Below are 233,053 nucleotides of genomic sequence, written 5' to 3' on the forward strand. Positions count from 1 at the left end.
TTTTTTACGTTTACATGCAGCGGTGCATACTGAAATTACTGTCACATGTTTAGTTTAGTAGTGCAACCTTTTATTTGGGTCAAAACCTAAATGATTTTCAAATTTTTCCACCAGTGGAAGACTTCTTTGACTGTGCCTTCCTCTTTCATTCTTTAAACAACTGTTTTGAAATGGTTGGCATTGAGAGATTTGCACATGTTCAAAAATCTGTTCATACACAAGTCAGGGTTGGTACGGGTGCTTGAAATCCCTGAAAATGCTTGAATTTAAAAGTTGTATTTTCAAGGTTTAAAAAGTGCTTGGATTTTGGATAAAGTGCTTGTAAATGCTTGAAATTCTTACTGTATTTCTCTTGCAATCTGACTATATCCATCTATAGACTATAGATAATCACATGTTCAATGTAAAAAACAATGAGTAGCCTATCTGAAAAGACTGTTTGAAGACTGGTATGGTACAGTGAAATCTCCCCCTTTTAGTATGTAAGTACTCATCTAAAATGTGCAACTTACAACAGGTGTAAGTCAAAAGTCCTTGAAAAATGCTTGAATTTGACCACTGCTAAAGTATACGAACCCTGACAAATCTTTCATAATGTTAAAAGTGGGTGTGTTATTCTTTCTGACCAAAAGAGAGGGCTTTTCTACTGGGCATGTACAGTATCTCTGCTCCAGCCTTGCAAACTATTGGCTAGTTGGTTTGTGTGCAACAACTATAGCAGTGTGCAGAGCTGACTGTAAACAAGTTGTGTGTCACAAACTGCAAGAAAAACCCAAATTGAGACACGTATTCCAAAATGCACTGTCTATAAGCCCCAATATAGTGAATTCTGGTAATGTGGGACACTTTTTGCAATTTTGACTTTGTTATATTTTTCTAAATTTAAAAATATTTTATGTAATTTCAGTCACGTGACACCCATGGTAGACCAATAGTAAAAGGTTTTGATGACTTTATTTACTTTAAGCAGGAAATAAACCAGTCAAACCTTAAATGTCCCACATTACCCGAATCCACCCTAACCCAAATTATATGGAGCTATCCTACACGTTTTAATGGTAAACTGCTACATTTAGAACAAAATATGCTGTTTACAAGACCAAATTAAATTGAATTAAGAACATTAATAGTTGAATATCAGTGTGCATGTAAACGTAGTCACTGTAGACTGTTCTGACTCAGTTTCCTTGCGTGCTTCTGAGGTGCATTGCTTTAGGAAACTAAACTGTGGTGCCATAGCTGCTCGTCTCCTTAATTTGCAAGCTCCAGGCTGCCACCATCAACTACTGTAGGTGTAGAGGAAGGAGTGCAGGCAGGGGGTGAAGTGGTTGTCAACAGAAAGTCAAAGCCTCCATACATAAGAGCTGAATTGGGATCCAGGCTGCTAGTGGGTATAGCAAGGAATGATAGATATGAAATCATATAAGCAAATCATATATTCAGAGCAGGTAGCTCAGTCAAAGAGAGCCGTGAAAGAGTTTATTTTAAGAGTTTATTTTATAACTTGAGCAAAGGAGATGCAGGAATACAGCAAAACTGTACCTGTTCTGCACTGTAAGTAGGTTGACTTTAAACAGTCGTCATGACGATGACTTTTATAGCTCTCATTAACGGCTAAACCGGATGATCCACGTGAATTGACGTATAGTATTCCTGTGTGTGCCATTTGAAAGAATAGGCTGCATTTAAAAACACAATAAAAAAAAGAAGGCATTCAGAGAGCGCCTGTGCCTGGGAGAAGTGGTGGAAATTACATTTCTCCTTGCAAATGCGTGAAGCTGCACAGTTTCAAGGACAGGCCAGCAGCACAGTCTGTCTTTGTTCTTTTTCTGCCAAGAAACTTGAGTCTTTTTGTCCGTCTGTAAATGTCTATTCAAATTAGCCCCATCTGTCCTTACACCAGTCAAACCGCCAGCTTGTACATGGGCATTTTGTAAAGGTATACCATTCGCTCTTTCCATGAGACACCGACTTACTGTAGCTGCTTTTTTATTTTTTGTCCCTTATGTTTTTTTCAGCAACAATACTGTTACATAAAGTGTGCCTGAAAACCAACACAGAGGACTATGCGGAATACGAAGAGAGAAACACTGTTATTATACAATCAATTGTATTAGTTTTTGGGGCACCAAGGGTCTGTTCATAATGGACTCAAATGTGGGATAGTATCATTTCTATAACAGATTTGAAATTTATGTTTAGAATTAAGAGCATCTTTGATTGTATATGACCACATGCTCGCACAGAATCACCCTCCGCTGTACAAGAAATAAAAAGGTCCAAATTTTTAACAGTCAAACAACCCTTGGTGTTCCCCATGTTGTTCATATGTAAATATCTTCAAATGTATAATGTGTATTCTGAAATCTGAGGTGGAGTAAAAAAACGACAACAAAAAAGACATAAGATGTGAGAAAATGTGTATTATTCATTGAGACAAAAACTATTTTGTTAAATAGACTTGAAAAGAAGTGTTATTCGGCAAAAGTGAGTGTGGATTTCTTTTTCTATGTTCTTCCTTTGATCACTCTGATTCATGCTGATGCTGAGACACAAGTTCACTTAAAGTGGTTTGAAAAAACAACATTAACAACCAGTGAAAAGGATGAAATGCATTATTGCATAAACCCCAGTTTTCCCCAGCTCCTGGATGTACTGTATGGTGGTGGATGCTTTTTTCTATGTTCTAAAACCATGCAAGAAACCACAAAAAATAAGTGCTATAAGACTTTTCAGCTGACCCAGGACACAGGGAACCTCCAGGTAATCTTCCTATAAGTGCAACATTTCAAAACAAATAAAAGTACAGTATTTTCCTAGCCTTAGTACACCCATGCTGCCTTGCACGCTCGATTTTGTTTCGAACTGCAAGGCAATTCTTAACTCGACGGAACAGACAGACGGAAGCTTGTAGTTTTATAGTTTTCTTACGGATCCAACATGGCTGCAGCAGACGTGTTTAGAGTCAAAGTTATTTTAAAAGAAGAACAACGTTTGGCTTTACACTCCTTTATCACCACCAAAAAGGATGTTTTAGCCTTGCTGAGAAACAGGATTTGGCAAAAGCCTAATCTACCAACTAGCTGTTAGCGGCTAAGCTAATGGGGTTTAGCGAGACCCGGTCGTTGTCGTCTCTACATATGTTAGGGTGGCCATTTCCTTCACATCAAAAAGGAGGACATTTTTTCCATCCACGGGGACACGCAAGCAGCCCGAGTAGGTCGTAAATACGTGAAAAAACGTCAAAGCAAAATGACGCCACATACCGTGAGAGGTAAACAGTCACTTTATCTTCAACATTTAGTCTGTTATGTGTCGTTTAATTTAGCATTTGTGTTACTAAAAGTGTAGGATTACTTTGTAGTGGTATTTGCACTCCCACTCTGTTAATTAAAGAGTTTGTGTGAGCGTAGCAGGGACGAAAAAGCTCAGTAAAAGTGTAAAAAATATTATAGTTTTACCCATATTTAAACTACATTAGTCTATAAGATGTAATAATGCACTTCTTTTTTATTATATCCAGGAAATTGATAAGATTTAATTACATCTTTGTCTCTTAAGTATTTGCAGACCACCTTATATTTGGAACCAGAGAGGACTCAACCATTTAACTGTATGTTGTACCAGGTAGCTGATTTACTTCCCCAGAATAATTTTTCAATGCTTGAAAGACATCCAAACAAACATTAGTTTGCTGTGGCCGGCCATTTTTTCCGAGGTTGAGCAATGAAACGCATTTACCTCGGAAGTCAGAATTTCCAACTCGGATCTTTCCGAGTTCTGAGTGCAATCGGACACAACATAAAGCCGGACGAATGGCCACCCTAACATACGTCATTTGGTATAACTGATACGATTGGCTAAACGCTTATGATAGACATTTGTAGCGCCCAATAAACGGCTCTGGAGGATCGTAAACCACGCCTCCTCTACGGAACAATGAATAGGTGACCCTCAGACTATATCTCATTTGTGATAGTCTGGTGTTAGCCAGACTCGTAGCTTCCTGGGCTGTGTGAGAGATAAAATAAGAAGTTACCAGTGCTTAACCATTTTGAAATGCTCAGTGGGTTCAAGGGCATTACTCTCAGGTTCATTCCTCCATTCTGTTTCATTACAAGTCAGTCTGGGCTTCTATCTCGTCCACACTACTAATTGCCTTCTCCCACCTCCCGCCGTGGACAAGAAAAGGGAAGCAATTTTATGCAGCACATAGCAATCAATAGCAATTAGGTGCATCCCTGACTAATCCCATTGAAAATGGCATCTTGGGAGATGGCCAGTGGAAGACCTCTTAAAGCACACATACCTTCAGCCCAGTGTTGATGGTGGGGAACACACACACAAAAGGTGGATACACAAGTGCCAGCGCTGTGACAGAACAATTAATTGCTTTGTTTTTCTCTGTTCTACACTTTATAATGCATCTCAATCGATCTTTTGCAGGGACCCGCTCTCCATTTGAAACGAGGCATTCTCAATTAGATAATTAGATAATTAGCTCTTCCTGGTAAACCCGTGCAGATTAGGGAACGCAATTCCACTCTAAAACCACACGTTAGATAGTTTAGCGGACATCAAATTGATCTGAGTGTGACACACGTGACACAAACAAAACCTCAAGTGATCTAGAGATTTGTGTGACACATTCAATTTAATAAATGAGTCATTGGAGAGTCGGCTTGGTGAAGGGCTGGCAGTGATGCAGGCTTTGTACTGGAGAGTCGTGATAAAGAGGAAGAATACACCACTAGATCTACCTTCCACCCTTTACCTATGACCAACATCTGGGTAATGACCGAAGGAATCAGATCAAGGATACAAGAGGCTGAAATGAGTTTCCTTTACAGTTTGGCTGGACTCACCTTTAGAAATGGAGCGATGAGCCTGGAAACAGTGTTCAAAAGGAGTCAGTGAAGGTGGTTCAGGGTAGCTGATAAGAATTTCTCCTTTATGTTTCCCTGTAGAGGTTTTCCAGGCATGTCCAGAACCACAAGACTCTGTGAAAGAAGTGGCTGTAGGTTCTGAGTCTGAAAAGTGAAGCCAGTGCCTTAAACATGCATTCTTCCTAATGACCAGTAGGGGGTGATATCACTGGTTGCAAAAAGAAGTCAGTGTATAGTTTATGAAAAAATTACCTTACTTATCGCTTGATTTATGAGTCACTCAATCGCTAGTTTCAAGTCTTCAATACAGCATAATGTTCATTTGTAAATTATGGTTGCATTTAGTTTGTTTTAGCCTGTTTATTAGCCAAAATTAGCATCTTAATTGCAACCCCAATTCCAAAAAGTTAGGATTTATTTAAACAGTCAAATAGAATGTGATAATTTGCTACTACAGTGTGACATATTTTCAATTAAAAACTGTGCAAAGACCATCTTTAATATTCAACGGACACAATTTTTTTGGTAATAAACACTCTGAAATCAATGCATCTTTAGATATTTAACAGTGTACCAGGTTGTTTTTTGGAATATGTGCTGTAACATCAGATTTGACAAAATTACAGATTACAGATGCACCTTGCTGACCAAGCTAGCTAGCTATTGCAAGTATTAGACAACTTATTGTTCGCTATACAGTACCTGATCCAGCTGGGCTAGAAACCACCGTCTTGTCCAAATATGGTCACTTCTGGCTTCAAAAAAACCAGGATGGCAACGGCCAAAATCTTAGACTTGAGGCTTCAAAAACAGTAGTCCAGAAACCAACAGGAGACGTCAGAAGTAGAGTGTTTTATATTTATTTATCTTTTATAGTCCAAACCAGGAACACCAAGTATAAACACAGATTTTTGCTGAGCAGCATATCAGGGAGACATTATCACACTCTCAACTCCAAAAGAAGAGAAACAGCAAACTGCAGATTAGCATTTTACATTTTAAGAACCACATTATTGTTTTATAATTGTTTGTGATTTATATCAACTTAATCAGGACATATTTAAAAAAACAAAAAGGAAACACATGATGACCACGACAAGGACAATTAACATCTCAGTACAAGATTATTATTGAACGTAAAAAAACAACATGTTCTCACAGGAATCCGTGAAATATCCACGGATTTGCTTAACTCAAAATCCATGGAATAGCCACGGAATCACTCAAATTTCCGTGAAACTGACACGGATTTCGCTACAATGCAAGTTAATGACAGTCATATCCCGTGACTATTCCAACATACAAAGTGATTATGTACATTCACTGAGTGGAAATTTAAAAAATAAAACATATATTTCTCGCTAGAAATGTGATCAAAATCCATTTTTATGCAGAAACTAAGTCAAAATATTGATTTTTTTCACTAAAAATGAGAGAACTGTCCGCCATGTTTTTTTTCTGACCGCCGGGACCTTGAAAGTCACGTGACTTGGAACAAACCAATAGGAAAAAATATCCATGGAATAGCCACGGGATATGACTGTCATTAACTTGCATTGTAGCGAAATCCATGTCAGTTTCACGGAAATTTGAGTGATTCCGTGGCTATTCCACGGATTTTGAGTTAAGCGAATCCGTGGCTATTTCACGGATTCCTGTGAGACCATGTTCGTAAAAAAAGAAGTTATTCAGACAGATGTTTGAGGGTCTTCCACTGGGAGTAGCTGGAAGGCTGTGATGCAGTCAATGATCCAGGTGGAGGGGGCCGACCACACCTTCCCCCGCCTCACTACTGCCGGCCTGTGGGGCCCCTGGGGGTCGTAGAGGATGTACTGGGTGCAGAGCGCCTGGTCGGAGCCTGGCAGGGCGTGGTAGGCGGCGGCGCTCAGGGTTTGAGTCACGTCGCTGTCTGGTTTGGGCTGGCGGCTCAGGAGCTGACCGCCTCCTTCACGCAGCAGCTTGGTGAGCTCGTCTTTGGAAGGAGCCTTAAAGGAGCCGAGCAGGAAGAAGAAACAGCCATCGAAGAGAGGCGGGAGCTACGGAGACGAACAGATAAGATAAGATAAGATATACTTTATTCATCCCAGCAGAGAAATGTAGGTGTTCAAGCAGCCAACACAACACAACACAACACAACACAACACAACACAACACAACACATGTAAACATACATATTCCACCTATACAAAACATGAGCCCACCATACATAGCCTAGGATAGAAAAAGTGGAATGGATGGTCCATGTGCATTAGTAGCTGTTACTCATAGATAACAGTTACAGCAAGTGTGCAAATATACAGGTGTATACCTATAAATGGACCTGCACTTATATAGCGCATTTCTAGTCGCTTTGCGACCACTCAAAGAGCTTTACACTCTACTACAGACTGCGCTCATTCACCCTTTCACACACACATTCATACTGGTGGCAGAGGAGACCCTAAACGGTGCCACCTGCCACCATTGGGAGCAAGTTGGGGTTCTGTATCTTGCTCAAGGATACTTCGAAATGTAGGCTGCGACGGTCAGGGATCGAACCACCAACCTTTCGGTTGGGGGGCAACCACTCTACCAACTGAGCCACAGCCACATGTGCAAAAATACAGTTTGATGTACACATACAGTATATTAGGGATGACACAGATGGATTGGCAACTGATTGGATCGGCCCGATATGATAAAAAAAACGGTTGATCGAAAAATCTGATCAAAGGTTAAAATCACTGATCTGATCACATTATACCTACATGTGCTTTACAAGTGTTTGTTATGGTTTGATATACATTCAGGATACAAAGGTGGCGGTAGTGCGCCGAAACTCTGCTGCTTTAAAACAAAGTAAAAAATAAATATTAATATCGTCCCACGTGATCGATCGGTTCTGATTGGTAATCGGATGGTTGAGGATATAGGTGATCGGTATCGGTCCTAAAAAACCTGATCGGACCATCTCTACAGTATAAGCAGCTTAAGCTAAAGTTTAAATAAATACTCTTCTGTCCTTACTAAAAGGGGAGTCATTATAAAGTGTAAATGCAGTAGGTAAAAACGTATTCTTAAATCTGTCCTTTTTGCAGCTTAACTGCCGTAGCCTCCAACTAAAAACTCTCTTTTGTTTACACACTAGATTGTGCAGGGGATGCGTGTTATTAATTAAATTAAGCATAAGTGAAAACATCAAATAAAATCAAAAGATCTCTTCCATTAGAACACAAACTTCAGTCATTGTGAGAACAGAGGCAGAAGGATTAAAGTTTCTCTTTTTGTTGGTGATGAAGTTAAACGCTGAATCATTTCTTTGCCAATAAATCTAGGCTCTCATATTACCAAGTGTCTGTCTGGATGCTTTGTATTTACTTTTTTGCAGCAGAGCCAGGAGACATTTTTATCAGCAGCGTTCTCTCCAGGCAAACTCTGAACCACTTAGCATTGCTGTTTAAAGCAGCAGTGAATTAGGCCGCTGGAGACTTTTCTATTCACAGCATCAATGAACTCCACTGTTTTGGGGCGTAAACTGGCTCCCTCAAGACTTTCTAATACGAACGTTCTTTGAGTACACTATGGTTGGATTTCACTTTTGCTCGGGGATGTGTGGGTGTAGTTAGTTTATGATTATGATTGATGATGGTTTGTTTTTGTTAGAATGGACATTTTTTTCCTTCACGAGAGGAAAGCAAACAGAGAAACCTACAATTAAGACTCTGACTTTTTCTAGACTTCACTATCCTTACTTAGATAACTAGATATTCTAAAATATTCCACCCTACAAAGCCTAACTGCAGTAACTACATTTTTGGTTGAAATTGAGATATAACTAAAAAAATTTACTCCATATTGTCTGTTTTGTCTTGTGACAAAGTTTAAGATTTCAATTTTCCTTTTTTTTTGTCTGTACCGTTTGTGTTGTTTATTATTACTGTCATTGTTGTTTTTATTATTGTTCTTATTTGTAATTGTTTTATTGTTGTTTAGAAAGGCGCCTATAAATAAAATGCATTATTATTATAATTTTTATTATTATGTAGAAATATGCGTCATATCACATCCTGTCCTTTTTTAAAGCAATTTTGTGTCTTTGTTTTTTGTCGATGTCATATCACTTAACCTACCTATAACCCATTTGGCTTGCCAGTTAAAAAAACGTTAAAAAACAACAACTTTAAAGCAGTTTTTCTCAGTTTTACCCTTTGTAGGGCAGAATACTGACAGTGTCAGTATTGACCACCTCTAACAGAAGGACCTTTCACTGCAAGTCGAGCCTCCAGTGTGTGTAAAAGGTCTGTATCAGCGTTCCCATCTAGACAATGCAGTGAGTCCCCATTCTTCTTCGTACAAAGGCAAAAGCTCTGTCAAGTTTCATGGGGAGCTGTTGAGGGACCTGCAATGTTCAAGTCCTGCCACAAATTCTTGTTGGGATTGAGGTCGTGACTCCGACTTGGCATCTCCAGGACATTAATGTTGTTGACGTTTTGAAGCTTTGTGTGGTGTTGTTGTCTTTCTGGAGAATAAATCCTCTGTCAAATCACACTTCTCTTACAGACTGTGGAAAGTTTTCCTCCAGGATTCTGCTACATTCATTTTAGTCTCCACCCTAACAAAAGCATCCCTGAAACATAAGCCTTATAACCCCAGGTTATAACTGTGCACTGCCTTAGATCAGCTGATTTTACAGGGCATCAGACCCAGTGATAGGCATTAAGAACAGCTGCACAGAAATAGACAATTTTCTTTCTGATGGTCCGATTTGCTTCTGTAGGTCATACACATGCATCAGTATGAGTTTGACTGTTTTACCATGTAAAAATGTAGATTCTTTAAGCATTTTGTTTATCCCAATTAGCACCAGAACAGCCATATTACACAGTTTCCAAACATAGTCTAGACCAGGGGTCTCAAACACGCCCTTGTGATGATATTTTGTGGCCCCCACCTTGATGTGAAAGTTTAATGTGAGTTTTATATGAATGACACTTTACCGTGTTGTGTGTGGAAGGTCCCTTTAATTGCTTTTTTTGGTAAGTTTGTGTCTTTTTTTAATAATAATGTGTATTTTTTTTAATAAGTTTGTGTCTTTTTTTGGAAATGTTGTGTCTTTTATAGTAATTTCGTGTATTTTTTGGTCATTTTGTGTCTATTTAAAATAATTTTGTGTCTTTTTTTTGGTAATTCTGTGTCTATTTGTTTGGTCTTTTTGTGTCTTTTTGTCATTTTGTGTTTTTTAAGTAATTTAGATTTTTTCTGTAATTTTGTGTCTTTTATTCTGTCATTTTTTTTGTCTTTTTGGGGTCAATTTGTGTCTTTTTTTGGGTCATTTTGTGTCTTTTTTAAAATAACTGAGTGTCTTTATGGTAATTCTGTGTATTCTTTTGGTAATTTTGTGACTTTTTTGTCATTTTGTGTGTTTTTTAAGTAATTTGGTGTTTTTTCACTCATTTTGTGTCTTTTTCTGTAATTTTGTGTCTTTTTTCTGTAATTTTGTGTCTTTTTTTGGTCATTTTGTGTCTTTTTTTTTAGTAATTTTCTGTCTTCTTTTGGTCATTTTGCTACTCCCTCCGGCGCCCCCCAGGTAATTTGAGTTTGAGACCCTTGAGTGTTTGTTTGTTTGTTTGTATGCTTCTCATTTACCAAACTGCATCTGTTGATGCGGCTGCGCTGGGGCCCTTCTCCCGCTTCATGCTCAGTTTCGGGCATCCACTTGGCTGCCTGCAGACAAGCCTCCACCCCTGGCATCAAACAGAGAGAGAGAGAGGAAAAAAAATTAAGCTAGAGCTAATTATGTTGACTTGAAAGAGTGTGACAAGGCAGTTGCAGAAGGGAGGATGACAAAGCTCATGTCTGTTTTATCACAAGTTGGAAGATTTCAAGTATTGGCAAAGCGGGAGTTGTTGACAGAGAAAGATGCCCACAGCGTGATGGAGTTAATGATGCAACCCTCGTTTTAAGAATCTCCAGCTTAAGCAGAATTCAAGTGTTCTCTCTTTCGCTGCATCTCTTGAGGTTTTACAGAGTCAAATTACAACTGTGTGACAGCAAGGCTTCACAGCGTTTTCTTTTTTGCAGTTAGAAAAGAATCTTTTGTACTAAGTCTTTACAAAAAGCATCTTGAAAGAAAGAAAAGTTTTATAAAAAAGTATAGGCAGATACGGAGGGGAAAAAGTGGCACATTTTAATGACCCCTCACTGTCACAGATAAAACAAGCTCTTGTGAACAAGACACAGATCACAGTGCTGCTGTTCCCGTCCCTGTGAGCGCTCCATTACTGAATATCATGTTAGGGGTACATTAAAAAACAAAAAAACTATTTTAAAAAGTAGCATATCTAAACACATTGTAACTAGATTTGGTTGAAAATGCTGCAGTTTGCTGTGAAAGAAATGTAAAGGATGTGGAATAGATCTGAGGGTAAGGCTTGGCCTGGATAACGTGTTTGACGTGCAGCGTCTTCTGTTAACACATCCAGCTGTGCAGATGTGTGGGATGTTTGCATCGACACACACACACAGACACACACACAGACACACACACACACACACACAGACACACACCACTTTGTGATTCATTTCACCTTCAGAGGCTGTTTCACACTGTCGCTTCCAGCTGCAAGACAGGGTGGCAAGAACACACGAGGGGGAATGTGTGTGTGTATTTACATCTTGGCACAACACAGCAGCCTATCATGAAACAGCAGATTACACACATACAGAACATACACTCACACACACACAACACATACATACAGGAACACACACACACATACATACAGGAACACACACACACACACACACACACACACACAAATATACAGAAACACACACACACACACACACACACACACACACACACACACACACACACACACACACACACACACACACACACACACACACACACACACACACACACACACACACACACACACACACACAGACAGACATACAGGAACACACACAAACATACAGAAACACACACACACACACACACACACACACACAGACACACACACACACACACACACACACATACAGGACACATACAGAAACACACACACACACACACACACACACACACACACACACACACACACGAACATACAGGAACACACACACGAACATACAGAAACACACACGAACATACAGAAACACACACACACACACACACACACACACACAAACATACAGGAACACACACACTAACGCACACACACAAACATACAGGAACACACACACACACACACAAACATACAGGAACACACACACGCACACACACAAACATACAGGAACACACACACACACGAACATACAGGAACACACACACACAAACATACATACAGGAACACGCACATATGTTTACACAAACACGTACACAAACACGTACACAAACACGTACGTACACACACACACACACACACACACACACACACACACAGTCTCAGAACATGGGGTGGAGTGTAATTACAATTCTTCATCCCCCTTTAATTACAGCTTTCATTCACGGGGACTGAGCCAGAGACTTGGGCAGAGAAGAGGAGAGAAGAGGAGAGGAGAGGAGAGAAGAGGAGAGGAGATACTGGGGTTAATCGCTCCGGACGACGCTGCTTAGTGCCCGAGAGCCATTAGCATACATTTGCTAATTATGTTCACAAAGACTGAATGTAGAAAACTTCTCAAACTCCTTCCTTCCTGAGTCGGTGAATGAGTGTACAGCCAGATGAAACCACTTCCTCCACTAACCATGTGACCAACTGGAGCAATATAGCTGTCTTCTCATATGAAGAAACCACTGGAGACAGACTGGATCGAAATAATCAACATAGTTACTGTGACGTCACCCAATACTTTCTGGACTCCAGTTTTGAAGCCACAAGTTCTGCATTTTTGTTGCTATCACTGTTTTTTTGCAACCAGCGTACGGTCAAAACAGATTTGGAGCCAGAAGAATGTTACGTTATCAGGTAATTGTAGCAATAGCTAGTTAACTGAATTAGCACGGGGTAGCCATTATTCAAAAGCCAATTTATAGAGTGTGTTTAAATCCAACCGAACGCTGAACAAGACAGTTTTAAGCGACCAAAATTGTACAGTTAACTCTGATGTAGGGCTGGGCGATATGGACCAAAAGTCATATCCCGATATATATTTAGGCTGAATATTGATATCTGATATATATCCTGATATTTTTAGCGCAAAGTAGAGCAAATGTTCAGTAAAAGTCAAATATGTCATGTCATAGTTTTATTGAAAGTTTTAGTGAACATAAAAACTGTAAAACAACAGGAGTACCTTTTTTTACTTGAACTCTAAGCTCCATAAAGTGCACATTCAAATAAGAAAATATATTCAATAAAAAATAGCCTTTGAAATACAATAGGCCAATCTGTTTCTGAAATAAATATATTTATTTGAGAAAAGAATAAAGAACATTAAAAAATAACTAAATATAATAAAGCCCTAGTAAGGGCAGCATTTATATATTGAGAAAGAAACATTTTTTTAACTATATTGATATGGTCTATTTTCATATCACATCAAAAAAAAAAGATTTATTTCTTATTTTTTGTAATTTTGTGTATTTTTTTAGTCATTGTGTGTCTTTTTGGGTAATTTTGTGTCTTTTTGGTAATTTTGTGTCTTTTTTTGGTAATTTTGTGTCTTTTTCTAATAATGTGCCTTTTTTAGTAATTGTGTGTATTTTTTGGGTAATTTTGCATCTTTTTTAGTAATTTTGTGTATTTTTGGGTCTTTTTGTGTCTTTTTTTGGTAATTGTGTGTCTTTTTTAAAGTAATTGAGTGTTTTCTCAGTCATTGTGTGTCTTTTTTTTATATATATCGCCCAGCCCTACTCTGATGAACTGAAAACAGAGTAGGAAAGGATAAAAGTTATGAGAAAATCACTACTTTGGTAGAGACCTATCAATCAAAAGGTAGCCCCGCCCTAAAGCATACCCTGCTTTATTGCCTATTTTGCTCTAAATAGGACCATCATTTACAAGATCAACGTGACGCTGTATTGCAGTAGACTTAAAAAAGGTGACTGAGACCATAATGTCATTAGGGGAAATGTTTGCACGGCTACAATGTCTCATCTTTTATCAGTCGTCAGTATTCTAAAAATCAACCTCTCTATTCAGGTGGCAGAGCAGCCAAACAGCTGCCCACAGCTGCGTCTCCTGTTGGACCCTGGTAGCGATGCCTGTGGCGGCTGTGTGTCTAACGGGGCAGGTGGCTGAGCGAAGCCGCTCGCTGGGAGCCAAAAGAAAGCAGCTGAAACTTTCTGTGTTTCGGGAGGAAGCACATGGATGCACACCTCCTCCCTCGGCCATCAATGGGAGTAGAAGTGACGGACACCACAGTGAAAGGGAAATTAGCCATCACGAATTGGGAAATAAATGGACGAGAGGAAAGAAAAGAAAACATTAAAGGAACAGTTAAACATTTTGGTATATTATACGCTTTTTTGCTTTCCTTTCCAACAGTGACATGGGAAGATCAGTCTAGCACTGTGTGTGTTTTAAGTGTGGAGCAGCAGTCAGGACTAGATTAAACTGTTTGACCAGCTCTGTCCAAAGTCAACAAAATATGACTTCCAACACCTCTAAAGCCTTTTTACACAATGTTGTGGTTTCTAGTTTAACCCGTAAATGAACAAAAATATAAAAGCTGTCAATCTGTGCAGCACTTCTTTGCAGCATCTTCAACAAAAGCACAGATACAGAGGGTAAGCACAAGATTTGGTTTGGATATAGAACAAAAAAATAACATAGTATAGTTCAGTATAATAAGTATTTAACTCCCACTGATGCTACAAATTGTCCTTTTTACATTTTTGCTTATAACAGGGTTCGTACACTTTTTCAGTGGTCAAATTCAAGCACTTTCCAAGAACTTTCAAGGTCCATTCTCAAGCTTTTCCAGCACCTTTCATCGGTTGTAAATGACATGTTTTAGATGAGTACTTCCATACTAAAAGGGGTAATTTCACTTAACCATACCACCAGCAATGGTATTGCACTTTTAACAACTAAAAGTAGTTTGCTAATCTCATAAAACATACTGGTATAGGAATCTAGGAGCTAGGAGCAAAAGGAAGCTCACAAAAATCATCAAGCGGCAGCTGGTGGAACTAAACACGACCCAAACTAGGAGGAAAGACCACAAATACTTCAGGAGCCCTCACATCCACTAGGAATTAGAAAAACTCCCTTCAGTGAGAAGATACAGGGTAGAGCAACAAGAAACATCTCAGAAACAAGAAGACGCAGGCGGAGGGGTCTTCACTTCAGATTATAGGATATAGGATATTCACTTTATATAGTTTTTTCCATTGAAAATGCGGTTATCTTTAGCCAGATTGCAAGAGAAATACAGTAAGAATTACAAGCATTTACAAGCACTTAATCCAAAATCCAAGCACTTTCAAACCTTGAAACTTAACATTAAAATTCAAGCATTTTCAAGGATTTCAAGCACCCGTACCAACCCTGTTATAGGTTACACAGATATGTGTTCATCAGTAAGCTTTAGATGTGTTGGCTTGGTCTTCAGTCTTCATGCTAAGCTAGGCTAAACATCAGGATTAATATCCATCTTCTAATCACATATAAAACTATATTCTTAACTATTAACTTTTCCCTAAAGTGGTATGGGCATAATGAAAAAAATAAATTAAACCAATGTTTGATCCTCAGTTAAGCATGAAGATTAAAGGGATAATTCTACCCGTAATCAAAAATACTACTATCACTATAACCTTGATGCTATTTATCAATCTAGATAGTTTTGATGCTATTTTCCAAATGTTAGTGATATCACATAAAAATACATTTGAAAACAGACCTTGTTGTGAGCTGTTTCATGTGGGAACTAAAAAGAAAATAGCTCCTACATGAAACTGCTCAGAACAAGGTCTGTGGATTATCTTGAGTATCTAGGTCAGGATTTCTTTAAAAGAGAAATTGACTACAAGCAAAGTGTCGTATAGTTTGATTATATTCAAGAGAAGGCAGACAGCTCACGGCCTTTATCTCCAACACTCACAACAAAACAATCTAGACTGATAAAAACCACTACAGGTATTCTGATTTTGTGGTGAACTGTCCCTTTAAGATCTTCTATTAGGCAGGATTATTCCTGTCATTACTATTATTATTACTATATATTATTCCTGTTATTCCTAATTACTATATGGACTTATCATTCAAGATATAAAAATGGACACAATAGTTTTTTTCTGGGCTTGATATTTTGTCGTTTCCGTGCGTGACTTTTTGTGTTTTTTGTGTTTAAAGTAAATGTTTGACAGGCAGTACGAATTGCCAAAAAAACGATATTTCCCAAGCAGCCTTTCCAGCTGTTTATTTCTTATTATAATAATAAAATAATATAATACTCTATAATGTTTATCTCAGTGCATTTTTTTGTTAACAGAGCTTGAAAGTCTGTTTTATTTGTTTTGGTTGTAGTTAATTTACTAATGTTTTATTTATCTCAGATATCTTGATATTTTTTTTCCCATATTTAAATTCCAGAGTTTAATATTCTGGAAATTTAAAAATCCATTGCTGTGGAAAAGGACGTACTTATTATGCTCTAATATCGTTATAAAACTAAAACTTCAATACAACAATACTATCGTTTATCGTGACAGTTTCTGGGAAAATATATCATCCTAAAAAATGTTACTGTGACAGGCCTGGGCAGGATGAAGTTGATTTTCATGATGCTAATCAAATATAAACAGTGAAACTGCCCTTTGAAGGAAAATGCAATGAAAGATAAAAGCAATAAAGAGGTAAACTGGAGTTTGGCCCGGCTGACAGAGATGGCGCGCACACACACACACACACACACACACACAAACAGAAACAAGGAGAGAGGCAGATAAGATGCCACAGTGAGTGTCATGAGGGAGACGAGCTGTGTCAAGTGTTCAGCCTGCGAGGAGAAACGAGAGAGGGAGGGGCTGAATATGACAAACACACAAGATCTTATACAGTGAATGGCACACCTGAACACGAGGGCATGTAGAACCTGATAATGTAATAAATTCCTGATAATGTAATAAAAATCTGCACTTGAGTCCATTGAAAATGTAATAAAACCTGATAATGTAATAACATCCCGATAATGTAAAAGTGCATTTCCCAATAATGTAATACACTTTTTTACCAATAATGTAATAAAGTATAACATTAATGGGAGGTTATTACAATATCAGGTTTTATTACATTTTCAATGGACTCAAGTGCAGATTTTTATTACATTATCTGGAATTTATTACATTACCAGTTTCTACAACAGTCCTGTAAAACCTGATAATGTAATAAATCCCTGATAATGTAATAAAAATCTGCACTTGAGTCCATTGAAAATGTAATAAAATCTGATAATGTAATAACTTTCTGATAATCTGATAAAGTGCATTTCCCAATAACGTAATACACTTTTTTTTTTTTTACCAATAATGTAATAAAGTATAACATTAATGGGAGGTTATTACATTATCAGGTTAGCCTTCATTTCGCAAGTCCTGATAATGTAATAATTCCCCAATATTGTAATAATTTAACAGCAGACCACCCATTACTTGGGTTCAAGTGGTGATACTGTGTATCAACTCTAGCTCAAGAGCTCTAGCGCCACCAACAGGTCAAAGTTGCTAACGTCACTAACGAGGTATCCATGACGACACACGAATGCATTCAACAGCTTCTTGACATCTAAAGGTGCTTGGTGTTATACTTTATTACATTATTGGTAAAAAGTGTATTACATTATTGGGAAATGCACTTTATTACATTATCGGGAAGTTATTACATTATCAGGTTTTATTACATTTTCAATGGACTCAAGTGCAGATTTTTATTACAACATCGGGTTTATTACATTATCAGGAATTTATTACATTATCAGGTTCTACAGGGCTGAACAATTAATCAAATCAGAGAAGCTAAGAAAAAAAGAAGAAGAGAAAAACAACCTGAGGGAGGGAAAAAAAACCTGCCCTTGTGAGCTTTACACGCACACATGCTGCCCTACGCTCCATGTAACATAATGTTAATTAGAGCAAATGAAGGAAACACCTTGTGAAACAGCAGGCAACACACAAGTACTGATGATTTCAGTACTACTGAATGAAAATGACCAATGTAAGTTTTATCCCTTTATAAATCACTCCTTGAAATTGAAAACATCAACCCTGAAGTGTTATTGGAGGATATTACAAGACTTTTTACAAAATGTTTCATTTTTATATTGCAAATTGAGGTCAATTGAGTCATTATTATTATTATTATTATATTTATTATAGGGCCGGGACTCGATTAAAAAAATTAATCTAATTAATTTGAGGCTCTGTAATTAATTAATCGAAATTAATCACATTTTAATCGCATATAAATATTTGACCTGAGAACAGTGAGAAGTAATTTTTGTCACATGGATTTTTAGTATACCATTGAATAATGACTGAATATCCAGTGAGAAACGTTCCGCGGTGCAAAAATAAGTGCGATTAAAATAAATATTAAAAATAATTTTTGTGTAATTAATTAATCTTAATTAACGAGTTAATGTCCTGGCCCTAATTTATTATAGTCTCTTTCCCACAGCAACCCTAAATAGACAATAACACGTCATTTGCATCCATCACCACTTTATCTTTTACCTTTAAACTATTTATTATCTTTTTTAGACTACTTATTACATATGCGTAAGGTCTGAATGTCTTTTTTAAAGAACCTTATATATGAGAAGCACACGTAAATTTTAGTTGTATACTTTTTTTAATACAATGACAATAAAGGAAAGCTTGAATCTTGTGTGATTTACTGATTGGTCAGATGCCACAGTGTCACTATCTGTGATGTAGAAATCCACGTGGTCCTATGAGGAGACCTGTTATAGATGTCTAAAGGCTCAAGTTACCAAATATGGTTCTTTGCCTGATAAAGGGTTATGTGCAGTCTAGATGTTTAAATAAAACATTATTGTAAAAGTAGTGTAGCTAGTGTGAGGCAGACTGAGTGACAGTGGATGAGAAATTAGCATTAAAGTTGTCAAGTGGTAGTAAACACACAGTTTAGGTCTCAGTGTGTCTGATTAACTGCAGCAGCTCCGACCACAGTCTAGACCAGCGCTGGGCTATTCATTTTCCCAAGGGGACGCATGAGATACTGTAAAGGTTGCGGAGGGCCGGAGCAATTTCATTGCTTTATAAAATGCAGTAAATAATGTGGTTTTAGAGCTGTTAGTGGTAAGAATATATGTTATGAAAAGACTATGTTAATGTGGAGCTAGTCAAATATAGCAGTAAAAAAACATTCAAACCACACAAACAATATTCAGGGTTGGTACACTTTAGCAGTGGTCAAATTCAAGCATTTTTCAAGGACTTTCCAGGTCCATTTTCAAGCTTTTCCAGTATCTTACACCTGTTGTAAGTTGCATGTTTTAGATGAGTATTTACATACTAAAAGGGGGAGATTTCACTGAACCATACCAACAGAGATGGTATTACACTTTTAGGAGGAATGCTTGAATACTTTTTTCCATTTTGTGTCTTTTTTGGTCATTTTTACATCTATTTTTGGTCAGTTTGTTTCTATTTCGACATTTTTGTGTCATTTTTACATCTATTTTTGTAATTGTGTGTCTTTTTTAGTAAGTTTTAACTTTTAGGAGGAACGGTCTTCATTTCAGATAGGCTACTCATTATTTTTTACATTGAACATGTGATTATCTATAGTCTATAGATGGATATAGTCAGATTGCAAGAGAAATACAGTAAGAATTTCTTTTTAAACCTGGAAAATACATTTAAATTAAAGCATTTTCAAGGATTTCAAGCACCCATACCAACCCCGAATATACAGCATGTATGTTATGCAGTAAACAAACAATTTATTTACCCTGTGCAAAAAGCAAAGTGTTGTTTTTTTTACAAGATAAATGTGTGCAGGTGCTTATGCATGCATGCACATATGTGCAAATCGGCTTCAATCTGCAGTGCTTTGTTGTTCTTTTTCAGTTTTGATTAACCCTTTGATGCACAACATGGGTCAAAAATTAATTTCCCATGTTATTTCATGCTGGCTGTGTGTTTGAATATCTTTTTTTTATAACAACAGATCATTATATCCATTTTTCCTTTCATACTTTATGAAGAAAAATAGTTTTTGTATTATTACATCAAGTTAACACACATGGGTCAAAAATGACCTTGTGCATTAGAAGCGTAGTGATACAAAAAGTGTTTTTATTCAAAAAGTAAGACATGAAAAGAAAAAACTGGGACGTATGATGATCAAAAACAAGTTAATGGAGGAAAACCTGCAATACTGAATGATGAAATTATTAATGCAAATGATTGCAAAGATATAGAAAATAAAATGTTGTGCATCAAAGGGTTAAAAAGTTAGGTCATGATGATAATATTACATGTTTACAAGGCTTGGAGTTACATCTTACAATATTCTGCTGTGAAGGAAGGATTTTATATATTTTTTTATAGTTTAATATCTAAATAATTATGTTATTCAGATTAACCCTCTTGGCCCTCTGTGGACATTTTCAGCCCGAAAGGTCTGAAAGGGCAGTAAATTAGAGTGGGCCCAGAGTAACCCTCTGGGCCCACTCTAATTCTAATTCATGCATCATTTCAACTATTTTCATCATAACACTCAGGCCTCGCCTCCATAAAAAAGCTGTTTACATGTTGACTGTATCCAATGATGTGTTGCTCATAATACAGAATGATTTATTGCTTGTTTGAAGTGAATCATGTAGAAGATCTCTTCAAGAAATGCAGGATCACAATTTTGTTTTTTTTTAAAAAAAGAGGAAATCCCAATTAGATTATTTTGCCGTGTCGTTTATCCGTACTGAAAGCACACATTCAAACTTTAAACGGCTTACTGGCAGAGACAGAGACAAGCTTGCATGCTGTTTCACACACATACACACACGCACACACACACAGTGAAGAGATGCTGCTGACGGATACACCAGTCAAGGGCACACCAAGGTGCCAGAAGCTCTTTGACAGCGAGTCTCTTTTTACTCCCCCTAAAGCCGACTTCCTCTGCTTGTTGACTTGGTTCGTGGATGCCGGGGAGACCGGCTGAGAATAGCGAAATTCCTGCTAAGTATTCACCTTGGTATAAATCAAAACGAGGAGTTAGCCATCTTTTCATCGCTGGTGATATTGAAGCCTTGAGGTGCTTTGATTCCGGAGATCCCCTCCCCCCGTCGCCCAGCCGTTTGATTTGGCTGTCAGACATGTAAGCAGGTGTGTGCACAGGTGTGCAAACAGCAGAAGGCACAAACAATTTACCTGGAAATTGCAGAATGCAAAATGTTCTTTTAGCTTTCCCAGGACATTCTACGTGTTGCAGGGAAAAAAAACAAAGTATTGCATTTGCTTCTTATTCCAGACACAGAGCCTGATTTCACCTGAAAGGCTACAGAGGAGAGGAAGAGCAAGATTGGATGAACATTGAAACTGAAAGTGCTTGGATTTTGAATAAAGTGCATGAATCCGCTTGATATATTGGCTGTATGGGATGCTGAGTCTATTTGCAAACAGGTGACACATTTTGATACATGAAACTTTGTGTTTTTATTAGGGCCGGGACTTTAACGCGTTAATTAAGATTAATTAATTACACAAAGATTAACGCATTAAAGACATTGACGCATTTTAATCGCACTTATTTTTGCACCGCGGAACGTTTGTCACTGGATGAGTTTCAGGCGGACCGATTTTACTGGAGCACCAAATGATGGGACATTTTGTTATATATATTTGTTATAATATGCTATTGCGACACTTAATGGCAAAAATTGCACTAGTCTGTTGGGCTTGAACAAAAATAAACAAGATTTTTGTTGCTTAAGCTTATGAATTCAGTCATTATTCAGTGGTATACTAAAAATCCATGTGAAAAAAACTACTTCTCACTGTTCTCAGGTCAAATATTTATATGCGATTAAAATGCGATTAATTTAAATTAATTCATTACAAAGCCTCTAATTAATTAGATTAATTTTTTTAATCGAGTCCCGGCCCTAGTTTTTATTTGTCACCCTTGTGTAGAATACTGTCACAAGAAATAATTTGTTCGTTTATGGCCAAATAACATCTAATTTAATGTGATGAAGACGTGAATGTCAGTATACTGGATTTATTCTATAAATATATGTAGTTTACCACAGCTGTAAGATGCTGAAAAAGCCTGGAAATTCAACTAAAAAATGCTTGAAAAGTGATTAAATTTGAATTTGGAACAGGTACATGAGCCCTGCAAATAATAAAATGCCCTCATGTTTCCGGTAAATTTTGCATGCCAAAGTCACAAACTGCATATAATCTGACAAATCTACATCATAGTCTTTTCTGAGACGGAGATGGCAGATAAAATGTTTGTTGGGATTCAGAGAAGAACACATTTAAATTACTCCAAAGTGCTTGTGTGGCAAAATGCATTTGTTCTGCACTCTGGTTTCAGGATCCCAATGTTTATCTTGCAGGTATTTCACTGGTGCAACTGTATACTATGCCAAGAGTCACCTTACTGCAGCATGCACAACCTCAAATGCAGATGGAAATACTGTTTTAATGGTCAGGGCCTCCTGAATGTGCACATACACATCATTTTTACAATAAAAGCAGATAAGATTTGTAAAGCTGTACGCTGGTTATCAATCTGCTCAGCTAGCTGGGTTTTACAGTCTAATTGAGTGTGCTTGAAAGAGCCTATTTATTCTTCCGTTTCTTCCTTGTTTTTTTTTTTGACTCCTCCCCGAATTTTGGTTGCACATGCACTAAAAAGGTATCAAATCGACTGGCTCAGCCATGACAAGTGTGCTGTCACTTTTCGAAAGGTTTCGGCAAACGGTTTTCAAATTATTCGGCAAAAACACGCCAAAAAAATCCCCCCAATGTAACCCTATGGAGAGGCTAGAGTGGATGACATCATAGCTAGAGTGAAGAGGGAGAGAAAAGTAGATGTTGCCACGGTAAAAAGGCGGGAACATTTCTGGAGGAAAGCAGAGGTACCAGTTTCTTCTGATTGCTCTAAAAAAAAAAAAAAAAGACACTCAAAATTTCTTTAGAAGTTTTCTAGTTAGAAACATGTTCTGACATAGGAGTTGACATTCTGATAACTAACCAATCATTGATAGCATCAGCAATCTCAATCATAGGTAGTGTGCCAGACTATTTCTTACCTGGGTCCAGTTGCCAGGCAACCAACTGTGACTGTGCTCCCAGGAAAGAAATAGTCCCCCACATAAAACAATGAATAGTCATTTTTACACTAAACAAGCGAGTTGTTGTTATAATGTTAAGTAGTAGTATCTAGTCTTTTATTATCTTCAGACAGAGACAGGCTAATTGTGTCCCTGTTTACAGTATTTATGTTCAGCTTTGCTAACCAGTTGCTGCTGGCAGTAGTTTTATATTCAGCAGGCAAACATGAAAGTGGCATTCGTCTTATAATCTAACTCTCAACAAGAAGGCCAATAAGCGTATTTATTGAAATATTAAATATAAATAAATGGCTTGCTTAGTAGCCTTGAGTGAGCATGTTAAAAAATGTTTTACAACTGACATCTGTGCTATTATAAAGTACCAAAAACACTCCAAACTGCTTCTGATTGTGTGACAAATGCTTGAAGAAAAAAGGTGAAAGTGGAAAAGTTGTTTTTTTTCCATCTTCGCTGAATTAATGACTCCAAGAAATAAAAGGAGCTGAGCTCAACACACATTCAAACATGATTGTTATTCATTGTCATGGTGAACTCTAATCTCTCTGTTTGAAGCCATAAAGTCTAGAAGATAATGAGGTAAATATTTGAGGTTTGGATCTATGCTAAAATGATTTGTCTGAACAATATTTGGATTTACGCTATAATGTGTATAGATTTTCTTTACTTTTGAGAAAACACAAGAGCATGTTTGCAGCCACAGCTGTTGCTTTAATGAAAGCTGTCAGCGGTTATTGTTACTTGCTGTGACTGTGTGTTCATTCACACTTCACTTGTGTTTTGAATGATATGAAGGTCAGCACAGTATGTATTAACAGAACCCACAATTTTAGAGCGAACACTTCCAGTGAAGTTTAGAAGTTTAGTTTTTTGGATTAAATCTGCTTCAGTGTCATTGCAGAGGGATGTTGTCCAGGTTCCAACAGCAACATGGTTAAACCTTTATCCGGCCAAGAACCGTATTTGGTAACTTCAGCAGATATCCAAAATAAAAATATTTCGAGAAAAAAGTTGCAAATTTACTTGATTAAAGTGGCAAATCTACAAGAAAAAAAGTTGCAGATTTAAGAGATTTAAAGTGGCAAATCTGTGTGGAAAAAAGTCACAGATTTACGAGAAATCAGTGGGGGAAAAGCATTTTTTTCTCCCAGATTCACCACTTAAATCTCATAAATCTGTGCATTTTTTCTCGTAGATTTGCCACTTAAATCTCGTAAATTTATTTCTCAAAATATGACCCCCCTCCCCCGGGTCCGTATGTTTTTTTTTTACACATTCTGGCTGTATGTAATATCCTCCAATATTCTCTAGGGTTGAAAATTTGGAATTTGCAAGTATTTCAATGAGTGCCCTATTAAGGGTTAAAGTGGTGAATCTGCAAGAAAAAAAGCTTTTTTTCCCCCACTCTTTTCTCGTAAATCTGTGACATTTTTCCACACAGATTTGCAACTTTAAATCTCTTAAATCTGCAACTTTTTTTCTTGTAGATTTGCCACTTTGATCCAGTAAATTTTAAACTTTTTTCTTGAAATGTTTTTATTTTTTATTTTGGATATCTACTGAAGTTACCAAATACGGTTCTTGGCCCGATAAAGGGTTAAAGTGGCAAATCTACAAGAAAAAAAGTTGCAGATTTAAGAGATTTAAGTGGCAAATCTGAGCGAAAAAGTCACAGATTTACGAGAAAAAAGTGGGGAAAAAAAACGTTTTTCTCGCAGATTCACCACTTTAAATCTCATAAATCTGCACATTTTCTCTCGTAGATTTGCCACTTTAATCTCGTAAACTTTTTTCTCAAAATATTATTTTTGTATGTTTTTTACACATTCTGGCAGTATGTAATAATATAATAAAAACTTTTTTTCTTGTAGATTTGCCACTTTAATCTAGTAAATTTTCAACATTTTTCTCGAAATATTTTTATTTTGGATTTCTGCTGAAGTTACCAAATACGGTTCTTCACCCGATAAAGGGTTAAAGTGGCAAATCTGTGCAAAAAAGTTGCAGATTTACAAGAAAAAAGTGGGAAAAAAGCAACTTTTTCCTCCCAGATTCACCACTTTGAATCTCATAAATCTGCGTTTATTTTTCTCGTAGATTTGCCACTTTAATCTCGTAAACTTTTTTCTCAAAATATTATTTTTGTATGTTTTTTACACATTCTGGCAGTATGTAATATCCTCCAATATTCTCTAGGGTTGAAATTTGGACTTTGCAAGTATTTCAACAGAGTGTCCTATTAAGGGTTAAACATGACATCCAAAAATAGCCTCCACAGAGAACTATTTCAGCTGACGGCTCACTTCATACTCACAGCTGAATTTGACAACCCAGCAGCCAGCGAGCAGACCCAGGAGGGCAGAGCTGGTGGTGGGCATGTGTCCTCCTGGCACCACGACATGGCTCACTTGATGGAGACACAAACACACAACAGACAAATTGAAAAAGGTACAAATGTGCTGCGCAACACATACACAAACAGATGCTGCCTGCTGCTGTCCTACTAGTGCAGGGAAACAGGAGGCCCGGGGGCCTCATACGGCCCGCACCCTCACTTGAAGTGGCCCTCAGTTCAACTACATGCATTTGAGCATGAAATCTTAAAAGTGCAGTGTAAAAATGCACAAAATTACTTCTTCTAATTAATGTTGGTCTGCTGTTCTTGCACTGAAAAAAAAGAAATCACAGTAAGTGGTTATTTTTTATTTGCTTTAACCCTTTTGTATTCCTCTTTATACTGCAACAAACTTAGATTAAGAAGTGTTAGATAATTTATCTTGTTTTAAGAGTTAATTTCTTATTTTAAGTGTTCAACATGCTTATTTCGAGATTTAACAATCTTAATTTAAGAAATCTTGTCAAGTGAAATTACCTGTCCATGCAGCAAGATCATTTCCCTCAGATTTAGTGATTTTAGACACCCCTTTTTTGCAGTATACATTTTTTTGGGGGTAATTTTGTGTCTTTTTTAAAATAATTTTGTGTCTTTTTAAATTAAGTTTGTCTTTTTTTGTAATTGTGTGTCTTTTTTTAATAATGTGTCTTTTTTTTGGTAATTCTGTCTTTTTTTGGTAATTTTGTGTCTTTTTTAAAATAATTTTGTGTCTTTTTTAAATAAGTTTGTGTCTTTTTTTGTAATTGTGTGTGTTTTTTTTAATAATGTGTCTTTTTTTGGTAATTCTGTCTTTTTTTGGTAATTTTGTGGGGGTTTTTTTTAGAAGTTTGGGTCTTTTTCGGTAATCCTGTGAATTTTTTCAGTCATTTTGTGTCTTTTTTTGTAATTTTGTGTCTTCATTTCTCTCAGATTTAGTGTTTTTTGTTTTGTTTTTAGACACCCCTTTTTTGCAGTGTACATGCATTTGAGCATGAAATATGTTAAGATGCTGCACTGTAAACATATTTAAAATTGCAGTTTCATCATATCTGGTTAAGTGCACGCTCCTATATGTGGCCCTGTGGTAGTGAACATGAAAAATTGTGGCCCCCTGCAGCATTTAAGTTGCCCATCCCTGTACTAGTGTGTCTGAGTGACTCATTCACTTTGCTGTGTCATTGGTGCAAATCAGACAGCTGCTGTGCTACAAGACAATACAGTTATAACAGTGTTTTACGCCTTGATTCTACTGTATTTTAGACATTGACTTGATTCTTTCTGCCAGCCCAGGTTAGATGAGCCATGAACATGACTTCTGTATCCTGAGAGGAAAACACTGGAGCACATCCTAACTAGTTTCCTGACATGTCTGGAGCTAGAAGACGTCCCAGGCGCTGCTAGCAGGAGCTCTGGGCTGTGGAGGACACCGTCTGGAGAGACGGCGCTAAAAGCAAAAGGGATTATGGCCAGACACACACACAGACCGCTGGTTTTACTGGAGTGTAAAAGATCCCCAACTGGCTGGAGACACAGTAGGAAAGGCAGGCGGGTTAATGTAACATGTGGCATAAATGTGATATCTTTAATCCAGGGTTGGGACTTTAGCAGTGGTCAAATTCAAGCGTTTTTCAAGGACTTTCTAGGTAAATTTTCAAGCTTTTCCAGTATCTTACACCTGTTGTAAGTTGCATGTTTTAGATGAGTACTTACATACTAAAAGGAAGAGATTTCACTGGACCATACCAACAGAGATGGTGTTACACTTTTAGGAGGAATGGTCTAATACTTTTTTTCCATTTTGTGTCTTTTTTGGTCATTTTTACATCTATTTCTGGTCATTTTGTGTCCTTTTTGGTCCTTTTTACATCTATTTTTGGTCAGTTTGTTTCTATTTCGACATTTTTGTGTAATTTTTTGGTCATTTTTGTATCTATTTTTGTAATTCTGTGTCTTTTTTGGTCATTTTTACATCTATTTTTGGTCAGTTTGTGTCTTTTTTAGTAATTTTTACATCTATTTTTGGTCAGTTTGTGTCTTTTTTGGTCATTTTTACATCTATTTTTTGTCAGTTTGTTTCTATTTCGACATTTAATTGTCATTTTTGTATCTATTTTTGTAATTTTGTGTCATTTTTAGTAATTTTTACATCTATTTTGGGTCAGTTTGTGTCTCTTTTGGTCATTTTTACATCTATTTTTGGTCAGGAGGTCTTCGGTCTTCATATCAGATAGGCTACTCATTATTTTTTACATTGAACATGTGATTATCTTTCGTCTATAGATGGATATAGTCAGATTGCAAGAGAAATACAGTAAGAATTTCAAGCATTTACAAGCACTTTATCCAAAATCAAAGCACTTTTCAAACCTTGAAAGTACAACATTTAAATTCAAGCATTTTCAAGGATTTCAAGCACCTGTATGAACCCTGTTAATCAAATATATCTTCTGAAGGTACAAGAGAAAGCCCTGCTGAGGTCCATCTCATGTGCAGAAACAGAGTTCTTGCAGTATATAAGTGTCACTATCTCAGTTAGGTGTGTTAGCCAGCTGGCATTTGTCCAGCTGAGGCTAAAAATGTACTATAACAATCAGTATTTGTCTAAATAATTCACTATCAGTCTGGCTCTTCTTCTTTAGTAGCATGTTTTGTAACAGGATAACTCTGACCCTCCTTTTTATAGTTATTTAACTACTAAAACTCACTGAATGCAACATTTCCACAACACCTGTGTAATGTATGATGTAGTTTTAGACTCAATAATAGACTGTCATCTCATCCTAATTTCTTTACCCACTCACGAATACAACACGAGAGGAAAACAACTTATAAAGGGAAAGAAACTGAAATGTACAAGTCTTAGTGTGACCATTAAAGGCCCACAGACTTGGAATGAGCTTGAGAGGACGATAAAAGAGTCTCTGAGCATCTCTATCTTTAAAAAGAGATTAAAACAAAAACTACTGTCAAAATATGTAATATATAATATAATAGCTCAGGCCTGGGTCGCTGTGTTTTGTTCTGCTGTACCAGTGTCTGATGAGTTTTTGTCATTGTGTTTAAACTTTATACTCTTTTTACCTGTGTAATTACATTTGGGGTTAGATCAGGTAGAATCAGGTAGAAATAGGAATTATTATTTTTGTTTTTTTCATAGTATATTGCATGTTATTTTGATGTTCTGGGCCCCCGTTTATAAGCTGCTGGTAGTTTTTGGGGTTACCCTTTTTACAAGATCATGTTTTGCTGTATTTTATGATTTGAAATTTTCATTTGGATTTTAAAATGATTTGTAAAATAAATAAATAAAAACACTTTTCTACTTGAGCCAGCCCACCTGCTTAAGAGGATTCATATTTAAGGGTTTTTTCTCTTGCTTAATCTCCCAAATACGATCCATTTTTCACCAGTTTGCTTACTTTAACCTGTGTGAACAGGTACTTACTGCATATCTGTCAAACTGTTCATGGCAACACAAAAACACACCATGAAACAGCTTATTTCATAAAAATGCTTTAGATGATAATTATAGTTTAATCAAAATTTAAATAGGAGCTTTATTGCCTCTTCATTCAACAAATAAGCGGGGTTGACAAGTACAAAATGAGCATAATTATATCTCCGGGGCACAACCTTCTTACATTGCTCATTGACCATGGAGTTGTGTTGCTTTGTAGCCTCCAGTTGAAAATGTAAAAAACATCCAGCAACTTTCACCCCTCCGGTCAGAGGCGGGAGAGTGGTGAGGAACGCTTCTGTTTTTCATTAGTGCTTATTCATCACCCTGACAGCACCTCCAAACATTTTATGAGGAATTATTTCAATTACTTTTGCTCTCTGGTGTTCCCCCGGCCATTACTATGCAACAGTGAAGGAGCTGCTGTATCACAGTGATGTATACAGCTCTAAAAACACTTGTTAGTTACTGCTGAACCTTCATGAGTGATAACGCTCAACAACAAACTGGTGGCTTTTACAATACAAAGGGGTCTGTGTGAGGTAGTAAAGCCTGTAAGGCTGTGCAGGAAAAAGGATCATTGTGATAAAAATCCCATCTCAGGCTGCTGAAAGTAAAGGAGTATTTATTCATTTATTGGTTTATTTAACAGGGACAGTGCATGGCTCTCAGCCGTACCAGAATTAGCTGCTAGCTAAATTTCATCTGTAGCCCCGGGGCAGGAACAAATAACATAAATCTAACACAAACAAACAAGCCTTTCAGACAGCAACAACAAAGTTTCACACTACTTAAAACACAATACAACAGCAAGAGGAAAGTCACAGTATTTAACCCTTTGATGAACAGCATGGGTCTAAAGTGACCCGACAGAGTTTTAATGTTGAATATCTTTGCAATCAATTATTTTCATCATTCAGTATTCCAGGTTTTCCTCAATTAGTTTGTTTTTGATCATCATACATCCTAATTTTATGTTTTCCTTTATTCAGTTTTTAAATAAAATCCCTTTTTGTGTCACTACTCTTCTAGTGCACAACATGGGTCAAAAATGACCCATATCCATTTTTTAGCTAAGTAGCTTCCTAAGCTAACTACTTAGCTAACTTCTTGGCTAAGTAGTTAGCTTTGCAATAATACGAAACTTGTTTTTCTTCATAAAGTATGACATCTTGTGTCATTTTGTGTCTTTTTTGTTCGTTTTGTGTCTGTTGTTAGTCATTTTGTGTCTTTTTTTGGTCATTTTGTGTCTTTTTCTGGTCATTTTGTGTCTTTTTTTGGTCATTTTGTGTCTTTTTTTTAGGTCATTTTATATAATTTTGTGTCTTTTTTGGTCATTTTGTGTCTTTTTTGTTCATTTTATGTCTTTTGTTAGTCATTTTGAGTCTTTTTTCGGCCATTTTGTGTCTTTTTTTGGTCATTTTGTGTCTTTTTTGGTCATTTTGTGTCTTTTTTTAGTCATTTTTTTGTCATTTAAGGTTAGGCCTTGTAGAGAGAACTGTTTGGGGTTCAGGTAAACTTGGGCTCATGTTAACAACTTAAAGGAGGACTGGTTGGGGTCAGGGGTCAGGGTGGTGCAGGTTAAAGTAAGGGGGACACATATCTTTGCCATAACACCGGTAAGACACCCGGCTTATAAAAGAGGCGGGCTTTTATTTAATAAAAATTGTTTTTACACCCGGTTACTAAATGAGGCCGGTCATTAATAGGGGCCGGCTTTAAACTGAGGAAATACTTTAATCTTCATAACAAACAACAACTACAACAAGACACCCCATCATGAGCTGAGACCCTTTGGGTGCTTGAGCCTGCAATTTACCCATCTAATAGATCTGCCAGTGTAGCAGGGTATCCAAATGATAGTTGATTACCTATCAGAGTGTTTGGCAGTGAACAAACCTAGCAGCCTTGGTCCCAGTGTAGCAGCAGTTGGCCGGTGGCTGCTGTTAATTTGCAGTGTTGCTAAGAGCCCGTGTGTCTCAAACAACAACATTAAAAAGCAATCATATGCGACCAGTATTCTAAGAGGCTTCGCCTGGAACATTGAGGAAGTTTAAACCCCCCGAAGCGATTTTTCAGCGCCACAAAAACACTACCTGAGCCAGAGAAGGTGTCAGCCATCCTCCCTCCCAGTAGCTCTCCCAGTCTGGCCACGAGAAGCTGCTCTGGCTGGGACAGCTTACTGGCCAGTAGCACCAACATTTCATCCTTCCTCCCACAGTCGCTCGCCTAAGAGAGGACACAGGGACACGGTTTGTCTCAGAGAAAAATGCAAGAATATTCAGGCTGATTCTCATCAACATGGTGCAGCTCATAGCAAAAATCCAGAGCATTGAATACATATTTTCTTTCACCCTCTATGACATATACAATCTAAAGTCACTGTTTAATATGATTTTATAATATATTTAAAAATGTAAGGTATTTTCTGACATTTTTAGACACACTGTGAGCAAAATTCATTACCTTAACACATTTCTAAATAGAAAAAAACAACAAAAGTTTTTTTTTTGGCAAGCACTTAAATATGCTCAAGGGTAGCTGGTAGCACCAACATGTATTTTATTAAAATATACACATATTTAATGCAAACAATTATATCATTACCGTAACATTTAACCATTTTTTCTCATCAATTTTCATTCAGATTTTGTTCTTTATACATTATTAAAAACAATTATGTTTGATTATATTCTGTTAAATTATACATTTTAAACAACATTTTTTTTATTTTAATAAAGTTTATTAAATATTTATTGTATATAAATATGGGGAAACCATGACTTTTTATCTGGACGCATTACAGTAATGAATTTGTGAATCAAAAATATGTTTAAAAATATTATTTTAACACAAAACAATGAATTGTGCCTCATTATGGCTATATTGTTCACTCATATAAAAGTGAAAAATATTTAGTTTCATAAAGTATGTCCTTAAATATGCTCAAGGGTAGCAGGTATCACCAACATGTATTTTTTTTAAATATACACATATTTTAATGCAAACAATTCTATCATTACCCTAACATTGAACCATTTTTTCGCATCAATTTTCATTCCGGTTTTTGTTCTTTATACATCATTAGAAACAATTCTGTTTGCTTATATTCTGTTAAATTATATTACATAAGTGTGGGGAAACCATGGCATTTTTATCTGGACGCATTACGGTAATGAATTTGTGAATCAAAAATATGTTTAAAAATATTATTTTAACACAAAACAATGAATTGTGCCTCATTATGGCTACATTGTTCACTCACATAAAAGTGAAAAATATTTAGTTTCATAAAGTATGTCCTTATAATCTTCACAGACATAGTTTAGACTGGCTTCATGACAATCACCCATTAGTACTCTCGGGTAAACAGTGTCAAGGGATACAAGAAAAAAACTATCCCATCTTCATGAAGACATACCATGGTGAGACTGGCTGAGGGGCTCAGAGATGATTTAGCATGTTTGATTCCATCTGAGGCTTCCTGGAAAATCTCCAGCATCTCCGGACTCACTGCGTAATCTGCAGGCCTCTTCCCATACTGATTTCTGTAGAAAAGGAAAGTCAAAAGATAGTGTGTCAGCGTCTCACGGGATGCAGACACTCGTGTATGGATGCTCTGCGGCGCTGCAGACCATCTGGTGACCGAAGGGACACTCAGACATATCTGAACTCATCAGCAATACATGACAGCATTCTGCCAAAAAAGAAGAGACATAACTTACTAAATATGTCTACATAGATTTGTTCAACAAAACCTACATCATCCTGAAGTAACAGAAATGTGTCAAAATGTGCAGCAATGCATCTTCCTGCAGTGGCACATATCTCCTTTAGTAATTATTCATAGCAGATCTCTATAAGTGGCCAGTGGGTTTTCAAATGTATGGGTACTTCATATCTATTGAAACACATTATGTAAAGTAGGGTTTACATAATGATGACTGTGGTCGTTATTGACTCATTGGACTTTTTTTTTTCATCATTTTGTCTAAGACATTAGAAAAAAAGTATTAAAAAAACGTTTATCCCAGTTTCCTAAAGTCCAAGATGATTGACTTTAAAAGTCTTGTTTTGTCGTCCCACAAACATGAAGATATTGTGTTTAATATAATATCAAACAGGGAAAAGCAGGAATCTCTACATCTGAGAGGCTGAAAATAACATTTTCTAAACAATAAATTGATTACCAGAATAGGTGGTGATCACTAATCTTTACAGCTCCAGATTATAAAGGTACACACATAATATATATATATATATATATATATATATACATATACATATATATATACATATACATATATATACATATACATATATATACATATACATATACATACATATACATACATACATATACATACTTATACATATATACATACATATATACATATATATATACATACATATACATATATATACATGCATATACATATATATACATATATATATACATACATATACATACATATACATACATATATATATATGTGTGTGTGTGTGTGTATATATATATATATACACACACACAAATATATACATATATATACACACATATATAGACATATATACATACATATATCCACATATATACATGCATATATATATATACACACACATATATATACACACATAAATATATATATGCACATAAATACACACACATACATATATAGATATATATATATATATACACACATACAATATGTGTGTGTGTGTGTGTGTATATATATTACTTCCATTTTCCTGAAAGACCCAAAAGATTTAGAAGATTTGTAAAAATATTTAATTAAAAAGACATTAATTTTTTTTCAATTTTTAAAATTAAATTGAAAGTGGTTAAATGTTAGGCAAAATACTTTATACTAGACCATATTAGAATCATAAAAAAATAAAATAATATTTTTAGAAGAGATCTGAAAGAGACTGAGTCATTCCAGACTCTTGGGTCCTTGACAGCAAATGCTCCATCTGCGTATTCAAGAGTACTAGAAGAAAGGTCTCTCTCTGCTCAAGGACCTCAAACATTGCTCCTTTTTATTCTTTACTTTTACAGAAAATAATGAAGAATCATCATGCTTTTAACCACATTATGAGCTGCCAGAGTACAGTGATCTGGCCAGTGAGTGAGCACTTGAGCATTCCCTTATTAAATTGTATCTTCTTGTTCTGGTCTCTTAGCAACTAGCAAGAGACTTTTAAACTATTTATCCTTAATCAAACTGATTAACGATACTAATTTTTGGAACCAAACTGTTGTTGGCCTGACTGACTGCCAATGCGACGAAGCTTTCACAGACGCTACGACGGGATAAGCCCAAAGCAAAGTCGTCTCCCAGCGAGATAATCACGCCGTCACATCGTTTCATCACTTCCAACAATTGGTGCAAATCTGACTTGCTTTTCCATCACTGGCCAAGCAGGACAATAAAAAAAAAATCCATATTTGCCAGTCCAGAGCTCTGAGAAAAACAATTTGGCGATGTCACACCCTGCTTGTTCTGTGAAACTGTGCAATCATGTGTGTCATTTACTTGTTGGAGCATAATTGTTTGATATGAGAGAGAGCAAAAAATCTGTGTTCTACTTCCTTCCTAGGGTCATGACCATATTTTATACACTAGACTAGAAGAGAAAACCTCAAGACTGCATGACATTAATGAAACGCTTTCTCAATGACATGCATTTATCTGGTGAGAAGTCCATGATACAAGGTTCATACGCTTTTTCAGTGGTCAAATTCAAGCACTTTTCGAGTACTTTCAAGGTTCGTTTTCAAGCTTTTCCAGGAACGTACAAAGGTTGTAAGTTGCAGTTGTGTTCAAAACTCATTATTGTTTTTTTCAATACTCTCGTTATTGTTTTTTTGCTGGAGGCAGTATCAGAATGACCAAAAAAAGACACAAAATTACTAAAAAAAAAAATGAAAAAAAGACAGAAAAAAAACTAAATTACAAAAAAGACACAAAATGACCAAAAAAATACACATTATTACAAAAAAAAAGACAAAATGACTGAAAAAAGCACTAAATTACTGTAAAAAGACACAAAATGACCAAAAAATACACAGAATTACCAAAAAAGACACAAAATTACTTAAAAAAAGACACAAAATTATTTAAAAAAAGACACAAAATTACCAAAAAAGACGCAGACTTACCAAAAAAGACACAATCTTATTTAAAAAAAAGACACAAAATGACCAAAAAAAAGACAAAATTACAAAAAAAAGACACAAAATTACAAAAAATAGACATTTTTTCAAAAAAAGACACAATATTATTTTAAAAAAGACACAAAATTAACAAAAAAAAGTAATTAAAAAGGGACCTTCCACACACAACCCAGTAAAGTGCCATTCATATAAAACTCACATTAAACTTTCATATCAAGGTGAAGGCCACAAAATATCATCAAGAGGGCCACAATTGGCCCGCGGGCCGCGAGTTTGAGACCCATGATCTATAGTCAGATTGCACGAGAAATACAGTAAGAATTTCAAGCTTTTTCAAGCACTTTATCCAAAAATCAAAGCACTTTTCAAACCTTGAAAATACAACATTAAAATTGAAGCATTTTGAAGGATTTCAAGCACAAAATCGTACCAACCCTGATAATACCTCATAGATTTAGTTCACCTATTTAACTGTGAAGCACAATAACCCCTCAGAGTAACGGAGGCTTCACATCATGATAAAAGCAGCAGCATTGTGCACAGAGACTCAAAGAAACCAAAGTGTGGCAATCCTCTGCTTACAATAGGTGGAAGAAACACATTTAGAGTGAGTATATCTTTAAGTGTGAGAGAGTTGAAACAAGGCCCAGGTCACCTTGAGGGAAGAGGAAGAGGAGAAACAGATGAAGAAAAGCGAACAGAGGAGGAGAGGAGAGGAGACGGAGAGGAGAACCAAGCCCAGCAGGTCGTCTCTAAAAGATTAGGCGTCAGCAAAGATAACACCTGGGGGACAATTAATAGGTCCACTGGGCCATAAAATATTTCATTTGGATTCATACCCCCCATACACACACACACACACACATACACACACACACACACACACACACACATATACACACACACACACAAATACAAACAAACATGACATGTCCCTGAAACTTATACATATGCACACATACACACACACACACACAAGCTGGTTTATGCAGGTGCACGTGAGAAGAATATCTGTCGAGAAATAATAAAGCGTGAAAAATTGTGCTGGAGGTAAAGTGACAAACACTCTCCCACAAGCCTCGGCTTTAAGTACACAAGTGGGAGGAAGGCGCTGGTGGTTCTAGAGGGAACCCACTGGAACCGTGACTCGTTCTCTCACCGGGAGGTGGAGATTCTAATATTTACAGCTGAATACAGAGTTTTGTTCAACATTAACTGATAATTTTAACCCTCTGGAGTGTCCAAAAGCTCCAAATAATCCAGACTTCTTCATGACATCCAGACTAGAAAACAAAGCAGCGTGGAGCCCTACTGTAAATTTACCTCTAAAGTTCTGGCTGTAAACTCCATGAGGCCAGTTTCAGTTTGATGATGATATACCAAGTAAAACTGGAGACAAGCTCAAATAGATTTAGTATCAAATGATAGAACTGGATGGAACCCTCTTATATGTTAGATTTGACACCTTTGTTCACATTTGCAACATTTCAAATTCTTTATTGAGCATGATAGTGTTTTTAAAGTAATAAAGATTCAAAATCACATTTTATGTTGGACTAAAGGACTAACACAAAATGACTAAAAAAAGACACAAAATGACCAAAAAACCCACAAAAAAACACAAAATGACTAAAAAAAAGACACAAAATGACTTAAAAAAGACACAAAATGACCAAAAAAAGCACACAAAATGACTAAAAAAAGACACAAAATGACCAAAAAAAAGACACAAAAATACACATAATGACTAAAAAAAAGACACAAAATGACCAAAAAAAGACACAAAATGACCAAAAAAAGACACAAAATGACTTACAAAGACATGAAAAGGATTTAAAAATGGACAAAATAGCCCTATAAGACTCCATTGAGTTAACAACCTTTACTGCCCTACAAAGTCTAACTGCAGTAACTACATAAGAGGCACCTCCCCAAGAAATATATAACAATTCAAAAATAAATACATTATTATAACCTTTTACAGTAATGCAGTAACTATGTTTTCAAAGTCAAAGGTCAAATAAATCATCATGATTTTTGAGTGAAAAATTACATACAAAATTCAATAAAGGTTGAAATAAGTGTCATATCAGTTATCTACATATAACCCATTTGGCTGGGTAGTTAAAAAACGTAAAAAAACAACAACAACAAAGCAGTTTTTCCTCAATTTTTACCTTTTGAATAGTTTCTGCAGTTAGACTTTGTAGGGCAGAATAATTCTGCTGGCATTAAATGCGTTTCTTAAACTTAATCTACATGGATTTAATAATACATCTACCTTTCTGTCTCAAATTGACTCGTCTTCAAACACTACCATATGCTTTTAAGATTTTATGAGGTCAGTTCAAAATTCAAGCCAAGACGTGCACCAACAGCTGACGGAGCTTTTCGACTCTGTCAGCTCAGCAGTCTGTCTTGAAAGGAGCCATAAGTCTAACTGATGAGGCAGAGGGCGAGGCCTGACTGCATTTTTAATCAAAAGCTTCATTAGTTACATTTTCTTATTAAACAATTCACTCTCAATTTGTTCTGACGGTGGGATCAGCTGGGTGTTACGGTTTAGAGGTGATGATGCAGCACATGACTCACCCAACGCCTCCATTTAACCCGAGAAAAGTACTGTGGTTGTTATGCAGATGCACTTCTTTGATGACGAGCTGCATAAAATCACAAATAATCGTGAGAACAGCTTGCAACACTTTGATTAATGCTTCTGAAAGCAGCTTTATTCAAATCAATAGGAACGGTCTGTTCATTCTGCAAAGAGGAGTAATGTGCAAGTATTATCTTGTCTTATTATTATTATTATTATTATTATTATTATTATTAGGGATGCACAATATTATCGGCCGATATTGGTTTGAAAATGAACTATCGGACATCGGCCAACACGCCGATATCCGCTGATATAATAAAGTGATTAACCGATTAAAGCCGGGAAATCAGATACGTCGTTTTGTAGTATTTGTAGTTTTTTTCACCTATTTTCGGTCTCTTGGCCAATGAAATGCATCAGAATACATGTGGGAGTGTCGCAATGCAACATGGGACTTTTCCAGAACTTTGAAATCATCACCAAAATGACTAAAAAATGACACAAAAGGACACAACATGTCTAAAAAAAGACACAAAATGAACAAAAACAGACAAAAAATGACCAAAAACAGACACAAAAAGACACAAAATGACTAAAAACAGATACAAAATGACCAAGAAAAGACACTAAATGACAAAAAAAAACACAAAAAGACACGTCTAAAAAAAAAGACAAAATGACTAAAAAAAGACACAAAATGACCAAAAACAGACACAAAAAGACACAACATGACTAAAAAAAGACACAAAATGACAAAAAAGACACAAAATGACTAAATAAAGACACAAAATGAGAATACATGTGGGAGTGTCGCAATGCAAAATGGGACTTTTTCAGGACTAATAATTCAGGAGGAAAGCCCCACAAATAGGCTACTTCAGGAGCCCTCACATCCACTAGGAATTAGAAAAACTCCCTTCAGTCAGAAGATACAGGGTAGAGCAACAAGAAACATCTCAGAAACAAGAAGACCCAGGCGGAGCGCTCTTCATTTCAGATTATAGGCTATAGGCTGTTCAGTTTGTATAGTTTTTACATTGAACATGCGGTTATCTATAGTCAGATTGCAAGAGAAATACAATAAGAATTACAAGCATTTACAAGCACTTAATCCAAAATCCAAGCACTTTTCAAAGCTTAAAATTCAAGCATTTTCAAGGATTTCAAGCACATGTACCAACCCTGCTCTTTATTAAGTCAACTTATGTGAAGTTAATTCAGAAAGTTAATCTATTTGAGTCTTCTTGATTTAATAAAACCCAAAACTCTCCCCCGTTTCTTATTCAACCACCACCAAAAAAAAAAAAAACAGCATACATTAAACTGAACCGTGGCTCAGTGAGAACTGTTACAGTCTTTTTAGTTAACTTTTATTACAACATAATAACATTTGGAGCCTTTTATTGTAACCCCATGGCACTAACTCATGTGTTGTTTTCTGCCTGGATCTTTGCTTGTGTTGTACATTGATTTGAATAAAATCATCTACTAAATTAAATTGTAACCATGTCATTGCTTGTTTATTATTTGACTGTGTGTGTAGTATAATTATGCTGATCCAGTGCATTTAATTGGCCTGCCAATTGGAGGCACACAGGTGATGTTAATTAATGTCTGCATTGAATCACTGCCTTAGGCTTTAGATGATCATTAGGACTGAATCAATTCAAAACGTGTCTTGCACTCAATAGTGACAATTTAAAAAGCTCTAGTATGATGAAGGCAAACAGTCCCTTAAACCTCTGAAGTCCAGGAGATTTTGGTTCAAATTTGTCAACTTCCTATGCATTAATTTCTGTCTGTTCAGCATCTTTCAGTCTGTCCTTACATCACATGCATGGCTCCTTTTTCTCCACATAAACTTGGCTATCAGTCAGATTTTTCATTTTATTTTAATTATTATTTAAGTATAAAGTTGCCAGGAACCGAAAATACAAAAAAAAGACACAGGTGTCTATGGAAATGTACCATTTTTTTTTACCATTTATACACACAAAAACAGCAGAAAAAATAATAAATAATAAAACTACAAAACAGTCTACTTGCATGTAAATTAAAAATAGTAATAGTTTTCATTGTAGAAAGAAAATTCGCATTTTAAAAATGGTCTAGAAACATAAATGTCACACTGTGAAAGCTCCTATGATTGAACTTTAACTGGCTTTCTCAGCTTGCCTACATATCATATATAAATAAAGTTATTACTGTAAATAATACATGTGTATTTTCAATAAATAGATGGACTCTATGGAGTCTTGGGTTATATTGTCGGTTTTGGACTCCTCTCCATTCTGTCTGTATAAAAATCATTTAAAAATATGTGTTGGTATCATTGTTTTCAGCACAACCTCACCTATATGGCCTGATTTTCATTTTGACTTACTGGATCAACATTTTGAACACAAAAACTACAAAATTCACATAAAAACACACAAAAAACACATAAAAACACAAAAAAAAAAACACAAAAAACCCACCAAATTACAAAAAACACATAAAAAACACATGAAAACACACAAAAAAACCCACACAAAAACACACAAAGAAATTACAAAGAACACAGATAAAAACACAGAGATTACAAAATCACACAAAAAACAGTAAACACAAAAGATTGCATTAAAAATGCTGAATGTACAGCAAAATTGGAAAAATCTATGCAAAAAAAAAGTAAAATCATTTTACTACACTTGGTCGAGGTGTTTTTCTGTTTTTACCATTGCTGAAAAAGAGTTTAAATGCATTAAACTGGACATGGAAGTCGTGCTCTGGCACTTTCGTGGTCTCCAGAGGGTTAATACCAGCATGGTCCTCTAAGTTTGTGAACATAACATATGCTAGCAGCTAACACCTTGCAGGCCTCAACTTGGCTGTCCAAATGTGCTGCACCAGTAGATATTTATGCTTCCAGGACTGAGACTTACAGCGAGAGCCCTGCTGGGCATGCTGTGCAGCTTCTCACAAAGTGCTTAAACCTGTTGTTTCTGAGATAACATGAAACCATCGACTGTATAAAACACATTAGTGTTCACTTAAGAGTGTGTTCGAGACTTCTGTCAGTGTTTCTAATAACCTGCACGGCGTTTTTTGAATACTTGAGCTTGATAGGAAGTAGACTCACAGCCACTGATTTAGAGCACAGGACCCAAACAATGAATGAATGCAGAGCAATCATTCAAACCTAATGTGCACACACAAACATTCACAGAGGAACAATGGAAATCTGCAAAAACCTGTATTTCCAAACCCCCGAACTGTGTGCCAATCATTCCATTAGGGATTGCGTTGGCAGATGTCTTGGTTTGTGTGTTTGTGTGTCTGTGTCTCTGTGTGTGTGTGTGTGTGTGTGTGTGATGCAGAGGGCAAGGATTGCATTCATCTTGCAGCGTCCTGACAGTCCCAATCACAACCTTTTTGTTTGCCTTTGCAGACAAGTAACAAGGTAAAGAGGAGAAAATGTAAGACCTGGCAACCTGGAGCCATCAAAGCAATGAGACAGGCACCAAGAGATGCATGAAGACAGTCTAAGTTCTGTCTGTGAAGATTATAAGGACACACTTTATTAACCCATTGAAGCCTGGAAAGCGGATACGTCGTTTTGTAGTATTTATATAAGCTTTGTATCATTTCTATCTGCTACAGAGGCTGAAAAATCTATTATTTAGTAGAAGTGTTGACACTTCTGTTGAATTTCCAGAAAAACTTCAGGTTTTAGGGGCTGATTTTAAAATCACCCAAAGGTTTTACAGGCGTTTTAGGCATCAATGGGTTAAACTAAATGTATTTCACTTTTTTATGAATGAACAGTATAGCCATAATGAGGCACAATTCATTGTTTTGTGTTAAAATTATATTTTCTAAATGGCGACCTTTTATTTCCTATTTCACTAATTTAGCGGTATTACCTGATTGAATTTCTGCCTATTACTGTTGTTGTGCATTTTATATTGCATCATTGACCAATAAAATATAATAGTATAATTATATAATTATTTTTCCTCTACAATTTTACAAATTTTTAATTTTTTTACAAAGTGTTTTTGTTCATTTTCATTTGTGTATGTGTATATGTGACTGTTTACATGTACATATATGTATAAAAAATAAGAAAAGGATAATTGTATTCCTGTAATTGGAAATTTCTTATTGTATTTTTCAATAAAAATATTTTGGAAAAAAAATGTCTATATTTTTAAACATATTTTTGATTCACAAATTCATTACCCTAATGCATCCAGATAAAAATGCAATGGTTTCCCCACACTAATAATATACAATAAATATTTAATAAACTTTATAAAAAATAGATATACATGTGTTTAAAAATGTATAATTTAACAGAATATAATCAAATATGTTTTTTTAACAAAATTTGAATGAAAATTGATGAGAAAAAATGGTTAAATGTTACGGTAATGATAGAATTGTTTGCATTAAAATATGTGTATATTTTAATAAAATACATGTTGGTGATACCAGCTACTCTTGAGCATATTTAAGTGCTCGCCAAAGAAAAAAAAAAACTTTGGTTGTTTTTTTTAATTTAAAAATGTGTTACGGTAATGATTTTTGCTCACAGTGGGCCTCATTCATGAAACGTTAGTAGATTTGTGCGTAGATTTGCACATAAAAGCCTACGCTACTAAAAACCTACTCCGGATTCATGAACGCCGCGGGAAACTCAGATCTGATTGTAAACACGTGTGTATGATCATGAATGCCAATCCATCATGGCAGCGCGCTCCCGATAATCAGCAATTAGCATGAACCCCGCCCATGAATTGCTAATGACCACCATATAAGGAGGTGTGTAGAGGCATCCTGTCAACCTGTCAGTCATGGCACAAAGAAAAAAAGAACGAGAAAGAAAAAAGAATTTTTCCGAAGCGGAGATTGAAGTTATTTTGGGAGAAGTGGAGTCCAAAAAATTTTTTTTATTTTCATCTGTTAGTAGTGGTGTGACAGGGACAGGCAAAGCGAAAGCGTGGAGGGAGGTGACGGACGCAGTAAATGTGGTTTCTGTAGTGCAAAGAACTACGTCCGAGGTTAAACGTAAATGGTTTGACATTAAACTTGACGCAAAGAAACGCATTAGCGCACACAAAAAAAGTACATCTGCCACAGGAGGAGGACGCTCAGAGTCCAAATACCCCGTTGGTGCGCTCTACAACGGCCCGAGTAGCCGCGTGCGCCTCATTGTATGCTCCTGTGGTGTCTGCGGGCTGGCCAGTGGGGTCATAAGCCACGGCGTCAGTGGGTAACCCCTATCCCCTATGGATATAGAAGGGTAAGTCCATATATAACACACACATGTGATTATGCAGGCTATATTCTTACCAATGAGCCAGCCGTCTCTCACAGCTCCATCCTCCAAACGCGTGCCAACTGCGCAATTACGCAGGATGAATGCGTCATGCGTCCCACCGGGCCACCGTGCCACAACGTTTAACAACACACACTTTGCGTCACAGATCAGTTGCACATTCACGGAATGAAAGTTTTTCCGGTTAATGTAAGCAAATGCATCACCGGATGGAGCCTTGATGCGTACGTGTGTGCAGTCTATGGCACCGATAACACCTGGCATGTTTGCAACTGCGCTGAACCCCTGCATTACTTCTGTCTGCCGTTGTGCGCCGTATGGAAATTGGATATACTCTGGCATTAATTTAATGATACCTCTGAGAACTGCAGGCAGGATGCGTCAATTTACATAGATAATTCACAATTATGAGTTTAATCTGAATCTTAATCCCGCCAATTGCCAACTAATTTAACTAAATATGTTATATTTTTAATCGTTTGCCATGTTTATATCACATGTTTCAAAGGCATCTGCGTATTGTGTACATAACAGAACGCATTATGAATTAAAATTGTAATTTCCAACAGTGACGAGCATTATTTATATGCGTTCTTAAATTTACACAAGCACTACGTGTGGTCAGCAGCATGTGTAGATTTTGTTAGTAGCTACGAAAAGATCGGAGCTACTAAAATATTGATGAATGCGGAGATGCACGTAAATTTCCGTCTGCGAACGGTTTACACACAAATTCGTTCTGCTCACGTTTCATGAATGAGGCCCAGTGTCTCTAAAAAATGTCAGAAAATACCTTAAAAATATTTAAATAGATTATAAATTCATATTAAACAGTGACTTTAGATTGTATATGTTATAATGGGTGAAAGAAATATGTATTCAATGCTCTTGGATTTTTGCTATGAGCTGCAGCATGTTCATGAGAATCAGCCAGAAGGATGATTGTTATGAGATGATGGAAAAGAGACTATTAAACTAATAAACCAGCAGCCTAGCGACCCTAATCAACTACTTTATTGATCAGGCTTATTAACCAGCATCCTCTGCCTCATTATGGATATTGTGCTACGCATGTATCCGCCTCCACAGCCCAGAAAACGCTGATACGGCATCAACTGATTGATCAACAAGTAATCAGCATCAGTCGATGTTCTTCCATCTCTCCACCTACGTACTGCTCTAGTGCAGGCTGTCTTTAAGGATAAAGGCTGAACGCCTCGTACACTGACTTGGAAACAGGCATTTATTGAAAAAGTAGGAAAAAAAGCCAGAAAAAACAGGTCCAGAATACCAGAAGAGCCTTTATGATGTAATGCAATGAAATACAATAGCAGTGCGATAAATATTAGAGTACCTTAAACGTTAAGTTTTTGTTGGGATTTCTACTCGAGTTGGAAAATGTTTGCAATATTTTGTCCACCTCATTTATTTACACACATATATATCACAAATTAATGGTTTCCAATAAAATGTGGAAAAACTACCTCACTGACTAACTCACTGTCCCAACAACAATTTAAACTTTTTATACTTTTAAATACAAGATTGTATTAATTGTTAAAGGAACAATTTAATACAATAATCGGTAACGCTTTATATTAATGTCCTTGTAATAACCATTAATTAACAAGTCATAAGGCCCTTGTAAGTCCTTACAAGATGCTTATTAACATTATTGTATGTTTATAAGCTTATATAAGTGTTAATAATGGCATTATAAACACCCATGACCCACACATTATGTCTTTGCCATGCCTTCATTACTCTTTTTTTTCTTTATTGATATTAAAATATACTTTATTGCTCATCTATTATAAGTTAACTATAAGTTAACTATGCTTTTTGCAACTACCGGATCTAAAGCGAGAACAATGCCTTATTACTTGTTAATTAATGGTTATTAAGGACCTTATTATAAAGCCTTACCCAATAATCTCATATAGGATTCATGGTTTCAGGTTGGTTTTACTCGGCAATACACACATTGTTGAGCCTTTATAAACGGCAACAGCCTCATAAAATATGACAAACATCAAATATGATCATGGTATTATTCAATAATAACTAGGGATGCACTGAATAGCAAATTTTTGCATGTCTTCCCCTGTTCCCCCCTCTTTCTCTAGTAGTCACAGTTTCAACATTTCGGAGAAACTTTCAGCGTCTTCAAAGTTTTCATTTGTGTGGAGGCTGCTGCATTTCACACGGTGGTGACCGAGAATATAATAATAGTCAAGTAATGTTCTATATCAGGGGTCGACAAAAGAGCCATTGTTGGGAAAAACAGTCGGAATGGAGCCGCAAACCTTATTTTGAGCCTTAGAATGAAGATAAAACAGCCAGTCTTAGTCTAAATTAGCCTACAGGCATTACTAATGGGTCATAATAAGCATTTATTTATATGATTTTGTCAGAATGCAGTGAGGACCCAAATGCAAATGAGAGGCTGGAAACCGAAGAAATATCTCAGGAGAACTAGGAAAACTCAAAACTAGATGTGAATTTGGCAAAAATTGAGAGGTTATGGCACCGGCTTGTAGACTTTCATAAGCTATGATGCACATTTGGGTTGACTAAAAAAAAATTTTAAACACTTTTACTGCTGTATATAATCTAAACATGTTTACAACTGAAGAAAACAAATTGATTTGGGCTAACACCAATGACACATTAAATTAAAAGAATTTGTTTCATTTTGTAGACATTTTGTGTCATTTTACAGACGGCCTGAAGAGCCACATGTGGCTCTGGAGCTGCAGGTTGCTGAACCCTGATCTATATATATGAAGTCTTAATGTGTCTGGAACCAGAATACCAGGAAAAGGTCAAGGGCAGCCTTTCAAACACTTGTTTGCAGGTCAGACTTTCTGGTCAGCACTTAAAGGTTTCCACATCAGACCAGAGCAGACAGAGCTCGATGTGATTGACATGTAGCAACCCTTTATAGAACCTCTCTCTATGAGCTCTATGCTCCAAGTCAGAAGTTGACAGTTTCATGACAACTTCTCATCTGTAAATCCAATAAACCCCAGGTATGAAACACTTAAACCATGGGTCTCAAACTTGCGGCCCGCAGGCCAATTGCGGCCCTCGTGACGATATTTTGTGGCCCCCACCTTGATATGAAAGTTTAATGTGAGTTTTATATGAATAGTACTTTACTGTGTTGTGTGTGGAAGGTCCCTTTATTGCTCCAGCTGGAGCTTTGTTTCACTTGTTTCTATGACTTTTTATTTCTTTTTTAGTAATTTTGTGTCTTTTTTGAGTAATTTTGTGTCTTTTTTGGGTAATTTTGTGTCTTTTTTTGGTCATGTTATGTCTTGTCTTATGTAGTGTAATTTTGTATCTTTTTTTTGTGGTAATTTTGTGTCTCTTTAAAATAATTTGTGTCTTCTTCTAATAATTTTGTCTTTTTTAGTAATTTTGTGTATTTTTTTGGTCATGTGTCTTTTTTTAAGTAATTTAGTGTTTTTTCAGTCATTTTGTGTCTTTTTTTGGTCATTTTGTGTGTTTTTTAGTAATTTGGTGTCTTTTTTGGTCATTTTGTCTTTTTTTTAAGTAATTTTGTGTCTTTTTTGGTCACGTTGTGTCTTTTTTTAAAGTAATTTAGTGTTTTTTCAGTAATTTTGTGTCTTTTTTGGGTAATTTTGTGTCTTTTTTTGGTCATGTTGTGTCTTGTCTTATGTAGTGTAATTTTGTATCTTTTTTTTGTGTGGTAATTTTGTGTCTCTTTAAAATAATTTGTGTCTTTTTTTGGTAATTTGTGTCTTCTTCTAATAATTTTGTCTTTTTCAGTCATTTTGTGTCTTTTTTGGTCATTTTGTGTGTTTTTTAGTAATTTGGTGTCTTTTTTGGTCATTTTGTCTTTTTCTAAGTAATTCTGTGTCTTTTTTGGTCATGTTGTGTCTTTTTTTAAAGTAATTTAGTGTTTTTCCAGTAATTTTGTGTCTTTTTTTGGTCATTTTGTGTCTTTTTTAGTAATTTGGTGTCTTTATTGGACATTTTGTGTCTTTTTTAAGTAATTTTGTGTATTTTTTTGGTCATTTTGATACTGCCCCCCCAGGTAATGTGAATCTGAGACCCCTGACTTAAACAGACTTACAGAACGTTCTGCGAGGCTCCGAGCTGCAGCAGCAGCTTGGCGATGGCCGGGTGTCCGTTCCTCACGGCGTCGTGGAGCGGAGAGTCGTTTTCATAGCCAGGCGTGTTGAGCAGCGCTCCCTTTGAGACCAACACCTCCACCACCGCCAGGTGACCCAGGTTACACGCTTCATGCTGGAACAAAGAGCAGTAAAGACTCAGAAGTCGTCCTGCTCTGCTTTGATCTGGTTCCTCTCTGTTATCCTCCACACACAGCCTCGTTCCTCCACTGCATTCTAGATTCTCATCCATTTTCAATCACTCTAATAGTTATCTTGTTTTCCAGTTCCTATTATTTTAGCCGAGGAAGGGGCTTCAAAGAATTAAAATGATTTTAATCTTTGTGTGGGAATGTTTTAGATGGAGCGTGTAGTTCTTCCTTGGGGTATTATGAATATATATGCCAATCAGATATTACAGCTTAATCACACTTCATTAGTTTGGAAGAATTCAACTAATACTGAGAGAAATCTTCTGTGAAAAATACATCAATATCATCCTGTTCTATTTTTTCTGCAGGTAAGGGGAGAGATAGTTTTATAAAAGTAAGTATTTTCAAGGTTTGACAGACAGTCTGAGAAAAATACTGTGTTTTTTAACGTTGAAAGCATGTAAACATGTTCTAGTACAAACCAAAATGCAAGTATCGACCTGAAAATCAGCATTACATGACCCCTTTAATATCCATTGAAACAACTGAACTAAATTGGGCTGCTGATCATTTTATTGTCAGTGCTAAAATGGTGCTAAATGTGAAGAAAAAAAACACATCGGGGCATTCTAGATGATTGTCCCATGATATATTCCCAGCCTTCTCAGCTACACACAAGTCTGTCAAATATGAAGATGTCATGCTCTCAGCTTATTGGTAGCAATTTGAAAGATCAGCTGGAAACTGTCAAAACTCAAATTGAAAACTCAAGTTTGAGTGGAGCATCGTGACAGCAAGTGGGCACTTAAAGTGCTGTAGAAAGGTAGCGGCAAACACTCACCCGCTCATTCTCACAGGAAAAAAAGGGGCAGCACTGAAGGATTTTCAAAGTTTGTCATGTGCAGGAAACTTGAGGCTAAACTGCTAAAAAGCATCTCTACATATTTTCAGTGACGTAAATGACAGTTCTTGTGAGAAACATAAATGATTCTGGAAGCTTGATTTTTGGTGTGACATATTTATACTTTACCAGATAAAGTGAACTGAAGTACAAACAACCTCACATGGCAGAAAACAGTGTTAGGATGCAGAAACAATGTCATAAATTGAGCTATTTAAACTGGAAACCTTAGCTCGCATGCATATTTATAATAACATTGACACACAGTGACTGAACCAGGCGGCAACCTCCGGGTCTGAGCAGGGAGGCAAACCAGGAAGTGCCTTAAGCTGCATTCTACCGAAAATTCCAGCAGGGGGCGATAAGCGTGGCTGCAAAAACATTTCTGTGCATTAATGATGAACTACTCGATTTTTTTATGATTTAATGACTATTCGAATATTCAAAAATCGATGCCCATCTCTAGTTGTATGTATATTGTACTATAACGAAACCAAAAGCTCGGGACACTTTATTTATGGTTGCAGTTATTTTGTTAGTTTGTCCTGTAAATTGTTGCCATTTCAATATTTTATTAACTACCTCAGACATTGCGATTTCCTTTATTTGTTAAAGAACAATACTGTTGTGTTATTGTTTTTCAATAAAATAAGATTCAAACATTGAAGGTGTATGCTGTGAGTTATAAAAAAATCGGTATCGGACAAAATCGGAATAGGGCAGGTCAGGCTTTTTAAAAATCGGTGATCGGCCAGAAGATTTAAATCGGTGCACCCTTAATCTCAATCACTAGTAAAAAAATCTTCTTTAAGACAATTTGATGTTAATAGTGTAAATAATGGCCCCATTTAGAAGAAAATAGAAGATAAAGAATCGTATGATTTGGGGCGGGGCTACCTTTGATTGACAGGTCACTAACAAGGCGAGCCGTCATCAGGAGAGAAGCAGAACAATGTGTATCCATGGCAACGTGTCAATAAAGTTATATATATATATAGATAGATAGATAGATAGATAGATAGATAGATAGATAGATAGATAGATAGATAGATAGATAGATAGATAGATAGATAGATAGATAGATAGATAGATAGATAGATAGATAGATAGATAGATAGATAGATAGATAGATAGATAGATAGATAGATAGATAAAGGATGTTTAGCGGTTTGGTCTCATAACTTTGACCCTTTCACTGTATTTTCACTTAATGACAGTTTATTTGAACGTTTTGTTCATTAAATGTCTTATTCAGCGTTTGGTTGGACTAACAGACACTCCAAGGAGTCGCTGCTCAGTTTTCTGAGGAAAGTAACGTTCAATGGAAGATGTTACGGTGACTATGTCCATTATTTATATACAGTCTAGGGCCTGAACATGATGGTTTACTGGACAGGACAATATGATGTGAGAGAAGCTACAATGAACAAGACTTTGTGTTTATGTTATTGCCAAGAAACATCACAAATCTCTTCCATCGAATGGGGAAAAAAGAGCCACCAGTGAATAAAAACTCATTCATTTTACACTGGCTGTTTTGTCACCATGTTTTTCCACAAATACAATAAAAGGTATAGATGCATCACTTGGTGTATTAGTCTTACCAGAGGTGTCCACCCAGCATTATCCTTCAGGTTGGGGTCGGCCCCCTGCTCCAGGAGCTCCTTGACAGCCTCCAGATCTCCCTGCAGGACCCAGAGAGAACAAAACGGAGGTCAGAATCACAGTCCTGTTAGCGCAGCCCTTCAAACACGGCGGCTGATCCCAGCGTAGCAAAGCTCCGCTCTTTATCAATCACGCTCCACAGTGGGCCATTGATTACCTTGTCTGGGATCCAGAGGGGGATTACAGCTATGTTTACAAGGATTACTGCAAGACAGTTTATTCTCAACAGACCGGAACACGGCTGTCTGATCATCTGGGAAGACTAATATGTTCAATCGAGGAGGGGGAAACGCACAGGAAGAGAAGTCATTTAAACCAGCAGATTTATCTCAGACGCATTCTGCATGAAACTAAAGGCAGCGTTTGGTTCATACGGCTTCTTCAGAGAGAAATTCAAAAACGTTTCAAGCACTTTCAAGGCACATAAAGCAAACACTTCTGGATTCTAAGAACCATTTTTTAAAATCATTGGTAACGCTTTATAATAAGGTCCTTAAAAACCATTAATTAACAAGTAATAAGGCATTGTTCTCGCTTTAGATCCGGTAGTTGCAAAAAGCATAGTTAACTTATAGTTAACTTATAATAGATGAGCAATAAAGTATATTTTAATATCAATAAGCAAACAAAATAAGATTACAAAAGGCATGGCAAAGACATAATGGGTGGGTTATGGGTGTTTGTAATGCCATTATTAATACTTATATAAGCTTATAAACACACAATAATGTTAATAAGCATCTTGTAAGGACTTACAAGGGCCTTATTACTTGTTAATTAATGGTTATTACAAGGACCTTAATATAAAGCGTTACCACTTTACAATAGCCATCATTTATAAATGGTAAACAGATAGTTTATTATTGTTTAATCATCATTTATGAACCGTACATAAACCATTTAGAATGGTAAATACATATTTATTAATGTTTAACTAACCAAATCATGTATAAATGGCAAATAGATGGTATATTAATGTAGGTTTATAGTTACTTTACCATTAAAAATGAAATTGTAGTAAATAGTTTTAGTTGCACTCATTATAACATTTTTAACACCATATTAAGTATGCTAATGATTTTGAAATTATTCATATACCTTTAAGAAATTGGTTGAATACATTTAACGATTAAATATGTATAGCACTTTCTAAATGGTTAATAATTGGTTTATAAACCACCTATAAACATTACTTAGTTGGCTATTGTAAAGTGTTACCCATTTTTTCTTTTTTTATCCAAATTGTTGAAAGCAATGTGCGAAAAATAGCGTTTGCAGAATTAATTATTTAATTATTTAATGTTTGCAAATATTCAGAAGTAGGGAGCAAATCTAGCTATTGCATTACGTCCATTTCTTTCATTAATTTGGAATATTTAATGTTCTAAAAATGTACACAATTGATGCATAATAAAAGGCTGTAGTTGTCCCGTCCTGGGCTGAGTTAACTCAGTGAATATACTGGGAACATATGAAACAAGAAGGCCTAATGAGTCCCACCATGTTGTAATATATTCCTGGAAGCGGTTTAAATAATGCAAGGAGAAACTGGCATGGCCATTTTTTTCAAAAGCTTTCCTCTAACCTCAAGAAATCTGAATGAAAGTGAGTTTAATGGTCCTGTGGGTCCCCCAGAGTCTCTCCCCTTTCTTAAAAGTTCCATTAATACAGGTTTATGGTCTTAAGACAGAAAAAAGTTATTAATTGCCATCAATTACAGCGAATTGTGGAAATAATATATTCCTTTTTTCAAGGAGTATGTTCAAATCCAAGTATATTCCTCAGCTTGAAATCATAATAGTTAACATCAAGCATTTCACAAACTTTTAACACTTGGTATGAATTCTTTATATGAAGTTTGCAATGTGCAACATATTTTTTTTAAATGCATTTGTAAAAGTCAGGGATGGGCAACTGGAGGCCCGGGGGCCATATACGGCCCGCACCCTCACTTGAAGTGGCCCTCAGTACAACTACATGCATTTGAGCATGAAATCTTAAAAGTGCAGTGTAAAAATGCACAAAATTACTTCTTGTAATTAATGTTGGTCTGCTGTTCTTGCACTGAAAAAAAAAAATCACAGTAAGTGGTTATTTTTTATTTGCTTCAAACCTTTTGTATTCCTATTTATACTGTTATACACTGCAAAATATTTGGTTCTTAAGATAAAAGAAACTTAGATTTGGAAGTGTAAGATAATTTATCTTGTTTTAAGAGTTAATTTCTTATTTTAAGCGTTCAACATGCTTATTTCTTGATTTAAGAATCTTGTCAAGTCCTGTCCATGCAACAAGATAATTTCCCTCAGATTTAGTGTTTTTAGACACCCTTTTTTTGCAGTGTACATGAAATATATTAAGTTACTGCACTGTAAACATATTTAAAATTGCAGTTTCATCATATCTGGTTAAGTGCACGGTCCTATATGTGGCCCTGTGGTAGTGAACATGAAAAATTGTGGCCCCCTGCAGCATTTAAGTTGCCCATCCCTGGTATAATTCAATAGAAAATGAACAAAAATAACCAAGGTAAATTATTCAGCAGCCCTCTACCTTTATAGCAGCCAGATGCAGCAGGGTCTCTCCCTTGTGGTTCCTCTTCATGACCGCGGGGCTCCCTGAGGAGGGCCGTCCACCAGATGCACCAGGAGAAACGGGAGATTTCCTCCCTGCTGTGGCGAGGACGGAGGGGCTGTCTCCTCGCCCGTCTCTGGAGCTCTTGATGGCTTTATCACACCCGGGGCTAGCCCAGGATGGAGGATTCAGGACAGCTGGAGACATCTGAGATTTCCTCCTCCGGCCTGGTGAAGCCCTGGGCCTTTTAGGCGTGGTCTCCACTTCCTCCTCCACTCTGGCTCTTTTTGACGGCTGCTTCAGGGGGGATTTGCTGCCCTGTTTTTCAGGATTGTCAGTTTGAGACGGCGTGTCCGTCCTCTGAGCAGGCTGGCTGTGGTCAGTGGCTACAGTCACGCTGCCTTCTAACAGACTCTTCTTCATGGTGCTTCTGCCAGAGTCCAGTTCATTAGTGCTCCCTGGTGGGACTTGGGGCTGGTCAGACGTGACAGCAGGACTTAGGAAGGAAACTCTTTTACTGGACCTCCTCGTCTCTTCATCATCGGGCTGCTCCGTCTCCTTCACCTCCTCGCTGATGCCCCATTGCTGGTTTATCACCTCCAGCCTGTTCTTCTTCATCACCTGCTCGCTCTGTTTCTGTTTCTGTTTCTGTGCGGTCCTCGTGACTCTCTGCACCGACACCTTCCTGCTGGCCGGGTTTTTCTTACTTGACTTCTTCTTCCTGTTTTCATTTTTGTGTCTTTGAGAACAAGAGGAGCCGGAGTCTTGGGAGGACGAGGTGAAATTGAAAACTGACAGATCCTGGCTCTGAGCGGGGAGGACTGTGTCGGGCTGTGCTGCTGCGGCTGGTTTTTCTCCAGAAGACGTGCTCGCCGGCGCCGTGACCTCTGCAGGCTTCTCCAGCGTGCAGCGCACCTTGCGGCTGCGGGGGCTAAACCAGATCCTGAAGTTTTTCTTGTGTTTTAAAACGGGGCTCGGAGGTTGAGTTTGGATATCGGCGAGAGACGAGTCTGCAACCAGGTGAGAAAAACAAACAAGTTCTCGTCTGCACAGGCCTGTTACCATGACCACATTATGTTAGACGATGTATTGTCTCAGAAATAGTTGCGATCAAGGGGAAGTGGGAACAAGTCATAGAGTCATAGAGAGTAAGGGTGGGCGATATGGTCCTAAAATAATATCACGATATTTCAGGCTATTTTTGCAATAATGATTATTCTTCAAGATATTACGAAATACTTAAAAAGATATATAAAATGTTTTTTTTAGTCTGTATAAATAAATAAAAATCTAACATGTAGTGTGAAGTGCAAATCTCAACAGTTGCCAAATACAAAAATTTTTACTCTTGACTCTTGAGTATGAGCAAATAATAAAAATAACCATTTAGGGGTTCCCGGAGCATATTTTAATGACATTTTGTAAAGGAGAATAAAGGTTCTTGTATGTTTTATTTAAGGCATCTTATTTTGACAGTCTTCTTGTAAGTTCTGTGGTGGATTCTCTTAACACACTGTGCTCTTATTTTGAAAGCTGCATGTGTTTAGCGACAGAGAGTAAGTAGCTTTTTGTGATTAAAACAACTTTAAATGTTAGCCTTACACCACTACATCAAGAAGTAGGAATGTTGCCAATATCATGATATGCATTTATTTTAACCATAAAAAAATATACTGATATTATTGTGAACGATACGATATGGCACACCCCTAATAGAGAGGGTAAAATCTACCACTTTTGTGCACGTCTTGGACTTATTCAGTTTAAGGTGGTGCACAGGGTGCATTTCTCCAAGTCTAGACTGTCTGTGTTATATCCAGAAGTGGAAGACAGATGTGATAAATGCCATGACTCTCCTTGTCACCTCAGCCACATGTTTTTTTTTTGTCCTGGTCTGAAAGATTTTTGGGCGGGTTATTTTATTATTATGTCAACTGTTCTTGGTGTAAATCTCCAACCTTGCCCTCTGATTGCTATATTTGGGATTCCTAACCCCTCACTTGCACTCAACTCTATGCAAAAAGATATTATAGCTTCCACATCCTTACCTGCGAGACGTTTATTATTGTTACATTGGAAGTCTGCTAAATATCCTTCTATTTACGCTGCACTCTGTAATTTAATGTAATTATTTTTCCTCTACAATTTTATCAGAGTGTTTTCGTTCATTTTCGTTTGTGTATCTGTATGTGTGACTGTTTACATGTACATATATTAGGGTTGTCAAAAGTATCGATACTCAAAAAAGTATCGATACTAAAACGTTGTATCCGGATACGATACTCATTTTCAAAAGTATCGATCCAACAACTTATTAAGCAGCTAAGCCATACAACCTCAGAATATTGTTCTAATTGTTATTGTTTATTGTGTTTATTTATTTTTTGCCCTACCTCAGACCTGAAGCTTGTTATCATAGTTGCAGTTTCTTTTTGCACAACTGTTTTTTATTATAAATATTTAACCTGTGGTTCTGTTCATTTTTACATGTTGCATTTTTCTTGTTAATAAAAATATTTCTGTTCAATTTTGGGGTCTTTGTTTTTATCCTTGTGGTATCGAAAATGGTATCGAGTATCGAATATTTTCCTGAGTATCGGTATCCAGTTGAAAATTTTAGTATCGTGACAACCCTAACATACATGTATAAAAAAAATAAGATAAGGATAATTGTATTCCTGTAATTGGAATTTTCTTATTGTATTTTTCAATAAAAATATTTTGAAAAAAAAAATAGTTGTGATGGACGATATTATTGTCTTTTTAGGACAATCTATGCACTGATAAAATAATAGGATAATAATGTAAGTATACCTGTAGGAGCCAATATTATTGTAAAGAAAGTTGAGAGTTTTATTGTACATTACAGCGTGTTTTATATTGGGTTTATATTAATATTTTGGTTGTGTTATGACATTATTGCCTTTTATTGCAGAGTTGTCAAATTTACCACAGCACCTGAAGTAGGCACTGCTCATGCTCATTGCATTATTCTCAAGGTTTGTGAGTAGTTAAGGAACACAAAACAGTAACATAGGAGTCCAGCCAGCTGTACCAGCCTACTGCTAATAAATCCAGTGGCTTTAGAATTAAGATTTACGTTTTCCACTACAATACCCTTTGTAAAGAGCAATACACTTTTAAGTGTGTGTGTAAGTCAGACACAGATGATATGTACAGTACAGGCCAAAAGTTTGGACACACCTTCTCATTCAATGCGTTTCCTATTTACTATTAGGACTATTAGGACTATTTACATTGTAGATTCATCAAAACTATTAATGAACACATGTGGAATTATGTACTTAACAAAAAAGTGTGAAATAACTGAAATCATGTCTTATATTCTAGTAAGCAAAGGGTGGTTACTTTGAGGAATCTAAAATAAAAGACATGTTTTCAGTTATTTCACACTTTTTTTGTTAAGTACATAATTCCATATGTGTTTATTCATAGTTTTGATGACTTCAGTGAGAATCTACAATGTAACTAGTCATGAAAATAAAGAAAAACGCATTGAATGAGAAGGTGTGTGTCCAAAGTTTTGGCCTGTACTGTACATCTGACTGAAGTACCCAATCAACTTTTTAACCCTCATCTATTTCTGTGTCAACTGGGACAGAACAACTACTATTTGTTCACATTTTAACTACAGTGCTGAGAAAGTTGCCCTGTAGTTCTTAGTCAAAGCTGAGCTCTACTTGCAAAACTAAACACTACCATGGTTAATTGCATTGCATAATCACTGTCATTAGTGGGATGCTGAATAGGCGATAAAGATAATAAAGCACAGGAACAAGCCACTAATGCTGTCATTCAGAGATTAGATTGGTGGAGGGAAATGTTAAATATTTCAGTCAACAATTGATAGAACGGGGTGTGGGAAGAGGAGCGTGGGAGGGGAGTTAATGAAGAGGAAACAGAGATTTGAAGGAGATAACTCGTTAAAAAGGTTTCCAAGCAGCTCTATGAGGGCTGCAGTCTACCTGGGTGTTCTGTGGGATTGAGCAGGGAGTCCAAACCACAGAAGAGCTGCACGATGCTGCTGAGCTGCCTGTTGATTTGGATGTCCTTCACCCACGCAGGACTCTGACACACCACGCAGCCATCTCCTGCCCGGGGGCCCGCACAGGACCTGAGCAATACACATATCATGGATTAGGAGTTCACTCACACGGTTCAGTAAGAAGAAACACAATGAGCCCATTGATTTACCTTTTAAGGCAATTCAGTCGTGAGGACGAGGAATAAATTAAGGCTATAGTTTATGTCTATAGGGACATTAATTGCCTTCAAGACTTTGAACCCTGTAAACGATGCATTGCACAAGAAATAAATCCCATAACAAAAGGAAATTACTAACCAACAATCATTCATGAAAAGGTGAACTGTAAAATGAATTTATATTCCATATGCCTCAGATGTAGGAAATGCAGTCCTGAATAAAAATAGCCGATATTTTTGCCAATAGCCTTGTTTTCTTTTGAAGGTTATATGGAGGCATCGATATCAAACTGAGAGTTCAATAAGCAGTTAAAAGTTCGTTGTAAATGCTTTAAATGTGCCAGTGAACCAGCATGCAATCCTGGTGATAACACAGCTAAATGGATTGGATTTACACGCTGAGTTAAACTTGTCTGACCAATAAAAATGTCTATCTCTATAGGTAAAATACGTTTAGCTGAGATGACATTACCTGCACAGCATATGTTCGCACATTCCCAGACACACAGGCTCCGTCAATAATTCTGAGCTGCAAAAAAAACAAAACATTTAGAAATGGTCAGTACAGTCAGAGGAGGCAGGACCACTTTCAACACACTGAGCACTGGTGTCACCAACCAGCACTTCTCAGTCCACTGGTGCTCCACATCCACCAGTAAAGAGACAGCAAGATGCAGGTGAAGAATCAAATTGCTATCAGTGGAACATGCATGAATGGCCATTGGTAACGGGCATATAACATTAAGTAAAGTTTGATTGAAAGACATAAAAGTTTCTTGTTTTCCAAAAACGCCCACCTCATATGTGCACCTAAGTCTAGCTCTCTGGAAGAAAGTTCAATTTTACAATATAAATACAAAAAAGGAAACAAAATAATAATATAATGTCAATAAACCTCATTCATACTAAATAGGCAGGTTTAATGTTTACATTTGAAAAAAAAAACTACATTTCCAGCTGTTTTATAACAGCTTCAAGGTTTTAGTCCTGCACCTCAGAACTACTAAAAGACTCGTACCAGAGGACCTGAGGGGTCATTCTGGTTCATGTGAGTCAATTATGTGGGTGCAAGAACACAAAATGGTTTAAAACATGTTTAAAAAGAAGGAGCTAATCATTTCCATGTTTTCTGGAACTGTCAAATGATTCAAAGGTATTGGGTTGAGAATCATCATCGTGTGCAGAATGTGTTCTAAATTGTTTTCCCTTTTTATTTGAAACTGTGTATCTCTGCAACATAATACTAGACGGCTTTAGTAATGGAGACAAGAAACTGCTTTACATTCTTTTAGCAGCAAGCAAAAAGGCCATTACCAGAAGATGGCTCAAGCCTGAGCAACCAAGAAATGAGGACGACTGGATCAACATTATACAAGACATCTACAAAACGGTAAAAGTGACTTTTCAACTAAAGTTGCAAATGGACTCATTTTATAAAACTTGGTCAAAATGGACAGAATACGTCAAACCTATAAGATCTGACTTTATGTAAAGCTGTCGTTTAACTAACATTTAACTAACGATGACTGCTGCAAATGATGATGCTGGGTGAAAAAGATGATGCTGTGTGATATAGGTACCCCCAACCCCAACTGTTCCTGTTCTTTGTTTTGTATAAAATGTTAAAAATTCCTCATTAAAAAGTACATTCAAAATAAATTTAAAAAAAAAACATGTTTAAAAAATAAAATCAGTAAGAAACTGGCAACTATAAGGACTTTAACAAGTGAAATGAGTTCTCTCCTTCTGGTTCTGGTCAGTTGTCGGCTGCAGTGTTCAGAACAAGCTGCAGCTGATTTATGAATGTTTTGGGTAGAACAGATGGGAGAACATTACAGTAGTCCAGCCTGCTCCATATAAAAGCATGCATTAGTCTCTCAGTGTCACTCAGAGAGAAAAAATAGCACTAAATACAGAGATGGGAATGTTATTAGTATAAACAGTGGTAGTAAACATAAACTGAAATTTTGAGCTGATGATGGCAGTAGCTGAAATATCAGTTATTCCTCTGGGGACTATAAAGGTCTGTAGCAAATATTACAATAATTCTGATGGTACATCAATGGCTCCAGTGTGGAAACAAAAAGCCCAGTAGATTCTCTATTCCCTGTGGGCATCGTGGAGTCAGCAGAGAGCCTCAGTGGGACCCCAGACCTGCATACAGTTCATTTACTTCAACCTGTGGATGTGAGTAGCCACCAGCACTGTGCTTCAGAGGGGCCCTGCACTATGAAGGACCCTCCTACACTTCTGAAAGCCTCTTCACCCTCTAGCCATCAGGCTTGAAGAACTGAAGCAGCTTGGGTTCCAGACTGTGTAACATTGTGTTAAGATTTTATTTAGAAATCATTTTTTCCAGCTATTTACATCATATTCTTCCTAAGAATTTACACCCACAGTGAGATTTAGAGTGCAGTTTCGGTTTAGCTTTTGCACAACATGGCAGCTTGTCCATCCTCAGGCTACTCCAGCTGCTCTGTTACTGTATGCTGTCATGTGTTGTGAACCCATATTGTTCTGTTTATCTGTGATGTATTATGGTGGTAATCATATTGTGTCCTTTATCAATCAATCAATCAATCAATCAATTAGACTTTATTTGTATAGCACTTTTCATACAAGAGAGATGTAACACAAAGTGCTTTATATAAAAAAGGAGAAAATAATAATAATAAAAAGATAACAAAACACAGAAACAAGGAAACCCCCTCCACCCATCCCCAACCCTCACTGTAAAAAAAAAAACCTGTTGTTTTTACGATAAAAAACTGGCAGCTGTGGTTGCCAGAACTTTACCGTAATAAATATGGTGCAACTTTTTGTAATGTTACGGTAAAATGATATTATCACTATTGATTTCCCGTTTAAGATTGCCATTTTATTCCATATTTTATCATAATAAATAAAAAGTTTTTCCATCAAAAGAAACGCTATTCTGCCATATAATTGACAAGAAAATACTTTATAAATGCCGCATGAATTAAAGATTTTACCATTAAATATTACAGTATATTTCTGTTAGAGATATGGTGTTTAGTACATTTAACAGTGAGAAAAAGTATTTTTACAAAAATTAAATGCAAAAATGATGGCTTGTAAATATATATTACAGTATATTTTTGCTACAATCACAGTGCCAGTGTATTTTACAGTGGTAGTAATGTATTCAAAAAAATAAAAATGTAAAAAATACTATTTTGGCTGATATATACATATACGGTGTTTCATTGTTACTGAAACTGAATTAACCCATTTATCAATTTACGGTCTTTTACTGTCATGGTTTAGCAGTTTTTCACCATAAAATCCACGGACATTTTTTACAGTGCTCCATCCAACCATCCCATTATAAACAAAGCACAAACTGAGGAAGCTCCATCTCAACTAAAGCAAAGCAGCTTGCATGATTAATCTATCAATGCACAGAGAGGTTACATACACAGTTAGTGAATTACGCATGCATAGATAGTGACCTATGTCCACAGAGACAGAATATCAGATTATTCTAACACGCGTAACCTTACTAACGCTACTCTGAATGATTCCTGTTAAGGCTAAGCAATTTTTCATGATTTAGCAAGCTAACACTGAACTCCAAAAGAACTGATTAACGCTAGTGTCAGCTTGTTATAAATGGTTATGCTCTGACAGTAAAGTCAGGTTCAATTAATTAACGTTATTGCAATCAGGTGCTGTTAACAACTTCAACATGTGTGAGCTCACTAGCTTTGCATACTTGATGCATTATCACATGGCTTTCTAATAAACCTTTTTAAGTTGACATGTGATTCTGTCTCTGTGGATGGGGGTCACTATCTGATTGACGCAGGTCACTATCTATGCATGCGTAATTCACTAACTGTGTATGTAACCTCTCTGTGCATTTATAGATTAATCCTGTAAGATGCTTTGATACAATGATCATGTGCTAATATTCTTTTAAAACTGTGATTACTCTAAATACATCCAAAATTAATACATTTATTCCATCTGCTTAAACTTTCTCTGTTCTATAATCATAAAAAGATGTTTTATATTTTATATAGACATTGCAAAATCTGTGTCTCCAATAATATCTCTGCAAACATACCAAGGCAGGAGGGGGTGATTTGAAAGTTTTGTTCAATTAATTAACGTTATTGCAATCAGGTGTTGTTATGGAGTGCACTTATGTTAACTTATGTTAAAAACTTCAACATGTGTGAGCTCACTAGCTTTGCATACTTGATGTAATATCACATGGCTTTCTATTAAACCTTTTTAAGTTGACTCTGTCTCTGTGAATGGGGATCACTATCTGATTGACTAGGTCACTACCTATGCATGTGTAATTCACTAACTGTGTATGTAACCTCTCTCTGTGTATTTATAGATTAATCCTGTAAGATGCTTTGATACAATGATCATGTGCTAATATTGTTTTAGAACTGTGATTACTCTAAATACATCCAAAATGAATACATTTATTCCATCTGCTTAAACTTTCTCTGTCCTACTTAGATTCTATAATCATTAAAAGATGTTTTATGTTTTATATTGTATATAGACATTGCAAAATCTGTGTCATACCAAGGCAGGAGATGGTGATTTGAAAGTTTTGTTCAATGAATTAACGTTATTGCAATCAGGTGTTGTTAACAACTTAAACTTGTTAAAGCTCACTAGTTTTGCATACTTAATGTATTATCACATGACTTTCTAATAAACCCCGTTAAGTTGACATACTTAACCCTCCTGTTATGTTGCGGGTCAAATTGACCCATTTCAAAGTAAAAAAAAAAAAAAAAAAAAAAAAGTAGTTAAAAGTATTTTTTCATAAAAATAAAATAAATAAAAATGTAAAATCAAATGTATAAAAAAAATCAATGTCATGTAAAACCATTATATTTAATATGTAGGTCTTTCCAATGTACATAAAAAAAGTTTTAACGTGCATTTTTTATGAAAAATGAGTGAATTTTCCTCATTGAACAATGATCTGTGTGAGGTAAAGATCACCATTGTACTAAATATTGATTGAAATGGTTAATAATGGAGTTATTAATATAATATAAACTGTTTATTTGGATATTTTAGCATCTGCCACATTTGGATAATTAAAAATGCCCTGACTTATTGCTTAACATAACATAACATGAGGGTTAACCATACGTACATGTTTAACGCTAGTGCTTTTACACGTGTTGTATGTTTATCAACGTAAACAGGAGCTATAGTACATTCACAACAGACCGTTAGCTCGTTAGCCTTCTTCTAACGTTAGTTAACATTAGTTAACTTACCACTTGGAGCAAAGTAACAGTCGTCTAAAGTTCGCCGCTGCCTCTTTAGTCTTCTTCCAGTCTGTAGTCTGCACCGGGACATGATTATCCATTATTAATAACGTGTTTCCTCACTCTTCTGTTATAACTTTGTTTATGAATCAGGATTACAAAACAAGCCGAGCCTGCTTCCGGGTTTCTTACATCTCCCGCCAAAGCGTTACGTAGGTACGCAGTGACGGTTTCCATAACAACAGTGATGACGTGACTTTTGCTCCACCCCCAAGCAGGGGAGTAGCTCTAAAATAAATAAATAAAAGGGTAAAAATGATTTGTGGACGTATATTTTTACTCCACAAAGTGCTGTTACATAAGTTTAAAGTTGACATTGAGGTGGAATGTGTTTTTTGTGATCTGCACCCTGAAACTATCTCACATTTATTTTCATATATCTTGTGAATTCACATGCAAACTCTGGAAGGACATTGCCTCCTTTGTTAACAGAAATATTTTCACTGGTGCATTATAAATATGTCATATTTGGCTGTTTTGATCACAAAAAGAAGGATGATGATTAATATTTTCTTATGAATTTAATTTTTCTTTTTGCCAAATACCACATACACGAATGCAAATTATCAAGTAAAAAAACTAATTTATTTTTGTTGAAGTCAGAGTTTGAACAGTATATCTCAACTTTCTCCTGTCTACAAAACAAGACAGCTGTAAAGACTACCAACACATGCACTGCGTTTAATGTCTTTAACATGTAATCTTGTGTCTATTTATTTTATTATTATTTATTTATTGGTTTTTGCTTAATTCTTTTCCATTTAATTACTCTTCTATTTTTAATATTATTTATTTCTATTGAATTTTTTGCATTGTTTATTTTTCTGTTACTCATTTCTTCTTCTTTGTAACTGTGCAATGTATTGTTGTTTGATATAAATAAATAAATAAAAAGGATCTGTGGACTAAATTGGATGATTTGATGCTGATCATTTGTTCCCCAACTTCATAGTATTTTGAAACAAATGTATTATTTGAACTGAACATTACAAAAATATTTGATCACAATTCTGGTTGATTATTTTTATTCTCATATAATTTTGATTAAATTCTATATAAATAAATAAATTTCTTTAAACAAAAAAACAAACTTTATAGAGTTAACTGTCCGTATCAAACAGTACATCTCATCTTTTTGTGAATATAACAACAAATAAGTTGTTAAAAAATATAACCTCTGTCAGCTTTAAAATCTTATTTAGCCTGTATGACAATGTGACTTGTCGGAAACATGTCAGAAAATAAGTGTATTAAAAAAAATTGCATATGTATGTAAAAAATATTTTTTTACATACATATGCAATTCAACAGCATGCGCTTATAATAGATACAATTTTCTCATTTCAATTCTTAAGCCCAATTTGTTACACCTGATTCAGGTTTCCTGCAATTTAATTTGGTTTCATAGCTGCTCTGATAATGTCAGCAATAGTTTAATGCAAGTATTGTATCATACTAAATAGATTCATGAGCATAAAAAAATTGATTCCTGAGCAGAAAAAAACTTGAAACTAAATATTGTGAAACCAAACATATGTAGGCTATCCCCTGTCTATTTTTTGTGTGTTTTTATTGGGATATTACAAAACATATTATAACCCAATATGAGTTGGGTTTTCAAACTGCACCAGTAGTGCTAACTGCACCGCTGGTGTAGTGGTATCATGTAAGATTCCCATTCTTACGACCTGGGTTCGATTCCTGGGCGGTGCATGTCTCTTACCACATTTCATCAGAACAAAAGTCCTGAGTGACATGAGCCTGATAGATAGAGCTCAATGATTTCAATGCAATCAGATAAAAAAACAGTTAATCTAATTTATGGGCTGTGGCTCAGTTGGTAACAGTAACTGGAAGGTTACAGACAATAACAACACAATTAAACAAAAAGAACAACCAAGGCATACTTCAAGCAATAAAATACAATAAAAAATAAAGTGTCTAAAGAAGGAGTATGTATTAAGGAGTAGAATTCCAGTGCAGAATAAATATGAATATGCAGAATAAAAATGTTGGTGCCGTGAAACAAATAAGATGCAATGAACAGTGTACATAAAAAAACACATAAAGTGCATAGCGACCGGTTTGCCCTGGTAGCCTCGGCCACCAGTGTGAATGGGTGAATGAGCGTAGTGTAAAGCGTTTTTGATAAAAGCGCTATATCAGTGCACTCCATTTACCATTCTGCCATCAAGGTAGCAAAAGCGCCAATATCATACATGCCATTTGGGCTCCACTGAGCCTTCTGGTTTCCAAAGAGGGCAATGGATACAGGTTGAACTTTTGTGTTTAGTGTTGTGTTTTGGTCGCCTGTATCCTGTCTGATTCATTGTCTATTGTGGCCTCCATCAAATTGGATATCCAAGGTCTATCCGGCCACTTGATAACATACTGTATGTGTTGCCCATGAGCAATAGCAATACTCTGAAAAAAACACCCATCATGGTCATGTTCTTATTTTTATTATTATTTTTCTTCTTGGATTCTAGCTGTGGGCTTTAGCTTTATCCCTTTGAATCTTTCCATCTTGCAGGTTTGTGTGATCAGCCTTTTATTATTCTCCTCATTAGGGTACTGACTTTTAAGAAAATAGCATCATTAGGCATGATAAGCTCCAATACAAACAATGAAAATGTCATATGAAATCAGCTGGAATGCTGGTTGTTTAGGTCTGAAATAACAGCAAAAATCAAAGATTTGAATGTGATGTGATGCTCAAACATAAGAAAAATGTGTACAATTGACAAATAAACAGCAATAGCATTTGAAAAATAGCTTTATTGGAATAATAAAAATAGACATGATACATTCAAGGCAATTTGTTACTGGTCCATAAGAAGGAAAGGTCCTTTAAATATACATTCATTCTAAGAGAGGTATGTCCTTAACGGAGGGATTAATGAGGAGGGAAAAGGTGCAAATTGAGGATCTTCTGAGTTTATTTTCAATTTTCATCCAGTAGAAACAATTAGATGTGTGTAAGATTTAAAAAAAAACATCTTCAGACCTGTTATATATTTGGTATGTGCTTAAACATGATGTAAAATCATGATTTTCCAACATCAAGGTAAAATGAAAATGATTCTGAACAGAAAATTGTGTTTTTCAATTGATATAATGATATAATAACCTGAAAGTGAACAGTGCCCCAACCACAGAGAGAAAGTGAAAAGCAAACCCAATTAATGTTATCCTTCCTAAATAATAAGATCCGGAGTTGTAAAAGTGAACAGCTATATGACCTGGTGATTAGCAGACTTCTATTTATCAAGTTTTATCATCTGTGCATGTATGCAAATGTACAGTTGTCCTTCAGTTTTCATTAAATAGTTTAACTTGGTTAAGTATAGACATGTGAGTTTTCCTTCAAGTGATCAGTCAAGACACTTTTAAGTAATAATCAGTATTTTAAAACATGAACTCTTATCTTTTACATTCATAGATTAAAGGGCAGATTGACTATAAACAGGCAGTTAGGTTTATTTCACATTGGACACAGACAAAATGGCAAAAAGGAAAAAGATGGCAGTCGGCTTTACGTCTCTATCGCCTTAATGGAGTCCAGGTCATCACATGCCTCCTCGCCGTCAAGTGATATGGATTCCAAGGCCGTCTTTCCAGTGGCGAAGTTGATGAAGACCTGTGAAAGGTTCAGAAATAGTTTAACCCTTTATCAAGCAAAGAACCATATTTGGCAACTTGAGCGGACATCTATAACAGGTCTCCTCGCTCTCCGTGGCATCTGACCAATCAGTGAATCACACAAGATTCAAGCTTTCCTTTTAGGGTTGTCACGATACTAAAATTTTCAACTCGATACCGATACTCAGGAAAATATTCGATACTCGATACCATTTTCGATACCACCAGGATAAAAACAAAGACCCCAAAATTATTAACAAGAAAAATGCAACGTGTAAAAATGAACAGAGCCACAGGTTAAATATTTATAATAAAAAACAGTTGTGCAAAAAGAAACTGCAACTATGATAACAAGCTTCAGGCCTGAGGTAGTGCAAAAAATAAATAAATACAATAAACAATAACAATTAGAACAATATTTTGAGGTTGTATGCTGTGCACAATATTAGGCAAGCTTGATAAGTCGACTTTTCTCTGCTTCATTCTGAGACTCCAAGAGAGAAAATAACACTTTTCAGACACCAACATTCATGTAAACTTATTAACTCTATGCTAATGTATATCGACACTGTGTCAATAAACGTAATATGGGCATACTACGTGCCTGATTTATTTATTTATTTACATTGTTTATAATCATTAACGTGACGTCAGCCTTTAATTGCTAGCTGCGGCTAATGGCTAATAATAACACAAGCAACATTAATGCTACGATAACATCAGTCATAGGTCAGTTTGAAACAAAAGATCGGGGGTATCAATACTTTTGAAAATGAGTATCATATCCGGATACAACGTTTGAGTATCGATACTTTTGACAACCCTATTTCCTTTATTGTCATTGTATTAAAAAAAGTATACAACTAAATTTACTTGTGCTTCTCATATATAAGGTGCTTTAAAAAAGACATTCAGACATTACGCATATGTAATAATTAGGGCCGGGACTTTAACGCGTTAATTAAGATTAATTAATTAATTACACAAAAATTTACGCGTTAATCGCACTTATTTTTGCACCGCGGAACGTTTCTCACTGGATGAGTTTCAGGAGGACCGATTATACTGGAGCACCAACTAGCGTTGATGAGTTGAGACAACAACAAACCACAGTGAACATGAAGGAAGAAGCTGATGAGACCTTTGGTTGGCCCCGTGGATGATGGGACATTTAGTTACTAAAAACCAACGGATGGAAGCGTCCATAAGAGCATGGTTGTGTTGCTATGCAACAAGGAATTCACATATCACCGCAGCACATCCAGCCTCAAGTATCACCTCAATGCTAAACATATAGCAGCTAGCGGCTAGTGTGCTAGCTAGCGTGGATTGTGTTTTACTTCACAAACCAAAGTATTCTAGTTTACAGAAGGTCTACCTACCTATAGGCTACCTGGATTTATGAAATGTACTATATTTATAAAGATGCTATTGCTACACTTAATGGCAAAAATTGCACTGGTCTGTTGGACTTGAACAAAAATAAACAATATTTTTGTTGCTTAAGCTTATGTATTCAGTCATTATTCAATGGTATACTAAAAATCCATGTGAAAAAAATTACTTCTCACTGTTCTCAGGTCAAATATTTATATGTGATTAATTTCGATTAATTAACTACAAAGCCCCTAATTAATTAGATTAATTTTTTTAATCGAGTCCTGGCCCTAATTAAAAAAGTATACAACTAAATTTACGTGTGCTTCTCATATATAAGGTGCTTTAAAAAAAGAAACTCAGTCATTACGCATATGTAATAAGTAGTCTAAAAAGATAATAAATAGTTTCAAGGTAAAAGATTAAGTGTTGATGGATGCAAATGATGTGTTATTGTCTATTTAGGGTTGCTGTGGGAAAGAAACTATAATAAATTAGGGCCGGGACAATAACGTGTTAATTAAGATTAATTAATTACACAAAAATGAACGCATTAAAAAAATTGACGCATTTCTCACTGGATATTCAGTCATTATTCAATGGTATACTAAAAATCCATGTGAAAAAAATTACTTCTCACTGTTCTCAGGTCAAATATTTATATGCGATTAAAATGCAATTAATTTTGACTAATTAATTACAAAACCTCTAATTAATTAGATTAATGTTTTTAATCGAATCCCGGCCCTATAATAAATATAATAATAATATTATAATAATAATGACTCAATTGACCTCGATTTGCAATATAAAAATGAAACATTTTGCAAAAAGTCTTGTAATATCCTCCAATAACACTTCAGGGTTGATATTTTCAATTTCCATGAGTGCCCAATAAAGGGTTAAGTGCCATGTCAGGATATATAAAAGACATATATTTCTGAACCTGATCATTTTAGTGGGTCAGTTCCCCCCCTCTCTTTTCTCTGCTATTGGTATCTTCCAATCCCAGAGCCCCAGAAGGGCAGACTAGTTGAAGAATATCAGCACTGGCTGCATATAAAGCTCATGGATTCTCTCCCCAACTCATATTCCATTTATTTTCCCTCAGGCATCCCCTCTGTCAGCTTCCCTCTGCCTCTTTTAAACTTTTTCAACTCACTCTTTCACTCCTGCTCAGCTTTCTTCTGTCCCTGCTTCCCCTTCCACCTCCTCCTCTCTTTTCCTCTCATCTCCTGTCCCTTTTTTTTCCGTCCCTCGCTGCCATCCAGCCGTCCCTACAAAGCCTCACACTGGTTCTCCCTCTCTCTCTGTTTATGTCCTGTCTCTTTTTTTTTTCCTCACCTCGTCCAGTGTGGTCTGGCTCACAGAGAAGTGTTTGATCTGCAAGGCATTCTTGTTAGACTCCAGCTGGTTGAAGATGTCAGCCACCCCTCCTGGAGCTGTTGGGATGTGGTACTCCACCATGGTGGAGTGCTGGTCCTGTGGATTTAAAGAGAACACAATAAAAGGTGAGGGTTTAAAAACTCACAAATATGCTGCCTTTGTCTGTCTTTGTCTTTGTCTTTGAACAGAAATTCTATAAAACACAGTCGGCAGCTAGGGCTGGGCGATACATCGATATAAAAAATATATTGATATATTTTTAAATGTGATATGGAATTAGACGATATCACATATATCGATATAGTTAAATATCTATAAATGCTGCCCTTACAAGGGTTTGTCATATTTAGTTATTTTGTAATGTTCATTATTCTTTTCTCATATAAATATATTTATTTCTGAAAAAAATGGCCTATTTATTTTATTTCATAGGCTATTTTTTATTTAAATGTGCACTTTATAGAGCTTTATTTTTTTTAAAGGTACTCCTGTTATGTTCACTTAAAAAAACAGTTTCAATAAAACTACTTGTGACATGTCATATTTGACTTTGAACATTTGCTCTCACTTTGCGATAAAAATATCAGGATATATATCGTATATTGATATTCAGCCTAAATATATCGGGGTGTGAATTTTGGTCCATATCGCCCAGCCCTATAGGCAGCTATCTTTTTAAATCAATTTAAGCAAACTAAACATCACACTACACTGTAAAAAATCTGTCAATTTTATGGTGAAAAACTGCTAAACCATGACAGTAAAAGACCATAAAATGATAAATGGGTTAATTCAGTTTCAGTAACAATGAAACACAGTAAATGTATATATCAGCCAAAACAGTTGGGGTTTTTTTTACAGTTTAAAAAAAAAAAAAAAAATACATTACTCCACTGTAAAATCCACTGGCACTGTGTTTGTAGCAAAAACATACTGTAATATATATATATATATACAAGCCACCACTGTCATTTTTGCATTTTTTTTGTAAAAATACTTTTTCTCACTGTTAAATGTACTAAACACCATATCTCTAACAAAAATATACTGTAATATTTAATGGTAAAATCTTTAATTCATGCAGCATTTGTAAAGTATTTTCTTGTCAATTATATGGCAGAACAGCGTTTCTTTTGATAGAAAAACTTTTTATTTTTCACGGTAAAATATGGAATAAAATGGCAATCTTAAACGGGAAATCAACAGTGCTAATATAATTTTACCGTAATATTATATAAAGTTGCACCTCATTTATTACGGTAAAGTTCTGGCAACCACAGCTGCCGTTTTTTTTGCTCAATATTATAAAACTACTTCTAATATAGCAGCAATTTGAATATTGCACATAAATCTTCCCTGCATGCTCCTTTATCATACATAGAGCCAGTGGTGTAAAGTAACTAAGGACATCTACTCAAGTATTCCCATTGCTGTCATTTCTGAGGTCCATCCTATTTACTGGAGTAATGAACATGGTTTTCATAGCATAAGAACCTTATAGGATGGGAATGGCTGTTCCAGGCATTAGTCAGACCCTCAGGTTTTACCACGGAAACAGACTAGCGGCTTGTGAAATAATTTTGATTGCAAAACACATGAGAATATGAATGAATAGTTTAATTTTTTTTCTGTCACAAGTCGCCATGGTTAAAGCGGGTTAAGACTCTCAAGGTGTCCGTTATCAGTAATGAATAGACTCCACAGAGGCAATCAAATATAATATGCATTATCCTCAATTGGGCCATAGTGTGAAATGAGTTCTTTACTTTTAGTACTGTTATGATATTATAATGCTAATCATTTTATACTTTTATCATAGTCTCAGGGTTTGACTCGGAACAAATTGCAGTATTTCCACACTGTGGTACTGCTACTTTTACTTGAGTATGATGCTACTGAAGAGGAGATTTCTGGCTCTGGAGTGCGAGAAAACATCCTTTAAAGATATGTATTGTACATTTCCATACATTTGCAAGACACTATATTACACATGAGGCATTGTCTAATGCAAACATTTGGTAAATTTAGGAGAAATCTACAGACACAAATAGACAACGTGTAGTAAAAGAAACACCTAAATGTGTATTATGCATGTTTTTTTCCGCTAGTCTAAAAGAAAAAAAACAATCTAAAATGTGTATTAACAGACAAGTGCATTAACCCATTGACGCCAGGAAAGCATTACCACATTTCTACCATTAAAGCCGGGAGCGCTGTTGCGTCACTCTACCATTAAGGCCGGGACAGCGGATATGTCATTTTGTAGTATTTGTATTTTTTTCCACCTATTTTCGGTCTCTTGGCCAATGAAACGCATCAGAATCATGATCAGAATAAATGCGGGAGTGTCGCAATGCAACATGGGACTTTTCCAGAACTTTAAATCATGGAGGAAGACGACTATAGTGGAGGAGCTCAGCAGGAAGTGACGGAAGAGATCTGATGAAAAGAGCGCCGATCATTTAATTGCTGATCCGGACTTTGAACCCTCGGAACCAATCGACCGGCATTTATGGATGAGGAATATGTTTTAGACGACATATTTTCACCAAAGAACAGACAGATTTGTGGCCATTTGGAGATAATAATAATATTATTAATAATATATTAATATTAATAATAATAATAGGCTAATTGATTGTGATGATGATATAAGAAATCATGACTGTTTATGTCTTATATTACTTTATGCGTTGTTGAGTACCCTGAAAAGTGCAATATATAAAATGTATTATTATTATTTATTATTATTATTATTATTATTATGATTTTTTTTTTTTTTATTACAGTAGGCTAATGAGAACTATGTCTGGTTCTTCCAGTGGTCATATCATGTTTGCATCTTGCTAATGGGCATGTATTAGTATTATGCATAGGATTTTTTATTCAGTCAAATGTAACATTTGCTGAGTTTGTTGATTTTTGAAGAAAAAGGTATTGAAGGTTTGGACAAATAAACTTAACTTCGTATGAAAGCCACGGGTATAAGCTCTCAAATACTTTTTGAATTTCATTTTTATCTGCTACAGGGGGTCATTTGAAAATCGCCCATAGGTTTTACATAGGCATTTTTTTCCAGGCACTTTAGGCCTCAATGGGTTAAAAAAACATTGGTTTTGCCTGTAGTGCCATCTTTAGTACTTCCTAGCTTTTTACTCTTTTTTTGTGTAATTTTTGTGTAGCACTTTATCCGCCACTTCATGCAACTACAATGTATTGCAATGCGATGTATAGTCCTAGTCTTTTCTCTCCTTTGTAGTACAGTGGATAGCTGGAAAAGCTCACCTTGAGATAAGTGCTGGGGAATTGGCGCCGCATGAAGCCAGTGATTGCCTCTGCGTCACAGGAGGCCTCGGCCAAGTACATCTTTACAGTGAACCCGCTGCCGAACCTGCACAAAGGAGATTTTTTACGAACAAAGCTCTGTGTTATTACATGTCTGAGGGCTGGGGGTGAGCCTGTGTGTGTGTGTGTGTGTGTGTGTGTGAGTACACTTTTCCAAGTAAAATTGAGCATTCAGTTGTACAAAGGAGCACAGAGGGGGAGGAATGGGAGCTTGTGGGCGTAGGGATGAGAGAGGCGTAATGGCTGGATTGGAGGTTGAGCAGAGGTCACTAACCTGTTCTTAATGTGCTGCAGGGAGCCCAGGCAGCGGAACTGACCTTTCACCATGATGGCAAGACGGCTGCACAGGGCCTCACACTCCTCCATGCTGGGACACGGAGACAAAGAGAGGAAGATAAAAGGTCACACTCGGACTCTTTGAGCATGCAGTAATTATCTGCTATAATAGGCGTGTCGATTATTTACGTTAAGACAATTAATTCAACAATCAAAGCAAACATTCATATATGGCTTATTAGGCCATGTTTATACATAGCAGGGTATTTAGAGAAATAAATATTTCCCCCGCTTTCGTTTTCAGAAAGTTGTCATGAGGATGTTCTTGTAACTGCCTTCAGTGTTTTGATTTGGTTTTTTTTTGTTCGTTTGTTTTCTTTGCGGGAGTAATAGAAATTCTCAGATCTAAGTTGTTGATATACTATGGTCGACTAATAAGAAAATAAGTAAACAAATAATGATAATAATAATAATAATAATACATATTTAAAGTGTAGTAAAAGAAACACCTTAATGTGTATTATGCATGTTTTTTTCCACTAGTCTGGAAGAAGAAACAATCTAAAATGTGCATTACCAGACCAATGCATTAAAAACAATGGTTTTGCCTGTAGTGTCATCTTTAGTACTTAATAGTGTTGTCTACAAAATATTATGGGGAAAGCCTACCTTACTTTTTGCTTCCTTTTTTTTTGGTAATTTTTTATTTTGTTTGGAAAAGGCAAACAGACATCAGCACAAAAATACAAAATTGATGTTTTCCATAAACCTTTTCCATTTTTTCCCCCACCCATTTATGCATACAGGTGATCAAAAGAGACTGCGAGAGTCAGAGTTTGTGTGGTAAAAGACAGTTAATGAGCCTCCATATTCACTATCCTGGAAACGTGTCGTTATATAGCCCATTGAATATAGAAGGTTTAGTACATTCAGACTACTTTTTACTTTTTACAGTAGTGTGTGTATTAAAAATACCAGAATTTGAAGGCACTATATCAAGTGCATGTGTTTGACACTGACCTGTGAGAGGTGAGGACCACGGCACACTTTCCTTTCACTTCTTCAGAGATGATTTTCCACAGGTGGCGCTTGGTGCGAGGGTCCATGCCAGAGCTGGGCTCATCCTGCGGAGAGAGGAGGATTGAATAGGAGGATGTGTTAAAATAAAAACAGGAAGGTTGAAATCACAACAGAGAGATCAAGGGAAAACAAGGAATTAATTGAGGAGGGCAGTGTTTTGCAAACAGTGTGCAGCACAAACAGTAGAGGAACGGAGAAACAAGTGCAGGGTGAATAAGAAAGAGCAAACACAGATGCATAATTGCAAAACAAGGAGAAAAAAGGAGATAGGAGGCGGAGTGTTGCAGACAAAGCAAAAACTGTGAAGTTAAGCAAAGAAATGAAGAGGAAGACAACAAGACAGACAAGAGGCAGGGGGAAGTTAAGAGAGAGGATTGGGAAATTAAGAAGACACACGGAGAAAACTAAGTGGAGAGACTTGACAAAAGGGAGGATAGACAGGAAGAGAAGGGAGGCTTTGATAGAGACGTAAGGTAAAAGCAAAGTTGAAAGCTAACAGGCTAGGCCACCCTTGGGTGAGCCTGAGAAAACACACTAATTAACTATATGAGATCTGTCAAGTCGAGGAGATCAATAACTGCTTTACTTCAAAGAGCCTTTCAGGAGGAACAGTGCTATATAGTTAGTTTAATATTTGCTGCCCGCTGGACAGTTTGCAAGTAAAAAAAGACTCTGGAACAAACTCCCTCAGTACATCCGCTCTCTAACAACACTGTCAACTTTCAAGTCACATCTCAAAACACACCTGTTTAGGCTAGCCTACCCCTAATATATTCATCATTTTTAAATTACAATTTTTCTCTGTACTGTTTCAGTGTTGTTTATTATTACTGTCATTCTTGTCTTTATTGTTCTAATTTGTAATTGCTTCATTGTTGTTTATTATTACTGCCATTGCTGTTTTATTATTATTGTTTTGTTTTGTTTTTAATTATTTATTGTAAGGTGACCTTGAGAGTCCTGAAAGACGCCTATAAATAAAATGCATTATTATTATTATTAAATAGGTATGAGCAGCAGCAGCAGCGTGGTGAAGAGGTGGGTCCTCACCAGGAGAAGGATCTGTGGGTGCCCGATCAGAGCCAGAGCGGTGGAGAGTTTCCTGCGGGTGCCACAGCTGTAACTGTCAGTAATGATGTCTCTATGGTAGGCCAGCTCCAGCCTCTTCAGTAGGTAGCTCACCACCTTTAAAGGGGAAAAAAGCAGGGGATTATACAGTGTATGAACTTAATAACAAACATATTGTCACCCTGTTAAAATAATCGCCTGACTGATTTTTTCAAGTTTTGCAGGAAACACAAAAAACATACAGTACAGGCCAAAAGTTTGGACACGCCTTCTCATTCAATGTGTTTCCTTTATTTTCATGACTATTGACATTGTGATTCATCAAAACTATGAATGAACACATGTGGAATTATGTACTTAACAAAAAAGTGTGAAATAACTGAAAACATGTCTTATATTCTAGTAAGCAAAGGGTGGCTACTTTGAGGAATCTAAAATACAAGACATGTTTTCAGTTATTTCACACTTTTTTTGTGAAGTGGTTAATTCCATATGTGTTCATTCATAGTTTTGATGCATTCAGTGAGAATCTACAATGTAAATAGTCATGAAAATAAAGAAAAACGCATTGAATGAGAAGGTGTGTCCAAACTTTTGGCCTGTACTGTATATTGCAATGCATGCTGGGAGATACGTAAAACGTTGCATTCACGTGATGAAATGAAGTAAAGATCTCAATTGTCCAACCATATTTAATCCTCTGTTTTCAAAGTTAAGCAAAACAACAGAATAAAACGACAAAAACAACACAAGTATCGTCTTAGGTCTTCTGGTGTCATATGCACATTGTTTGTTATGTTCGACATGTGGTTCAAAACTCAGAATTTGTACAGCTTAGTATCATACAAGAAAAAAACATTTGGGAAGCCAGGGCAAGCTGAATCTTGCATTTTCGACGGTAACATGACTCAATCTCCATCGTTTCATCCCCAATTTGAACAAGATTAAAAATAATTGAAGTAACCGTCAAAACGATTAATATATCTTAGAAATATGTGTTAGTGTCGCATATCGTCACGCTGTTAAAATAATCGCCTCAGTCATTTTTTCAAGTTTTGCAGGAAACACAAAAAACTTCCCCAAAAGTGTAACATATTGATCATTTCACTCAAAAAGGATGTAACAAAGGATGGCTATTGGCATAGTAATAACACTGTGTGTAAATGATGTAACTTAAGAGAAGTAGATGATTTAGGCATTTTTTTGAACATGCCTTTGTGACTTAAGCAAGATATGGTAACACTTTATTTTGAAGGTGTCTACATAAGAGTGACACAAGCCTGTCAGAAACATGACATGACAAGTATCATGAGCATTAATGTTACTTCAAAGTGGCATGTTCCAGATCGCTCCAAAGTCACAAAAACAATCACAATATGGGATAATATAAGAACATCGAGATATATATATATCGTATATCGATATTCAGCCTAAATATATCGGGATATGACTTTTGGTCCAATACGCCCAGCCCTCGGCTGTAGACAATTTTTATCCATTCTCTATATTTTAAAATTGGCTAATTCTGCACCAAATGTGTGTAACAAATGGTATCAACCCAAAAAAATGCTGCAACAACTTATGGGACATAGTTGAGCATGAAAATTTACTCCAGAAAGAAATATATTAATGTTCTAACTTAATGTTATTGAATCATTGAGTCATATTTATAAGAGATTTTTGAACCAGAACAACTTGACACACAGTGCTGAGCTCAAATTAATCCCAGCTTCCAGATGATGTACACAACTTCTATGTGGCATTTATTGTTGACCTGCTACCTCCCCCTAAAAATCCACTGCCCCCCAATCCCCAATTATCAAAGGGTTGTTGATCGCTCGGAGGTTAAAATAATTTCCTTCGGGATTAATAAAGTTCTATCTTGTCTTATCTTATCTTAAAACCTCCAACTCGTGTCTGCTGCCAATTGCTTATCAATGTATGAGATATTTAAAGGTCTTGCAGTCAAATACTGGGAGTCAGCAGGTTTAATGACTGCTCTACATGGCTCCATGATCATCAAGGAGACAATTTGAAGACTACATCTATAGTGCATTATGAGCGCATTCATAGTGAATTATAATGCTCATTATAATCAATCATAATGCATTATGACTGCATTCATAAACACATATAAAGCTTCATGATGCACTATATCAACAGTTATAAATATAGCTTATAATGACTTATAAATCCAAGTGTCTTATGAGTGCTCTTGACTGGTTATAAACTACAGGCTGACTGATGAGGCTTATAATACATTACAACTACTCATACCCCTCTATACACACACCTCAACAATCAATTGTTATAAGGACTCATAGGATGCCATAAGTATAAATAAATGATCAATGTATGCTTTAAGTAAAGTGAGGTTCATATAGACGCATCTATAATGCAGTATAGCTAATCATGATGTTTCATTGTTGGCGTGAAGTAAAGTGTAACACATTTTCATGCATTTAAAAGAAGCTATGCTGCATCATAAGTCATTATTTATACTTATGGCATCCTATGACTCCTTATAACAATTGATTGTTGAGGTGTGTGTATAGAGGGGTATGAGTAGTTGTAATGTATTATAAGCCTCATCAGTCAGCCTGTAGTTTATAACCAGTCAAGAGCACTCATAAGACACTTGGATTTATAAGTCATTATAAGCTATATTTATAACTGTTGATATAGTGCATCATGAAGCTTTATATGTGTTTATGAGTGCAGTCATAATGCATTATGATTGATTATAATGAGCATTATAATTCACTATGAATGCGCTCATAATGCACTATAGATGTAGTCTTCATAGAAAGTGTTACCGACAATTTCATAGATTATTTCATGCTGCTCCGTGCACATGAGAAAGTCGCCCCCCAGCTGTGGCTCCAGTGGATCTAAACAACAACAGACCTTTACAGGAAGTTGATTCTCCATCCCTTTAATCTATCAACTGGAGGACCTCTCTCTCTGGAGAAAAAAAAGTCCAATATTCCACTACACACGATTGAGGAGCTGATTACAGCAGGAAAAGGTGGATTTACAGAAAGCTTTTCTGGGGGCAAAGGGTGAGCCTGCAGCTCATTGGCTACTTGACTTTCATTTCTCTATTCTGTCCAGCTGCACTGCAAACAACTGAGGGATCTATCCATCCCACTCCCATGCATATTTAATTTTGTTTATACAACAATGATGACTTTACTTGGCAACATTATTCAATCCCAGCTCCGTGCTGTCCTGGGGCTGCAGCTAGAGCTGGTGCAGCGTTATCTGTTTGGTGTTTATCAATTGATCCTGCGTGTAAAACCAAAATAAAATAAAAATTAAAAGAGCAGTGTGTAGGAGTGCAGCAGTGATCAGCTAGAGGAGCTGCTGTAGTCAGAAGTCCCGCCCACATACCCACCGACAATCAATCTAAGCTGTCAATCATGACGTTACAACCCGTTTTAGAGCTTCACATAACCACAGGGTATATACAGGAATCCTGAAGTTAATTTTAATACCTTTTTAAGACTTTTTCATGACCTTCCCAATACTTTTTAATACCTCACCGCCACTTCAATATGTAACCATTTACATCAGTTATTAATTTTTTTATTCGCCGTATCCAGGCTAAAATGCTCCCAAACTTCCGAAGTTTTGGTACGCGTAGCTGTGTTGTACGCCGCCATTTCTGTGTATGTTACCGCTCGCGCTCGACAGAGACACACTCTCGGCAGAGATTGTAATGAAGTGAGATGCCTCACTCTGTTGGAAAAACACGTCTGCCGACAATAGTCGACAATGGAATTCATTGTCGACTATTTCTATTATCGATTTTTGTCGACAACGTCAACGAATCGTTGCAGCCCTACTCCGCAAACCTGCAATTGCCCATGACCGTTCATTCAAGCCTTCTCTTCCGTTTTTTTCACGCTGAGGGCGTCGTGTGACATAAGGTGCGTTCGTAATATGCACTGGGAGTGCCAGAGTGTACTTCATGAATTTCGGAGTGCGCTCTGGGAGACAATTTCTAAACGCATCCACAAGAGAGTAGTTTTTTCATGTACCGGTTCATCTTTGTTTTTTAATGAAACAAATAAATTCACACACGCTTGCGATGTTTTCAGGACCCAAACTATTGGACAGCGAATTGAGAAAAAATACCTTCAAAATTTAAGACTTAGCAAAGTTGTGAAAATACTTTTTTAATACTTTTTAAGGGTCTTAATTTTCCCAAAATTGATTTATCACCTTTTAATACTTTTCAAGACCCCGCGGATACCCTGAACCAATTAAACAGTTCTCATTAGAACGACCTGCCGTTTGTTCCTCAATTTTAAGGATAAACTTAAGATACTGGTTCATATTTAACTAGCAGATCTAATCCATTGGTAACAAGCATCCGGGAAGTTGGTGAAATAACGATGCAAAGCTATTTTTCTTGCAAGATGATTTGGCATGGCAATGTTTAAACCAGTCATGTGACACCTGACATCACAATATCTGAATGAAAAATGTTTCAAAAGTTTTTGAAACCAAATCACAGCATGGATATTTCTGTATTGTTCCAATGGTCTTGGTGTATCAATGTATGCTGGGCGATATATCGATATATCGATATATTTTTAAATGTGATATGCATATATTGATATAGTTCCATTTTTTGGACTTCGGAAAGACAAATATTAATCTTCTGATTTCACGTTAATAGGTTTAATTAACTGATTCATTAATTGATTCATTAAGTCATATTTATACAAGATTTTTGAACCAGAACAACTTGACACACAGTGCTGAGCTCAAATAAATCCCAGCCACCAGAGGATGTACACAACTTATTTGTGGCACTTATTGTTGACCTGCTATCTCCCCCTAAAAATCCACTCTCCCCCCCCAATCCTTAATTATCTACAAAGTTGTTGTTGATCACTCGGAGGTTAAAACTAGGGATGCACGATATTGGATTTTTTGCCGATATCCAATATGCCGATTTTTTACAACTCATTTAGCCGATTACCAATACAGACATTTTTTTCCACGCACAACTTATACCCACAATCAGGGCAAATTTGCCCAATTTCCCAATTGACATAATAAGTAAACATGACCTGTGTTCTCATTCTAAGCTAAAAACACAGCAACTGTTAGTTTCAGGTGATTTACCACTTACGAAAAACACAATTATGAGAATTATATTCCATTTCTGCCAATATATCCCCTTAACTCCTACACATTGCTCCTTTCATGGCTCATAAACATTGCTTAAAAATCTATACATTTGCCTGTTAATTACATACAATAGTGTGCTGTAAATACGGGCTCATTTTCAAATAGCTGGAGGTGATTTCCCATCGGTAAGCTTCAGCGTTTTTTTTCCCATCAGTTGGCAAGTTGGGGAACCAGATCAATGGAGCAGGCCGATGCAGCAGATAGCTCCGTTCACTAAAGATTATCTGCTTTTTCTCCGTAAGAGGATTTACCTTTAGTGTTGATTTTTTGATTCTGAGTTCACTGATCCAGGTTATTAGAACACAGTTCATATTTTAGACAGATAAACAATATCAGCTGCCAGATTTATATGATTAGTCCCGGCAACATAGCATGAACCAGCAAAATATATTTAGTGTTTATTATTTTTTTTACGTTCTCTGATAAAAGCCACTTTCTATCACCTTTGATGTAACAGCTCATTAAGCCTGACAAAACCATGTCAATGCGAAATGACCCCATTAAGGCTTGTCTCATTATCCACAGCTCGGGGACTCTCAGCAGGAGACAACATAAGAGGAACTCCATATATAACCTCATCTTTGTGAATTAGCCCGACATCGATGCTGTGGCCATTATAACCATTGTTGTCACTACTCTGACCAGAGAAGAGGAGCTGTAACAACAGCAGCGATGCCGATTAGAGCCAGACAGATCCATTTCTGTGCTTCACTCTCTGTGTAAGTAAGTGTGTGTCTGCTAGCGTCCTTGCTAATGTGTCTGCGGGACTCTTGTTTGCATCATGGCTGAGATTGTCAGAGAGAATCAATGCTTTGTACCTCTGCACCCAAAGTTGGAAAATGGTGTAGTGAGAGAAAGACTTGGAGAAAGACTTAAAAACATGCAATACCATTAACTTATTCAAAAAAGTACCTAAAAATAGGATGATTCATTTATATAAGTTAGAGTAATGAGTGGTGACACGTTCTATGCGGCTACTATTTTTGTTTTGTATGTTTGTTTGTCTTTTATCTTTATTTTTTTTATTTTAATATATATTTTTTTCTTATTATTCTTCTTTTTTTAAGGAAGAAAGGATGAAGAAGGGAAAGGAGAAGAGGAAGGAAGGTGAGGAGAAGAAGAAGAAGAAAAAAAGAAAAAGAAAAAAGAAAAATCATGCAGCTTTTTTTTTCCTCTCTTTTGTGACTGCTTATTTCTTTTATTAATAAATAACAGATTGCACATTTCTCATTTTTAAATTAACTTGAGTTGTAACAGGGTAATAAGCTATGCTTCAGCCTTTTCGGTCCAAATGTCTATTATCAATTTTCTTTCTCTGTTTACTTATTGTTTACTTTGATCAATGTTTTTTTTTCTGGTTTGTTACTTCTCTTTTAATGACATGTATCAACCGAAATAAATGGAAACCAAACCAAACAAAACATAGATGTTTTTCTGCGTAGAATTAGGATTTTCCACACATTTTTTGCAAACCTCAGAGCTGTTTCTTCTCTATCTTTTTGGGGTAACATTTTTTTTAAAAAACGGAAAATCAGAAATCACATCATTTGTTGATAAGTTGTTCTGTGGATTTCTCTCATGTCAGCAGCAGCGGAAGACAGGCACGCTCTCTAATCACCACAGAGGCAAGATTGATTAGTTCTCAGAAAGATAAATGGGAAGAATGGGGCTAAAGTGACATGTCAAATGAGATCCTCTCATCATCAAAGTATCGTTTAAATGTAAATTTGCCTGCAGCCAAGCATACAGCGCCGGCTTAATTCTGAAGTTTGGATTGCACGAGCTGACAACAAAAGCTTTCCCATTTTGCCCCAGATAGTACAGCTTTCAGCACGCATCACTCAACACTTCACACCCTCGGATTCAGTATGCATGCACGGCAGGCATCAACATTTACTAGTCCTGCAGTGGGAGTGCACCTTTTGAATTTATATCAGATCCGGTGTCATTTTGAGCATGCTGTTGTCACTACCCGGCGCTTTGAAAAAAGCAGCACAGAGTCTGCAGCACTTCCTTACTCACCCCGTCTATCTCTCTCTTTGAGATGCCTCGGATGCGAGCGTAGAAGTACAAGTGCTCTTTTCCAGTGAGCAGATTGTCCAGTGCGTCCACCTGGGGACAGTAGCCGATGTTAATTCCCTCGTTACGGCACTCCATGATGTCTACCAAGCGCCTGGGGAAAAGGAGACAAAGAAAGACATATTCTCTTAAATGGCATCCACCACATGGTGCAGGGCAGATGGACATGTAGGCTGTTTTTTGTTTTTTTTTGGCTCTTCTGCCTGCTGAGAATACACGCCAAACAGCTTAACAACAGAGTTGTAGCAGCGAGCTGTACAATGGCTTAAACCTGCACAGACGACTTTGAGAAATGGGTTTAAAATACAGCTGGTCCTCGCTAAAACCCAAACCAATTACCTTCACATTTTGGCTGATGGGAGGCAATAACATTCCTCATTTGTGGATATTTGTGCTATGCAAATTTAATCAAGCTCAGATTCATTAGAGAGTGCAGCTTGGGCACCTGGAGGAAAGCTTTGTCCTGTGATGCTTGTGTTGTGTCGTCTGTGGTGATTTTCATAAATCATCTCCAGTTTGCAGGAATATATTTCAAAATTGGCATATTATGCTCATTTTTCAGGTTCATACCTGTATTTCGGGGTTTCTACCAAAACATGCTTAAATGTTTAAAAGCCTGCCGGCTCGATTAACCCTCCGGAGTCCATGAAAACACCTGCATATTACTTCTTCATGATGTGAAGATATAAAAATGAAGCAACATTGAGTCTTGCCATCAGCTTCCCTCTAAAGTTCTGGCTTGAAACTACATGCCAGATTTTTTTATGTTGATGATATTCGGCCAAGTAAAACTGGAGATATTGTCAAATAGATTTAGTATAAAATATTGAACTAGATGTTATTCTCATTTTACCTCTTATGTGTTATATTTGCAACCTGTGTTCATATTTGCAATATTAAAACTCTGCGTTTTGAAACATCATTTTCAAGATCAGATTTTATGTTTCCTTAGTTTCTTTTGGGTTCAACATTTTGATCAAGTAAGTCAAAATCAATTATCAGGACATATATGTGAGGTAATGCTGGAAAAACTGATACCAACATGGCATGGTGAAGATTTTTAACAGATTTTTTAACAGATATAATAGCTGAAGATTTCAGAGGGTTAAATGCAGTTTCTGAAGTCAGGCTGTGTGCATTTCTCTGTGGATTAAGCGCTTTCATACTTTGACATTTTTTTTATATTTAGCACCAGCAAAGACATGGAAATCTCTTTTTACAATATGGGACCTTTAAGTAGACAAATATCAAGCTGATGTATTTAGAAATGTGCATGCAGTGTCACAAGTACAAACAGAAGAAAAAGCAAGTGGGCAAATGTGGCTTGCAGCCAGAGACAATAAAGCTTTAACCAATAAAATATATTCAGAAAATCTGTATTTTTTTACTGTAGAATAAGCCTGACACCTTAATGTGTTCGGTATGAAGGTAAGATTTATTTCTGTCTGAACAGCTAGGTAAACTCTATTGCAGAAACAAGAAAAAGTGATTAAATATTAATGCAATCTAAAGTCCTTTTAGTCCTACTTTTTATGTTTGCATTGCATATGTGTGATGATAAACACATAAATTCAGCTTACCCGTCCCGGTCCCTGATCTGTGCTGTGCCATCAGTGGGGCTGACGTCTCCAGTTAGCATCTTGAAGGTGGTAGTTTTTCCTGCTCCGTTCTCTCCCAGCAGACCAAAGCACTGTGAGAGAACAACCACTGCTTAGTGATGCTGAAGCATCTGTCCACTTTACAGTACTAGAATGCCACGATGGGCTTTTTCAAAGGTTACATAAATAAAAACAAGCAAGCAAGCTACTTAGCTAAAAATGGATATGGGTCATTTTTCACCCATGTTGTGCATTAGAAGGTGTTTATATGTTGTCACCGATTTAAAACCTGACAAAGAAGACACAAATATTAACTATCCTATTTTGTTAAATTGGTGTTTTTCCAATGGAAATTATTATTTGGTGGCTCTAATAAGTCTCAAATGTTAAAATATGTGATTTTCCAATGAAATCTGGTGGTTCTAACAACTCTTTTAAAGTTAAACCTTCAAAATAAGACAAACATAGTTACACATATACTCAAATTGTTAATTAAGTGTACAACTTTTTGTATCACTACGCTTCTAATGCACAAGCTCATTTTTGACCCATGTGTGTAAACTTGATGTAATAATACAAAAAATATTTTTCTTCATAAAGTAGGAAAGGAAAAATGGATATAATGATCTGTTGTAATAAAAAAGAAAGAAATTCAAACACACAGCCAGCATGAAATAACATGGGAAATGAATTTGCGTCATTTTTGGCCCATATGTGGATTAGAATGTGTTTATATGTTGTGCATCAAAGAGTTCAGAGGTTGATAAAAGTCATTATTACACATCTGACTGATATTATTTTATTGGTATTAGTAATTAATGTTTCCTAAAGGCTTACCTCTCCTGCAGGGATGCCCACAGAGAGCCTCTTGACAGCGTGGACCTTCTTGTTGAGGTGTTGGTAGATCTTACTCAGCTGGTTGACCTGCAGTACGTCTGTGCTGGCGGCTCCACTGGACACTCGTTGGTGCTCCGCCACCACGTCCTCATCCTCGTTCCCACAGGCAGCCTGTGGCACCGTCTTCTTGCTACAAATCAGATTCCTGCAAAGGGGAGAGCATTTTTTGGTGTTGAAGTTAATGTGAATTACTGGCGTAGACATAGAAAATACTCTATTTTATCAGTGAGAGAGTCAAGTCAAGTCAATTTTATTGATATAGCTTAAGATCACAAATCATAGATTTGCCTCAAAGGGCTTTACAGACTCTCTCTGTCCTTAGACCCTCACATCGGCCAGGTAAAAACACCTCAAAAAACCATTTTAACAGGGGAAAAGAAGAAGAAACCTCAGGGAGAGGGAGGAGGGATCCATCTCCCAGGACAGACAGACGGGCATTACAGGTACATCTCAAAATATTAGAATATCATGGAAAAGTTCAATATTTTTTGTCAATCTTTTCAGAAAGTGAAACTCATACATTATATAGATTCATTATGCCTAGAGTAAAATATTTCAAGCCTGTTTTTCTTGTAATTTTGATGATTCTGGCTTAGAGATAATGAAAACACAAAACTCAGTGTCTCAGAAAATGAGAATATTGATCAGAAGTTGAATATGTGAGTCCTAGTTTAGAATTATAATAATTAGAATATTGTGAAGAAGTTCAATTTTGGAGTCCATAGTTGGTATTTTGTGTCTCTTTTGGTGAAATTATGTCTCTTTTTGTGTCTTTTTTTGGTAATTTTTGCATCTATTTTGGTTCATTTTGTGTCTTTTTGGTCATTTTATATATTTTCTTTGTTATGTTGAGTCTCTTATAGTCATTTTATGTCGTTTGTTGGTCATTTTTTGTGTCTTTTTCAGTCATTTTTACAACTATTTTTGGTCATTCTGTGTCTTTTTTTACACAGGTACATCTAAAAAAATATGAATATCATGAAAAAGTTCAATATTTTTTGTCAATCAAATTGAAATATTTCACTCTATGTGTAATGAATCTATATAATACACGAGTTTCACTTTCTGAAATAATTGACAAAAAATATTGAATTTTTTCACGATATTCACATTTTTGAGATGTTCCTGTAGATGTCGTTGTACAGGACAGATCAATAGAGTTGAATAGAGCAGATAGAATATGAGATGGGGAGAGAGACAGAGGAGAGCTGTGCAGGTTCTTAACATTTTTTGGGCCCAATATTTTTGGCTTTATTGTTACTTTTGAATTATTTTCTACGGAACAAGACGAGCGTTTTAACACAGTACTATTTATCATCAGTCACGTTACCACCATCCGATCTCAGGCTTCTGTTTTCCTCATGTAGTATATTTTATGCTACAAATGGTATAATTTATGTTACATATAATATAAGAGTTTCTTCTTTACTAAGAGAAGCCACAGTCTGACCTTTTGTTCGTTTTCAGAACAGAGTCTCCAGGTAACAACTGGTTCAAACCAGAATAATGAACATTAATATCTGGGAGTTGTCAGACAGTAAAGGCGTTGGAATTTTTGAAAATAAGCAAGTATAGATTGTATCCTTTTAAGGTTAAAAAAGTAGATTTAACAGCGTGCTGGTGCCTGGGAAGTAAGTAAGTAAGTTAGTAAACTTTATTTATATAGCACCTTTCGCAGACAGAAGTCAAAAAGTGCTTCACATTAACAGAGGATAAATAAGTTAAAAAGAATAAAATAAAATAACATAAAAATAAAATAAAAAATTACATACAAGTTTTAAAAGACCAAAACAACAGCAATTAAACAACCATAGCAGTCCCAAAGCAACTAATCAAAAGCCTGAAAAATAAAATAAGAAAGATGGGAAGACATGCCCATGTGGTGCGTATGAGCTGGAACATTCGAATAAAATGATCTTACACGCAGACAGAAAAGCCAGAGAGAACTGAGGGCTCCATAGGACTCGGGAGAACCTTTTTTCAGCAGCCTTGAAATTGACAAAGTTCTCCTCTGCTGTAGCTAGGCAGTGTATTCTGATAATTGATAATAAAGAAAACTAAAAGGAACTTCGACTTGGTCTTTAATCCACTTTTCTCACTCAGAGAGGTCGTAACTTTACACCACACTCACCTGACTTTGCGTATGAGGAACCTGTTGAGCAGGAGGCGCAGCGTGAAGAAGACCACGCCTTGAACGAAGGAGGCGATGAACATCCCACCCAGGGCTTCTATTGAAAACGGGTTCCTGTAGGCGTCGATGCCGTAGCCCCCGAGCAGCTGCACCTCGATGTTCATCCTGGCCAGCTTCATCAGCCCGTTCCCAAAGTTGAACTGAGGGAAGATTAGGAAGAAGTTGCACAGCCTCTCGAACAGCAACATGATGTCCTGCAGCAGGGAAAAGGACAGAAGAGAACAGAAGACAGTGAGAAGGCTGGGAATATAAACCTGGGTATACAGTGACCCGGGAGCTAATCCTGAATTGTAATCTTCACTTCTGTCACTGGATATATGCAGAATGTTTGCCCTTCTCACTCCTCTGCAGCTCCATATCACTGCAGCAGCAGCAGCAGCCACACATTTAACAACTTCACATACACTACCGGTCAAAAGTTTTAGAACACCCCAATTTTTCCAGTTTTTTATTGAAATTCAAGCAGTTCAAGTCAAATGAACAGCTTGAAAGGGTACAAAGGTAAGTGGTGAACTGCCAGAGGTAAATAAAAAAAGGTAAGCTTAACCAAAACTGGAAAATAATGTACATTTCAGAATTATACAAGTAGGCCTTTTTCAGGGAACAAGAAATGGGTTAACAACTTAACTCTATGGAGTCTTGGGCTATTTTGTCCATTTTTGAATTCTTTTCATGTCTTTGTAAGTCATTTTGTGTCTTTTTTTGTCATTTTGTGTCTTTTTTTAGTCATTTTGTGTCTTTTTTTAGTCCTTTAGTCCAACATAAAATGTGATTTTGAATTTTGTTTTTTACTTTCAAAACACTATCATGCTCAATAAAGAATTTTAAATGTTGCAAATGTGCATTAATTTCAGAGTACACTGAGACATTAAACTGCATCATTTTCAATAAAATTCTGGAAAAGTTGGTGTGTTCTAAAACTTTTGACCAGTAGTGTATTCAGTTGCAAACAAAACAGATCTTGACTCAGGTGCTCACCGCCGGGTCCCGAGCTGAAAGTGTACCCAGGAAGTATATGGTGGAGGAGGACATGATGGTGTTGACGCTGATGAAGAGGTTGATGCACACATAGGCGATGAAGGCCATCTCTGCATCCCTGAAGACGCCTGATAACAGATACATCCAGGGGAAGGTGGCAAACCTGAGGATTGACAATGACAGGATACCTTAAACACAACGTCAAGTAAAAACTCCAGGCGGCAACCTCCGGGTCTGAGCAGGGAGGCGAACCAGGAAGTGCCTTAAGCTGCATTCTAACAAAAAGTGTAGCTGCAAAAACATTCTGTCCATTCATTTCAATGCAAAATGAGAAAACTTCTCACTTGATTTATTACCTCATAATTATTTTTTAGGACAACACTATGGTCTCAATCACTAGTAAAAAATCTTCTTCAAGACAATCTGATGTTAATAGTTCTAATAATGGCCCCATTTAGAAGAAAATAGAAGATAAAGAATCGTATGATTTGGGGCGGGGCTACCTTTGATTGACAGGTCACTAACAAGGCGAGCCGTCATCAGGAGAGAAGCAGAACAATGCGTATCCATGGCAACGTGTCAATAGAGTTATTTATAACGTTATATAGATGGGTCTAACGCAGTTTCAGTTGGTGTAACCAGTATTTTTTTCCTCATAAAAATCTGATTATAGACAGGGAAATAAATGTGAACTAAAATGAGAAAAAATACAATCCACATTTACATTGCAACACTATGGTATATAACTAATTTTACATAATTTATCTAAACTTTTGGAAAAAATGGTTGTATTTAGAATATGTTCTGCTCAATATTGACGAAATTTGTAAATGTAGAAATAATAAAAACAAAAAATGTATTTGATGTTTTTTAAAATTAAGTAATTATATGTATAAGTCCACTTAATACAATGTAGGTGGATAAAGTATTTAATATTCGTCTTTTTTTATTGTGGTAACACCATTTGACGTCTTGCCAACCCTTATTTGTCACTGATCCAGATATAAAAAAGGACGTTTAGCGGTTTGGTCTCATAACTTTGACCCTTTCACTGTATTTTCATTTAATTTTTGAAGGTTTTGTTCAGTAAAAATGTCTTGTTCAGCGTTTGGTTGGACTAACACTCCAAGGAGTCGCTGCTCAGTTTTCTGAGGTCAGTAACGTACATTTTTGTTTTAGTTTTTTGCCAAAACTAACATCCCAGTTAATGCTAACATGAGTCAGTCAGGTTGAGGTGTAGAGAGGCTGTAGGGTTTTCAAAAGTATCGATACTAAAACGTTGTATCCGGATACAATACTCATTTTCAAAAGTATCGAGTATCTGAAGCTTGTTATCATAGTTGCAGTTTCTTTTTGCGCAACTGTTTTTTATTATAAATATTTAACCTATGGTTCTGTTAATTTTTACATGTTGCATTTTTCTTGTTAATAAAAATATTTCTGTTAAATTTTTATCCTTGTGGTATCAAAAATGGTATCGAGTATCGAATATTTTCCTGAGTATCGGTATCGAGTTAAAAATTTTATTATCGTGACAACCCTAGAGAGGCATGAACTAGATGCTTCCAACAGTCACATTATTTATATACTTTCTATGGTATAAACACATATTTCTTAAAATAGCCCTGCCGTGATCTGGCTGGGTTGCTTCCAAATACAGAAAACCCACAAAGAAGAAAAAAAAAAAACCCAAAGTGGATATGGAAAATTCATAGAGCCCTCCTCACAAATGCACCTCCTAAAATGACATGACCTTGCATTTTTTAACTGAAGTGACTCAGGCCTTTCACAAACCAAACAGAGCAGCTGTGAGCCTGATGAAAACCGGCAGCGAAGAATACTGAAAAGGGAAAGAGGGAAAATACCACACCATGAGGAGGGTAAACATCCAGTCATGACGCCAAAAGAGAAGAAGATAAATTACTCCCCTCCTTTATTCCCCTGGTGGCAGAACATCCTTTTCCTTTCCTTTCTTTTTTTTTTTTTACTCTCTCTCTTCCCTCAAATAATCTTCTTGTTCATTTGATTGGGGTGTCCGGGTCAGCAAGACAGAGAAGGAGGGGAAAAAAAGAGATGAAGATGGTAAAAAGTAGGGTGGGGGAAAAAAAGAGAAAGAGGCAGACACAAACAGATAGAGCCAGACAGAGACAAAGCATCTGCGTGCCATGCCCAGAAAAAGGTGCTTGGTAGGCAGAGTGAGAGTGCCAAGCCATGACAAGGAACAGAAGCAAGAAGGCTGCAGACCAGACCAGGTGGGTGCCGCCTGACAGACTGTGATTATTCATTGCTTGGGAGGGAGACATCTGTCTGATAAATGAGAAGCAGAGTGCTGACTTGGCCTCCTAAGATCTCGGGGCTCAGGACGAGGAGACAACAGAGAGGATGTTTCAGCTCCATTTAGGGGAAAATGTAAACAATCTCTGTATCCAGATGAGGGGAAACACGGCGTGTCGTTGGTGTGGCAACTCTCCAAAAACCTAAATCTCATTGATAGATTGATTCTTAAACCTCAGTATCCGTCTGTGTGTGTGTGTGTGTGTGTGTGTGTGTGTGTGTGTGTGTGTGTGTGTGTAATTTTAACACTTTACTCTGTTAAAAGTCCCACATTTGAAATCTTACTTGAGTAAAACTACAAAAATTTGATATTAGCAAATTGTACATAAAGTATCTATCTATCTATAAAGCAAGAACTGTGTGTGTGTGTGTGTGTGTGTGTGTGTCTAGTTCTCTCTGTCCGTTAGTCAGACTGACCTGAGATCTCGTGTGTGTCTTGCTCATGGCACGAAGGTGTGCATCCTCGATTTTGAAGATTTTTGAATTCATTTTTCTAAATATCATTATTTACGTAGGACGTGTTGCAGCATTGCACTGTTTCCGATCGGACGCCTTTTAGGGGAGCTCCGCCCCCTTTTAGGGGAGCTCCGCCCCATTGTGTGATAGGCCTACACCTGGTCAGTAACACAATTCACTCTGGATTTCCACCCTGACTCATCTCATCTGTAAGTCTATTTAGCCTACCTATCTTTAGGAGTTTTAAAGTGTGCTACAAGGTTCCATTTAACAATAATATTCTAATAGTTTCCAATGAATATCAATGTTCAATGTGTATGTGCTGGATGGTGTGGTACCTTATGAAAAGTAAGTGTTTTATGGAGTTGCAGACGTTGTAGTGGTCTGCATGTAATGTGCAAATTCTGTTATTCGCGATTAGCATGCTAACCGGAGATTTAGCTTCATTCACTTCTTATGTTGCATTACTATGTAATTCAGGGATGACATTCATGTTGCTTAGCGTAATGCCCATAATCATTTAATATGAGATACTTGCATGCAATATAATATATCAGCTAATTGAAAAATCTACTTAATCTCCCACTATATGAATACATACTTCCTACAGACACTGCACTAGTTTGGGGGATAATGTAAACAATCTCTGTGTCCAGATGAGGGGAAGCACGGCGTCTCATTGGTTTGGCAAGTTTCCAAAAACCTAAATCTCATTGACAGATTGATTGTAAAACCTCAGTATGATGAGAACACACCGAGGCATATTGTTATTAGCCCTGTTGCTTCCTGATCCCCCACCTCCTCCCTCCTCCCTCCCTCTCTCTACCGTCTTTGGCTTGAATAGGATAAACATGTTGGTAGTGATTTTTCCATCAGCTTTTCAGTCTAACCGCCATCTGTCTTTGCAGGAAAATCTGACAAATTGAGCTGTGTTTGCGTTTTAGGAGCAGCAGCCTCCGTATGCTCGCTGCTATAAATCCAGCACACACACTAACATGCAGTGGAGACTAAACAAGTAGCATGTGAGTCAGTGGTGGAATGTAACGAAGTACATTTACTCCAGTTATGTACATTTGAGGTGCTTTTCCTTAACTTGAGAGTTTCCATTTATGTAACTTGATACTTCTACTTCACTACATTTTAGAGGCAAATATTGTACTTTTTACTCCACTACATTTAGTTCATGGGTCTCAAACTCGCGGCCCGCGGGCCAATTGTGGCCCTCATGACGATATTTTGTGGCCCTCACCTTGATATGAAAGTTTAATTACTTTTTTTTTTTATTTTGTGTCTTTTTTAATAATTTTGTGTCTTTTTTGGTAATTCTGTGTCTTTGTTTGGTCATTTTGTTCCTTCTTTAGGTAATTTAGTTTTTTTTTCTGTCATTTTGTGTCTTTTGGTCATTTTGTGTCTTTTTTTAATAATAATAATAAAAAAAATGATAATACATGTGGGAGTGCCGCAATGCAACATGGGACTTTTCCAGAACTGAATTCATGGCGGAAGACGACTATAGCGGAGGGAGCTCAGATATAACAGCTATAAGCTCTTTAATACTTTTTGAATTTCATTTCTATCTGCTTCAGAGGCTGAAAAATTGACTATTTAGTAGGAAGCGTTGACACTTCTGTTGAATTTCCAGAAAAACTTCAGATTTTAGGGAGTTATTTTAAAATCGCCCAGAGGTTTTACAGCCATTTTTTCCAGCCGTGTTTAGGCCTAAATGGGTTAACAATGGAGCAAACTGCTGATTTTGAAATAATTTGTCTCTGAATAATTCAGAACAAATCACTTTGAACAGATGCTGTGAAGCTAAATGACTCACCCAAAGAGCACCAGGAGCAGGGCCACGGCACCTAGATTTTGCCGATCTGTGAATGCTGGAATCTGGAAGGCTGCGATCACAGCAACAGTCAAGGCCACAGGGATTAAATACATGACCTGTGGAGGAAGACAGGACACAACATGAAGGCACAAATATCAGCTCCACATGCATATGGTGGTGCAATCTAAAACTGAAAATGGGGTAGACACATACAGTCATGAAAAAAAAAATATTAGACCATTGTTTTCTTCAATTTCTTGTTCATTTTAATACCTGGTACAACTAAAGGTACATTTGTTTGGACAAATATAAGGATAACAACAAAAATAGCTGATAAGAGTTTACTTTAAGAGCTGATATCTAGACATTTTCCATGGTTTTCTTGATAATAACCAAAATCATTATCACACAAAACCATGAAATCTATCTATCTATCTATCTATCTATCTATCTATCTATCTATCTATCTATCTATCTATCTATCTATCCATCTATCCATCCATCCATCCATCCATCCATCCATCCATCCATCCATCCATCCATCCATCATATCTATCTATCATCTAAATGCAAAAACACTGCACCACAATACAATATTTTCAAAGCTCTGCCACTAAACATGTCAAATATAATCAGAGGTGGAAGAAGGATTCAGATACATACAGTAAGTACTGAAGTGTGCTATATTAATATAAATAAAGCTGCCTTAAGTACAAGTACTGATCAAACAGTTTTAACATACTCTGTTAAAAGTAAAAGTCCTGCATTTGAAATCTTACTTGAGTAAAACTACAAAAATTAGACATTAGCAAAATGTACATAAAGTATCTATCTATCTATCTATCTATCTATCTATCTATCTATCTATCTATCTATCTATCTATCTATCTATCTATCTATCTATCTATCCATCTATCCATCCATCCATCCATCCATCATCTATCCATCCATCCATCCATCCATCCATCCATCATCTATCCATCCATCCATCCATCCATCATCTATCCATCCATCCATCATCTATCCATCCATCCATCCATCATCTATCCATCCATCCATCCATCCATCATCTATCCATCCATCCATCCATCAATCTATCCATCCATCCATCCATCATCTATACATCCATCCATCATCTATACATCCATCCATCCATCATCTATACATTCATCCATCCATCCATCATCCATCCATACATCATCTATCCATCCATCCATCCATCATCTATCCATCCATCCATCCATCCATCCATCATCTATCCATCCATCCATCATCCATCCATCCATCCATCATCTATCCATCCATCCATCCATCCATCCATCCATCCATCCATTCATCATCTATCCATCCATCATCTATCCATCCATCCATCCATCCATCCATCCAACCATCCATCCATCCATCCATCCATCCATCCATCCTTCCATCCATCCATCCATCCATCCATCCATCCATCCATCCAACCATCCATCCATCCATCCATCCCTCCATCTCACCATGTCAAACAGGAAGTTGACGACCCAGTAGAAAGGCTCGCTGATACCAGAGATGTGCTGGAGCCTCTTGGAGCCGCTGTGGTGCTCGCTGACTTCATAGATGGCGAAGCTGGCGGTGGTGATGGAGAAACCCGTCAGCACACACATAGCCACGAGGATCTGCAGAATTCCCTGGACACTGTGAGGAAAAAGTAGAAAGATGTTTCAGATGTCAGACACTGATGCTATTAATTATCAGCCATGCTCATAATTAGTGAATTATCATTCAGCCACATCAACTCTATTAACGCCCATTTCTGCAGCTTTATCTTTTAATTTGCATGTTGATTTATTCAGTTTGAACCTGATAATTCTGCAGAGTTGCAGTTAAAGATCAAGCTATACTAATATTGTAAGTAATATAATATTTATAGTATTATTTGCCTGCATAGGACTGTTTCTGACTTGCAAATATCTGCAATAACTCCAGAGTGTTGCAAAGTCCAACAAGTCCAAATTAGATGTAATCATTTCCAAAATTCACAACATGTTCTTATCTAGTAGAATATTCTGCTTTAATTCATATTTTAGGCGTTTTGCCATTCAGAAACAACAACAGCACCTGTCTTAACAAAGGGGTTGGCAGCAATCTAACAGCACCAAAAATTACATTTATATAACCACAATAACAAAAAATATATTTCAGCTTCAACACTATAATAGAAAATTACTTAAAAGACTATCTCATTTAATCCGATGAAGCATTTCAATCAAATTGAAGACTCAGTCAAAGTATTATTATTATTTTTTTAGGGTGATAGACTCTGAGTCATCTCTTGTTAAAATATGACAACAGACAATTAAAGCTTATTTTGAAGCTACAGTAAAGCTATAATAGTAAACTGTGTTATTCAGTGTTTTATATCTATGGTACCTCTTTAGTTTGAACTTTAACCCTCTGGAGTCCATCTATTTATTGAAAATACACATGTTTTATTTACAGTAATAACTTATATGCATATATGATATGTAGACAAGCTGAGAAAGCCAGTTAAAGTTCAATCATAGGAGCTTTCACAGTGTGCCGTTTATGTTTCTAGACCATTTTTAAAATGAGAATTTTCTTTCTAAAATGAAAACTATTACTATTTTTAATTTACATGCAAATAGACTGTTTTGTAGTTTTATTATTTATTATTTCTTCTGCTGTTTTTGTGTGTATGAATGGTAAAAAAATAATAATATTTTTAAAAAAATGGTGCATTTCCATAGAAACCTGTGTCTTTTGTTTGTATTTTTCAGATCCTGGCAGCTTTATACTTTGTTAATTAAAATAAAATGAAAAATCCGACTGATAGCCAAGTTTGTGTGGAGAAAAAGGAGCCATGCATGTGATGTAAGGACAGACTGAAAGATGATAAACAGAGACAGAAATTAATGCATAGGAAGTTGACAAATTTGAACCAAAATCTCCTGGACTTCAGAGGTTTAAAGCTTAATTTGAAGCTACAGTACAGCACTAATAGTAAGTTGTTTTATTCAGTGTTTTATATCTATGCTACCTCTTCAGTTTGAACTTCAAGGCTGCAGTGTAACAGTAGCTATAGGTTTTATATCCGAGCAAAACAAAGTGCACAATGGAATCAATAGACTCTGGTGTGCTGAGTCACTTTGAATGAGGCAACCTGGTGTAATTCTGTTCTTAAAACAATGGTCTATATTAAAACCCTTCTACACACTCATCATATCGCTCCCTGCTGTGACCTGACTCATTGAACTATTGAAGTGGCTCACAATAAATGGAATTCCATTAATAACAAACAGCTTTGTTAAAAGAGATGTCTGTGCCTCCTTGCCTCTGACAAGATAATAACTGTAAAGAAACAGATGGCTCGGTGTGGAGAACAACTGCGCAATGGAATTGCTGTATAGTTAGTAAGCTCGGGGTGCTGCTGTGAGGCTGCAGAGCCTATTGTCCAGACAAGAACCCCAGACAACCAGCTGAGCTATTGATCCCTTAGTTACTCTTCAAACCAGCTGCGCTGATTCTAACTTTTCTTGTTGCCTCTCTACCTGTTCATCTGCCATGCTCTCTTTCTTGCCCTTCATGCTACTGTGGTACTTTTATCTCTCGCCTCTGGCTCGGGCACATTACCACCAACCAAACACAATAAGCTGCATGGGGAGCTGCCGATGGTGTGACCAGGCGGCAACCTCCTGGTCTGAGCAGGGAGGCAAACCAGGAAGTGCCTTAAGCTGCATTCTACCGAAAATTCCAGCAGGGGGCGCTAAGTTTGGCTGCAGAAACATTTTTGTCCATTCATTTCAATGCAAAATGAGAAAACTTCTCACTTGATTTATTACTGTGATAGAGACATGTGCTTGTTTTTCTTAATAGGGCTCATTATGTTTTAATATAGTGTTATATTGCACTTGTTTTATTGTAAATGTTATTTTTTTGGCACTTTTGGCTGCTATTTTGGCCAGGTCTCTCTTGAAAAAGAGATTCTGAATCTCAATGGGACTTCCTGGTTCAATAAAGGTTAAATACATTTTTAAAAAATTACCTCAGAATTATTTTTTAGGACAACACTATGGTCTCAATCGCTAGCAAAAAAAATCTTCTTCAAGACAATTTGATGTTAATAGTTTAAATAATGGCCCCATTTAGAAGAAAATAGAAGATAAAGAATCGTATGATTTGGGGCGGGGCTACCTTTGATTGACAGGTCACTAACAAGGCGAGCCGTCATCAGGAGAGAACCAGAACAATGCGTATCGATGGCAACGTGTCAATAAAGTTATATATATATAAGGATGTTTATCGGTTTGGTCTCATAACTTTGACCCTTTCACTGTATTTTCACTTAATGAGAGTTTATTTGAACGTTTTGTTCATTAAATGTCTTGTTCAGCGTTTGGTTGGACTAACAGACACTCCAAGGAGTCGCTGCTCAGTTTTCTGAGGTCAGTAACGTACATTTTGTTGACTGTAGTCGACTGTAGTCGCTAACTACAGAGGCTAGCTAGCAGCAGCAGCAGCTAGTGAGCAGGTTTGTTAGCAGTATGGCCAAAGCAGCCATACAGTTTCCCCGTGGGTAAAGCTACCACGCTGTGAGAATCAAGACATTTAGAGTAATCAGCCTGTTGTCCCTTGAACATGGCTCAGGCCAAATCAATACATCAAGTGAGGAAGCAGAACATCACAAAGGGGTAATTGTACACTTGCAGCCGCTGCAGAATCTAAGCAGGCAAATAGCTCCGTTAACACTATACACATGGAGAAATGTGGAGAAACTGGAGGGCAAAACCAGCCAGTGAACAGCTGAGTGTTAATAAGTCTCCGGAGAGACGCCGCGGCCTCATGAGGCCACAGCTTCGGCTCAATCCACTCCTGGAATGATTTATCTGATTTGATCCTCACACATGTCTGCATACATACGCTACAGCACTAATTCTGCAGTCTGGGTATCTAAAGCAGAATGTGGAGTATTTTAAATAAACTCATTTTGGGAAGTGGGGTAGAATCAATCCACCTCTGTGCCACCTTCAGGGTAAACACTCATTATATTGGGACTCTGATCAATAGTGCAAGCTCAGGGAAATCCATTTAGAAAATCAAATATGGGTAAATACTGCTGTCATGTACGTTCCTGCCCTGAGTCCACCCCTGGCTTAGAATGGAAAAGTACGACGCTTCGATAATGTCGCCTGACCTTAGCCAAACAAGAGCCAAGAATATGAGCGCTAATTAGAGTCTTTGGACGCAAGTGCAACTGATACTGTTGCATAGGGACAGTCAGTTCAGCAGGAGGAGGGATTTAAAGTGAAGTCCTTACACTGAATCTTCATCATCCGCCCGGCCGAAGTAGGGATGACTGGAAAGTGAAATGGCTGTAATGGAAAGAAACAGAGTATTGTGTTAGTAATAGAAAAACAACAGCATACAGGCTATTTTTCAGCACAGGAACCAAATGAGCAATGATATTCCCTTAGCCTGGGACACAGTCAATTGAAAAATATAGTGCAAGATGATTTCATTTGCCAGTGCACACAAAGGAAATTGAATTTTCTTTATCATTTTTTCAGGGTCTTGGAGATGCTCACAGACATGAACTGCTCCCCTACATGTCTCTGCTTACATTTCCTGAGATAGGAGAGTGTGAGTTAACCCTCTGGAGTCCAGGAAAGCACCCAACACGACTTCTTCATGACGTCACAACGTAAAAAAACGAAGCAGCATGGAGCCCTGCTGTCAGCTGAACTCTAAAGTTTTGGCTTTTCCAGAAGTTTCCATGTCCAATTTAATGCATCAACCCTTTTTCAGCAAAGTGTATTAACATGATTTTACTTTTTTGCAGAGATTTTTCTAATTTAGCTCTGTGCATTTAGCATTTTTAATGCAATCTTTTGTGTTTTTTTATGTGTTTTTTTTATTTCTTTGTGTATTTATCTGTTTTTTTGTCATTTATTTGTGTTTTTTGTAATTTTTTTGTTTTTTTGTGTGTTTTTGGTTTGTTTTTCATGTTTTATGTGTGTTTTTTGTAATTTTGTGTGTGTTTTTGGTTTGTTTTTCATGTTTTATGTGTTTTATGTGTGTTTTTTGTAATTTTTTTAGTTTTTTTTTGTATTTTTACTGTGTTTTTGGTGTGTTTTCAGTATGTTTGTATGTGTTTTTTGTAATTTTGTGTGTGTTTTGTGTGTGTTTTTGGTTTGTTTTTCATGTTTTATGTGTTTTATGTGCGTTTTTTGTCATTTTTTTTGTGTTTTTTTGTGTTCAGAATGTTGATCCAGTAAGTCAAAATGAAAACATAATCAGGTCATATAGTTGAGATTGAGCTGAAAACAATGATACCAACACGTCATGGTAAAGATTTTTAAGTGGTTTATACAGGCAGAATGAAAAGGAGTCAAAAACTGACAAAGAGCCCCAAACTCCAAAGGGTTAAGTAATGTGAATATTAGACTTCTAAGGATTAAACTAAAGCACAGCAGCCCTGCAGCCGCTCGGAGGCTGAGCGCCCTGCTCAAGGGCACGTTGGAGGAATCAATGAGCTCTGTCGACGAATCCAAATCTGATCTGTAATTACCACTTCGTGACTACTGCTCTAAAGCCGGACATTCCCACATCTGGCTTGAATCTGATATAATAGGAATGATTCGCTCTGCAACAAGCAATTATTTCATTATCAATTCATACACTGATTTTTTTCTACTTTTAACCCTTTGATGCACAACATGGTCTAAAGTGATCCGACTAAGTTTTGATGTTCTATATCTTTACAATAAATTCATTCATCATTCAGTATTCCAGGTTTTCCTCAATTAACCTCAGTTTTTGATCATTATACGTCCTAATAGTTTTGTTTTCATTTCTTACTTTTTGAATAAATACCTTTTTTTTTATCACTACACTTCTAATGCACAAGGTCATTTTTGACCCATATGTGTAAACTTAATGTAATAATACAAAAACTCTTTTTCTTGATAAAGTATGAAAGGGGAAAGGGAAAATGGATATAATGATCTGTTGTAAAAAAATAAATAAATGAATAAAAAATAATAATAAATAATATATATATATATATATATATATATATATATATATATATATATATATGTGTGTGTGTATATTATTTTGACCCATGTTGTGCATCAAAGGGTTAAAACATTTTTTGGTCTGAAAATATTAAACAAATTTAAAAGAAAAGCCCCCATCACAATTTCTCAGAGCCCAAAAAAATTAATTAATTAATTCAATATGGTTACCAGCTTATCTGAGCCGGGGTCCCGGGGGGCTGCAGCTGATCCCAGCTGACATTGAGCGAGGACAGAGTGTATCGCAAACAACCTTCACGCTCTCATTGACACCTATGGGGAATCTTAGCTTAATTTCTTAGGACTGTGTGAGAGAACCCACGCTGACACGGGAGAACATGCAAACTGCACAAAAGCTGGATTCAAACTGAGACCATCTTGCTGTGAGGTGAAAGTGCCACTACAACACCGTTTGTAACAAAATTACAAATCCAAATTGCTCTATCTTACATAGCCACAAACAGAAACATTTCCTCATCCTTATGCATCCTTCTGAAACAGCCGGGGGGGTGAAGAAAATAGTATCAAAGAATGAAAAGTTGCATCCTTTTTTCATTCACTTGCAAATAACGCTACAGAGCAATAAAAACAAGGACAAACAGATTAAAAAAACTTATTTCATCCAACTGCAGTCACCATACTCAATACTCAAAAAAGCATTTAATGTGCAATAAGGGACCAGTGCATTGGAATGTACAATTGTGTGTGCAGGAGTAATGAGTATCTGTTTTTGTTTTTTTAAGCAGCTTTTATTTATATGTTTTATTGATCAATTTTATATATTGCACAGATGAGAAATGGCACTTTTAAATCTTGTTGTACTTGTTACAATGACAATTAAGATATTCTATTCTATTCTATTCTATAATTTGCAGATCAAGACCTTTATGAGACGAGGTGCTGAAGGAAACACTGCGACAACAGCCAAACCAAAATAAAATGTTCTTGTTGTTGCTTTCAACGGATGAATTGTTATTAAAGTTGTTACTGTTTTTGTCTGTCGATTGACTAATAGAATCTAAATTGTAAAAATGTCTCATGATCGATAACATTTGTAGAACATTTTAGTTCCGCTGCCTCAACCTGAGGCTTTTTTTAATGTAATTTAATAGCCTGGCTGACAACAGACTATATCACAAATGAGATCATAGTCTGGACACCAGCAATTCATTTCTCCGTAGAGGAGGTGTGGTTTACGATCGTCCAGAGCCGTTTATTGGGCGCTACGAATGTCTATCATAAGCGTCTGTAGGTAGCTCTTAGCCAATCAGATCAGTTATACCAGATGACGTAGTAGAGCAACAGAAATTGATGTTTACATAGCCAGACTAGCCCATCTCTACTTTGAGACTAAAATGCTCAATTGTACTTCTGCAACGTTTTTCTGCAGCATGTTCTGACTCTGGCTGCTCACAGTCTACTGGCAGTGTTGGTGTGTGTGTGTGTGTGAGAGAGAGAGTGTTGCTTGCTGCTTTGCTTCTCCAGTTCTCGCTTTCTGCAAGATTATTTATTTTCACGCCTTATCCCCCTCATGTCATTCAGCCACACACATCCACTGATTTTATGGTCAATAGACGAGCTGCTGGGGGTCTCTGGCGGCTCCGCTAGCAGTGATCGGTAGCGGGGCTAGTTGGTAGATTAGGCTTTTGCCAAATCCTGTCGGAAGCAAGGCTAAAACATCCTTTTTGGTGGTGAAACAGGAGTTTAAAGTCAAACATTGTTCTTCTTTTAAACTATTTAAAACGCCGTCTACAGCTAGATCCAAAGAGAGTTTCGCGCCTGCTGCAGCCATGTTGGATCCGTAAGAAAACTACAAAACTTCAAGCTTCCGTCTGTCCAATAGTACGCGTCATCGTCTTGCCGTCCCTCCCCGTTCTGTGATTGGATCCCTAAAGCAGGGCTAAGAAACGGCTATAGACACCAGACTGGCTGCAGGTTCGAAATGAAATCGAGCGCGCAAGGCAGTATGGGTATACCCAGGCTAGTAATTTATGGCATAAAATAGGGTTTCTTTTCAGCTCATGTCCTCTAAAGGTGGAATTATTAAAGTGGATTATTAACCAACTGTGTATTTTCTCTGTGGGATGGGACAGACGGACTCCCAGGACAAATCATTGTTGCAGGTGGAAGTGATCAGGAGTGTAAAAGTACATCTGTAGCAGTGGAAAGTTCAGCAAGAGTCCTGCGAGGGTGGCACTAAAAAAAACTCTTAAGGGTCCAAACCCAGAGTCGGTACTGCAGTGCACAATGTGAGGCTCAGGGCTTCATTTTGACAGATAAACCATCACGATGAGAAGAGATCTCCTCGGATCTCGACCCCTGACACCACCCCGAGTTTGCAGGTAAAATGTACTTTACCCTCCAGCACTTTTATCATCCAGTGTGGACAAAAACTGTGTGCATATGTGTGTGTGCATGTACCTCTGTGCAAGTGTGCATGCACTTCTTCATGCGTGTGTGTGTGTGTTTGAATGTTTGTGTACTCCCGCCTGCAGGCAGATGGTCAGGGCGATACAGAGCTGAAACAGTGCTGAAAACGTGGGCCAGCCTCTTTCTCTTTAGCATAGCTCCCCAGTGAGCAGCACTCATCAGTATTCACCATGCATACTGATGTGTGACTGAGGACACACAGCACCCCCTGGCTTTAACTCAGTGAAATGAAGCATGAGTAAACACACTGTTTACAGCTCTTCTTCATATTTAGTATACAAAATGCACTGGGTGTCCAATCTGTGGCACCTTGCTGGGGGTGTTGCGTGTCTGTGTGAATTATAGACAGTCACACCATGAAATATATGTATAGATCTTTCAAAAAGTAAAAAAATGTTTGCAGGGACACTTGGTGCAGAGAAAAAAGAGACTGAAGCATTAGACATGTGTTTGCACACTCACGTGGACACCTGTTACTTTAAATATAGAGAATTTCCATTTATGTAACTTTATACTTCTACTTCACTACATTTTAGAGGCAAATATTGTACTTTTTACTCCACTACTTTTATTTACTTTTCAGGTGAAGATTTAACGTGATTAAACATTTCTATAAATTAAACCTCATAGCAGTATATTAAGTAGTTAAATTAGCCCTAAATTGGCAACAGTAAACTGCTGCTTACATAAATTAATCAAAAATAATAATCCGACAATATACTGGTATGTAGAATATATAAAACATTCCGAGTGGACCCTTTCTACATAACAAGTATTTTTACTTTGATACTGTACATTCATGGAAAACAATATTAACCATTGTTTTCTTCAATTTTTTGTTCATTTTAATGCCTGGTACACCTAAAGGTACAACTGTTTGGATAAATATAATGAAAACAGCAAAAATAGCTCATGAGAGTTTAATTTAACAGCTGATATCTAGACATTTTCCATGGTTTTCTTGATAATAACCAAAATCATCATCAAGTAAACCATGGAAAATGTCTAAAAACGAATGTACCTTTAGTTGTACCAGGCATTAAAATTAACAAGAAAGTGAAAAAAACAAGGATGGTCTAATAATTGTTCCCATGACTATGAAATATGTATAGATCTTTCAGAAAAATATCACAAAATATGCAGCAGAAAATATATTGCCATGTAAAAATATGATTTTTTTTTTTACTTTTGACTACTTTTGCATGTATAGAATCTTCAGCTGTGTCCTTTGGCCTGTTACTGACATTTCTGAATTTACTTTGCAACATTTTTTTCCAACCCCAACTCCAGCTTACCATATTTACGTGGATCCTTGTCTGCAGGGAGATTGGCGCGTAGGATGATGTTGTTGAGGCTGTTTAAGTATGCTGGCATTGTGTGATGGCCCTCTGGGTTGAACCAAACCTGAACCCATGCAAACACAAACACAGACATGCATAGCAACCATCACTCTCCTGCTACTCATCAGCTACTACATCACCGCAATATGCCTTCTGATGCGTTAAAACCGAGGCTTTAAAGATGCAATAAATGCACACGTCATAATCTGAGGATATTTACACACTAAAGGAGTGGCACAATTGCTTCAGTAAAGCATATTTACGATGACACTGATGGTGTAACAATGCAGCTCCATCTGGGAGTCTCCATCTTGTCTTCACAATAGGATGTCGTGTTTTAACTTTCAACTGCTCATCAATACGGCGATAAAAGTGATAACGAGACAGGCAGCAGGGGAGAAGAAGGAGACGCAGTTACCTTGGACAGAGTGCGGTTTTTGGGCACCTCCGTTACATCCATTTTCAAGTCGGCAGGGAGCGGCACGCCAAAAGAGAAACCACCATATCTGAAAAACAAGCAAATATACACTACTGGTCAAAAGTTTTAGAACACACCAACTTTTCCAGAATTTAATTGAAAATGATGCAGTTTAATGTCTCAGCGTACTCTGAAATTAATGCACATTTGCAACATTTAAAATTCTTTATTGAGCATGATAGTGTTTTGAAAGTAAAAAAAAGATTCAAAATCACATTTTATGTTGGACTAAAGGACTAAAAAAAGACACAAAATGACCAAAAAAAAGACACAAATTGACAAAACAAAGACACCAAAAGACACAAAATGACTAAAAAAAGACACAAAATGACCAAAAAAAAGACACAAAATGACTAAAAAAAGACACAAAATGACCAAAAAAAAGACACAAAATGACAAACAAAGACACCAAAAGACACAAAATGACTAAAAAAAGACACAAAAAGACCAAAATAAGACACAAAATGACTAAAAAAAGACACAAAATGACCAAAAAAGACACAAAATGACTTACAAAGACATGAAAAGAATTCAAAAATGGACAAAATAGCCCAAGACTCCATAGAGTTAAGTTGTTAATCCATTTCTTGTTCCCTGAAAAAGGCCTACTTGTATAATTCTGAAATGTACATTATCTTTTTAGTTTTTGTTAACCTTACCTTTTTTTATTTACCTCTGGCAGTTCACCACTTACCTTTGTACCCTTTCAAGCTGTTCATTTGACTTGAACTGCTTGAATTTCAATAAAAAACTGGAAAAATTGGGGTGTTCTAAAACTTTTGACTGGTAGTGTAGATCAAAACAAAGAGCTCTGACTGCTGCTGAGAAAGCAAACTGTTTTTACTTGCTTCTACAACCATCATAACCAAAAAAGTACTAGAGGGCCATTCGTATGAAAAATGGATTAGATACAGACAGATGATGAAACAAGCTGGACTGATGAGCAGCACTACAGGCACCACAATATGTATTTTTGATTGGGATTGATTGTGAGTTTTTTTTTTTTTTTTTGCAATTAACAGCCAGTTAGATTTCTGCACATTCTTGTGTTATATATAATAAAAAACTTCCTTGCAAAAGCAACATCAGCAGTTTTAACAATTTAAAGCTTCCCAGTTGACTGACATATATTATTCAAAACAGTGAAAGGAAGAAAGCCTTAACCCTCTGAAATCTTGGACTATTATGTCCATTAAAAATCTGTTAAAAAATCTTCACCATGCCATGTTGGTATCAGTTTTTTCAGCGCAACCTCACCTATATGTCCTGATCATTAATTTTTAAATTTGACTTATTTGATCAAAATTTTGAACCTAAAAGAAACAAAGGAAAACATAAAATCTGAGTTTCAAAATTATGTTTCACACACAGAAATGTTGCAACATGTTGCAAATATGAACACAGGTTGCAAATATTAAATATAACAGGCAAAATGAGAATATGTGGTTCTATATTTTCATATTAAATATATTTGACATTATCTCCGTTGCTTCATTTTAATGTCTTCACGTCATGAAGAAGTAATATGCAGGTGGTTTCATGGACTCCAAAAGGTTGAATGGACACTTGGAGAATCACTAAATTCTTCGCCTAGTTAAATAATCCAGGGATTCCCAAAGTGTGGTGCGTGTACCCCTGGGGGTGCGCGAGCTGCCGCTAGGGGGTGCGCGAGATGAAAAATGTAATGGCGGTCTGATAATTACACAATTAAATGTTTTACCCCACACAATAAAGAAGTGTAAATAAGCATTTCCTTTGTAAAATGTAAAATCAAAAACTGTAATATTAATTAATAAACAAATGCAGGCTATTCAAAATGCACTTGTGTTATGATGACGGGTTGTTTAGCTCCACGCTCATTTAAACTTGCTTCAATTTTTGTTCAACACGGCTCAAAATATTATAACATTTTCCCTAACTTATGTGCTTTCTGCCTCTGATCCTGAGCCTGTCATCATCCTCTTTGCTCTTAAAAGTGGAAGCTTGCGCATAACTTTGTTGCATTTTATTGAAACTGTGTTCAGGTTAATTCAAATGCGAGACCGCATTGTTGTGATGGTGATTATTTAATTATATGTGTGTTCTGGTCATTTGAGCATGATTAAACATGCCGCCTTTAATATGGCTATAATAAAGCTTATTGCATTTTGTTTTTTTTGAAGGTGTGGGGGATTGGGGGTGCGTCAACACGGTTGGGACATAGAAGGGGGTGCGCGGCTAAAAACGTTTGGGAACCGCTGAAATAATCTACTCTGACTTTAAAAAAACACTGAGCCCCATACATTATTTGCAAACTACCCCAACCCATGTTAACTCATCAATGTGATGTAATATTATGAAATGTAGATATAAAATAGGAAATAATATGTGATCTCATATGCCTCGTATAGTTCATGCAATCAGAGTGTTGATTAGTGTTGGAAATGTGCAGTTTCTGCATTCACCTGTTCCTGAGGAAGTCATTAGCTGTGGCCACCAGGTAGTTCTCCACATTGACGCCACTCAGGTCAAACACGGTCTGAGATGAAGGGATCTTCTTCTGAGGCGGACTGAAGCTGTGACCATCACAGATCTGCAGCGTGGGGAAGAGATAAACGCATTACACTCACACATTTTACACGGGAAGTCACATTCATGTGTGATTCTCATGAACATGGTGCAGCTCATAGCAATAATCCAATTAATTCTTTGACCCTTTATAACCTATATAATCTAAAGTCACTGTTTAATATGAATTTATAATCTTTTTAAAAGAATTTTAAGGTATTTTCTGACATTTTTAGAGACACTGTGAGCTAAATTCATGACTGTAACACATTCTTAAATAAAATTAAATAAAAAAAAAGTTGTTTTTTTTCCTTGGCAAGCACTTAAATATGCTCAAGGGTAGCTGGTATCACCAAAATGTATCTTATTAAAATATACACATTTTAAATGCAAACAATTCTATCATTACCGTAACATATAACCATTTTTTCTCATAATTTTTCATTCAGATTTTGTCCTTTATACATTGTCAAAAACCATTTTCTTTGATTATATTCTGTTAAATTACACATTTCAAACAGATGTATTTTTATAAAGCTTATTAAATATTTATTGTATATAAGTGTAAGGAAACCATGACATTTTTATCTGGACTGTACAGTATGAAATTGTGAATCAAAAAAATATGTTTAAAAATATAGAAAATAATATTTTAACACAAAACAATGAACTGTGCCTAGTTATGGCTATATTTTTCACTCATATAAAAGTGAAATATATTTCGTTTAATAAAGTATGTCCTTATAATCTTCACAGACGGAGCCAGAGACGCGTGAGAACACAAAAAGTCACTCTCACACTGTTCTCAGTGACCCGGCCTCACCTGTTCCTGACGGGTGCATTTACAGACGCTAAATGCTTTGGAGCGGTTCCCTCCGGAACTCCAGGCTGTGGTTCTTGTGCAGACCCTTAAAAGGAAACATTCACAAAGTGAAATGGTGGCTCAGTGGAACGATGGGAGTCTGCAGTGTGTGATAATGCCACCAGCCTCTCCCCAGACAGCCCCGAACACATCCTGAAACCGAGTTGATATGATGGCCTGCATCAATGCTTAAAACCTGCGTACATATGGTGGGAAAATGTGCCACCATTCATGCTGTGAGCAACTGTGAGCGTGCATTTTTTTGGGGGACGTTAGTACCGAAATATCTGTTCAAAACTGTTTTTAAAGGCTGTAATATGTGCTCTAATATCATATTGTGTGAAATTTGCTTGTGTGGGTTGATGTTGAACTCCCACGTAATTTGTTTTCTGCCAAATGTTTGCAGGGACACTTGGTGCAGAGAAAAAAAGAGAGACTGAATAATTAGACATGTCTTTGCACACTCACATGGACACCTGTTACTTTAAATATATATGTATATATATATATATATATATATATATATATATATATATATAAAGAAAAAATGATTAGACCACTTTTTTTCTTAAATTTCTTGTTCATTTTACACCTAAAGGTACATTTGTTTGGACAAATATAACGATAACAACAAAAATAGCTCATAAGATTTTAATGTAAGAGCTGATATCTAGACATTTTCCATGGTTTTCTTGATAAAAACAAAATCATCAAGTAAAAAATGGAAAATGTCTAGATATCAGCTCTTACACTAAAATCTTATGAGCTATGTTTGTTGTTATCATTATATTTGTCCAAACAAATGTTCCTTTAGTTGTACAGGGCATTAAAATGAACAAGATATTAGAGAAAACAAGGGTCTAATATGTTTTCCATGACTGTATATATAATATAAATATCTAATATAAATATAACAATAGAAAAAAATAAAGAATTAAGTGTCAAAGGAGTAAAGTGGGTTGAGTGCAGATCACAGGCAGGATGTAATATAGAGATATATTGCACATGATAATGACCATAATATAGTGTGTGGTGTTGAAAATGAACAATAAAGTGAAGAAAACAAGGGTGGTCTAATAATATTTTCCATGCCTGTATATATATATATATATATATATATATATATATATATATATATATATTCACGTCACGTCAGGACGAAGACGACTATAATCAGGGGACAATTCAGTTTATTTTCTCTAAATGTAAATGCTCTTTCAGGCATTGTGGTGTTGTGTTTATCAGACATCATGTGAAAAACATGCAGTCTCTCTTGCACCATGGGATCTTTCATTCTCTCTATTTATTTCTTCTTCTTTTTTTTTATTTTGGCAGAGCGTTTTAAAATGCCTCCGAGGTCTGGTTCATGAGTGCCAACATTGATTTGAGTGCCTGTAAGGGGAAAATCTCTCCTATAAACACAGGGTGTTTATGGAATACAAATGACGCTCTTGTATGGCGGAGTCCTGCTGCAGGGCTTCAGCCACATACGTTGAGCTGAGCGGCGGGAAAAATAGAGACGAGCGACATGAGAGACAGCAGAGAGACAGACAGACAGCCAGCAGGAACTGGAGGGGTAAAATGAAACAAGGTGAAGAAGGAGGCATGAAAAGAATTACAATGAGTGAAATATGAAAATAGTGTGAATGTGGGAAAGGGTATAATACAAAGGGGAAACTGAGCACGGTCACCCAGAGTATCACTGACGAATTTATCACTTGTGAGAAAAAAAAAAACACAGCTGGCATTTGAGGTGTGATTACGTACGGGTTATCGGACTTGTCGAGGCAGGCGTTATCGATCCCCGGGAATGACATCATGGCGTCCATCAGCTTGTGGGAGTTGGGATTTTGGTTACTTTGAAAAAAGCAGAAAACAAAAACAAACAGTGAGACTCAAAGGTTACACAGACATAAAGCAGAACTACAACAAAAAATAAAATGAAGTTACTGCAACAAAAGGTTGTTTCATACACGGCAGAGAGGCTTGGTTTTTAGCCATTATTGATTTATTCAAATCAATCTTTGTGGCTGGCGTTTCAAGGTTGGCATTCATTAAGGGTTTTTGAAGAAGAGGAGCTGGGATATAGGAGCAATTTACTAACTCGCAATACTGTCAATAAAGTGACCGTGGGGACACAATCAGAGAGTCTTCTGTCTTTGCTGCAGGGAGACAGACAGACAGATAGAAGGAGAGGGGGGACATGTGATTTGACATTTTACATTTAAGCCGGTTTCCTTTTATTTGAGCATGCAGAGGTAGGCTCATAAATAAACATCCAGATCTTTGCATTTGTATTGTTCATACAGGCAGGTCGGAAAAAACACAGTGCACTGAGAAAGTTCATAAAATGTGACACGACTACCGATTACATTCCTAAGTAGGGATTCACTAGACTGATACTGACTCATATAGCTGACAATGGGGCAGATCTATTTAATTCAATTCTATGTTTATATGCTTTATATTTCATACACTGGAATTTTAATTTCAAGCTTATGCAAGAATTAAAAGGTATGCACTTGAACTGGAATTGCTGTTCATTTTGAATCTGGTTTTAACAAATTCCTTGTGCATGATGAATTATTTAATGATAGGCGGGTGCATATTAGATATTAGATGTCTTTGATAACATACTAAAAGTTGACCAAAATCTGACCAATAGAAAGGTGTTATTTTCAAGATGGGCAGGAAGCCTCCAACACCAGGCAAAGCCATATGAGAAAGGAGAAATATTCAATTACTAAAGGGAAATTGTACTTTTTTTTTGCATAAATATGCTTGTAACAATTGCTTTAATATATATTTGTATTTATAATCACTTATATATCATGCATATGAGCTGGTACCTAAAGCCCAAGTAACACTATCAGTGTCGGGACTGAAGAAATCAGATCTGTGCATCTGTTTTTCTGAGCACCCACAAATTTATCATTGCCTTTTTTTCTTAAATAAATAAATAAATACATATACTTTTTCAATCTCTTTTGTATCTGAAGCCAGAGAGCAGTGAGGAGAACATCCATACCATCTTTGATATGGACTGGCACCTCAGTATTTTCTCCCTTGCTGTATATCCCCTTGATCAAACAACAGCACTTCTCAAGAATAAAGACATCTTGCAACCTCCCGACACTCTTAATCTCTCTCGCTTTGATCTCGCGGCTCATCCGTCTTCATCACAATCATCTCTCTCCCTCCTCTTCTTTCTCTCTCTCTCTCTCTCTCGCTCTCTTTAAGGTCCGTCTGCCCTTCAACAAACTGCAGCTTCACATTCATTTTATAACAAGCGAGACATGTCATCCGCCCACAAATAATGAAAGAACCCAACGGACCAACCAAGACACGAGATGCATCAAAGTTTCAGGGATGTTGCAGTTTGAGGCTCTGTGTTTCAAAAATGCGTCCTTCGGGCCGAGAAGAAGAAGTTTTGCAAATGCAATAACACTGAACCACAATACAATATTCTCAAAGCTCTGCCACTAAACATGTCAGATATAACCAGAGGTGGAAGAAGGATTCAGATACATACAGTAAGTACTGAGTGTGCTATATAAATATAAATTAAGCTGCCTTGAGTACAAGTACTGAAACAGTTTTAACATATTCTGTTAAAAGTAAAAGTCCTGCATTTGAAATCTTACTTGAGTAAAACTACAGAAATTTGACATTAGCAAAATGTACATAAAGTACCTATCTATCTATCTATCTACCTATCTATCTATCTATCTATCTATCTATCTATCTATCTATAGATAGATAGTAAGTGTTTTATGGAGTTGCACACTTTGTTGTAGTGCGATTAGCATGCAAAGTGGAGATTTAGCTTTATTCACTTCTTATGTTGCATTACTATGTAATTCAGGGATGACATTCATGTTGCTTAGCGTAATGCCCATAATCATTTGATATGAGATACTTCCATGCAATATAGTATATCAGCTAATTGCAGATATTTGTTTGGTATGATCGGGTTTTTAGCAGAGTTGTCTCTAGATAGCTGCTTTGCCTTTGCTGCTCACGTCTACATCGATTCCACAAAATGTACAAAAAAATGAAACTCATCCCTCTTACTTTTTGTAACAAAGTTCGCGGAGAGCTTGATTGACAGCCTGGTGGTAGCAACTGGCACAAGCGCATTGAGGCGAATCAACACATGGCTCATTTGAATATTCAAATGAGCCATGTGGTGATAGGTCAGGACACGAAAATGTAACCAATGAAATTACTTATTTTGACACAGCTTTTTTGACACACATTTTTTAGCCAATAAGTATTAAACTAACAAGGTAACGTGTCAAAAGGTGGACCTTTTTGTTATTTTCTCAAAAGGAGGACAAATGAGTGTCCGGCTTAACCCTTTATCTGGTGAAGAACTATATTTGGTAACTTCAGTGGATATCAACATGAGGTCCCCATGTCTCTCTGTTTGGTCGTAGAACCACATGGATTTCTTCCAGCTAATCAGCAAAGATCAGGCTACGTCACAGACAGTGACACCATGATATCTGACCAATCAGTATGATAATAATAATATAATAATATTAACTTTATTCACCTTGACCTCCAATGTAAAATTTTGAATTTTGAAAAAAAATCAGCAAGAAACAGTCGTACAAACAGAGTTATTCTTCAATGACTTGTACGAGGATAACTTGACTATAATGGCATATTAGGGCAAAGTATGAATAAAAATAAAAATACAAACCCGAAAAAAGTCACAGATTTAAGAGAAAAGAGTGGGGGGGAAAGCATTTTTTTTCTCCCAGATTCACCACTTTAAATCTCATAAATCTGCGGCTTTTTCTCTCGCAGATTTGCCACTTTAATCTCGTAAACTTTTTCCCAAAATATTACCCCCCTCCCTCGGGTCCGTATGTTTTTTTTTATACATTCTGGCTGTATGTAATATCCTCCAATATTCTCTAGGGTTGAAATGTGGAATTTGCAAGTAATACAATGAGTGATCTATATGCGCCTGCAGCCGGACAGGGCATTTAAAAGCCGGACTGTGCGGCCTAAACCCCAGTCCTATCCCTCCCAGTGCTGCCTGGTATTTTCTTAGTCACGGAGGGACTGACCTGGCAAAAGAGAAGCTTGGTCCTAAGTTGTAGAGCGCAGGGCTGAGCTCCAGCTCCGGATAGTGCAACAGGTCGCTCTTGATGGATCCGAGGCCCATCGCACACACCATGAACAGGACAGGGAGCAGGATCTGGGAGATCAGGCCCTTCCAGTCTCTGCGGCAGTGGTGGAACCTCTTGATCAGGATGGCTGCCATCTGCTGCCAGGCCAGGGCCACGCCACGCAGCACGGAGGGACCGGTGAGCTCTGGAACACATGGGGAAATAATCGGGAGAGAGGATTTAATCAGTTTTGCTCCAACACACTTACATACCTTGGTAGTGTCTTCCTGCCTTGATGATGCCTGCTTTGTGTCTCTGGGGCACGCTGAGCTAAAGGTTAACGGGTAGACTGTATCACTGAAGATGGCAGCGCAATCCATCAAAATGTAGAAGTTGTTGAACTAGGTCAGCTGAGTAAGTACTCCTCAAATAATTGAGGTTAAGTTTGAAAGTCTAAAATAGGAAATACGGAGTGTTTCAGCATACACTGTGGCCTGTAATTATTATTTCAATCATCTTTACAAATTCTACAAAGAAATATGAATTCAGTGCTTTTACTTTAAACCTCTGAAGTCCAGGAGATTTTGGTTCAAATTTGTCAACTTCCTCTGCATTAATGTCTGTTTAGCATCTTTCAGTCTGTCCTTACATCACATGCATGGCTCCTTTTTCTCCACACAAACTTGGCTATCAGTCAGATTTTTCATTTTATTTTAATTAACAAAGTATAAAGCTGCCAGGAACCCAAAATACAAGCAAAAGACACAGGTGTCTATGGAAATGTACCTTTTTTTTAACCATTTATACACACAAAAACAGCAGAAATAATAATAAATAATAAAACTACAAAACAGTTAATTTGCATGTAAATTTAAAATAGTAATAATTTTCATTGTAGAAAGAAAATTCACATTTTAAAAATGGTCTAGAAACATAAATGTCACACTGTGAAAGCTCCTATGATTGAACTTTCAACTGGCTTTCTCAGCTTGTCTACATATCATATATAAACAAAGTTATTACTGTAAATAAAACATGTATTTTCAATAAATAGATGGACTCCAGAGGGTTAAAATAGCAGTTTTTCATGCCGTGCATTACTTAGTGATTGTTTCTTATTATGTGTCCTCAGCTTTGTATGTAAATTGAATCATTCGTTCCAAGTAATATTCACTAAACCAGTTCATTGGCTTAATTAGTTGATATTTCAAAGTAAAATGTAATTGAGGGACATCAGTGAATCTGCAATTTACTTGTGTATTTTCATAAAAAGATAAGTAGGTTCTATTTTTATGTTCTATATTTTTGCAATAAATTATTTTCATCATTCAATATTCCAGGTTTTCCATTAGCTTGTTTTTGATCATCATACATCCTAAGTTTAGGTTTTCCTTTATTCATTTTTTAATTAAAATCCCTTTTTGTGTCACTGCTCTTCTAATGCACAACATGGGTGAAAATTTACCCATATCCACTTTTTAGCTAAGTAGCTTGCAAAGCTTACTACTTAGCCAACTTCTTGGCTAAGTATTTAGCTAAGTAGCTTGGTAAGCTAAATACATTTTACTTAGAAACAGCCTGAGTAAAGATTACAAACACTTTCTGTGTGGAAAAACTTGCCTAGCTTTTTTTAAGTAAATGTCACTCTAATTTTTTTCAGTGTATTTGTGAACACCACAGTTGATGTCACAACACAATCAGATATTGTTTGAATGCAAAGTTTTCCTTTTACTCACTGATCTTGTCACCAAAGTTGGAGTAGCCTCCATTGGAGTCTGAAGAGAAGCTGGCAATAGAATCAGTGTCAGAAATGGTCTCGGAGATAGACAGCGGGCCGTCCCCGTCTTCTGTGTTCCCGTGAGTCAACTGGAGGAACACCTACACAGATAAAAACAAAACACAAGCATCAGTGTATGCTGGAGAGATTAGATTCAGAGATGGAGGTTTTACAGTTTGTGATTATCAGACACGTCAATGGGATCAAGTTTATGAGCACATTTTTTTACACGGGGAATATATTCAAATGTTTTTCTCCACTGTGTCTGCAATGCAAACCTGTGTTTGTGTTTGTGTGTGTGGGTGTGAAGAAGCTCACCTCCTCTAGGGTGGTGTCAGAGATCCCATATCCACCCAGCTGCAGGGCTTCCAGGTTGGAGTCCAGCGCGGTCAGCAGGGAGCGGTATGAGGAGGCGTTGGAGGAGGTGAAGGGGGGCAGGGAGTAGACCAGGTCCCGGCCCTGGGCCTCCTTCAGTCTTGCTTCTGGTACATGAGCCTGGATGAAGGCCTTCATTTCAGAGTTGTCAATCGGCTCAGATGCTAGGTTCTGCCTCTGCAGATAGAAAAGTAGGAATAGATTACACAGGTTTACTTCATACAGCTACAAATCAGCTGCTTTAACCCATTTAAGGCGGGAAAGCATTACCGCATATCTACCATTAAAACCGGGGGCGCTGTTGTGTTATTCTACCATTAAAACCGGGAAAGCAGATACGTCGTTTTGTAGTATTTGTAGTTTTTTCCACCTATTTTCGGTCTCTTGGCCAATGAAATGCATCAGAATACATGTGGGAGTGTCGCAATGCAACATGGTACTTTTCCAGAACTTTGAAATCATCAGCAAAAAAAGACACAAAATGACCAAAAAAAAGACACAAAATGGCCAAAAAAAGACACAAAATGACAAAAAAAATACACAAAATGACAAAAAATGACCAAAAAGACACAAAATGACTAAAAATGACCCAAAAAAACAAAAAATGACTAAAAAAAGACACAAAAAGACACAAAATGAGAATACATGTGGGAGTGTCACAATGCATCATGGGACTTTTCCAGAACTTTGAAATCATCCCCAAAATAAAGACACAAAATGACCAAATAAAGACACAAAATGACCAAAAAAAGACACAAAATGACTAAAAAAAGCCACAAAAAGCCACAAAATGAGAATACATGTGGGAGTGTCGCAATGCATCATGAGACTTTTCCAGAACTGAAATCATGGTGGAAGAGGACTATAGCGGAGGGAGCTCAGATATAACAGCTATAAGCTCTCGAATACTTTTTGAATTTCATTTCTATCTGCTACAGAGGCTGAAAAATCTATTATTTAGTAGAAGAGTTGACACTTCTGTTGAATTTCCAGAAAAACAGATTTTAGGGCGTTATTTTATCAACCGAAAATAGGTGAAAAAATTACAAAAACTACAAATACTACAAAACGACGTATCCGCTTTCCCGGCTTTAATGGTAGAATAACACAACAGCACCCCCGGTTTTAATGGTAGAAATAATACCAAACCAAATACCATACCAAAAAATACAAATTTGTTGCATTAGGCTTACGAACTTTTGTTTTTGCCTTTCATTCACGCATCGTCCAAATAAGTTATAATTCATCTCACTGAGCTTTTAAGGACGAGGCAGATTTAAGAAACTGGCAACCCGTTTTGTTTGACACTGCCTGAGGGTTTCTGCCTTTAGGTTGCCTGAATGACTGAGCACCACATAGAAAAGGCATTTGATACAGCCTGGAATAGAAAAAGAAACAGCCAAAATACAATACTGAAGAATTTTAGGTCTCAGCAAATGTGCACAGTCATATGGGAGACTATTTGGGATAGAAAGATTCCTATCGCTTTGGTAAAACGCCAAAAACAGAATCAGTTGAAGATATAGTACAGTTGTATGCTGAAAAAGTACGAGCTAGTTTGCAGCAGTCAGCAGAGCATTATTTGTGCTGGATTTATCCTACTTAGCAGTTTTTCCAATATATCTGATACAAATCACACTATTGCAATATGTATTGTGTGCAACCCCAGTGTCCAATGTGGCAGAAAACAGAACAGCTCCTCCATAATAGTGTATTTGGGAAATGTTTCTATTTGTGCCAGCTGTCCATCTACAAAGATCTGCCATTGTTAAAAGAAAATCTGAGTAAAATATATCAGAAATATGTTACTTTCTCACTTCTAAGATAAAGGTTGTGGCCTACAGTGACTTAGCATTAACTAATGTTAACATATTATCTTGGATATTATCATGGACAACTGGGAAAATATGGATTATTTAACCAGAAAGAATGATGAAAAAATGTCCCTAACATGGAGACAGGATGTCTGGGCTTGCTCAGGCAGTACATATGTCTAAACATGTTTGGGTTTGAGCACTTCCTGGACTCAAATTGAGTTTGTTCGAGGTGTTCTTTGGATGGGATTTACAAAAATTGCATAAAACTACAAAGTGGACACATACAACAAGTTTGTTTCTAGGTCTAACATGAATTTCCCATTACAATAAATGCATTTTATTTGTTTTTAAATATACTATACCTGGCAATGTGCAATCATTTGTGCAATCATTTGTCCTTCAAACGTGCAATATATTTATTAACACTGCATAGCATCATATCTGCTTCTGGCAAATTGAATTGAAGACTGTGCACCTTACCTCCCTTTCTTGCCTATGTTTACATTATAGCGTATATATTTTTCTTTTCATTTACTTGCCTATGTATGTTTATATTGTATATTTTTATATTTTATATGTATTTTATTTATTGTCGCACTGCTTTTTGGAGTCAGCTCTCAAATCTCATTGTACATGTGTATAGTGATGACCAAAAAAGACACAAAATGACTAAAAAAAGACACAAAAGACTAAAAAAAGACACAAAATTACAAAAAAGAGGACACAGAATGACTAAAAAAAGGACCAAAAAAGACACAAAATGACCAAAAAAGACATTAAAGGCATTCTATTCTATTCTATTAAAAGAGAACATCTAATGCAGGAATGTCCAAACTATTCCATAAAGGGCCATGCTGCTGCAGATTCTTGCAGAACACACCTGATTTGACTGATCAGCTGTTTGAACACTGAGATCAGTTGATTTAATGACTCGTGCCTGTTGTGCTTCTACTTGTTTGGAAGGAAAACCTGCAGCCACGTGGCCCTTTCTGGAACAGTTTAAACATGCCTGATCTAATGCAATCAATGCATTTTGTGAGATTATAGCATGTGCAAATTTGCAAGTCAGTGAGGATAAATACCTTCTTGGTGAGAGTGAGTTTGTAGCCCTGACCCAGCTTCTCCTTCAGGTGGAACGGGGATCCGCAGCATTTCAGTCCTCCTCTCTCCAGGAAGGCGATGCGGTCGCTCAGTACTTCAGCCTCATCCAGGTGGTGGGTGGACATGATGACGGTGCGATCTGACCGGACACAAACATTAAACACTCATTATTTTAGTGCATTATTAGCATTAGCATATCCTAACCCATAACTCTAATGGAAGGTTAACGCTCTGGAGTCCATGAAACCACCTGCACATTACTTTTTCATGACGTGAAAACATAAAAATGACGCAACGTCGAGCCATCAGCTTCCCTCTAAAGTTCTGGCTTGAAACTCCATACCAGATTTTTTTTATGATATTCTGCCAAGTAAAACCGGAGATAATGTCAAATATATTTAGTATAAAAATATAGAACTAGAGATTATCCTCATTCTACCTCTTATATATTCTATTTGCACCCTGCGTTCACATTTGCAACATTAAACATTCTTAATTGATGATCGTTTTGAAAGTAAAAAAAAACTTTTATGCAGAAAACTGTCCTTGGGGGATTTAAAAATGCTCTCATATAGCTTTTAATTTTGTTTTTATTGATTCTTTACTGAACTTTTTTTTGCAATATATTACATTTTTATTTATTATTTATTCACTCAGTGTTCATTTCTGGAATTGGTTGATGTAATACATATGTATTAGGTATAATAATGTTAAATATTCTTAAAAATCAGCCTTTATGCTCATTAAATAGAGAAAATAGGCTTAAAGTGCAAAAATATGCTTCGGGACACTTTAATGTACATATCATGAGGTTTTAAGCAACCTGTGTTGGCTGCTGCATTGTTTAAAAGAGGAGCAAATTTGTTGCATTAGGCTTATGAAGTTATAACCTGTTATAACTTAGGTTATAACCTGTGTTCATATTTGCAACATGTACATTTCTGTTTGTAAAACATACTTTTCAAGATCAGATTTTATGTTTTCCTTTGTTTCTTTTGGGTTAAAATTTTTTGATCATGTAAGTCAAAGTTAAAAAATTAATTATCAGGACATATAGGTGAGGTAACGCTGAAAAAACTGATACCAACATGGCATGGTGAAGACTTTTTAACATATTTTTTAACGGAAATAATAGCCCAAGATTTCAGAGGTTTAAGATAACAGCATTATATAAAGAAATGCAGCACACGAAAATCCTGAGATTCGATGTCAGTGAAATGAGATTATGTTTACCAGCAACTTTGCAGGAGTTTCAAGGTTAGGTGAATGGTGAAATAACACAGCAGAAGCAATATTTGGATGTTTTCTGGGCAAATTACTTTTCTTGTTTTCCTATGCAAGTGAGTACATGTTGGCCTTTTGAATGTAGCTGCAGAAACACTCTTAACAACACACGACCAGATAAACAACCAAAACCCAGGCATCACAAAGACAAAAATCACAAACAAACTGTGTCATGCACATACAAATTATCAGAAAAAACAAGCACACAAAACAAAAAGCGATGCTTAGTATATCTGGATATAAGAGTCCCCTGGCAGCAAAATATCACTTGCATCTGGGACAGGGTCGATTACACAAGATGTTTTTCCACAGCTACAATTATATGACATTAAGCAGTCTCCCTGCCATGTAAAAAATGCTGCTGCGGCACTAAAATAGCCTAGAAAAATACTGGATTTCTTTTAGACTAATTAAATGCTAAATTTAAAGTCAGAAGCCTGAGCAGGGGAAAGCCCCCCAGGTTCCTGCTCTTCTATTCTTTCCCTGTTATGAAATAAGGAGGGGAGGGGCTTCTTCAGTGGAAAACAGTAGGGCAATTATAGCAGAGATAGTTTGGATTGTCTGTGCCATGTGAGTGTGTGCACAAAAAAATATGCATTTGAGGTTTTTGCTGGGATAAGACAAAAAATAAAATAAATGTGTCTTCGTCACTGTCGTCCACAGCTGATATGATTAAAACATTAACTTTATACATTTAAAACTCCTTATACTGAAAAGCTTGTAATGTTACATACCGACTTTTGTTGTTAAATAGGTAAGTAAATAAACTTTATTTCTCTTCCACCTTTAAAAAACAGACTTACAAGGTGCTTCGAGGTGCACATAAAACACCACAAGAAGTTCGGGGACAATAAAAATAAAACAAAATCATAAAAGAGCAACATAAAAGCATTATATGTCATAAAAACCCCACCCAATATAGGCAGGTTTTTAAATGCGTTTTAAAATGTGACACGCTGACGTGACCTGATGCTGAAAGGGAGTTTGTTCCTCAAAAGCATGAACCCCTTTTTTTTCTTAAGCCTGGAATGTAGAACTTTTAGCAACACTTGATTTGGGTTCTCGGTGCAGAATAGAAGCTTTTCAAGATTGTAAATATAGCAGCGACAAACCATGGGAGGCTTAAAAAGTAATCAACAAAATCAGGAAAGTTAATTCTAAAACAAACAGGGAATCAATGTAATTCAGTTGGAGCTGGTGAGATACGCTCTCTCTGTGTATTGTTTGTCAGAAGCCTTGCTGCTGCATTATGCACCCACAGTAGATGGTAATTGCTGCATGATTGAGGCAAGTACATAATGAGTTGCAGTAGTCAAGGTGAAAAGAAACTTAATCATGAACAAGTTTCTCAAATGAGTTTTTCTGAAGTACTGGTTTAGCTGGCCAATAATTTTGCACTTCTTGATTTCTGGTTGAATGCTTTACATTAGTTGTCAGTTGCCCAAGGTGTGTGTCTGTGTGTGTAATGTATTCAAGGAATCCAGATCGTCTTGATTTTTAGGACTTTAGATATACGATTTGTTGTCATTGTAACAATGATGGGGCACTGTGTTAAAGTGACGAATAATTTGGCCAAGAAGTTACAGATACAAATGGAACAAAACGGGCCGAGTACTGAGCCTTGCGGAACCCCACATCACATAAAAGGAGAGAATACTTAACTTTTTTCTTTTTACCTGTTCTTTTTTCTTATTATTCTGCTATTTCTTTAATCTCAAATCTTTATTTATCAATCTCTTCCAAACAGACAATGACATTTTCACAATGAAAATGAAACCACAATTAACAGAGGATTGTGTCTGAAAACAAAATTATCCTAAGTTTATGGGCGACCGTGTAGTAACAATAGCGGTAGTAGTATCTATAATTTCAGACTCAGTTACCTTATCAGTGTGTTAGTATGTGTCTGAACAACTCACTTTTCTTGTGCTGGATAACAATGTCCCAGATGCTGCGCCTGGAGCAGGGATCGACTCCTGTGGTGGGTTCATCCAGAACCACCAAGCGAGAGCCCCCTATGAAGGCGATGGAGATTGACAGCTTGCGCTTCATGCCTCCCGACAGGGTGCCCACCCGCTTGTGTCTGTGAGCATACATGCCTGTCTCCTCTAGGATCCTAGTAGGGGAGTCAATGAAAACCATTTAACATGTTAACATACTTTTTTTGCACATTGCAACCTAGTTTCTCAGCTATACTTCCATCGGTTCCATCAGTTACCCAGCGGGGGGTTTCTGAGCTACAGGAACACGTGGAGAGGTGCAGCTTCTTGCTTTTAAGTTCATGTTCATTACTGCTCCTCTTGTCATTGCTGAAAGCCTCCAGAAATAGTCCCATGATGCAACTGGGGGTTCAATCCATAGCTTAATGATGCAACGCTTGTATCCAAGAGGACGCAAAGGAATAAAGTCTTTCTATTCTTATGTGAACTTATATACATATATAAAAGTAAAAAATATTGGGCCCCATTCACGAACTGTTCTTAAGAACAAATTTGTTCTTAAGTCCTACTTACGAAGATTGTGGCATTCATTAATTTTTTTCTTATCCAGGATTTTTCTTAGGTAAGAACAAATCCTACGAACACTAAGGAGAACTCTTAAGCACATTTCAGTGCTGACATGTTGGCATGGTTGTGTTGTCTTCTTTTTTTAAGTTCAATAAAATACATTACAGTGACATTTCCGTCATATTTATGTATTTATTTATTAATTTCATTTTTTTTCATTTTAATTAAATTAAATGTGCCAACGCTTTAACATGAATCAAGTAAATTGGAAATCATGCCGTCAATTAGTGATACCACACATTCAAGGACAGTTTGATTTCACAGAAGTGTGATTGACTCAGAGTTACTGTACAGTGTGTTGTTTAAGTGTTCCCTTTATTATTTGAGCAGTGTATATACAGTCATGGAAAAAATTATTAGAACATCGTTTCCTTCAATTTCTTGTTCATTTTAAAGCATCCACTGCACACGTAACTGCCTCCCAGGCCTCCTTTTTGTTTGTGTTGGTGCAACCTGCACTAAGGCTGCTAAATATAATTTTCTTCCTCCGAGTGATCTCCTGCAGCCGAACTTCTAGTTCTGAACTGCTAAAGTTTTTTTTTCTTTTTACCTGTGCTCCAACAGATTTATGCTTTGCTTTAGGCATTCTCTTGCTGTTTCCTTTGTGTGGCTTTTTATGGGCCCTTTTATGGGCATTAATGGGCGGTTACCTACGCTAATCCTATGTTAATTAGACTCACCTGGCAACTCAATTTACGAGGAGATGGCATTCATCAATTTAAGAACACGGCTGCGAACAATTCAGCGGCTTAAGAACACATTGATGAATCTGACGTAGGGTCTTCATAGAAATCTTCTTAAGAAGGACTTAAGAAAGAATCTAAGAAGAAGATTCTTAAGAAGGTATTGGTGAATGAGGCCCATTGTTCTAAAGTTGACTTAGCATGCTCATGGAACAAAAGCATTCTTTACTTGCAAATTAAAGTGTCTGATACATTTCACACCTTCAGAGATTCTAAAGTGTTGGCAAATTTCAAGGAAAACTAACTACATACCTGCAAATTACAGCAAGAAAAGCCATAAAACCTGTTTGGCTATAATCGTAGCTGAATTTTACTCTTACTCTTTTTAAAATAATATATCTAACAGGACTGCTACATAAAATTATCCCAAGTTTATGGGCGACCGTCTAGTAACAATAGCAGTAGTAGCTATAATTTCAGGCTCAGTTACCTATCAGTGTTCACTGATCGACGATGTGTTACTGCAGGGGTCTCAAACTCAAATTACCTCAAATCACCCAAAAAAGGACACAAAATGACCCAAAAAAGACAGAAAATGACCAAAAAAAGACACAGAATTACCAAAAAGACACAAAATTATAAAAAAAAAAGACAGAAAATGACCCAAAAAGACACAAAATGATTACAAAAAGACACAAAATTACCAAAAAAGACACAAAATTACCAAAAGACATAAAATTACCAAAAAAAGATACAGAATCACCAAAAAAGACAAAAAATTATTTAAAAAAGACACAAAATTACCAAAAAAAGAAATTAAAGGGACCTTCCACACACATCATGCAGAGCATCTGACATAATCTTTAAAATGCATTGAATTAAGATTAAGTACGCTCCCTGTAACAGATAATTGGTGACTCACGTGCGGACTTGCTCATGCAGTTGCTTCTGTGACCAGTAGGGGGCTTTGATCTGGCCGTACAGCAGCAGGTGCTCCTTGGCGGTCATGTGGTCAAAGAGGACGTCATACTGCATGCACACCCCGAGCTCTTTACGGACGTCTTCGATGTTGTCCTGCATGTCTCTGCCGTACACCTCTATGGTGCCAGATGTTGGGGCGAAGAGGCCGGTCAGGAGAGACCTGAGCAAAAAGCATGATTATTTAACATGTTAACATACTTTTTCTGCACATTCCATTCCGGAGTGGAACTCCTTGCCACTTTACATAGATTCCAAAGAGAGGTATACATTTTTAAAAATTTTAAATTAAATTTTTTTAAATTTTTGCTTAACCCTTTGATGCACAACATGGGTCTAAAGTGACCCGACTAACTTTTTATATTCTTTATCTTTGCAATAAATTAATTTCATCATTCAGTATTCCAGGTTTTCCTCAATTAACTTGTTTTTGATCATCATACATCCTAATTTTTTTGATGTTTTGCATCAAAGGGTTAAACAGTTTCTTTTAATGTTGCAGCTGCAGTAGCTAAACTGTACGGGTCCACAAGGGTCTTCGTATAAACAATTCCTATTCTGTGAGAGCGCTTTATCTTTTCCTTTATTTATCTTTTATTTATTTTTTGGTATCTGTTTGTATGTTATGCTATGGTGTTTGTATGTTGTGTATGGACTCTTAATTTTACTGTACAAGTGTTGCGTCATGTCTTGTGACACATGTTTGTCAGCGTTTATGATTGTATATGTGTTGTGACTGTATTGACGGTTGTTGTTGTTGTTGTTGTTTTTGTTTTGTTGATGATTTCGGAGAATGGACAATTTGATTTAATGTTTGGACTCCAGGAAGAATAGCTATGCTAAGGTGCTGATGCTAATGGAGATCCAATAAATAAATACATTTATTACATTTCTTAGTTCTGGTTTTGGGTTATTTCATGTTTTATAATTGGGGGAAAAGTATATAATTCAAATATATAGTCAGACAGTTTTTCAATTGCTTTTGCTCATATTTGCTACTTTGAACATTAAAAAACAAAGTGGCCTTTGTTTTTTCCCCCCATTAACTATTTTATGTACTTTCTCTGCAGCACTTTGCTGCTAAATTGTGATTGGTTGCTCCCAGGAATATTGTAGTACATGACAATCTTCTCAGTTTAGGTTGTTTTTAACATCGTGTGATCTTATTCTGCTGATGCACTCATTGCGCGCTGCCTTGAATAAGAGCATCAGCAAAATTAGTCACATTTAAAATGTAAATGTGAGTGCTCCAGTTGATGAAGACCTGTCAGGCTAATCTCCACCACGGTGCATTCGCTGTGCCAGATTTGGACAAAACAATCCCGCTGTCAGCAGCAGACCCTTTTAAAGGGTCTGCTGATTAAAGGGTTGCACAAATCACATTTAAAAAGACACCTCGTACAGTATACGAATGGTCAAAATGCATTTGTATTCATCTTACGCCGTGCTGACACAGTGAAAACTGAGAGGAATTGTGTAACACATACATGGTGGTGGTCTTGCCGGCTCCATTGTGGCCGAGCAGGGAGGTGACATGGCCCTCGTAGAAGGAGACATTAAGGTTTTCAATAGCGACTCGCTCGCCATAGATCTTGCTGAGACCGTGGAGGGCGACGCCCACTGGGAGCTCTGAGAAATCTTCCCCGGCCTGGGAGGAGAGAGCGCTCTGGCCTAAGAGAAACATGGAGACAGAGGCAAGCTGTAAATCAAACTCACAGGGGACAGGAACTAAATGAAGAGTGAGGGTGAAATATAAATGTAGTGAGGTGGCGGAGTTACAAAAAAGAAGACAGAAAGACATTATGTTCGCACTTCAAAACACAACCCCGGAGCAGTTGTTTATTGTTATCTGCTTCCAGATAGTACAATGTCATTTTTTTCCACTTGTACCTTTTCCCTTGTCGTCGGAGAAGACAGGCTGGTTTTTCTGCATGATGTTGGTGAAAAGGAGTCCTCGGCCCACTTTACTGTTTGACTTGACGCAGCAGCACAGCTCGGCCCAGAAGGAGGCTTTGAACGGGAAGTACCACGGGGCAGGGATCCCGTACTTTCCTGAAGGGGACAAAAAGAACCCAATCCTTCCCATTAATACATGAAGCACTATTTAGAGATACGATTAACGAGCAATTTAACTCACATTATACTCTTAATGTCTAACAGTATACCATCCCTGCCTTCATGTCCTGTCCACCCATATTGCCTGTTAAGTGTCTAAAAAAGTGCTGTATAAATGAAACAGTCCATCAGTCTGTGGCCTAGAGGTTAGGAATTGCGCTTGCAACTGGAGAGTCGCCGGTTCGAATCCCAGTACTGACAGGTCTAGGACTGAAGTGCCCTTGAGCAAGGCACCCAACCCCCCTGCACAGCTCCTTGGTCGCAGTAATGTGCTGCCAACTGCTCCTTGTATGGTGTGTTCACTTGTGTGTAAAAACGGATGGGTTGAATGCAGAGGTTGAGTTTCCCCATTGTAGGATTAATAAAGTAATCTTCTTCTTAAAAAACATATTATGAAAAGATGTCGTATAGGATGCAGGACAGAACAGAACAATATCTCCTGAAGTGGAACATGTACCTTGATAATATATGTATATATATATATATATATATATATATATATATAGGCCGCTGTGAGAAGTTGGTGGATGTGCATTGTCTTTAAGGATTAAGAATTATAAACTGATGTAATATTTTGTTTTTACTGCTGCATTTTTATGGATCTCTTTTATGTTGTTTTTTTTTTAGCTTAGCCACTCTCAGCCTCTTATTTGTGTGTTGACGGGTAGGTGGGTGGGGGATTTAGTGTTTGTAACTGATTGTACTATGCATCCTATGTTGTGTGATTGTTTTGTTTAATACAAAATAAAAATTGCTAGTCATAAAAAAGAAGTCACGACAAGTGAATACCAATAGTTTCTCAAATAAAAACGCTGATCTTAGTATCCGGACTCCTTTACTCCAATCTGCTTGAGTTTTTAACCCTCTGAAATCTTGAGCTATTATGTCCGTCAAAAAAATCTGTTAAAAAATCTTCACCATGCCATGTTGGCATCAGTTTTTTCAGCGTTACCTCACCTATATGTCCTGATAATTAATTTTTAACTTTGACTTACTTGATCAAAATGTTGAACCCAAAAGAAACAAAGGACATAAAATCTGATCTTGAAAATTATGTTTCACACACAGAAATGTACATGTTGCAAATATGAACACAGGTTGCAAATATTACATATAACAGGTAAAATGAGGATAATATCTCGTTCTATATTTTTATACTAAATATATTTTGACACTATCTCCGGTTTTACTTGGCCGAATATCATAAAAAAAAAATCTGGCATGTAGTTTCAAGCCAGAACTTTAGAGGGAAGCTGATGGCAAGGCTCAGTGTTGCTTCATTTTCATGTCTTCATGTCATGAAGAAGTAATGTGCAGGTTGTTTCATGGACTCCAGAGGGTTAAGGACTTGTATGATTTTCCAGTTTACCTGGGAACACCATGCGGATGTAGATCCCGATGATGAAGTAGAGGATGGAGTCTATGAGCAACAGCCAGCAGAGCCACCCGAACGAAGCCGTGTCTCCAGCGATGGGCGAGGTGTACGAGTTGCTCCAGTGAATGCCTAAAGAAGCCGACAGAAGATTTAATTAGCTTCCGACTGACTACAGCAGCTTGCATCAAAGAGATCTTTTTTACATGCAAGTCAGATGTCGACATGTGCATACCTTCTCCCTGAGACTCGTAGCGAGAGATGTATTGACTGGCATAACTGAAACACGTCGGGGAAAACAAACCCTGCAGGAAAATGAGAAATAAATGAGACAGATAGAGATATACAGATGCATCAAAGATATATATCTTCTGTTTTCTATAATTCATCTCCTGCCTTTTTTTTTTTTAGGAGTGATATGAATAGTTTTGTTTGAGGCAAACAAGGCTTTAGATGTATGCAGTGATGTTTTATGTCTGACCTACAATTAATCATATCTGACAGCAAAATTAAAAAAGTATGTGTTACGTAAATGTGCAAAATTAATGTCGGCATACGAAGACTGCTCTGCAAACAGAACGTGTGTAAACTGTCAGAATGAAAAATAAAAATAAAGCTTCACAATGGAAAATAACTGGAGGCAAAAGCCAATATTTTCTCTCTTTCTTTTCCATAAACTGCCTATTTTGAATCATAATGTTGGTGTAATTGCTGTATTTGACAGATAAAGTAAATAACACTTAAACACTTGAATAAAAATAAAATAACATTTGTACATCAGTATCTTCCATAGTAAATTAAATGATTTGCTGAAAACAGGTTATTTCCATAACATGTCTTCTTTCAGATGAGAGAAAAGATTGAAAAAAAAACACATTTATTGCATTTTGGTTTTTTTTGAAGGTGTGGGGGATTGGGGGTGCATCAACCCGGATGGGACATAGAAGGGGGTGGGTGGCTAAAAAAGTTTGGGAACCTCTGGTTTAACCCTTAATATGACACTCATTGAAATACTTGCAAATTCCAAATTTCAACCCCAGAGAATATTGGAGGATATTACATACTGTCAGAATGTGTAAAAAAACATACGCGGGAGGGGGGTAATATTTTGAGAAATAAATTTACGAGATTAAAGTGGCAAATCTACGAGAAAAAATGCGCAGATTTATGAGATTTAACGTGGTAAATCTGCGAGAAAATAGCTTTTTTTCCCACTTTTTTCTCGTAAATCTGTGACTTTTTTCCACACAGATTTGCCACTTTAAATCTCTTTAATCTGCGACTTTTTTTTCTTGTAGACTTGCCACTTTAATCAGGTAAATTTGCAACTTTTTTCTCAAATATTTTTACTTTTTATTTTGGATATCCGTTGAAGTTACCAAATACAGTTCTTCGCCTGATAAAGGGTTAAAAGAAAAATGAAAAGAAAGGGGCAGTATCATCATGGTGAGGATGATGTCAGAAACCAAGAGTTCTGTGCAAAAATACAGGCAGGTTTGATCATTTCCAAGTGAAAAAAAAACACATTTAGGTGTTTATATTACTAGACTTTGTCTATTTGTGTCTGTAGCCAAAGCACTTTTTAAACCTTGAAAATACAACATTTAAATTTAAGCATTTTCCTAGGATTTCAAGCGCCCGTACAAACTCTGTATTTAAAGTTATTACACATATTACAGCATCAATACAAGGTAAAAACAAATGACAGAGCAGGTGCAGAGGTTCCTCACCAGGGCGCTCTTCTGGGAAAAGGTGAGATTTGTCTCCAGGGCGACGACCACGATATAGGGGAAGAAGCAGACGATGTAGAGCAGGCTGCCGCTGAGGCCGGCGATGTAGGTCTTGTCAAAGAAGGAGCTGACCAGGTAGCTGAAGGACAGGATGCTCAGACCGTAATCACAGAGGTAGAGGAAGAGGATGAAGCCGTCGCTGTGGGGCAGGATGCGGCCGTACTTCAGCACCAGCGTCAGGATGAAGATGGTCGTCACCAGGTAGGCGGCACACTCCAGGAACCAGGCGAAGAAGTGGCTCACCGGGTTGACTCCCATCATCTTCATGTACTGTGGGGAGAACAAGAACAACGATGGATGGGAATACTCACAAAAGTCAAGAAAAAAATCATGTTTCTGTGTCAGTTTTCTAATGGAGATTGACTGTTTACAGACGAGAATAAACCTTAAAGGTTCTGGAGGAGGAAGAGTTCTACTTATCACACTTTTAATTGATTGTCAGAAATGATTTGTTTTTGTCATTTCATATCGTCACACTGTTAAAATAATCGCCGGAGTCATTTTTTGTCGAAATTGTTTCGTTTTTTTGCCTAAATCATCTCCTCATGATGCCGGCTTCCTGTGGTTTATATCATGGGTCTCAAACTTTTTTTGGTAATTTTGTGTCTTTTTTAATAATTCTGTGTCTTTTCGGGGTCATTTTGTGTCTTTTTTTTATTATAATTTTGTGTCTTTTTTGGTAATTCTGTATATTTTTTGGTCATTTTGTGTCTTTTTTTAAATAATTTTGTGTCTTTTTTGGTAATTTTGTGTCTTTTTTGGTAATTTGTCTTTTTTTATATAATTTTGTGTCTTTTTTAATAATTGTGTGTCTGTTTTGGTAATTCTGTGTATTTTTCTGTCATTTTGTGTCTTTTTTTAGTAATTTTGTGTCTTTTTTTGGTCATTTTGATACTGCCTCCAGCAGCCCCCAGGTAATTTGAGTTTGAGACCCCTGGCCTACATCCTCAGTTGATCAGATCATGTGCTTTTACCCCTTTAAGATAATGGCCTATGTCAAGTGTGTGACTTAAGCGGATTTATTATGCCTAAGTCAAAATAAAATGTGACATAGGCAATTTTTTGAACAAGCCTTTGTGACTTAAGCAAGATATGGTTACACTTTATTTTGAAGGTGTCTACATAAGAGTGACATGAGCGTGTCATAAACATGACATGGGATGTGTCATGAACATTAATGACACTTTGAAGTAACATTAATGCGCAGATTTATGAGATTTAAAGTGGTGAATCTGCGAGAAAAAAGCTTTTTTTCCCACTTTTTTCTCGTAAATCTGTGACTTTTTTCCACACAGATTTGCCACTTTAATCAGGTAAATTTGCAACTTTTTTCGAAATATTTTTATTTTTCATTGTGGATATCCGCTGAAGTTACCAAATACGGTTCTTGGCCCGATAAAGGGTTAAAAGAAAAATGAAAAGAAAAGGGCAGTATCATCATGGTGAGGATGATGTCAGAAACCAAGAGTTCTGTGCAAAAATACAGGCAGGTTTGATCATTTTCAAGTGAAAAAAAAGAAAAACCACAGTACCTCGTGCAGCCTCAGTTCTCTCTCATGCACCAGTTTCTTCACGAAGTCAGCCACGAACAGCACCCAGGCTATCATGAGCATGAGTGGGAAGACAAAAGAGATGGCCTCCAGGTACCTGGGGAATACAGAGATGCCAACTGTCAGTCAGATTTCTAGAATATCTAACATCCAATCACTGTCAGCGGTGGCAGATGAAAAGGCCTATCATTCAGTCACTGGCTTGACAGAGAGAAAGAGATGCAAAGTGGAAGAGCAATATCGAAGAAGGGTTCGGGGCTTTTTGACAGCCGTGTTCTGAACCTCTTATTATTTACGCAAAATAAATGCCTCTCCATTTTTTTCTTGTTTTTTTTCACCTCATCATGTCTGCGGCCTGATACATGGGGATTTAGTGCTTGCTGTTTTTCACACTGCACAGCTTCAGAATATCTCACAGCTCATGTCAGAAATTGTGTTACTGAGTAATAAATCAGAAGCTTTATCATATCTGGTGACCGGTCAGAAGGCAGCCAGCCAGAGACGGTGCACTGGAGGGCAAGCACAAACATTACGCATCACGCTCCAGCATGATGTAGTGTATCCATGCACAAATTAAAGCCAAGCCATTGTTCTGAATTAGATATACAGTATGCTGCAGAGATGAGTGGTGCTCTCCAAGAGCCCAAAGGGTGTTTGAGCGCACGGTCTGAAAAAAAATGACTGCACAATAATAGTGAATATTCATGGTGCAGAGCCAATTATAATGCAAAAGGTTCCTGTGAATGACTACTTACTGTCAGTCCCAAGTGGCAAATAAATAATGAGAGAGCATGCATTATTCCACATCAATGGCTACGTGTCTCCCCTGTGGATCCTGTAATGTTTCTATGCATGCATCCATACACTGAAAATTATTTGTTTCCTACATGATTGAACAATCATTTAAGAGTTAATTTCTTATTTTAAGTGTTCAACATGCTTATTTCTTGATTCAACAATCTTAATTCAAGAAATCTGTCCATGCAGCAAGAAAATTCCCCTCAGATTTAGTGTTTTTATCTTGTTTTTAGACACACCTTTTTTGCAGTGTTCATGTTCATACACATCCAATATGCCAAAGATAATTACAGTACAAGGTGATGAAATTGAAAGGGTCACGGCTTATAAATATCTAGGGATCACTTTTCGTGTCTTTGTAAGTCATTTTGTGTCTTTTTTTGGGCATTTGTGTCTTTTTTGGTAATTTTGTGTCTTTTTTTGGTAATTGTGTGTCTTTTTTGTCACTTTGTGTTTTCTGTGGGGGTTTTTTTGGTTATTCTGTCTTCTCATTTTGTGTCTTTTTTAGTCAATTTGTGTCTTCTATTGTCATTTTGTGTCTTTTTTGGTAATTTTGTGTCTGTTGTTGTTTCCTTTTTAGTTATTTTGTGTCTTTTTTGGTCATTTGTGTCTTTTTGGGTCATTTTGTGTCTGTTGTTGTGTCTTTTTTAGTTATTTTGTGTCTTTTTTGTCATTCTGTGTCTTTTTTGTCATTTTGTGTCTTCTGTGGGGTTTTTTTGGTTATTCTGTCTTCTCATTTTGTGTCTTTTATTGTCATTTTGTGTCTTTTTTTAGTCATTTTGTGTCTTTTTTTGGTCTGCTTTGTTTTCTAGTCTGGATGTGATGAAGGAGCCATGCTTTGGCGCTCTTGGAGACTCCAGAGGGTTAATCTCAACGAGACTTTTACCTGGTTAAATAAAAGATATATGTATACTGTATGTGTGCTTGTTTGGATGAGCGTGTGTGAATGTGTGTGTCCGAGGGGACTCACTCGTCCCGGGGGTGGCAGGGATAAGGGAAGGGCTGCAGCTGGACGGCCGTGTCTGTGACTCTGTGTCCCGTCTGGGTCTCGATGATGGCCCTCTCGATTTGGTCCTGCAGGTAGATGAAGCCCCGGTTGTAGCGCATCGTCCGTGCGGCTGAGATGTAGTTGTCCTTGATGAAATAAGAGTTCCGGACTCTGTCAGTCCGCATGACGTTGTCCATGTGCATGCGGATGGTGTAGCTGACTTTGGGAGGCAGGGGGGACGAGGAGGAGGATGAAGACCTGGCCTGACGTTTTCTGGATGAGTCCTCGTCTTCAGGAAGCTTGAAGACGACACCTGAAAGACAGATTGCACCATCTCACTGCACGCACTTTATTCTAAGGACAAAATTCAAAGAGTGGAATAGCTCTGATGTTGCTTGGCCTAGATAAACTGTTGCTGAGTCAGATCTCCTGTACGCGTCCTTACTTCAACTCACCATAAGCAGAGAAAACTCTTTAGAGAATACAATGCAGATTAATGTAGATGAGTGTTTGTTTGATGAGCTGAATGCTTTGCTTCTGTCACAAGTCGGGCCTTTTACTCATGAAACCTTGATGTTTCTACCCACAAACTACCACAGAAACAAGTCCAGACAGAGTTCAAAACAATACACTGCAAAAAACATCAAGCTTACCAAGTATTTTCTTCTTATATCTGGCAATAGTATCTAAATTATATTGTTTTGAGTCTTTTTTTTGTTTGTAATTTTGTGTCTTTTTTTGTCATTTTGTGTCTTTTTTAAGTAATTTCGTTTTTTTTCTGTCATTTTGAGTCTTTTCTTTTAGTAACTTTGTGTCTTTTTTTGATAATTTTGTGTCTTTTTTTGGGTCATTTTGTGTCTTTTAAGTAAATTTTGTGTCTTTTTTTGATAATTCTGTGTCTTTTTCTAATAATTTTGTGTCTTTTTTTAGTAATATTAGTGTTTTTTCAGTCATTTTGTGCCCTTTTTTTAGTAATTTTGTGTCTTTTTTGGTCATTTTGATACTGCCTGACTAGCTTTAATTATAAGTATTATTATTATGTGCTTATATAATTATCTTATTGTTTAAAGACTTATTTTTAGGACTGACATTGTGAGCTTTTTCATGCTTTTCAAGCTATTCAACTGTTGAATATGGTGAGTTTTTACTTAAAATATTGGTTACAATTGAGAATTTTAGTTGCATGTAGTTTGAATGTAATTTCAAAAGCATTTTCTACCACCAAAACGTGCTTGTTTCAAGTATTTCTGGCTTATTTTAATGTTACTACAGTTGGGCTATTCAAGCCACAATTGCTCAAATGAAGTATATTTGGATTTATTTAAAGATTTAAAGCTATCATTGTTTTATCCAGTTTCTACATATTTTTTACTTATTTAAAAAAATCTTACAAAGAAACATTTACTTACTGCACTGGCAGATAACTTAAATTTTTTCGAGCCTGTATTTGCTTAATTCTAGTTATTTATTTCTTATTTTTTTGTCAGTTGTTTTTTTTGCAGTGTAGGGAAGATAAATAAACGGATGATTATGCTCTTTCACATAAAGCTTGTCCATGACACAAAATATTGACTCACTTGCGTAGAGGTCCCGGTTCTTGGCGAGGTCCTGAGCCACGCTGTCGAGCTCCTCAGCGGAGTCGTAACCACGGTAACGGTCAAACTTGATACAGGAAGAGATGTCCATCATCAGGGTAGACAAGGTGGTGATCTGATTCATTACCTGTTTGTTTTTCTCCAGCATAGCCGTCATATTAGCTGTGGAAGATAAAAAAAATAAAAAAAACACAGAATATAGATTTACCTTTGACTGCTGTCATTTCAAATCAATATAATGACTTTGGTTGTGTCTGTAAAGTGTCATGCCCTGTTATGTTGTATGTTAATTAAGATAGAAATATGTTCTGACAATACAAGATAATCTAATTAAATACCTGTAGGTGGAAATCAGACCTTGTGGGAAAATGACTGACATGTACAATTAAATCAAGGAGAGGTGCCCTAAGAAATGCATACATGTACTGCTTCCTGTAAGCCTGTACAGGTGCTATAGTGTTTTCTAACAGTGTGGCTATTTTAGAGAGAGCACTGCAAAAAATGTGTGTCTAAAAACAAGATAAAACAGTAAATCTGAGGGAAATGATCTTGCTGCATGGACAGATAATTTCACTTGACAAGATTTCTTATATTAAGATTAAGATTAAAGTAAGATTAAATCAAGAAATAAGCATGTTGAACGCTTAAAATAAGAAATTAACTCTTAAAACAATTATTTGTTTCTCACCAAGATAAAAAACACTTTTTGTGTCTTTTTTTGGTCTTTTTGTGTCTGTCTTTTTGTCTTTTGTGTCTTTTTTTTATTGTGTTTGTCTTTTTGTGTCTTTTTTGGTGATTTTACATCTTTTTGTGTCTTTTTTGTGTCTTTTTTTGGTCTTTTTGTGTCTTCTTTGTGTCTTTTTTGGTCTTTTTTGTGTCTTATTTTGGTCATTTTGTGTCTTTTTACATCTTCTTTTGGTCACAAAATGACCAAAACAGACAAAAAATGTACAAACAAAATAAATTAAAGCTGCAAGCAGTGATGAACTGGCCTTTAATCTTTAGATTTAGAAGTGTTACATAATTTATCTTGTTTTAAGAGTTAATTTCTTATTTTAAGCGTTCAACATGCTTATTTCTACATCAAACAATCTTAATATAAGAAATCTTGTCAAGTGAAATCATCTGTCCATGCAGCAAGATCATTTCCCTCAGATTTACTGTTTTTATCTGGTTTTTAGACACCAATTTTTTTGCAGTGAGGAATAAGAAGGTAAGCCTGGTATCCGCAGCTTACTAAAGTAAGACCTTCAAATGCTCACTCACAGAAGTTGCTGAGCGTCTCCTTCATTCTGCCAACATTGATGTCTGTCTGCATCTCAATGAAATTCTGAACAAAGGAATTGCCGAGGGAATTCTGACAGGAGGAGAGAGAGAGAGTCGATGATGAACAACATCAAGATTCGGCTGCTGAAACTCGTCGCAGACCACTGCAGAGTTTATCTTCAGAATTTCAGCGAGGCGACAGCGAGCCAGCGAGAATAATTAGACATACAGGAGACAGTTGTGAGTTTTCATACCTGCAGCATTGGCAAAGTGTGGCTGAGGAGCTCGGCAGACTTTATGATGTAGTTGGTGGAATCGAGCCAGTCCTCGGAGTGCTTCCTCAGATTTCCAAACTCCTGCAAGGTGGTGTTCGCCTGGACAAGGAGAGGACAAGGACATGTGAAATGACTGGGGATCAGCAAGATTTTATAACCTGCTGTGTGTGTGTGTGTGTGTGTGTGTGTGTGTGTGTGTGTGAGGTTGTTTCAGTCTGTGAAGGCAGCAGTGTACTAGAAACTTTCTACTAGAAACAAAGTCAAACTTGCTCAAAATAGAGCCACAGTAGGAGATGGTGGTGCATACAAATATGTGCATATCCCTTGTAACAATGTTTTCTTGTTTACTACATGCCAGTCAGGGTTTTATGGAAAGTACACAGCAAAAACTGGAGTGTTGAATCAACTCCCACAGAGTCAATTTTAACACTTTTTGAGGGTTTATATAGCTCCACACTCTACAGAGTTAAATTAACACTACATAGTTTAAAAAATAATAACTAATACAACAATTAAAATGACAGAATAATTAATTCCAAGAAAAATACATTTTTCAAAAACAGCATTTATTTTAATTTTCACAATGCCACTTAAAGACTGCCTTGCCTTTTACTCAGGTTGTGACAAGTATTTCTTGGTTAAGGAGTTTCCACATCCACTCCTGAAACCAGCAGCTACTACGACCACGCCACGCAGCAGACAATTAATTGATACACAGGTTCACCCGGCTGAAAACCCAGGGGCCTAACACATGGGTTTACCTGGACTGAAGCCCAGGGGCCTATCAAGCAAGTTAACTCTGTCAAGATGCTTTTTACATCTCTACAGAGTTAATTTGCTTGGGCTTGAATAACTCTGTTAAATAACTCCAACACTGAACACCATTTGAATCAGAATGTGTTAAAATGACACTTTGAGAGTGGAAATCAACTCTGACATGTTTAACCCTGAAATTTCAACACTCCAGTTTTTGCTGTGTACACAGGTAACTATCGCCTAGAAGAAGTAGAAATAGAAATAGCAATGAGAAAAAGTTCCGTAAAAGCAGAGCTGGATAACGGAGTTCAAGGAATTTAGAACATGAAGTTCATAAAGGTGAGATGAAATGTTTGAGTATGGACTGTATACCTTCTCCATGATGGCCCTGGTGACGGGGGTGTCAGGGGTGTAGAGGATCTGACCCATCAGCATGGGTTTGAGGAAGGCCCAGGCAATGGCTCCTCCTGTGGTGTTAACCATGTCCAGGTACATGTTCATGCAGAACGGAGCTTCACAAGGAGAGAGGAGAGGAGAACAGTTAGACCAGGGGTCTCAAACTAAAATTACCTGGGGGCCGATGGAGGTAGTATCAAATTAACCAAAAAAAGACACAAAATGACCAAAAAAAAAGACACAAAATGACTGAAAAAACACTAAATTGCTTAAAAAAAGACACAAAATGGCAAAAAAAAACCACACAAAATGACCAAAAAGTACACAGAATTACCAAAAAGACACATTATTAAAAAAGACACAAAATGACAGAAAAAAAACTAAATTACTTAAAGAAGACACAAAATTATTTTAAAAAGACACAGAATTACCAAAAAAGACACAAAAATGTTTAAAAAGGACTCAAAATGATTAAAAAAAGACACAAAAATATTTAAAAAAATACACAAAATTACCAAAAAAAAGTAATTAAAGCGACCTTCCACACACAACCATTCATATAAAACTCACATTAAACTTTCATATTAAGGTGAGGGCCACAAAATATCGCATTGCACTGTTTCCGATCGGACGCCTTTTAGGGGAGCTCCGCCCCTTTTAGGGGAGCTCCGCCCCATTGTGTGATAGGCCTACACCTGGTCAGTAACACAATTCACTCTGGATTTCCACCCTGACTCATCTCATCTGGAAGTCTATTTAGCCTACCTATCTTTAGGAGTTTTAAAGTGGATACAAGGTTCCATTTTCCAATAATATTCAAATAGTTTCCAGCAAATATCAATGTTCAATGTGTATGTGCTGGATGGTGTGGTACCTTATGAAAAGTAAGAGTTTTATGGAGTTGCAGACGTTGTAGTGGTCTGCATAGCCACAATATATGAAACACAATAGTTATCAATCTCCACATTCCACATTAACACACCTAATAACCCTTACTCACATTATTCACATCCATCTGTTTGTGCTGCATGTAAACTTATTTCCTCCTATATCTGTGTCTGTATATCTGTCTAACCATGTTGAATGATTAAGTTTCTTTTCCTTAAAATAACTATTTCTGTGTCTCTTTATATCTCAATGTACATCCATGTATTACCCAATATACACTTTGTATATTAACACTATTAGAGAGTATTACACCTCATTGTACATCCCACTTTCACACACAACCTCATTTGGCCAGAATTGAAAAATCTACTTAATCTCCCACTATATGAATACATACTTCCTACGGGCACTGCACTAGTAAGGGTGAAATTTGTTCTAATTGTCCAACAAACACCTTTTATCTCTATTTTTTATTATTAAAAGGCACCAGGAGAAGGATTACACTGAAAAAAAAACAATGCAAGGCTAGAAATAATCCCTCTATCCCTCTGTGTGTGTTTGTATTAGCAGAAACTCTGTCCTCTGCTTGTATTTTCTCTCTTTTTTTCATTGGCCTGTTCCAGTCTGGACACAAATAATATGCCTATTAGCTTGTATGTGTGTGTCTAGGGAGAACTTTGTGGTTACAAACCACAACAAAAAAAATGCTACTCTTTGTGCCTTTAACAGTTTGGGGATCATTCGTGTTCCTGGAAGATAAGGCTGCTGTTATTTTTCATTTTTCTTCTTGTCAATTAATCGCATAAAAGACCAATAAAACATAATAAGTCTCTAAATGAATTGCAGCTCCACTACAGTCTGTGGTAACCACCCCAGAGCCCATTCATTCACTGTATTATATTTAATAATTGGGACACATATGAAGTTCCAACAGTACTAAATGGTGAGTCAATTAGTTTCGGTCTTTTGAATGGATTTGGTGATTATAATAAAAAATAGAATATCACAAACCTTATCCTTTAATCCTGAGCAGATCTGCCAAGGAGTTTATGGTTTTGTCTGCTTTTCAGCAAATTTACTGAACAATGACATGAAATTTGGTGCTAGGGTTCACAATGGGCCAGGGAGGAAGCCATTAAAATGTGGAGTGGATCCAAGTCACGGAGCGGATACACAAATAATTTTTCACTTTCATTAACACTGCGAGATAGAGCGCGGCCTCAGAGGAGGCTGCTTCCACTTTTCTGAGAGCAGAGAATCATCCCAACAAATCCACATTCACTTAGGGGCAGATAGTTAAAGTCTCCTCTGTTACTGCCAACGTTGTGATTTAAGCTGAGGACACAAATACAGCACTCGCCTAAAGCTAAGGAATGTGTCTTTGGTGTGCATACAGTACAGTACAGGAACATCTCAAATAATTAGAATATCGTGAAAAAGTTCAATATTTTTTGTCGATTATTTCAGAAAGTGAAACTCGTATGTTATATAGATTCATTACACACAGAGTGAAATATTTCAAGCCTGTTTTTCTTGTAATTTTGATGATTCTGGCTTAGAGATAAGCACAAAAAAACAAGGCTTGAAATATTTCAAGCCTTCTCCTCCTCCATCTCCTCCTCTTCTCTACCTCCTCCTCCTCATCTCCTCCTCCTCTCCCTCTCCTCCTCTCCCTCTCCTCCACCTCCTTCTCTTCATCTCCTTTCCTCTTCCTCCTTCTACTCTCCTCCTCTTCCTCCTCTCCTCCTCCTCTTTTTTCTCCTCCTCTTCTCCTCCTCCTCCTCATCTCCTCCTCTTCTCTACCTCCTCCTCCTCCTCTCCCTCTCCTCCTCTCCCTCTCCTCCACCTCCTTCTCTTCATCTCCTTTCCTCTTCCTCCTTCTACTCTCCTCCTCTTCCTCCTCTCCTCCTCCTCTTTTTTCTCCTCCTCTTCTCCTCCTCCTCCTCATCTCCTCCTCTTCTCTACCTCCTCCTCCTACTCCTCCTCATCTCCTCCACCTCCTCCCCTCCCTCCTTCTCCTCATCTCCTTTCCTCTTCCTCCTCCTCCTCTTCTCCTCCTCTCCTCCTTCTTCACAATATTCTAATTTTCTGAGACACTGAGTTTTGTGTTTTCATTATCTCTCAGCCAGAATCATCAAAATTACAAGAAAAACAGGCTTGAAATATTTCACTTTATGTGTAATGAATCTATATAATATATGGGTTTAACTTTCTGAAATGATAGACAAAAAATATTGAACTTTTTCACGATATTCTAATTTTTTGAGATGTACCTGTACTTATTTTTGGTCTTGTAATAAGGCAAGGCAAATGTATTTGTATAGCACCTTTCAACAACAGGGCAATTCAAATAGCTTTACATAAAACATTAAAAGCATTAGAAAGAGACATACAGCCATGTGAAAAATTATTAGATCAACCTTGTTTTCTTCAATTTCTTGTTCATTTTAAAGCCTGTTACCTGGTTCTTGATAAAGATTTTGGTTATTATTATCCTAAAAATCATGGAAAATGTCTAGATGTCAGCTCTTAAATTAAACTCTTATGAGCTATTTTTGTTGTTATCATAATATTTGTCCAAACAAATGTACCTTTAGTTGTACCAGGCATTAAAATGAACAAGAAATTGAAGAAAATAAGGTTGGTCAAATCATAATAATCATTTTTTTTCCATGACTGTATATAAAATGACATTCAAATATAAACAATTCTGACTGAAATTAATCAATATGTGCTGTGTGTTTGTGTGCGTGCGTGTCTACGTGCGTGTGTGTGCATGTTTGTGTACGTGTACATACAGATGTGTATGTGGGGGAGGGAGGGGTGGGTTTTGTCATTTTTATTGTCTGTTTTTATTCTTATTTTTTGTAAAGCACTTTGTGTTGCATTTATATTTATGAAAAGTGCTATATAAATAAAGTTTGATTGATTGATTGATTGATTGATTGATTGATTGATGATAAGATAACACTAACAATGAATGCTTTTAATAGCAAATAAATCCCATTAAAACTACTGAATACTGAGACCAAGTCTGCTCTGACAAAAACATTCAGTTTGCAAAAGCCCCACATCTCCTCCTCTGAACTTACTGGCACTTTTTGGGATCTTGAACCTCTCGATCATCTCGTCCCGCTGGCGGTGGTCGGGGAAGGAGGAGTTGGACTCAGGAGCGACGGGGAGTTTGGAGATCCCGAGCAGAGCCAGGATCCCTTTACTGCACAACGCTCGAGACAGCGTGACGAATGAAGATCGGCTGGAGATGGTTCCCTTCGATCCTCTCGACATCTGGCAGTAAAACACAGTGTTTCATACTTTATTCTTTCATGTACCGTATTTTCCGGACTATAAGTCGCAGTTTTTTTCATAGTTTGGCCGGGGGTGCGACTTATACTCTGGAGCGACTTATGTGTGAAATTATTAACACGTTATTACCGGTATATAATTTCACATGTTATTTTCACACTAAACTGCAAGAGGGCGCTCTAGGCCGGAGTTAGCGGAGTTGTTTAAAAGTGACACAGAGGATGAAGATTTCATTGGATTTTAGTTATTTGGAGTGACACAGATGGTTTGGTAAACTTCTTAGCATGTTATGTATGCTATAGTTATCCGAATAACTCTTACTATGTTACGTTAACATACCAGGCACGTTCTCAGTTGTGTCATGTAACGTAAGCATACCGTACAATTATTAAGCCTGTTGTTGCCTCTATTCTATTTTAAATTGCCTTTCAAGATGACATGTCTGTTCTTGGTGTTGGATTTTATCAAATAAATTTCCCCCAAAAATGCGACTTATACTCCAGTGCGACTTATATATGTTTTTTCCTTCTTTATTATGCATTTTATGGCTGGTGCGACTTGTACTCCGGAGCGACTTATAGTCCGGAAAATACGGTATTCAGAATGTAATATTTGTCATGCAAATGAGAGCCAAGGTTATAATAGTTTTGGATTTTTCATTCGTTTTAGTTTGAATGTGAATTTTTGTTTTCAAATTCAGTTAGCTTTAATTAGTTTTTAGAGTCAGTTTGCTAGTTTTAGTTTAGTTTTTATTAGTTTTAGTTTAGTTTTCATTAGTTTTAGTGTTAGTTTTAGTTTTTTTGTAATGGGCTATGTTTTGGGTGCCAGATTCAAAGAGGTCATAATAAATTTTGCCTTTCTTTCCTTTGGTTTATCCATCTTAAAAGGATTATGCAGTGTTTTCCCCACATGTATTCTGCAACCGCTGCTGGATTTTCAGTGCCGCCACAAAAAAATTTGTGATTTGTAATATCATGGTTGAATTGAAGAGTTGCGCCGGCGACACTTTTACAATAATAACTACCGTAAACGGTTTACGCTATCGGAAAAATTCCAATTCCAGTTGCTCTTTACAGCCAACATGGTGTCATTACGGTAATTTCACTCACGCTTCTCCTGGAAGCCCACAAAGCAGGAATACACACAGAAATAGAAACATTGGATTATATATGAAAAAAGTTGACCAAGATGAAAACGAAGGACATTTTCACTATAATTTGATTTAGTTATAGTTTCGTTTTTATTAGTTTTAGTGTTCGTTTTTTTGTAATGGGGTATTTGTTGGGTGCCAGATTCAATAAGGTCACAATAAATGTTTCCTTTATTTCCTTTGTCTGATCCATCTCAGCCCCAATAAGTTTATTAAGTCATAAAACCAGATAGATGAAATAGATTTCATATCAACCAAAAAGGTTTATGTATGAAAAAAATTGACAAAGACGAAAACAAAGGAAATTTTCACTATAGTTTTAGTTAGTTTTGTAACCACACAATACAGTTACAGTTAGTTAAAACTCTTGTTTTTATCTTAATTTCAGTCAACGAAAAAAAAATTTCAATTCTAGTTTTCTAGTTATTTATTTCATTTTTCGTGAACTATAATAACCTTGATGAGAACACAAAACTGGCAACACAGCAGAGCAATTTGCTGTTGCCTGTGTAAGAAGTATGGGCACAGGAAGATTTTTGACCAAAGAAACTGCATTCCTTATTTTTGGGTTTAGTTTAGTGATCACAAAAAAACACACACACATTGAAATACAGTGTGGGTAAAGAACTGTACCGAGGGAAAGACTACATACGTCATGAAATTCTTGGTTGGTGTCCAGGTTGAGTTCTTTGACAGAGCGCATCAAGCCCTGAATCTGACCGATGGCAGGAACGATGGTGTGAATCGTCTTGGTTATAGCCTCGGCCACCTGGAGCATAACTCCCATCAGGCTCTGCAGCTCTGCAGGCAACACCATCTGAAAGACAGAGATGAACATTCAAACAGGTGTCTATTCTTTTAATTTCCTTTCTGTCACTGATTTTTTTCTTTCTTCTCTAGACTTTGTGATGACTTTGATCCAAAAACTGCTTTCAACATGTTTTTTCATTCTGCTCTTTAATCTATAGGTGACAGAATTGCAAATAGATTCAAAGATATGAAGAAAAAAAAGGATGAAAGTAACTAGATAAAATTAGATTAGACTTTATTAATCCCACAGCGGGGACATTTCTTTGTTACAGCCGACCACAAAAATTGCACACAAAATGATTTCCCTTTAAAGATAAAGATAAAAAATAAACAATCTAATAGAACTCTAATAGAAAAAGGCATTTAACAATATACTATATGCAAATTAAATGAAGAAATTATATGCAAAATGTGCAGAAAATAAACAACTAAAACTAAATGACATTATTATTGGTTAATAAGTTAATGTGTCACCTGAAATAGAAAAGATGTCTATTAAAGAATTATGTTGCTGTGCTTTTCGAAATGACTGAATCTAAGAAATTAGTTTTTTTTTCGGTGGATTTTTTTGTTTTGTTTCGTTGGATCAAATGGAAAAACATCAGTTATGAAATGCATTTTTTTCAAATATGTGATAAAGCAGAGCGTTGTCAAGTAAACAAACATTTCTGGTACAAAAGCTTTTCTCTCTTTCTTACATGTTGTTCAAACAAACACTGTAACATCAAACGTGTCTCTTCATCCATTCATCCATCACAGAGGAATGTGCAATCACCAGTCTCACACTGACGGGTATTTTTACAAACAAATAAAAGAAAAAAAAACATTCACCTGGGAAAAATATTCCATGTTATTTTTCTTTTGATAAAAAATTGAATTCAGTCTTACTCTGTAGATGAGTTTCTCCATGTTGAGATGTCGAGCCATCAGCAGAGAGAAACTGTACCACTGTTCAACAGTCATCGAGCAGAAGGTCTCTAAGATCACCAGGTCGGTCTGCTCCATTTTCATGGCTGCCGCCGAGTCGCAGTGACGCAGGTTCACCAACCAGGACAGGATCTGTTTGAAAAGCATCAAAACGAATGTAAACAACAAACATATGGTAACAGAAGCACAGGAGAAGGTAAGCATGTATACAGTAGAAGTACAGAAAGGGTTTAAACCAGGCGGCAACCTCCTGGTCTGAACAGGGAGGCAAACCAGGAAGTGCCTTAAGCTGCATTCTAGTGAACATTCCAGCAGGGGGCGCTAAGTTTGGCTGCAAAAGCATTTATGTCCATTCATTTCAATACAAAATGGGAAAACTTCTCACTTGATTTATTACCTCAGAAATGTTTTTTTCAGGACAACACTATGGTCTCAATCACTAGTAAAAAATATTCTTCAAGACAATCTGATGTTAATAGTGTAAATAATGGCCCCATTTAGAAGAAAATAGAAGATAAAGAATCGTATGATTTGGGGCGTGGCTACCTTTGATTGACAGGTCACTAACAAGGCAACATCCTGGTCTGAGCAGGGAGGCAAACCAGGAAGTGCCTTAAGCTGCATTCTACCAAAAATTCCAGCAGGGGGCGCTGACGAAGGTTGCAGAAGCATTTATGTCCATTCATTTCAATACAAAAAGGGAAAACTTCTCACTTGATTTATCACCTTAGAATTTTTTTTTAGGACAACACTATGGTCTCAATCACTAGTAAAAAATCTGCTTCAAGACAATCTGATGTTAATAGTGTAAATAATGGCCCCATTTAGAAGAAAATAGAAGATAAAGAACCGTATGATTTGGGGCGGGGCTACCTTTGATTGACAGGTCACTAACAAGGCGAGCTGTCATCAGGAGAGAAGCAGAACAATGCGTATCCACGGCAATGTGCCAATAAAGTTATATACATCGTTATATAGATATAAAAAAGGACGTTTAGTGGTTTGGTCGCATAACTTTGACCCTTTCACTGTATTTTTCACTAAATGACAGTTTATTTATTTATTTATACAGTCTATGGTATAAACATGAGCCAGGCTCTAATCATGCCTTCACATCACTGATACCAGACTCTTACTGTTCATCTCCGGCTTTATATGACAGATTTGCTCCCAAATCCCTGTGTTTGGCATTGTTTGGCATTTTGGAATCTGGTGGGTTTGATTCAAACTCCATTAAGTGAAAACAATATGTAGTATGTTAGGGGATAAGTCAACCCTGCTGCCCTAAAATGCTTTGCAAGAATAGTGTGCAATCAAGCATGCACGCCAAGACAATGAAGACTATAATATAATAGTGTCGACCACTACATTCTTTTACTCCACTAAGTCATGTCTGCTCTGGAGAAATGGTCCAGGGAGGGATTTTTGATTAGGCTTACAATTGGCTATCCATTGTACTGTAACTTTGGTACCATTAGCTGAAGGTTAACGGGTTATCCTCCAATGAAAGTTACATTTACTGTATGTTGCAGCAGCAGAAGCCTGCAGGCTGCAGACGCCTAATGAAAGACAAAACAATGATGCAAGTCCCCACAACATGTGAGATCAGAATGGGACATTTCGGCACAAATATGAGGGTGAACAAGTGTGTCTCTTCAAGAGAATAAGAAAAGGACCTTGTTCCACAATTTATACCATGGGTCTCAAACTCGCAGCCCGCGGGCCAATTGCGGCCCTCATGACGATATTTTGTGGCCCCGACCTTGATATGAAAGTTTAATGTGAGTTTTATATGAATTGCACTTTACCGTGTTATGTGTGGAAGGTCCCTTTATTGCTCAAGCTGGAGCTTTGTTTCACTTGTTTCTATGACGACGTAAACAACAACAGCAGCACGGCGGCTAATGAACAGCCCGGTAGCAGTCTTTTTTGGTGACTTGTGTCTTTGTGTCTTTTTTTTAGTAATTATGTGTCTTTTTTTGGTAATTGTGTGTCTTTTTTTTGGTAATTTTGTGGGGTTTTTTTTAGTAATTGTGTGTCTTTTTTTTGTAATTGTGTGTCTTTTTTTGGTAATTTTGTGTCTTTTTTTGGTAATTTTGTGTCCTTTTTTAGTAATTTTGTCTTTTTTAGTAATTTTGTGTCTTTTTTGGTAATTTTGTGTCTTTTTCTAATAATTTTGTGTCTTTTTTAGTAATTTTGTGTATTTTTTGGTAATTTTGTGTCTTTTTTTGTAATTTTGTGTCTTTTTTTATAATGTTGTGTCTTTTTTGGTAATTCTGTCTTTTTTGGTAATTTTGTGTCCTTTTTTAGTCATTTTGTGTATTTTTTGGTCATTTTGTTTTTTTTCAGTCATTTTGTGTCTTTTTAAAGTAATTTAGTATTTTTTCAGTCATTTTGTGTCTTTTTTTGGTCCCTTTGTGTCTTTTTTTTTGTTTTTTTAGTAATTTTGTGTCCTTTTTTGGTCATTTTGTGTCTTTTTTTAGGTAATTTAATTTTCTTCTGTCATTTTGTGTCTTTTTTTGGTCATTTTGATACTGCCTCCAGCGGCCCCCAGGTAATTTGAGTTTGAGACCCCTGCTTCATACTGTATGTGGACCCATACTGAGGATGTCCCTGACTCACCTCTAAGTTGTTGTTTGGTAGTGTGGTTTCCATCAGGAGCTGCAGAGCAGCTGGATCAAAAGCCATGTGCTTCTGAACATCTGCAATGAAGGCTGCTTTATTCCTCAGCATCTCACCGACTGTTACCACTCCTGGGAAATAGAGTGAGACAAGAAGTTGAAACGTATGTTTTTTATTAAGACTTTGATATGTTGTTGTTGTTTAATATAACCAGTAAGTCTAGCTGCACTATAATGCATTTTTCCACTGAATTCTTCAAGTAGGTGTCTCGTGAATTATTTATAAATGTTGTACTTTATTCTTCTTGCATTCCCAGTCTTACTTTGTTTTTATTGCCAATTTCCAAAACTTGTTGTCTACAAAAAATAACCATTTGAAAGGAGCTACATCTGGCTGATGTTTTATTTGCAGAGAGGACACCTTCAGAAGAAAAAGTACACAGATAAATGTTTTCTCAACAGCCAATCACAATGAAGAGGACAGTGATTTAACAATCACGGACCAAGTGATCAATTGGAGAAATTGGCCACAGAAGTAGGTTGTTATTGTTAGATAATCCAACAACTAGCATGAGTGGTGGCATCAGACACCAGTCAGGGACAGGTGAGCTGAAATGAGCAGTTTGTTGCTATGGAAACAAGGTTTGTGATCTGCTTTTTTTTTCTACTGATAGCACGCCAAGCATCGCACCTTTTAATACAAAAGTGGCCACAGCCCTAAATTAGTTTGGACAGTTCAAAACTTATATTTTAAAACCTAATGTCCTACATTCATTTTTGCTAATGGAAAATCTGTATATCATTTTGGATATTAACTCCGTCTTTTTTTTGTTATTCATAATCACCCAGAAAAGAAATTACAGGTACATGTCAAAAAATTAGAATATCATGAGACACAGATTTTTGTGTTTTCATTATCTCTAAGCCATAATCATCAAAATTACAATAAATACAGGCTTGAAATATTTCACTCTGCATGTAATGAATCTACATAATATACATATATAATGTAATATAATGTTTCACATTCTGAAATAACTGACAAAAAAAATTGAACTTTTTCATGATATTCAAATTTTTTTTAGATGTACCTGTATATACAAAATAACAAAATCAGCAGTGAGAAGTACAATTTGTGTGGCAAGAAAAGCAGAAATTGTATCATATATCATATTATGACAAATGTATCTGGGTTTTTGTCTTATTCATAATCACCCAGAAATGAAAAAAGAGGTACATCTAAAAAAAATTTGAATATCATGAGACACTGATTTTTGTGTTTTCATTATCTCTAAGCCAAAATCATCAAAATTACAAGAAAAACAGGCTTGAAATATTTCACTCTACGTGTAATGAATCTACATAATACGAGTTTCACTTTCTGAAATAACTGACAAAAAAATATTGATTTTTTCCATGATATTCTCATTTTTTTAGATGTACCTGTATGTTCAAAATAACAAAATCAGCAGTGAGAAGTACAATTTGTGTGGCAAGAAAAGCAGAAATTGTATCATATATCATATTATGACAGGTCTACTCTCAAACAGTGTAGTAATGGTGCAGCAACTGTTGTGATGTGGAGAAAATCTCACCTGGGGAGGAGACGTTAATGTTGAAAGAGCTCAAGCTGCTGGAGTTTAAGTCCAAACCTTGACTCAACACAGACGCCCTGGAAACACACACACACACACACACACACACACCACGCACATAAATGCACTTGAATCGAGAAATCCAAAAATATTTCTAAAGAGGAGACTTTGCCTTTATTTCAATAAAATGCTTCCAGGCACCCTGCGGGCCAAATGGGCTGAGGTGAGAATTCAGTTAAACCAACAGAAGGAAACTGTGCCTCTCGGCCTCAAACGACAACAAGAGGAACTATCAGACTTCACACACTTAAATACTCTCAAATCCTGGGAGGTGAGTTCTGTGAAGTGCAACAACCCGGACCACTCTGTGATATTATTAAACAAACTGTACAAAAGGGATAAGACAGGTAAGATCTAGAGCATGGGTCTCAAACTCGCGGCCTGCGGGCCAATTGTGGCCCTCCTGACGATATTTTGTGGCCCCTCCTTGATATGAAAGTTTAATGTGAGTTTTAGATGAATGGCACTTTACCGTGTTGTGTGTGGAAGGTCCCTTTAATTACTTTTTTTGGTAATTCTGTGTCTTGTTTTGGTAATTTTGTGTCTTTTTTTGGTAATTTTGTGTCTTTTTTAAATAATTTTGTGTCTTTTTTAATAATTTTGTGTCTTTTTTAAATAATTTTGTGTCTTTTTTAATAATTTTGTGTCTTTTTTTTAATAATGTTGTGTCTATTTTGGTAAATCTGTGTCTTTTTTTGGTAATATCTTTTTTAGTAATTTTGTGTATTTTTGGGGGGAATTCTGTGTCTTTTTTGGTCATTTTGTGTCTTTTTAAAATAATTTTATGTCTTTTTGTAATTCTGTCTTTTTTGGGTCATTTTGTGTCTTTTTTTAAATAATTTTGTGTCTTTTTTGGTAATTCTGTGTCTTTTTTTGGTAATTTTGTGTCTTTTTTTAAATAATTTTGTGTCTTTTTTGGTCATTTTCTGTGTCTTTTTTGGTCATTTTGTGTCTTTTTTTTTTAGTAATTTTGTGTCTTTTTTGGTCATTTTCTGTCTTTTTTTAAGTAATTAAGGTTTTTTCTGTAATTTTGTGTCTTTTTTTTGTAATTTAGTGTCTTTTTTTGGTCATTTTGATACTGCCTCCAGCGGCCCACAGGTAATTTGAGTTTGAGACCCCTGATCTAGACGATGATCAGAGCAGCAGCCTGTGTACAGAGTACTGCTTACTGCTGAAAGAAAGAAAATAAATGATGCTGTACCAGTCTGCCTTCACATTGTAGGTTTTCGGGTCTCCGATGAGGACCTGGAAGATGGCGTCCGTCACAGAGGACACGTTCACCGTCAGGTTCTCAATCAACATCTGCAGGCTGGGTAGGAAAGTGCGACACAGCTGACCGGGCTGAATGGAGAACGCCTGCATCAGCACACGCACCGTCTCTGTGTTCTCCAAGGCGCACACCTACAAGAAATCAGTCACGTCAGCACCAAGTGGATTCTGGCTCCTTCTCAAGATCAAACACATGCAACAAAGACTGTGACTCAAAGAACGCCAGTCAACGGAAACACGTCAAGCTCAAAAAACAATTTAGTTCGCACTGTGATCAAAGTCCAGCCAGTGCTCTTGTTGTTTTTTTTGACAATTTATGTCCATTATGCAGCTATATTTTCCTCCAATTTGACATGCAAACATAGCATGACCACCTTATTACAACACAACAAGTCTAACTGCAGTAACTAGCAAAGGGTAAAACTGAGAAAAACTGCTTTAAAGTTGTTTTTTTAATATATTGCAGGCCCAATAATAGTTTTGAAAGTTAGGGAGACTCAACTTTAATGTTTTTTAACTGGCCAGCAAAATGGGTTACAGGTAGGAAAGTGACATGACACTAATTTCTACATGTATTAATGATGTAATGTTTATGCTCAAAAATCATGAATATTTATTTGACCTTTGACCCCAAAAATGTAGTTACGGCTCTTTTTTTTGCAAAGCTGTAAAATGTTCTAATAGTAATGCAGTAATTACAGTGTTGTTGTCTTCTTTCAGCTTTTATATTTAGCTTTCAGCGAATAAAACATTTTCAAATTGATTTTGTTATAAGTGTATTTAAAAGAGTTTAAGAACTAATTTCTAAAAGAAATATTTGTGTATTTTAGACTTAATATTATGAAATAATGTTATATTTTATACTCACTTTTTTACTTAATCGCTATCTAGATAATAATTTCCCTATCAAACAGACTTATAATTTCTATTATTCTTGTCTTCACTATTCAACACAATGAAGAAATACAAGGTTACACTGTATCACAAGATTTGTGTATTTTAGACATTATATTATAAAGAAATGTTATATTTTAGTCTTAATATAATTTTATTTCACTTCTTTAATTGATCACTATCTCGATAATAATTTACCTTTCATTTCTATTATTTTTTATGTTTAAATTAGTATATATATCCAAAGCAGACTGTGGTAAGTGCAATTACTGCTTTGGTTTGAGTTGGATTTTGTGTTTTTTATATAATTATTTCTCTGAATTAAAGCAAAATTGAAATCTAAAACTGTGTCACAAGATATAACTGACATCAAGGAGTTCATTTTTTAGTTATAACTCAATTTTGACCAAATATGTAGTTACTGCAGTTAGACCTTGTAGGACAAAACACAGGAATAGAGTAGGAGCAGAACAAACTTTCCACTGTTAGCTTTGGTCATTTGGCGGGTAAAGAAAAAATGGATATTGTTGTTAGTTCTTACAGTGACGACACACGTCACTGGTCATAGTGTGGTTGCTGGCTAGTTAGTTAGCTAGTGGGCTAATTCCTCCAGGCTTTAATGCAACACTGGTTACAGAAAATTAGCTGAACAAAGTTGTCACTCATCTGGAGACACCAATTTGCTTCACTAGATTGTTACAAGAGTGTGTGGATGAAGCATTAAATTGTTAAATTTTACTCATTTAGCAGCTGCCTCTACATGCTTTGTACTTCTCTACTGCTCCATTAGTTGTTACTGCAAAATCTCACTTCAGTGAGAAGTTAATCTGCTACTACAGTTGCAGTGGCAACAGTACACATAAAAATGGCCGCTGCTTTGTCCATCCTGCTATGTTGATTTAAAACTTTAAAGGAGTGTCTGTTCTTTGTTCTATTTCTCTTTTATCATAGCAACATACACTGTACAGAATATACAGTCATGGAAAAAACATTAGACCACCCTTGTTTTCTGCTTACTTTCTTCTTCATTTAATGCCTGGTACAACTAAAGGAACATTTGTTTGGACAAATATAATGATAACAACCAAAATAGCTGACAAGAGTTTAATTTAAGAGCTGATATCTGGACATTTAACATGGTTTTCTTTATAATGATTGTGGTTATTATCACGAAAACCATGTTAAATATCTAGATATCAGCTCTTAAATTAAACTCTTGTCAGCTACTTTTGTTGTCATCATTATATTTGTCCAAACAAATGGACCTTTAGTTGTACCAGGCATCAAAATGAACAAGAAATTGAAGAAAACAATGGGCTAATATTTTTTTCCCATGACTATATCAGTGGGTTTAAAGCCTGACAACATTAGTGTTATGCTCTTCAATATCAAAATCATCTCAATTTTAAGTACTACTAATTTTATTGCTGCTTATTAAAAACCCTAATGAACCTGGACAGTAGCTTTTAGGGTGACCCCAATAAATTAACCAACTAATCGATGTTTATAGATGATTTATAAACCAATTATGAACCATCTACAAAGTTCTATACATATTTAATCTTTAAACGTTTTCAACCAATTTCTTAAAGGTATATGAATCATTTCAAAATCATTAACATACTTAATATGGTATTAAAAATGTTATAATGAGTGCAACTAAAACTATTGATAAACAATTAATTATAATTTAATTGTTTGTTAATGGTAAAGTAACTATAAACTTACACCTAATAAACCATCTATTTGTCATTTATAAATGATTTAGTTAGTTAAACATTAATAAATGATGTATTTACCATTCTAAATGGCCTATATACGGTTTATAAATGATGATTAAACATCTGTTTACCATTTATAAATGATGGCTATTGTAAAGTGTTACCGCTTTTAGACATTTCGAAGTGCTATTTTTCCCATTTTGACAAATGTTGTGTAAAAATTAGGCCTGGGCCGATAATCAATAAATCAATTAATCGCACGATAAATTAAATGAACTCAATAATTTTGCCGGCCTCGATATATCGCCATGCGCATGCGTGTTTGTTTTCCTCGTCTGTTGCCTCCAAGCAGGCTGGATGACAAGAGGGTTCACTCTGTGCTGGATCTCTTTTGTTCCATAGCAGAATGAGCGGAGTGAACCCTCCTGTCAGTCATCCAGTCTCTTTGTCTCTGTGGGGAAGGCTGGGCCGCTAGCATTGGCTACACACAGAGTGCAGCAGGTGAGCCTCGTGCGGAGCAACGCCAGGAAAAAAGATGATTGCAAAGCCAAATGCCACAGCCCTGGTGTGGGAATATGTCGGTTTCAAACCGAATGAAAAAGGTGAGCCCATCAACACACGGACGAGCCTGTATGCCGAATTTGTTCAAATGTGGTGGCAACAAAAAAAGCCACCACAACAAACTTGCATGCCCATCTAAAGCCGAACCACCCGACCCAGTTTTCCCAACTGGGGAAAAAAACTGCACCTGGAGATGCAGAGCCTTCGTCCCGACAGTCAACACTGGTCGACAAAGTCAATATAAACGCTGTGCGCTCACAGAAAGTGGAGTTTGCTACATCGCAAAATAAATGCTGCCCTTTTAAGAAAAAAGAATGTTTGTTTTATTTATTTAGGATATTAAAACGTTCTTAAAATGACAATGGTAAAAAACACTGAGAAATAAAAGCTTATTGTATTTGAAAGGGTGTGCATTATTATGATATATTATCATGTTGACAATAATATCGTTTATCGGCAATAATTTTTGGGACAATATATCGTCCAGCAAAATTTGTTATCGTCCCAGGCCTAGTAAAAATGGAATATAGAGACCTTGGATCCCAGGTGTTCAAGTTGCTCTTTGAATCTCGGGTCTGTCTGGTTGATCTGGAAGAGCTCGATGGCTGTTTGGATGGTGTCCTGCATGAGCATCAGGTTCCCTGTGAAGGGAGGCAGAGGGGCGAAAAAAAACGAGGGTAAGAGAGAGGTTATTAGAGTGAGACAGGAAGATGGGACGAGTAAGGGAAAAGAGGGCAATAAGGTCTGCGAGGTGACAGAATAACATGACATCCCACTGGGTTTCATTACGACTCGCACCATTACAGGGCGGCGTCGCCAGCCAGCGAGCAGCAAATGATGTGCTTTAAGTGAAGCCCTGCGCGGGACTGATGGGGCCAGGAGGGCCAGCGCTACGAGATGCTGCCGTGCATTAAAACACATCTGACAAGCCCGAAGAAAGGCGCCACCTTGGGCAGCGAGATGTGATGACAGAATATTTAATTAGGCCAAAATTAGACAATAGTGATGTTTAATCTCAGGGTGCTCAACACCTAGAGGCCTTTTGCAATTACAACAGTTCACTCTGGGTGTGTGTGTGAAGAATATGAGTGGGGTTGCGGTGAAGTTGAAGCTGCTTCGGCTGCTTACAAAGTGATTCTATGCACTAAAAACATTATCACACAAGCACAGACGCCAATTAAAAGGAGGTCATAGATGTCCACTTGTGTGAGTGCGAGGGGAGACGTTTAGCGAGGGCGGACAGGATAAGTGATTGAATTCTACTTTGCTAATGAGATTTAAAAAGGTGCTGAGTGGCTTTCCGCTGGAAAAGGGCCATATGGCCGTGGGCTCTTTGGGAGCTCAAGCTAAGCTGATGTGAAGCCTTATTCCTCATATCTGCAGAATGAATTATGCCGCACTATAATCATGTATACAATAACAACAGCATTAACAAAACGTTTTATGGTCTTCCCGTGGTCCCGTAATAGCCGTGAAGGTCAGATAAAACGCGTGGCACTATTCCATGCTGTGTGACTGTTTAATAGCACAGGCTGGCAGACTGTGCTTATACATACATACTGTCACAGCGGGCATGTAAACACAAGCTGCAGCATCAGTGTGAGCTCCACATTACAGCAACAATTAAGCATGAGTGGGAGGGAACTCACCGAGGAGTCAGTTGGTAAAGTTAATTTGGAGAAAGTAAAAGGATGAAGCATCATTCACTTGGGGATTCTCCATTTAACTAATGAGTGCATATTTCTCATTATAAAGCCGCCCTCGGTCAAAAAGGCCTCCAAGTGTCCAGGCTGAGTCAGAGAGACAGAAGATCTGGAGTGTTGAGTTACCTTCAGATTCACTGAGAAGAGTTCTTGTGATGTTTTTAAGCACCGAGGAGAATGGAAGGCTGTTGGGAAGCATGTTGACAGCATTCATCAGGAGATCCATTGATGGCGACCTGGGGAAGATCAAACAAAGAGCATTTAAAAACAACAGAGGCGTAAGTATTATTGTTATTGCAGTGCATACAGTGTCTTACATGTTTTGTTTTGGTTTTGTTTGTTGTTTTCTTTTTTTTTTATTTTCTTCTTTTGGGGGGGAGGGTCATTCATACAAAAAACAAAAAATGATGTGAGCATTGGTCCAAAGTTTTCTTTTGTGAATGTTGTATTTTTGTACATGTCCTGTACTATCAGCGCTCAATAAAAATAAATGTTAAAAAAAAAAAAACAGAGGCCAAGGGAGCACCATGCATTGTACATATTATTTTATATTTTTTTATGTTTCATTGTGTTTTAATTGTCTTATGTTCCCCTATCTTAAATCTTTCTTTTTATCTTCTGTCAAGCACTTTGTGATTTTATCTGTTAAAATTGCTATGTAAATAAACTTTACTTACTTACTTACATAATTGTTAAAACAAGGCAAAAAAGGCCAAATTCAAAACAGTTAAGGTTACTTGATAAGGAGATAAGGATCTTAGTAGGGCTGGGCGATATGGACCAAAAGTCATATCCCGATATATTTAGCCTGAATATCAATACGGGATATATATCCCGAAATTTTTATTTCAAAGTGAGAGCAAATTGTGACATGTCACAAGTAGTTTTATTGAAACTGTTTATTTAAGTGAACATAAATACTGTATAACAACTGGAGCACCTTAAAAAAAAAAAAAAATCAAAGCTTCATAAAGTGCACATTTAAATAAAATCAATTAATAAAATAAGTAATATCTTAAATAAAAAATAGCCTATGAAGTAAAATAGGCCAATCTTTTTCCGAAATAAAAATATTTAAATGAGAAAAGAATAATGAACATTACAAAATAACTAAATATGACAAACCCTAGTAAGGGCAGCATTTAAAAATAAAGAAAGAAAAAACATTTTTTTAAATATATCGATATGGTCTATTTTCATGTCACTTTAAAAAATAAATTGATACTTCTTATTAATATATATCGCCCAGCCCTACTCTGATGAACTGAAAACAGAGTAGGAAAGGATAAAAGTGATGAGATAATCTCTAACACTTTGGTAGAGACCTGTCAATCAAAAGGTATTTGAACTTTATCGATATATGCGGTATGATCTATTTCCATATCACATTAAAAAATATATCGATATATAGATATACAGTACAGGCCAAAAGTTTGGACACGCCTTCTCATTCAATGCGTTTCCTTTATTTTCATGACTATTGACATTGTGATTCATCAAAACTATTAATGAACACATGTGGAATTATGTACTTAACAAAAAAGTGTGAAATAACTGAAAACATGTCTTATATTCTAGTAAGCAAAGGGTGGCTACTTTGAGGAATCTAAAATACAAGACATGTTTTCAGTTATTTCACACTTTTTGTGTTAAGTACATAATTCCATATGTGTTCATTCATAGTTTTGATGCTTTCAGTGAGAATCTACAATGTAAATAGTCATGAAAATAAAGAAAAACGCATTGAATGAGAAGGTGTGTGTCCAAACTTTTGGCCTGTACTGTATCTTTTATATCGATATATCGCCCAGCCCTAGATCTTAGCCAACAAAAAAAGGGCAAAAAGTACTTTTTATTAAATGTATTTTTTTATCTTAAGCCATATTTGGGAAGGTGCAAACAAGACTTACATCTCAAATGCGTTGGGGAGAGTGACGACGGAGAGCAACCCAAGAGCAGCATCGATGGCGTCTTCTCGAGAGGCGTTCAAGCTCCACGGCATGAATCTGGTCGCTCCCTTCATCACGACGGCCAGATCAGGATTGGCAAAGAACATGCTGACTGTGTCCATGATTTCTGCTGTGCTAACAGGGACAGAGATGGCTCTGAACATAGTCGGGTAGTCAATCAGGAAGAGGTCTATGAAGTCATCCATGGGTTCCCTCGGCAGCATCATCTGGGCCTCGCGTCTCCTTCGGACCCTCCCTGTGTGGTTGCTGCCTATCATATCCGGCCCGATCATAATTGGGGGCTGGACCGGGGGGGGCGGGTGACCACTGGTGACTACAAGCTGCCTCAGCATTGCAATTGTGTTTCCAGCCAGGTCTGCAAACAGCCCCATGTCTCCCGGCATGTCCATGCTCATCTGGGTCAGGAGAGACAAGAGAGGCCGCATGATGTCGTAGATTTTAGGAAGAGCCTGAGTCAGCAGATCCAGGCCAGACGCTGGTGTGGAGCCCAACCATTCAATCATCTCAGCCACCTTCTGCACAACCATGCTTGACTCGTTGGATGCCAGGAAATGCTGCAAGGCTTGGTAAATCCTAGGCGAATCCCCAAATATCTTCATGTCAATCAGCATCTTGACAGCTTCCCTCATGGTGTCAGCGAGAGACGGTGCATCAAATGTAGAAGCGTTTCCCCGCATCATGGCGAAGAAATGGTCTGATGTGATGTTTGTGCAGGAGAGGAGCATCGTTGCTGCTTCTTCAAAGACATATTGGGATGAGTTGTTGTCTCCAATAAGGTGGTAGTTGTCCAGGACGTGTCTCAGAGCTTTCTCCATAGCTTTGATGTACGGCTGCATGAATGGAGCCTCTTTTAGCAGCTCGTCTGAGATCATTTTGAAGGTAGATAAACTGAAAAGAGAGAAGAGAGAAATTACATTAATGTCAAGTTTATTCCATACATATGGGCTGCATACATATGATTTTGATTTTTAGCATCTTTCAGTCTGTCCTTACATCACATGCATGGCTCCTTTTTCTCCACACAAACTTGGCTATCAGTCAGATTTTTCATTTTATTTTAATTAACAAAGTATAAAGCTGCCAGGAACCCAAAATACAAACAAAAGACACAGGTGTCTATGGAAATGTACCTTTTTTTTAACCATTTATACACACAAAAACAGCAGAAAATAAATAAATAATAAAACTATAAAACAGTCTATTTGCATGTAAATTAAAAATAGTAATAGTTTTCATTGTAGAAAGAAAATTCACATTGTAAAAATGGTCTAGAAACAAAAATGTCACACTGTGAAAGCTCCTATGATTTCAACTAGCTTTCTCAGCTTGTCTACATATCATATATAAATAAAGTTATTACTGTAAATAAAATATGTGTATTTTCAATAAATAGATGGACTCCAGAGGGTAAAGAAAACAATTCTGTCAACAAGACATTTTACAGAATGTCTGTCCACACTAGAAAACAAAAAACAAGCCAAACACTGGTTGTAACTGCCAGCAGAAGCAGTTTTTAATAGACAATGAATAATTTAAGTTAATTTAATAACTTCATAATAATAAATAAGTGAGTAATAAATAAGTAATAATTTCAAGGAAATAAATAAATAGTAAAGTTCATATTAGTAGACTTAATATTAAAAGTGATGGTAATAGTAGAACTATTGTTTTTCCACTTCTTGGAGGTTTGTTTTTGGTTGACGCACGAACATGCAGAAGTGTGTTATTGCAAGTATTTTTGTTATTTGTTTCCTGATGGTGTGGAGTTTCCTTGAATGTTTATTTCATTTTATATATACAGTCTATGATACATAGTGAATGTAAATGTTTGCATCCTTGCCTATGTACAATGCATGTTACTGAAGGATTCTTCTGGAGGGAGCACCAAATAAATCAGACCACGTAATGGCTCAAATAAAACACCCAAGTAGTTTCCAAATTTGCATGGTGTAATGTCAAAAACATGCATGTTTATCACTATGCAATGGCAACGATACATCATATAAATGCAGGTAGTTGCAGACTTTATCTATTAATCTGTCTTTCAAAACTTTCTGACATTGCTGTAGCAGCTCTCTGGTGTCTCCAATGCTGTAACATCTGGTCTCATCACCGTACAACCCTACACTGCTACTAGAAGTCATATGCATATTGCATCTCACGGGCGAGTAGCATTCATTTCTGAGGACATGCATGACCAATGTCCCAAACCACTGCAGGATAGGCAAGGCTGATGTCATGAATTCCTGTATGAGTAGTTTGAGCCTTCAGTAAAAACTGTGAATATGAATTGGAAAAATTTGAGACCCAAATCTATTCTAGGGACAATGAACTAACTCTGTTTTCTATTAATTTCCTGAACACAGTGATTCCATACAATTCTAATTTCTCAGCTTTGACCAAAAGTAATATTTCTTCATCATCTTTCTTTATACTTATTTGCACAGTTTTCCCCATTTCATCCTTGATAATAGACCATGGAGTCTTTACACTGTGATCAATGATCTATAACTCATGTAGTCAGACCTGATGGATTCCCTGCGATATGCAAAATGTGATCCTTATCACCATGCCCGGCTCATTATTGCAGCTGGCGTATAAAGGGAAATCAATTTTAAGAGGATGTCTCAGCTAGCTGAATCATGGCTAAGCCGCTATCTGTGCAGGCCTCCCTGTTTTTCAGGCAGAATCACATTAAATTAATCAAGCTGAATGCAAATGTGATCACTCCAGTTCCTTGTGTAATTAGGTATGAATCAAATTGGCCTGACTGGTGCATCATGGATAGTGTAACAAACGTTGTAGGTTCAGTCAGAATTTAATGGAAATGTACAGAGAATTGCTCCAGTCAGATAATACGATCAGACTGAAAATGTTCAGTGGCTTTTGTTTTGTGGCTGCACTATATTTTGATATGATTGCATCATATCCTGTGGCTTCAGTGTGGTCTGATCTGTCTGATCTGTTAAATCTTCTGTTGGTGAAAAGAATTGGGAACAAAAGTATGCTTTGATGGATTTCTCTGCATGCAAGATACAAAGGAACGGTTTCTCTTTCATTCTAATGTACCGATGTGACAAATGTATGTAGGTTTGGGAGTCCACAAGGTTAATTTGCTGTGATGTCTCATCCAAAAATCGCTTAATATTATTAATAATTATGTGCATCTAGGATGTGATTACATGTGATGTGGTGTGGTGTGACAGATTTTCCTTTTAAGTATAGGAAATCATGACCAATGTGAAAGGCACATCTTGTTAGCAGTGACATAATCCTACTGTGGCTGTAAATAATCACCTGTTTTTCAACAGCGTGTCTTGGAGCTGCTTGTACCAGTGAAGCTGTGCCTCGGGGCTCAGAGGCTGGCCTTCAAGCTTAGAGAGCTGGTTGAAGAAAGCTGTGATGAGCTGGTCTGTCACGAGTGTGTTGTTCATTTCGACATGGTACAGAGACTGTGCAGCCATGACGATCCTGGCAGCTACGGCGCTCACAGTCAGTGGAGCCATACCCGTGTGCTGTACAGAAAGCATACAGCAGAGAGGGACAGTTAGCCAAGTGGCAGCTTTCACTGTGTTTCAACACTGCCACCCAGTGGTGACATTATTAGTTGCACTTGAATCATTTTTGCACACATTTTTATATTTCAAACTAGTCTCTAGAACAAATTCAGAATGATATACACTACTGGTCAAAAGTTTTAGAACACCCCAATTTTTCCAGTTTTTTATTGAAATTCAAGCAGTTCAAGTCAAATGAACAGCTTGAAAGGGTACAAAGGTAAGTGGTGAACTGCCAGAGGTAAATAAAAAAGGTAAGGTTAACCAAAACTGAAAAATAATGTACATTTCAGAATTATACAAGTAGGCCTTTTTCAGGGAACAAGAAATGGGTTAACAACTTAACTCTATGGAGTCTCGGGCTATTTTGTCCATTTTTGAATTCTTTTCATGTCTTTGTAAGTCATTTTGTGGGTTTTTTTGGTCATTTTGTGTCTTTTTTTTGTCATTTTGTGTCTTTTGGTGTCTTTTTTTGTCATTTTGTGTCTTTTTTTTAGTCATTTTGTGTCTTTTGGTGTCTTTTTTTGGTCATTTTGTGTCTTTTTTTAGTCCTTTAGTCCAACATAAAATGTGACTTTGAATTTTTTTTTTACTTTCAAAACACTATCATGCTCAATAAAGAATTTTAAATGTTGCAAATGTGCATTAATTTCAGAGTACACTGAGACATTAAACTGCATAATTTTCAATTAAATTCTGGAAAAGTTGGTGTGTTCTAAAACTTTTGACCAGTAGTGTATATATATATATTATTGTTTTTTTTTTATTCTTCTTTTCCAACCGAAAAAATAAATAACATAAACTACAACAGCATAGTCAAGATGCATATACATATACATACACATACTCACATAGGCACCATTAAACAGATGTACATAAACATATGTGTATCATTTTAAAAAGCTTTTCAAAACCCACTTGTACAGACTGGCATTTGTGCAATGATTTCTAATGTTTTTACACTTATTTTAATTTTGTATTCTATTATTTTATCTAAATGCTTGTTCACTGTTTTTGGTGATGTTCTGTTATTTTTGTTTTAACTGTTGTATTGCCTCCATGATAATGTATTTTGTAAAGCAACTTGTAACCCTGGTTTTGAAAGGTGCTATATAAATAAATAAATAAATAAATAAATAAGAACATTTGCACACATACAGTATATACAACCCTATACATATACATGCATCTGCCCCGTCTAAGCAATAAGATAGAAATAAGAACCAGTTAACTTAATATTCAATATGCATTTCCTGATATCATTTTGGTCCGAAAAAAAAGGGAGTAGGCTGAAGTAAAAAATACTTTTCTAGGCCTAAACCCTGGTAATCTACACTTCAAATAAGAGATTTTCTCTCTATATATAGCCACTTAATGTCAAATAAATATGTATTATTATTATTATTTTTTTTTTTTTTCTTATCAGTCAACCATAGTATATCATAGGGCCGGGCGATATATCGATATAAATGATATATCGATATATTTTTTAATGTGATTTGGAATTAGACCATATCGCATATATCGATATAGTTTTAAAAAATGTCTTTCTTTATATATAAATGCTGCTCTTGCTAGGGTTTGTCATATTTAGTTCTTTTGTAATGTCCGTTATTCTTTTCTCATATAAATTAATTTATTTCAGAAAGAGATTGGCCTATTTAATTTCAAAGGTATTTTTATTTAATATTTTTTAAATTAAATGTGCACTTTATGGATCTTTGATTTTTTTTTTAAAAGGTACTCCTGTTGTTATACAGTATTTATGTTCACTTAAATACACATTTTCAATAAAACTACTTGTGACATGTGATGTTTGACTTTGACTGAACATTTGCTCTCACTTTGCGATAAAAATATCAGGATATATATCGTATATCGACATTCAGCCTAAATATATCGGGACATGACTTTTGGTCCATATCGCCCAGCCCTAGTATATCAAACAAATTAGATCTGAGAATTTCTATTACTCCCGAAAGAAAACAAACAAACAAACAAACAACAACAAAACAAAACACTGAAGGCAGTTACAAGAACGTCCTCATATCCTTCTATCAAATTAGTTTTCTGCAATTTCCTATTCATTTCATCATGCATCACTCACACTCATGTTCATGTGGGCGTAGTCAGCCTCTTCTTCACTATAAGCCTCCAAAACAGGCTGCAGGTTGATGTTGCACCACATAGCGATGGCGGCGTGGCTTAACCCCGTCGCCTCTCTCACCGGCTCCCATACTGTGAGAACTTCACTGCACTCCAACGTGCCATTAGCCTGGCGGGGAAAAATGTCAAAGTCTTATCATGTTTCACATGCATTGTTCAGAGAAAAACCTGTTCAGTTTGCAAGAATGAGATGGAAATAGAACAAAGTGTCGTTGAGACAAAAGGCAAATGCACGAGGGAAATATCATAATATCTCTCTTCATGCTGTTAACAGAGAAACAATGAAAAGGGCAGAAGACTCACACAGGTATCATCACTTTTCACAGACTGACGCACCACCCACACACCCACACATACTGTGTATACATACACACTGTGTCTGCCATGTCAGCGGCCTCTGATTGATAGTAAAAAAACGTCTGCTCTAAGGGACACACGGGACAAAAGTTCTCTGCTACAGTACAGTACGGGAGATTCTTCTGTCAGGGTTTGGATTAAAACCCACCTGATACTGGTATTATTTAGGCTGATAATGATACAGAAAAATATGAGGCCGGATTATATGGTTAAACAAAGAACAGGACAGTTGCTGTAAATATATATGTACATTTTGAACAGCAGACTGAAGTCAATTAACCTTCTGGAGTCCATCTATTTATTGAAAATACATGTATTATTTACAGTAATAACTTTATTTATATATGATATGTAGACAAGCTGAGAAAGCCAGTTGAAAGTGCAATAATAGGAGTTTTCAGTGTGCCATTTATGGTTCTAGAGCATTTTAAAAATGTGAATTTTCTTTCTACAATGAAAACTATTACTATTTTTTTATTTATATGCAAATAGACTGTTTTGTAGTTTTATTATTTATTATTTTTTCTGCTGTTTTTGTGTGTATAAATGGTAAAAAAAAAAAAAAAAAAATTACTTTTCCACAGACACCTGTGTCTTTTTTTTGTATTTTCGGTTCCTGGCAACTTTATACTTTGTTAATTAAAATAAAATGAAAAATCTGACTGATAGCCAAGTTTGTGTGGAGAAAAAGGAGCCATGCATGTGATGTAAGGACAGACAGAAAGATGACAGAAATTAATGCATAGGAAGTTGACAAATTTGAACCAAAATCTCCTGGACTTCAGAGGTTTAACTTGATTTCTTAGTAATGTGGCTGGGCTATTCAGACTGAGCATGTCTACTTCTAAGTCAGTTATAAAAAGTATTCCCATTCGACTTAAAAACTTCAAATCACTTTTTTTCTGTGGGTTTGGAACCAATGCATTAGAAAAACCTTTCTATATTCAGCCATGTTTTTTTTTTTTTGCATGCCAACATTTGACCTAATGCATTGTTGTACTGATATATCTGTGCTCTTTGATCTATGAAATACATTGAGCACATAGCTTTGATAAATGATAAGATCATGTTTTTGTTGTTTGTCTGTCTGTGATGATAAAGGATACCACATTTCATTGTTATTGTATTGTTTGCATGCAATCTGACAAGCACCTAAGTTGTTTTTGCTTGTCTGTTGTTGTTGTTTTCTTTCATATTGTACTTCAGATGGCCTTCTATCAGTGTCACCGAACGCAACACTTCTTACCACTAACTGAGGTATATTCTTAACCTTTGGATGAGATATAAATAATTTAAGCAAGAAATCCCAGCTAACATCCAGTTGACAGCTACGTCCTGATAATGTCATTCAAAACCAAGTCATACACACACACACTGCAAAAAAAAGGGCTGTCTAACAACAAGATAAAAACACTAAATATGAGGGAAATTATATTGCTGCATGGACAGATAATTTCACTTGACAAGATTTCTAAAATTAAGATTGTTAAATCTAGAAATAAGCATGTTGTACGCTTAAAAATAAGAAATTAACTCTTAAAACAAGATAAATTATGAAACACTTCTAAATCTAAAGTTTTTTTATCTTGGTAAGAAACAAATAATTGTCAGGTCACTCTGCTCGGGCCAGTTCATCGCTGCTGGCAGTTTTAATTTATCTTGTTTTAAGAGTTAATTTCATCGTTGTGTCTTTTTAGTGGTCATTTTTACATCTATTTTTGGTCAGTTTGTGTCTTTTTTGGTCATTTCACGTCTTTTTTGTTCATTTTGTGTCTTTTTAATGGTCATTATATGTCTTTTTTGGTCAATTTGTGTCTTTTTTTGTCAATTTGTGTCTTTTTTTGGTCAATTTGTGTATTTTTTAGTCATTTTTACATCTACAGTCATGGAAACATTCTTGATAATTATTATTCATTATCAATAAAACCATGTTAAATGTCTAGATATCAGCTCTTAAATTAAACTCTTTTCAGCCATTTTTGTTGTTATCATTATATTTGTCCAAATAGTTGTACCAGGCATTAAATTAATATCTTATTTTAAGCGTACAACATGCTTATTCCTAAATTCAATAATCTTAATTTAAGAAATCTTGTCAAGTGAAATCATCTGTCCATGCAGCAAGATCATTTCCCTCAGATTTAGTGTTTTTATCTTGTTTTAAGACACACCTTTTTTGCACTGCATTTGTGCAGCTTATTTGTGTCCTGGTATGAGAATGTTGTCTGTCAAAGGCCTTTAGAAAGGGTAAATATACAAGCAAATGGCTATGCATGCAGGTGGAACAGCCAGAATCTAAAAAACAAAACAAAAAAACACCCCTCCAACGTGCTCTTTCATCAGTCACGTCACACCAAGATCAGAGATGAGAGATAGGCTTTGTTAATTACATCAATCGTCATGCACTATTGCATGGTACAGTAGCTCATCTTTCACCTGACTTTTTCTCACACACGCAAACATGTCTACAAATAAGTGCCGGCAAATGACTGTGAAGACAACCAGACACAGCGGGTGAGTCATCACAAAGGGAGAACAGAAGCAGACTAACCTGCTGGGCTGCCTGCACCGTGTCTTCAATGGCAAGCTGCATTCTTTCTACCGCCTCGGACAAGTTAAAACGACTGGAATTCACAGAGTCTGCCATTTCTCTCATCAGGGTCACCAGAGGCATCTGAAGGCTTCGTATCAACACTGGGAGAAAGAAAAGACACAGGGTGTGACTAATAAGAATGGCTATAGAGGCATAAATAAGACATTTGGGTATATTTATGGAATAGTATAAGAGACACTTTAGTACAGGGGTGTCAAACTGTGGCCCGCGGGCCAAATTTGGCCCGCAGTGTAATTTTATTTGGCCCGTGAGCCAATATCAAATTATTATATTATTATTGTACTATAAAAGCTGACCCGCCGGTATTATATGGCGCATTTACCGCTAATACTAGATTTATTATTGTTATTTTATTTTTAAATGTATTAACCTGTTGAAAAACTTTATTTTGATATTTAAATCAGAAGGATGCAAATAGAAAAGAGGCATATGATTTTTATTTAATTTTTATTTAATAAATTAATGACATTGATGTGTTTTTTATTTGAAATTTGATTTTGCATGTCTGCACTATTTAGTTATATATTGTACGTTTATAAGCGTTTCTGGTTCCATATTTAATGTTAAAGCAAAACATGTTTGGTATGGTTTATTTGTTCAATGTTGGCCCGCGATTTTATTCAAGTTTTAAATTTTGGCCCATTGTGTATTTGAGTTTGACACCCCTGCTTTAGTACATCTAAAACCAAACAAAGTCTAAAGATGACCTGAAGTGAGAAAACAGGACTTTTGTGTGTGTTATTCAATGTTTTCCTTGCTGTGTAATAGTGATGATTCTGGATCAGTAAACTAGTTTACCTCTCTCCCGGCTACACAAATATAAGACAATATTCTCACCATTTTCTGCTTGTGTGGTGTCCACCTGATATCCTATGATTTCCTCAAACAGTGGGACAACATATTGGAGACTTTCCCAAAGCTCTGTTCCTTTCAGGGTTGACAGTACAGCCTCCAGGATCTTTTCAAGTCTGCGACAGCACACATGGCATTTGGTTTAGAGAAATAACAGAAGCAATTATTTGTAACTTGTTAACTTGTTTGGTTTGTTTCTTTTTTAAGTGTTAATTAAACTTACTTGTTCCACGTGTCTTGATCTGCCTCCCCAGTCATCACCTGCTCCAGGACTGGAACAAGGTGGGCAAAGCTGTCCAGAGATGGAGCAGTTGTGTGTGAGCCTGTGACAAGTGACCACAGCATGCCAAAGAGTTTGCCCATCTGAGAACAACAGAGAGGGAAAAAGTTAGAGAAAATTTAAGGCTTTTTTATACACTATTCTATGCAAAACCTTATGTACTACAGCGGTGTCTTAGATCCATGAACTAATTCTGTTAAGGGCTCATCTATCTATAAAAGCAAGAAGCGTGTGTGTGTGTGTGTGTGTGTGTCTAGGGCAGGGATGGGCAACTTAAATGCTGCAGGGGGCCTCAATTTTTCATTGACACTACCACAGGGCCACATAGCCTATAGGACCGTGCACTTAACCAGATATGATGAAACTTAACATATTTCATGCTCAATTGCTTGTATAACAGTATAAATAGGAATACAAAAGGTTTTAAATAAATAAAAAAAGAACCACTTACTGTGATTTTTTTTTTTTTATTAATTACTAGAAGTAATTTTGTGCATTTTTAAACTGCACTTTTAAGATTTCATGCTCAAATGCATGTACCGTAGTTGTACTGAGGGCCACTTAAAGTGAGGGTGCGGGCCATATGCGGCCCCCGGGCCTCCAGTTGCCCATCCCTGCACTAGGTCATATCTCTCTGACCGTTAGTCAGACTGACCTCAGATTTCGTATGTGGCTTGTGCATGGCACGAAGGTGTGCATCCTCGATTTTGATGATTTTTTAATTAATTTTTCAAAACTATCAATATTTACGTAGGACGTGTTGCGGCATTGCAAGGTGTCTGATCGGACGCCTTTTAGGGGAGCTCCGCCCCCTTTTAGGGGAGCCCCGCCCCATTGTGTGATAGGCCTACACCTGGTCAGTAACACAATTCACTCTGGATTTCCACCCTGACTCATCTCATCTGGAAGTCTATTTAGCCTACCTATCTTTAGGAGTTTTAAAGTGGCTACAAGGTTTGATTTAACAATAATATTCAAATAGTTTCCAGCGAATATCAATGTTCAATGTGTATGTGCTGGATGGTGTGGTACCTTATGAAAAGTAAGTGTTTTATGGAGTTGCAGACGTTGTAGTGGTCTGCATGTAATGTGCAAATTCTGTTATTAGCGATTAGCATGCTAAGCGGAGATTTAGCGTTATTCACTTCTTATGTTGCATTACTATGTAATTCAGGGATGACATTCATGTTGCTTAGCTTAATGCCCATAATCATTTAATATGAGATACGTACATGCAATATAGTATATCAGCTAATTAGGATCATGTTTATGTACTTTCAGTGCATTATACTGCGTAATGTGCCATCTCACGATTAGCATGCTAACGAATACATACTTCCTACAGGCACTGCACTAGTAACTGATAAATGAGCAAATGTTTTTGTTTTGTGCGTCTGTTGATGACCAATGATGCATTTCTGTGTGTGGTTTGAAACTGGGTGTTGGTCAATAGTTTCAGTAGCAACATTTTTACTCTCATGTAATGTTTAAGTTGCAGATCTTTCAAAAGTTTAATTTTCCACAAAATGTACTCACACTAAACTGAAGTAAAAAAAACAAGCATTAAAGGAATGTGTTCTACACACAACTTAAAGTGCTTTAAGTCTTACCTTGCCCAAAATGTAGGGCAAATTTTCTTCTGATGCATTTTCAAAGCTTTCCCAGAGAGTCATGTTGCCTGAAATCACAACAAATATTATTCACAAACTATCAAAAATAAAAACATTATCTTGCATGTAAACGTCTGAGTGAAGCTACTTATTCAACCCTGACAGCAGCAACATTGTGCTACTTTCATCCGCAGCTCTTAGGCTGTCTATCATTAACACTTAAATAATGAAGTGCACAATGCGACCTCCACTTCATCAGAGTTCATCAGGATTCAACATCTTGTCCACCCACAGTGATACAGAGAAGCTGACTTGCCTTGGCCGGACTCCAAGATAAAGTGAGTGATCTGAATGAGGACAGAGACGTAGGCCTGGGCTGTGCTGTTTGGAGGCAGGAGGCTCTGGACTGTTTGCATCTCATCAAGAATCCTTGAGGGGAAAAAAAGCATTAATATTTCACAACAGAATATGTCTCATTTAAAGATCATCATGTCTCATCAGTTTTTGACTGCATGCACTCCATCTTTGTTTGGTTTCAATTGTCCATCTGGACCATTGCTTGTTCATTATCATCACTGAAATGCAGAAGCCTGCTGGTTTTTATTATGGCTTTCTTCTGAGGGACTATTTATAAATCCTACTTTTCCTTCAACCCATTTAAGCCGGAAATCATTACCGCATTTCTACCATTAATGCGGTTACCGGGGGCGCTGTTGCGTTATTCTACCATTATAGCCTGGAAAGCGGAGACGTCGTTTTGTAGTAGGCCTATTTGTTTTTTTCACCTTTTTTCGGTCTCTTGGCCAATGAAATGCATCAGAATACATGGGGGAGTGTCACAATGCAACATGGGACTTTTCCAGAACTAAATCATGGTGGAAGACAACTTTAGCGGAGGGAGCTCAGATATTACAGGTACAAGCTCTCAAATACTTTTTGAATTTCATTTCTATCTGCTACAGAGGCTGAAAAATCTATTATTTAGTAGCCGTTGACACTTCCGTTGAATTTCCAGAAAAACTTCAGGTTTTAGGGGGTTATTTTAAAATCGCCCATAGGCTTTACAGGCATTTTTTCCAGGCGTTTTAGGCCTAAATGGGTTAACTAGTTGGTAGCACCTTGAATATTAAGGGTCATAATTTGGCCTTTTTAAAAAATATGAAAAAATGCTGTCTTAAATGTCCATTTTAATCAAGTCAATAATCCTAAAATATATGCATAATTCAGCTTGTAATAAACTGATTTTTTTTTACCCCTTGGGGGCAGCAAAAACAAGCTGTAAACACAACATTAACATACTATCATTTTGTGAAGTTGACATGTCAAAGTTTTTAATAAACAATTGCTTACTTGTATGTTTTTAGCAGCTAAATGCTACACTGCATTCAGATACTAGATGTTAACTTCATCTGTTTACGGTTTGATGCTCGAGTGAAGATAACGTACAGTGGGTTTTTAGAGCATTTTCGCTAAAAACAGCTACTTTTCAATTAGAGCTTACACAACAGGATGGCAGTGAAAGCATTTCATTTCCTCACCAATGGTAACCTGAGAAACCAACCCTGTGATTTAGTACTAAAATAATCATACTACATATAATTTAGAAGTATGTGGTTGTGTATGTGACTTCACAGTGATGGTAGCATATTGTAGCAGCAATGCCCTCCTTTGGCCCAGTTATGTTTTAGGAAAACAGAAGCATCACTTACAACATATTCCAGCTGTCTGGTCCACCGGCAGCAGAGATGCTCTTAAAGTATGTGGCTGCTATTTGGACTCCAGAAAGCAGGTATTCAGCAAACATTTCTGGTATTGTTTCTTGGATGACGCTCTCAGCCCTCTTGAGGATTAGGAGGGAGATGTTACGTGCTGACTCAAAACTTATGTCTGGTTGGAGAATGAGCATAAGTGAGTCCTGCACGATTTCCAGGATGTTCTGCTGTACTGATGGCGGCAGGGGGCCCGTGGCTGTGGTCAGGATCTGCATAGCTCTTTGGACGGCTTCCAAGATGGCAGCTAAGAAGTGGTCACTCTGTAGGCCACCTGGTTGCTCTCCCACCATCAGGGCTTTGCTCAGGGACATGGTGATGTTTCTGATGATGGAGACGTAGGCCTGTTGATCATCACTGAGGAAATTAGCCGTCATCTCCAGCAGGTGCTGGAGGTCTGTCACAGGGTTGGAGATATTTATGGAGGGATTTCCCCATTGGAGCATGCTACTGAAGACTAATGGGACGTTGGGTTGTTGCATCCACGTCTGTATGAGGTTGAGGTAAAGCTTAACTTGGTGCTCAGTGCAATTCAGAATGGTTGTGTTGAGGAACGGCATTGGGCCCTGGAGGTCAAGCTGACTCTCTACATTGACCATTATTACATCAAATAGATGTCGGAGAATCTCAACTGTTGTCTGACCAATTTGACTCACCCCTGCACCATCTATTGGGTACTGGAGGCTGCTTATCAGGACTTCAATCTGCTTGCTTAGGAACAAAGTGAAATCCGTCTGCGCCAGCTGCATTGTCACTTGCATTTGTGTGAGGGAGAAAAAGGGTTGGAGGAGCTCTGAGACAGAGCTTGTGCTGGTGATGTTTTCCAGCCTTTTCAAGTACCATTCCACAGTCTCCAGATATAGTTTCTGAGCATAATTGGAGTCTATAAGCAAGGTGCTGTTCAAATTGTCAAATGGCTCTGTGCTGGCGAGCAGTTGTATCAGACCCTCTACCATACTCATTTCATTCATGATCTCTGGAGTGTTCAGGTGCATGAGCTGGAGGTTCATCTTGATATTGGCCAGGGTGCTGTTCAGGGCGTGTGCGAGAGCCACGTTAGGATTGGAGCTGAAGTTACCTTGGACAACATCATTGATAGCATTGTTGACAATTAATGGGACGAGCGAGAGGATGGCTGTGTGGTTACGGAGAGTGGGCAGGTGTGATAGGAAACCACTGACACCATTTATCAGTCCCATAACACACTGGGCTGTCACCATCGGGTTATCCTGTGGGTCGAAACACTGGCGGGCATTGATAATCTCCATTATTTTTACCAAAAGGTCATTTATGTTGGCAGCTCCAGCTACTGCAGCAATGCTGTTCAACTCCTCAAGGGTTAGGTTTGACTGTTGCAGAGCATTCTGGACATCAGACACAGTAATATTTGGTGTAGAGATTACTAATCTGATAAAATGAAGAGTCTGTTTGAATGTTTCCACAGAGGCAGCATCATTAGAGGACAGGAGGAGTGAGAAGAACGTGGATGCAATTCCGTCAAATTCCAGCCCCCCTGGAACTAAGTTGGTTGGAGCTATTGTCACTGTCACATTACCGTTGGCTGAGACCATCATGTCTAATATCTGATCCAGGAATGTAAAGATTTCTGAGATTCCGGACAAACAATTTTGGCCTTCTGCACATTCAGCAACATCGCCCTGCAGAGCTTTGAAATCCTGGAGAAAGTGTAAAGCTTCATCTTGGACCTCAGTTGGTAAGAATTGTACAAATTTATGTGCAACAACGTCCTGGGCAACATCTGGTCCAACCCGAGTCAGCTGATGAAGGCTCTCTGGGGTGAGAATGCTGAGGAATTCTTTGGAAAGTTGGTGGAGGTCAGTGACTTGTGCTAGGCTGAGCTGCCCACCTGGTAACTGGATTCTTCGCAGTCCACACAAAGACACCACGTATTCCTGAAGTTGCTGTAAGTACCCAAGAACGACATTTGTTGGGTCACCGTTTGGAGCATCTATCACTGACTTCAGCAGCTCCATGGCCCTGAGGATGGCTTCTACGAAGCCTGATGAGGTCTGGTTGATTAAAGGCTGAATGGCTTCTCTGAGACGGGCCATACCTTCAGGGTCGAAGTATTTTGAATAGGAAAGCAGAGTGTGTCCCATGATGTGGGAGAGGGACATGGTGAGGTTACCCTCCAAGGACAGGAGCTGCATGATCATCCTTTCCAGGTCAGGCAGCGTTGGATCTGTCTCATTGAAGGTAAAAATGTGCTGGTTGAGCCTGCCGACCTTCGAGGCAACATCAATCACTGCAGAGACATTGACAGGACCCTCACTGAAGAGCAGAGGCAGCAGTGGACTCAGACCTGTGGACTCTAACAGCTTATGGATGAGGGGAACCATGACATTATCAGTGACGTTTTGGTCAGGAAGCATGGAGATTTTGTTGACAAAGACATCCAGGTTCTCTATCAGGTTTATCAGATAGTCAGAGAGAGCATCTCCACCTTTGATTTCTTGTTTCAAAACTGATGCTGCCAGGTATTTATAGGTGTCACTGAACACATGCTGCAACAGATTCACAGTTCCTTTGAGAAAACTACAGAGGAAAAAAAGAAGAAAGATATATTTTAGAAATGTGGCTAACTGTCAGTACTTTGCTGAAATCCTTTGCTAAAAAAAAGAGGCTGCCTGTCTAACCATACAACTAACTAACAATAGCAATCACTTCATGTAATCATTTCATTAAAGCAATAGTTTGACATTTTGGGACATATTCTTTCTCGTTTTTGTTTGTTAGATGAGAATATTGACACCAATCACATGTCTCCACATAATGTTAGGCCGCAGCCAACAGTAGGTTAGCTTAGCTCACACAAAGACAGAAGTCAAAGAGGTTAAAGAGACAGGTGCTTAAACGGAGCATTTCAGACAGAAAGTGAATAAAGGTAAATGTAGACATGCAGTATGAGACAAATATTGTTTTTTCTGAACATTCAAGAATGTAAACAAGCTCGAGTAGAAACCCAAAAATGAGCACAATAGGTCCCATTTGAAGTTGCTTGCAAACAGTAGCTAAGTTAAGCTAACTAGCTTAATAAATAACACAGATAACAGTGGCATCAAGCTTCTCATAACTATGCAAAAAAACATACCAAATAGTTCATTTAATGAGCCAATATCCTATAAACAAATGAAAGTAAATACCACAACAAAAATTACATTTCATAGCATAATCAATACACGTTGGAAAATACATATCTATCTATAAAAGCAAGAAGCGTATGACTCATCTCATCTGTAAGTCTATTTAGCCTACCTATCTTTCAGAGTTTTAAAGTGCACTACAAGGTTAGATTTTCCAATAATATTCAAATAAATTCCAGTGAATATCAATGTTCAATGTGTATGTGCTGGATGGTGTGTGTACCTTATGAAAAGTAAGTGTTTTATGGAGTTGCAGACGTTGCTGTAGTGTGATTAGAATGCTAAGCGGAGGTTTAGCTTTATTCACTTCTTATGTTGCATTACTATGTAATTCAGGGATGACATTCATGTTGCTTAGAGTAATGCCCATAATCATTTCATATGAGATACTTGCATGCAATATAGTATATCAGCTAATTGGGTTCACGTTAATGTAATTTTAGTGCAGCATACTGTGTAACATGCTATCTCATGATTAGCATGCTAACAAATTCTTATGGGCACTGCACTAGTTTCATTAAAAGTGACAAGTACAAGCACTTACTTCACCAGGACCTCTTCGTTTGGTGACATCAAAACCTGAGTCATGGCTTGAACAAACGTTGGCCATTTCAAACCAGTTTCACAATGAATGGCTGTGAAGTTGATGTTCATAGAACCTAAAGTGGGAGCAAAACATATTACATACGTACTTGAACTGGTTCCATCATTCTATGGTAGATTCATCATTACTTGGTTTTGGCTAAACCTGTTTTATCACTTGCCTTTTTGGCAATGAATAAATGTATCATTCAGAGAAATATCTACACCACATATTCACTCTGCACATGTTGCACTGAGCTTCACTGTAGTGGCCCATGGACACATCCTTTATTGATTGATGTGCACAGAACCATACAAGAAATACAAACACTGGTAAAACTCAATTGGCAGTTATTTTTCTTGGTCATGGTTTTCTGGAAATATATTTATGTGAATTCTAGTTGCTGGATACAAAGACAAATAAAAGTTTTGCATACATAAGCTTTCTTTAATATTCAGAAAGCCCTTTTTGTGTGGGTGATAACTATGCTAACAAGGTCTTGTAAAGGATTAGACAATGAAGGAAACAATATTGCATGCTCATTAAAAACACCTTGGCACATTGAAAAAATATGTGTATTAGTCTTAGTATTTTCCCTCTAAGTTTGATTACATATTGATGATAATGAAAACATTTAGAGTCTGATGATGTCTTTCAGCACCCACTGGCACCTTGAATTTTCTCAACAAACTCATTTGCTAGCTACAAAAAAAGGAAAGAAAAGAAAGGAAAAGAAAACAGAAGAAAAGAAAAGAAAAAAATGTTACTTACAGTTTGCTGGCTGAGTTGTGACATCGGCCCTGTAGTTGAAAATCCAGTAAAGCATGTGGAAATAGTCCTTTACCACAGGCCACAGTTCACACGTCTCAATAATTTCCCCAACATGCACCATGGACATGAATATCCTACAAGAAAAGCACAAACTGTTGAGACAGTGAAAAGATAACCGACAGCATGAAATGAAACAGTGTGCACTTTATCTTAAACAAATCATGATGGAAAATTGATCAGTCCAATATTCACTCTTCTTTTAACTCTGGTTTGGTCTCTACCAACACATCAGGGAAATATTTGGGTCTCTAGCTGCTAAATACCACACTGTGTTCACAAGCTAGTTGTTAACTTTGTCTGTCTGTGGTTTGATGCTAGACACAAGATAGCGTACGGTGGGTTTTTGAGCATTTATTCTAAAAACAGCTACCTGTCAATGAGAGCTGTGAGAGTGAACCAAAACTGTAAAACTATTCTCGCAAAGCTTATGCAACAGGAAGGCATTACAATCATTTTATTTACTCATCAATGGTAACCTAAAAACCAACCCTGTGGTACACATTTTTAGTCTGGAGCATCGTGTCAATTCAAGCACCATTAATACTAAAATACCAAAATAAAATAATCATACTGCAGTGATGGTAGCATATTGTAGCAGCAATGTTGTCATTTGTTCCAATTATGTCTGAGGAAAAAAGCAGCATCACTTACAATGTATTCAAGCTGTCTGGTCCACTGGCTGTGGAGATGCCCTCAAAGTATGTGGCTGCTATTTGGACTCCAGAAAGCAGGTATTCAGCAAACATTTCTGGTATTGTTTCTTGGATGACGCTCTCAGCCCTCTTGAGGATTAGGAGGGAGATGTTACGTGCTGACTCAAAACTTATGTCTGGTTGGAGAATGAGCATAAGTGAGTCCTGCACGATTTCCAAGATGTTCTGCTGTACTGATGGCGGCAGGGGGCCCGTGGCTGTGGTCAGGATCTGCATAGCTCTTTGGACGGCTTCCAAGATGGCGGCTAAGAAGTGGTCACTCTGTAGGCCACCTGGTTGCTCTGCCACCATCAGGGCTTTGCTCAGGGACATGGTGATGTTTCTGATGATGGAGACGTAGGCCTGTTGATCATCACTGAGGAAATTAGCCGTCATCTCCAGCAGGTGCTGGAGGTCTGTCACAGGGGTGGAGATATTTATGGAGGGGTTTCCCCATTGGAGCATGCTACTGAAGACTAACGGGACGTTGGGTTGTTGCATCCACGTCTGTATGAGGTTGAGGTAAAGCTTAACTTGGTGCTCAGTGAAATTCAGAATGGTTGTGTTGAGGAACGGCATTGGGCCCTGGAGGTCAAGCTGACTCTCTACATTGACCATTATTAGATCAAATAAATGTCGGAGAATCTCAACTGTTGTCTGACCAATTTGACTCACCCCTGCACCATCTATTGGGTACTGGAGGCTGCTTATCAGGACTTCAATCTGCTTGCTTAGGAACAAAGTGAAATCCGTCTGCGCCAGCTGCATTGTCACTTGCATTTGTGTGAGGGAGAAAAAGGGTTGGAGGAGTTCTGAGACAGAGCTTGTGCTGGTGATGTTTTCCAGCCTTTTCAGGTACCATTGCACAGTTTCCAGATATATTTTCTGAGCATAATTGGGGTCCATAAGCAAGGTGCTGTTTAAATTGTCAAATGGCTCTGTGCTGGCGATCAGTTGTATCAGACCCTCTACCATACTCATTTCATTCATGATCTCTGGAGTGTTCAGGTGCATGAGCTGGAGGTTCATCTTGATATTGGCCAGGGTGCTGTTCAGGGCGTGTGCGAGAGCCACGTTAGGATTGGAGCTGAAGTTAACTTGGACAACATCATTGATAGCATTGTTGACAATTAATGGGACGAGCGAGAGGATGGCTGTGTGGTTACGGAGAGTGGGCAGGTGTGTCAGGAAACCACTGACACCATTTATCAGTCCCATAACACACTGGGCTGTCACCATCGGGTTATCCTGTGGGTCGAAACACTGGCGAGCATTGATAATCTCCATTATTTTTACCAAAAGGTCACTTATGTTGGCAGCTCCAGCTACTGCAGCAACGCTGTTCAACTCCTCAAGGGTTAGGTTTGACTGTTGCAGAGCATTCTGGACATCAGACACAGTAATATTTGGTGTAGAGATTACTAATCTGATAAAATGAAGAGTCTGTTTGAATGTTTCCACAGAGGCAGCATCATTAGAGGACAGGAGGAGTGAGAAGAACGTGGATGCAATTCCGTCAAATTCCAGCACCCCTGGAACTAAGTTGGTTGGAGCTATTGTCACTGTCACATTACCGTTGGCTGAGACCATCATGTCTAATATCTGATCCAGGAATGTAAAGATTTCTGAGATTCCAGACAAACAGTTTTGGCCTTCTGCACATTCAGCAACATCGCCCTGCAGAGCTTTGAAATCCTGGAGAAAGCGTATAGCTTCATCTTGGACCTCAGTTGGTAAGAATTGTACAACTTTACGTGCAACAGCGTCCTGGGCAGCATCTGGTCCAACCTGAGTAAGCTGATGAAGGCTCTCTGGGGTGAGAATGCTGAGGAATTCTTTGTAAAGTTGGTGGAGGTCAGTGACTTGTGCTAGGCTGAGCTGCCCACCTGGTAACTGGATTCTTCGCAGTCCACACAAAGACACCACGTATTCCTGAAGTTGCTGTAAGTACCCAAGAACGACATTTGTTGGGTCACCGTTTGGAGCATCTATCACTGACTTCAGCAGCTCCATGGCCCTGAGGATGGCTTCTACGAAGCCTGATGAGGTCTGGTTGGTTAAAGGCTGAATGGCTTCTCTGAGACGGGCCACACCTTCAGGGTCGAAGTATTTTGAATAGGAAAGCAGAGTGTGTCCCATGATGTGGGAGAGCGACATGGTGAGGTTACCCTCCAAGGACATGAGCTGCATGATCATCCTTTCCAGGTCAGGCAGCGTTGGATCTGTCTCATTGATGGTAAAAATGTGCTGGTTGAGCCTGCCGACCTTCGAGGCAACATCAATCACTGCAGAGACATTGACAGGACCCTCACTGAAGAGCAGAGGCAGCAGTGGACCCAGACCTGTGGACTCTAACAGCTTATGGATGAGGGGAACCATGACATTATCAGTGACGTTTTGGTCAGGAAGCATGGAGATTTTGTTGACAAAGACATCCAGGTTCTCTATCAGGTTTATCAGATAGTCAGAGAGAGCATCTCCACCTTTGATTTCTTGTTTCAAAACTGATGCTGCCAGGTATTTATAGGTGTCACTGAACACATGCTGCAACAGATTCACAGTTCCTTTGAGAAAACTACAGAGAAAAAAAGAAGAAAGATAAATGTCAGAAGTGTAGAGATGTGGCTAACTGTCAACAATAGCAATCACTTCATGTAATCGTTTCATTAAAGGAATAGTTTGACATTTCAGCACATATTCAAATATAATTGTTGTTTGTTAGATGGAAATATTGATACCAATAATATGTCTTGGTTTGTTATTGTCATTTTAAGCTGGAGCCAGCAGAAGATTAGCCTAGCTAGCAAAAAGACTGAAGCCAACTCATGGCTACCTTGGCGCTGTCTAATACCTATAAAACTCACTAATTAACACATTAAATCTTGTTTGCACAATCTGTACAAAAGCAGAAATGTAAAAGTAAAGTATAAATATGTGTAAAGTGGGGTGTTTTTTTGGATTTTGTGCAGATTTATTTCTTGGCTGGGTTCAGTGATTTCCTGGAGTTTTTGCCTCACTGTGAGGTGGCTAGGCAACCAAGAAATAAACCAACAGATAGCTTCAAAGGGGACATGTTATGAAATTTGGTATCAGTGAGTGCCTTACGACCTACAAACTGTGAAGTAAGACAACAAGGTTTTTGGAAATGCCTACATCAAAAACATGGGATTCAACAAGCCATTCAAAATGGCTGCATTTCTTATGTAACTTGGGAACTTCCTTTGCAATGGTACTCCATATTATTCTTGCAAGCCAATCAGAGCAGACAGGGAGTTTTTTGGGAGAGGGCTTAAAGAGAAAGGCCCTTAAACGGAGGTTGAATACAGATATATTCAGACATACAGTATGAGACAAATAATGTGTTTTCTGCTAAGTTAAGCTAACTAAACGAAAAAAACATAATTCATTATAAGTGAAAAGTACAAGCACTTACTTCAGCAGGACCTCTTCGTTTGGTGACGTCAGAGTTTGAGTCATGGCTTGAACAAACTGTGGCCATTTAAAACCAGTTTCACAATGAATGGCATTGAAGTTGATGTTCATAGAACCTAAAGTGGGAGCAAAACATATTACATACGTACTTGAACTGGTTCCATCATTCTATGGTAGATGAATCATTACTTGGTTTTGGCTAAACCTATTTTATCACTTGCCTTTTTGGCAATGAATTAATGTTGTATCATTCAGAGAAATATCTACACCACATATTCACTCTGCACATGTTGCACTGAGCTTCACTGTAGTGGCCCATGGACACATCCTTTATTGATTGATGTGCACAGAACCATACAAGAATTATAAACACTGGTAAATCTCAATTGGCAGTTATTTTTCTTGGTCATGGTTTTCTGGGAAATATATTTATTTGAATTCAGGATTTCAATTGATTTGTGGTCGCTTGATGCAAAGAGAAATAAAGACAAATCCACATACATAAGCTTTCTTAAATACTTGAAAAGCCGTTTTGTGTGGGTGATAACTATGCCAACAAGGTCTTGTAGAGGATTAGACAATGAAGGAATACAATATTGCATTCTCATTAAAAACACCTTGGCACAAACATATGTGTGTTTTAGTCTTTGTGTCTTGCCTCTTGATTGGATTTCATTTTGATAATTATAAAAGAAAATGTAGAGTCTGACAAAACAAAACAAAAGGAAAAAAATGTTACTCACAGTTTGCTGGTTGAGTTGTGACATCTGCCCTGTAGTTCAAAATCCAGTAAAGCATGTGGAAATAGTCCTTTACCTCAGGCCACAGCTCACTCTCCTCAATCTTTTCTCCGAAACTCATCATGGTCATGAAAACACTACAAGCAAAGCACAAAACTGTTGAGACAGTGGAAAGATAACCGACAGCATGAAATGAAACATTGTGCACATGATCTAAAAGACATCAGACCTTTAAGACCGGATTTTGTCAAGGTAACAAGCTGAAGAAACGTCCACTTTTTCAGACATTTATATTCATTTGTTCATGTTATATATTTACTTTTTGCCTCTATATCCCTCTGGATGTAACCAGTTAAATTGTATGTTTTTTTCTTTTTCTTTACATATACATATTATTAAAAGGAAATGGACGATGAACATTTGGAACAAGAAGCTATTAATACTAAACCCTTGGCTCTGTACAATTTCGATGCTAGCAATTGTAAATCCATTTGTACTTGTCAATTGTTGTGACATTTCCTAATAAAAAGATAAAACACACCATGGTGGGCAACTGATCCTCCTATTCACCTGCATTTTATTTCTTTCTCCACTAAAGTAACTCAAATTGACCATAGCTTTATCTAACTTAAATAAAATGTCCTCACTGGAAGAAAAACGTTCAAATCTAAAAGTTCATGGTAGCACCATGTGACTTTTATTTCACCACTGCTAATTACAAATTAGCAATAGCTTCGGTAATAGATTCAATCATCTGTGTACAGAGCATGTTAACGCTCTGGAATGAAGCCCTGCAGGCAAAAAACTTTTTTTTTTTTTTCAAGACCTTTGTTGAAGAGTTGCAGTAACATCATTAGTGCTGTTTTCTGGCATCCAGTTCATCCAGTATGCTCCACCCAACTCTGTTGTCACTTTTCCCAAAAGCATGCCGAGCTGCAGACTGTTATTGCCGAGCTTGTGCCACTCAGAGAGAATCATGGGAAGTGTCACGTTGTCGTCACTTTGGACTGTCAGGGCCGACCACAAATCTTGTCCCTTAAGAAACATAATATAAAAAGTTAGTATCGCTCCATAACACTGTTGTATGTACATACAAATATATGCTTTTAAGCTATTTTTCACTTGTCTGTGTGTGTATTTATCTATATATACACACACAAATATCCAACAGAAACACAATTATTCTCATATTTTATGTACATTTACAGGAGTCAACACACCACACACTTATAGTCAAAATAAAAAGCAGTTTATTGCTGCTTAGCATACAAATACACAAAACTTTAACGTTGGTTTCGCCACAGGCAAGCGTTGCTATGACTACAGCCGTTGCCATGACGTACATAAAACGGACATGTGCAATACAATTGATATGTGCAAAACACTCAACTTACCTCATGTATAAATTATAGCATTTTAAGTAGCCATTTATTTATTTTTATACTTATTTATTACATCACATGTCCTTGTTCTTGTTTTTGTCCTTGTTTAGCTCGGTATTTTTTAAATGTTTTTACTCATGTTGTTTTGTGTTATGATTGTCATAATTATGCACCTTATGCAGTGGCACTTTCAATTTCGTTGTATAGTGAACTATATAATGACAATAAAGACTATTTGATTTGATTCGTACAGCCAATCACAGCTGTCACATTGTATTCCATTTAAGCGTACAGCCAATCATATTGTGTGACGTAATCAACGGGCGAAAGACCCCGAGCTGATCTGGTACCCAGAAATTAGAAATCAATACAACCGCAGTGCTTTTATTTTGAAGGCGGTTAACGTTAATATGCCTGATGTTAGGTACCTTAAAACACGTATTGCTTTTTGCATAATGTTAATAAATTGTTGGTTTACTGCATAACACACATGCTCTATATTGTATTGTATATATTGAGTATTTAACTGATAGTTCACAAGATTTATTTAAAATCGTAGCTCCAAGAAAATAAAATTAAGACATTCCTTGGTCACCTTGTGAATCCACCGTAAGAGCTACGAGGTGGGAAACAATTGCAAACATTAGCTTTAGCACTTGAGCAAACAAGCACTTTTACTATTAGTTAAGACAACAAATATAGCCAATAATATTATATGACAGAAGAAAATAAACTTTAAACTTTAAACCTTGTGCCCCTGTCAGCCAGCTATAGAAGCCTTTTTGATACTTTATATCAATTCTATGAATTACGACGCACTCTATTATTTACCGTTCGTTTTTCATTTGACCGTTCCACCTGTTATTTCCTGTCACTACCTTTCAAAATTAAAAGCATCACAACATTGTAAAACACCTATAAAATGTACAAACATGAAAAACAAGCTATATAATACAAAAACACCAATAGGAACCTTGCTAAAGGTCATTTACAGTTATGTTTAAAATAAATGGAAAAGTGATATAGTGGGGTTTTTTTTTACATTTGATTTACTCCACATTAACAGTCTTATCATAACATGTATTCTGTTCTGTATATCGTCTCAGTAGCAGCTCAAAACCAGATAATTTACTGTATTTTATAAAGAGATTAAATTAGTATTGAGCAGAATTTAGTTCAGAGTTTTGGTCCGGCCCTTGCAACCTTCGTGGTATTGGTCATGTGGCCCCTTGGGGAAATTAATTGCCCACCCCTGGTGGACATGGACACCCTTGTAAAGGATACATATAATACATAGAAATAACCTCATAACAATAAATAAAAGTAAAGAGTGTCCCAGTTGGAGGAAGACTCAGTAATGAGATATGTTTTTTACACATCATAAATGATCGTCAGGCAGCAAATCACTTTGGAAATAAACTCTTCAAATGCACATTTGTAAGTTTCACCTTGTCAAACAATGGCAGCCAGTCCATCAGCAGCGCTTCCTGTAGAGCCGAGTTGTTCTGACAGATGAAAGATCTCCACACCTCCATCTTTACGCTCTTTGTGTTGAAAAGCCACTCAAAGGGATCCAAAACATCCTCACATGTTAAAGATGGATGTGACAGAATCTAGTAAAACAGAGGCAAAAAGCAGCAAAACCCCAAGTCAATATGTCATCTACTAAAATAAAGATATTACATATTAAAGAGAGCTTTGTTTAGTCGGTGCATCTTAACCCTCTGGAGTCCATCTATTTTTTGAAAATACACGTTTTATTTACAGCAATAACTTTGTTTATATATGATATGTAGACGAGCTGAGAAAGCCAGTTGAAAGTTCAATCATAGGAGCTTTCACAGTGTGACATTTATGTTTCTAGACCATTTTTAAAATGTGAATTTTCTTTCTACAATGAAAATTGTAGACTATTGTAAATTAAAAATTGTAAACTATTTTTAATTTACATGCAAATAGACTGTTTCGTAGTTTTATTATTTATTATTTTTTCTGCTGTTTTTGTGTGTATAAATGGTTAAAAAAAATTAAATAATAATAAAAAATGCCACAATTCCATAGAAACCTGTGTCTTTTGTTTGTATTTTGGGTTCCTGGTAGCTTTATACTTTGTTAATTAAAATAAAATAAAAAAATCTAACTGATAGCCTCTCAATCTGAAAGATCTGGAGATAATGTCAAATATATTTAGTATGAAAATATAGAACTAGATATTATCCTCATTTTACCTGTTATATGTTATATTTGCATATATTTTCATATTTGCAACATGTAGATTTCTGTGTGTGAAACATCATTTTCAGGATCAGATTTTATGTTTTCCTTTGTTTCTTTTGGGTTCAAAATTTTGATCAAGTAAGTCAAAGTTAAATATTAATTATCAGGACATATAGGTGAGGTAACGCTGAAAAAACTGATACCAACATGGCATGCTAAAGATTTTTTAACGGACATAATAGCTGAAGATTTCAGAGGGTTAAACGTCCTGCACATAGTTTCATAATAAAGCTTTCTGAGTCTGAACAATGCTTAGTTGCTCAACATGAACTGAGCCAAGTTTCACCCAATTACACAGGATACATTTCTATTATAATCATTAAACCTGAATCACTTTTAATCTGAATGAGAAAGAACGGTAAGTAGACGGTTCTTCAAACCCGTCTGATTGCTTGTGTGATTGCCTAAACATGCGTCATGTTTTACTGCCTTGCAACATCTAAGCGATGACAGACAGAGATTCTATGAAAGATTGCAACAATACAGAGAGATAAAAAACAAAAAAACAACAATGTTCTTCAAGAGATTAACCCTCTGAAAACTTGGGCTATTATGTCCGTTAAAAAAATCTGTTAAAAAATCTTCACCATGCCATGTTGGTATCAGTTTTTTCAGCGTTATGTCACCTATATATCCTGATAATTAATATTTAACTTTGACTTACTTGATCAAATTTTGAACCCAAAAGAAACAAAGGAAAACATCAAATCTGATCTTGAAAAATGATGTTTTACACACAGAAATCTACATGTTGCAAATATGAACACAGGTTGCAAATATAACATATAACAGGTAAAATGAGGATAATCTCTAGTTCTATATTTTTATACTAAATATATTTGACATTATCTCCGCTTTTACTTGGCCGAATATCATTAAAAAAAAAATCTGGTATGGAGTTTCAAGCCAGAACTTTAGAGGGAAGCTGATGGCAAGACTCAATGTTGCTTCATTTTTATGTTTTCACGTCATGAAGAAGTAATGTGCCGGTTGTTTCATGGACTCCGGAGGGTTAATAAGAATAATTTTCAGTTGAAATACTACAAGCATACCTTGGTGATACTTTCCATCACGCTGTCCAGGAGATGACCAAGCCAAACACCTGCCTCAGATGGGTTTGTCAGCAACGTTCGATAAGCCATTTGGAGTTGATCTGCGTCTTTCAGGACATTGTCCATCATTTCTGCAAACCAGGGGAGAGTAGACAACATATACACAACACATCAGTTGGCTACAGAGATATTCTAGAAAGCAAAAGCACATTTTGAGCACAGTTTATAAAAGAAATCCACTTTTGGACACTTTAAGCCTCTGGAGTCCATCTATTTATTGAAAATACACATGTTTTATTTACAGTAATAACTTTATTTATATATGATATGTAGAAAAGCTGAGAAAGCCAGTTGAAAGTTCAATCATAGGAGCTTTCACAGTGTGACATTTATGTTTCAAGGCCATTTTTAGAATGTGAATTTTCTTTCTACAATGAAAACTACTATCATTTTTAATTTACATGCAAATAGACTGTTTTGTAGTTTTATTTTTTATTGTTTTTTCTGCTGTTTTTGTGTGTATAAATGGTTAAAAAATGGTACATTTCCATAGACACCTGTGTCTTTTGTTTGTATTTTCGATATGTTCGGCAGCTTTACTTTAATTAAAGCCAAATGAAAAATCTGACTGATAGCCAAGTTTGTGTGGAGAAAAAGGAGCCATGCATGTGATGTAAGGACAGACTGAAAGATGATAAACAGAGACAGAAATTAATGCATAGGAAGTTGACAAATTTGAACCAAAATCTCCTGGACTACAGAGGTTTAAGTCACCCACTTGTCACACAATTTGTGTTGTGTAATACATCTCAGGGGGCGTTTTTTTTTTTTGTATTCTACATCTTTCATCAGTCCCCTGAGAAAGGGTGTGACCTATTCTATTCACCCTAGTGTTGTGCACTAAACCAACTCCAGCTAGAGAAACAATAGCGACTGTGGCCTTGTGTCACATAAGTAAGTCGATATTTGTCCTGTGAATGAAGTGACTTTTAGTTTTAGTCTCTCTGCTCTTTTATTGTGAAGGCTGACACCAATAGCTCATGATTAGTGTGTATGTCATAAATCAGTTCTCCATCAAATGTTTCTGTCAAAGTCTTTTTTTATCTTGACAGGTAAAAATGTTCTCGATGCTTGACACCAGCAGGAATATCAGAGCTGAATGTCACTGTGAGCTTGTATGTGTTTTTTGAGATAACAAGTTATTTAGTCGTTATATTAAAACAAAATCTAGGCCATGGGTCTCAAACTTGCGGCCCGCGGGCCAATTGTGGCCCTTGTGACGATATTTTGTGGCCCCCACCTTGAAATGAAAGTTTAATGTGAGTTTTATATGAATGGCACTTTACCATGTTGTGTGTGGAAGGTCCCTTTAATTACTTTTTTTGGTAATTGTGTGCCTTGTTTTGGTAATTTTGTGCCTTTTTTAAATAATTTTGTGTCTTTTTTTAATGATAGTGTGTCTTTTTTAATAATTGTGTGTCTTTTTTAAATAATTTTGTGTCTTTTTTGGTAATTCTGTATCTTTTTTTTTTGGTCATTATGTGGCTTTTTTTTAAAGTTATTTTGTGTCTTTTTAACTCAACTCAACTCAACTCAACTTTATTTGTAAAGCACTTTAAAACAACCACAGCCGCAACAAAGTGCTGTACATAAACAAACAGAACAAGAGACAATAAAATAAATAAAACAGGAATAAACACTAAAATACATAGATTCATTGCTTTTTAAAACAATATGAAAAACAATAAATAAAAGCAGACCATAAAAACACTAAAACAAGAGCAGAGTCTCATGCGTGGTTAAAAGCCAAGGAATAAAAATAGGTTTTAAGATGAGTTTTAAAAATGGACAGTGAGGAGGCTTGTCTGATGTGCAAAGGTAGCTCATTCCATAGTTTGGGGGCTGCAACAGAGAAAGATCTGTCCCCTCTGAGCTTCCGTTTTGACCTCGGTACCTCCAGGAGCAGCAGATCAGCTGACATGAGGCACCGAGCAGTAATTTAGTTTTTTTTTTCTGTCATTTTGTGTCTTTTTGTGGTCATTTTGATACTGCCTCCAGCGGCCCCCAGGTAATTTGAGTTTGAGACCCCTGGTCTAGGCTAATTTCTTGAAATCTTGAAATTATGAAACGTTGTGAAAATAACAATAAATGAAACATAATAGGCCAAGATAATCTTGACATGCCTTATAATAAAGTGAATTTTGACTGAATAAAAAAAATGATACTCTATCTAATATCTTGGAGAAAAAAAACATTTGTTATTATGAGACTATCACATAGATAATTTGTGATCTCAAGAAAATAAATAAAATTAGCTTGCTATCACAGGAGAGCAGAGGAAATTGAATGTCAGCTCGCTGTTTAGGACTTCCATAGAGTACTTTGGATATTTTGTAGTCTTACCTTCTACAATATCCAGGGCGAGTGTTCCTGACTGCATGGACTGGAAGCCAGTATTGAGGATGCTCTGGACAACCATCTGCAGCTCTGGCACCGTTTTTATAATCTCCATGATCACATGACCGACCTCCAAAAACCTGCCAAAGCACAAAGCCAGAATCAAGATAAAGTACAAACTCTATTCATTTCAGTGGATGCTACACTTTCTGTGCAAGAAGAATTGTATATATTGTAAAAAAAAAAATTTAAAAAAGTTTGGGGAACTTTAGAGGTGCAGAGAGCAGACAGTGACAAAAAGAACATGACGTTGTTTCCAGCAGGAACGGTTGAATGAGCTAAAACAAATTGTACAACAAATGTCAATGGAAATATATGTTGAAAACATCCCAAAATGTTATCATCATCTTCCAAAGAATTTCCCATGGAAAAGCAATTGTTTCTTCTGTGTATAAATCTTTATTTCAAATAGAAGAGAATAGCATTCACCTGGTGCAAAAACAAAACTATAATTGTTGTTTTTCTGGCCAACTTTGCTGTTTTTGAACAAAAATGTATTCCTACATACTAGTATACAATTTTTCACATCTCTTTAATTTCTTCCAAACATTTGTGTGACATTCAGATTCAGTTGCATCAGTCCAATTTGCTTTATAATTTTTTACAACATGAGAAAATTGATGATTTGCTTTGTACAAATTCGCCCATAAAGTTGGAATATTTTTGTTTTCAGATACAATCGTCTGTTAATTATGGTTTCATTTTAATTGTGATATGTATTGTAATGTATTATTACTATTTTTCTTTTTTTGTGTATTGTTGTTGTTGTTTTTCTTTTTTTGTGTGTTGTTGTCTCATTGTGACTACATGTGTACTTATGTGTGTGTAAGTTAATAACAAGTTATGTATGTTAATAATGGTAATAATAAGTTTATATACTACATTACTATGTGTTATACATACATATATATAAATATTATTGTTGTTATTTGACTGAATATAGTAAATTAACATAGAGAGAAGGGATTTAATAAGATTTAACACCTTTTGAACACAAATAAGTGTTGAGTCTTGTTGTTGTTTTATTTTGTGTTGTTGTCTTTTATTTATTGTTGTTCCTTTGTTGTTCTCAACACCCACACAGGATAAATTAATTAAAAAGTGCAATAAAACGGACATGTGCAATACAATTGATATGTGCAAAACATTCTATATAACTATGCACCTTATGCAGTGGCACTTTCAATTTCGTTGTATATTGAACTATATAATGACAATAAAGACCATTTGATTTGTTTTGATTTGATTTGATTTGTTTTGATTTGATTTGATTTGATTTGATTTGATTTGATTTGTTTTGATTTGATTTGTTTTGTTTTGATTTGATTTGATTGTTCATCTTTTATTTTGCGTTCAAATAAATTCTCAATCAATCAATTAATCAATCAATCAAAATGTTTAGAAGAGATTGATTTATAAAGTTTTGAGAATAAATACACTTTACCTGTCAATAATGAATCTCATTGTCACAATCATTTCATTGAAAGAGGTAAAATATATTTTATTCCAACTTTATGTGCGTCCATGGCTGAATGTTAATGTACTGTGCTGTACTTACAGTTCTTCATCAATGTTTAGTGGCTGTGTTTCTACGCTACGCTGGTGTCTCGTGCTGTTGGAGCCTCCCTGTCCTCCTGGGGACGGACCTCCCATCAGGCCGTGCAGCAGCTCTTTAGCGAAGGACAAATCATGGAGAGCAACATCCTTACTCCACGCCAGGAGAGCCTGAGAATCATTTTACATAAGGGAGGAGAAAGTAGGTTATGCAAGATGTGCAAAATTAAAATGATTTTTAACTAAATCAACCTGTACAAGAGGTCAGTGTTCTTTTGCTCAAAAAGAATATATTGACACAATGTTGTCAAGAAGATTTTTTTTTAAATGAAACTATTTGTCTGGTTTGACATGGTAAGACAGTAGAATTTAAGAGCTGGTGCACAATTTATTTTATTGTACGGTAGTCCAAAAAAAGCAAAAGGTCTGCTATTTGTTATTTTGCAATACTGTGAATTTTCTTACACTAAAAAAAACTGAAATCTAAGTAAGATGAAATATCATAGATCAAAGGGATATATGCTTATTTTCCTGTAAGTCGCTTTGGATAAAAGCCTCTGCTGAATGACTAAATGTAAATGTAATGTATTTTTTGTCTGATAAGATATTTCTTCTTAGTCAGCTGTTTTTATTTTAGACTGTTTCACTTGTTTGATATAAAGATTCCACGGCTGTTTCCTTATTTCAAGAAAAATATTCTACATACAGATAAAAATATTTGTAGCTGTATCAAGAAAAGTTCACTAGTTTTTAGTCTGACTTTGCTGGTTTCTAGAAATATAATGCCTATGCATATCATTATGTCAAGATGAAGCTCTAGCATTTAGTTATTATTAATTCAAGAATATTTTTCAACATATTGAGAAAATAGGTCACGTGTATTTCATTAGAATCAAGAAAAATGCCCTTGTTATTAGTTAGAATACACTAATTCTAAGGTATTTGTGGTTCATTGAGATTAGATATTTTTACTTGTTTTGGAAAGTCTTGACAAGACAAATTTTCTTGTTCCATTGGCAGATAATTTTGCTATTTTTAAGCAAAAATACATCTAATTTTTGTACTTTTCCCCTTGTTTTTAGGAGCTGAGTTTTTGCAGTGTATAGATTTAAGCAAATATATTGTACATATTTCTTTCAGATTTTTATTTTTAATTTTCCAATTTTATTACTGTTTTCTTGTCTGTTGCAGTACTTGTTTTTAGGAGCTGAGTTTTTGCAGTGTATAGATTTAAGCAAATATCTTGTACATATTTATTCTGATTATTTTTATTTTACATTTTCCAATATTATTACTGTCTATTGAATGTTGCAGTACTTGTTTTTAGGAGATGAGTTTTTGCAGTGTATAGATTTAAGCAAATATATTGTACATATTTTTTTCAGATTTTTATTTAAAATTTTCAAATGTTACTGTTTCTTGTCTGTTGCAGTACTTGTTTTTTTAATCTTTTATTTTGTCTCACTGTTTCGCAAATTCCTTGTATGTAAAAACCTACTTGGCAATAAACCTGATTGTCCTGACGGGGTTAGAGGGCTGGTTGATGTCTGACTGACTGTTTGAGCGAGTACACAGAGTGATGGCAGCGTTAGCTAACAGCTTCTGATTGGGAATTATCTCATCACAACACGTCCACCATAGTGGCAGTGCTAATTGGATGTCTTTGAGCTTTCTTTTCCCCAGGTGCGACCTGGGATTCGCAGTTGCTTGTTGCTATGGCCTACAGCTTTCTTGTGGCCGTAGACTAATTATTTCGTACCCTCTGCATCTAATTACAAATGAAGGTATAGTACTTGAGGATGCAAATCCAGAGCAAGGACAGAAGAACACAAACAAGTAACATGAGAGAAAGAAAGAGTGAGACAGGGAGAAAAAATGGCAACTACACATAAAGATAAGATAAGATAAGATAAGATAAGATAAGATAAGATAAGATAAGATAAGATAAGATAAGATAAGATAAGATAAGATAAGATATACTTTATTCATCCCAGCAGATACATTTAGGTGTTCCAGCAGCTAACATACACACTAGGGTTGTCAAAAGTATCGATACTCAAAAAAGTATTGATCCTAAAACGTTGTATCCGGATATGATACTCATTTTCAAAAGTATCGATACCTTGTCAAGGAATGCACACTTAAGTTTTTGTTATTTTTTGTCAAGCTTGGCTAATATTGTGCACAGCATACAACCTCAAAATATTGTTCTAATTGTTATTGTTTCTTGTATTTATTTATTTTTTGTTATCATAGTTGCAGTTTCTTTTTGCACAACTGTTTTTTATTATAAATATTTAACCTGTGGTTCTGTTAGTGTTTACATGTTGCATTTTTCTTGTTATTAAAAATATTTGTTTTTCTCCTTGTGGTATTGAAAATGGTATCGGGTATCGAATATTTTCCTGAGTATCGGTATCGAGTTGAAAATTTTAGTATGGTGACAACCCTAATACACACAACACAACACAACACAACACAACACAACAAAACACAACACAACACAACACATGTAAACATACATATTCCACCTATACAAAAAATGAGCCCACAATACATAACCTAGGATAGAAAAAGTGGAATTGATGGTCCATGTGCATTAGTAGCTGTTACTCATAGATAACAGTTACAGCAAATGTGCAAATATACAGGTGTGCAAATAAACAGGTGTGCAATATAAATGTGCAAAAATACAGTTTGATGTATACATACAGTACGAGCAGCTTAAGCTAAAGTTTAAATAAATACTCTTCTGTCCTTACTAAAAGGGGAGTCATTATAAAGTGCAATTGCAGTAGGTAAAAGCGTATTATTTTGCTGTAGCCTCCAACTAAAAACACTCTTTTGTACACACACTAGATTGTGCAAGGGATGCATGTTTTTGTCCATAATAATCAACAATTTCTGTACCATCCTTCTCTCCATCACCACCTCCAGGGACTCTACAGCAGCTCTAAAAGCAGCTGGGTCATGTCTGATGTGTTGTGATTCTCTGTTTATGGTGAAAACATGCATGTAATTACCTGCTTTGCCACCATATCAGGGTTGATCCAGCCCAGAAGCATGTCCACAGTTCCTGTGCTGCACGCAGCCATTAGCCACAGTGGGTTACTGCTGTTGTCACACAAGTGTGAACGAACCATGTCTCGGTCCAGAGTCAGGCCAATAGCCTAGAGAAGGGAACATAATTACAGTCAATATAACAAACTGGGCTCAAATTCCATTTGGCCACTCTAGACTGGAAAATCATGAACCTGGAGGGATAGTTCAGGGCCTGTGGCCTTTTCTATCCATGTATTAGGACTTGTTAGTGGAAGTGGAAGTGGGAGGAATGTAGAGGTAGTAGGCTACAGGGGGCCAAGGCAACAACAAAAAAAGGCTTTTAGTCCATCTTCAGTTCTACATCTTTCATCAGTCCCCTGAGAAAGGGTGTGACCTATTCAATTCACCCTAGTGTTGTGCACTAAACCAGAGAAACAATAGCGACTGTGGCCTTGTATCACATGAGTAAGTCGATATTTGTCCTGTGAATGAAATGACTTTTAGTTTTAGTCTCTTTGCTCTTTTATTGTGAAGGCTGACACCAATAGTTCATGTTTAGTGTGTATGTCTTAAATCACTTCTCCATCAAATGTTTCTATCTTGACAAGCTCTAAACAGCTTTTTTTTTAGAAAACAAGTTATTTAGTCGTTATATCAAAACAAAATCTAGGCTAGTTTCTTGAAATCTTGAGATGATGAAACTTTGTGAAAATAATAAATTAAACATAATAGGCCAAGATAATGAACATTTTGAACACACTTGACATGCTTTAATAATAAAGTGAATTTTGAGTGAATGATAAAACAAATGATGCTCTATCTAATATCTTGGGGGGGAAAAATGTTTGTTATTATGAGACTATGACATAGATAATTTTTGATCTCTATTCTATTCACCCTTGTGTTGTGCACTAAACCAACTCCAGCTAGAGTTGACACCAATAGCTCATGTTTAGTGTGTTTGTCTTAAATCAGTTCTCCATCAAATGTTTCTGTCAAAGTCTTTTTTATCTTGACAGGTAAAAATGTTCTCGATGCTTGACACCAGCAGGAATATCACAGGTGTATGTGTCACTGTGAGCTACGGAAGATCTGAACAGACATTATTCAGATATTTCATTTTTTTATCAGTTGTCCCATGATAATATGTAAATTGTATGTGTTTTTTGAGATAACAAGTTATAGAGCTGTTATCTTAAAACAAAATCTAGGCTAATTTATTGAAATCTTGAGATTATGAAACTTTGTTAAAATAACAGTAAATGAAATATAATAGGCCAAGATAATCAAGATTTCGACCACACTTGCCTCATAAATGACTGATTGGTGGCTTTTATATAATATTTTGAAGTAGTTTTTTAGTGAATATTAACAACTAACCAAACAAACTGTGCTCAAACTCTTATAAATATTAAAAACAATAGTATAACAGTGTCTGCATCTAATGAATAGTTTATAGTTATTGCATCTTGCAGCCAACACTTGTTTACTGGTCCATTGAAAATTAAGCTACAGCTACAAGATTGTAAGTTTAGCTTAGCTTAGCTCAGCATTAACACTAGAAACAGAAAAAAACTGCCAGTTTAGCTTAGCTTAGCTCAGCATTAACACTGAAAACAGAAACAAACTGCCTGTTTAGCTTATCTTAGCTTAGCATTAACACTGGAAACAGAAACAAACTGCCAGTTTAGCATATCTTAGCTTAGCATTAACATTGGAAACAGAAATAAACTGCCAGTTTAGCTTAGCTTAGCTTAGCTCAGCATTAACACTGGAAACAGAAACAAACTGCCATTTTAGCTTAGCTTAGCTCAGCATTAACACTAGAAACAGAAAAAAACTGCCAGTTTAGCTTAGCTTAGCTCAGCAATAACACTGAAAACAGAAACAAACTGCCAGTTTGGCTTAGCTTAGCTCAGCATTAACACCAGAAATAGAAAAAAACTGCCAGTTTAGCTTAGCTTAGCTCAGCATGTTTTCAGTATTTGTGCTAAGCTAAACTAAGCTAAGCTAAGCTAAGCTAGGTTGTTGGTCCTAGCTTCATAATAATAAGAATAATACATTTGATTTGTGAAGCACTTTTCATAAAGTAATCTCAAAGTGCTACAGAGACCAGAAACAATGTTAAAATCAGCAGTACATAAAAAAAAGACACAGGTAATAAAGTACATTAAAGAAAACAGCTAAAGGAGGAGATTAAGGTGCAGAGACAATAATAAAAACATCTAGGGACAACCTAAAGATGCCTGCCTGAACAAAAAAGCATAATGCTACATAACGCCCTCCTCGCCTAACTCGTAAAAGAAGGTGAAATATGCTGTTAAGTTATAAGTTCAACTTGACTTTCCTGTTTTTAAAACGTGGATTCCTAACTCCCACTGAGGCTGACAGTTAACACAAATGATGAGCCCCGCTAGCAGAGTGGTTTGCAACCAGTTTGGCAACTTTGAAGACTTTCCTTTCTGTCTTGAAATGTGCAATAATGAAAATGCAATAACTCAAATCTCCAGTGAGAGTGAGGAATATGCATAGAAAAATGTTTTTAAACCTCTGGAGTCCATATATTTATTGAAAATACACATGCTTTATTTACAGTAATACCTTTATTTATATATCATATGTAGAAAAGCTGAGAAAGCTAGTTAAAAGTGCAATCATAGCAGTTTTCACAGTGTGCCATTTATGTTTCTAGACCATTTTTAAAATGTGAATTTTCTTTCTACAATGAAAACTATTACTACTTTTAATTTACATGCAAATAGACTGTTTTGTAGTTTTATTATTTATTATTTTTTCTGCTGTTTTTGTGTGTATAAGTGGTAAAGAAAATAATAATAATAATAATAATGGTACATTTCCATAGACACCTGTGTCTTTTGTTCGTATTTTTGAGTTCCTGGCAGCTTTATACTTTGTTAATTAAAATAAAATGAAAAATCTGACTGATAGCCAAGTTTGTGTGGAGAAAAAGGAGCCATGCATGTGATGTAAGGACAGACCGAAAGATGCTAAACAGAGACAGAAATTAATGCATAGGAAGTTGCAAATTTGAACCCAAATCTCCTGGACTTCAGAGGTTTAAAAAGCATCTAATTCAGAAAGGTATACTGTGTTATTATTTCTGTTTTGTGATGATGTAATGTGGTTAACACATACCTTGTCCAGTGGTATTTGGACCTCTTGTAGAACACGTCTCACAACTTCACTTAGTGAGTCATTTTGCAACGTGACAACGTCTCCGAGGGAAATGGACACATCTAAACAGAATCCAATCACAAAATCAGATGTTACACCCTGATGGCAAACAAAACTTGACTGACAACATGTCTCTGGTGTGTTTATATCGAGGATGAATTGTGTTTGCACTGTGGCTTCTTGGCGTTAATCTACCCGTATATTTACAAAGACATACAGAACAAGTCTTGCAGCTTGTGGTTTTATTCGGTACAGATGATGGAATATTACCTCTGCCAGGCCAGCTTTGAGCGTAGTGAATCAGGCTGCTGCCTCCAGCGAGGAGGGGATGCAACGGGGAAAGTGCTGCACCGGCTTCAGGGAAATTGTGCTGGAAAACACGCATGACGCTAGAGAGACCACAGGGGAAAAGATTTACGCTCAAAACAAGACAGAAGCTACAGAAAACACTTGATAGAGCTAATGATTACACAAACACACAGTTTGCCCTCAAGCTGTTCTAAATCCTTCAGTCTCAGACATTTCGGACTGCAAACTGGGCAAGAAAAAAACAACAATAGAGTATTTGCTACATTGAAGTCACTAGGGGTCAGTATATTAATTATACCTCAATTTAGTAGCCAATTTTTAAAGTGACCCGACTTTTTATGTTCTATTTCTTTGCATTAATTATTTTCATCATTCAGTATTCCACATTTTCCTCAATCAACTTGTTTCTGATCATCATATATCCTCATTTTATGTTTTCCTTTATTAATTTTTGAATAAAATCCCTTTTCGTATCACTATCCTTCTAATGCACGACATGGGTCAAAAATGACCCATATCCATTCTCAATGTTATTTCATGTATGGCTGAGTGTTTCTATTATACATCTTTGAAATAAATATATTTTATCATTTATTATTCTTTTTATTTAGTAAATATCTTTGTATTCAGTAGTATATTTTTACACTGGAACCTATTTATGCCAAAACAACCAGCAGCGTTTTGATTTGTGATGTGTGTATTCCACACACACATCTATTTAAAGGTCAAAAATGTGAAACCATATCATGGCACTTAAGTCTGGTGATTAAAATCACCTATAATCACTTGAATTATTAGTTTGGAAAATAAAGAATTAAGTGCAGAAATTCTGAACTCACAAACATTTAAGCAAAAATGACATTTTAATAGAGTATTTACAAGCTGGTTAACACTTTGATGCACAACATGGTCTAAAGTGACCCGACTAAGTTTTTATATTCTTTATCTTTGCAATAAATTAATTTCATCATTCAGTATTGCAGGTTTTCCTCAATTAACTTGTTTTTGATCATCATACATCCTAATTTTTCGTTTTCATTTCTTACTTTTTGAATAAAAACCCTTTTTGTATTGCTACGCTTCTAATGCACAAGGTCATTTTTGACCCATGTGTGTAAACTTGATGTAATAAAACAAAAACTATTTTTCTTCATAAAATATGAAAGGAAAAATGGATATAAGATCTGTTGTAATAAAAAGCCAGCATGAAATAACATGGGAAATGAATGCAGGTCATTTTTGACCCATGTTGTGCATTAGAAGGTGTTTATATGTTGTGCATCAAAGGGTTAAAGGAGCTTTTGAAGATTGGATCCCACCATAACTTTTATTAACCGCCTTTAATAACTTTTCAGTACAAAACAGCATACTTCATTTCTTCATTCTATTTCCATAGTTTTAGCTGTTCTGTTTCAAAATTGTTAGGCTGCTTTAAACAAGCATGCAGGCTGATAATCAATAAAGCTTTTCTTTTCTGTCAGGAGATCCAGCGCTGAGTAAGAAAAGCTAAAAAATGTAACGTTAACATGTTGTTTATGCAGGGAAAACTCAACTAACAGAACACACGTTCTTTTGATTATGATGAGTTCTAATGGGGCATTGGATGTTTCTGTTCAGTTAGTTTATTTGTGCTAGTTGTATCAGTTTAAAGTAAACTTTACTGCACTTTACGAGATATCTCTGTTGTTGCCTCAATGTAGCATAAATTTCCAATTGCATAGATACAATTTATGTGCCCTATGTAAAAAAAAGAAAAAACATATTTGTGAAGAAGCGACATATTGTATAATAAAACAGTGTATTGGGAATCACATCTGTAGGAGCCAATATTATGTTAAAGAATGTTGAGAGTTTTATTGCAGATTACAACGTGTTTTATATTGGTTTTGGTTGTGTTATGACATTATTGCCTTTTATTGCATAGTTGTTAAAATCACAGCACCTGAGGTAGGCGCTGCTCATGTGCATTGCATTATTCTGAAGGACTTTCTAAAAGGTAAAAACATGGATTATTATTTTAAATATTTTTTCCCCTCCCTATTTTAGCTGTGCTAATAGGTACAGGGAAAAAAGTTTTTTTGACCGTCACTTTCAGATGTTACGAGCCAGCTGTTCCAGCCTACTGCTAATAAATCGAGTGGCTTTAGAATTAAGATCTTCCTAACTGTTATTGTAACCAAATAAATTTCCCTGACTGTGAAAAAAAGAAAAAAAAAAGAATTAAGATCTGCGTTTGCCACTACAACATCTGAAAAGTAAAAATATTCACAGGATGTTTTTCTCTCTAGTACAAATGCGTCATCATTCATATCTTCATTTGAGGAGGACAAAAACACGGATCTGGCTAGATAAGAGGGAAACAAAGAACGTGGCACAGGAGGAGCCACACAACAATGTTGTAGCCAAACGCTTTTGTGTTTGTGCATTAAACAAAAGAGAAGCAATGGATGTATGAAGAGAAGGTAGTGGGTGAAAGAGTGACTGTAAACAAAGGACAGGAAGGGGTGGACTAGTTTGGTGTTGAGTTCATGTATCAACAATCTTTCTGAGACCTCTATTAGAAGACTTACGGTAAATGTTGGTAAATTACATTATAAGTTGAGGGCTGTACTGAGCGTTATCAAGTCTTTTTTGTTCTTTTAACCCATAAGAACCCAGACCCAGTTAACCTTAAAGGAAAATGATGGGGGGTATACCACAGATCTGTGATGTGACATAAACGTTACATTCATGGTATTTATGTTTATGATATTGCTTATTTTAAAATAAAAAAAAACTAGACACATTTTCTGCTTACCGAAACACAAATTTGCCTTTTTCTTTGCATCTCCACAACATTTATCGAAATTGTGACATTAATAGTGCTGTTTGACAACAAATTATTTTTCAGATTTGTTTTTAAGTAACAAAATAATAATAGATCAATAATAAATAAAAACAAATAACCATTTGCCTTTTTCTTTGCATCTTCATAACATAGAGTTATGGAGTCAGAACAAGTTAAATACAATACAGGAGTAGAATTGTTAAATGGGTTTAAACTTACCCTAGTAACAAAAAATAAGCTTTTTGAAATGAGCTACTTTTTCATAATTCTGTTTCCAGTCACAGCCACATTTTGGAGAAGTCACTTCTTGTCACAGTCAAATGACCACCACACCAGGGTGTTGAGTATGTGTCTCTTAGGTATTTAATGAGTTAATGTGAAGCATGAAGCTGAATATGGGAGATTATAGAAGATTTAAAGCAGGGGTCTCAAACTCAAAATACCTGGGGGCCGCTGGAGTCAGTATCAAAATGACACAAAATTAGTAAAAAAAAAAAAAAAAAAGACATAAAATGACAGAAAAAGACACAAAATGACCAAAAAATACACAGAATTACCAAAAAAGACACAAAATTACTAAAAAAGACACAAAATTACCAAAAAAGACACAAAATTACAAAAAAAGGACACAGAATTACCAAAAAAGACACAAAATTACAAAAAAAGGACACAGAATTACCAAAAAAGACAAAATAATTATTAAAAAAGACACAAAATTACCACCAAAAAAAAAGTAATCAAGGGACCTTCCACACACAACACAGTAAAGTGCCATTCATATAAAACTCACATTAAACTTTAATATCAAGGTGGGGGCCACAAAATATCGTCACGAGGGCCGAAATTGGCCCGCAGGCCGCGAGTTTGAGACCCATGATTTCAAGTGTTTGTTACACGGGTGTCACTATGGGTTCTTATGGGTTAAAGAGACAGAAATAACACCTTTATTAACCTTCCCTTCATTCATTTTACTTTGCTCCGTCATTGAATGTAGATTACCTCTGTAGGTTGGTGAGAAGAACCTCTGCGCTGTTCAGAAACTGGTCAACAGAACCAGAAGAGAAGAGCTGAGGGACGGCTAGAAGGGTTTCCCACAGCGACGTCTGATTCTGCAGCTTATCGAACACCATCATTGCCGCCCCGGCCGCCGTCATCATCGCATCCGGTTGGTCCGCCATCAACTCCTTCAGTACCTGATGATCAGATTGGAACTCAGAGTCAAAAAAACAGACCTGACTACACCAGTTTGGTGTTTTTATTAACCCTTTGATGCACAACATGGGTCTCAAACTTGCGGCCCGCAGGCCAATTGCGGCCCACATGACGATATTTTGTGGCCCCCACCGTTAAAAAACTAAATTTGAATCACATAATTTGAATTTATATTATATAATTTGAATCATTGCATTGAAAACCTGACTCTGAATTGTAATTTGAAATTGCATTTGTTAGTTCGGAACTGAACATTCAGTTCTCACAATTCAAATTCAGTTCACAAAATTCAATTTCAATTTTCTCCGACAAAACATCCGGGTAGTTGAGGCAGAGCAATCAAGCACAGAAAACGGATGCGCTGATTGGCCGAAGAGTTGCTATGGCGACCGGGTGGCAACAAACACAAAAGAAAACGGAGGTGCTGATTGGCCGAAGAGGCGCTCGGTGTATCTGCGCTTGATTACAATTCAGATTCAGTTTTTCAATGCCATGATTTAAATTATACAATACAAATTCAAATTATGTGATTCAAATTCAGTTTTTTAATGCAATTATTCAAGTTAAGCAATTCAAATTCAAATATAAATATAAATAATTCAGTTTCTGGGGGCAAATATTTCAGCCCATAAAACACATACCTGATTGAGTGTGTTGAGTGACACTTCAAACACAGTGTTGTTGGACTTGCAGAAAGTGACCACAGCGTAGCAGAGGGCGTTGGGTTGTGTTGTGTTTATGATGGGCAGCGTTACGGTGCAGATCGCTCTCTTCAACATGTTCATCGACTCAAACATTTCGTTGAAGGATTCCTGGATTCACATAATTACACATTACACAGTAAATTATGGTATTCACTTAAAAGGTATTACATTTTATGAACACTAACGCAACAGCATACTGCAAAAAAATTGTGTCTAAAAACAAGATAAAAACACTAAATCTGAGGGAAATTATCTTAGATTTCAACAAGATTTCTAAAATTAAATTGTTAAATCTAGAAATAAGCATGTTGTACGCTTAAAATAAGAAATTAACTTTTAAAACAAGACAAAGTAAAGCTGCCAGCAGCGATGAACTGGCCCGAGCAGAGTGACCTGATGATTATTTGGTTCTTACCAAGATAAAAAAAACTTTAGTGTGAGATAATTTATCTTGTTTTAAGAGTTAATTTCTTGTTCAATATGCTTATTTCTAGATTTAATTATCTTAATTTAAGAAATCTTGTTAAATTAAATTATCTGTCCATGCAGCAAGATAATTTCCCTCAGATTTAGTGTTTTTATCTTATTTTAAGACACACCCCTTTTTTGCAGTGTACCTTCAAATAACACATTTTTAAAGTTCCAATATCAGCTACATCTATGAACTGTTATGAACAAACCATATATCATAGTGATGCCAGTTTAGAAATAATATATATCAAAACATATTAGTTCTTAGCATTTTTCAGATTATATTCCTGTCATTTTGTGGCTTGAATACTTTCCTGGAGGGATTAAATTGAATTTAAATTGTACTATTTTTAGAATCTAAAACAATATGTTCCCCATTCTACTCAAACATAATGCCTTTTTTTGTCACATAATAAGAGCCATTAACAATGACTAATACAGAAGAAATCAGATAAGGTAATTCTGTGATTTAGTAAACAGGTTGTTCCTTGTTCTCAGAAGTTTTGTTCCTCCTATTGTAGAACCCACCTGATCTTCCGGAAAAGTGGTATTCATGCGAGTCACATTATGAGAGCTCCCCTGGCTGGACGGACCTTTAATACAAGAATGCATTGTTAAAAATTGGCTGAATGAAGCAGTCACAGAAACACTTTTTAATGCATACACTGTAAATAATCGCTGTGAAATCTAAAGTTATTTACTGTATTATTCACAGTTCATCACTGTGTTTGACTTTAACATTATAGTGCTGTTTAATTTACAATAAAAATCAGTCCTTGTGACAAAATCACAGTATTACTGTAGAAAAAAACACAGCAGACAGTGTACACTGTAAATAATTTACTGTGATTTTAACAGTACCATATTGGCAGCAATTAACAAATAACTTGCTGTATTTTTATTTACAGCACTTTTTTATACTGTAAAATAAAAACAATTAAAAACTGATTTTTTTAGAGGCGTTTACAGTACTGATTTGTTTACTGTAGGAATGAAAAAACAATTAAACATTGTGATTTTTAATGGTACTGTCTATGGCAATACAGCACAGTAAACAATGCTGTTAATTTAATGATAATTTCATCATTTTTTTAATAGAAATAACTACTAATTGCAAGTAATTACTGTGAAAAGTAAAGTAGACCATTAGTAGTATTTTCCCATTTTTATCATAATTATGATAAGAATCAGTCCGATACAAATGCTGTTTAAATTATTAACTAACAGTTTTTCATACAATACACAGTATGAAAATAAATTGTAAAACAGTAAATGCATTAATATTATTTTCTTTAGTGTATAGAGTAATTACTTGCAATTACTAGTTATTTCTATAAAAAAGTAATGATGAAATTATCATCAAATTAACAGCATTATTTACTGTGCTGTATTGCCATATACAGTACCATTAAAAATCACAATGTTTAACTGTTTTTTTATTCTTATTGTAAACAAATCAGTACTGTAAACATAACTAAAAAAATCAGTGTTTAATTGTTTTTTATTTTACAGTATAAAAACCAGAGCTGTAAATACAAATACAGTAGTTCTACTGTAAATAATAACTACAGTAAGTTATTTGTTAATTGCTAACAATAAGTTACTGTAAAAATCACAGTAATTTCTTTACAGTGTGCATGAGAACGGGCTTGAGAACATGAAGTCCACATTTTCTGGAACAAATGGTCAAGGAAGTAAATAGTGAAGGAGAACTCACCCATGAACTTGTTCAGCAACTTAATCAGAGCTTCAGCGTCATCGATGGAGTTCTTTGGGAAAGGGAGGTTGAAAAAATCTGATCCCTGACTGATGGACTCCAGCGGAGATCTGTCAGGCTCTTTATTCGACCTGTCGAACAGAATCAAAAAAAATAAATAAAAGATGCTCATACAAATACAAGAAACCGTTTTTTTTTAAAAAAAGGACGAAAAAATGAATGTATTGTACCCTGTGGAAGCTACTGAATCTTTTACACATGTGTATTAAATAAATTATGTTAAAATTAATTTTAAAAACTCTCTTTTTCACTTGTGCACCGTTATGGTACAATGTTGCCTACGGGCAACAAACCCCAAAAACTTCCCCAAAAAAAAAAGAATTAAAAGATTTCTTCTGATTGTGTTTATTTTGTCTATTTTTAAAAGATTATTTTTTTGGCATTTTTACCGCTTTATTGGATAGAGACAGATAGAAAGGGAGAGACAGAGGGGAAGACATGCAGCAAAGGGACCTCAGGCCGGATTCGAACCCGGGTCCGCTGCAGTAAGCACACGGCTTTCATGGTAAGCACTCTACCAGTGTGAGCCACCGGGATGCCCCTATTTAGTCTATTTTAACCCATAAGAACCCGGACCCATTTATCCTTGAAGGAAAATTATGGGGGATATTATAAAATACTATACCCTAAATGTCAAACATCTGTGATGTGACATATATGTTAAATTGGGCCCTTATGGTATTTATTTTTATGATATTTCTTATTTAAATATATATAAACTCGACACCTTTTCTGCTTACAGAAACACAAATTTGCCTTTTTCTCTGCATCTTCACAACATATATTACAATTGTGACATTAATAGTGCTGTTTAACAACAAATTATTTTTCAGATTTGTTTTAAGTAACAAAATAATAATAAATCAATAATAAATAAAAACAAAACCTAATAGGGTTTAAAAGATGTTCATACAAATACATGTGATTTTTAAACACAAGTCTGGCTTCAAGGGTTTTTTCACAGTGAGTAGCTGAACATTTGCATAAACCATAATTCATCACGAGGGTAAGAGTTCGACAAACAGGCTTTCCTTCAGTATAACCTTCATTCCTGAGTGTGGAATTTATATTTTAGTGACGGCACACAAACTTAACGAACAACAGCAAAGGGAACAACTCTAAGCTCTCAATTCAAAGCGAAGACAGAAAACAGGTTTTCATACATAAAGGTGCCTGTTCTCTGAAGATTATGTAACTGTAAGTGTTGACAGCTGTTTTAAAGCCAATGCTGTAAAAAAATAAAGGCATCTACTGATTGATTTATTCTTCAGATTATGTGTATTTAGTCTATTTTAAGACAAAAAAACACTCCAAACATTTTTTTGTATAGAGTCACTAGCAAGGTTATTATAACAAAAACTAACAAAATAAGGAAAACTAGAATTGAAAAAACATTTTCATTAACTGAAATAAAAACGTTTTTTTAAAAGCGATAACTAACTGAAACTGTATTTTGTGGTTACAAAACTAACTAAAATTATAGTGAAAATGTTTGTTTGTTTTCGTCTTTGTCAACTTTTTCATGTGTAAACTTTTTTGGTTGATATGAAATCTATTTCATGTGAAATGACAGTAGGTGGTTATTGTTGACGTTTTATTTTTTAAATGTATTACTATTTTCTTTTTTTGTGTGTTGTTGTTTGTTTGTTTGTTTGTTTGTTCATTGTTGTCTCATTATGACTACATGGGTGTATGTGTACTTATGTGTTTGTAAGTTAATAACAAGTTATGTATGTTAATAATGGTAATAATGACTTTATATAATACATTACTATGTGTTATACATACATATATATAAATATCTGGTTTTATGACTAATAATAAAAATGACTTAATGATAATAATAATGACTTATTGGGGCTGAGATGGATCAGACAAAGGAAATAAAGGAAACATTGATTATGACCTTATTGAATCTGGCACCCAACAAATACCCCATTACAAAAAACTAACACTAAAACTAATAAAAACTAAACTAAAACTAAGCATTTCCAAAAAATAAAAACTAATAAAAACTAGCAAACTCACTCTAAAAACTAATTGAAAATAACTAAAACTGAAAACAAAAAATCATAACGAAATTAAAAACTAAAACTAATGAAAAATCCAAAACTATTATAACCTTGGTTACTAGTGACACTCAGTATGTTTAAAAAATGTTTTCAAAGCACTATAGATGCAGTAACTGAAATAAAACTTTGTTTGTATGTTTGTTTGTTTGTAAGTTTGTTTGTATTTCAGATAACAGATCACATACAGCCTGTACTACTGAATTAAAGTACCTTTTTCCCCGTGGAGGGCTCTTCTGTGATGCGTTTGGGTCCAGCAGGCGTGATTTGTTGTGACAGCTGCTGTCTGTGTTGCACATGAGGGTCTGCAGGAACGGCAAGACGCCGGCGCTGGGGAGGTTCCTGGGTCCCACATAACCTGGAGGAGACAAAGTTGTTGTTGTTGTTGTTGTAGTAGTGAGAATGCTTGAAATCACTTCTTCCTTTAAGAATCGCTTAACCCTTAACAGAACACTCATTGGAATACTTGCAAATTCCAAATTCCAAATTCCAACCCTAGAGAATATTGGAGGATACACTGTAAAAAATGTTTGTAGAAATTACAGTAAAACACTGTCAAATTATATCAGAAATAGGGCGTGAAATTAAAAATGTAATATCACCGTAGTAGACACTTTAATTACCGTAAATCAAAGAATAGCACAAAACTTTTACTTTTTTCTGTCATAACTTTAGAAAACACAGTTTTGCTGTAAAAAATATTAGATTTTTCATTTAAAATGAATGGAGAAATACCATAACGTTACAAGGACATAACTACCCTAAACATAATAGCAGACCAAAGGACCTAACAAAGGACCTAAAATGACCAAAAGAGTCACAAAACGACCAAAAAAAAAGACAGAAAACGACCAAAAGAGACACAAAACTATCAAAAAAGACACAAAATGACCAAAAGAGACACAAAACTATCTAAAAAGACACAACATTACCAAAAAAAAGACAGAAAACGACCCAAAGAGACATGAAATTACCAAAAAAAGACACAAAATGACCAAAAAAATACGTAAAATTATCAAATGAGACACAAAATTACCAAAAAGAGACACAATAGGGATAAAATGGCATGTGATTTTTCAGTCTAAATGACAGATTTTGCTGATATTTACATTTAAATTTACAGTAGAAAACCCACTCACTGTATTTTTTACGGTAAAGTTCTGGCAACCACAGCTGCCGGTATTTTACCGTAAATTAAACAGAATATTTTTTACAGTGTAGAACAAACAGCCAGAATGTGTAAAAAAAAACATACGGACCATATTTTGAGAAAAAAAGTTTACGAGATTAAGGTGTCAAATCTACAAGAAAAAATGTGCAGATTAATGAGATTTAAAGTGGTGAATCTGCGATACTTCTAAATCTAAAAAAGTTTTTTTTAACTTGGTAAGAAACAAATAATTTGTAGTGCACTCTGCTAAGGCCAGTTCATCGCTGCTTGCAGCTTTAATTTATACTGTTTTAAGAGTTAATTTCTTATTTTACATGCTTATTTCTAGATTTAACAATCTTAACTAAAGTTTTTTTGACTTGGTAAGAAACAAATAATTTGCAGTGTGGTAGAACACAGAGGGTAACTGATATACAAATGGTCATTTTGCAGGTGAAGTACTCCTTTAACCCTTAATAGGGCACTCATTGAAATATTTGCAAATTCCAAATTTCAACCCTAGAGAATATTGGAGGATATTACATACTGTCAGAATGTGAGGGGGGTAATATGTTGAGAAAAAAAATTCACGAGATTAAGGTGTAAAATCTACAAGAAAAAATGTCCAGATTAATGAGATTTAAAGTGGTGAATCTGCAAGAAAAAAGTTGTTTTTTTCCCCCACTTTTGTCTCGTAAACCTGCAACTTTTTTCCAGCAGATTTGCCACTTTAAATCTCTTAAATCTGCAAAAATTTTTCTTCTAGATTTGGCACTTTAATCTAGTAAATTTGCAACTCCCCCCCGGTTTGTATTTTTATTTTTATTAATACTTGGCCTTAATATTCTGTCATAGTCAAGTTCTCCTTGTACAAGTCCATGTGGTTCTATGACCAAACAGAGAGACATGGGGAGCCCATTTTAAATAAAACTGATAAAGGGTTAAAATCACAGGAAACCATGTCCTTGATTTTGTGCATTCTACTTGAAGTGACCGGTAGATAACCCTTTATTATTTAAATCATGTTTGACAAGTTGTCAGCTTAAAGCAAAATCTCTAATCAAAAGATCAGGAGAATGAGATCATTCTCTGTCAATGCATACCTCAAATAATAACTTGAGCTATTGCTTTTATTCAGAACAAAGAAAAAGAGATATGATGGGAGAGTTTCAGTCATGCAGTGTGGTTAGGCAGACTGCACGGTACAGTAACACTGTGGTGTTTATCATTGTTGTCTGCCAAAGCAACATGACTCAGCACATTTGTGGAAGACATTGTGAAACCTGCACCAGAGCTCACACTGTAAAAAATGTCTGTAGATTTTAAAGTAAGTAAGTAAAGTAAGAGAAAGGTTAATTCAGTTTCAGTAACAATGAAAGAACTGGGTTTTTTTCATAAATGATACATTATTTATGTATTTGTTTATTTAATCTATTTATTTTCTATTTTTTTTGTAAATATGTATGTATGTTTAGGGAAAAAAAAGTTAATTGAGTAGTGGAGAAGGGGTAGGTTTTAATAAGCATATGCTTCATCCATGTTGCGTTCACATTTTGGCTTTTGTTTTGACTATTGCTATTTTTTTTATTTATTATTCTCATTGGATTTGTTTGTTTTTGAATTTACTTTGTTGTGTTACTCGCACATGTTCGAAATAAAAAAGTTGAAATGAACTGAATGTATAGCCAAACAGTATTTATTTATGTATTTATTTTTTGAAAAATACTTTACTTCACTGTAAAATACACTGGCACCAAGTGTGTAAGAAAAATATACTGTAATATATATTCAAGCAATCACTGTAATTTTTGCATTTATTTAAAAAATATATATAATACATTTTCTCACTGTTACATGTATTAAACACCAGATCTCTAACAAATATACTGTTATATTTAATGGTAAAATATTTATTTTATGCAGCATTTATAAAGTATTTTCTTTTCTTTGATGGAAAAACCTTTTATTTCGACGCTATAATATGGAATAAAATGGCTTCTTAAACGTGAAATCAACAGTGCTAATATCCTTTTATCGAAATATTAGAAATAGTAGCACCGTATTTAATACGGTAAAGTTCTGGCAACCACAGCTGCCGTTTTTTTTTTACCGTAAAAACAACAGTTTTTATTTTTTTTTACAGTGCAGTGTTAAAAACCTATAAACTATGTTCTTGAGTTTTGAGACATAGCCTATGTATGACAATGTGCTATGTCAAATCTAAGAAAGATCCTTACAGCCTCATGACTTTTTCTACTGAAGTATCATATTTTAAATAATAACTCTGGATTTTTAAAAAAAGTTGAGTTGATGTGCAGACAGACACACATAACTCATGGTAGCAAATGCTTTGTTTTTACCTTAGCATAACGTATTGTGGGCGTTCCCATAAATACAGATTATATCTGTAAGGAGCATGATTTAAGGTTACTGCCGGTCATTCAGTGTCAAACACTGGAGTTATTGTTGACTGTTTTAGGTGTGGTTCAATACAGAACTCAATAAACATCACTTAATAGCAGAGGGAAGGTCCCATTATTCAGATCCATTGGCTAGTGTCTAAATGGGGCACACCGGGGTTATTAAGTTACATATGAATCCCAGAGAATCTGATCTATCAAAAAAGGACTAAACAAACAAAAGTGGGAGGTTTGAATGGTTAGTTAATACCAGCACTCCTCACCACAATGTTACTGATGGTGTATCTAGAAAAATATTCACTTTATCACACAGATTTTTTTATTTGATCATATTATTACTATTATTATTACATATTATATTATATACTGCACTATTATTACTGTCTATAACATTATTACCATCATATCATCAGTATATTTACCATCATCTTGCCACTGTACCTACCAACTGATCTTCTTTTTAACTCCTTAAGTGTCCTTGTTCTGTTCTGTGTTTTTTTCTATTGTTGTTTTATTTATTGTACCTTGGTATTTTATTCTATTGTATGTTATTGTACTTAAATACTGGACTGATACCTACCTACCTTCCTACCTATCTACCTACCTACCTTCCTAGCTACCTAGCTACCTTCCTACCTATCTACTTACCTACCTAGCTACCTAGCTACCTTCCTACCTATCTACTTACCTACCTAGCTACCTAGATACCTACCTACCTATCTACCTACCTAACTACCTACCTACCTAGCTACCTATCTACTTACCTACCTACCTAGCTAGCTACCTACCTACCTAACTAGCTAGCTACCTATCTACCTACCTACCTACCTACAGATCTACCTACCTACCTAGCTTCCTAGCTACCTACCTAGCTACCTATCTACCTAGCTACCTACCTACCTACCTAGCTACCTACCTACCTACCTACCTACCTGGCTACCTACCTACCTACCTACCTGGCTACCTACCTACCTACCTACCTAGCTACCTACCTACCTACCTACCTACCTAGCTACCTACCTAGCTACCTACCTACCTAGCTACCTAGCTACCTAGCTACCTAGCTACCTACCTACCTACCTACCTAGCTAGCTACCTACCTACCTACCTACCTAACTACCTAGCTACCTACCTACCTATCTACCTAGCTACCTATCTACCTACCTTCCTACCTAGCTACCTACCTACCTACCTACCTACCTACCTACCTACCTACCTACCTACCTACCTAGCTACCTACCTACCTACCTACCTACCTCCCTATCTACCTACCTACCTACCTTCCTCTACCTACCTAGCTACCTACCTAGCTACCTAGCTACCTAGCTACCTACCTACCTTCCTCTACCTACCTAGCTACCTACCTAGCTACCTACCTACCTACCTACCTACCTACTTACCTACCTACCTACCTACCTTCCTCTACCTACCTAGCTACCTACCTAGCTACCTACCTACCTACCTACCTACCTACCTATCTACCTACCTTCCTACCTAGCTACCTACCTACCTACCTACCTACCTAGCTACCTACCTACCTAGCTACCTACCTACCTACCTACCTACCTACCTACCTACCTACCTACCTACCTTCCTCTACCTACCTAGCTACCTACCTAGCTACCTACCTACCTACCTACCTACCTTCCTCTACCTACCTAGCTACCTACCTACCTACCTACCTACCTACCTACCTACCTTCCTCTACCTACCTAGCTACCTACCTAGCTACCTATCTACCTACCTACCTACCTTCCTCTACCTACCTAGCTACCTACCTACCTACCTACCGACCTTCCTCTACCTACCTAGCTACCTACCTAGCTACCTACCTACCTACCTACTTACCTACCTATCTACCTACCTACCTACCTACCTACCTACCTCCCTATCTACCTACCTACCTACCTTCCTCTACCTACCTAGCTACCTACCTACCTACCTACCTACCTACCTACCTTCCTCTACCTACCTAGCTACCTACCTAGCTACCTAGCTACCTACCTACCTACCTACCTATCTACCTACCTACCTACCTACCTACCTACCTACCTACCTACCTACCTATCTACCTATCTACCTACCTACCTACCTACCTACCTACCTACCTTCCTCTACCTACCTAGCTACCTACCTAGCTACCTACCTACCTACCTACCTACCTATCTACCTATCTACCTACCTACCTACCTCTACCTACCTAGCTACCTAGCTATCTACCTACCTACCTAACTACCTACCTACCTACCTATCTACTTACCTACCAACCTTCCTCTACCTACCTAGCTACCTACCTAACTACCTAGCTACCTACCTACCTACCTACCTACCTACCTATCGACCTACCTAACCAGCTACCTACCTATCGACCTACCTACCTACCTAGGTACCTACCTACCTACCTACCTCGCTACCTACCTACCTATCTATCTATCTATCTATCTATCTATCTATCTATCTATCTATCTATCTATCTATCTATATATCTATCTATCATAAAGATGAAGCTCTACTAAAATGCTGGTGATGCTGTTACCAAATCCTTTGACGGGAATTCAGCTTATTGACTTAAGAACATGGCTTACTGGTTGGTGAAAAGCTTTTGTTATGTTTTTCCAAACCAACTGGTTGCCATTTCTGCCCTTCCCTCTACAACCAACTATTCAACTCTCACCTGCGGTCAACGATGGCGACATAAAGGCAGAAAACACACGTATGTAACGCTCTCACCTTGAGCACTTTAAACCACATTCACTGCAGACAAACAAGTGTGCTCTCGATCAAAATAAAGGAGGCGGACGCCATGTCAACATAGCGGGGAGAGGCTCACATCTGAAGGCCGATTCAAGTTTGTGTTGAGCTTTTCATGCGTTTACTTTGATTGCGAAATCGGAATGTCCAAGTGTTTAGCTGCTATCATTTTAGAAGACAAACAAAAAGCCTGCAGTCAAGTCAATATTGTGTAAGTGGAAACATTAGCCTATTATATATCTTAAAGGTGATATATTCAACAATCACAACGTTAATATAGGAGGAAACAACTATTTGCTATGTAAAGATAAAGTGAAGTAACTGATTTCTGAGCAGAGACTGAAGTTACAATCTATGTGTGAGCTGTAATACAAGCCTTTCTATTCTTTGTTTTTCTGTGTGCGTTTGTAAGTAAATAGTCCCTCGGAGGGTCAGAGCCTGGACTGTTAAGGACCTTTCAGCTGAGCCACCTCCATGTTTGCATGTGATATCAGAGGTGAAAAACATTTTCTGGCAATAATAGACTCACAATGTCAAAAGAGTGTCATTTAAAAAAAATTTTTTTTAAAGATGGCAGTCAAATTATCTTTACCTTAATACCTTACATTAACAGCCTTCTCTGAATAAAATAAAATAAAATAAAATAAAATAAAATGAAATAAAATGAAATGAAATGAAATAAAATGAAATAAAATAAAATAAAATAAAATAAGAAATAATAATTAAGGAAAAAAATATATAAATTTGTTAATTATTATTATTATTTTATTTTATAAAGATGACAGTCAAATTATCTTTACCTTAATACGTTACATTAACAGCCTTCTTTGTAAAAAATAAAATAAAATAAAATAATAATGATCAAATATATATATATATATATATATACTACAGGCCAAAAGTTTTGGAAGCAAGATCAAAGATCAAAGTTTCATTGCTATACTCTGCAACAAAATAAACGTGATTATTATGCAAAGTGTCACTTATTAGAACACATTTTTACTATAATTATCAGGTCTTTGGGTTTTTATTGCTTAGACTTTGAGTATCCTTCTTTCCTTAATGTATAAATCTGAACTCTTGTTTCTTTACTCAACACAGTTGAGATTTATTGGGATTTTTGTATCCAAACTCTCAAAAGCCAAAGAGCTAAAGTGAATAATGCAAACTGTGATGTGTTTATTTACTTTTGCACTGAAGTTGTGACTCTTCCAAATCTTCTCAACCCTAAAACTTTTAACATTTATTCAGCAATGGTCTGCTAACATTAATGTACACCTAAAGGTAAATTGAGGAAAATGGTTCAATTCAATAAAGGTAAAGTGATCATGCAAAAAACGAAAGAATCCATACTGGTTTTTAAGAAAGCCATTGTAAACAGAACATTTGAGTTGCTTCCAAACTTTTGGCCTGTAGTGTATATATGTGTATAGATGTAGAGACATATATATATATATAATTCTCCGGTAATGCCAGGCAGCTTGTAGGCTAATTAAAGTATAATAGTCAGGACTCTGGTTTATTTCTATAGTTGCTGAAAGCTTTTTTCTGTTTGCTCACAGTTTATTTACTCTGTACAGCGTGGTCTCGTTTGAGATTAATGTGATAAAAAGGCTATTGAAAATATATACGCCACTTCCATAACATGGACCAACATCAAAGACGTTGCTGCAGTTTTCCACTTACATGTATCTTTAATTATGGGAGGGAACTGGTTGCGGGTCACAGCGATGATGATGAAGATGATCAGAGGCCAGATGATCAGAGTCAGGGACCACAGCTATAAACACAAGAAAATATAAATTAGTAATAACCAGATTAGGAACAATTCATTTACACAGGGTTTTTTTTATTAATTTGAATTACTTTCTTAAGGATCTCTGTGCTTATATGGAAATAAAACTTGATAGACTTAAACGTCACTCACCGGCCGTCTGATAACTGCCAGTCCATTCTTCCAGAGAAGAAGTTTCAGCTGCCGTAAAAAGGCCATCAGTAGAGGAGGCTGAATGAAAACACAACGTACAGTAAAAGAATGATCAGTCCATCAATGTGTTGGATTCATGCATGGTTATATTTTATAATGTAGACCTACAGTCATGAAAAACAATTGTTAAACCATTGTTTTCTTCAAATTCTTGTTCATTTTAATGCCTGGTGCAACTAAAGGTACATTTGTTTGGACAAATTTAATAATAACAACAAAAATAGCTCATAGGAGTTTAATTTAAGAGCTGATATCTAGACATTTTGACTTTTTCCACTTTTTCTACTGAAGTATCATATTTAAAATAACTCTGGATTTTGTTTAAAGTTTAGTTGATATGCAGACAGTCACACAGTAACTCATGGTACACGGAAAAAAAGATTTTTTCACCCTGTAATTATTATTTCAATCATCTATATCAATTCTACAAAGTGCATTACTTAGTGATTGTTTGTTATTATGTGTCCTCAGTTTTGTGTGTAAATTGAATCATTCGTTCCAAATAATATTCACTAAACCAGTTCATTGGCTTCATTAGTTGATATTTCCAAGTAAAATGTGATTGAGGGACATCAGTGAATCTGCACTTTACTTGTGTATTTTCATAAAAAAACTTTTTATTAAAGCAAATGTCACTCCAATTTTTTTCAGTGTAGCATATGCTTTCTTTCCACCTTAGCATAACGTTTTGTGGGCGAATATCTAGCCATTTTCCATGGTTTTCTTGATAATATCCAAAATCATTATTAAGAAAACCCTGGAAAATGTCTAGATATCAGCTCTTAAATCAAACTGTTATGAGCTATTTTTGTTGTTATCATTATATTTGTTTACCTTTAGTTGTACCAGGCATTACAATGAACAAGAAATTGAAGAAAACAATGGTGGTCTAATCATTTTTTCCATGACTGTACATTTTGATGGATTTAAAGTTTCTTTTTTAAATCCAACATGGGTAATAAGTCCATACAGATATAACCTAACAGATAAACTACCTTTATTAATGATATTAATTGTAGTGAAGTAAATAGGCAACACATGAAAAAGTATCACACATATGGATGTAATTTTTTTGGGGGGGACACAGGGGACATGTCCCCTGCACTTTTTCAAGGCCGAAGCTAGGACCAACCAAAATGTATTATTATTATTATTATCATTATTATTATTATTATTATTATTATTATTATTATTATTATTATTATTATTATTATAATAACTGTAGAACCTCAACAATGCAGAGATTTTAAAAAAGATTATATTGAATGCCAAAGAGATACACTTTTGATTTTTTTTATTCATTATTTTCATGTGTGTTGGGAGGCAGCAACTGTTTAAAAAACACCAACAATAAAAGATTTTGGGTAAAAAAATCAAAACTGATGATGTCAGGTGACGGATAGTAGAGATGCAGAAGGAGATACAGGAGGAGAAGCTGGAGGAGAGACAGGTGAGGTTGAAAGAATAAACAGTAAACTAAAAAGTAACAATAGAAAAGTGGAAGAACTACTAGAAAACACAGTGAACTGAAAGAATTTGAGTTTTATTAAAGATACTTGTGTGTCCCCCCCCCCCCCCCCCCCCCTCCCACACACACACACACACACACATGCACGCGCGCGCGCACCTCTGAAATCAAAATTCCCTCCATGATCACACATCCATATAAAGTTATACCTGAATGACAGGACTTAATTCTCTATGAAATTCAATAAATTGAATTGCAACCCACTCCCACTCCAGTGGAAAGTGAAGGAGGACTTTTCATCTGTAAACACCAATTTACCTCCAACACTTGGCACAAAATGGCAAAGGGGAAAATAAATTGTTTTTTTTTTAGATGGTTATTATACAAGCAACATTATAAGGATATTAACCTGAACAAAAAAAGCCTTTTACTTGGAGGAATATGGTGAGAATAAAGTAGTAATAGGCCTACTAATAAACCACTGGACTTACCTGGTGACGTGTGTCCTCTTAATTGTAGAGATTAATTGTTATCTGACTGTAGCTCGCAGGCTAACGAAGGACATCCTGCCAGGTGGCCCTAGCAGCAGCTTTCCATCAGTCGGTGATGGCAGTAAAACAGAGCAAAGTCACGCCAAAAGGAAACGATTAAAACCAGACCGCCGCAGTAACCGCAGAGTGTAAATGTGCCAGTAACGTTCTCCTCTCCGGTCCTTCTCTGTAATGTGAGCAGCTCCACCTGTGTGTCACAGGTAAACCTGTGAGGAGGGGCGGTCCCTCTCCGTCTGCAGCTCAAAGCCCAAGACAAAGCACGAGCACATGACTTCTGGGAACAAATTAACTGTACTTGTTGTAACCTACTAGTATGAACTGGATGCGACCGCAAGGGTCCCTTTACGCAATATTTTATATATATAAAAAATAAACCAGTCCAGACTATTGTACTTTAATTAGCCTACAAGCTGCCCGGCACTGCCGCAGGATTATATATATATATATGTCTATAGAATAGAAATACTTTATTAATCCCTGCAGGGAAATTGTGTTCATCACAGCAGCTCCCAAACGACAAATCAGACAGAAATGGCAAGAGAAGAAAAAACATTAACACCATACACTTTAAAATGTAACACTATATACATGGGGTATAAATAACAGTTAAATAAAACCAGTGACAGTAAAATAAAAACCAAGTAACCTTAAAAAAAAACAAGTAACCTTAAACTAAAACAAATAAACTATATATATATATATATATATATATATATATATATATATATATATATATATATATATATTTATTTATATATATATATATATATATATATATATATATATTTTTTTTTTTTTTTCCTTAGGTTTCTTTTTTCAGACAAAGGAAAGTAGGAGGTGTTCTTCCTTTCCTTTGACTGAAAAAAGAAACCTAAGAATAATATTCAGTAGAGTAGACAAAATGAACTTGCTATAAGTATGTATATTTGTTAATTATTTTTATGCATCACCGCAAGGGTCCCTTTACGAAATATTTTATCAAACAATTTGAGGTTGATCATTAGAATCGATTTGTTTAGGAAATAGTACCATAGGATGTTCATAAGATGGATTTGGTGCGAAAATGTTACCGTTTTATATTTTTATTTTTTATTTCATATTCTAAATTCCACATTATGTCAACAAGACATTTAGGGATGCCAGAGAAAAGCTATGCTGTGATTTGATGTAAATACAGCCATGGAGAATATTATTAGACCATTGTTTTCTTCAATTTCTGGTTCATTTTAATGTCTGGTACAACTAAAGGTACATTTGTTTTTGACAAATATAATAATAACAGCAAAATATAGCACATAAGAGTTTAATTTAAGAGGTGATATATATATATATATATATATATATATACTTCTGAGAACCCTTATTATCCCCTTATTATCAATATGCATATAGAAAGTCATACCTCCTCTGAATGCTCTAGGTCTCTAGTTAGTGTCTGTAAAGATTCATGAGACTACAATAGGTCATTTTATACAGTGAAGTCCATAAAAAATGTAGAAATATTCAGATACACCTTAACACCACATTTTAGAATAGGCAAAAACATATTTCTAAGTTATGCAAAAGAACTGCACGTTGTTGTTTTTTGCCCTAAAAAATCTCTGAAACTAAATATCTAAATAAAGTTCCAAAGTTGGGCTGAATTTTGTTGAGGTAAAAAACTGACACGACCATCTGGATGAAAATGGTTTCTATGGGTACCAACAAGTCTCCCCATTACATTTAATCAATGCAAAGAAATAATAACCTGTGATTAAGATTACATGTCATGTTAAAGGATTACAAAACATTTTAGACTTTTGTTCTACGAGGGAGAGCGCTCCGGGTTCATGGCTGTGTCTCATCACCATGGCCGGGTTTGTCAGGTGTTGTTGGTGAGTCATGTCTCCAAAGGGAAAAATCACACCGCCATCACATGGGGAAGGCACAGGGGAAAGTGACAATGCAGTGAAATCTCCAGACGCTGCAAATCTTATGTTATCCAAATTATTCTGACGGCAAAATAACAATGTACAGACACGCAGGCACAATTTAAAGGATAAAAAATACTGTACAAATATCATCACAATAACTAAATTTACACAAAACTAGAGGCAAAATGTGAAGATTTCAGCCAGATAAACAACATAATTCACTCCTGTACACATTCTGTATGAATGTACAACCACTAAATAACAAAATTAACAATAGGAGCTGAACTTCCTGCCCGAGAGTGAGCTTTCACCGACTTGACACACGAGTTGGTGAACTTTTGCCAGTCGGTAGATGTACATGTGGATTCCTTCCATTACCCAACACTTTAAAAAGGCAAAACAATGGAAAGTTTTAGGGATGGGCAGCACAACGAGTTCAGGTGACACTTGACACTACTGTTCAGCATCAATAAGAAATTCAACATCAAGGTAGTCCGACTGGTTTTTTATCTTAATAAGAACATGTTTAGAAAAGTGTGCGAACGAAGGAAGTTGCAGCATAAACCTTCTGCCCCAGGAGGAGAAAATCCTTGGACCTGAATCATCGACAGAAACAAGTAAAGGCTCTTAAACAGGGTCTCACAGTCAAATTACCTGGGGGCCGCTGGAGGCAGTATCAAAATGACCAAATAAAGACACAAAATGACTAAAAAAAGACACAAAATGACCAAAAAAAGACACAGAATTACCTAAAAAGACACAAAATGACTGAAAAAAACTAAATTACTTAAAAAAGACACAAAATGACTAAAAAAAGACACAAGATGACCAAAAAAAGACACAGAATTACCTAAAAAGACACAAAATTATTTAAAAAAAGACACAAAATGCCCCAAAAACGACACAGAATTACCTAAAAAGACACAAAATTATTTTAAAAAAGACACAAAATGCCCCAAAAATGACACAGAATTACCTAAAAAGACACAAAATGACTGAAAAATGCTAAATTACTTAAAAAAGAAACAAAATGACCAAAAAAAGACAGAATTACCCCAAAAAAGACACAAAATTATTTTAAAAAAGACTCAAAATGACGCAAAAAAGACATAAAATTACAAAAAAAAGACACAAAATTACCAAAAAGTAATTAAAGGGACCTTCCACACACAACATGGTAAAGTGCCATTCATATAAAACTCACATTAAACTTTCATATCAAGGCGGGGGTCACAAGGGCCAGAATTGGCCCGCGGGCCGCGAGTTTGAGACCCATGAGTTAAAGGATTTTTATGACTTTTTAAAATCGGTATTTTGTAATATGAACTTTTTTTTGAGACACCGAATTTAAGTTCTTCATTAAATGTAAGCCATAGTCATTATTAGAATAAATTAAATAAATTAAGACATGAAATGTGATCTATATAATGTGTTATTTCCACTTTTTGAATTGAATTACTGACATAAAAAACAGTTTCTATGATATTCTAATTTATTGAGATGCACCTGTACTAGGTAATACCATAAATCTCTGCTGTTGTTCCCAAGAATTGCCTCTTAATGTTGAAGTCTGGGGTTAAAATACATGAATGTAAAAGGTCAATAATATGTAAACTGCCTCAAGTACAATATTCTACATTAATGATCAATTTGAGGGAATACTTTAACTTATTTTTAAAACATAATTTTCAGTCCTAAAGAGATTCAAGGGTGTAAATTTAACAAACCTGGTCAAGATATAACCTCTTACAATGATTACACAATGACATTTGCACGATCATTTCTCAATGTCGCCATTGGCTTAATCTGGTTTCAATTTTGATGTAAATATAAAAATATAAACAGCAAACATTGTTTTGATAGTCACAGTTTTCTGTGATGTTATATGTCAACATAAAGATTACACAACTTCTGTACAAAGCAAATCATGAGACGATGAGTATATTAGATTAATAAAGATATGGGGCATAGGAACATAGGAATGGAAAAAACAGGGCGTGTTTAACATAACAGCCTCGTGTCTGGCTAGAGTTGACAAGCGGCTCCTTTGTGGCAGTTTCCTGAGAACGCCACAGGAAAAACATGCACCATTCTTTATGAATGGGTATTTATAAGTAAATAATTTATAAGTTAAAACGGAATCCAATAAACAAACAAATAATAACACTGGCAGGGCATAACAATCTGTAATAACTCTGAAATATGGAAAAGGCTCTTCAGGCCATCTGCAGCGGCTCCCTGTGTCTGTGACAAAATAATTTTACGAAATGAATACTGATTTCTTTACATTTTTATTCAAATTTTTACAAATTTAAAATCTATGTTTTTGTGTATTTTTGTGTTTCATGTGCTTTTGTGTGTTTTTTGTATTTTTTAAATGTTTTTGTGTATTTTTTGTGTGTTTTATGTGTGTTTTTATGTGTGTTTGTGTTTTTATGTGTATTTTTTGTGTGTTTTTATATGTTTTTTGTGTGTTTTTATGTGTTTTTAGTATTTTTTGTATGTTTTTATGTGTTTTTGTGTGTTTTTATGTGTTTTATGTGTGCTTTTTGTGTTTTTGTCTTTACATTTTTATTTTTATTTATCATAAAAATCTAATTCCAATGAGCCGATGCCCATTGGAATTTGTATTCTTCAATTGTAAAAATGTGCAGCTAATATGTGGCATTGCATTAAAACGTCTAATAAAATCTGCATCATACCTTACGAAGCTTACAAAGTCTACGTCCCGGTGCCTTAACCTCTAAATTTTGTCAACTTCAAGTCTAGCTTTCAGTTTTTCTATAGGCGAGATTTCGATTCCAAATTTCAAAAAAATAAATTTTGCGGCTCCATTCTGACATTTTTTCCCTTTTTTAGCCACCAATGGCTCTTTTGTTAGTCAAGGTTGCAGACCCCTGTTCTATACATTAAAGGTACCTTGTGATCTTTTTGACCTAGAGTGGTGCTATGAAGCATTGTGATAATGAGCTGATCCCTTTTTTCTTTGATCTTTGCAATAGCACAATGACACATAACATGCTTGTGCAGGAGACTAGCAATGTAAACACTTTCCTGTCACCAGTTTAAGGCTAATCCACTGTTCAACAGTCAATAGTAACATGCTAAAACACCTAGCAATATGCTAAGAAAAGGCAGTCTTCTAGCTAGGGATGCACCATATTGGATTTTTTGCAGATATCCGATATGCCGTTTTTTTTACATCTCATTTAGCCGATTAGCGATACTGATATTTTTTCCCCTGCACAACTAATACCCACAATCAGGGAAAATTTGACCAATTTCCCAAATGACATAATAAGTAAACATAACCTGTGTTCACTGGGAACATGTGAAAAGTGCAACTGTACAGAAATTAAACCCAAATTGAATAAACAGGGTTCGTACACTTTAGCAGTGGTCAAATTCAAGCATTTTTCAAGGACTTTCAACGTCCATTTTCAAGCTTTTCCAGTATCTTACACCTGTTGTAAGTTGCATGTTTTAGATGAGTACTTACATACTAAAAGGGGGAGATTTCACTGAACCATACCAACAGTGATGGTATTACACTTTTAGGAGGAACGGTCTTCATTTCAGATAGGCTACTCATTATTTTTTACATTGAACATGTGATTATCTAGTCTATAGATGGATATAGTCAGATTGCAAGAGAAATACAGTTAGAATTTCAAGCATTTACAAGCACTTTATCCAAAATCCAAGCACTTTTTAAACCTTGAAAATACAACATTTAAATTCAAGCATTTTCAAGGATTTCAAGCACCCGTATGAACCCTGAATAAAACTACATGTACCTTACAGACTGCTGCTTAAATTCAAATTTAACTTAAAACAGGAGCCCAATATGTGACGACTCAATCTGCATCGTGTAAACAAAATCACAAAAAGTACAAAAAATAGAAGCAGCTTCAGTCCCTAATCAGAACATAAATAAATAGGTGGGCTCAGACTACACTGCACAATTCAATGAGCTACAAACAAGGTGCAACAGAGAGACGTGCACCCCATTATTTAATCACTTTATTATATCGCCGTATTGGCCGATGTTCATTTTCAGGCCAATATCGGCCGATACCGATAACGTGCCGATAATATCGTGCATCCCTACTTCTAGCAAACATGAAAATATTGCCGGGTTCAAAGAACGTCAAAGGAAAGTTTGCAAATGTTTTCTGAGAAAGGAAACACTTATAAAGTAATGCTCTTTGGCAAGAAACATGCAAATTTAATTTAATTGTTTCAAAGAAAACTCCACAGGGTACCTTTAATTAAAAATGAATTATATTTGTAATATGTTCATGAACTTTGATTGCTCCTCCATACTTCTGTGGTGTTATTTTTTGAAAAACAGAATTGTATCTAGGGCTGGGCGATATATCAATATAAAAAATATATTGATATATTTTTAAATGTCATATGGAATTAGACCATATCACATATATCGATATAGTTCATTTTTTCCCTTTCTTTATATATAAATGCTGCCCTTACTAGGATTTGTCATATTTAGGTTTTTTGTAATGTTTGTTATTCTTTTCTCATATATATTTATTTTATATTCCTTTTTTATCTCTAACTCATTTTTTAATTGAGTTTTTTTATTACTATTTTAGTATAATTTTATTGTTTTCATTTTTTTATTACTATATTTGTGTATGATTTTATTGTTTTTTAATAACTGTACAGCACTTTTTGAATGTGCTCTATAAATAAACTTTGATTCGACTATTTCAGAAAAAGATTGGCCTATTTTATTTCATAGGCTATTTTTATTTAAGCTATTTTTTATTTAAATGTGCACTTTATGGAACTGTGATTTTAAAAAAAAAAAAGGTACTCTTGTTGTTATACAGTATTTATGTTCATTTAAATAAATGGCTTCAATAAAAATACTTGTCACATGTCATATTTAGCTTTAACTGAACATTTGCTCTCACATTGTGATAAAAATATCAGGATATATATCATATATCGATATTCAGCCTAAATATATCAGGATATGACTTTTGGTCCATATCGCCCAGCCCTAATTGTATCTGATAAAAAAAAGAATATCTTAAATGTAGATGTTCAACATCTTTAAATCTCACAAAATGCAACACTAAATAATCCCATTAATGCTTCTGGTCCGTTCATCATAAGACACTATTTTTCACCAGTGTTACTGGTAATAAATATCAGAAATCACTTAAAAAACACCAGGCTGTCATGAAGGATCCGCATTCAACACACAACCTTTAAAAAATATTAGCAGATTTACTTGTTGAACATGACAGTAACACTTGTTTGGCAGCCCATTCTTGATATTTGAAGCATGAAATTCAGTCACAGTGGTCACTAAAGACCTGATTGCACAACTCTGAAACCAACAACAGTAAAAAAATACACCGTAAAACAATTAAAATATCCTGTATAATCCATACAAATAAATGTCACTTTTAACACTGCTTGTGGCACTTCTGTGTGTGTGTGTGTGTGTGTGTGTGTGTGTGTGTGTGTGTGTGTGTGTGTGTCAGTAAAGGGAGAGGTCACATCAATAAACTATCTTCCAGTGTGTGGGTTGTTCACATTCTTTCTCAGTGTCCCCACAGAAACGATTGTATGTAGTTTTGGGGTCAAAACCCAAGATCTCCCTCTCTTCATGGATCCGGAAAGAGAAGGTGGACACTGATGTTCCTATGAAGAATCTGAAATAAAAAAATAAAAAATAGTTCCTTTATTTGTACCCAGAGGTAGATTTTGTTTGCAGTATAGAGTCCTCATACACACACACAAAAGAGGCACATATCACACATCATTCGACTTAAGACAGTGGGAGTTAAGAAATGGCAAATTAAATAAAAATTTAATTAAATTAAAAATTAAAAGTTACAGGTCCGGTATACTTAGATACTGATGTGAACTAAAATAGGAATAGCAAAAAAAAGAAGAAAGAAAAATAAAAACAAAATAAAACAGCAAAATAAAATAAAACTTGTTTAGGTTGTAAACTATTCAAAGCCTTTTTTAAAAAGCCAATGCAGCCAGTGATTTTCCTTGGATATGAAATGACTACATGACTTGCATTGGAGACAGAATGTACAGTAACACTGACTCGTTTTTCAAGTTAAAGAATTTTCCAGAGGGAGGTAGAACCATGACAAGGCTGCTGAAATATCTGAAATATTTGTTGTTACAAAAATCTGTTTCAAAGTTGATCACGGGACTTGACACAGTCACTGACATCTCCTTTTTTTTTAATTAACTCTATGGAGTCTTATAGGGCTATTCTGTCCATTTTTGAATCCTTTTCATGTCTTTGTAAGTCATTTTGTGTCTTTGGTAATTTGTATCTCTTTGTTTCTGTTTGTGTCTTTTTTTGGTCATTTTGTGTGTTTTTGTAGTCTTTTTGTATCTTTTTTGGTAATTTTGTGTCTTTTTTAGTCTTTTGTGTCTTTTTTTTGTCATTTTGTGTCTTTTTTAGTCATTTTCTGTCTCTTTTTAGTTATTTTATGTCTTTTTTAGTCTTTTTGTGTCTTTTTTTGGTCTTTTTGTGTCTTCTTCAATCCTTTAGTCCAACATAAATGTGATTTTGAATCTTTTTTTACTTTCAAAACACTATCATGCTCAAAAAAGAATTTTAAAAGTTGCAAATGTGAACAAAGGTGTCAAATCTAACATATAAGAGGGTTCCATCCAGTTCTATCATTTTATACTAAATCTATTTGAGCTTGTCTCCAGTTTTACTTGGTATATCATCATCAAACTGAAACTGGCCTCATGGAGTTTACAGCCAGAACTTTAGAGGTAAATTTACAGTAGGGCTCCACGCTGCTTTGTTTTCTAGTCTGGATGGAGGCAACAAGTCTGGATTATTTGGAGCTTTTGGAGACTCCAGAGGGTTAAAGCAATAACAAATTGATTCCAATGACTCCAGTGATCGCTAAAAAATTGTGAATATATTTAACCTTTTCAGACGTGTTTTAATTATTCTTTTACATGAATCTCCACACGTACTCCACACTTAATAAGGCGGGGCTGAACTTAGGCACAGTGGTGCTTTGAGCCAAATGCTAACATGCTCACGATAATCATGCTAACACGTGCTGGTACAATGTTTACCATGCTTATTTAGTGAGTCAGCATGTTAACATGTGCTAATTAGCACCAAACACAAAGTACGGCTGAGGATGATAGGAGTGTCATTATTTTTGCAGCTATTTGGTCAAATGACTTTAATCTGATTATTGCTCTGGTTGAAAAGTAGGATGACCACTAGTGTGAAAAACGATTTTAAACTAATTTCTGAAGGTTAACCAAACAAGCCAAGCAGTTAAGCAGTCTTATCAACTGTTACCAAGTAGTGGTGGTGCCGGTTTTTCCTGTGGCGTTCTCGGCTGCCAAAAAAAGGAGCCGCTTGTCAACTCTAGCCAGGCACGAGGCTGTATGTTAAACACACCCTGTTTTTTCCATTCCTGAGGCCTGCGTCTTTTTTTTGTTTATTTACTTTTATTGTTTTCATAAAAAACATATACAAATTAGAAATAGTTGGTGGTGCTACACAGAACCGTACAGGTTTTTTTAAAGAGTTTTTGACATGAGACAACCAGGACATGGGTATAAAATAAAATGGCACAGCAACAGAATAGCACTAATTCAGTTCTTAGACATTAAATCGAGAAAAGGTTGCCAGGTTTTTAAAAAGATATCTTCTTTAGCAGGTATGATGTACCTGATTTTCTCCAAGTGTAATACATTTCCCAGCTCTCTCAACCACATTTCAACTGTGACCTGCATCTTGATTAATCTAGTATCCTCATTGTCTCATGATTTGCTTTGTACTGAAACACGCTTAGCTTGTTTGGACTCTTTTACAGTTGATTTAGTTCCACAAAGCAAATTCAACAAAGTTCCCGGAACAAGTTGCCATATTAAGTGGGCTTCAACTACGTAGAATTAGCTTTTTAGTGAAATGCTTGATAAACTGTTGTCTTCATTGTCATGTAATAAACGTAGTTACCTGGCATGGGCACATATCCACTGGTCAATGATGGCCACGCCTCCATCTTTAAAGAGCTCCAGGTCCTCCTTGGACGGCTCATAGCGCACCATGTCTGGCAACAACCTTTTCAGCTCCTTCAATTCTACAAAACCACACAGATTAAAAAGACACAAAATTACCAAAAAAAGACATAAAATTATGAAAAAAGGACACAATTACCAAAAAAAGACACAAAATTATTTAAAAAAGACACATAATTACAAAAAAAGACACAGAATTATGAAAAAAGACATAAAATTACCAAAAAAGACACAAAATGACCAAAAAAGACACAAAATCACCAAAAAAAGACAGAACTACCCCAAAAAAGACAGAATTACCAAAAAACCACACAAAATTACCAAAAAAACACACAGAATTATGAAAAAAAGACATAAAATTACCAAAAAAGGACAGAATTACCAAAGAATAAGACACAAAATTACCAAAAAAAGACACTAAATTACCACAAAAAAAAGACACAGAATTACCAAAAAAAAGACACAGATTTACCAAAATAAAGACACAAAATTACCAAAAAAAAGACATAAAATTACTAAACAAACTTCAGGTTTTAGGGGGTTATTTTAAAATAATTTTAAAATAGGTTTTACAGGCATCTTTTCCAGGCGTTTTAGGCCTAAATGGGTTAAACAAGGTAAGAAAAGCATTTACACTGACTGTGATTTATTTGATATATGACTACTTTCATAACACTATTTTATGCTAATTAAATGTGTCCTTGGGTCATTTAAATGTACAGTCATTGGTGAATTGCCTCTGAATGTCATTACCTTCCTCATCTGCATCTGTCGCAACAAACACAGTGTCGAGTTTATGCTTCTTCATCAAACTGCGTATTTTTTTCGCCGCCCCTTTAAGGCTGGGGACGTCCTCTCGGTGACCCCAGATAAAGTCCTTCCTGCGCAGGTGGACCCCCAGATAAGGACCACCTTTAGCTGAGCCCAGTTTGGCCTGAGGAGGAAATAAAGAAGACCGTTTCATCATTGCTTTATACAGCGGATCATCAAAGACCAAAATGAAAGGTTGTGTTCTGAATTAAAAATTGCAAAACCAGATAACACTGAAGGTGAGAACTCTACTGCAGCTAAAATATTACATTTTATAGTTTAACAGCGTTCACATTAACTCTATGGTGTTTTTGAACATTTTGAACCAAAAAGAAACAAAGAAAAACCAGTCGGACTGTATTTTATTTGTGTCTTGTGTGTTTAGAGTAACAATTTTGGTCATTTTGTGTCTTTTTTAGTAACTTTGTGTCTTTTTTTAGTAATTTTGTGTCTTTTTTTGTCATTTTGTGTCTTTTTTTGTCATTTTGTCTGTTTTTAGTCATTTTGTGTATTTTCTTTTAGTAATTTTGTGTCTTTTTTAGTTATTTTGTGTCTGTTTTTAGTCATTTTATGTCTTTTTTTTGTCATTTTGTGTCTTTTTTTTGTCATTTTGTGTCTGTTTTTAGTAATTTTGTGTCTTTTTTAGTCATTTTGTGTCTTTTTTTTGTCATTTTGTGTCTTTTTTTTGTCATTTTGTGTCTTTTTTTGTCATTTTGTGTCTTTTTTTTGTCATTTTGTGTCTGTTTTGGGTCATTTTGTGTCTTTTTTTGGTCATTTTGTGTCTTTTTTTAGTCATTTTATGTCTTTTTTAGTCCTTTAGTCCAACATAAAATGTGATTTTTAATCTTTTTTTTAACTTTCAAAACACTATCATGCTCAATAAAGAATGTAAATGTAATGTAAATGTTGCAAATGTGAACAAAGGTGTCAAATCTAACATATAAGAGGGTTCCATCCAGTTCTATCATTTTATACTAAATATATTTGAGCTTGTCTCCAGTTTTACTTGGTATATCATCATCAAACTGAAACTGGCCTCATGGAGTTTACAGCCAGAACTTTAGAGGTAAATTTACAGTAGGGCTCCACGCTGCTTTGTTTTTATGTTTGGCTGTGATGAAGAGGTCTGGATTTTGCGATTTTGGTGACTCCAGAGGGTTAAACACAAGAAAGTATTTATTTTATTCAATATTTTCTTATCAATAGACATGACAGTAAACAAGCAGTAAAGGGTGTGGACCTGATTTGGTGACATGATAAGCTCAAAATTTAAAAAATTCTCAAACACATAAAAGCCTGAACTAAAATGACGCAAATGCACTCACGTAGTGAATACTGCATAATCTACTTCATCTGATTCTGACATGATTATGTGACTGTACAGGTGAAGTGAAGCTGACTCACTTTCATGCGCGTCCAGTCTTCACTGTAGACGGTGCGGTCCCTGTCGTCTGTGGAGTTCAGATATTTAGCTCTGAAGTCGTCTCCTATGAGTCTCAGGTGTTTGGCGAAAACCATACTGCGACGGGTCTACAGCAAACACAGACATTTACAGAGACGCCCACATCAGATTATGGAAAAATATAAGAAATCATATCGTCACACTGTTAAAATAATAAGTCATTTTTTGTCAATTTTTTTTTTTGCCTAAATCATCTCCTCATGACGCCGGCCACCTATGCAGTGGTGGTTCTACACAGGGGCCTACAGGGCCCCTGTCCCTGTGAAGAAGCCCTTGGCCTCTACTGTGGCCCCTGTGTCAAATTAATAATAAAATAATCAATTTATAACGATGAACAACGGAACAATTCTCACCTATATTTGGTTCAAACAATACCTCATTGTACAGAAAAGGAACCCAGCATGTGTACACTGTAAAATAGTTCAATTGTGCAATAAAAGCTTGTGTATTAAGAAAAAAAGATAATTCTCACTGTACTGCACTTTCAAAATAAAATAAAAAGTAATTGTGCACAAAACATGTCATTGTTTCAATCAATGTATTTGTATCTTCCAAATATACTTAAATTAGATTTTTAATAAGCTAAAATAAAGGTTTTGAATGCTTAAATATCATCTTTGCCATTTTTTGCCCCTCTGACTAAACACTGGTCCCTCCTTGGCCCCCACAGTAAAATTGGTCTACAACCGCCACGGCACCTATGGCAAAATCACCTCCATCCTCAGTTGATCAGATCATGTGATTTTACCCCTTTAAGATAATGGCCTATGTCAAGTGTGTGACTTAAGCGGATTTATTATGCCTAAGTCAAAATAAAACGTGACTTAGGCAATTTTTTGAACATGCCTTTGTGACTTAAGCAAGATATGGTAACACTTTATTTTGAAGGTGTCTACATAAGAGTGACATGAGCGTGTCATAAACATGACATGACAAGTATCATGAGCATTAATGTTACTTCAAAGTGTCATTAATGTTCATGACACATCCCATGTCATGTTTATGACACGCTCATGTCACTCTTATGTAGACACCTTCAAAATAAAGTGTTACCATATAATGCTTAAGTCACAAAGGCATGTTCAAAAAAATGCCTAAGTCATTTATTTCTCTTAAGTTACATAATTTACACACAGTGTTATTACTATGCCAATAGCCATCCTTTGTTACATCCTTTTTGAGTGAAATTATCAATAAATGTAATATGTTAAACTTTGGGTGAAGTTTTTTGTGTTTCCTGCAAAACTTGAGAAAATGAATTAGGCGATTGGCTGATTCTCATGAACATGGTGCAGCTCATAGCAAAAATCCAAGAGCATCGAATACATATTTTCTTTGACCCTTTATAATATATACAATCTAAAGTCACTGTTTAATATGAATGTATAAATATGAAGTTTTTTGTGTTTCCTGCAAAACCTGAAAAAATGAGATAGGCGATTATTTTAACAATGTGACGATATTTCTTTAATATTATACTATTATACTAATACACATTGTACACTTCAATACAATTAATTTAAATGATCTTTAAGTGTAACCTGGAGATTCTTCAAGTCAATTCACAGCTGGTCAGCTAAATGTGCAAAAATGTCTAATGTGTCCACAGGTCTACAGGCATTCAACTGTTTCAATAATACATTAATAATAAATTAATATTTACTTGAGTTTAAATGGAGCTCATAAACTAACTCCTTACACCCTAAACCATCCTTTGTTACATCCTTTTTAAGTCAAAATGATCAATAAATGTCATATGTTACACTTCTGGTGAAGTTTTTTGTGTTTCCTGCAAAACTTGAATAAAAATGAGTTAGGCGATTATTTTAACAGGGTGACGATATGCAATCTAATACCTAAAATCACAAAAGAAATACAAAGGTATATACTTCACTTACATCCCAGTAATCCTTCCCAGCATAGTGATCATGAAGGAGTGTCTCCGCTCTGTCAAGCATCACTGATCTATAAAATAGGGCAGTACAAACAAGTATATCTGTGTCAGTGTCAGTGAGATCCAGGAGAACAAACTGTAAGCAATACCACACTTAAAAAACAATTCAGTCAGATCATCTTTCAGCTATTTACAGAAAGGAGAATCAAAGACGCCACCTCCTTATAGAGGATTTATGCTTAAAGGAGGGCTCAGATTGTTTGAAGTGGGATTGTATCAGATGCTTTTCTATACAATAGTCATTGTATTACCAACAGTAGAGGCAGTTGGCACGCTCCCTGTTTGCAGAAGCTAGCAGGAGTAGCAACACGGAAGCTAAACAATGTTCTGCTGTAGACACGGCAGCAGCATGAGATCATTTTGCAACCTATAAAAACCCACCAAGATTCCAGAAAATGACAAAAAGTATTCATTTTACTTTATATAACACAAGAGTTGCTTGTCTGACACTGCCTTGAGCAGACCATCAACTCCAGTGTTTTGCATGGTAAAATGACTGGTTGTCAAAAATATACCAGATGTATGCACGAAATGTATGGAATCCAGAGGAATTATGTTTCACTGCATTTGGCAATGCATAAAGATTTATGGGTGTATGTGTACTTGTGTGTTTGTAAGTTAATAACAAGTTATGTGTGTTAATAATGGTAATAATGAGTTTATAAACTACATTACTATGTGTTATATATACATATATATATAAATATTACTGTTATATAACTGAATATAGTAAATTAACATAGGGAGAAGGGATTAAATAAGATTTAACACCTTTTGAACACAAATAAGTGTTGAGTCTTGTTGTTGTTTCATTTGTGTTGTTGTCTTGAATTTATTGTTGTTCGTTTGTTTTTAAATGTTCATCTTTTATTTTGTGTTCAAATAAATTCTCAATCAATCAATCAATCAATTTAAATATTCTGGGAAGAGGTAAGAGCTAAAGTCGAGAAGATTATTTCAAAACAAATTTTAATGGACCCTAAACTTTTTTTGTTTGGCTCATACCCAGAGAAACATAACTATAGTAGGAATGAGCGGACATTTATAGACCTCAGCTTGCTTTATGCTAAGAAATGTGTTGCATTATTGTGGAAAAAGATTTATAGACCAAGTATTACTCAATGGATAAGACAGATGTTAGCAGGCCTTCCTTTAGAGAGAATAACTTACTTATTAAAGGCTAAACAGCATGTATTTGAGGACATATGGGGCCTTTCATCAACTACATTAAAGACTTAGATTTAAAGGATGAGGAAGTGGATAATTAGTCTTTGTGCACAATGCAGATTCCCATCTTGTTAGATTCACATTGCTTTTCTATATATGTGTTTTAATGCACACCAATTACAAACGATACTCAATTGTATATAGATTAACATTCTCTTTAACAGGAGGAGCGAACCTGTTCCAAGTGTTATGTTTTGTTTGTTTTTATTTTTCTGTCTATGTAAATGCATAGAATCTTAAAATGTGGAAGTTGAATGAAGATACATGAATGTAAAAGCTGTATGTCAAAGTGTATGTCAAAAATTGTGGAAAAAAATGTTCTTTACTGGTTGTCTGGTTGCCTCAAAACTAGAACAGAGAACGGCTTTAGTTCCCCTTTAAAAAGGTCTGTCTGACGGGAAGTTACAGCTGTGAAAATATTCTAAATATAGTGACCAGTTGAAACTGATACAGGTGCATCTCAATACATTAGAATATGATGGAACAGTCAAACAGCCCCAACCAAGTATTGAGTCATATAGACTTTTTTTCTGCTGTCCCTGTCTACAGCAGAATATTGGTTCACTTCCACGTCGGTACTTCTGCCTGCTTCTCCAAACTGGGGACATGCTGACTGCCGTCTACTGAAGTTAATTTACTAGCTGTGGATAATACAGACCTACTTAGCACTTTAATTTAACCCTTTCAGACCCTTTGGGCTGCAAATGTCCACTTCCAAAAAAAACGCGATATAGACTTTACAGATCAATATTTTTTTCGACTTTTTCCTGGCATAAACCTCTTAAACAACTTCCGCCCTGATCAAAACTACCGAATGTTTAAACATTTTTGCCATTTTAACCCTTTAAATGCCAGTTTGATTGCACAATGTCACTGATGTTTTTTATGAAAAAAACCCTCCACAAAAATGAAGTTATTTTCTATATAATAAATTATTTTTGGCTGGGGCATTGTTTCTTTCACAGTCATGGCTATGTCAAAGATTAAGAACAAAATTGATTTTGATGCATTTTGTAGTGTCAGATTTAAAATGAAAAACCCCTTTCTTTGAAAAACAGTGACATCATGTAATCAAACTGGCATTTAAAGGGTCAAAATCCTCAAAATGATTGAATGTTTGGTCATTTTGAGCAGGACGGAAGTTGTTTAAGAGGTTTCTGCGGGAAAAAGTAGAAAAAAACATTAATCTGTAAAATGTTTATAGGATTTTTTCAGGGGACATTTTCAGCCCAAAGGGTCTGAAATGGGAGTAAATGTGTACACAGTGTATTATTATAAACCCATTAGAAAAAATTGAAATTTGAATTACAAAATATATCAAGAAAAAAAACCTTCTTCCAAAAAGCATGCCATTTGCAGTATCGCAGCCAAAATGATTGCCAAAATAAAAGTGAAAATGGCTGAAAAAGTCCATAGTGGTCTTGGACACACTGTTCCAGCTAGAGACTGATGGGTTTATCATGCTTGTTCTCATAATGTAACTCAGAATAAATAATGAATAAGGTTTAGTAATATTCATCAAGCTCAATATAACCGAATACAAGCACAAAATGAAAAAGAAGAAAAGCCATTATATAGTATATTTGTATAGTTTGTGTAGATAACCACAAATCATCACACTGTTAAAATAATTGCCTAAGTCATTTTTTGTCAAAATTGTTTTTTTTGCCTAAATCATCTCCTCCTATGGTAAAATCGCCAACATCCTCAGTTGATCAGATCATGTGATTTTACCCCTTTAAGATAATGGCCTATGTCAAGTGTGTGATTTAAGCGGATTTATTATGCCTACGTCAAAATAAAATGTGACTTAGGCAATTTTTTTACATGCCTTTGTAACTTAAGCAAGGTATGGTGACACTTTATTTTGAAGGTGTCTACATAAGAGTGTCATAAACATGACAAGGGATGTGTCATGAACATTAATGACACTTTGAAGTAACATTAATGCTCATGATACTTGTATATATATGTCATGTTTCTGACAGGCTTGTGTCACTCTTATGTAGACACCTTCAAAATAAAGTGTTACCATATCTTGCTTAAGTCACAAAGGCATGTTCAAAAAATTGCCTAAGTCATTTATTTCTCTTAGGTTACATAATTTACACACAGTGTTATTACTATGCCAATAGCCATCCTTTGTTACATCCTTTTTGAGTGAAATGATCAATAAATGTCATGTTACACTTTTGGTGAAGTTTTTTGTGTTTCCTGCAAAACTTGAAAAAGTTAGTTAGGCAATTGGGTGATTCTCATGAACATGGTGCAGCTCATAGCAAAAATCCAAGAGCATCAAATACATATTTTCTTTGACCCTTTATAATATATACAATCTAAAGTCACTGTTTAATATGAATGTATAAATATGAATGTTTTTGTGTTTCCTGCAAAACTTGAAAAAATGAGTTAGGCGATTATTTTAACAATGTGACGATATTTCTTTAATATAATACTAAAAAAAACTTTTTAACAGGGTGACGAAAATGTTAACACACTGCATATGTATTTATGTAATGAGTGCATTTTCTATCAGCATGTTGCTCTGCAGACTCACGTCACTGTGATGTTCTCCTGAAGAACCGGGGCCATGATGGAGGCGTGGCCCTGGGCTGATATACATGTTACATTTCGAGCTCTTGTCTCCTCGTAGCCCCAGAACCAGCCCCTTGAAACATGCAAAACAGATAAATGAGACAGGTGGTGATGGATGGAGAGGAGAGAGGTGTGCTAGCAGGAAGGTAGAGATGGATATCATTAATACAGCACAGTATGAATGTGATCCATCACTGTCTCAATGGCTCCCGCAGAGTTATTCCACTATAATTACAATTCATTTTCTTTGGCACTGAAGCATTATAAATCTTGTTCATGTGGGAACAATAAACAACAGCTACTTACAGAGGAGGGCGAGACAGAAAAGGGATTCAGAAAACATCAATGTCAAGACAACAAGGATAGTTTAGAAAAGATTGTAGCTGGAGGCAAATATTGCACCTGTAAAAACCAAGATAAATACCTTTTCTGTTGCTATCAAAACAGTTTATACACACAGCAACCGCATGAGCTCTACGCCCTTTATTATCACTGTACTATAGGAATGTTGGCATTGCATTACATTGTTACCACAGATTACTTGTGCATTAGTAGAGATTATAAGAGACAGCCCATGTCTTTTTGACATAGCCTAAAAACTGTTTTTTACAAAACATATTGTGGGGTGATTGCTTGGGGGTGATTTAGAAATTGTTTCAGCTATTTATTTTAATGAATTAGAATCTTCATTTTGTCAGTTTTATCTCTAGAATTGGTTGACAAAGTAATGCACTGTATGTATAATGTATATTAATGTTAAATACAAAGTTATTTGTCAAATCAGTGCAAAATTGGGCCACAGCACATAGGAAAGATTTATTTTCATTCCAGCTGAAAAATTCACTACATCGGCCGTCATATAGGGGAGCAGTGAATTTTTGCAGATATATATTTTGTTTGTCAATAATAAATCGCATTGTCATAATCATTTCATGGAAAGAGGTAAAAAAAATTATAAATAATCCAACTTTATTGGCGACCGTGTATTTTGTCCAGATGCACCAATATGTAAACTTTTTTTACAGAACACATGCAGAACGAATTGATTAAGAAATGGTTTCAGCTATTTATTTTAATGAATTAGAATCTTCATTTTGTCAGTTTTATCTGTAGAATTGGTTTACAAAGTAATGCACTGTATGTATAATGTATATTAATGTTAAATACAAAGTTATTTGTTTAAGAAAGCAGCCTTCTGAGGACCTTTGCCAGGTCAAATCGGTGCGAAATTGGGCCACAGTCCACAGAGGAAAGATTTATTTTCATTCCAGCTGAAAAATTCACTACATCGGCCCTCAGATCAGGAAGCAGTGAATTTTTCCCCTCTATAATGCGAATCAGTCTCACTCTCAAAAATCCCACATCACTGGGGCTTTATTAAAAAGCTTTTAAAAAAAACTCAATTTATTTAGAAACCATACGTTGTGGGTCTTGTGTTGCTTTACCTGTAGAAGCCATGTTTGTCTTTAGAGTACATTAACTTGTCGATGCACGGCCGCTCATCTACTTTTTCCTCCCATTTCCCGTCGGTCCATCCCTCAGCGTAGTTCTGCAGAACTAGAACCTGGTCTATGAAGGGGCCTCCATTCTCTAGATCCAAAAGAAGACACAGAACTTAGCACTCTGTTTTACCAGCTGATGAGAAAGTGACTGAATTGTGACAAAAGCACCACATTATTTCCACATCTGGATGAAGTGGCTCCTACCAAAAATTGATACCTTTGGTGATAGAGAGCATTTGGAAAAAATTTGGTGCTTTTGTCTGGCGTGTCCCCATTATTTAGTATTGATTCAAGAATGATAGTTTGCCGATATTGGCTTGGATTACAGAAATATCACATCTATTGTTATCGACATACACACAAATAAAGTTGGAATCATTTTGTTTTCAGAAACAATCCTCTGTTAATTGTTGATTATTTACCGTTATTTGTTGAAGAAAGCAGCCTTCTGAGGAAAATCAGTACAAAATTGGGCCACAGTCCACATAGGAATGATTTATTTTCATTCCAGCCCAAAACTTCACTACATTAGCCGTCATATAGGGGGGCAGTGAATTTTTCCGCTCTATAATGCGAATTAGTCTCACTCTCAAAAATCCCACATCACTGGGGCAAGGTTATAATAGTTTTGGATTTTTCATTAGTTTAAGTTTTAATTTCGTTGTGATTTTTTTTTTTTCAAATTCAGTTAGTCTTAATGAGTTTTTCGAGTAAGTTTGCTAATTTTAATTAGTTTTTATTTTTGGGAAAATGCTTAGTTTTAGTTTAGTTTTTATTAGTTTTAGTTTTAGTTTTTTTGTAATGGGGTATTTGTTGGGTGTGAGATTCCAAAAAGTCACAATAACTGTTTCCTTTATTTCCTTTGTCTGATCCATCTCAGCCCCAATAAGTTTATTAAGTCACAAATCCTGATAGATTAAATAGATTTCATATCAACCAAAAAGGTTTATGTATGAAAAAAATTGACAAAGACGAAAACGAAGGACATTTTCACTATAATGTTAGTTAGTTTTATAACCACAAAATACAGTTTCAGTTAGTCATCGTTTTTTTAAAAACTCTCATTTTTATTTTCATTTCAGTTAATGAAAATGTTTTTTCAATTCTAGCTTTCGTTATTCCATTAGTTTTCGTTAACTATAATCACCTTGCACTGGGGCTTTAATACAAAGCTTTAAAAAAAACCCTCAATTTATTTAGAAACCATACAGAGTCAATGTGGTTTCAAATGCAACCCTAGTTTGGGACGACAACATTTAAATCTCACCTGCAATGAATTCCTCATACTCAATGACCGGCACATTGGCCTGCAGGCTGGTGAGGCTGAAGAACTCTCCCCAGGGGACGCGAATCTGGTGGATGTTGGAGCTCTGCCAGTGGTAGAGGCGACCCCACGGGGGCAGCACCAACACCCAGTCATCGCCCTCCTTCCTCAGAGTCTTCACCAGGGACGCCATGCGGATGTAGACGTCTCTCCGCAGGTTGAAACCCTCTGGAGGGTTCACGTCATACAAAAGATACCTGAGATGACAAAAAAAGGGGACATGAGATCTTGGCTCTTTGGTCAGTGATCAGAGATAACGGTCTTTACAATACATTAAACCTAC

The 233,053-nt window shown here is 36.2% G+C and overlaps 3 protein-coding genes and 1 non-coding gene across 4 annotated transcripts in view; 1 reads left to right on the forward strand and 3 right to left on the reverse strand.

Annotated features, from left to right (window-relative positions):
- Positions 1 to 5,730: 5,730 nt before the first annotated feature.
- On the reverse strand, positions 5,731 to 62,291 carry bard1 (BRCA1 associated RING domain 1). Its single transcript, XM_059342164.1, has 11 exons — positions 62,019 to 62,291; positions 57,209 to 57,265; positions 56,499 to 56,647; positions 52,492 to 53,522; positions 49,878 to 49,958; positions 47,184 to 47,356; positions 32,403 to 32,529; positions 31,078 to 31,210; positions 25,465 to 25,557; positions 10,512 to 10,609; positions 5,731 to 6,922 (listed from the first exon to the last, which is right to left on the reverse strand). Exons 1-11 carry the CDS (start codon positions 62,108 to 62,110, stop codon positions 6,575 to 6,577), a joined length of 2,382 nt encoding a protein of 793 aa, XP_059198147.1. The 5' UTR covers positions 62,111 to 62,291; the 3' UTR covers positions 5,731 to 6,574.
- Positions 62,292 to 63,711: 1,420 nt separating this feature from the next.
- Positions 63,712 to 63,782, forward strand: trnag-ccc (transfer RNA glycine (anticodon CCC)). Its single transcript has one exon. It is a non-coding gene; the product is annotated as a tRNA-Gly (tRNA).
- Positions 63,783 to 64,827: 1,045 nt separating this feature from the next.
- abca12 (ATP-binding cassette, sub-family A (ABC1), member 12) lies at positions 64,828 to 212,241 on the reverse strand. Its single transcript, XM_059343220.1, has 71 exons — positions 211,860 to 212,241; positions 209,841 to 209,918; positions 209,600 to 209,693; positions 201,806 to 201,950; positions 199,464 to 199,594; positions 198,275 to 198,339; positions 197,213 to 197,383; positions 196,359 to 196,552; positions 192,494 to 192,612; positions 192,185 to 192,285; positions 188,986 to 189,156; positions 185,991 to 186,157; positions 184,379 to 184,551; positions 181,976 to 182,106; positions 180,105 to 180,259; positions 178,091 to 178,390; positions 177,268 to 177,401; positions 171,531 to 171,645; positions 167,763 to 170,378; positions 166,370 to 166,482; positions 166,054 to 166,121; positions 164,387 to 164,526; positions 164,149 to 164,279; positions 163,249 to 163,391; positions 160,282 to 160,449; positions 157,915 to 158,132; positions 154,558 to 155,505; positions 152,774 to 152,883; positions 151,479 to 151,585; positions 147,701 to 147,900; positions 146,440 to 146,516; positions 144,846 to 144,976; positions 142,185 to 142,355; positions 141,139 to 141,303; positions 139,123 to 139,318; positions 135,119 to 135,258; positions 133,970 to 134,089; positions 133,716 to 133,806; positions 132,432 to 132,611; positions 130,837 to 131,167; positions 129,051 to 129,165; positions 127,459 to 127,788; positions 125,964 to 126,033; positions 125,726 to 125,860; positions 124,132 to 124,293; positions 123,729 to 123,912; positions 122,186 to 122,404; positions 119,933 to 120,129; positions 116,711 to 116,868; positions 113,755 to 113,988; positions 113,396 to 113,537; positions 111,618 to 111,864; positions 108,304 to 108,393; positions 106,498 to 106,582; positions 105,572 to 105,699; positions 103,068 to 103,155; positions 102,605 to 102,713; positions 97,121 to 97,175; positions 93,303 to 93,480; positions 91,807 to 91,922; positions 87,192 to 87,354; positions 86,154 to 86,407; positions 83,963 to 84,167; positions 83,108 to 83,217; positions 81,471 to 81,621; positions 74,226 to 74,360; positions 73,116 to 73,219; positions 72,094 to 72,186; positions 71,760 to 71,865; positions 68,433 to 68,570; positions 64,828 to 65,709 (listed from the first exon to the last, which is right to left on the reverse strand). The coding sequence occupies exons 2-71, from the start codon at positions 209,904 to 209,906 to the stop codon at positions 65,605 to 65,607; spliced, it is 13,602 nt and encodes a 4,533-aa protein (XP_059199203.1). The 5' UTR covers positions 209,907 to 209,918; positions 211,860 to 212,241; the 3' UTR covers positions 64,828 to 65,604.
- Positions 212,242 to 218,706: 6,465 nt separating this feature from the next.
- Positions 218,707 to 233,053, reverse strand: part of pofut2 (protein O-fucosyltransferase 2) — a 16,708-nt gene continuing 2,361 nt past the window's right edge. Inside the window, exons 2-9 of the mRNA XM_059342588.1 lie at positions 232,714 to 232,967; positions 231,390 to 231,534; positions 229,907 to 230,017; positions 226,067 to 226,133; positions 224,111 to 224,236; positions 222,650 to 222,830; positions 221,835 to 221,958; positions 218,707 to 219,522 (exon numbers count right to left, since the gene is read on the reverse strand). Coding sequence (XP_059198571.1) covers positions 219,369 to 219,522; positions 221,835 to 221,958; positions 222,650 to 222,830; positions 224,111 to 224,236; positions 226,067 to 226,133; positions 229,907 to 230,017; positions 231,390 to 231,534; positions 232,714 to 232,967 — 1,162 coding nt within the window. The 3' untranslated portion in view covers positions 218,707 to 219,368. The remainder of the gene's footprint in view (positions 219,523 to 221,834; positions 221,959 to 222,649; positions 222,831 to 224,110; positions 224,237 to 226,066; positions 226,134 to 229,906; positions 230,018 to 231,389; positions 231,535 to 232,713; positions 232,968 to 233,053) is intronic.

Source organism: Centropristis striata, chromosome 10 (assembly GCF_030273125.1).
Source record: "Centropristis striata isolate RG_2023a ecotype Rhode Island chromosome 10, C.striata_1.0, whole genome shotgun sequence".
NCBI lineage: Eukaryota > Metazoa > Chordata > Actinopteri > Perciformes > Serranidae > Centropristis > Centropristis striata.

What these genes read in the sequence shown, in the direction of transcription:
- abca12 (XM_059343220.1), bottom strand. Translation starts at nt 209,906, where the DNA reads ATGGCCTTTTTACGGCAGCTGAAACTTCTTCTCTGGAAGAATGGACTG. An exon ending in TCTTCTCAGTGAATCTGAAG is followed by an intron (nt 151,586 to 152,773) that starts GTAACTCAACAC and finishes CTCCCTTCACAG; the next exon opens with GGAACCTGATGCTCATGCAG. An exon ending in TCAACTTCCTGTTTGACATG is followed by an intron (nt 91,923 to 93,302) that starts GTGAGATGGAGG and finishes CTTCCTCCACAG; the next exon opens with GTCATGTATTTAATCCCTGT.
- bard1 (XM_059342164.1), bottom strand. Translation starts at nt 62,110, where the DNA reads ATGGATAATCATGTCCCGGTGCAGACTACAGACTGGAAGAAGACTAAA. An exon ending in TGACACCTTCTCTGGCTCAG is followed by an intron (nt 25,558 to 31,077) that starts GTAGTGTTTTTG and finishes GTCTCCATCAAG; the next exon opens with TGAGCCATGTCGTGGTGCCA. An exon ending in CTGGGTTGTCAAATTCAGCT is followed by an intron (nt 10,610 to 25,464) that starts GTGAGTATGAAG and finishes GTTTGATGCCAG; the next exon opens with GGGTGGAGGCTTGTCTGCAG.